General features: G+C 42.8%; 11 protein-coding genes and 1 non-coding gene across 13 annotated transcripts; 4 read left to right on the plus strand and 8 right to left on the minus strand.

Annotated features, from left to right (window-relative positions):
- Nucleotides 1-2,488: 2,488 nt before the first annotated feature.
- nrm (nurim) lies at nucleotides 2,489-6,140 on the minus strand. Of its 2 annotated transcripts, none has more exons than XM_070847001.1 (4): nucleotides 6,063-6,140; nucleotides 4,419-4,612; nucleotides 4,140-4,316; nucleotides 2,489-2,950 (listed from the first exon to the last, which is right to left on the minus strand). In XM_070847001.1, exons 1-4 carry the CDS (start codon nucleotides 6,097-6,099, stop codon nucleotides 2,648-2,650), a joined length of 711 nt encoding a protein of 236 aa, XP_070703102.1. In that variant the 5' UTR covers nucleotides 6,100-6,140; the 3' UTR covers nucleotides 2,489-2,647. The 2 variants fall into 2 exon arrangements, with proteins under 2 accessions (XP_070703102.1, XP_070703101.1); XM_070847000.1 differs by having other exon boundaries at nucleotides 5,927-6,077.
- On the minus strand, nucleotides 5,539-5,611 carry trnak-cuu (transfer RNA lysine (anticodon CUU)). The gene has a single exon. It is a non-coding gene; the product is annotated as a tRNA-Lys (tRNA).
- Nucleotides 6,141-7,259: 1,119 nt separating the features above from the next.
- Nucleotides 7,260-9,293, minus strand: limd1b (LIM domains containing 1b). The gene is made up of 7 exons (XM_070845858.1): nucleotides 9,246-9,293; nucleotides 8,934-9,044; nucleotides 8,374-8,441; nucleotides 8,180-8,242; nucleotides 7,749-7,879; nucleotides 7,529-7,580; nucleotides 7,260-7,423 (listed from the first exon to the last, which is right to left on the minus strand). The coding sequence occupies exons 1-7, from the start codon at nucleotides 9,277-9,279 to the stop codon at nucleotides 7,340-7,342; spliced, it is 543 nt and encodes a 180-aa protein (XP_070701959.1). The 5' UTR covers nucleotides 9,280-9,293; the 3' UTR covers nucleotides 7,260-7,339.
- Nucleotides 9,294-12,325: 3,032 nt separating this feature from the next.
- On the plus strand, nucleotides 12,326-18,477 carry LOC139215822 (uncharacterized). Its single transcript, XM_070846854.1, has 5 exons — nucleotides 12,326-12,541; nucleotides 15,369-15,593; nucleotides 16,477-16,818; nucleotides 17,129-17,332; nucleotides 18,080-18,477. Exons 1-5 carry the CDS (start codon nucleotides 12,478-12,480, stop codon nucleotides 18,475-18,477), a joined length of 1,233 nt encoding a protein of 410 aa, XP_070702955.1. The 5' UTR covers nucleotides 12,326-12,477.
- A 573-nt stretch (nucleotides 18,478-19,050) lies between these two features.
- On the plus strand, nucleotides 19,051-26,212 carry cdcp1b (CUB domain containing protein 1b). Its single transcript, XM_070847060.1, has 8 exons — nucleotides 19,051-19,262; nucleotides 19,599-19,955; nucleotides 20,455-20,814; nucleotides 21,590-21,787; nucleotides 22,646-23,005; nucleotides 24,385-24,741; nucleotides 24,844-24,925; nucleotides 25,530-26,212. The coding sequence occupies exons 1-8, from the start codon at nucleotides 19,058-19,060 to the stop codon at nucleotides 26,020-26,022; spliced, it is 2,412 nt and encodes an 803-aa protein (XP_070703161.1). The 5' UTR covers nucleotides 19,051-19,057; the 3' UTR covers nucleotides 26,023-26,212.
- A 1,605-nt stretch (nucleotides 26,213-27,817) lies between these two features.
- On the minus strand, nucleotides 27,818-30,634 carry LOC139215855 (tetranectin-like). The gene is made up of 3 exons (XM_070846888.1): nucleotides 30,538-30,634; nucleotides 30,286-30,384; nucleotides 27,818-28,923 (listed from the first exon to the last, which is right to left on the minus strand). The coding sequence occupies exons 1-3, from the start codon at nucleotides 30,632-30,634 to the stop codon at nucleotides 28,517-28,519; spliced, it is 603 nt and encodes a 200-aa protein (XP_070702989.1). The 3' UTR covers nucleotides 27,818-28,516.
- Nucleotides 30,635-31,634: 1,000 nt separating this feature from the next.
- Nucleotides 31,635-34,862, minus strand: exosc7 (exosome component 7). The gene is made up of 8 exons (XM_070846649.1): nucleotides 34,772-34,862; nucleotides 34,496-34,597; nucleotides 34,194-34,288; nucleotides 33,170-33,335; nucleotides 32,771-32,841; nucleotides 32,488-32,611; nucleotides 32,248-32,403; nucleotides 31,635-31,810 (listed from the first exon to the last, which is right to left on the minus strand). The coding sequence occupies exons 1-8, from the start codon at nucleotides 34,826-34,828 to the stop codon at nucleotides 31,706-31,708; spliced, it is 876 nt and encodes a 291-aa protein (XP_070702750.1). The 5' UTR covers nucleotides 34,829-34,862; the 3' UTR covers nucleotides 31,635-31,705.
- A 1,094-nt stretch (nucleotides 34,863-35,956) lies between these two features.
- Nucleotides 35,957-49,009, plus strand: LOC139215610 (palmitoyltransferase ZDHHC3-like). The gene is made up of 7 exons (XM_070846619.1): nucleotides 35,957-36,346; nucleotides 41,888-42,219; nucleotides 42,629-42,753; nucleotides 43,857-43,953; nucleotides 44,640-44,721; nucleotides 44,994-45,124; nucleotides 46,648-49,009. Exons 2-7 carry the CDS (start codon nucleotides 41,917-41,919, stop codon nucleotides 46,804-46,806), a joined length of 897 nt encoding a protein of 298 aa, XP_070702720.1. The 5' UTR covers nucleotides 35,957-36,346; nucleotides 41,888-41,916; the 3' UTR covers nucleotides 46,807-49,009.
- Nucleotides 49,010-53,891: 4,882 nt separating this feature from the next.
- Nucleotides 53,892-55,975, minus strand: LOC139215611 (transmembrane protein 42). Its single transcript, XM_070846620.1, has 3 exons — nucleotides 55,799-55,975; nucleotides 54,348-54,494; nucleotides 53,892-54,038 (listed from the first exon to the last, which is right to left on the minus strand). Exons 1-3 carry the CDS (start codon nucleotides 55,973-55,975, stop codon nucleotides 53,892-53,894), a joined length of 471 nt encoding a protein of 156 aa, XP_070702721.1.
- A 9,927-nt stretch (nucleotides 55,976-65,902) lies between these two features.
- Nucleotides 65,903-134,793, plus strand: LOC139215701 (oxysterol-binding protein-related protein 10-like). Its single transcript, XM_070846743.1, has 13 exons — nucleotides 65,903-66,472; nucleotides 77,661-77,836; nucleotides 87,934-88,013; nucleotides 90,929-90,997; nucleotides 96,607-96,804; nucleotides 105,823-106,063; nucleotides 111,494-111,624; nucleotides 125,304-125,453; nucleotides 125,597-126,095; nucleotides 130,099-130,285; nucleotides 131,450-131,632; nucleotides 131,727-131,880; nucleotides 132,859-134,793. Exons 1-13 carry the CDS (start codon nucleotides 66,201-66,203, stop codon nucleotides 132,901-132,903), a joined length of 2,385 nt encoding a protein of 794 aa, XP_070702844.1. The 5' UTR covers nucleotides 65,903-66,200; the 3' UTR covers nucleotides 132,904-134,793.
- Nucleotides 134,794-137,912: 3,119 nt separating this feature from the next.
- Nucleotides 137,913-212,629, minus strand: LOC139215265 (dolichyl-diphosphooligosaccharide--protein glycosyltransferase subunit STT3B). Its single transcript, XM_070846174.1, has 16 exons — nucleotides 212,293-212,629; nucleotides 176,548-176,656; nucleotides 168,469-168,756; nucleotides 162,792-162,857; nucleotides 156,767-156,866; nucleotides 155,096-155,194; nucleotides 152,984-153,130; nucleotides 149,422-149,470; nucleotides 148,624-148,778; nucleotides 147,039-147,250; nucleotides 145,462-145,649; nucleotides 144,498-144,669; nucleotides 143,778-143,951; nucleotides 141,712-141,825; nucleotides 139,532-139,738; nucleotides 137,913-139,333 (listed from the first exon to the last, which is right to left on the minus strand). Exons 1-16 carry the CDS (start codon nucleotides 212,550-212,552, stop codon nucleotides 139,259-139,261), a joined length of 2,415 nt encoding a protein of 804 aa, XP_070702275.1. The 5' UTR covers nucleotides 212,553-212,629; the 3' UTR covers nucleotides 137,913-139,258.
- Nucleotides 212,630-225,110: 12,481 nt separating this feature from the next.
- On the minus strand, nucleotides 225,111-242,783 carry LOC139215686 (TGF-beta receptor type-2-like). The gene is made up of 7 exons (XM_070846716.1): nucleotides 242,647-242,783; nucleotides 239,726-239,867; nucleotides 238,615-238,805; nucleotides 234,328-235,103; nucleotides 233,299-233,440; nucleotides 226,629-226,753; nucleotides 225,111-226,271 (listed from the first exon to the last, which is right to left on the minus strand). Exons 1-7 carry the CDS (start codon nucleotides 242,717-242,719, stop codon nucleotides 226,092-226,094), a joined length of 1,629 nt encoding a protein of 542 aa, XP_070702817.1. The 5' UTR covers nucleotides 242,720-242,783; the 3' UTR covers nucleotides 225,111-226,091.
- Between the last annotated feature and the right edge of the window lie 45,575 nt (nucleotides 242,784-288,358).

The raw sequence follows: 288,358 nt of genomic DNA on the forward strand, positions 1-288,358 counted from the left end.
GCGTTTAAAGTACATAGCCGTCTGCCCGGGCACCAACCCCCAACCCTCCCCTCCCTCCACCCTCGTCTCATCCCTCCGTCCTGCAGGGCTAATTGGAGAGGAGGAGGAGGGTGAGGAGGAGGAGGAGGAGGGTGAGGCTGTGAAGCGGGCTGTGCTGTCAGAAGGGCAGAGCTCAGAGCTGCAGGGGTTTACCTCAGATAGCCGAAGCACCAACCTCCCTATGACATGATTTAAAAACCACTTCAGCCCTGATTATTTACATTATCTAATGTCAGGACATAACACTGAGACACTGACAGGAGTCTAATCTACATGTTGATAACTTTAACATGATAAATGAGTCTCCTTAGTGAACAACAAATGCATATTTACCTGCAGGTTAGCTGGTGTTCCCTCTGGAGAACATAACTGACCTTATTCTTCCACTGATCCATGCTGGAGGCTTTAATCACGCAAACAGAAGTCAAATCAAGCAGTTGTTTAAACATATTTCACCTAAATTATATGGGATTAATGTTCAATTACAAATTGCATGGTGTAGTCTCCAGAGATGCAGCCATTTCTCTGTTCTTGTATATCCTCTGACACACACACACACACACACACACACACACACACACAAACACACACACACTCTATACACACTCAGTCAATTTTTGTTGAAACAGTCCAATAAAAGTGTTGATTCAACTTAACGATCATTTTAGAGGCTGTAGTTTGTGGTGCTGTTGAATTGTATTGCCTTATTCTGGCAGGTGGTTCTATTATTTTGTCCACACTGTTTACACCAATGATGGCAGGGTGAATCGGAGAAACACGTATACATTGTATAATACAGTATAAGTCCAGCCTCCAAAATGATCACACAGTGTAATAAAAAAATAATATAGAAATATGCAAATAAACCCAAAGTAGCTTCTCAAACCTTGGCTCTTATAAATAAACAACACATCTGATAAGAGGACATAAACAGAACACCACACCTACAGCGTACTATGTTTAATTAACATGGTGATGAAATATCAACAGTTACTACTACCACAGTGCAGATATGGAAAAACTAAAACTGACATGCAAAAAAATCAAAGACTACAGTACTTTGAAATTAGAAAAGCAATGACATCTTTAGGAAAATACTTTTCACGGGTTACTTAGATCACAATATTACTGTTAATGGGTTTCCAACACAATATAAAGATACTGAGGAAATAAATACACATTCTCAGAAATTCAACAACACTTGTTTTTCATTTTAGCTGCAAATTGCGGAAAACAAAGCTGCATTTCTGTTGCTTTTTCCAGTGTGAAATCTACGACATTCTTTTTCGAGGATAAATAAAACTAAAATTAGTGAGCAGAGAAATACAGCGTACCTGCAGTGGACACATAGAACATAAAAGCCTACAAAAATATATACGATGTTTCTAGCCAGGAGGCTTTCTGTTGCTCTTCTGTAAAAGCTGAGATGAGAACTTGGCACGGGAATTTGGCTTTCTTAATTTTCCTGCAGAAATACGGCCATTTCTGAGCTTCCCTTAGCAAGGTGGAGATGTGAGAGGACCATGAAAGGCTCTCTTTGATGCTGATTCCCAGGAACCTAAAACTGTCAACCTGCTCCACCTCAGCCCCACTAATGTAGACAGGTGAGAGTCTTTGCCTCTTTTTTTCTAATATCAATGAGCAGCTCTTTGATGTTGCTGATGCTGAGCAGTATGTTGCTTTTTTGTGCACTACTCTGCTTTGATTTCTTCCTGATATGAATTGTTGATGATGGTGGTATCATCTGAAAAATTCACAACAGAGTCAGAGATTGCAGTCATGGATGTAAAGCGGGATCAAGAGGGGGCAGAGTACACAGCCCTGGGGGACTCCGGTATTCAACACTATGGTGGAGGAGGGGTCCTCCAGTCAAGACTGTCTGTGTGGAAGTCCAATATCCAGTTATGTGTATCACTCAAACCCGGAGTGGTAAGTTCATGGGGGAGATTGAACTGAATGCTGAGCTGAGATAAACAGCACTCTGATGCATAATTTCTACATGTTTTCAGCATTATCCTGTGAAATTTCAGCTGCAATTTTGGATACACGTGTCTCTGACGTAGCCGTTGTTATTTTTAAGGTGTCCTCTGTAGTTCTGTTGGTTCTGAATTCAAACTTGTGAGAGTCCCGACTGGTTGGGATGTTGTCAGAGCACTTCATTGTAGCAAAAAGAAATGAAAAACTTGGAGGGTGTTACTGTTAAGTGTAAATTATGATATATAATATCCATTTTCTACCTAAATTCAATCACAGTATAGAGATATCCTCAAAAATATAACCATTACATTACACTGACTCATGATTTTAACAAGTGCCGCTGTTTAATTTAATACCAGCCATGTTTAGACTCTGATATGTACTCAAAAGTAGAAGGTGTTGAATGTTAAATTAAATGGTGGAAAAAAAAAACTCTCCCTTTCTAAAATGCAAGTGAAAAAAGCATTTTAAAAATACAGTGTCTAGGCAAGTGTTGTAATTTCCCTTAGCACTAAATGACCAGAGCAGTTTTGTTCTGTTCTCACTCAGCACAGCAGATAAAAACATATCTGGTCAATATGAAGGCAGCAGTCACATCACAGCAGTAAGAAGAGCTTCCCTTCACTTTACATCACTTCTCCTTGTGGTCGCCAGCGTTGGCGCTGCCCCGGTGTGGCTCGGCCAGGAGCTGCAACTTGCTGTTAAACTGGCCGCAGAGGTAGGCTAAATCCTGTTTGTCCAGAGAGTGTGCCAGGGCCAGGTAGGCCGACAGAGTCCCCGCCAGCAGGAGTCTGTCCAGGGACAAAGCAGGCAGCAGCCACAGCACGACGCCCAGCTCCAGGCACACCGGGTGGCGGAGGTGAGAAAGGAGACGCTGGGCGCGAGGCGACTTCTGAGACAGGGGGTCCCCTAGACCGAGACACTCGTAATACACCTGAGAGAGCAGAGGGGGACCAGAGAGATGATAACCAGTCAGTCTGTTTAGCGGTTTTCATAATTACTGTCACAGATTAAAGTGTCACACTCCAATTTGATCTTTTTAATATGTTGCTGTTTTGATCCAAATTAGAATATTAATCGTGGATGAAGATGCAGAAGGATGTGGACTTAGCTGTTGAATTAATTAGCTGCTGAATTAACTGAGATGTTTATCTGCTTGATGTTTTTAACTGAGCCTGATGACATTTGTCTGGTGCACAACATTTGGGGTCAGAGGTTCATTTCTGACAGACACCCACACCACAGATGGGTAGTAATTAGATTATCATCAACTTAAAGTCTCCCCAGATGTACACACATATTTAAATACATACACACAGTATGCACCAGAGTTATTGTAGTTCCAGAGTGTGTTTGCTCATTTCAGTTTAGTTTTTATTGTTTAAAAATGTTTTGTTTCATTATTAGCTCTAATTTGTTTTTACATTGATATGGGGAGTATTTTTCAGGGGCTGATTTAAGAAGTTCAGAATTGGTATTACAACATAATCTCAACACTTAGTGACGGCAGCCAGTCATGTAGACGTCTCAGTCTCAATAAACATGTGCACCAAAGCCTCCTCAGACTTGTTGTGCTGACAGATTTAACTAAATTGACAAATACTAAGACTAAAGACATGCCCGATATATTTTCATTTTATTTTAGTTAATTTTGTAGATCATTTCAGATAGATTTTCTTTTTTTAAAGTCTAATTTTTATTGCTACTTCAGTACACTAAAATGTTTTTTGTAACTCAGACTCATTATTGTTAATATTCACAGATATTTTTAATTTATTTTTCACCAAGATTTATGTTCTCAGATGTTGTTGTTGTTGAGAGGACAAAAGAGCAGCTGATCATACTGCAGATCAGCCAGAGCCCTTGAAGTTGTTGAGAAAAGAATAAAAATTGCAACTATTGAACTTTTGTTTTGCAAAATGCCATTTTCACTTGCTGTTTAACATTTCAATTAATGGGGCGCCTGGTGGCCTAATGGTTAAAATGAATAGCATATCACAACATCCAAGGTTTGCTTCCACCTGGGGATCTTAATCATACGTCATACCCCTTCTCTCTTTGTTTGCGTCAACTCTTTTCTGTCACAGAGACTAAATATATCCCGCTAATGAAGCCCTGGTTACCTGCTTGATGCCCAGCAGTTCTGGGTAATCAAAGATCATGAGGATGCTGCAGATTATCGCCCAGCAGAGGAAGTGCAGAGCGAAGCAGAGCAGAGGGAACCAGATACTCCAGGGTGCATGACGCACTGACCAAAGACAGGGGGCGCCGACCACAGGCTGCCAGCAACGCATCAGGATCTAAAAGGAGGAAAGAGTGTAACTGCCATACCTATCCACTTACTGTTCATTACAGCAATAAGAGCAGCATTTTACATGCTTTGAGAGTCGGTGCTGCTGTACCTGCAGTGCCAGTGCAGTGGTGAAGCAGTAAGCCGTCCTGTTCAGGGCCCCCAGCACTGACTGCAGGGCCTGTTTGACAGGTGACCAGGCAAGCAGGCTGTGCTGTGTGGTGAAGAGAGCCAGCAACCCCAGATCCACAACAAGAGACCTGAGCACAGAGCTGTCCTGCAGGGCTACCGACCACGGTATGGAGTCTGAGGTGAAGGAAAACAACAGGAGAAAGGCCACCTCAATTTCTGATCACCAGTTTCATTTGCACTTTGAATATTGTCATGACTTCTGTTTATATCTAGCATTAAATATAGTTATGAGAAAAATAATTTGTCATAGTTATTGTTATTTATTGTACAAACTCAACAAGTGTCTGCCATTTATTTAAGTCTTTAAATTCAAATGAATAAAATCTAACATGTAGAGTGAAGCTAAAGTTTCTATATCATATATATCATCAAGCTGCACAAGCCACACAATAATAAAAAGTGATTTGCATATGTGCAGTAGAAATGCAGAATAGATTTCATTACAGTACATACATCCATACAGTGTAAACTGTTACCTAGTATCAATACATTATATCAACAGAATGCACAAATTAAAACTAAAACCACTGGTTTGGCCTGGCTTTATCCTGCAGTACAACAAAATACACGTTAAGTGTGATTTGGGGAGGACATCAGGGTTTTTGCATTCTGCAGCCGACCAGCCGTGTCCTGATGATACACCATGATGAAGGCGCTAAGAACACGCCTGCACTCAAGTATTAAATATGTAGTTGTCTATAAACGATACATAGCGATACATAACCCAGGACACTCCAAATAGAGTTCCGCTACACTACGGACCTCTTCTACTGTAATTCTAACTAAGAGTTAGTCCTCGCCAACTCGAATTCGAATGTGATGACGCATTAGGGTTCGAGTTAGACCCGGAGCGTTCGAAGGGTTCTGGGCTCGAATACTGTTACACTGTTCAGAGCAGTTTATCCTTTTATTAGTGTTCTCACTTTATTCCTGCATTCCGGCGATAATTTTACACAAATTAATACAAAATCACTGAAAAACTCCATCACAACAGACCCAACAAAATGGAAAGATAAAAGGCTGACGGCGGAAAACGTTTGCGCCCAACGTGGGGCTCGAACCCACGACCCTGAGATTAAGAGTCTCATGCTCTACCGACTGAGCTAGCCGGGCGCTGTGCTACAACTACTAGCCATAATCATTCTGCTTATTGTGCTCATTTCCATACCAACTACTGGTACATTTATGCTAATTCAAGTTGGTTGAGTTGCGGTGATCTTTTTCCTCACCAAAAGCCCATAATTTCATTCATATTATAAAAAATCCAATATGGTGCAGCCACTGTTACATCCTACCTGACTCATGGACCGTCTCTTGCCCCGAAGCCGTTTCATGTTAGCTACTTTTCACTAATAACCCCTCCAACAAAGTTAGCTAGTTAACTTCTCCTGGTCTCTTTCCAGCTGCAGCTTCCGTGCGGACGCTTACCTTGACAGAGTGTCGTCTCCCCCGTGATGTTATGGTAAATGGCTCGAAATGATACAAACCGAATTAAGTCTGCACCGGATATGAAAACAAACGCAAAGTTTAGCAGGGACACGGTGCAGAGAGCCCAACCACGTACCGTGACTGACGCCATTGCAATCAGTATTTATCTTCATTTAGGAACTTCCAGCGGAGTTTCTTCCGGGACGGGAGTCTGTTGTAGTACCGGAAACTGACACACGGTGTCGCTGCTGTGTGGGACAACCAGTAGGTGAGAGTGCATAAATATCTGTGCTGCAAAAGTAGCACAGGAGACATGTGAGGGTTTCATTTCACTTACACGCCATCCCCTACAAGTCAAGGCAACATGATAATGCATGCACATTTCATTCGGTTGTTTCCATAAAATAGAATACATTACAATATACAGTATACAAATTTATTAAGATGAGATGAGGTGAGCTTTTATTAGTCCCAGAGTGGGGAAATAGTTGCAACAAAAGTGGGCAACAAAAGAAGAGCATCAATAAAACAATAAATGAGCACTACATGCAGTATAAACAATTGACATAAGCTGAAATGATAAGATTGCACATGGGAGATGTGGCATTGGTACCGCACATTGAAGAACAAAGTGAAGAGTGAAGAATTGCGCATTATGAAGTATTATTACATTATGAAGTGAGGTTTCTTTGAATGAATATATTGCAAAAACACACATATACTGTCCACCAGAGAGGAAAATTGTCTTAAGTTCACCAAAACATTAAGAAAATGCAGGACAAATATGGCGACAAAACAACACTGAGGTGTAAAACTAGTATTAATACAATAAATGTGTACGCAATATAGTACAGTATACAGTTCATTGTAATACTGAGACATTTCCTCTCTGTGTTGTGCTAAAAAAAGAACATAGAATATCAATAGATAGAATAAAATACTTTGGAGCAAGATTTGTGGATAGATTTTTTTAATTTAACATTATACGACTCTCACAGACTCTGTGGACTAGACATATTTATGTTTTTATCCACATAATTTAGTCTGTATTAACACAAGGATCAAGGAGCTGTTTTCATGGTGTTTGAAGATGAACCAAAACGTACCTTAAAGACAACAGAAAGGAGGTTTTCATTGCATTGAAACGTGCAATAATGGCGCCATAGTATGAGGTGGAAATGCAAGTCTCCAGTCTGACACCCATTAAATGACACCCTGACCTAATTTCTAAAGCATTCCATGCAGACCACAACGCTAACAAGAAATAGGGAGGACAGAGCAGCGTGCTTCGAGTGTGGATCTATGTGGAGAGACTTTATTACAGAGAGAAGATTGTGTAAAATGCTCCAGAATCATCACAAAACAAAACCAGCAGAATAGCACAGACAGGTGTATGTGAGCCTGCTCCTGTCCTTAGATTAGGTTGACCTCCCCACTGTAGCACTCTACGTGGTAATTTCTGCTGAACGATACCACTCGAATAGAGTCCGTAGATCCCTGAAACAACCAACAAACAGAGGGAAATTGTTACAGTAATTTCCCAGAAAGGTAATTTAAATGTCAATTAGTGCTATTTTTGAATGAGCAATGAATTGGGCTCACCTCAGTTGGCAGTATTGGCCCTTTGCAGGCAGCACAGCGGGGAGCTCGGACCCTGAAACCACAAAGAAGTTGCAGAAAAAGGTCACAGAAACTCGACAGTGATGTCACTCTGGGTGTCATGTCTCTCGTGTGGAGCCTGTCTGACAGGGTTTGGTTTCATCTTTTGTCTGCAGTGTGAGTAAAAGGGCCCGGCCCCTTTGTCGCCACATAAGAAACTCACTTGTGGTAGTCGCTGACGCAGTACACTCTGCTGTCTGAGTCCACAGAGAAGGGCTGCCCCTCCAGGCTCTGTCGGCAGACCACACAGCGAAAGCAGGACGGGTGGTAGGACTTCCCACGGGCCTGCAAGACCTGACGGTGCAAAATCAGCTCTTCTTCAACGTGGGAGGCAGTGGTGTCAAATAACAAAGTACATTTACTCAACCACTGTGCTTCAGGACAGTTTTGAGGTACTCTGCTTGACTATTTCCATTTACTACTACTTTTACTGTATTTACTTCACAGAATGTATTTATTTGATATTTGATACCTTTACTTATAACTGAGTATTTTTGTGCTGTAGTATCGTTAATTTTGCTGCTTCCTCTGCAGGTGAGGGCATGCAGTACATACATACTCATATGCACATACAGGAAATGGATGGATACTCACCATATCCATTATTAAATACCCACAGCTGCTGCACACTTCTGGGGATGGATGGACTCCCGAGTACTACATTGAATAACAAAATTATTCACCTGTTACAGGGACACAAATCATATGTTTGCACAACACTGAACTGTGAGCAAAGCTGTGCTAAAATAGTATATTCTTTCCGTAGACTGTATGAAATAGATTCTTACCAAAAAATCGTCCTCACAGTAGATTCTTCCTGACACCGTATAAAACGGCCTGCCGCTGAGCTGTTTATCTACACATGAAACGGGAAACAAGGTGAATATTTTTCATAATGTGACATTTGATAACATGCTGATGTTTTATTTTGAAAAGAATAAAGTTTAAAGTTCACAATACACACGAACAATAACCAATAAAAAGAAATATAGATACAATAAAACCATAAAGAATTTAAAAAACTGAAAAATAAATAACCTGATTGCTATAGAAGATTATATTTAATATTTCTAAAAGAAACCAAGAAGGTCCATCATTAAAGTGGGTCTGTGTTTTCAGTTTCCTCACATTAACTCCAAACCAGCTTCATGAAACAGGCTGATCGTGGCTCCGTTTGCTCGGCTGATACAGGCTGGTCACAATAAGTCCGGCTGTTGTGGGCCTCGTTCGTGAAACACCCCTCTGATGAAGCAGATCAGCTGCATTTTTGAGGGATAAACTAAAGACATTTTGGCCCCACGGCGCTGAACCAAAACAAAACATCCACCTTCACATCAAGAGGACTCACTGCAGGCGCTGCAGGTGAAACAGGAGCCGTGGAATAAGCGTCCCATCGCCCAGCAGGCTCTCCCTGAGCCCCCTGAACCGCACACCGCTCTCCTGCATCCTGTACAGCTTCCTGACCACACACACACATGAATACACAGCACAAAGATGAAACACAAAAAGCTGGTTAGTGTGAAGCCTGACCCACTCTTCTGTCACTGAGAGCACACTGTAAAGGCTGACAACTGATCTGCCTTAAGCGTACAGAGTGCTGCAATATGACCATTAAAAATCTAAAGTCAGAGAGTTAATATTCAGTGTATTTCTTCCTCACCAAAGTGAAGATTGGAACTGAAACTGGGGTCCATCTCCTGCAGTGTTTTGTCCGGCCTGCTGGAGTCTACAGTACGACTGTCTGGGGTCTAATTTTGTGTGCAGAGCAGACAGCTGTAAGAGGAGCTGCTATCTGAGTTTATGGGTGTTGCATTCGGTGCTTTTGGTCTCTCCGGGGGCGACGAGTCTTCAGCACCCCCCCTCCCAGGCCTGACTCCTCCAAGGTGGCTGGCTGAGCAGGCGTCAACAGGCGAGGCCAACTGGTGTCTTTTAGCACAAGTTCGAACACCACAAGGGCAGGATTTAGATACTGCTGGTCCTGGATCTGCATCAAAATCATTTACAGTTTATCACTGAAATTGGTATTATAGTGTGAAAAATGTGACTAAACTCTGGTGGAAGACAGATCCCATAATTAAGTAAAAATCCCTAAATATCTAAAGTTGAAGTACTTCAGAGAAATTATCCCTATCATTACATATTACATTATTTCATTGTCACCATTACTGATACATTAACATGTTAGCTGTTTTTTTAGCGTAGCTGGTCGGTGTGGAGCTCATTTTAATGATGTTGGACACAATAAGGTTCGTGCAGAGGTTTCCAACCTCAGTGCAGTGCGTCAAATTGTAAATTTTAAGTGTTGTGAGATGATTCATGTGGGAAATGTACTTGTGTGTTATCTTTCAACAAGTCAGTTCAAAGTGCTTTAAAAAGATATAAATGTATTAAGACAAAAGAAACCAAAAAAAATATTTGAAAAAAGGACAATATAAAAAATACATGACTTCAAATGATTAAAATGATGTAAAACAGAAGATTGAAATATATTCAAATAGATTAAGATAAAAAGAAAAAGTTGTTTTACACAGATTTTGGATTATTATTTGCTTTTTTGTGAAAATGTGAGCCTCATTGGGCCTCAAACAGTTAAATGAGGCCATCTGAGAAGCGCAGAGAGGAAATGTCTCAGTATTACAATAAACTGTATACTATAATATAACATTTTGTACAGAATGTACAAGAACTACACTGGAGAACAGTACAGGAGTAAATCTGCTCAGCTGCTTTCCAGCACTGTGATTCTGTAACAATGAGTGATAGTTCATACATGAGAAGAGTGGCGGTCCTTTCAGACTCTGACCTACTTTCACATGGTCGTGTTTCTGCATGTGGAGGGGAGACAGCTCCAAACAGCTCCATGCTATGTATGTACAATAAGTGAACTGAATCTTTGTTTCAAAAACATAACAAAATGTTTTTTTAAAATCATGTACTCATTTCAAGTCATTACAGTTCATATTACAAAATCCCCCTATTTTTTAAATTGAATTTAAAGCTGAATAAAGGCTCATAAAATAATTTTTTGCTGAATGAATATTAACATAACCTGCTGTAATTATGCCAGCCCTCACTGATATCAAAGAATATAAAAAGCCATCAGTCTTCAGAAACAAATACTAACAATTCTTAAATAGATTAAAACAAATAAACACATAAAACATAATAAAAACAAAGACAGTCTCCTGTTAAAGGTATCCAAAGTCCCCTGAGCTGTGAAACCAGTCCACCCTGACGTCACGAAACACTTGTGCACATTATGAGCTGACTCCGCTCATCTATCTTGTGTTACTGCCCTCATGTGGACTCTTCAGGTCTGTCACTTTGTAACTCCAGACCAAGAATCAGACCCACTTGAAATGAATCCTCACATTTCTGCAGAAATTTTCCTTTTATGTTTCATATTTTCATTTATACTGTATAAGTTCTGTAAATAATTAAGAAAAAAGAGAAGATGCCAAACGTGATGAAATATAAAGGAGTCACTTAGAGGCATTTCACAACCTCATCAGTCTGTCACGAAGAAAAAAACAGTAACAGGCATATTACACCATAAATGTAACTCCAACATGGCAACATGAACATCAGTAGCTCAGAGTTAAAGGTGATTATCTGTCCCACAGTCAATAAACACTACAACACACTAAAACACTAAACACATTTTGGAAAAGAAACTTTGACCATGAAACCCTCCACAACACATGTCTGCCTGTAACATGGGAGGGGAGGGGAGGGGAGGGAGTAAGGGGGAGTCTGACAGCTGCTGATTCTTTACTGAGGCCCTTTGTTGAGACTGAGTGGGGCTGTTTAAATTCACCTCACCGCCCACTCCTAATGCTGTCAGACTGGTTCAACAAAAAAAGTCAGTGTTGCTTGTGTTTGACTGCAGAGGTCTGAGTGTGTGTGTGTGTGTGTGTGTGTGTGTGTGTGTGTGTGTTTCTCACAAAGATAGAAAGATTGAGACATTCTCACTCCTTCATCTGTGTTGTTTAATATTGCGATTTCAGTTTAGGGTTTATTTTATTTCTAGGGTTTAGATCAGAAAGAACATTGGGGTGAATCTGTGAAGTGAAAATGACACTTCAGTGTGTGTTGTGAGTGTTGAGTGTTGTGGCGATGCCCTCAGGTGTGTTTCTGTGCAGGAATGTCTGTGTCAGGAGGCATGTGGAGGCAGGAGGGAGCCTCTGCAACATGGGAGTTTTATCCACCAGACATCAAACACAGGGAATCACATTTTCACCAGCATTTCACCATAAGAACAAACAGCTGACATCTTGATTTTTCAAGTGGAACATCTAAACTGTCACCAGAAATATTCCTTCAGGGGCTAAATTTCACCTTCTTAAATCCTGCTGTTTATCTCTGAAACATGAATCCATTTGAAATTATTCAAAATCAGTTTGTTTTTTGGTCAACAATATAAATAATTTGAAGTATTCTAACATAAAGCAATATCTACTTTAAGCTCTGTTTCCACGCCCTTCCTCTGTCTCATTTTGGGGATGCACATCACCGTGCCAACAATCTTTGGCATGTTTGGCTGTGTATAAATAGGGCAGCCATTGTGCCACAGTGAGGGAAGTCACATAAGGACTCGTGCCATCTCATCATAAGTCTATTCTGTATGTTATCAGCTCTGCGGTGTTTACAGCGGCAGGGTCCCGCTCGTGCTCCTCCTCGCCCGTCAAGTTTGGGCAGGTAACCGCACCTGTCGTCCACGCCCTCCGCTGCGCACAGGTAACGCGGAGCAGGAAGCGGCTGTCAACGTCGCTGTCGCTGTAAAGTGAATGAAAATGCAGCTGCCTCTTTGAGATACTACCACGTTCGAGATATATTCTAACTTATCTCATTTTTAAAATAACTGGACAATCGACAATTTTGTTTTAGTGAACATGCGGCTCCGTGCGTCCTGCGCCCTCCTGGGACTTTTGTTTGTGACGGTCTTCGACTCATCAGGTGAGATAAGTAATCCCCCTTAGCAAGAAGCATATGTTGTCTTGTTGTCTGCTCAAACTTTAGTAGCCTATTTCCTCTCTATCTTTATTATTTCTTGTCTTTAAAATTGTGGCGCCATTTCCAGTTTTATGCCAATTGGGTCAAACAAACTGAGGACTGCGTGCTGTCTGTTGTGGTAAAAGGCGCCCAGACAAAAGCCAATGCAAAGATGCAGCCGTGTGAAGCACTCTGGGTAAAGTGAGCTGCGTTTAAGGCCCTGTGTCAATAAAGAAAGATAAATGGAGGACGTTAAGTCAATGTTATGTCTGATGGGTTGACATGAGGGATAGTGTGAGATGAAAGGCTGAAGCTCTCCCTCAGTCCTGACTTCAAGGCCTCCATTTTCAGAGGCTTTATGAGGCTTTTATGGAGCTTCATGGAGGCATGAATTCATGATGGCTTCATTAATGATTGACCAGCAATCTGCTGCTTAACTATGAATCTGGCGGACGTTTCATGATATTATGTCAGATTTAAACTCAGAGCTTTTTTCTTTTCCCACTGACTTGATTCATTTCTCGAGGAGAAAGTCAGCAGCAGCCCGGTGAATCTGATCTCCTTTCTAGTGTCCGTAGAAAGGATCATACAGTTTTCTCTTTTGCCATTAAATGTGACCGTTTTGGACCCCATGACAATGACGCGCCCATAGTTAACTGTCACTCGGAGCCCTCTAGCCAACACTTTATGGAAATGCTGCACATGTGGTGCTTTCAAGTCCTCACAAGTTCAGGTTGTGAATTCCTGGTTTTCTTCGTATGTGAGAACTTGTGCAGCCTACTACACACACACACACACACACACACACATACACACACACACACTCTTTAAAACAACATCACAGGAAGTGTTTTCATTTAAATCTGCTGCAACAAATCTGCCACCAGCGGTAATGTGAATTGCAGTGACGTTATGATTCATGTCCGTTGGGAGTGCCCTTTAGTCCAGGCTCACTGAAGGAAGGTTCAGTAAATGTATCTGAGATTATGTGAACTGAAAGGCTGTAAACCAGGTGTAGATTAGAGCTTCAGATGTGACCCACACCAATGTAACATTGTGGGAGGGAAGGTTTTGTTAAGAGGCTGGAGGACTCCAGGAGATCGAGCTCAACTGATAAATCAAATTCAGTGTGTGAGGTGCATTAACGTTGACAACAAAATAGAATCTAGGCCAAGCTGGATTTTATAGAGATTATAAAGAAGTATATTTGATTGGAAGACAGGAATTGGTGGAGAAAATGTTTGTTTATGCAGATGGTTCATGTGTATATCTACGTTTGTATCCGTGTGTTTATGCACATGTTCATGTCTGTGGGTGTGGGTGTATGCGTTTTTTTCTTCTATGATTTGCTTACTTCAGCAAAGTCAATAGAATATAAACCACAGAAACTTGTATTATGATTCAGTAGCACGTGTCTCTGATACCCAAGTTTATTCCTGATGTCGTTTCAGTAGAGGCGGCGTGAAAGAATGACATTTAGCCCAACTGATAATGGGTTTTTATGACCAGTATGAGAGTTTCAAAGATCCAATAGATGCTGTTTCTAAATGACCTCAGGCTTAGTCTGGCATATCTGTACTGTTTATCCCTTGATACTCATACACCGATACTCATATGTATGCAATAAGTTATCATCAGCTCTATTATGAAAGTACTCAGACAGAAAAAAATGTGCTTTAAGTTGCTCAAACTGCACAGGAACCAGAGTTTGTACCAAAACAGGACAAAAGTGAGATCAAAAGCTGCAATGTAGCTTTACAGCTGCTGATGTATAAAATTACAGATGAAACCGTAACATGATGAGTTTACAATAAATTTGCTGAAAAGTCATTTGCTGCATAGCGGCAGAAATAGCAGTTACTAGTGTTTTTTTAAAGACTGGTTCCTCTCTTTACTCAGTTATCAAATGACTCACGTTAATGAGAAGTCAATGACTTTGCTTTGGTCTGTTACTGCAGAACATGGGGAAAGGCGTGCCCGGTACCGCTCTGTTTGCTCAAGCGTCAACGGCAAAGCGACTGTTTTCTGTGTTTTGCTTCTGTTACTCCTAATTATGACTGAAGTGTTGAACTGATTCACTTTTAACTGAGCGTTCTGCTCAGTGTGAACATCCACCCATTTGATCCCTTCAATGTTTGAACAGGGCTGCAACTAACTGTTTGCTTAGACTCAATTGTTTTGTCTGCAAAATGACAGAAAATAGTGAAAAATGCCCATCAAGGCTCTTGGGGGGCCCCAAGGTGACATCTGTCTAAGAACAGTGCAAAACCATAAATGTAATTAGTTTAGCAGATTTTGTCCTTAATGGTGGAGCTAGAGGAAAAGTCAGGAGATCATCAGAGTCAGCAGGATTTATCCATGAATGTCTGTGCCAAATTTCATGACAACCTATCTGAGAGTTGTTGAGATACGTCAACATAGTTGGCCTTTACTACCATCCTCAGATTCATGCTTCCAGCATAGCTGAAAGTTTCTGTAAAAACTTTAAAGCGACTTTCTGTCGGTCAACCTGTTTGTTTCATCTCTAGTTTTGAAGATCATACAGCTAATGCTAAGCATGTTTTAATGAGGTTGAATGTTGCTGCTTGTAAGAGTGAGTGTTTCGATATCCAAGGACTCAAGTCCAAATATGGGAATGTGTCTCAGCACGCTCTAATGCAGTTAAAACACTGGCAGCAGTGATACTTTCTCTCATTTTCCCTTGTTTCCATGTTTTAATTTCCATCCTAACTAAAATTCAACAACATCTTGAGATGATTTGCAGCTAACTGCCTCTGATCTGTTCCCGCAGAATGCCTACAGACGACGGTCCGGCCAGACAAAGGCTCCATAGTGACGGTGTCCACTGAGCTGCCTTTGGATCAGTGTGCTGTGTGTACAGTCAGCGGGGTCAATGACACTCAGACATCCTGCCACTCCTCTCTGTCCCTGGTGCCTGAGGACGAGGTCAAACTGCTCTTCAACTGCACACAGCCGATTGAGCAATCGTACACTGTGACGATCGCTCGCACCATTGGTGAGTGTACAGATGCTCTGGTGATATTTTCAGCACAGTTAAGTGGTCAGCGGCTGCCTCAAACTGCTGCAGCACCTGCTCCTTCGTTCAGTTCAAGAGTTGCAAACTGGCCTCGTTATTTTTGAAATTGTTTTCAGGGAACCAATCACGACCAAGTGTGGATTTACTCTGAGAATGCCAGCCACATTTTGCGCACAAGCCTGAAAATGACATAATCATAACAAAATAAGTAAAAATGAGTTCTTGAACAACTAATAACTAACTGACAGCCTCTCTTAGTTTTTATATTCTTAAACAACCCTGTTAAATGCCGCAATCACATCAACACAAGCAAGACAGCCGTCTTGACCGTGTCATTGTGTTTATCGTAGAGTTGCTTCTCGCTCAGCTCAGAGTCTGTTAGCTCCATGGATGAGTGGTTAGCCCACGAAACGAGAGCCTGTCGCAGTTCAGACACTTCACAATTGCATCGCTCTCGCTCTCTCTCTCTCTCGTTCTTCGTCTCAGTGGGTGTTTGTGCTTCATGCTGGTGACTCATGGCAGTCTGTTGCTGAGCAGTGATTAAAATTTTGGCCGCATTGTCTCTGCCATTCTTGTGCAACTACCTCGGTAGCTTTAGCCTTGTGTCAGACTGTAAGGTCATGGGCAGTGAGTTGGACAGGCAGGTTGTATGGTTAAATGCCAAACTATTTCATTTATCGATTGCCGCGGGGCTGTTATTAGAATTCCAACAATAAAAAGTGCTTCTCAATTAACCTTCAGACCCCACCTTTAAGCTACATTTGTTTAATCACATCATAACATAAACAGACTTGTATTATGCACCTTGTACTAGAGCTGAAATTAAACCAATCTGTGCCTCTTGTCTTTAATCTTAATCCAGAGTGCACTAAAGACGCCTGCAGCCCGACAACAGTGGAAACTCAATCCTCCATCCTTACAGAGTTTACCAGAACCTTCACCTGGGAGCTGAAAGCACCCGAGAAGATAGTAGTGGGTCTGGACATCCTTGGAGAGGGACTGATGGAGACATCACAACCATGCCCGAATGGATTTCAGTATTCGGTGGCCACATCCAAATCAAACACCAAGGGCCTGATTCAGTACTGTAGAGGTGGCTCTGTGACTCGTTTTGACCTGCCCAGTGAAGCTGTTGTGTCTCTGCAAGTCAAACCAAAGGCTCAGGTCGAATCTGTGGTGTTCCAGGCCTCCGCTGGACCATTAAGTAAGAAAGTGAATTGTGAAAAGTGAAGAAAGGATTTTTTGGAAGTCTGTAGTCACACACTCACTTTAGTAGTTATTTACTTATTTTAATCAGACTGCACTACAAATATGTCCCAGAAACAAATATACACATTACAAGAGACTTAACTAACTTAGATATGACATTTCATAAGGGAACAATGTGTACATATGCGAATTGGTATTTGCTTTATTGCCAAAGGCGATGACATGAGGCGATCAACACCATGATCAGGTATGTACGCATGCAAATCCAGGCGTCTCTCTCACTCTCTCTGTTTTACCTCCCTTAGAGGGCAGAAGAATGGTTGTAACCACTGATTCCAGCACAACTGTGGTCGTTAGCCGAGATCCCAAAGAACCAGACTGTGAAGTGTGCTCTGCTGATGGCTGCAGCCCCACAGAAAAGACCCTGATCAACGCTGAAAAACTCCCGCTGGAGTTCAGCTGCCCAAAACCTCAGGACGTGTACAGCGTGAAGATGGAGAAGAAAATAGGTGAGAACCACATGTCAAAATTTACTCCAGTTGCCATCAGAATTTAGGATAGGCAATTTTGGATTAACTATAAATTAAATTCTCAAGTATGCAAGACAAAAAAAAGACTTCATCAATACAATAAAATACTAAAAACTACCTAAATAAATGCTGAAATAAATACAGAATTAAATAAATATTTTAACGAATAAATGAAATGTTAATGGAATTAATTGAAGCTGTAAAGAAAACATGAATAGATTTTTAAATGCAAAATTAAATGAAATAAATACATTTTTATAATACATATGTACAAATACGTATTTCTCCAATTTACTTCTATAATCTGTATTTCTAAAGCTCTAATTTTATTTATTTATGTGTTTTTTTCAGAAATAACAGAAACATAGAAAGAAATAAAGAACTGTAGAAATACATAGATAAATAAAACTTGTAATGAAATGTAAAAATATACAAATAAGCGTATTCAGATTTGTAGAAATGTAGAGATGAGTCATATTTATTTGTGTCATGATTAATGACCATTTATTTGGGTAGTTAATGAAAATATTAATTATAAAAAAAACTGTAATTATGTCACCATTTATTTGGAAATGTATGTATTTATTTTATAGATTAATTAGTCATTTCGTCCTTCATAGTCATGATACTGGAAGTTCAGGGTTTTTACTTTTCTGTGGTACTCAAAATAGAAAAGATGCCTGTAAATTGTATTAAATTCAAACCTTTATTATTTTTGTTTCTCAGAATGCACCAAGACCTCGTGTGTCCCTGCTGCCGCTGAAGTTGATCCTGACCCCTTCAAGGACTTTAAAAGATCCCTAACTTGGGCCATCAGTGTACCAGAGAGGACTGTGTTAACTTTGGACTTCCCTGGTGGATTAAAGGAAATGGCTGGTACAGAAAGTTGCCAAGATGGCTTCCAGTACACAGTGAGCACAACTAAAAGTGACGGAAAGATCATAACTAACAGCTACTGCAAGGGTACGACGGTGCCTCATCTGGATCTGCTTGGAGCGACGACTGTGACGGTCGATGTGCCCAAAGGAGGACAACTGGACTCGGCAGCATTCAGTGTCAAAGCAGCACCAAGAGGCAAGTGCCTGCTCCTGCAGTTTGTCCCCAATAGAGGGAAAAACAAGTAGCTGTTTGTCTACAGAACAATGCATCAAAGACATATTCATGAAAACTGATGCTACATCCTTTTAAAACGCTTCATTAAATGTAACTGACACAATTATTTTTCATAATGGCGTGAACCTCTTTCTATGGGTGCAGTGTGGTGACTAAAGCTTAAATTTAATGACTTTCCAAGGATTTAGTTTTAGTTTTATTTGACCGGGCCAACGCAACTTGTATTAACATTAAAAAAGAACTGTAAGTGTGACAGATTTTTGCAGAAACAACTAACTCATGCAGAGGAAGCTAGCCCCTGATCAAATATTAAAAAGGAACCTACGCTGCTAGCATGGCCAAAAGTGTGTAAAAGATTTCACTACATGTCACATAATTACAGAAAATGATTTATGCAATTACTGTTATGCGATACAATATATTTTATTGTGTCGTTTACTATTAAAAGAATATTTACTTGGTTAATGAACTGAAATGTAAAAGTATCTCTTTCATCCATTTTATTTGAGAAGTCATTTTGCTGAGAAGTCTTTGCTCTTTGGTCTGATTGATATCTTTATTGCACCGCTTTCCTCTTTAGGCGGCAGACTGATGTCCGTGACCCCTGACCCCAACACCATCATCACTATCCGCAGGATAACAGTCGAGCCAGACTGCAGTGTGTGTGACAAAAGTGAGCCCAGGCGGACATGCAGCTCACAGTATCTTTCCCTGCGCGATCCTCGAAACACGTCAGTAGAGTTCACCTGTCCTCGGCCTCAGGACGTCTTCACTGTGGAAATCAACAGAGAAATTGGTATGAAGGTCAAAAAAATAAGAATTTCATATGATATCATGACCTGAAACGTCCTTTCTGACACCGATCCTAAGCTTTTTTTTTATTGGTGAAAAGAAACATGTAATCAAATTGGCTTCTTAATGGACTAATGGACTTCTTGATGGACTTAGTCACTAAATAATTTTAGATTTCTTAATAATCACCTGCGTTTAGGATTTCCTGATAACAGCTTACAGATGAATGAATCCTAATTCTTCAGACTTGTTTTCATGCTTTGTCGGTATAATTGTTTGAATCCTCATCAACACAAAACTAAACCACAATGTCTTTTACGCTCTTTTCTACAAATCCAAGACTGCACAGAAACCTCCTGCTCGGGTAACATTGTTCAGGCCGAGTCCTCGCTGTTCCCAGACTTCAGCCGGACCTTCACCTGGGATCTGAAAGTCGTCGCCACTCGGGCCTTCCAGCTGGACTTCCCAGAACCGGGAATGCGACAGATCCCCAACGAGGAGACCTGTCCGGACGAGCACACATACTCCCTTGTTACTTATCTGCGCACAGGGCCAGCAACCGTTGGTACCTTTTGTAAAAGAGGAACCGTGACCTCCATCCTGCTCCGCTACAAAGGACGTGTATCTCTACAGGTGCCTGGGGATCGGAAGCTGGATCCTGTTGATTTCAAACTCACTGTTGGACCTGAGACCAGAAGTAAGTTAACAAGTTTGTTTTCATCTCTGTGTTGTGCCAAACGTTTGGTCCATCCCACATGAGGTTAGAAGTCATCGCTACACATCAGACATCAGAAATGATGTAGCAAGACGCTACTATCGTCTAGTAGCACATAGACCAGCACCTGTGCTATTGCAATGTTATATTTTTATGGAAGCTCATTTGTATCTTTTCAACCTTCGTGTGGACAGTTCTGTGACCTTTGCTCACACCGTTCATCCACCGTTCTTCACTTTCAGCAAACATAGTTTCTCTTAACAAATATTCATCTTTTTTATTATTGTAAAAAAAACAGCTACAAATTTTGAGTTTTGTGTACATTTTCTATCATCATTGAATATAAAAAGAACAGTCTTGTCTTCACTTACTGCCTTCCATGCTCAGAATCACTGTAGTACCTCTAAAGGCGTATCTTAAGGGATATAGATGACCTCCTTTGCATGTAAAACCACTATATTCTCCCCTTGTTTCTCTCTAGTGGTGGCCATAGTCAAAGCCAACCTACCACGAGGTGTATCAGACACGGACTTCATCACAGCCAACTATGCCAACAGTTTCCCTGATAACCAGCAGATGCAGTGGGACTTCAAGGTGCCCGGCATGCACAACTACACAGTGCATTTCCGTGATCACACAGCTCCAGAGTGCCTCAACGGTGAAGTGGACGTGAAGTACCAGAAAGAGGGGAAGAGGCCGACCAAACTGACTCTGACGGATCCCCAGCCGGCGCATCAGCAGGGCGACTTCAGCATGGTGCTGACAAACTGTGAAACCAACAGAACGCTTCAAGGACTCGCCTTGAACTACAGCGTCTCTGTAATGAGGAGTGGGCATCCAGGTACTGTATTAAAACATGATGAGCTCACTTCTGTGGAAACCTATTTTTCCATGTTCTCCTTCCTTTTGTTTTCCTGAACAGATCTAAGCAAACTAAATTTAGTTTTATTGATACGTATAACTAGAAATGTGCAAGCCTGTCGAGGCATATTAGTGTATACTGATATTCAAAGATACATGACTTTACCAATAAAAAGCCATCATTTTGGACTTTTGCATCAAAATATGGCTCAAATCAGAGTTTTTGATTGGCCATCAGCCTGTGGTGTTGATATACAAAATTTAATTTAATAAGCTTTTTTTTATTATTAATTCATCTGTTGGTTATTACTTTGCTTAATCGATGAATCGGTTAAAAAACATTTTATTTCCATATGTGGAGTCCCCTTCGTCTTTGGCTCCAACATCTTTTCGTTTCAGTTGTTCTCTCTTAACTGTGGTGCTTACGTGACAAGATCGGTTTTACATAGTTTACTTGAATTTAATGTTAAGCGCTCCCGTGCAATAGATGGCCGCCATGTTTCACATGGGGGTTTTTTTGTGGCAAATGACGTAGCAAGCTCCCCGACACAGCGTGCAACAAGTCAGACCCAAGGAATTGATGAGGAAATTTGTTGCCAATAATTTTTGTACTCCAATTTTATCAATTTCATTGATTTGTTGATTCATCCCAAACAATACTGTATGTTTTATATGCAGAAATTAGAATTGTGGTATTTCTTTTTGTCTGTTTTTTCTTTCTGATCACTAAATAAGTCTTTATTTTTCCCTCTTAGTTCTGTGCACGGTGGATCTGACCAAACACAAAGGAGTGTCCCTGCAGATAGAGAAAGTGGGGTCTGATCCCTATTGTGAGATAAGCATCAACTCTAAGGTTGAACAGAAGGTAAACGTGGCTGCAGGCACCAAGGCCAGCCTCTCCTTCCTCGACTGTCCCAGTGAAGATTTGCGTCTGACTGCCAGAAAAGATATTGGTAAGATGTTTTTGTTCTGCATGTTCATGAAAAACGAAAATGATTGTAGCTTATTTGTTTTCTTGTCACATTTTTTTTTTCACAATGATCACTGTTTCCTGTTTAAAGAAATATTAAACTCAAAGTAATGCATATTTGAGTCTTAAAGGAATAGTTTGATAATTTGGGAGATATGCTTTTAGTTTTGTTGCTAATAGTTAACTGAGAGGATCAGTACCACAGTAAATATGAAGCTACTGCCAAGAGATGACTAGCTTAGCTTACATAAAGACTGTAAACACAGGGGAACAGCTAGCATTGCTCTATCCGAAGCTAACAAGATCCATTTACTTAAATTGCTCGAATTAGCAGTGACTTCCTGGATGTTGTCGTCACGGTGAGGTTGGCCGACAACCAGCAGAGACTCCAGGAAGTCACAGCGCCCGACCAAGAAATAGTCCGGCACTTAACCCTCATTTTTAAACCACAGTGTATTGTTTTTTACACTTTAGTTTTTAAAAGGATTTTAAGGATTTATTTAAGGATTATAACAGCATATACTTGTTAATTAGTGAACTTACAAAGTGCTGGTAGGTTCCTTCCATTTAGACAGAGCTGCCGTTTACCTGTTTCCAGTTTATATGCTAAAACTGCTAAACTATGCTAAGCTAAGATAAACTATGCTAAGATATGCTAATCTAAAATAACCTAAGCTAAAATAAGATAACCGGCTGCTGGCTGTAGCTACATATTTATCATACAGATATGAGAATGATATAAATAAGCATTTTTGGAAAATATTGATCTTTGCTGCCCAGGCTGTATCTTTAGTTGGTAACTCGATATTCTCCAACTCATTCTGTGCCTTTTTAATAACAGGGTGTCAGACTGCGGCGTCATGCTCTGCGACTCTCCTCACTGTGCCCAAGCTGGATTCCTGTCTACCGATGCCCCTCCACAGCTTCACCTGGCACCTCAGCATCCCCCAGGACAGCACGATAGATCTGGTGTCGCCCACTGGGAGCCTCCGACAGTCCCTGCCCGGCCAGGAGTGTAATCAGTCAGTCTCGATGCACATTGAAGAGAGCGATGAGCGAATTTCTGTTGGAGATTTCTGCTTTAATGGAGCCATTCAGAAAATTCAGGCGCACACCAACGTCTCCGTCACAGCCACCGCCCAGGACTTCAGCAAAACCAGGGGGCCTTTTCTCAATGTCAACTTCAGTCAGGAGATCCCAGGTAAAACATGAATATACTGCAGATACGGATTATTTTTTTATTATTTTGATTTGTGATTAGTCTGCAAATTATTTTCTCTGTTAATCGATTAATCACTTTGGCAGAAAATAGTGAAAGGTGGTCATTATATATACTTAGTGTATCTTCAATGTGGCATCATCATATTAATTAATTGATTACTTGACCAACCAGAAGTCAGCATCAAATTCTCCTTTTTGTGAGAAATGACTGAAATGTTTAAGTTTCTGATCGATTAATCAACTAATCATGTCAGCTATATTATATTGCCCTTCCTTTTATGGTTTTAATCAACATTAGAGAGTTCTGACCTGTCAAAGACACGTTATCATAGTTGCATTGCATTGCAGTAATTACTGGAACACCGTACACCTTACTCCTCCTCCTCTACTGAGACAGCGTCGTTTTAGTTCATCGGTTTTCATGATTTCATGGCCTGCAGCTTTACCTGTTCTGCATCAGTCTCACTGCTCTCATCAGTGTCGTTTCCAGCAGACAGTTGTTTTCAGTGAAACAGCAGAGAGATATTTCCCTCAGGAGATAAAGCAGAGCAAAACGGCGATAAAAGAGAGTAAATATTGGACTTACATCCATAATGTGGACACAACTCCAAATGGTGACGGTCAATGTTGTGTTTACAGCTTGTTCCGTCTCCCAAAAGTAAATAAGAAAAACGTGCACTGCTTGCAATTTAACCACCAAAGTGTATCTTAGTTAATTAAATAAGCTACATTTAGATTATCTAGATTAACATTATTAACTGTCAGTTATACTTCTGCAACTTCCATTAACCAGCAGCTGAATGTAACAAGTTCAGGCCTGTTCTCCTGAGTGTTTGTTGACAGGCATTCTGGGTACTGTAGGAAATCAGGAACTGTGAATGAGACAGATAAGGATAATTTGATTCTCACGCCAAAAAACAAAAATGCACTGAACAGCCATGATGGTCTTTAACATTTAACAAGAACTAGAGTTGAAGTGGTTACTGAAGTGATTAGCCCATCAGATAAAAAGCCAGCAAAAATACCAAAAAGTGTGTATATAATCTGTACAAATTTGCAAATTTGCTGGTTTTCTCAGGCATCTTTGAAGGTAAATCCAGTAGCTTTTGGCTTGTAGGTTGGATAAAGAAGGCATTTTGAAGACTTTTTCTGACATCCTACAGAACAAACGATTAATTGACTAAAAGAGAAAACCATTGTTAGGCACATCCTCAGTGAGAGAGTCTGCGTTCTGCTAAAATAAGTCATTTTGCTGCGTGGTCGAGCACATTCATTTACTTTTTGGTTCCACACAGGGGCACTATTGTACCATGAATGCTGGGTGATGCAACACTCAGCATAATTTCCATCTCTTCTCAGAGACCATTATTTACAGGGTCAGGCCAAAGGTGTCATCTCCGACCCTGCTGGCCACCCCCAACTGGCCTCACGGTATGAGGCCTTCCTCCACCGTGTCCTGGATCGTCACCATGCCGAGCCAGTACAAGGCACACGTGCAGTTTGTCAACATCAGCCAGCCCAAATGCAGCAAGAGGCACACCAGCATCAAGGTGAAGATGCTGGAGCAGCAGGAGGAGATCTTAAGCCAAAGGGAGGACGAGCCAGCAGTGGACAAGCTGTTGGTGCAGGACAGTTTCTATCTCAACATGTCCAACTGTGTACCAGAGGAGGGACAGTTTGGTGTAGTGACCAAAATCATTCTGCAGAAGAAGACCAGTAAGCAAACAGGAGTAATTTAGGCCTTTCATGTGCACAAAAAAAAATCTTTACCTCAAATAACTGAGTTGATTCTACCATGTCTTCTTTTTGCCTCTACAGATTACTTGGCCATCGTCCTCGGGATAACAGGAGCTCTTTTGCTTTTGCTCACAGTGCTGGCTGTTATATGCATCATTACAAAGTGAGTACACCTGCAGAAAAACTGTGTCAACATCTGAACCTGTACTTGTCAGCGGTTAAATGAGAGATTCTGAACAACAAACTTAAAAATAAAAGTTAAACATCATCACCGCAGCGGCCTGGATTTGAATCCAGCTCGGGCACTTTTCTGAATGTCATCCCCTCTTGCTCTGCCCCACTCACTCTGTACTGTCACTATCTAATAAAGCAGAAAGTGCCCCCCGTAAAAACTATTTATAAACATTCATATGACTTAAAAATAAGTTTTTTTCTGAAAAACACATTACTGAGAAGATGTGTTTTGATTTTTTTAAGATTGACCAGTATGTTATATGTTGTATTTGGTTAACTAAGCTGTTCTGAAAGTCAAAAATATAACTGAATAAATAAATGAATAACATTCAGTTAAATAATAGTTAAATAGTTAGATTATTTTATGAAATTATTAGAAAAGAACTGATTGATTAAGCCTCCATATTTAATTTAAATGAATATGAGCCCTGGTTTCAAAGCAGGTTGGATAAAGTATCATGTTTTTGACTTAAACTGGTTTAATAATATTCATTTGTCTTTATTCTGACTCTTTCTCATTTTCTGTACTACAGGAAAAAGAAAAAAGGCAGGATGAACATGGAGTCATCCATCTACATCGGCAAGGGGAATATCTTCCGCCCAGGGGACAGGCACTTCACCAAAACTCGGTCCGACAACGAATCCCACGTGTACGACTCCATAGATGAGACGATGGTGTACGGCCACCTGCTGGGTGACTCCACCTACGCCGACAGCATGCAGGACCACTTCAAGGGCCCGCAGGTCGACTCTTATCAAACATTTACTGGCCCCACTGATGGGGATCTGCCTCCAATCAAAGAACGGGACCACGAGCCTGAGATGGAGAACAGGACGTTCCTGGACCCGTCCGAGTCTTTCCTCCCGCCCCGTCCACGCACCCCTATCGATCGGCAGGACAGCCTCGGCTTCCAGGACCGCAGGATGGTGGACAATGAACTGTACACGTTCAAGAGCACAGGCGATATGAACACGATCCGGCTGTCTGGTGTTGACATGGAGCCACAGCCATCGATAGCAGAGTAGTCCTCGTGGCGTGCTCTAACTGCACGATGAACCGCTGTTACTAAATTTCTCGTTACAGCGCCGAGTGTGTCTAGACTGTGCTGAGGTGAACTTCTGTGCCTCGAGCACACTCAGGGAATCTGAGTTTGATGACTTGTTTGACGGCGTGTTTGTCAGAACTCAATCATTTCTAAAGCTTCAAGAGTTGGCGCTGTGAGTTTGGCATTTTGGGAGACACACTTTCTTGCCAAGACACAGATGAGAAGTTTGATTCCATTTATCTGTACAGTAAATATAAGGCTACATCCAGGAGCTGATCAACTTAGCTTAGCATAAAGATTGGAAAGAATGGGAAACGGCTAGCCTGCTATGTCCCCATGTAACAAATCCTTCATCATCCTACCAGCACCAATAAAGCTGTTAAATCTATACAGTGACTTCCTGGAGACTGGTTGCCATGGTCACTGCTTCCAGCCAAGAAATAGTCCAGCACACAATCCCATAAAACTTGTGTTTTTTATACTTTGGCTTTTATAGGGATTAAACAAATGAGATATAATGTGTTAATTATTGAGCTTTAGAGGTACTGGCAGGTGGATTTTGTTATCATAAGATCCATGCTAGTTGTTTCCCTTTGAATCCAGCCTTTGTGCTAAGCTAAGCTAACTGGCTTCTAGCTTTATCATACAGATGCGAAAGTGGGATCGATTATCTGACTCTCAGCAAGAAGAGAACAAAAATGTCAGACTATTCCTTAAATGTTTAATTGTTTAGTTTTAGTAAGTCTCCGCCTGTGTGGCATAGATGCAGGAGCAGGGACTAGCAGGGAAATGTGCAAGTACCTCTGGTTCTTGTTTTAATAGTGTTTTTATATTGTTTAACAGTCATTTGTTTTTTTCTTTACCTGTAAATACAATTTAGGTTTTATTTTGCAATAAATTCAAGGAAAATGGCTTGTTTGGGAAACCCTTTACTTCTTGATGACTACCATCATGAATAATTTTCCTCTTTATACTGAAAATAACCTCACCTTTTGCATTCTGGATGGTAAAAACTATGTGAACCACAGACACCTTGGCCATGAAAAACAGTGAATGAGGGTGTGGAAGACCTCGGACTGCCGAGCAGAGTAGCCACTGTTCACCGTGAAGAAGTGTGTTTTACAGGAAACAACAAATGCAGAAGCCAGGCTTATGTAGCTGCACCACATTTCTTGCAGATGGAGGTTTTAAATTTAAAATAAAGTCTGCCTTTCTGGTTTTGTCTTTCAATTTTGAGCCCTTTGACTTTTGGGAATACTGTTTGACTTTTTGGGAAACACAGTCTCTTCCGGAGAGTTAGATGAGAAAATTGTTCATATATCTGTATGGTAAATATGAAAGCTACCAATAGCAATCAGCTACTGTATTAGTACAAATATTAACAGGAGGAAGCGGCTAGTCTGGCTCTGTCCAAAGGTGGCCCCACTACCAGAACTAACAACTCTAACAACAATAAGAAAACAACAATTTGGCTCTTTTAGAGGGTTTAGAGGTAGAGACCAGTTGGCAGGCACCCATCGGAGACTCCAGGAAGTTGTTGGTCGCAGCTCAGAAATTGTTTTTAAAGTTCACACTTTGTTTTTTGTAAGTTAAAGCCATCTTGTCAATTAATGAACTTTAGAGGTGGATTTTGTTATGCCTGATGGCTGTAGCTTGTTCGTACTTTATGGCATAGACATGACGGAGGTATCAATTATGTAAGCTAACAAGTATAATTTAGGCATTTTCCAAAACTTTTCCCTGAAGAAATGACAATGGAGGAATGGGATTTCATCGTTTATTAGTTGTGACTTCAGGTTGGATCAAGCTAGACATTATAGGAGACTACAAGACTAGCAAACTGAAATAATAATCTCTTAAAGAATTATTTTTATCTTAATGCAATATCACTTATAATGCTGGCTCCATGCAAGTCTTGTCCATAAAGTCCAGTAGTTGTGAAGGGAGGCCTGAGTTTAAACCAGCGGTTCTTAACCAGTGAGTCACTGAACTGCTGTAACCGAAAGGTGTGGAAAGTTACACCCAGTTTGCACCTTAGAGAAAGTTGCCAGCGCTTAGGCACCTTTTGTTGCAGGAATACTGGTGTTTTGAATCATGACCCTCCAATAGATACGTTTTGAAATGTTTGTATTTTAAAAGAGGACATTTACAAAAATCTATGAAATTAAAGCAGAAATCACTGATTCCTTTGGAGGGCATGATGTCCCACAATCTCTCGCTTATTCTAGACTGAACTGTGTTGTTTGTGGTTTTATTGTGACCAGAAGGAATGCAAATGACACATTGTCAAAAATAACAGCTTCATATGTCACTGTGTCATGCAGCTGACTTGAACTTCTAGTCCAGATGCAAAACCAGCTGAGAACCACTGGATCAAAACTCCTTTTAGAATAGCAGGCAGCTTGGCATTGCAAGAAGAGTTACACACTGAAAGCAGCTACAACCATGCGCAGTCTACGATGGGATAAATGTGATCAAACTATGTTGAACTGGCAGACGGAGGGTTTCTCCTCACGACAGTTCTCGTCAAACCACTTCCCACGTGAGGGCCCGGACAGGATGGCGCAGTTCTGGGACTGCCCGCCGTCCGGCTGAGGGGACCGATAGTTGGTCGTGTCCCAGTTTTTGTATGTAATGCTGGAGGTGGTTTGGTCTACCCACTTGCCCTCGGTCATCATGTCGTTGATGCCCAGCCAGACCTGCTCATCTGGGCCGATGCTCTGGCGGATGTAGTCTCTGAGCTTGTCGTTCTCATCGCTGGATGTGGGCGTACCGAGGACGCCACCCAGGGAGTTACAGTCTTCACTGGCGGTGTGGTAGCGTTTCTTCACAGGTTCGGCCAAGTAGCACTTTCCATGGATCTTTGTACCTTTCAAACAGACTGAAGAGAAAAGTAAAAGGGGGGCGATGGTTAAATAGACCTAAACTGTGATTGAGTGTTATCTTCAATTTTTCCAAGTATTTGGGAGACAGGATCTAAACACAGTGTCCTCGCTGATAATGAGTAACATGAGGAAAATGTTGCTTTTCATCTGTAATGAAGATTTGCAGGAACAACTGGATGTCATTTTTTGTTCTGAACAATAGATTAAACAAGGGAATGCCATGTGCTTTCCAGGTTAAAACTTGCAGTTTCAAAGACGACACATGTATCCCATCTGTTGGGTTATTTTAAGCGAAGCACACCTCAGGCTGTTGACTCCAACTTGAGTGTGTATCGTGTGTGCTGAACAAAGTGGCTCATGTCATAAATTCACTCAGATAAACATTATAATGTTCCCATTGAAATCCTCAGCAGACAGACGTGAGAATAAGAAGTGATGGTGATTTGGTTTTAGCCACAGAAATGCATGTCTAGAGATGGGAGGAGTTCATCTTGCTCAGGGTTTACTGGTACAGGGCTTAAACGTGGCCAACCTGCAAATCTAATTTTGATTTTATCTGCACCATAGTTGGATTAACCTGTTAGGGAACACAGGGGGCACAAATTGATGTTGGGCTCCTGTTGATCCTCCAGCTGTATGTCTAAGACTGCATGGTTACTTGATTAAAACAACTTTATTTAGGAATATGCACCAAAAGAGGACAATGTAAACTAAAATAATGAAGATCTTGGTTCCACAATCATACCTTGACCCTGAGAGCGAACGCATCTTTGCTGTCATGCAGTATCACTAGCCTATTTCTGATAAATACAGAGGACGGGCTTTTGAGATTTCATCATGTGGGGGGAAAAAAACAGCGGACAGATGGCGAGACAGCCCGCATCATGTGGCTCAACATCTGCAGTGTTAACATTGTGCACCAGAGCTGAAGCACAGTGGAGAGGAAGAGGGACGGACCTGATGTTGGACTCATTCTAATGGTGGAACCAAGTCCAGTCAATGCACCGAGTGCTGCTTTAACTAAAGGAATTTGTTAAAATTGATTTTAAGAATTTTGTCTTTTTCATCTTTGTTTTAGATTTAATTTACTGTTTGACTGTAAAACACTTTGTAACTTTGTTTTAATAGGTAAAAGGTAGTAATATTTTCATTATTCAAAGACAGAGGACAAAGGACACTTCCACAAGACAGATGATTATATAATAATGCACCCCAGTTGGATGTGAGTATTATAAGTTCCTATACAATTGTAATCAGTCGTATTATGCTCAAGTTTTGGATTCCTCGGGGTAATTATCTACATTCCTCTATTAGTGTAAAAGAGATCAACTTTCTGATCCAGCTGTTGAAAAGCTTACCTGTCTGCAGGGCTTGTTGTTCCTTCAGTAGGTTGAGCTCCTCCACAATGCCGTTGATCTGTTTCCGTAGCTCCTCAATGGCAGCATCCTTTGTTGTATCTGATTCCAACACCAATGACAAATTTAAATGTAAATGAGGTGCATGCTCACTGATGAAAGACCAGCACACACATCTTTGAATAATGTCCTGCTTCAAAGGGAATAGAGCACATAATTACGAAGAAATATTCTCATGTACCATATATTTTCTACCTTTTTTCACTGGCTTCCTCTTTGGTGGAGTCTGTTGAAACGAGCAGTTCACCAGTAGTAGCGCTCCCAGTAGCACACACACTCCTTTGAACTCCATGGTTGGACCTGTTGAATGAGGCTGCTCCAGCGTGGGTGCTTGCAATTTATCGGCATCTCACTCACTCTCACTCTCACTCTCACCCGCCCTCTCATCACTCCGAACGGGGAAAAATACTGAAGTCTAAAACTGCCATTTGCAGGAATAACAATCTAAAGGATGGTGTGTGTGTGTGTGTGTGTCTGTCTCATCTGGCTCCAGACACTTCACATGGAGGGCCAGAACTAACCAAAGCCAGGCCTGGAAAGCAGGTGGAGACTGGCGAGACAGTGTGAAGCACTTGTGACATAACCCTGTACCACTTTCGTCAAAGTGTATAAAAACCAAATTAAACACTGACTCATCTGTTGCATAAATGCCTAAATAAAATGGTTACAGTTTATTTCTTGGCTCAAAAGACTAGTTTAATCTTTAAAAAAAAAAAAAGAGATGGAATAAGACCTCCTTTCCTAAAGGTAGGCCAAAATGTGTTTTGGAAGTCCTTAGGTATGGCCTCATTTGGAAAATTTTTGGCCGCTGTGAGACACTGAAATCAAAAACTCAATCATAACTTGCAAAGTTTTTCATGCAGCAGTGAATTACCTGTTTAGGTACCTGCTATATTATCCCTCGTTTAAAATTTTATAAGATTTTATGAACCATTTTCTAAATTTGTTTTTGTCATTTCAAAATCCACAGTGAGAGCTCGAGCCATAAATAGGAGTTTGTTTTGGACTTGTGTGCTCTCAGCCAGCACACACCCTAAACAGTCTGAGGGAAGAGTGGAAAGGATCCAGCGTCACATCTGGACTTTCTGCAAGACTTCCACTTGACACAATCCCCGACTGACACGTGGCAAAAACAAAGGGACGCACAGAGACTAGACTTCTTTTGTGAGAGTACAGCACTTATTTCAGATCAGGTAACTTCACATTTTTTCCCATAAAACTGTCAGAATGCATTTTCTGGTATTCAAACTCTAACATTATATACAAGTGCATCTGTACAGAGACAAGAAGGCTGGACAGGTGAAGTTTTATTACAAAAATTCTGTATACATGTACATACATCCTCTAGATAAAGTATTTGATCCTAACCAAGAAAGCCGACTTTCTGTTGCCTCTTTCCCAAACTCTCCTCCTGCTGCAGCAGCTTCATGAGCGGAGCATGAAGGGTCTTCCCGACACGTTTACCTGCCTGGAGACGACAAAATACATGTGCAGTCTTATTCATACATAATCATATTCAAAAACGTATGTTTCCTGTAATCTTTAAACATCAGATTCTGATCTTCTCATGTAGTCTCAGTAAGAAAATAAAAAAATGATGTTTCCCAAAAGATTTAAGAATCCACGTTAAGATGAAATGGCATTATATATAGACAGTACAGCATATTATTCTTTCTTAAAAGAGAAAAAAATGTGATATTCCTGGGTCTTTTTAAAACTTTAGACACTGTAGGTATGCACCAGCAGACTCATCCAGCTGAGATAATAACCTGATTATTAGCTCAGATATTGCTCCTTATTTACCAAGCGGACAGTTAAACACAATTAGATTAAAATGACATTAGTGCTAATGCTTGAGCCGAGGCGAGAGGAGGCCAGATGGCCGAGGTGGAGGGCAGGACTCACCTCTGTCATTTCAAAGATGCTCTCTGGATCCAGGCTGCCTCCACCCACCTTCCTAGTGCAGGTCACCGTGCCCTTGTGTGTCACAGACATGATCAGGCTCGCCACGGAGCAGGCCTTCTCCTGCAGAGTCGCATCCACCACGTGCCGGTGGCCCACCTGCAGAGGAACAGCCAACGTCAGGGGAGTCAAGCATATACGCTATATGTTTGTGTGATACTGAGCTGTAAACAGAGAGCTAACCTTGCACAACGTCACTATACAAGGAACGTTTTCTACATCGAGTCTCATACAATCATACGGGTCATCTGACAGCTCAATTTCCTTTCCTCCTTCTTCGTCAGCTGATATGTGCACGCTGGGGATTCTGTCAATGAGAAAATCAGAAGACTGTATATAAGCTTTAATTTCACTAAATAAGAGCTCTCTGCATTAACTTATTCAGTCGATATGAACAGTGCGGTAAAGATATAACAGCGGTAGGAGGATAAGACCCAAACAAACACAAATATAACACTTTACTTACTTTGTGTTGAAGAGAGCTGCCTTGATTGCTATTGAAATAGCATCGTACAGGTTTCCATCACACTGCAGGAGCTGTAGAGACATAGGAGTGTGAGATTTTACCTTAGTGAGCACCATGACACCGACTGTATACACAAACCAAATAAGCTGTTCTGATGGAAAATGTGGTGCTTTAGTTTATTTCTCCACTGAAACTTAGGAGAGACCGAGCAGCTCTATGTGGTTTATCAAACAGCGTTTTACATGCTTTAAAACAATCTTTCCTCAGGGGTGTTCATGCGGCTGCATTCGATTGTACATTCAAAAACTGACTCCGGCAACAGTGTAAGTAGTGAAAAAAAAAAGATGAATGCTGGATTATGTCTAAAAATGAAAGACATTATTGGATGCTGCTACACACCAACACATCCACATAGAGGACCCAGCAGTGTTCTCCTGCACTGATACAGAGGCTCTTGAGGTCCACGCTGTGTTTGTTGTTGAAGACTTTGTAGAGAGTGTTACTCAGCTCCGTCCCCAGCTCCTCGCCTCCTCTGCCCTCAAATTCAGGGGTTGCATTGGCAGAGCTAGTGATGGAAGGTGAGAACAAAACAATAAAGGTGTGAGGAAACAGAGTATCTATTAGTTTGAGATGTTTCATTCTTACTAACATAATGTGAATCCACAAACAATGGGATGTGTTGGAGATCAATCTCACAAGGAACAGATGACACAACACTACCTCCTAGTGGCAAGGTATCCATCAAAACACTACCTGCAACACTGTTTACAAAGAGTCCTTATTTTTGCCATGTTTCATTTACACCATTTTTGTCTTTGAGACACTTTCATATTTATTTTCAATTCGAAATATGAAGTTATGTCATAAGTAAAATATGTAATTTTGATAAAGAAATTTGGTGGAAATAGACTCGTCATTTCATTACATTTCATGTCACAGCAGCAGTACATTAACAACCACGTTGAACAAGGAATAGTGGAAACCAAATGACAGAACACAAGTATTAAAACAAGATGAATGATAAAGTATGCTATTTATATTGTGTTTATGTAGTGTGTGCATTTCTGTGAGATGTGTAAAATGGATATAATAGATAAAAGATGTATTGCACTTTGTCAGAAATTTGTTGGATTAGCCAAAAATAGACATTAATGGCTGCATCTGAAATCACTCCCTCATTCACAATCAACTCTCCATATAATTAATACTATTCAACACGCATTACTCAATTATGGGGAGTAAACGGGTGTAGTGGAACTGCAATTTTCATATCTAGAAAATAATAGTAGCTGATGCTATACAATACATTATATAGCAAATTGCTGAGCAAAACTCTGTGTATCATCATATTTAGTAACATTATACATTTTTTTCTAAATCCCACAAGTCTCAGTTTATAAAAAACCTAAATTAATATACCTACCAGTCAACAAAGAACTCCAAGTAGCCTTCATTTGGAACCATCGGTCTTGGTTTTCCAATTTCAGCCTTAACCCCAACTAGAACCGCTGTGTGCCCCTAAAAGTCAGACAATAATTAACATATTAGGTCATTTAAATATATATAAAGAAAAGAGGGCAATAGACATTAGAGAGGCTCAGATATAGCTAGACTGGATGACAAGTGACGGAAGGTGCACAGATGAAAAGTTTTAGAGCATCTTCTTGTTTGAATAGAAACATAAAGGTAACAAATAAATAAGTAAATATTGAATATTAGCATTACCAGTGTGACTTTGGCCGAACCGTCTGTGTTGGACACAACATCAGTCTCTATTTCCATGTGTCTGTAGTCCTCACAGCCTCTTCCATCCACTCGTAAATCATCCTGATGAAAACAACCAACATGTCAACAACAGCAACACTGCAGTCTCAGCGGTAGCTAATGCTAACGCAGCTAGCTTCCCTGCTGTTAAAAAGCAGAAATTAGCTTCGTGGCGTTTACTGGACATGTCTTATTTTACAGAGGTTGAAGGGTAAAGTGTAGCTGTTAAAAACTCACCCGTATACCGTGTAAAATGTACACCTTTTCAGCCTCGCTGACTTGGACTGTGGCCATGTTGTAAAAACACTATTAGCGTGCGTATGTCCCTCTTCTTCTACGTCATCAACAAACGACGAATTGAAAAAAAAAAAAAAATTGATTTGCTCGCCCGGATGTCCCGGAAGTTTGAGGCACCGCCCAACCGGTGATCCAGTCTCCAACGAAGACTGTGGGCTTTAAAAAGTGATACTGTTTCATTAATGCGCGATGGATACCGAAGAAAACATCTTTAGGACAGTATTTTAAGATGATATAAGTAGGTGTTGAGTCTATTATCAGATGCTGTTGGTTAATGTAGTAAAAACATAACCCAGTCTGGTGCATAGTGTCTGACACTGAAAGATGTTTTTATTTATTTATTAGTTTCTTCTTCTCTGTACAATGTTTACAGTGCACCAGTGTTTCATCCCACATGCCCTCGGTCACATTCAATAACTTTAACTGATTATAGATCTGATGTAAATATTGTTATTTTGCCCTGAATCTGGACTTTCAGGAAGCTGTTGCTGCTTACTGGGGCCTGTTGAGAAAGTGGAGCTGATATTTGTCACGATGAACTGACACTTGGCTCAGAAAGAATAAAAAAATGTAGCAATATTTTTTTTACCTATGATTGGTGTGTGCGTACATATATCACTTAAATTATTTATTGTAATTATACTTAACCTAAGAGTTTCCAGAGTACATTACATTTACATTAGGTATAAAAACCTGAAAAAACCATCACCGTATACTACTGTGGAGGTTCATTTCTGCCACCGTAATGGAACAAAAAGATCCTGTATGAAGCCTTTTCAAAATAATGACTTGATATATGAAGTCAGTATTTTAAGGTAGTTTCTCATTACTTTGAGAAAGTTTTTCATTTTCTTAGATACTAACTTAATATTTTGAGATAGTAAGTCATTATTTTCAGAGTTTCTTATCATTTGTAGATAATAGGTCATTATTTTTAGATAGTAAGTCATTATTTGGATAAAGTTTCTTATCATTAAGACTTACAGGATCTTTTTATAAATCAGTTAATTTATTGGACGTCCATACAGCAGTGGTTACAGTGGTTTCCTCCCATCAGTATTTGTATGACTGATGGTCTCCAGAGGGGGGGCGGGAGTATCGTTGCCTGACAGACCGAGCTCAGGGCGCGAAGGCCCGTATCAGCAAGGAGAGTGTCGGACTTCCTGGTTGTGTCTCCGTTGTGTTGTCCCACTGCCCGCACAGCTTTGTGGATCCGACCGAGAGGAGAGCACCGAGGCACCCACGGTGACGGCCCGCTTCCAGGCTCGTCCTCCGCTGTAGTTGGCGGACTAACCGGCCCTTCGACGCCTCGTCGAGACGGAGATCCGGAGCGGAGCCGCGGGGCTGCGGAGAGAAGCTAGCCGCAGATCGGTGAGGTTAGCTCGGATTGGGCTAGCAGCCGGAGCGGCGGAGGAGGCTCTCACTCCTCCGTTTGGCGTGTTTTCACTCCCAAAGGCTCGAAACTACGAAAGGACCTCAAGAAACTTTGGTGACGAGGCCAGAAGAGAAAGTAAGGTAAGTGTTTTAAAACACCAGCGGGACAGTCACTCAGATGTAAGAGTGTTATGTGAGGCAGCAGCAGCAGGAGTTACTTCCTGGACTGATTTACTGCATCACCACTTTCTGGAAGTTCATTTATTACATTCCTGTAATGCAATAATAACTGTATGCACCCTTTTGGTCATTATCAGCCAAGTCACTTTTTTTGCTTACCCATCTTTAAGGAGGTCAGAGGTCAATGTGGCTATAAAACAGCCTCCCTGGAGTCCTGTTTAGGGTCACATCAGTATTTTAACTAATGCTTTATCCATTTTATTTTTGTTTATTCACCACTAGAAATAAATCTCAAAAGACTGTGTGCTGATATTGACAACGGTGCATTAATTGTGATACTGCTTTACAGCTGAAATGGTTAGAAAGTCAAGTATTTAGCAAAGGAGACCACATTTGAGTAGAAAGTGAATGAAGTTTGGCCAGAAATACATCACTAATGGTGTACTAATGTGGCTCTGTGACTGCTAGACTGAGAGTTGGCATCTGTGCAGACAATCAAACCATCAGTTAGTCCATCAATAATAAAAAAAAAAACACAAAACCATGGCAACCATTTCATATAATTGATTAATCAAGACTTTGCTGCTTTTTTCCCATCTGACATAACAACCCTGACCATTTGAGTGCTGGACTGAAAAGCAATTTGAAGAAGTCACCTTGGGCTTTGATTCGAAATGATTAACTGAGAGAATAATCAGTGTGTTTATTGTTAAAGAATTAGTCATTAGTTGCTCTAGACTGCTGCGTTTCATTTTAGAGCTGCCACTGAAGCATCTGTCAGCCAAATAATTGACTAATTATTTCAGCTCCATTAAACTGTCTTGACATATTTTGGTGTGTGTGTTAATTCCTCGCCACATCAAATCATTAAAACTCAAAAGAGTGCGTGCCAAGATGCCAAGCTGAATGTTCACACACAGGTGGCAGGTTTTTATGCCCCAAATTCTGTGACCCAGATTAGTTAGAGTTTATCAGCTGCAGACGTTGGCACCTTATCGTACAATATCACATTTTCTCCATAAAGCACTTGTTATCAAAAATTGTTCCTCCCATGTCTGTGATAGCTCAGAGGCTGTAGAGCTCCAACGCCTCACCTGTCAGTATCTGGCGTTTTGCATGTTGTCAGGCACAAAATCTGACAGCTCACACATGCCTGTGCATCAAAATCACTGCTGTCGGAGTGGGACACCCCGTGTAAATACTATGGAGGCACTGCGTTTGGTAACAGCCAGGCAAATACAGTACGCGATAAGATTCAACATTCCTTTACTTTACAATCCTTATTCAGGTATGAGAGTACCAGTCTTGGGTTTCCTGGGGTTCCTCAACACTGTAGTAATAATAAAATATCAATAAAAATTCAATTTAGTGATAATATAGCTAATATAATTTATGTTTTGTATGTGAAAGTGTAAACGTACATTGCTTGCATTATTGCCATAAAGCGAGATAAAAACACTTGCAGTAGCAGCACAAATAAAATTCTTAATCAGATCACAGATTTGTTATAATTGTTGTTGTTTATTTTGCAAAATTTTAGTAGTAATTGCTGGAAAATGATGTTTTCATGCCTCTGTGAGCTCAGCTGAAAACAATATTGTGCTGGAAGCTTTGCCTCTGTGGTCTTTAGTCCACAAACTTTTGTTTTGAAAGCCACCAAATGAGGTTATTAGAGAAGTGAAATCATATCAGAGTGTTAATTAACTCCACGGGAGGTCACATCTATCTGCGTCTCATCCCGGCATCAATTCATCTCTCTTCGGGCGTCTTATCCTGCCTGCCCGGCCATCAGTCAGCGCTGTCAGCTACTCTGAAATGAATTCTAGCAGCAGGGTATCAAACGTACCCATAAATCATTAATTGAATATCTGACTGGGCCGGTGATACATTTTGGGTTAGTGAGGCACTGCTGCAGTATAAATCCGGTATTTTTACATCCAGGAATTTGGCCTCCCAGGAGAAGCCAGCATTATTATTGTTCTTATCACATGAATTTTGAATATTGCTTTTATTGGATTTAGAGGATATGTGCTTTATCCAAATATTTATTTTGTTTTCAGCTATCTTCCAAAATGAGTGCATGGAATATGAGGAATAAAAAGTCTGAAAAAATTGGCATTGCTTCTGATAAGAAGTTCTAAATACACCCGCTGCTCGTGATCAACTTGGCTGTTTTTGAGTTGTGTTTTTTTTTCCGTTTGTTAGGCCAGTGGAAAACTTCAGCCTCAGCCAGAGTCCAGCTAGTTTGGTTTAAGTGTTAGCGATCGTGTTTCTCCATAAAAGATGGACATCAGACAGCGGTTTACCAACAGGAAAAGCTCATCGACGGATGGTGGTGTGGTGCTGTCCATGGTGCTGATTCAACTGTCGCAATGTCGCTGTTTCAGTGACTTTGTTTAGCACTTATAACTGACTTTGGCCTCTAACTGTGTGTGAATTATAAGATTTAACAGTGAGGGGAAACTACAAGACGTCGGGCCACAATTCATTTACATCAGCTGCAAATTTAAGTCTTATAATTAAAATATATAGTAAATAGGCACATTATTTCGTGGTAGTCTCAATATATAAACCCACATAATGTATTGAATATGAGTGAAATGAATTGTCAGGACCTGTCTTTTAACAAACCAAATGTCTGCCCAGTTTCTCTCCTCTGGAGCTTCCACTGTGGACTTTATCTAATCCAACAGCAACTCCGAGCTGTTGGCACAAGGGAAGTCACGGCTGTTCTGTAAAGTGTTTCTGTCACAATCAGGCCGTTGTTTTCATCGTAAAAACAGTGAGAGAAATTCACTGAGAGGATCTATAGACTCATTCTCCAGTCTACCATAGAAGAAGCCATTGACTTGGCTGATGGTTGTTCATGAATTGCTGTTAGTTTCACTGCTGGTCTTTTGTGTTTTTATCGGTTCCCATCTCGTTAGATCATCTGCACTTTCAGTAAGCACACTTTTCAGGGCCATTGAAGCTTCTTTGTTTCTATTGGAGTGAAACTTTCAGGCTGTCCACATAGCAATTACATTAAAAGCCGTTGTCAGGCGTCCCGTATCCCCCTCAGTGGAGCGAGTTTTTCCTGAAATGGGCTGCTCCCACCGGCTGAATCCCATCTGTATTGGTAAAGAGTCACGTGAATCACCGACATTAATTTGACTTTGACAGGACAAGATCACAAAATTGTGTCTTCCAATGACTTATAGACAAGTAAAAAGCCTTGATATGATTTGCTGTATTAACATTTTGTGTGGCAAGTAGTGTAGCTCTGAGGACGTCACCTGCTAAAACTACTACTATACTGTTGCTGTCATTGATTTAATGTTTATTTCAAGTTCCTTTTCGGAGCCTGTTTCATATTGATAGGCAAGTGCTTTTTAAAAACAACAGGAAGCATTTTAAAAGAAATGGAACAGGTTAAACAATAGTAGATAATGAAAGTTGTTCAGTTTGAGTTGAGTTGTTCAGGTCAGTTGCACTGAAGGACAGAAACCTGGACATAAAGGTGATCAAAGTCGAGGCACCGTGACTAAATGCTGCTTCTCCATGTGGTAAAAGACAGTCAGATGTGTTTTCTGGTCCAAAAAATGTAGAGATCACCACTAATTTAAAGTCTATTCAGTGACACACTGGAAGCAAGTGGTGAGATTTGAAGTCTGGTTCGGTTCCTTTGGTTTTCTTCATCTTTGACCTCAAAACTGCACCAAGTATGTGTGTATGTATATACTCACCGTCACTGTTTACTACCACTGGAGCCAGACAGATGGTACTGTAATGGCTGACTTCTTCTAGTGAAAGTGATAGCTGCAGACACAGCAGACCTCCAGCATGACCCCCCGCTGCGCCTTCGCTCCTGCTGTGTGATGATAAGTGTGGTGAAACAGGTCAAGCCACCGCGCAGAAGGGTTCGAGTCAGTCGTTTAAAAAAAAAACTAGAGAGAACGTTTTTACCGAGACAAAGTCCCTGGTTTTCCAGTTGTTTTCCGACTTGGGATCGCTGGATCACTGAAGGAGTCATCCTCTGGGAAACACAAACGTGTTTACAAAATTTCATTGGAATCCATTGAATAGCTATTGAGGAAAAAGTCTGTAATTATCTGGCCAGCGTGGCTAAAAGGAAGTCAAATCTTAAAAAAACACATCATATTTCAAGAGATTATCATGAAATTTTAGTAGAATGTCCTGTACAAATAAACTATGTTTTGTACTCAGTTTTAATAAAACGAAGCTGAACACACGAAAATATCAAAAAATGTCTAAAAAAATAAAATCACAGGCTGAGATGAAGTGAACGGATAGAGAAAGGGGTGGATGTCAACGGGCTGCTCTTTAAATGTGGTGTGAGTTTTGAGGAGAGGATTAGAGGCAAACAAAGAGGTTCTGGTGAGTGATACAGTGATCTGGACTCAGGCTGTAACGGACCGTGTGATGTTTTAGTTTAATACGGAGATGAAGTTGATTAATTTTATCCCAAATGTGCCGAAAGAGCGCCGCATCATTGATTAAATTCCTGTCCTCGGGGGAAGCATGTTCAACTGCCAGGATCATTGCCCGAGCCCTAATTAATACATACATAAAAGTGAGATTAGGTTATCGCTCAGTTAAGCCTAATGGATAGATTGAATCCTCAGGAATGACCAAGCACTTTGATTGTGCTCACTATAAGGTTTTAGTGAGGAGAAGGGCGTCGAGGTCCAGCCGTCCTCCGGGAATAAGCTGCTTTATTCCAGTCACTGGTATCTGCATATAATAGTCAGGCCTATTTTTGGTTTTCTGACATTTTATCCCCTTTGAAGCCACATCACCTTTGTCTACACACTCTTAGACTTGCTCAATTGCTTATTCATAAGCCTCGTCTCCAAACAGAGCCGGGCACACTGCGGCCCAGTGCAGCTCAGTGTAGGCTGAAGCATTGTTTCGTTTCACTATTAAGGTCAAATGTTGGATTCCGGGTTTTAAATTCAACAGCAGCCTCTTCGTTTTTGCTGTGGAAGGAATCTGTGTGGAGTGTTTGGCCTGTTGGGATTGGATCCGTCTGTGTTTGTTCCTCCTTCAGTTAATTCTCCCTCCAGAGTGTTGTCCTCAACCTCTTTTGCTGAATCACTGCGTCTTATTAGCCTCGGTCTCTCCTTATGTTCCCCGTGGATGCAGAGCACTTATTAGATTGTTTACTCTAGTCATTGTTGTGGGATAGCACTCTGACTCTGTGATGTAGCTGCAGTGCAGACAGGAGCTGTCAGTTCGTTGATTGACAGGAAATTAATCAGCAGTTATTTTGATAATCAGTTAATCCTTTTAAGGCAATTTTAGTCAACAAAGATTCTCTCGTTCCAGCTTCTCCTCTGTGGATTAGTGGTTTTTATTTGTGTTACATGATAGTGACGATAACTGCCCTTCACTGATACCGTCCCTCATATATTCACTCCTCATCACATATCTGATTCTCTAATTCTGTTCATCTCTCTGCTCCCCTCTCCTGCTCCATCTGTCTCTCTTCACTCCCCACAGTATGTGGTTGGAGCCACAGGTGCTGTAGGATGAAGAGCCCGGCGCACCGCACCAGGGACATCGAGCGCCAAGCTGGCTACCTGAGGCCCGAGCACTGCGCCCCTCCACCGCCCCGCACCGGCTCCGACACCATGTGGTTCATCCGTGACGGCTGCGGCATCGTGTGCGGCATCATCACCTGGTGCCTGGTCTTCTACGCCGAGTTCGTGGTAGTGTTCGTCATGCTGCTGCCCGCCAAGAATGTGGCATACAGCCTCTTCAACGGGGTGATCTTCAACGGCCTCGCCTTCCTCGCCCTCGCCTCTCATGCCAAGGCCATGTGCACAGACCCGGTCAGTCCATCTCTGAATAGCAGATTGAGTTCATGTTGGCTGTAATACGCCTTCTTATGTAACGCATGCCATCCAAGATAAACTAATGTTGTAGATATTATTTCTTTGTAGCTTTTGAAGTGTGAAAAGGACTTAAACAATTAGATAGATCGATTCAGGTGTCCAATATCTCACATAGTCAAATTGACAAACACTAAAATAATAAACTATTTGCAACTAGTTCGACTATTGAACTAGTTGCCAATTAGTTTTCTGTCGATCCAAATCATTTTTTTGCTGTTATGATGAATTTCCATTCTGTAGGAGCTTTTGCAAATGAGCGAACGCTGTAAAACTTCTGCAGTAACAGGAACTACAGTTGAATTCCTTGTCAAACTCCTCTTTTTTTTTTTTCTCTGCTCCCTGTCAGGGTGCTGTGCCTAAAGGGAACGCTACCAAAGAATTCATCGAAAGCCTGCAGCTCAAACCAGGACAGGTGGTGTACAAGTGTCCCAAGTGCTGCAGCATCAAGCCCGACAGAGCTCACCACTGCAGGTACAGCACTCCGTGTGAATGTGTAGGAAAGAGTTAGCGATCCCACTGCAAACTCTGCAGCTTTTACAGTGTGGGTCTGGGTGTGTAGAGTTCTGCTGAAGTCTGCACCTTACGGAAGAAAGGATGCGTCTCTCCCACTGGGGACTCCTCCCCTCATCTACTCCTGCACCGGCCTCCCTTATATATGTGTGTGTGTGTGTGTTTTGTAGCTGTGTAGCATTTCCCTGCAGACTGTGCAGCTTGATAATGAGGAGTCCCCTCTGTGGAAGCGCTGTGGTCTCCCTGGGATCAGGAGGCATGAAAAGCACAGAAACAGTGCAGAGTAATTAAATCCTAAAACCAGTGAGTGATTCTGTCTCAGAGGCAAACATGGGTGTCAGTTTGAATGAAACAGATGATTCTATTGTGTTGAATATTATGAGTCATCCTTGTGGGTGTTTCAAATGATACATTGTGATGATACACTTGTTTCTAATGACCCACGAGAGAAATATGTTACACGCAGGATGGCAGCTTTTTAAATATAGATTTCCCCCCAGACAGAAGGAGTAGATTGAGTATGAGTATGTTCTGAGTTGTCAACCAGCCAGGCACGTGCACAGATAGACCCCAGGTGGTGCTCGAGCACCTGCCCTTTTGGCCTCGGATGAGATGAATGCCCCTTTTGGTGGCATCACTGCCTGTTATTTCGGGCACGACCGCGGCGCACCAACATGGAGAAATCTCTGTCGGAGATGCTGCCATAGAAAAATCTCCGCTAGTGCAACAGCTCCTCAAAGCGCCTGTGCGCATTGCTGCAGTCAGCTGCAGTTCTGTCGGATAAATAACCATTCACACACACACACACACACACACACACACAAAGACACAAACAAACAGACACGATCCAGACTCCATGATTGAGAGCAGTCTGTTCCAGTATCTCACATCACTCAGTGTCAACAATCCAGTGAATGACGCTACTGAGATTGTGTGTCTTCTTCTGTTTATTTTTACTCTGGCTATAGTCAAACAAACTCTGTATTCTTCCTTTGCAGCCTCAAGAGGTCCCAGTTTTCCTCTGATATTTCTCATCTTTATTATGTATCTTTGTGCCCCCACAGTGTGTGTAAACGCTGCATCAAAAAGATGGACCACCACTGTCCCTGGGTGAACAACTGTGTCGGAGAGAACAACCAGAAATACTTTGTGCTCTTCACAGTGAGTCTTTAAACACAAGAGCCTCGATGTTACTGCACAAAAATAATGTGGCTGTGATGTGCAGTGGATTTTAGATTTATTATTGAAGCTCTGTTGTTGTTCAAGCTGACAAAACAACTTAGAACAGGAAATAAACATAGGTACTGAAATTGGCCTTGACCTTGGGCAGAATTTCTTTTTCAAGTTTTTTACTCATGTGATTGGTTCGTAATACAACTCTTGATTAATTATGCTTGCTAGCTAGTACAGTAAGTAAGTTTCTATATAATATAGTACAAGTCAAGTGTCCATTTTTACTTTCTGGCCACTGACGTAACCGAAGTCTAACTAATATGTAAAACTTGCATCATGTTAAGTTTGCCATCCATATAGGATACCATGCTATCGTTGTGACGTGCCAACACAGGAATTTCAGCGTTACTAAATGGTGGATCACACAAATTGGTTACACAATTAATATGTTTATATGTTAACATGTAGAGTATGGCAACCTAACTTTATTATTTTCACTATGAGCTGTAGTTTAACAGCCTCTGGTTGTCCAGAGATTGAAATTTTGTCAAAATGAGACATTTGAGATAATTTGAGATTTAATTTTGTTGTGACTGACTGAGTTTATTTAAGAATAATTTAAGAATAATGATCTTAACACTAGATCTATGCTTTGTTTTGCTCTTTTTCCCCAGATGTATATTGCACTAATATCCTTCCATGCGCTATTCATGGTGGCCTTCCATTTTGTTTTCTGCTTTGAAGAAGACTGGACAAGTAAGTTTCATACTTACTTAAAAGACTGCACTGTTTTATCTGCATTCAATTTTATATGCAAATGCAGCTGGTTATACTTCCAAGAGACTAGTTATGTCAACTCCTTCAGGATAAAAGACATTCTCACCAGCCGTAGTCAGAATTTACCATCACTTAATCGTTGCTTGTGTCCTGTTAGACCTGACTGCACTCTTATTTGACCTCACAGGTAACAAACATCTTCTTTTTAACATGATAAGTATTCCTGTCCCTGCTCTCCCTCCCTCCTCCAGAATGCAGTAACTTCTCTCCACCAGCAACTGTCATCCTCCTCATCCTCCTCTGCTTCGAGGGCCTCCTCTTTCTCATCTTCACTGCAGTCATGTTTGGGACCCAGGTTCACTCCATCTGTACCGACGAGACGGTGAGCGGAAACGATCACATCGTTACATTACGTTGCATCAGTGGCTGTGGTGTGATGGTTGGGTTCAGGCAGCTTGGAGGAGAGAAGAGTGATGAAGTTGTCTTTTAACCAGAGAATCATCCTCCGAGCCTCCGTCAGTCTCCTTCAGTTACTAAAGTCACTAAATCCTACCAGCTCTGCGGAAAGTGTTCTGCACTACTCTGGCTTTCCCTGCAGGCTCATTTGCATTTATATCACTTGTTTTTATACATTTTGTGGATCACAGCTAATTAAAAGCATTTAGCAAAGTTTTATAGATTTTAGTCCAATAATCAGAGAACTGGGGACAGAGATTTGCAGGTAGGTTGTTGCATCTGTCACAAGCACCTTCATGATTAGGAGACATTTTTCTGAATTTAGCATTGGTGCAATAGAATTACTTTTTTTTTAAAATAACTAGTGTACTCCAGCAAATATGTTAAGATAACAAAAAATGGATAGTATATTTTATTTTAAAACTCAAAAGAGCAAAATGTGTATTATATAAACTCTGAAAGAGGGACTGATGATATCGGACTGAGAGATGATATCGGTTTTTCTTGGACACTATGCGACAAGATGCTGCATTTTCTTGTAATTTTAGAAATTTTAGAAAAGGTTGTTTGGTATTCAAAAGATTCTTGGCCTTAAGTTAGTTTAAAGTATGTTTGCAATAGTGACCCTGAACATATCGCCCTGCTGAAAGCTTAAATGTGAAGCAGCACAAGCAGAAAATGTTGGGTGAGCAACTTAATTGAGATTAAAATTGCAAAAGAATATCGGATTACATGCTGCATTGTTTCCTGTGAATCTCTCATGTGTGTGAATTCTAATCAAATACAGGAATGGCGTACCCTGCCACTAACAAAGAAGCTATCTACCTGTCTGTCTATCTCTAGCTCTATCTTTCTCTATCTATTTCTTTACTACTGACTCTAATAAAAGCATAAAATACCCAAAAAATAAGATAAAAGGAGACACCAGGTACACTACAGGGTCAGTGATACAGTTAAGTTAGCCAGGCACACATGTAGGTCCTGAATAGAGCAGGTCTGACTTCCTAAATGAAATCATAAATTCATACTGCCTGCTGTTCACTAAATCAGAGCACAGATGTAAGTAGGAGCAGGTAATTCACTTACAGCCTTCAGGTAGGTTGAGATTATTGCACTTTCTCATAATGTATCCGCTCAAACCGCCCACGACGATGACTCACAGTGTGATGATATTCACTACAAAGATCATCTGTTTCAGTCAGTTTCAATCTAATAGGCCCTGCATGTGTGTGTGTGTGTGTGTGTGTGTGTGTGCAAGCTGTTCCTAGACATCAGGAAATGTTGAGCATGAGTCATCTAACCCTTATTAAGACCTCTGAGAGAAAAACAAAGCAATGCAAAACAAGCTTGATTTTTTATTCCCTTTACTGGTTATTTTCTGCTGGTACATTCGAATTTAAATACACAGCCATCCTCTCCTTATTGTCACGTTTGTTTTTTTCCCTGCAGGGCATCGAACAGCTCAAGAAGGAGGAGAGACGCTGGGCCAAAAAGTCCAAATGGATGAACATGAAGGTGGTGTTTGGCCATCCGTTCTCTATACACTGGCTGAGCCCCTTTTCTTCACCCGACCACGGCAAAGCAGACGTGTACCAGTACATCGTGTGAAAGCCGGAAGCTTTGAGCTCAGCTGCCGTGGACGTTGACTGATCAGTCGTGGTCTGCCCTCCTGTTGGCTGGACCCCAATGAGCATGAACTCTTTTTAAACCACCTCTGCATTTTTCTTTCATTTATTCATATTTCAGGGCGTTCTGCTGTAAGCTATTACAAAATATGTTTTATTTTTAAAACACCTGTCCCCTTCTTTTCATATTGTTTTCCTCTTGGTGCTGACTGAGATTAATGAGGCGTAGCTGTACAAAAAACACTCTACAAGGAAAATAAAACACATCGCAAACCAAGCAGCGACAACTTGGTAAGAAGCACTTGATAAGAGTTGGCAAAATGACACCGAGAGACTGATTTCGGCCTTCTCTGGCAGTAAAATGTCCGGCAGTATGTCTGATCATTTCCAGCCTCCAACACTAAACAATGTGAACTCGAAATGAAGTCCTGAATTTTCTATTTTCACTCAAAGCAGCACGGTCTTGGTGCCAACATGGACACCTGGCTTTGTCTTCCTGTAAACATCGTCGTGATCCCGTCACTTCATTTGCTGTGTTTCTGTTGTTGCAATAGTATTTTGCTGAGTGCTGCAGATAATTTGCCTTAGAACAGTGCATTAGTGAACAGTGGCATCTATTATTTTTAAGGACATGTCTATTCTTTTGCCTTAATGTGACAGTCGGGGTGTGACAGGCTCACATGGCTTAAACACTTTTTTGATGCCAGATCACTGTGGAGGACATTCAAAGGCTGTAGCAGCGATCCTGATTGATCTGGCAACACCTGTGATTACCGTAGTAACATCAAGTGCGATTCTGATACCACAGCAAAGGCTCGTCGAGCAGCTACGTTGTCAGAAGTACAGCAGAAGAGCAGCTGGTGAATTTGTTAACAGTGCAGCCAAACAAACGCATGTTTCACAAGGAAGTCAATAATTTTTTTTAAATCATGTTTTTTCATTAAATCGCGAATCCATCCTGCAGAAGAAGGGATTGCAACGAGATGACGTAAATTCTTAATTGAAAATATGCACAGAGAGACGAGGATAGATACACACACAGTGAGGCTGATACCAATGATAACTAACAGTAAAGCTGGATTTGCATGCTTACCTCATTTCTAGTGAAGGCAATTTGAGTGCAGTGCGAGAATGGCGGACTCCGCCACTAACAAAGACAACCACTATGCAGAGTGGTAATAACTGAATGTGTTTACACTGAATGGTTATTGCTGGAAAAAATGCTGACTGTAAATAGTTTTAAAATGTGGTTTGAATTCATGAAAATCTTTCTTTTGGGATTATAATGTGAAAATCCCACATCTGACACTTGGCAGATAAAAGTCTTCCTTCTAGTCCAAGAAGCAGCATGGCTCGAACAATAGTGAAAGTCCACATGGACTTCTTTTGATTAACTGACAACTCTGTGTGGTAAATCTAGCCGGCTTGATAACCAGTCCCATCAACAGGCACCAGCTCAGATGAACAGTCAGGGAATAAAGCAATACACATTGCCCTCTGAATGCACTGACCCTAAGTGTAATTCAATCGCTCCCAATTGATGGAATTTGCCTGTGGATAATCCAGTTTGTCGTAGACTGAAGCTGTGAGCCTGACTAGAGGAGAAAAAGCCTTACAGGATAAAATGCTGATTCAAATATAGGTCAGTGGAAAATGCTCACTGAGGCCTGAAAGATAATTGTAGAAATCCACATTTTAATTGTCACATCTGCGGACAGCAGGTCACCCAGCGTGAGGAGAAGTGTGTACATGCTACCTTTTGGTGATGCAGATGGGAAATCAAAGCATTTAACACTAAAAATGCCTTTGTCCAAATGGTGTTCTTCTGGCCTTACAGTAATTATAAAACTTTTGAGGATGATGAAAGGACATATTTGAACATACATGTTGCCAAATTGAATGCTTAATTAAGGGAAGCATTGAAGTAATGTTTGAAAAGTAGAGCACTGTCTAGAATTACTGGAGGTTTTAAAATATAAAAACATTACCATCATATGGAGATGCAGTTGCTATCCAGTTTACACATACTGTACACCAGCTTCTTTTTTCTTGAATTGTTCAATATATTCTTTGTGGTCAGGTATGAATACCATTTGTAATACTGTGGACCACCTGATGTTTTTTTTTTTTTTTGACTGTGGTATTTGTTTAAAGGGGAATTAAATAAAACTGTATGTGTGCGACAACGTTTGGTGAAGTTAAGTTTGTCAATCTGCTTTATATCTTGGCAGGTAAGCTCTTACTTTGTGAGGATTTTGGACCAGTTTAAATTCAGGCCAAAGAAACAAACTATTCTCACAGTAAATTTCACATTTTTGCTGTATCAACCAATTCTATTATTTGAATGACTCATTGACAGATACAGTATATTTTGGATAACTCTATAAAAGTAAAATATATTATTACATATATCATAAAGTATATGAATTAAACATAGATTGTAATTAAAAATACGGATGGGTTGAGGTAAGATAAATAAAAATGAATTCGATTTTCATTCACATTATGGTCTCCAAACCCCATTAGCAGTATAACGCAAATTGACAAAACTTTTATGGATATTTTATTGAGTCAGAAATAAGGTCTTCCTTTTGTGAGAAATGTGGACTCTTCATTTTTATTTTAAGGATGAAAAGAAAAAAAGACATTTTATACTAATGTGTTAAATATTAAAAAAGAAGCAGCATGCTTTTCTATGCCATGTGAAGGGCTTCAATCTGATTTATGTTTTGTCTTCCATTTTTAAAGAGGTACTAAAGGGAAAGTCTAATGGTGCATAAAGTTCATGGTGTAAGTAGACGTAGGCTGACTCAAGGCTAACATCACATCCAGACCTGTTAACTACAGTGAGTGCAGCCGTCATCAGACATTTCTGTGTGCGAATGCAAAGAGAGCACACTGGTCTAAATGAGAAAAGAGAAAGCTAAAAGAAGACACAGACCATCTATCTCATTGTAATTCACATATAATTCGGTTTATCTGGATGCAGAAGAAGCTATTCTGTCTGAGGAACAAAGCAGTTATTAAAACGTACTCAACATCTTCCCACAGCCAACAAGTCAAGTCGAGAAACGTGTCTGTCAGATGAAATATTTATTTAATAATTCAACAGTTTTTCTTCTCTCATTGGAGGCAGCAATTTACACATCCTTTTAAGTGTTTTCTATTAACAGAATATATTTACACTTTTACAAATGCTTGTTTCACATAATCGATAAGACACATTATGAACTGTTTCTATCAGAGCAAACAGAGTCTGTCCCTCTAGTCACACTGTTCCAATTTGTGTTAAAAAGTTGAATTTCATGGTAAATTTGTCAGCGCAGCAGCCTCCAGATTAAAGCGATGGCTGCTCTGCACATATTTTAGGTTAAAGAGTACCAACAAACCAATGCAAAAACTTTTCCATTCTCTTTTCCATTATTCTACCAAAAGATAGATGAAAACTTTACTGATCCACAAAAAGTCCGTATAAATTTAGTGATGTTTTCTTGCACTGCACACCTTGTCAGGTCCACTTTATTGTATTTAAGTGGTTTTCTAATCGCTCTGTACAACCACATTTACAATTTATGTGCACATGGATATAAATACGTCATACTCAGGGCCGTGCCGCTGTCACAGAGCTATAAATGTGGCTACTGCAAAGCTCTGACTGGTTATATTACAGTGAAAGTGGGTTCACAGGTAGATGGTTTATTCTCATATCATGCCGTTAACTAGAGAACAGCCAGGCACCAAAAACTCCTCCAAATCAAAAGCAAAGATTACAGATATTAAAGGTAGGTTAAAGGAATAGTTTAACATTTTGGGAAACGCTTATTCAAATGCTTGCTGGGAGTTAGACAAGAAGACTGACGCCATTCTCATGTCTGTATGTTAAATATGAAGCTATAACCGAGCAGCCAGTTAGTCTAGCTTAGCATAGAAACTGGAAACAAGGGGGAACGGCTAGCCTGGCTCTGTCCATAGGTAACAAATTTCACGAACCAGCATCTCTAAAGCTCATTAATAAAGTTTGTTTGGTTGCCTGGCAACCTCACAATCACAACGAGACTCCAGGAAGTCACTGCTCCTGATCAAGAAATACTTTAGCTCGTAACACTCTGTAAAACATAAATTGTTGGTTTTACATTTAAGTTTTTGGACAAATTAAACTGATAAATGTTTATTAGTGAGCTTAAGAGGTGCTGGCACATATATATTTTGTTGCCTTTGGACAGAATCATCTCGCTGTTTCCCGTCTTTATGCTAAGTTAAACTAGCCGGTTGAAAGCTTCATCCACATAATTATCATACAGACATGACAGTGGTACCAATGTTGTTATCTAACCCTTTAGCAAGAATGAAAATAGGCACAATTTCTCAAAACGTTTGATGCCACTGTGATCTCTGCTGCTGAACAACCATGCGTGGTGAGTGCTGACCTGCTATGAAACGTCACTGAGCCGGCCTTTAATACGAGAGCTGTATAATCACATTGTCGCTGCAGTCACATTAATAGGGATGCATGTAAATCACATGATACAAAACCTGCACAGCAGCGGTTGGAAAGACATCTGATGTATTTGTGCATTGCTGCTGTGGGATATTACAGACAGGGATTATAGCTACCGTTATGCATTTATATTATGATATGTATCCAAACAGCAACTTGTGATCTTTAAACACTGCTCAATAAAGCAGCCTTTGATGTCATGTTCAGGCTACTTACTTAGCTGATTTATGCTAACAGAAACGTCACTCCAGCAGCATGTATTGCCATTCTCCATGCTCAATTATTCAGGCTCCAAGCTCCCTCGCTGATACACACATCACAGTGTTATGAGATTTAAAGGAAGTATAATGTTATTGCACTCTCACTGACGACTCTTGGGATGTAGAGGGAAGCTTTTAATGAAGCCAGGTGTCTATGAAACCCCGTGAAATGATGGGTGACGGACTGAAACTCATATCGTGTGACAGAGTAATATAAGATTGCAAATGCAGAGCACATAGAGCTCGACAGGCAATCTTAATTGCCACGTTGTGTCTCTCTCTCTCTTGAGAGACAGCCAGGCCCCTTAAGTTACACGATTCTGGGTTTAATAACGTAAAGCAGCTCACGGGGACGTCACTCTGATGAGGACTGACGCTCCTGGATGCTTTGGTGTGAGATATTTGAGTCCAGGCCTTGGTAGTAATATGCACACATCTATCATGAAATGAAAGACCAGCTGCCTCTGAAAATATATGTCATGCTCATGTATTGAGATTAAGGTTCAAGCTGTCCAGAAAGGCAAATGAAAAGTAAAAGAAAGACCCAGAAAGAGAGCAAATTCTTACCGGGGATGAGCCTTTCAGCGCTACATTAGCATTATTACTTGTGAAAATAGCCCACCTGGTTAGCTAAGTGCTTCATTTATAACATCGCCTTGAGCATGCATAAAATGCAACGTCAGTGTAGGATGTTTACAGTGAGTGTCGTAGAAACTTAAGGAAATGTGAGGATTAAGAAAGCTTTGGTGATCTGACGGCTGCAGTACATAATGCACATCATGCGCAAAAGCCAGTGATGCTGTTTGTCCATTGCATGAGAACAAAACCCGAAAGACTGACTTCATATCAGTCTGCCAATATGCACACCGGTTCTCAAATTACATATATATGATGTACCATCTGTCTGTTTTAAAGGAATAGTTCAACATTTTGAGAAACACACTTTTTTCCTCTCTTGCCAAAAGTTGGATGAGAAGATCAATACGACTCTCGTGTCTGTCCACTAGATATGAAGCTAAAGCCAAGAGACTGTTAGCTTAGCTTAGCATAAAGAAGGGAAACGGGGGAACAGCTAGCGTAGCTCTGTCCAAAACTAACAAAATCTGCCTCTTGTTTGTTCGATCTGTGCAACACCTGAAGTGTAAATCACCAATATTTGTGGTTTTACTGGTGGTTAGAATTAAAGTAACAAGATGTAGCATATCAATTAGTGAGTTTTAGAGGTGGGGGTAGACAGATTTGGTTACCTTTGGACAGAACCAGGACAACATGTGGTGGTGGTGCAGGGGGATAGCACTGTTGCCAGGTTTGAACCTTTCTGTGTTTGCATGTTCTCCCCGTGTTTGCTTGGGTTTTCTCTGGGTGCTCCGGCTTCCTCCCGCAGTCCAAAAACATGCAGGTTAGGTTAATTGTCTGTCTCTATGTGTCAGCCCTGTGATTGATTGGTGAACAGTCCAGGGTGCACCCCGCCTCTCTCCCAATGTCAGCTGGGATTGGCTCCAGCCCCCCCACAATCCTTAAAGATAAACGGTATAGACAGTGGATAGATGGATGGACAGAGCCAAGCTAGCTGTTTCACTCTTCCACTTGTAATGCTTAGGTAACCTAGCCAGCTGCAGACATCAGCTTCATATTAACATGCAAACACGGACATGAGAGTGGTATCGAGAGGAAAAAGCAAATAAGTGTGTCTTCCAAAATGTCGAATCATTTCCTTCAAATCTTTTCCCTTCCTTCACATTCTGTTAGCTCATGAGCTGTTGTGCTGTTGCCGACTGAAAGATTCCCCAAAACGTAACGTAAATCTAGTTTCAGTTTTTGCTTCTTTGTTGCCTGTGGGCGAAGATGACATTAGGGCTTCTGGGTAGTTGGGTGCGGGCATCCATTAGCTTGTCTCCACTAGCCAGACTGTAACATGGCCACACTCGCTGAAGGCCAACATCTCATCTGATTTTAGCACAGGCGTAAACAAGGCTGCAGCACAGCTGTGCCTGCTGCGCCTCTCAGCCTGCATGACCTCAAACTGCAACCTGAAGGATAAATAGTCACTTATTCCAAATAAATCATTTCATTTTTTTAATCAGGAACGACACATTTTGAAATGATTCTACTTCTTTCATTATAGTGCAGAAAAAGAGTCTTAATTCAATAAATGTACTTTTGTACAAGAACAAAATCCACTAAATCTACTTTTAAGACTTCACTATGCTTTGGTCACATGTTAAAATCAGACGAGATATCGGCAAAAACTCCCCACATCCTGCAGCCAGCTGGAGCCACCCTAACCTGAGCTAGTGGAGACCAGATATATTATTCGTCCTTCTTGGCGACTGCGTTCTGTTGTCCATCCTGCGGCGAAACCCTCTGCAGTACCAACAGGCCAGAGAAGGTCAGGGAGATCCCAACCCACCACAGCGTTATCTGAGCCTCACCGAAGATCAGCTGCCCCAGGAAAGCCTGCGGGTGGGACATAAAATCAGGAGCTCTTCTTAGTCAAAGTAAATGAGGCTCTACCGCTCCATTTAAATAAGAGCCCACGCTGAACTTTGACAAGAAATTCCTGTGAGAAGCCTAAATAACTGCGACAAGTTACCTCTGAATATAGCTCAGCCTATTTTCTAAAATAAAGCAGCTTATATAAGGACGAAAGGATGTAGGGTCACTCTGAAATTACCTTAAACTCCACTACAGCCTTTAGTGTTGAGACTGAAGAGGAAACACAGTTAAGAGGGTGTAGGACGTCCTGTCAGAGAGACTGTTACTTACGGAAGATATGAAGTTGGAGGCGGTGGTGGTCACAGTGGTTCGGGTGGAGGAAGAGGAATACCTGAGTGCTTTGGCAAGGAAGGTCCACATCACAGCATTGCAGGTGAAAAGCAGCCCGCCACACAGCAGCCTCAGAGGGATATGGAGCTGGAAAACAATTAAAATAGTTGAATTAATTGTATAAAATGACTGCAGCTTTCTGCACAACATCTGCAGCTGTCTGACAAAATTATTTCTCCTGCACAGTCGTGCTTTAGTAGATGTGTCATGATGACTCAGAGCTGTAGGTTGTAAGTTGAAAACCCTGCAGACAGAAAAGCTTGTGTGAAGTTTAGTTTAAATAAAAGGAACATTTAACAGTGCAAAACCATTCAGTCCACCGTCACCTAAAACTTTGTCCTCAGCAATGACAGAGGAAGTATTCAGATCCTTTAACTAAGTAATAATCGAAACATTGTAAAACAACAATACTCAGTTATAAGTAAAAGTTCTGCACTGATCATAGAATAATATATAGAATATATAAGTATTACTGACAAAATTAACACATACGCATCATTTTATTGCTGTGGCTGATCGAGCTGAGGCAAATTAACAAACCTACTTTGTATCCAGTTGCGTAGTTTGATCTCTAGCGATGCTTCAAATTTCACAACTGTTACATAACAAGTAACTTTAGTTGTCAAATAAATGAACTAAAATAAAATAGACCTGAATCTCCTTTAAAGTACTAGTAGGCCTATTTTAAAATTGTACATTACAGGAGGATGCAAACTTAGTAACTTTCCACCATCGAAGACTATAGATTACATATAATATGGATAAATTACTATTACCGAAAGCTCCAGCCTCAAACATCACACCTAACACACTGTTTACAAATGAAAATGAACACTGAACATTGTTATGTAGTTGTTTCCCCTGTATGTCTGAAGTGAAACATTCCACCTTCACATCGACCTCATGTGCTGTTTTAATTATCCCTCATATTTAAAGGTCACTGACGTTTCCAGCGTTTGAGGCTACAGACAGACAGACAGCTGCATGCAGATGTTCCTGACATCACGTGTGCGGACGGCGTGAAGGTCACACAAGAAACCTGACCCCCTTTTCCCACCAGAAACACACACACACACACACACACACACACACTGGTAAGAGCTGCAATGTCATTCAGCACGCGGACACAGCACGAGAGCGCAGCTGCAGCATGGGCTCCCCCGTGTGATGCTGCTGATGGTGCTGATGCTGGGGAGTCAGAGGGGGGGGGGGAGTCAGGGGGAGGAGAGGAGAGGAGAGGCGAGGCGGGGATAACCCCCCAACTTCCTCCATGAGAAATCACCCCGCCACCCCGCAGGCATGCACGTCGGCTCTGCATAATTCACAGCCATTCTCCTCCTCCTCCATCCGAGTTAATAATTCACGCGGCTTTAACTGCGGCGATGCCTCACCCGGTCACACGCTGTAGTTTCGTCCGCTTGTCTAAATTTCCGCTGCTCTCCCCACGTCCGGAGTCCGGTTTCGCAGACTCCCTTCAGGTAGTCGGCTCCGAGGGATAGTTTGGCCGACGACGACGCCACGGCCCCGAGGAAACCCGCCAGCAGTGCATAGAAAACTCCCGGGAACATGTTGATGACAGCAACCGAGGCACATAATTATCTAATCCATCTTTACATCCCTGCCGCCGCTGCTGCTGCTGCTGCTGCTGCTGCTGCTGCTCTCAGTCCGGGTTGAGCTGCCTGCATGGCTGTGTGTGTGTGTGAGTGTGTGAGTGAGTGTGTGTGTGTGTGTGTGTGTGTCACTGAGCACGTTTTGCTGCACTTTCCACAGACAGCCGTCCGGTGGCAGTCACACAACACATGGTCAACCCGTGCTGCGCTGTGGTTGGACCAAAACACACCCCTGTGGCATTCTGGGAGATGTAGTTCCCACGGTTTATCACCTTAAACTGAGTGTGTGATGACTTTGGATGCAGCTCTGGGGTGCACACAAACCTGCTGGAGCCAATAATAACACATTATAGTGTTTTAATGAGACATTTTGATTAAAAGAGGGAGTCTAGTCATTAATAGACAGTGAGTTGAAGCCTTCCCTATTTTTCTCTGTGCTATAAATACTGGGTGCTGTAGAGGATAATCAATGCTAATGTAATGCCCTTGAGTGTACGAGTACAGCAAAGTATGACTCCACTTGATCCAGACTGCCGGACCTCGGTTCCCCTCAGCATACTGATGAGCTGCATTATAAAAGCTCATTACATTAAAACACAGCAGGTATAAGAGGAATGGATGGGAGGAGTGTGTGTGTGTGTGTGTCACCAGCATCCTCTTTGCCCTTTACAGAGAATCGAGCCTGTCGGAGAGGTGGAACCAGAACAAGACAAATTATTCTCCTAATTAGGAGCAGGAAGTGGAGTGATTGTTATAAATGTACAGGCCTGTAATGATTTAATGAATTAATCTGAGCGTTATGATAAAGACATCAGAGACAGACGGCCATCTCCTCATCACACTCGGCAGCTGAACATTTGGTCTAAGATGGAGGGACAATGAAGAAAGAAGAATGTGTCAGTGTTGATTTATTTTCTTTCTTATTTTACAGACTAGGGAATATCAGACGAATCTGGCCTTAAATATATGTCCAATTTCTTGTCTTTGTTGAAAAGAAATATGTTTACAGAGGGAAAACAGTCCACATAAGCACGAATAATTAACTTCAAGTAATAAAACTGCAAAAATGTAGTATTATTATTATTTTAGGCTGTCTATTTACTCTATTTACTTGCACATTTTGACCAAACATAATATCTAAAACGTGCAGGTAATTCAGGTGGTGAAAATGTAGTATCCAAAAATAAAATGGTGGTCTTTAAACTCACCTCCCTGTTTTACCAATTTACCTTGATTATAATTATTTTATTGCTATGTGCTGGTTTAAATGTCTATCGACTGCTGGTTAATACAACTTGTACACTGAAATTGATATATCAGATTAATCTAGAAATGACAATTGAAATATGTGACATGAATATCACCGGAGTCTGAGGCAGGGACGTAGTTAGCTTATTGCTAGCCTGCTAAGCTAGGCTAGCAGGTGCTAGCCAGTTAGCCACACTAGCTTAATTTACATTCATTAAATTACCCTCAATTGTGATTACATGTAGTTACTACCTCTTTTATATGGGGCGGGAAACTACGTTACAGAGATGCCAGTTTCTCAAAATAAATATTTTTCACTTAATTACTGGAACAACTAGTGAAAAAGTCAGCCACCTTAACTTTGGCTAAAGCTAGCCGTAGCTAACAATAACAACTAGCTATAGCTGAAACCTGCAATAGCTAATTTTTTTGGCCACTTGGGGGCAACTCAGCTCAGACACATCAGCTCTTACCTTAAAATGGCGAACACGTTAGCCAGCAGAGCTTATTCACACATCCAGCAGTCGTGGAGCGACATCATGACTCACTTGGAGCCGTGCTTGTGTTCACCCGATGAATGTAAGTCCATCAATTATTCTCTTTTTAGCTCTTCTTGTGAGTAGAAATTCACACTCAGCTGCTAAATGCCCCATTAGCTAGTTGCCCACAGTGTCTGTTGGCTGCGTGGGGCAGAGCAGGTAAACCTGTTGACATTTTAACTCGCATAGTAGGAAAAGCACAGGTGATAAATACTAACATTATTTATGGCTCCGTTGTATTCAGGTGTCTCAGTAAGCACTGAATGACAGTGTGACAGGGAGCCAGCATTCACAATACCAGGACCCTGACACTGAAGCAGCTGAAACCATCATTATTTTCATTGTTTACCATCGGTTTTCTGTTAATAAGGCCCATTTCTTTAGCTGTCTGTCTGTCTGAAAGTGCAGCACTTTGTATGGCTACTGCAAAATGTAGGCTGTATCATTACTGTGATCAATTCATATTCAATTCAATTCAATTTATTTGTATAGCCCAATATCACAACAGAGTGTCTCATAGTGCTTTACAAAGTTCACTGAAATAAACAAGTGTAAGCGAACAAACAATCTAATAAAGAGTCCAGCAGTCGATGAGGCCAATGGATCAGTCCGGTGGATCTGTCCGAGGCATCACCTGCCCTTTATGACCCTCCTTCTTCGGGAAGGAAAACCTCAAAAAACCCAGTGGGAAAAGAGAAACCTCCGGGAGCACCACAGTGAAGGAGAGATCCAGCTCCCAAGGACGGACAGGCTGTAGCCTTGGACAGACGCACATCCATTGGCTGGTGGAGAACCACATCAGCGGGACCAGGACCAGGATCCATAGGAACCAGGGAACCACATCAGCAGAACCAGGACCAGGATCCACAGGAACCAGAGAACCACATCAGCAGGGCCAGGACCAGGATCCACAGGATCAAAAGGAACCTGAGAGATGAGAAAGCAAATGTCAAGAGCTCAGATTATGGACTTAACTCAGTCTTGACCAAATATGTGTGTACTGTGTTTTAGCTTTTTAGGGCAAAGCACCCAATTCATCCACATAAAATGACATCATCTTGAAGATGATCTCATCCTTTTCTCAACTAGGCCAAGTGTAAACCCTGTAGACTGTCACTGCTAAACCCAAGTTAGTTTTCTGGCCAGTAGGTGTCTCTAATGTGCTTCAGAGAAATATCTCCACATGCACCAACCTGATGTTGATGTAAATCACTGATTGCATTCTGTGTACTTTTATTTCTGCTGCTACGTTGTGGATTGAGGCAACAATTAGTTTGAAATACAGCCTGTTTTGCCTATTGATGCTTTGACGACTTGTTACCACAACTCCAGCTTGACATTTGCAAGCAGTAAAATCTTAATTAGCCTGTAGAGAAGCCATTATTGCTGCAATAAATGCATCTGCATATGTCAAGTTAAGTTATTTTAACTAAGAGGGTGAACACACAAGGAAATCAGAGGCATAAAAACAAGAAATGTAGTGAAAGTTGCAGGGTGAGTGTGCTCGTGTGGCATCTGAATGATGTGTGTGTTTTCCTGTTGTCTGTGAAAAGGATATTAGGGTGGCGAGCAATGACAGCACAGAAGAAAAGATATTAGGTGTTGTTTCTGTCACAGTGTCTTCTGCTCTCATCCCTCTGAAACAAGCCTCAGGGAACTGACCGTCCTCAGCCTGTCAAATTTTGACAGCAGTTTCTTTCTGCAGTGTCTGCTTAACAGAAAAAGCCTGAAATCAAGCGAAGCCATTAGCTGTTAATTCCTCGTTCCTCTGACAAACCCAAGTGCCAAGTTTGAGCACAAACTGGGGGCCCTGAGCGATAATTGAGCCCACGGAACGCTTTAGTGCCACTTTTTCTGAAAGTCTGTCACTGCCTTCCTGTATCTTTGCCCACCTTTGGGTCCTTTAAGGTGATTTAATAAGGAAGAAAGTGATCATCCTGAAAGTGTAGGGTTCATTAGTGTAACCACTTTAATGTGACCTTTAACTCGGCTGTCAGTTGCTTGCAGACAGAAATAGATTTGACGAATCAAAAGGAAAATTTGACTATAAAAAGCAGAACAAATGACTAAATTACTACTATTACTTTGTTCGCTCATCTCCTTTTCTCAGGAACAATAGGAACAATCTTTTCTTTAACACTATTTAGCAAACAGTTCAGGTTTTTGCTGGAGAGGATGCCGATAGTTAATGGCTTTTGGTGAAATTAAACTTTGATCATTTTGGTTATTAAGCACACACACCCATTAAACAGACAAAGGGAAACACTATAATAGAGCTAAAGAGGAGAAGAATACCTGCACATTGCTATCTCGTTCCCTATTATTTTTTCTTTTAAATATTATTCTACAAGGACACAATAAATTCACCCTGAAGTGCCTTAGAACAGTGATACCTTCACATACTGTCGTACGTACTGAAGTGCTTCTGAATGGCGACGCATTCAGTTAGCTGTGGAAAAAAAAGTGAACCAACTACAAAGTCAATGACTATAAATCTTTGGACAAAAGGATTTAATTCGTTATTTCCACCTTTATTAAGTAACATTAACCAGGTACATCCTACAAATGAATGTGCCTTGAAGATTTAGACAGAAATGTACAAAGCGCTCCATGTCAGGGGTTTTTATTACTGAGCGCTAATTTAGGGAGCCATTCCATGAACGTCATCATTTATTTATTTAACATTAAGATGCCTAAGAGATAAATCAGCTTACTATATATAACAATAACAGATTATTATTATTATTATCATTATAATCATTATTATTGTATGAGCTTTTGATCGTTGTTAGTATTTAGCTGTTGTACTGATAGTAACTACTATTGCTTGTTTGTTTCCTTTTTGTAGGTTAGATTTTGATAGTGTTTTCTTATGCTGCTTATTTGTTTACTTTATTTTCTTGTTTAGCCTATTTAGATTTTGGCATAATTGATATTTTGTTTGTTTTGCTGTAAGTTGGGTATTACTGTGGGCACCTGACACTGTACAGGTAGGTAGGCAGGTAGGCAGGACCAGCATGCACCTGTGTGAGCCTATGGTTTTTTTTACCAGGGAAAGAAGTTTGCCTGCATAAATCATATAAACATGGTGCACCAGTGGCCTTTTTTGATTCTGTGTTTGATTTTATCGTTTGACAAATGGCCACTACAATTGTTAGTAGTGATGGTAGTAGTAATCGTAGTAGTAGTTTTGAGATCCTCAGGCAGAGGTCTTCTGTCTCCAGAGTCCATCCTGAAAACTAAAGGGGACAGAGCGTTTGCCATCAGGGCCCCGAGGCTCAGGAATGACCTGTGTGAGGAAATGAGGCTGTCTGAGTCAAGAGTCCTTGTTCAAGTTCCTTCTCAAAACATTACTAAAAACATAACGTTTCCTGATTTTACTTGAGCTGCCTGCTTTCACTTGATTTTACTTTTTTTACTTGGTTTGTTTGTAATCGTAAAGCAACTCTGTTCTAAAAGGTATTATATCATTACATTAGTAGTGATGAGTCACATTGATTACAAATTTGTACATACATCAACATAACATCTCTTAACATGTTAGAGTTATGGTGCTGACTCCCTCGGATCGCATCGATAACAGCACTAGCATTGATCACAGAACGTAATACCCACCGACACTCACAAGCTGCTACTAGTTGTCATGCAACCAGTAGCTTTCTGCATGTTGTCACTCCTTCTTGTTGGGGGAATGCAGTTTGCAGTAACTGTTTTAATGTAGGCTAACAAGGGTGAAACTATTGAAAGGGACTGAGGATGGTTACAATCTAATGGGTGCATTTCATGTCACATTCAGCAACTACAGAAGTAGAAGAAGTTTCTGAGGGCCGCCAATGGCCATTGGGCCGCACTTTGAGAATCACTGTTCAGTGTCTTGTACGCAGTTGGGTTTATGGTCTTGTGGATGCTTAGATGCTAAGTACTTTTTTGTCGCTGTACTGGTCTAATCATCCATCCTCTTTTCTTGTAGAGGTGTTCTGACTTTCAGAGCGGTGGCTAGCTGACGATTCCTGACGCACAAAATCTCAAAGAAGAAAAAAATCTGGGCCTCCATACTCTTCTCTAGCCATCATAGAGCATAGCTGCTGTGATGAATATGCATGACTTCATCTTTCAGCCCAGCACGGAAGGAGGCAGCAAGCAGAGAGTCAAATGCACCCACATGCACCCTTGAACTATAAAATCCCTCTCTCCTGCTTTCAGCTTACAGTCTCTCTCACACACACACACACTCACACACACACACCCTCACACACACACACACACACACAGAGTCTGCTGACCTTGTCAGCGTACAGGGTCAATAGCTCCCCTCCAGTCCATTAAGTAGTTATTGGCGAGGTTTCTGCTCTTTGTGAATAATGCAGGCTGTTGTGCAAACATACACATGCTTTTTAGAAGTCAAGCATCTATTCATGTAATTTATAATGTTATAGATGAAACCCCAACAGAAATAACTGTAACTGGAATGCAATTATACCCAATATGACCCAACATTACATTTTTGAGATCACATTAAAGTAAAACCAAAGTTAAGAGCCGCCAGAGGAAGTTAAGCTCATGTCACACGTTTAATAAGCTTCTTCCCAGAGAGACATTTTGTGGAGCCATGTTGGCTGGCAGCAGAGTTTCCAACAGGCAGATAAAATGTTCCCAAAACAAACAGACTCGAGATAATCTCCGTTCCTGCAGTTGCCAGGAACAATTAGACCAGGTGAAATGCTAATCTGATCCAGCTGTTCTTTGTTAATGCAGCATCAGCGGGACGCAGAAACAAACCAAGGTCAGTCGTGTTTTTCTGTACGTTTTTGTTGGGTTTTTGGTTTGGGAGATATGTATGTGGCTTGTGTGTGTCAGGAAAGAGGACAGACACGCTTCAGTCGAACACCGATGAGATCTATAATGAAATGAAACTCTGACTCCCTGCTCCAAATGTGCACTAACCAAGCAATGATCATTTATTGTGAAATATTGTATCAACGAACGAAACCTCCATGTCCTGCCACTCACCACCGTCGCCTTTGAGATGCCAGGATCCATTAAAAGCTATGAAATATTGTGTTGTGAAAATGAGGACATTAGAGCTAAGCGATGAGAACGTGTGCTGATGAAGGACTTCTTCACCCTCCTTTATCTTTAAAGCTGAGTCCAGGGCTTTTTCTTTGCTGAGCCTTGGGATCAATCGTCAATTATTTTCTGAAAGGCTGTCAGACATCTGAATGCCAAATGTGCGGGGCAGCAAAATATTGCTTGAACAAAGTTTGCTAGTGCAACAGACTGAAATATTCTAAATGCCATATCTTAGTAAACTTTATGGCCAAAAGTATGTGGACATGAGAACATTACACCCATATAACGTATATCTACACACAATGGCCACTTTATTGGGTATATCTTTATAATCTAACAATCTATCATTATGGAGCTCATTATGTTTTGGGTTTGGTGACAGGTGTAAAAAGTTTATTATTGAGGTCATAGTTAAAAAGAGGATTCTAAAGGGATTAATGTTTTTAAAAAAAAATCCTCTATAGATTGACATTTGGGAATATCTCAACACTCAACACTTAAAACTATCTTAAGCCAATACATAAACTAAAAAATGTGTTTCTATCAAACTACAAACAATACTGTTGCTCTGAGTTCCTAAAAAGCTGACATTTCAGAGCTATTAGATTTAAGGTATCTCCTTCTAGACGTTAATGGCTCTGGTGCCGAGAGCGGACTGGTAGTGCAAGATGACGAGGGCCCGCCTCGGGCAGTCACAGCTGCCATAAATCTGACTGGGCTGACGCAGGGCTGTAATGGAGGAGATTGGTGCGATGTCAGTGAGTAGCCGGGGAAAAGAAACGCATCGAACCACAGCTCTGGGGAATGAGTTCTTTCATGTTGTACAGTGCTGAGGTGAGGAAATGGAGGCCGCGGCTCGCTCTGTTTCGGCAACTGAGGCAATGATGATGCAAGATGTTTCAAAGTGCTTATCACAGGGATGATAATGATGAAGATGACTGGTCGAATGGGGAGAGGCAGTGGATGAAGAGGAAAGGTTAATGATGACGAAGATCTAGATGATTTTAAATGCGATGACGCTGAGTTTGTCGAAGAAAATGTTGAGCTGAGGTCTTTGTGTAAAAGACTGTATATAAAGATGGACGACATGACAGTTCCCCTAAATTCAAACCCTGCCCCTCCATGTTAACGGTTGAGGCATGGGCCAAACCAAAAAAATCAAACACACACCAAATAAACTTTTCCCAGAGATGGTTTCTCTGCCCATTGTCTTTGGGAAGAAATAATACTGTAGGTAGTTAGCTGGACATCACTTTTGCTTTTGAGTTCAAATTCATCTTACACGGATCACCTCTCCTCTTTCTGCAGGCCCATGCTCCCCGCTCCAACACGAGGCTAAACACACCTGTCGTGCCCGGTTGTGGCTGCAATCTCTATTCAGGGGCAGGGTTTAGAAAACAGTCAATGCCTTTATTTTGAAATGATGATCAATTCTTTTTGCTTTGATTTATATATATAGTCTAAACTGAAAATGAACAAAAGCCACAGAGTCAAACTGGCATGACCTCTCAAAATGAAATGCAGCTGACCTGAGCTTGACACGCAGCATGAGCTTTTAACAAACCATTGACTCTGTTGCACAAGGATTTTTTTTTACTCTCTTGTATTGATTTTTGCTTTGTGGTGGACAAGCAGCAGGAATCTATCTGTGCTCTGTTAAGTGTCCTATTGAGATTCATCGAGGCATGCCTTCAATTTCTCAGCGCAATATCTGCCTCTTCCTAATAGCCTGCAGTGCTCCTCCGTCTGGTCTTCATTAACGTGTCCTTTTCATCCTGGTTGTCGTGTGTGTTTGTGTGTGTGAGCGTATATGTGAATAGGTTATATAATACTTTGATGGGGAAAAAAAATAATTTAACAGTCTCAAAGCCCTCCCAAAACATCAAATAAACTAAAAAAAAAAACATTACATAGAGTTTTGATACGAAAGGGTGATCTTACCCCTGCATCTCTTTAATCAGCCAAAATAAATATTCAGATGAATATTTCGGCTACATTTTCTTCATCTCTTATATGTAACCATTGTTTTTTTTTGTTTGTTACATAATTCTGAATGTCTACGATACTGTCATCCTGGTTTGCTTCTTGAAAAACACTGGATTGTTTCCTTTGAGGATTTTATTCAGTAGTTTTTAGGTCCTACAGTATTTTCTAATATTTTCTAAATGTTTTTATACAAGCTGTGAAACTATGATAGAAATAAGTCCTGGAACATATCCCTAACAACGACTAATATGTTAGATTTTATTCATATATTGGATTGTTGTCAATAAAGCAGACCAAAGAAAAAGATAAATACTTAAGTATCAGGTGTAATGTTTACCATGTTCAAAGCTTTAGCATGCTAATATTTGCTAATTAGAGCTATTAGTGCGACTGAGACTGTTGGGAATGTCATTAATTTTGCAGGTATTCTGCTATAAACCAAAGTTATTTATCCTGAGGGGAGCATAAATGTCTCATTTCATGGCAATTAACATTTCATACCAAAGTAATGGACTGGCTGAAAGAGTGACACTGCGTTTCCTTGAGCCACTAAAAGTGATTACACATTATCAGTAAACCAAACCAGGATTCTACTAATGCAGTAGCACATTGCCACTAATTTATTCTTGTAAATAACCCACCAAATGTATTGCACCATAATTGCGCCAGTGGTGTGTTTCCAAACTCTGTGTTTTTCTATGTGAGTAAATTTCAGGGTTGTGGTTGAACTTTCCTTAAAAACATTCAGATGTTTTCATCTTGTTGGCTGGGCGCCCTTGAAATTATCATAAATAAAGTCCTGACACGTATCAGCCTCATACATGACTCATCCGAGGCTTTTCCTGCTGGCGTTTGCAGTATTGTTTTTTCTTTTTTTTACATTTTTTTTTTTACTCTTTCTGGGTTTGAGGATATGTATAATAGGATTGCATTGTAATATCCGGGGGCTGGTCCAGAGAGGAGTGGGCGTGTCTGCGCGCTGCTCTGCCTTCCTACCAGGAAAACGCTGGAGGAGACCCACGGAGCCACACAGCCGCGCACTGCAGAGGAGGGAGCAGGACACAAACACCACCCAGGAATATGTCACGCACCGAGGGACGCTCAAACCACCGGCGCAGCGCAGTCCATGCACATCCACTGCCTCTGCTTTAGTTCTGCAGACACACATCGCCCTGCTTGCCACTTATGCGCTGGTGAAATCTCCCCTGCTGCTGCTGCTGGTGCTGCTGTTGTTGGTGCTGCTTCTGGTCCATCCCCGTCCCCTCCTCCCCTCTCTTCCTCCTCCTCCTCCTCCTCCTCCTCCTCCTCCTCCTGCTGCGCTCCGCCGTCCCGTCGCCAGGATGGACAAGACGCTCTGCAGTCCGCATCCCGGGACCAACAAACCCAACTCCTCCTCCTCGTCGGACCGCGGGGGCTCATCGTCGAGGAAGCCCGGGAGGAGCGGGTCGCACAGCCCCGGTTCCGGCTCCCTGGGCGGGCCGGCCGGGGCAGGAGGCAGCCGGGGAGCTGTGCTGGGGAACAGCATGAATTTGCAGCAGCAGCAGGGGCGCAAGAGGCAGCTGGAAGGAGTGCTGAGTAAATACACCAACCTGATCCAGGGCTGGCAGAACAGGTGAGTCAGGGGAGGAGGGGGCGTTTGACACGATTCACTTTCGGTTCAGGTGTCAGATGGCTTCGTGTTGTTATTTGCCGCGTCCACGTTGCACTTTAACCACCACGTCACCGGGAGGGGGAGGAGGGGTGAGGAGGTGAGGGTGTTTAAATCCTGACCCTGCTCACATGCCTGCAGGCCTGCTAATGGATTACTTTACTGACAGTCATAAGGTTAACAATCTACAAAGTCAGATAAAAGAAGTTTAGAGAGACACATTTATCCAGTCATGCACTGAATCTCATCTTATCTTATCTTATCTTATTATTATTTGATATTTTACAATATTCACTGTTGGTTGACCCAACTCTACAGTCATTTTGAGGCTAGATTTAATGGTGGTGTTGTACTTGGAGCTATTTGGGTAACTGGTTAATCGTCTCAGCAACTTCTAAAGCAAAGTTGACAAAATTTAATAGGTTTTGTCTTCTGACTTCTGAGTCCTGTTGGTCAGGAGACATCAGACTTGGGCTTTGGGAAATGTTTAAGCAATAAATCTAGGAATAGACAGATCAATAATGACAATAATTGTCTGTTGCAGCTGTATATTTATATTGCATTGCCTTTTCCAATATTATGGCACTTCATATACTGTAACAGGTGGGCTGTCAATGGCTAGGACTATTTTCATTAACAATTAAAGCATTGATCGTGATTAGTTGATTGATTGTTTAGTTCATAAGACATGAGAAAACAATGCAAAATAAAATGCTAAAGTTCCCAGAGTCTAACATAACGTCATCTAATCTTAATTTAAGGGATCCTTGTTTGTTTATGTTATAAAATAATCATAGGCTGGTATACTTTTATTGTATTTTTTAAAAAGCATCGGCCTCAAACACCCAGCTGGCCTATCGGTTGTGCTCTACATAGAACAGCACCATCGACCACACAGCATTACAAAACTACCACTGAGCGGAATCAACAGCTGTCTGTCAACCACAAGTTATTGCTATAAGTAGAGCTGTAACTAACCTTTTGTTTCCTTATCAGTTAATCTGAAGAATATTTTTTGATGAACTGATTAATGGTTGGGCCTTTACAATGTCAGAAAAATCCTGAGAAACACACACAAGTCCTCCGATGTCTCATTATGTCCGAGCAGCAGGTCAAATCCTTCAGTGAAGTATCACAAAAGACAAAGAAAAGCAGCAGATCCTCACAAATGAGAATCTGAAATTGTTTGAAGTAGGTCATTGGATTCATTGACTAATCATAGCAGCTCTGGTTTTAATATTCACGAAGACGGGATTCATTCTAGGGAGGTTGTATTGGATTGTATAGGTGTGCACCTAATTAAATGAAAGAGCATCTACACAATCTAGTCTGTGTAAGAATCTGTGTGTGTGTGTGTGGATGCTTTTTTTTTTAATTTCGTTTGTTATTTTTACCTCCAGCACCTCAGCCAAGTGTGAGGTGAGCAGTGCATTTTCTCCACTTTTGACTGTATAGTTGTACCTACTGAAATGGTAACTTGGCATAGAGGAAATTTAGCCTGAAACGTCTACAGATGCTCTCCTGGGTTCTGTGTATGTGTGTTTGCCTGTTGCAGGTCGCTGTGGTTTGTGATCTTACCTTATTGCTTCATTTTACTGCTCAATGTGGCCATATCCTGTGGTTGTCTGATATTCTGCTGCTCCTGAGGCACTGCAGCCGCTCTCATAATGAAGAATGTCTCTGCAACAACTGTGGAGATCACAGCAGTGCATTATTGTGCGACTGTACCTCATGCAGCATTTATGGGTTCACTCCGTCCTGTCTGATTTGCTCAATTCAGACCGAGAGTTTTTAATGAGAAGCTATGAGTGAATTTTTAAAATTTAAGAATATTACTCAATCCAGCACTTGTTGTTGTTGTTGTTGTTGTTGTTGTGAGCCACATCCGAAACATCTGGTTGTGGTTTGGGGCATTTTAGAGGAATAGAGAGCATTTTCTTGTGAATTTCCTCTAAGCTGCAAACCTCCCGTACAGTTAACATGAATTATGCAGGATTCCTGTCCTGCAGCTGCAGTGTGATTTTGGGATAGAAATTATTTTTCTCCGATATGTGCCCACAAAAATAACCGACTTCTAGTGTCCCATTGTCGCTGTAGCGGTGCTGCAGAGAAGAAGGAAGCTGTAGTGATCCAGACTGGAGGCCAGTGTGAGAGAGGGGAGAGAAAAGAGAGGCGTGGGGTAGGGAGAGCAAGTATGGCTGCTCCTTGCTCTCCCATTAAACTGACAGCAGGATGATGCACTGAACTGCATCTGTGCACCCAAGGGAACACCCGTGTGCAAGATTCATCCTGGATTAAAAACAAGATTTCCGAGATCTAAAAGTGAGGTGCATCGATCAAACGAAAACTAAACTGTGGATGATGTTCATGTGGGATCACCTCTGCACTCACAAACACTTAAACACACATTTATGCAAACAGATATCACAGTATATAAGGCAGGGGGTGTCATGAGCAGGAATGTGCTGATTTGTAAGCTGAGTTTTTAGCAGGAAGTGTTTAAAGGATCAGTTTGTTCTTTCAGGTGATGATACCTTTCCCGTTTCAATTTCAAAGTGGCTGAAGGCGAAGGTCTAGCTTTCAAGGAGAGTTCTCTGTTCAGGCTCATCGACCCGAGCAAGCGGCACGGCCTCCAGCTCAAGTGCATGTGTAGACACAGATAGTCAGCACAGACTAAAACATCCCGAAGATATGACCCGAAAGTAAAAAGCCTCTTTTAGTGCAGTCAGATCAGATTAAATGTTTCCTTAGAGCACACAAACCCTGATTAGTTACTGTACTAATCTACTGCCATGCACCACAGTGCAGTTTTCCATAAATCCCTGAACTCATGAGCACCCTGTGGGATACCTTAATGATGGTATATTAGGTTTTTATTAGAGATTGGCATAGAAATATTAAAAAAAACTTATAGCCTGTGTTGCATCTGGTTCAAAATCAAGTTTCTAAAATTGGAGGAAGAAGAGAAGGATCCATCTTCCTCCAAGATGTGGCCAACATTGACAAACAGTTAATATGTTTGAGTGCCTACAACATGTATGTACAGACAGGAGGAGAGACGGTGCACCGGTGGAAGTCACTATTGGAGTGATTACAGTCGTCCGTCACGTTCCAATATTTATCACGTGGAGCAGCACATAGTGTGTGTTTGGCAGGCGGTGTCGTGGTAGGAAACAGACCTGAGTGGAGCTAATTCTGCCACTGTGTGGGTGGCCATGTGTCAGTGTGAAGGGCTGTTATGTTCTGTAGGTGCTGTGTGTGTTTTGTGTTGGAGAAAATGTGCTGGGTAGCCATTTTTTTGTTTCTATACACACATATACATGCTGTACTTGTGAGGAACCTCAGTGACATAATGCATTCTTTTACCTGTAGACAAACAGACTGCAATGACTATTTTAGTTTATTTCAACTTGGGTGTTGTTTTTGAAGCTTTTCATATATATTTTTTTGTTTCTATCTACATTATACTTGTCATGTTAATTGCTGGATTGCAGAAACACAATCAAAATTTTACTTTATGCAAATCAAGATACATTTCCTTTGAAAGCTGTGTAGAGATTTGTTGAAAAACAGAAAAGGACAGAAAAGTAATCCAGTAGTGCACCAAGAAGTTTACATTCTACAGCTTTATCTCTCAGTTTCAATAAAAACAACATTTCACAGAGGAATAAAAGAGGAACAGAAAAAGATACATAAGAATAAAGGTAAATAGTCCACAGCAATTATTGAAGCAGTAATGTAGACGAACAATAAACAAGTTACTATTATTACAAACATATAAAGTGTTTAAAGCCTAATAGAAGATTTAGTGGTTTTATCATGATGTTCTTTATGAAATTCCTTTAAGAAAACAGAAATTGGCATCCATGTATTAGATTTTGGCTTATAATATCGCTACATTTATAAGAAAAATGTGTTTTTACATACAAAGGAAATCATTATTGACAACAAAAGAAGGTTAGTGGATGCATGTCATTATTATAGCTTCTTATTTACACAATGATGGCTAATGAGCAAGCTACTTACTAGCTTGCAAATGGAGGTAATCTTGCGCGAGCTGTTGGCTTTGAATGGGTCTTCACCGTAAGAAGACGTTAAATGGAGCAGAGAACACGAGCACTCAGATATCAGACAGGTTTCTCAACATCTTGGTTCAACTATGACTAACCGTACTTGCCCCAGTTGTGTGCACAATAAGTGTGAATTCAGTCATTTTATTCCCAGAATGATTCTTTCAGACACAGTATTCTGGTTAAACTGTTGGTTTATTTACAACCTGCTTGTCTGTCTGATTGTTGAAGAAGTCAAAATGTTCCCTCCAAAACTAAAACGTGTCCCCATAGCAATAGAAATTCAGTAGACACACACAAACACGCACACACTCACTGGTGTGTATGATTACTCATCCTCCAAGTGTCGTGCTAGAAGATTTCAGGATTAATAGGTTAACTCTACACTTCAGAGCCTCTAGACTCCCACACCAAACAAGTTACAAGTTACCGTACTTTATTTTACACAAACACACACACATCCATTCACACTCACACTCACACTCACACACACACGCACACTGAAAACATGTTTAATATGCATGCTCTGATTGGATAATGTCCCTGCTGAGGTTTGGGTCTATTATTAAAGTTACAAATATGGTCGTGTGTCAGACGAGATTTCTGTAAAATTCACCATGTCACTGTGACATAATGTGTACAACACATGACCTAGTGTGTGTGTGTGTGTGTGTGTGTGTGTGTGTGTGTGCTGGTCATGTTTAGCCTATAATAATAATTCAGGTTGAAGTTAGTTATTTTGTTGTTGAAGTAGATCAGAGGCTTCTGGCTGTGGATGGAGGTTCAAAGCTGGTTTCCAGGGTGATGAAGGTGGAGACGGACGTAGTTTCAAAAAGCAAAATAAGAAAATAAGACCTTAGATCTTCAAACTGCAGAGGCAAATGAGGCCTAGTGTTCAGCTATTCATGCAGCAGATATTGCTTGTTGTTAGTTCCTAATGTGGTTTTCTCAGCCTGATGAGAGTTTGTGCATCACATGTAGGTATTCCAACATTTGCATGCAGATCACAGAATGCTAAACATTCACAGCTCTCTCATTTCCCCTTTCAGATACGCCGTTGTACGATATGACGCTACATGTGTAGATTCTAAATTTATGTCTTGCTAAGCGGTCAGCAGGGTGGGGAGTACATTGTGAGGGATGAATCATTTCTTTGCTGATGTGCTCACAGGAGAGGAGCACTGCTGCGCTGCTCTGATCAAAGCTGTGAGTCGGGGTAATGCGGCTCTGGTGGGCGTCTCTCTGGCACAGAAGAGGAGGACAACTTAGGGTGTATGGTGTGGGAAAATAATCCAAGTGAGATGTTTTTAGACCAATATTGTGATTCTGTATCAAGGTTCCTATTATTCACTATACACAAGCAATAAATCATTCTGTAGTGTGTCCAACACAACACTGGATACAGCCAACATGCAAACTGCTGTTTCCTGTAGACCAGTCCTATCTGTTATGATTAAATGAGATGAATTGATTCGATAATTGGTGCATTGAATTGTACAAATGTTCAATTACAGTGGAATATTGATAACATCGAGTCTTGTAAACACGCAATATAATCATAACGAATTAACTTTTTAATAAAATCAGAAAAAAAAAACCCAACAAAGCACTGCAGAACGACAGGCCTGGTGTGAACATTAATATATGGAAAGTAGATACGATCTCCAGGGTAATTTCACTGTGCTGTTTTGAATCTCGTTCAAAAGGAATTATGCGGTGGTCCCTGCCGGGTGGTATTCAGCCTGCGACATGCTGGTCATCAGCTTTTTAGAAATATTCATACACGGTCCACGCTTGCATGGCGCGTTCTGCACAATACCCGACTCAGAACAGGTCCAGATGACCAGCGTACTGTCCCTCTTTGACACTAAAATCATCTCTTGCTCTTCAGTGTTCGGCTCTCCTGAAGCCATGGTGATCTGGTAATACTGGAGCGTAAGTCACATAGAGTGTAAGGCAGCATGTGTGCAGGTGAAGCCAGTGGGGTCAAAAGTTTAGTGTTTTGCTGCCCTTTTTTTTTAAGGAATTTAAATTTCGTTTGAGGTTATTTGTTTTTTCTGTCTTCACTGCTGTTGTTTAGTTTGCTGGTAGCTGGAATATAGGAATATTCATTCACAGATCATTGCTGGATGACATAAAACACATGATTATCGGTGTGTCCGCATGAGAATGTGCAGAGAGATTTACCTGGCGGTGATAGGCTTAATCAGCATTATCGGAAGTCGTCTGGAAAGAACTTGAATGTTAAATTTATATTTAAAAGTCCTGCACTCCAAGATCTCCTTCATTTAACTCAAGCTCAACTTCTGAACCTGCATTAGTGATATTTTTGTGGTTCACATTGAATCAGATCTTTGTTGTGTTAAGAAGGTATCTTGTATGGACAAACCCTGAGCCCTGACACTTCAGCTTTTACCAGCTTTTTGCTTTAGTTTTCTGTTTGAGTCTAAATGCTCTCGCCGGCCCCCCATATATAAAAAGCCCTTTTTAGACACGGAATCGCCTCATTAATCTGTTGAAGTGATGTCTTCTTGTCATTTAGACATTACCCCGTCACACCATGAGGGGGTTCTTCATGCATAAGTGATGAAGATATATTACAGCGGTCTTAGAAGATCTTTCTCTGTATGTTGTCAGTGATACACAAATGTTATTAGATCCAATGTGTTAACACTGCTATTGCAAATTTTATGTAAAATTAACCTTGGTGTTTGTTCAGACATGGCACCAACATGTTAAGTTACCACTAGATTAACTGAAAGTGGTGCATGTTTGGAAGATTTGGAAAAGTCAAGTGTATAGTGAGCCTAAGAGAATGAGTTCAATGGCTGATGAAGAAAGTTGAGCATTTATCAAGTAAAAGATGCAGGAGCTAGTAGATGTAATAGCCAGTGAATATTGGACTTGTTGTTTGCCATACTGGCGTGATTAGTAGATATCTCAGGCCTTTGTTTCTATTGTTTTAGAGCTTTTCTCAGCTGCAGCTCTTTCTGCAGCTTTAAGATCCTCCCATGATGGTATGTGACAATAAAATATTGGTTATACATAACCCCTTTGACACCACGACACTACACATTTTATTAGTGAACAAGTAGAACTCACATTTTCTGCCAATAACTAGCGTGATTTACTGCCTTCCTGCTGTTGTGATGTTCCTCAGAGCATTTTTCAGAATTAACTGCCAAAGGAGCTGGGAGGAGATGCAAATTCTGCTGACAAGCTATTTCCTGCAAGCATCAATGTTAATGCCATTAGGCAGCTCTCTTCTGTTGACGTGGATAAATGTGCTCGACTAAGCTTTTTTTACAGTGTTGTTATTGTTATGGTGGTGATTTACTTGAATGATATCAGCAAAAAAAAATGGAGGAGTATCTGAAAGTTCGTTGTTGTTACAGATATCCTTTCCATGAGTGGATGAGTGATTGTATTTCACAGCTGTGAGGCAGGGATGAGTTTTGATGGAAAATCAGAAAAGGCACTAAAGTTAAATTTAGTGTTTTCTCATGCCTAAAAAAGTTAAAGCATAGTTCTAGACAGAAAATGCATCTAAAGCTATGTTAATCCCGATTAAACCAATAGTTTAAAATTGTGATATACGTCATTAGACACATTTATTTGTATTAATATTTTCAAGCTAAATAGTGGGTTGACATGGGAAACACAATACGTATACAGGAGTCTTTCAGTGACAGAGTTACATCTTAAACTTAATCTTAAACATATAGTGCATTTTCCAGTATTTTACATAATGTTCATATTGTCGTCTCAAGGTCGATGTCGGTCGTGCTTGGATTTGGGGTTTCCTGTAGCCATTGTTGCAAGAATCCAAAGGTGCCTTTTGGGGACCTTATGCTGTCTGGCTATTCCGTATCTTTGGCTTTTTTGCCTACATTTGACAGTAATTTGATTTTGTCCTCCATGTCTTTTTTTATATGGATGGTCTAGTGGTTTTTAGCCATGTCAGTGGTGTCGCTTTAGGAATGACATTGTCATTAGGTCCACTGCTTTTGTCCAGACTGAAACATCTCAACAACAATAACTGGATATATTGACATGAGACTTTGTGCAGACTTTTCCTCCATCGCCACCTGACATTTGTGGTTTCTTGTAAAATGTCTAAACTCTTGGATGGATTCCCATGAAATTTGCTACAAACATTCATGTCTCCCTCATCATCGTCTTTGTGTTTTGTGCTAATTAGCACATTTTAGCATGTTAAACAAAGAAGGTGGACATGGTGAACATTATACCTGCTTAACATCAGCATTTTGTTTCTGTTGCATTAGTATTATTTTGTTGGCTTTAATCTTGAATGCAGCAGTGTGTATATTGACCAAATCTAGTCCATTAACCTCTGCTTGTTTCAATAGACAAGCATACCCATAACCTGCTGTAGAAGCAAAATTAATTGAACACTGAGACAAATTCACTGGAATTGATATTGAATTTACTGTTCTGTGCATGAAAATCTTCAGTGATATGAATTGTTTTTATGCAGTGTGACAAACTTTCGATGTTCCATCTGTGTCGTCCTATCATTATCTTTGCTCTGGCCCAGTTTGTTACATCCTCGCGCCTCCAAAGGTGAAAAGTTCACAGTGGGGTTCACTGTGGAGTCTGCGGCCCTGCAGGTCGGGCATTTTCAGCACTGCTATGACATGAGAGGCTGAATTTAAAGCCCAAGGTTTGTTACCCAGCACCATCCATCATGTTAAAGGTCTGCATTGTGGCTTCGCTGCAAAGGCAAGACCGCCTGAAGGGGTCAACGGTAAAAGCCTCCACTCTGCTGACTGAACAGGAGATAAGGCTTCATATACAGTACAGTATGTGTGTGTGGGAGAAAAAGAGATGGCTGGATAGAAACTGACGCAGGCAGATTGTTCCCTGGTTGGCTGTGGTCGACATAAATCACCAGCTCTCCTGATGGAAGGGGGCAAGACGGTGAGTGGGGATCAATTTTCAGAGAGCAGTATTCACTGCATCCTCCCTGGGGGACTAAAGGGTTCATGGGAAAATGCCTGATGTGAAGGATGCAGTAACAGAGGTCTTTGTCCCCCTATAGTTTGCATATTTGAAGACTGAAGCCATTCAGGATGTAATGTTTTATCATAACGTGTTGGATATTTCTAGTGCTGAGGAGGCTTGTTGAGGCTGTACTTTGACACAGTGGTGCTTTGAGCTAAATGCTAACATGCTCACAATGCCGATGCTATCACACTGCTGTGTACTGTTCACTATTGTTCCCATCTCAGTTGTCCTCATTTGTTAATTAGCACGTATTAGAACGTAATTAGTTTCAGACAAACTATTGGACAAATTAGACCTGATTATTATTATTTGACCTGATGGTTGCGCTAGAGAAGAGGAAAATGTATCCTCTGCTCACTATAAATGTCTGTACCAATTTTCATGGCAATGCTTCCTCTAGTTAAGATCTTTTAGTCTGGAACAAAGTAGTTGACTGACAATCAGACCTACATTGGTATCCCTATTAGCAGGGCTAAAAGTGAGGGACGCACGGGTTTAAACAGTATTGATGTTTTTTCCCAAATTTTCAATTTTCTCATTGGGATCATTTGTATGTAAAATGAGACCAAAAACTGAGTTGGCGGCCTGCCATGACTGAGTGAATGTGATACTTGATCTTAATAAGGTCAAAATAATCCTCAATTGTACGTATTACTTGCTTTTCTCTGTTTTCTATCATTAAAAGTTTAACACATTTAGGATTTTCACTGTTAACTGGACAAATCAAGAAATCTGAAGATGTCACCCTCGGCTATGTGAATCGCAGATCCCTAAAATCAGTCAATGAATTAAAACATCAAATATCTTTAGCTCACCTTGGGCTTTAGGAGTCTGATTCACACTTTTCACTATTCTATAAATTACTCCCGAAAATATAAATCAGATAAATTGCTAAGTAAAGTATCTGTCTGGCCATGTCCAAGCAAAGTAAGTGTCAGTGTTATTGTGGGAAACAACAACATGGGGGCTGATTGAAGTGGACTGTTGCTGCTCTTTGAAATCTGTGTGACACCTATTGAAAAACAACACTTGTGAGACGCTGTAGAGGACAGCTGACACCTTACGATCTCTTCAGCCGTCACATACAACCAAGGTGTGGCGTTGAGACGAAGCTGTGTCTGTGCCGCTCGGCAAAGGCCTGATCAATACTGCTGCTTCTGTAATTGCGGATGGAAAGAGAGCATCGATTGTGAACACGGGGAATCTCAGGGAAACGAGGGCAATGCAGGGCCGTGCTGAACTAGAAGACAGGACAAAGACAACGGCTGTTACCTCGGGCCACTATACACAAACATGGAAAGGTCAGCCAAAGCCACCCAGTGCCACTCTGGCCTGTGTTGAACAGCAGTACCAGAACAAAGCGTTAAGAGGACCAGACAGGCCGCTTTCTTGAATGCCATACACAATCTTTCCTGGCCACAGGAAATGAAACGTGTCTGCTTCTTTGTGTCTCAGGTTATGTGTCTGACTGGCTTTGAATCGTCCAGCCAGCAATAAGCGATGCAAAGATTCAATTACCCACTGACTGAATGTGATTCATTAATCACAAAGGGGAAAATGTGGGGTTTAATTTTCACGCCTCAAGCTGTGGGCTCTGCTCAAGATGACCGCACTAATCGCTACCTCGAGTAATTTTGAACTGAGCCGCTGGCTTGATGTTGGTGAAAACAGGCTTCAATGTGCACGGAGGGATATTTTTGTAACGAATCTTGCGTGAAGAGAGCCGTGGTAAATAATATCCTGCAGGCGTTGTTGCATGGAAGGTGAGAAATTTAAGGGTGTTGCGCGCTTATACGACGGCTCTCTCTTGCCTCATCTTGCGCTTATTCATAGCCCTTTCCCTCGGTTTCTTAATCTCTCCCACATCCTGAAAAGTTTGTGCAACAGGAATATAAAAAAGTTTTACCGGTAAACAAGCTGCGATAATGACAATATAAAACAAAATAATGATAACATTAACGGCGCAGCTTCTATTTTCCTCGCCACTTCTCTCTCTCTCTGGTCCATTACTTTCTTAACTTCCTTCCTTCTGTCTGTGTTTTCCTCCCATCCAGGTACTTTGTGTTGGATCCAGAGTTGGGACAGCTGCAGTACTTTGTCAACGAGCAGGGGAAGAGCCAGAAGCCCCGTGGGTCCCTGCCCCTGATCGGGGCCTCTGTAACCCCGAGCGACGAGGCTCCGCACATGTTCATTGTAAACTCTGTCAACGGAGAGCTGTACAAACTCAGAGGTATGACCTCATGGCGGCCGGGCTGCCCGTTTATGGAAAAGTACAAACACAGAGTGCAGTGTGTGTGTGTGTGTGTGTGTGTGTGTTATGTTGGAGTCACTTGGAGTGCAGCGTTCATACTGGGCTGCTATGAATGAACCTTTTCTGTCCAGTATTTGTGAATGCACCGGACAGCTGGTTCTGGAAAGCACTTGATAGGATTAAAGCTGCAGCGTTTTACTATTAAAACTGCACTATATTTTTAGATGAATAATGGATTAAATAACTATGTGCAATGTGACAATGTAGTGACAATCCCACGAGGAATTATCATTGACTCTGCCGTTTCCCTCGGCTCTATGGAGCATATTAACGTCTTTCAGCTCATTAGTTTGGTTTTACAACCTGCAGCTTTGCTGTTTTGATCCACCGCCACCACTCTCATCAGTCTTGTTTGTAGTTACAGTAGGCAGCTGTTTTCAGTGATAAAACCTCTGATAAACCCACTGCACCCTACCTGCCAACCACCAAACAGCAGACACATACAGCGAGCACCTAGCTGGTGAACACAGAGGAGCATTTAGCATTCAAAGAGCCAGATATTTCCCTCAAATATTCTCTATTGAGCCAAAGACGATTGTACATACAGTATAATGTTGTGCCAATGCTCATTTTCAGTCATGTGAAAGAATTATAAAATTATATTAATGTGCATTCACAAATAAGAAAAGAGAAGTTTGGAATAGTATCAAAAAGTAAGCAAACAAAAAAGAGAAAGGAGAAACGTTCAAAATAAAGGAAATAAATAATGAATAAAAGATAAAATAAATTTCTATTTATACACCAAATCAAAGAGACATAAAATCAATCTAAATCTAAGAATAGGTATATAAATCAGATGAAGCAGTTTAGGAGCATTCATTTCTATCTTTATCTTCCTCCTTATTCTTCCTCCTCTTATTTCTCCCTCTTGTCTTGTCTCATTTATTTATTTTCATCATAGTTGTGCACAAGGAAACAAAGTCTCCAAAAAGATGATTAAAAAGCATATTAAAAACAACTGCAGGATAATTAAAGTACAGACTGTTGTTTACGCATGTCATTGAGGCGTAGCAACAAAGTGCAAAAAATACTTTCAAATGAAATATACTATTAGTACATAGGGACTGCATACAGGGAGCAGTTAGTGGCTGGCTGAGTTCAAGGTGTCCATGTAATCTGTAATCTATAATGAATAATGTATAATGAATGTAATAGCAGGCTTTACTTCAACACACATGTAATACATTGTGTGAAGACTGAACAAGTAGCTAATGTAGAGACATGCATTGTTGCTTAGTTATTTGATTTTTCAGATTTTTTATTCTAGAGAGAATTTTAAAAACACCTCCTACATACATGTACGGTTTATCTGAGTAAAAAACTCAGCTCAGGAGACGTATTTAGCCAAAGCTTTAAGCAAAGCTACACCAAAGTGAAATATCGCTCTAAGACCCAGTGGCAGACAAAGAGCCTGTAGTTGGTCACTGTGCTGAAGGCCTTTGCTTTCTGTGACCTGTATCCACTGAAGCGAGAGAGACTCTTTTTTACTGTTGCTCCACTTGAGCCGCTGGAATGTCCCCTTACTCTCTCGAGGGGGAGGATATCAGAATAACTTGGCCTATATTCCCTGAATAACTCAGTGATCCATGTGTATTGAGCTAAGAGGAAACAATGATCCCTCAGAGAAGAAGAAGTTGGGCTCAGTTGCTCACAGGCAGACGTATTTCCACCTCCAACGCCTCAGCGAGTCGAGAATGATCAAGGAAATCATTGAAAGAGAAAAGTAAACTCATGACTCAACTCAGCCAAACACAAGGTTGAATGGTGCGAAGACCCACAAACACATAAACAAATAAAACAATGCTTTTTAAACATGCTAACTCTGAAAATGATTGCAGTTGAATGGCAGCGTTTGTACTTAAAAACTTCAATTTCCTCAAACAGTAGGGTACAAAGTGGCTCACATGCCTGCCCTCAACAGTCGCTGATTAAGATTAGGCGGTACGCCTCAGATCTGGTGTTGGTTTCCATGGAAATCCCTGACGGCCTTCCTCAGGGGTAAATGGCAGTAACGATCATTTGTAGTATCGTTTCACTGTTGGTCTGGTAAAGCTTTAAATGCCACCTTTATTCTCATGTTCATACCCCGTGGCTGCAACTTAAGGGCGTCCCGCTGTCCAAGGGATGGGAAAAATTTATCAGATTGATTAGAAAGAAAAAAAGAAATTGCAAGATGGAAGGTGGACCAAACCTACACACAATACAACCGTGATTAAACCATAACATCAATCTCAGATGAATTCATCAATGTAGTTTAGTGAGAGAGTACATAGTTTAAGAGTGTGCAGGCACTCTGTCACACACGCACATGCACACACACACACACACACACACACACACACACACACACACACACACACACACACATCACAACAGTGACAACTGAAAGCAGTGGACCTGCTGCAGCTGTCAGGCGGTTACAGTGTCGACCTGAAGCAGTGGTTGGACTCTGCTATAATGACTTTCTCCTTTTCGCTGACATTTATTAGGAGGTTCATGATATGTGTGGTGCATTAGTACTGTGTTTGTGGTAGAGGGATTTTACTGATACCATTATGCTATTATCAGTTCTGCTTCTCCGTTTGATTCTTTATCAATTCCCTTATTAATTCTTGATCAGATTGGTGAGTGGAAAAAAGTATCAACTGCTTCATTATCTTTTGTTTCAGACATTGTCTGTCTGTCAACATCTAAAATTGATGAAACGAGAGAATGTTTGTACAGTATGTTCATTTAGGTTTTCTTAGTAAAAGAAAATCCACTGAGCCTGCCTGCATGGCACTCGTGTTATTATAACATAGAATATTTCCCCTCGGTAATGGCCGTACCGCTCAGTTGGGAAGCCGTGGCACTTATGCATGGGGTGTCAAATACATCACATTCATGGATTTCTCAACTGGAAACAGTTCTCGATTACCGTCCCGAGTAGAAAAGAGGTTTGCCTTTGTTCTTTAACCATTCATTATCAAGATGCAGAAGTCTACAACTGTTTTTTGCAGTTTAGAGTGTCATTTCAAGTGTCCCAAAGTGAATCAAAGTAACCAAAGTGAGTGGCTGTGTGAGTGGCTACAGCTAGAGTACATAAGGTAACTGCAAATACTGCTGCTGCACAGCTGCATGTTTCCTTACATGTATGTATGCCAGTAATAGAACAGGATGTGATTGGGTCATAAAACTGTGAAATATATGTAGAGCTTGGTCTGAAATTTGGAGGTTTGCCAGAGAATTACTTAAATCACATTTGAAGGTACTGTACTCCCTCGGGGAGAGAGAGAGAGAACCTGATCATAAGGTCCAGGTCTCCCTCCTTCTTCCTCTCCTTGAAGTTGTGATGCATTGGTTCAGTGTTCCTGCCGGTGTGGGTGCTGTGGCTGCTTCGACAGACAGTCTGTTGGTGCTCATGCTTGTTATCTGTAAAATGTTCAAATTTTTGGAAATTAGATTGGTTTATTAGAAATACATTTTTCTGGCAATTCAAATTAGTGCAAATTAAAGCTATGGAAATTCCATTTATGGCTTGAATTGTATTTGAGACAGTGGTGAAAAAAGTGAAGTTGGAGCCCTGAATACGTTTTCACAGGAGGGTTTTGAACACATTTTCCTGTTATAAAAAAGTATACGAAGATACTGTCGACACAGAATCTGTTGCTATTGTAGAACCTAACTTAGCATAGATCACCATAAAGTGGTCTTTTTACTGTCGAGGTGAGAGAGGCCCTGACTTGATCAAAATGTAAAAATGCTCGCCTGAGTTGCCTTCAGTTACGGCTTGCACTCACAGCATGTACGCTTTACAAGCTGTAGTCAGTGATTTGCTGCCTGCTTGCCTTTCAGGAAACATACAAGCTGCCCTACCTCCTGTGTGGAGGTTGTTTTAACTGTATGCAAAAATAATTTTGGTATTTACAGATAATTTTTATAAAAATAACTTATTGCCAGTCAAAGAAAATGCTTTAAAAGACAGAGCTGTTTGTAGTAAAGAGAGAAAATCATTTAGAGTTTAGAGGTTCATGTTGTAAATGAAATGATGAGGAACTTGTAGGTGATTGTCGACCTACGCCCTTCCTTAGAGGTGTCTTCTATGCAACAGTTGATCACAACTCTTAATAAGGATTCTTTATAAATGGCCATCGTCTAGTGTGATGTATTGGGAGACGTGTGTGTGACTTCTAACACGGCTGTAATGTAGCCTGAGGGTTTTTCTGGCTCTAAACCAAAGGAACACAGTGTAATTAGCTAAAGCAGACTAATATAAAGAGGGTATTTCATTATCGGATGGATGGAGACTGTAGGGCCTTGTGTTTTGCTGCTGTACAAAGGTGAAGAGCAGTGGGAATTTAATCATATCTGCATGCGCAGATGGCAAATTAAGCTATTTATCATACAATGTTGCAGTCGGCCAATGAAAGGGTCAAGTTGTGTTCAGCACAGCTTTCAAACTAGCTGATTAGGATGCTAGACACAATCTTTATTGTGCATTATAATAATTCAACATATTTTGCAATGTTTTCATGGAGAAACCTGTCCCTATGATTGATTTTTAAGAACCTACCAAGACCATACCACACTACAAATCTGCCAAAATACGGCCAACTTTGCAACAGCAAACTATTTATATGGTTTTCTGTGATGACCCCTTTTAGCTGTGTACTTGACATTTTCAGCTGGTGCGATTACAAACAGGTAATCTCAGCAAGCTACATAAAGGATGCCAAACATAAAAGCACCCTCTTAAGAGACATGTTACTTTCTTGTGGAGAGTTAGAGAAGAAGATCAAAACCACAATTTTTTTCTGTATGCTAAATATTGAGCTGCATTCAGTAGACAGTTAGCTGGATTAGCATGAAGGCTGGAAACAACTAGCATGGCTCTTCAAAAGGCAAAGCAAATACATCTCCTAACACCTTTAGATTTTACAAATTAACACATTACATCTCATTTGTTTGATCTGTTTGATTGTGTTAAAGCTAATCAGCTGCTTGCTGTTAGTTCATAGATAACATTGTGTTATCAATCCTCAAATCTAACGCTTAAAAGGAAAGTGTATTTCCCAAAATGTCAAACTTCTCCTGTAAGTGGATTTGTGGAATTCTTTGAGCTTTTTTATTTGTACCTGTGTAGGCTTTTATTTTCGACGGGCTCTTTACTACATTTACGCTGCAACAGGAACAAATTAATGTCTTGGAAATGGACAATTTTTGCAGATAAAAGAATCACATCAAACAGTGTCCTCAAAAAAATATTTTTTCTTCTGAATACATTTGAAATGATCACCTTAATACTTCAACTGGAGTGAATTTTCACTGTAGTTATTTTGCTTAAAGTTAAAAAAAAAAAAGAAAAAAAGGGAGACACAGCTCTTGTAGTCTTTTCAGGTGCTACCATTCAAGAACAAAAATCTATTAGATTTACAAATAACTCTTTGTAGTCAAGTTGAAAGCAACAGCTCACTTACTCACAAGGCTCTGCCTTCCTCATTGTGTTTGTGTACTTTGGAAAGTAACACTTATTCTGCTTGAATATGACACTCGAGTCCCCTTTGCTTTACTTCATAAAAGATTAAAATGATCAGCATATTAAACGTCATGTACAGCAGTCTGAATCAAAAGCTATTAAAAACCAATTAAACCTAAAGTTGAAACCTGAAATTACAGCAGATGTTCTCTTAGGATATAACATTGTGTCACTGATTTAGTAAGAATGATTACAGGGATCAAACATTGTTGTGCCAGTTTGATGCGGACAGGCTTGTACGTTGTAATTGTTGGGCCACTCATGTAACCTCTCTTGTCCCTGTCAGTCTGTCCATTTTCTTGAAATATGCAGTTAAAGTGCCTCGCTCATAATATCTCCCAGCACTTTAATCAAATCTAACTGCTGGTCTAAGCATTAATCCTCAGACTTCCCATTATCTTGACCAGTAACATCTTTCACAATGCTGTAATTAAAATGGGTGTAATTAGACAATGATGGTGGTGCTATGATTGACCGGGAAGGAGGTTTGTCTCTCTCTCTCTGACTCAGTGGTGTTCAGATATCATTCAGTCGTCTCTCTGGGATGGATATTGACATTTAAATAGGACACCGAGGTCAGGACGGGTGTCTATTGTTGCTGATTTTAAATGGGCAGATGGACCAGCCCCTCGTTTCGTTGTTAGTCCCCTCGGTTTCCAGTGCAAACCTCACACATTCATCACATGAATAGAGCTGTCAGCATGTCATCTCCAAGTCTGCAGCTCTCGTGACACAAAACCAGCTTTGAAATTGTCATCAATATCACAGTATACTCCCTGAATGAGCCCAGCACGGCCGGCTCTGGGCTGAGCGGTGCGTGCATCTCCTGCATCACCATATGAACAGGTGCATATTAGCATAACCACACATGGAGGCTGCTCTGCTCAATACAGACAATTATCCTAAATCACAACCAGGCTTGTGCAGAGAAAAAAATCACTCGCACAGAAAGTGGCCCCTTTAGAGTGAGGGATTTCTGTTACGAAGACGACAAGAAATAAGTGGGGGGGTTGTTACTTGGTATTTTTGGAGAAAGAAAGCACGGCCCAGGTGTTTCTATATGAATACTCTGTTCCCCTTGGAGAGGTGAGCGGTCACGCCCAGCGGAAGAGCACTTCTCTAACATCGCACTTGTCGAGAGTCTCTGTGAATGTCCCAATTTCTCAGATTTCTTCTTCACTTAAAGAGGCCTTTCGCAGGTATTCTCATGTCTGTGGCAGATGTCGGCAGTACGAGTGACTGACAAGTGCAAATTGAATTCTCCCGCGCGCTGGGACGACTTCTGTCATCATGTCGAAAAACACTTAACGTGTTTCATGCATTTCATTTTGGTGGTGACACATTTCCTTATAAATCCAAAGAAGCTATCCAGTCACTAATAAAGAGAGTGCTGCATTCATTTCCGTTTTCTTATGGTGAAGAAAAATCAAAAGCAAAACACCGAAAATGTCTGACAGCCAGAGTGGAACGCCGTTAGAGTAAAAATAATAACGACAACAATAATAATGATAATAATAAAATGAAAATAAATAAAGTAAATAATAATAGAACTGGTTGTCATGCAAATCATAATAATGACAGTATACATGAAAATGCAACTAAAATGTCTGTAGTTTCCTTGATAGACATCTGATAAATAATGTTTTTTAAGATCATACATTATCATTTTTTTGTTATGTAAATGTTTTACAAATCAAATCCCCAGCATCAACAATGAACCTGATCCTTATCATGTTGGGAGTTTTTGGTGAATTTGATACAGGACTTTAGAAGTCCCCTCAGCACTGATCACACTGTGTTACAAAATCAAGCGCACCCTTAAACAGGGCTGTGCCCAGGTGTACCGATTACCTGCCAAACACCTTCCCTTTTGTGACTGAGGGGAATCTTTGTTTTGCTGCGTTTCACGTGAGTTTGACTCATTCGAGACTATTTCACTTAATAGTGCAGGTTTGAGTGATGCTTTTTTGAGTTACTTTGTTGAAAATATAAAGCAGGAAGAAGCACAGAATCAGCATATGCAGTAGTTTTCATAACACTCTGAAATCAGGTGCTCTCATCTGCCATCTTTGAATCTTTTGTTACTTTTTTCCTCTGTTGGTGCTCCAGCCTGATCTCCACGTTATCATACCCATCAAAGGCATCGTTCTCTTATAGTTAGTCAGTGAAATGGAATCAGAAGGATATTATTTTCCAGTCTGACCTGGAGCGGGTCAGCACAAGCCGACAGTCAGCGTCTCCTTCAACTGGAAGGGCTGCAGCTCGCTGTGTTAGTCAGCAAGTCTGGGCTTCAGCTGGATATTTGTGTTAAGATAACAGGGCGTATTGTCTCCGTGCCAAGGGGAAAACCACAAGCATGCAGAGAGTATCAAGCTGCTTCCTGCAAATTGGACAAATAAATTGCGGCTGTTTCTCGAATACTGAATGTTCAATTTAGCATAGAGGAGGAAATGAAGAGGTTCAGATGTGCTACCAGCCCTCAGGGTATCATTCAGAAGGTAACAGGATGAAATGGCCGGGTCGGCATGTTGAATAATCATTTGGCTGCAAATGAGATCACCGACATCCCACAGGTCGTCCTCACAGATGCCTCAGTCATGTGCAGCCTTCATCGCCTCTTGTCCAAATGTCAGCAGTTTTCTTTACATCACAGCTCAAGGCGGTCTCTAGTTAAATCAAAAAGACTCATCCATTCCACCGGTTCTGCTTATGCTGCTTCCCCGAGCATTATATGCACTCTGCTATCTGCATTTAGAGAAGTGGGTCAACGTTTTGGAAAAATGCCAGTCTCATGTATGGGGGTGCTGTAGTTAGCACTGTTGCCTCACAGCAAGAAGGTTCCTGGTTTGAATCCAGGTTTGAACTTGGGGACTTTCTGTGTGGCATGTTCTCCCCGTGCTTGCGTAGGTTTTCTCCCACAGTCCAAAGACATGCAGGTTTGGTAAATTGGTGACTATAAATTCCCTGTAGACAGAAGAAGGATGAGCGGTGTAGACAATGGATGGATGAGTGTGTGATAAATGTAAAGCTACAGTCAGCAGCCTGTTAGCTTAGCTTAGTACAAAGGCTGGGAGCAGCTAGCTCCTTGTGATTACACTTTGATTGTCCAAGCTACCTATTTCCCTCTTTTTCCAGTGTTTATGTTAAGCTAGGTATCTTCATAATGAGAAGATAGACAGGTGAGTGATATTAATTGCCTCATCGAACTACCAGCAAGAAACCAAATAATAATGTTCACCTAAATGTCAAACTATTCCTTTAATATTTTTTATGTGCGTGTGTGTTGTTCTCAGTCCTTTCTGTGCCTGATGTACAAGGGCTGTTGGCCGGAGAGGCTGCTCTCTTAGAAAATACATAAAACCACTCATGAAACGTCGTACACCCACCAGCTGCCCCAAATGATATATGTAAGTGTGGGTGTGTGTGTGTGTGTGTGTGTGTGTGTGTGACACTTTTACTTGTCTGGGGTCAAAACACTCTTCACTGTGTCGGTTCACAGCGGTTGAACCTGATCTTATGATGCTGGAGCTAAAAGTATGAATTTTGTATTCACAGCTTCTAAGAAGTACTTGATATTTTTCCCAGACCAGCGTCCTTAGAAGGAGCTTAGAAATACTGAGCTAATGAGTTTAGAGCTGAAACAATTAGTAAGTTAATTTGTGTTCCAAAACAATATATATTGTAACCTGATATGTTACAACCAGATATGAGTCCACGTCATCCTACTTCACCACATCCTCACCCCCAAGTATCCAAATTATTGAAATTAATTTCAGTCGTTCTGACTTTTCACTCTGTATGTATTCAATTGTTGAATTAAATTCTCTGTAAATGTTGTTTTCTGTACACTAACAAGAATAGACTTTTGGTGCTTCCACAATGAATCTAATTTTTATTTCCTTGTTTTGTTGGCTAAGAATAGTCACATTTAGGTTATTTTGAGTCTAAAAATATTGCCAAGTCAAGTAAATACCCACCATTTATTATTTAGTTGCCTTATAGCTCCTTTCAGTTTGCTAAATATCCCAAAGTCCTTGAAATCATATTGAAGACATGACATGACCCCGCAGTAATTCTGCATTTGTTGCGTCTTGTATTGTGGGAACAAACATTTAGACCGTAATTACGGAGTAAAACAGTGACAGTTTATTTAATAATCTTCTTACAAAAAGACTCAAATTTTAAAAATGTTATCGTGGTTACTGACATCTTGTTCCTCCAGTGGGTGTTTAGTGGTCGGGACAAACTAATAGTAATGTACAAGTTAATCTGTGGAAATGGAAGTGCTGTAATAGAATAATAGAAGTACAGTAATAAAAACTGAATGGCATCCATCGGCGGATGTGGGGACACTTTGAGGCAGATGGCTTTCTTATAACTGCATATTGACCTGACTGTGAACTCAAGAAAGGATTTGCTGGTGATTCTCGGCGTCCTGCGTCTAAAGGAAGTTAAGGCTTGTAATTTTATAAATTTACTTTTGTTCTGTCTGTCTTTGCAGCGTCCGACGCCAAGGAGCAGCAGTTTTGGATCAGTCAGCTGCAAGCGTGTGCCAGACGTCACTCTGACAGCAGTGCCAAGGTAAAAACACACACACACACACACACACACACATACACACCACACAGTATCAGAGTTGTAAACATGACCTTGGTCCAAGCTCTTTGGCGAATTTTCCTCAGGAAGAGAAGTGAGCAGAGAGCCTTGACATTTCCCTTGAGATATCTGTTCTTCTGTGTTCCTGTTTATAAATGCGACAGTTTCCCATTTCAGTAAACTCAGATCAGGTTCACCAGTTCACCAGTGTGTGCTCAGGAGCAGGTCCTCCACCACGTGAAAACCCTCTGTACAGTCTTTCTTGACCCCTGTCTTTCTTTCTGTTCTGCTCTCAGTCCACTGGCTTTTTTTTTTTTTGCCATTTCCCATTTTAAATGGCATCATCTCCCATGAGTCTCATTTAACAATCCCTCTAGAGTGTTAAAGCTGTGGCATTTTTCCTTTCTTTCCTCAGATGACTCATTCTTATCTTCTTGGCCCACAAAAAGTACTTATTTTCTCTATGAAATCTTCCAAAAGGCTGATGCAACCTGCCCGCAGCGCCAACCCTTCTTTAGTTTAAACACAAGTGTTTACCGAAGATTTACACTCCACACAAACTAGTCCTTATGTAAAGATCTTAAAGATGTAAAGATCTCTCTAAATATTTATACTCAGTAACTGCCAGGTGTAACTGTGGCACAGCTAACTGATTTAGCTAGCTGACAAAATCAACATCCGCTTGCTAATATGTTAAGAGCAAAGGGCTAATGGTCGACATATATGACCAGACATTTGATAAAAATGTTATTAAGAAAGATTTTAAATTGATTAGGCAAAATCCACACAATATATCTAACATTATGCTAGCAACATCAGTTAGCTAGGTTAGCATAATTGAATATTGTGAACTGCATTAGTGGTACCAAGTGTAAAACAAAGTAATGCCAACATTTACAAATTATTGCCATTTGAGATTAATATAGAATTTGTCCCCCTAAAGCGGAAATGTGGAAATTGTGGAAATGTACCAAACATTAGTAACATAACTTAATAAAATCAGATGCTGTATTTAGAATTTTAAATTTCAGAAAGCTAATAAGGCTGTATCTTTACCAATTAGGAGGTATTTGGGGTGAGAGGTTTCTTCCATTTTCTGCCTCCCCTTCACTCTCACCCCATGAACACAAAGTAAACAAATCCACAGCTGCAGACCTTCATAAATGTCATCCAAACTAATACCATGTCTCTGCAGACAACAAGTCATGCTTCTCAATTAACAGAATATGTCAGTGTGTCAGAAAAATCAAGGAAATATGTTTACAGAAGAGGAAATAAGAAAAAAATTGAATAGAAAAAAAAAAACATGAAAAATAAAAATCGCCAACAAAAGATGCAACATAAGGGAGGAGGCATTTCTTTAAAATTTAGAGCACTCTTTTGCGGAGCTCGGCTTCCACGTCGTTTGTAACTTTTCTTGCTTGTCTGATTTAAGAATATCTTCCATTCACAGGCGTTATTTAGAGAAATGTAATGACACACTGCTGCTGCTGTATTTGAGGATGAGAGTGTCTCTAAATGTCCCTGGTTTAACTGTCCTCTTCCTATCGCTGTGGACTCATTTCTGAAAGATTACTGTGTTGGGTGCAGTAGTAACCAGTAGTATCACAACCAGTTCCTTTCAATATGGGTTTCATGGATTAAGACTAGACCGTGTGTTTGTGTGTGCTGTCTGTATCTCAGTGGGGTATATCCCCATTCGCCTGATCCAGTGGAGAATGAGGCTTGTTATAGAGCTCCTTCTGGAGAGCCACTGCAGGTTGGTGACAGTGTGGAAATCAGCAGTGCATGAAGGAGAGAAATAATCCAAACTTTGTAATTTCTTTGGCAAACTTTTGGTATTAAAGTAGTTTTTTTTTTTTATTCTTTACATGGAAGCTGTGAATGTGGGTTTGTTGTTGGTATTTGCTGTAGCTATGAAGGAACAAGCTGATGTTTGGATGCTTTTAATATGTTTTGAGCTTGACTTTCTCAGCTCATTTAGTGGCTGGTGTACACTGAAGCAGTATTAAGTTTAGATTTCATAACCCTGATGGTGTTTACTACTTAACAGCTTTTGCAAAAATGCTAGTGGTCTTGAGACCACGAGATATTAGGACATCCAGTAATTCAATACCACTGAGTGCTTGTCAAACCGAGCTTTCTGAAGCTTAGAAATTATTTTTCTTGACACTGTTTGAGAGGTGTTGATGCAACTCTGTTGCACGTTTTAAGCTTGTATTTAGAGATTTTGTTGTATTGGATTCCATAAATGACCAGGTGTTTCTACAGTTTTGTCCAACGCATTTATTTATACATCATTCCAGCGAGATGGCGTTCTACAAAGATGACAAATGTTCACTAGCCAAGGTGTTTCACAAACATGCTTCTTTTAAAGTGGTGATGCTGGCTAAAAGCATAGTGTGCATGACTGGTGGTTATATTTATTGACTAGCTGGATGGAACTCCTATTGTGTAGCCCCGGGTTGAAGGAGATGAATTGCAGGCATGGGATTGTTTATAGCCTGTGGGATATAAAAATCTGCTACACTTACAAGGTCACTGTCAAAGACAAATAAGACAACTAAGTGTGAATATTATGTCTCTGAAGAAAATTAATCAAACAGTAAAATATGTGAATCCTACTGACTCTTCAGTAAGTTGTAATTTTTTTGCATTAGGTTCTGTTATAATGTTCTGCACATGTGTGTTGAGTCCTGTACTGTAAATTGGTGTTTTTCTTTGGTGTAGTGACTGAAGGCCAGAGCATACGAGTCACATGTTGTTTATGCTTGTGCCTTCCCTGCTGCCTTGCATATCAGCATGTGCTCTCGTCCTGTCTCTTCACTGATTTCTTGAGGTTTTTCATCAATTTGTGTGTGTGTGTGTGTGTGTGTGTGTGTGTGTGTGTTTGATTTCAGGTGAGGAAGTTGAAGGGCTCAGATGAACACTTGAGTGTGGAAAGAACCGGAGGAGGCCAGGAGGTGCTGGTGAGTCACCGCACACACAAACACACACACACATCCCCGTGGACCTAAGATGCTAAGGCTGTTCTTCCTGTTTTACAAACATAGTTTCACCTTAGAAATCACAAGAAAGGCTCCTGTTCTCTCCCATGCCAACTGCTCTTTACAAAAACACTCTTTCTTTGTGTCTTTTTAAACAATTAAATACGGCAGTCCCATTGTTATGCTGCCTCATTGCCGGCTCGCTTATTCAACATGTAGCTGTTCACCGCTTAAAACTGCTGTACAGCTGGAGCGAGGGGGGGTGGGGGAAGTCCAATTACTCTGCTTAGCCATTATGAGATAACCAATCAAAAGATGAGAGAAAATTGGATAAGCAAGGAAAAGTAGAAGGAGGAAGACGGTCTATCTCTCTTTTTCCTTCTGCCCTGCAGAGCTGAGCAGGCTTTTTGTTCCTGTTCGTTGACTGTGGGACATTGCCACGGCAGCAGCTGTTATTACTGTACCCACTGCTGTGGTCTAATCCTTCCCTGAGCTGCACTGTTTGCCTCTCAGATCATTATCGCAGCCACTCTGGCGATGAGGCGGAGGAGGCTCGGCCACATCTCTGATAAGGGACCGCTGTAAGGTGTAGCAGGATCTATTTATTACAACAAAAAGCCCAGGGTTCATATTACGAAAAAAAAAAAGCCTGTGGCTCACTTTATAAGAAACTGAATGAAAGATTGCTGACACATTTTATACTGCTGATCGATACAGATGCAGAAAATACATTTACACTTGGTTAAGAGAGGCTTTTATTTTGAAGTCGGTTTGGTAGAAGAACAAATATGAGGTGCAGTATGTTCGTCTTGTCCTCAGCGTAGCTAGTACTGTCACAACCTGTAACATGGAGCTGAATCAACACCTTTCTGTTACAGAAAAACATCTTAAGCTTCACAATCTCTTCTCAAGGTCCATTTCATAGCTGTTCTGGAGCTGTGATCTGATTACAGGATTTTCATCAGTTGATGGAGTACACAGATAGATTTACAAACCATGAGCTTTGGTTCAGGGGGATCTCTGTCTATGCTCTCAACAAACGAATAAGCCTTTAAATGTAGCGCAAATTTTAACAAAATTACCACAAAATCTACCATAGAAAATGTGAATTAATGCGGCTATATAAGAGTTGCAGAAGAAGAGGCAACAAGATGGTGTAGTTAAGAGTGCTAGTCAAACCTGAAGTGATGGAAAACAATGTAAATTGAAGTCAGTTTCTATTGCACTCTGCAGCCTTTTCAATTTGCACATAAAAACCTGAGAGAAAAAAGAGAGAATACAAATAAAATGAGAGTGGGAGAGCATAACCACCAAACTTAACAGAAACCTTTTGGGTTTTTTTTTGCTTTTATTTGCTCTGTTCTTCATTTTTGTTACCTTCGAAACTTAAAAAAGTACAAATAGACCCCTCGGCAGCACTTGTACTCTGCGTCACAGCAGCTACATGTGTAGGGTGTTAGCCATAACTGATGTTTCAGGTGGCTACCTTCTGTGTTTACTTTCCGTCCAACTCAGAGAAAAGCATTTATGTTTCATCAAGTGATTTGTGTAAAAAGCATGTTTATTTGGAGAGCTGTAGGAGACTTGCTCAGCTTGTCCCCCTATATCTATCTCTACAGAGTTGGTTAAGTTACCACATAGAGCTGCATCGCCACATGTCTGGGGAATAAATCACAGTTTAAAGCTTAATGTTAAAGTTTTCCTTTAAAGCATGATAGGTTCTGACTGTGAATGATAAACCTGTTTAGAGTTACAGCGGTGATATCAGAAGGTGAAATCTGACACTAAACTATAAATCTAAACCTACACTGTAGACGCAGGACTTGTGTTAAGCTCTTGCGTTTAGTATAAATCCATCTTCAGGTAGTCTTCCCATGCAGATTTCATGTCCCGCTGAAAGCTGAGAGAGACGGCGATGACGGACTGGTCTGACGGGGAAAGATGGGGAAGAAAATGCAGCCCGGACTGCAACACATTCAACGTGAACACTACAAAAGATTCTATAAAGTTACATAATTATTATTCAGATTCGAGGCTTGAGTAAAAGTGTGAACATCAACATTTCCATGACAACCGAGCCAACTCCATTAGCTGATGAACGCCAGAGCAGCTGCATGATGGATCCTGAGGTGCGACTGTTTTGCCAACTGCTGTGTCCAAAGTCAAAACTGAACTCTGAAAGTTAATTAACAGATGTTCTCTATTTCATCACTTGTGACTTGAATATTTGGTGGAACGTAGAGTCAGAATAGCTTTTTGTATACAAGAAAAACTTTGGAGGTGTATTTTTGTGGCTCTGTGAAGCCACATTGACAGTTCACCCTGTAATACACTGCATACAGACATAACCACATTGGCAGTGTCACAAAGCTCCTTGTTCAATAAAGCAATGACTCCTAAGTGTATGAGCGAACGCTCTTATCTCTCTGTCCAGAGCTTTCTATTGATTATCATCAGGTCCTGTAGGAGAGTTTGACCTTGTTAACTGCAGCGACACCAGCCAATCAGAGCCAGTTTCCTCCGTCCAGCCACAGCTGATCCCCACAGGTAGTTGGTTATGGTGGCTGTTGATCTGGTAGCTGCAAAGTCTAACTTTGGTCATCCTGGTTGTAGAGTTTCAGTTATATCCAGTCAATGAGTCTTTCTCAATTTGCACGGCTTACATTATTTTTTATTTCATTTTTTGCTGATGTTTATGATTATGTATTTTGTGGGCAGTGCTAAATACAATACAAGTCTGTTTATTTTGGGCCTTTTCATGTATTATGAAAAATACTACACTCAAATGCAAATGGACTGAAAAGGCAAACAACAACTGAAAACAGAAATCAGACACTATATTGAAATGTAACAGACTGAAGCTGAACAGCAAGGCAATGAAAACATTAGAAATTTGTAAAGTTTTAAGTTTTACTTTACATGATGTCCTTATGTATAAAGGGGGCCTGTTTTTTATTTGCGTAATTTGCTTGAAGATAATTGCTTGATCATGATACAGTAAAAAAGCAAGGGAAAGGTTTTGCTGACTAGCAGCCTGATGAAGAGGGCAGTAGCTGTTTTTATGTGCTCAGTGCACACACAGCACCTGACAGGAAGGGCACAGAGTCGGACAGTGGACTCTGGGTCGGACTGGTGATGATGTTTACTTTCTGCTTGGATAAAGAAAGCTCCTGCCTGCTGGCGTGTTTGTCTTTTCAGGGCTTTAAAGTTATTCTTGTTACTGTAGGAGTACCTTCATGTGATGAAACGAGGTCAAAAATCTGGAAATGCACTTGAAATAATCTTAATTGCATTGACCTCAATGAAATATTTAGCATTCCAAGGTCTGACTGCTGTTTCCGAGGCTTTTCCCGATAATACTTTGATGTTTCATGCACAACAGCTCTTTGTCAGCTGATAATGTCATACTAAAAGTATCTATTTAGGTATTTGCAAATAATTTTTATACCCTCCAACCAAAGTTATTAGTGAAGACCTGATTGTGGGTAATTGGCATTGTTCCCTGTGAAAATGATAGGTCAGCAGCTGACCATTGTACCATCTACCCACGCTGTCTGACACGGGGCCAAGTCCGCCCACGGCCGAGTGGCAGCTGAGCACCTGTGAAGCACCAAGCACGGGACTCTTCTTACCCCTGAGCTGAGGCTGTCAGGCACATCCTGCCTTTTTATATAAGATCAGAAGACTGTTGTTGCAGTCATGGCCTAAAATGGCCTAAAATGTGTATTTTTTTTATTTGGATTGTGAGCGTAGACATCGCAACTCTGGTGTGTGTTTGTGTGGTGGGTGATGGTGACCTGAACATATTGCTGAAAGACACAAGATCACTACTGAAATCTTCTCAACAAGTCATTTTTGCCTGCAAGTTAAGTCCTAATGAGTAAAACAATCTGCTAGTGCAGTGAGGATATTTATCTTCAGTGTAAATTATTTCAGGATCTCATCTTCGACAGAAATGACTTCATAAGAGAACGATTTTCAGCTGACTGAAATGCATCATGTTTTATTTTTGTGCAACAGTTTTCAAAAGTGCACTCATGTCCAGACTGTGGAGCATCATTTATAGTCTTAAAGGGTCACAAATATCGGGAAACACTTCCACATGGGATTCCAATTTAGGCGTCACAACCTCTATATTTAGTATGTTCTTCACACCTGTGCTCGATACTTTCCTGCATCCCTCCCGCCTTTGCCCCCCTTTTTCTTGGTCAGACATCATCTTTCTGTTCCATTTTACTGAAATGCTCGGGGCTCTGTGCCAGTTTTGGAGCATAAAACCTCAATGTGTATATGTGTTCGCGCTCCTGCAGTGCTGTTCCTTTTCTGCTTACTCACAGTTGGTGGCTTAGCTTTACACAATAAACAGTGTTCCCTCCTGTAAGCTGATTATTTTCTGTTAAAATGATTACACAAGAACCTGCCTACTATACTATAACTCGCTCTATTTAGTGTTTTGGATGCATCTCACCATAAGCAAAATTTACTTACAGTCACATTAATGAGATCTCTTTTTGTCAGATTGTAGAGTTTTATCTGAGTCAAATGAGCAGAATAAGAGGCAATTATCCCCTCATCATATGTGCTAGTTGTAGGTTTGATTTACCGCATAGCGAAGGCTTGTTGTTTCCCTCTTAAGTGAGCAGGGTTCTTAGGTGCAAGTTGTTTATTTGATCTATTTTATTTTCACTGCTGCAGTGACCAGACCTCTGCGCTCTTCTAAAGGGTAAATCTCTCGTGCCTCGTTTTGCTGTGCTGCTGTAAACTAGTGGAGAGCAAAGACAGAAGAGAGAGATACTGTTCTGGCATCGCTGCCTGTGTGAGCGCAGAGGTCAGCAAACTGAAGAGACAAGGATCACAGAGGGGAAGCAAAGGAGGCATCAAAATGAAGAATGTGATGTGACTTTGGCTTCAGCGCACAGAGCCACTAAACAAAACAACAAAGGATGACTACCTTTTTACAAAACTCACTCGAACGTCACAATTCAGTTCACAAACCAAATGGTGTAGTAACGTCCAGCTTCACAGATATTAGCTAGCATTAACATTGCTGTCTTGAAAAGAGAAGCCATATTAGTAGAGGTCTTTCTGCACTGCTATATCTACCATATGCTGCTTAGTGACTTAGTGGTTTATTTAGATTACTGGAAGATTACATGGAGTTTGAAGATTAAGATTATTCTAACTAATTTCTTTAGCATAAGAATAACTGTCGTGTTAAAGCATAATTTGATTCCTTCCTGTACTAAAGAAATGGAGATGGTTCAAGTGTAAGAGGGCAGAGTTGTTACTGTAGAATGCAAAGGCACAGCGATGTTCTCCTCTCTGTTAGTAAGAACCCAATAAACATAAAAGCCATTTTTTTCAGTACAAATCTAATATTGAACCTTTTTGTGGCTAAAGTTTATTTGATTTGGAGAGTAGATCCCTGGCATTCCTTGTTTTTTTTTTGTTTTTTTGTTTTTTTAATTTGAGGTAATTTCAAAGAGCATGCTCTCGCTGTGTCTCTTCCTTTACATTATCATACTCCTTCCACATTTAAATTCCCACCAACTCTCTCTCTCCCTTTCTGTCTCACCCCCTGCTTCCCCCAGGGCTCCTCATCCTCTGGTCGGACCCGTAGCTACTCCCTCCTCCCCCACCTAACCCCATCTTCATCCCCGGGTTCTCAGAGGCACCTGAGCCACACGGCCTCACCCAGCAACATCGTCACCATCACCCACCACAAATCACCGGCTGCAGCTCGGCGGGCCAAGAGTCAGTACCCAGGACGGCTGCTGGAGGTCAAAGAGGTGGGTATTGAAGGCAGAGCAACATTTGAAAGCTTGGCCTCGAGAGTCGAGTTTCAAAGCATACGTGTGGGCGTATGTTTTTATGTTTTTGTCTTTTAAAAGAGGCTGCAAAGAAAGGAAGTAAGCAAGTGAGGATGGGTTTGACAACATGAAAGTTGAATTCAGTTTTATTGGAACTTGCTTCTTTTTCTTTGTGGTGTTGGTTATTTCTATCAGTGAAAATATTGTACTCACCAAAGTGTTTGCTGAGGTCTGGAAACAGGACGATGTTGCTGCAACAAAATCCAACAAGGCCAAAATGTGTGCAGTCAAACCACGAAACAGGTTGAATTCAAGCTAACAATGCTGCTTAAAATCCTTAATTGCACAAAAACTGTATACAACTAAGACAAATATGGTAGATGAAACGTGACCAGCGGGCAGTTGAGCTTTCTTAACACTAAGGAGCTAATCTGCTAGCATGCTTCCTGCTGGCTGTGCCAAACATGTTATCTTATATATTGTCCACACTGGCTGTGAGATTGATGAAATTGTTTCATGATTATTTTTTTTTTTAAATGTTACAACGGTCATATCTCCGTACAAAGTTTCTTTGTCTTTCTGTTGCAGCAGCGGTCAGTTATTATATTGATAAGTTGTGGTGTTATTAATATTCATGGACATATCAAGGGTATATTTCGAAAGGAGGCTAGCTTGCTACAAGTCTTTACTTTGTTTCTTCAGTCATTTTTACGTTTGATCATTTATTCATTGATTACATTCACATTTTTCCTAATTTTTCAAAGATTCAAAGTTCTACTCTGAATCACGTCCTGCAGCACAAGTGGACAAGCTAGCAAAGTTACTGAAAGTCACATTTGGACAATTTGTTTGATGCTTTTACTCTTCAACTTGTGTTTAAAATCTCTATGATCATATGCCTGCTTGCTGCATTCCCTCATCTTGACAGTTAACTTGGTGTTTTTATTATCAATAGATGATGATAGACAGAATAAGAGATAAGTTCTAATAAACCGTGTTTTTTAAATAGAATATATACATTAAATATTAGAGTCAAACAAATACTTTGGTTTACATAGAAAAAGCTGTACGTTCAATAAAGTCTGTTAAGTCCTTTCTGATCATTTGGCCCAAGCTCCACAAGCTGTGCTGTATTTTGCGTGGCCTCTGGTCTCAGGTGGGACACTGGTGCAGTGAGTTCAGCAGATATTTCTGGCTCCCTGGCAGGCTTGACAGTGACTGCAGTGTGCTCAGTCTTCACTGTAAGTTCAGCTTTGTTTGCATTTTTATGGTATATATCAATACTGATTAACACGGCCGGTGACAGAGGGTCGAGCTGGTATGTTGTTGAATCAGCTGCGTGTGGCGAGTGTGTGCAGTAATCAACATAAGAGATGCCAGTGTGTGCGCAGAAGATAAATGGTGAAGGTGATGAACGAGGAAAAGTGACAGCGAGCTCGTCCACATGGAACATTTAATAATCCAAACCGTGTCGCCCTGCCAATTCCCTCAATGTATACATTTGAATAGTTTTTCCTGCTATTTCCATAAGAGTTTAAACTTACATACCTTCAAACACGCTGAGTTAATTACAAATCCCTCCATTTGAAATTGCCAATCAGTTTTGGTTTTAGCTTGAAGTTCAAATCCTCATTAATTCTCTCCGCCTCAGTTACCAGACCTGTCAGTTCTGGTTACCACTTCCTCCTCATCTGCAACATCTCCATACACTCAGCACAGTCATATACTTCTCCCTGCTTATCTTTTAAGAGAGGATTGTTTTTTTTTCCCTGTCTCTTCTTAATAGCCTGTCTGCGGTTGGTTTATAGTGATTAATTGCAAGAGATTAGGCCTGAAGTTGGGTTTTCAAAGTGAAAATGATAAAGACATGATGAAGACATGATTGTATGGCTTGCTGGCAAACTGCAGAGCCATTAGCTGCAGCACCTTTTCTTTCACCCCTTTGTTTAGAGATGAAATGTGCTTTTCGGATCGTTGCCAGGCAGCTGTGCATCTGGCTGTTGAATTATGGAGATAAGATGATTTCACAGTGTGGAAGGAGGAAAAAAAACGTGGTCAAAGAGAGACAAGAAGCTTTCTAAATGTAAAACACTTCTGTCCATGTAAACTGCTGGCACAGAGGAGAAAAACAGGAGCTGACAGGCAGGAGGTCACGTCGGCCACCATGACAAATCATATCTGATCCCCGCAAATACTTTCTGGCCTGTTTTGGCCGTCGACTTGTTTTGGTGCAAGTTCATCAACTGAAAAAACTGAAATTGTACTTAAATAGTTTTATTATGCATATTATCAGTGCCTCGGACCAAACAGATCAAGTTTGCAAAGGAAATTTGATTTCCACAAGTAGGAAAATGTACGTTACATTTCTGCATGACGACTATGTAAAGTTGCTATGATCAAAATTGCACATTCATGTGGTGAATGCACACAAACGCACCCCCAAATGAGTGATAACGTCGCTGTGTGACTGTGTAATAGTTGATAATAGGTGATGCTATATGTCAGTGTTGTATTTACAGCTTGTGCCAGTGCTCAAAAAACAGTCGATAATAGTTTTAAGCCTAAAAATTGATTTGCATCCCACTGACACGATCCGGTTGGCCCTCCACTAACTTGAATGGGGATGAAATGATTTAATTCGTGTGGCTATTCTAGACTTTCTAAATGTTATCGGACCTGATGGTGAAATGAGTCATTTCATGGGGTTGCGGCGCTCAAAAACATGTATTCATCATTTTCCTCCAGATCAGTGGAATAATGTAAAAACATTGATAGGAATGTGCATCGAGTCACCCACATACACATGCATGAGGACAGCGAAAACAGGGACCTGCTCATAAATAAACATCGCCATAGACCTACTAGAGGTAAAAACACTCCACAGGTTGCCTTTTAAGTTACTTGTTTTGTCTGTCAACAGTTCAAGACGTCTTAAAAATTTATGGATATCCAAGTGAGAGTGAAATGCCTGTTTGGCATCTTTGCTGAATGATTGACTATTTTTCTGTATTGTTTCAGCTGCCCAGTTGCCCGTAGGTTTATCCTTAACCTTGCTGCTTATTTGAAGGTTACATGGAGAAGAAGACGATCTTTCACCTGTAGCTATCTGATCCTCGCACCAGAATAACAACGATGACTCTCACTCACTGTCCTAATCTGAGACAAAGCATCGGCCAAACAGGGCGTTATAACACACAAAGGACCAAAACAAAACAATACTGCTTGCCGAATTACCTGCCATGCATTTAAAACATCGCAGTCAGATCTGAGAAACTTGTACTGCGGTGTCCCCTCTCCTAAAACTGAAACAGGAGTGAGTAGCCTGCACAGTCATTAGCTAAACTGTGTATTAAAAACTTGGCATTCACCAAGTTGGTTCGTCTGGTTGCTGTGCTTGTCACTCTGACGACACTGTTGGAGGAGCATCAATATTTCATACAAAGATCTTTCTTTCATGCCTTCTTGCTTATTGAAGGTCTGGCTGGCTTCAAGTTGTTAAATTCCCCATTCAGATAACGCCATGCTGTGCGTAGGCTTCTTCTCGCTAAGAATATCCCGTCAAAGTGATTCACTCTGTGACAGAAAAAGAGCAACTAGCTATGAGTGGAGAGTGGAGACTAATTTCTCACCTCTCAGGAGCAGAGTCTGTCTCCTCAAGTGAACCTGGGACAGTTTGAGTAAATACGGAGCAGATGGTGTGATCATTAAGCAAAACAAACACTCCTTTGGTGTTTGTGCTTTCTCCACAGAAGGAAAAAAAACAAAGCCCTCTGTGATACGTGATTCGTTTTCTGTTCAGCTTCACACTGCTGCTTCCTGTGACCTGATTCATATCTGCCATCATTTAGCTTCAGTCTTCATCTCTCCTCACATCCACTATTCTCTCTCTGCCTCCAACCAGCTTCCCTCCCTCCTCACGTCGTTTGTTGTTCTCCTTCCGTTATTCATCACAGACCCATAAACTTGTTTGACGGGTTTGGCACAGGGCCGCGGTGTGCTGGAGTCGACAGTAGAGGAGCGTGCTCGCCCTGTGATTTATACACTACTGCGCACAGAAGAGACCAGAAAGCTGCTGCGTGCTGATTATCAGTGGATTTATGGTCCGACAGCATCACCGGGAATGTTGTGTTGTACATCCTACTTATTCTCTGGCCACCATCGCTGATAATATCCTCAAACACCACTCGGTTGCTTCCAGTAACGCCTATACCCACCCAGATACAGATGGATACAACAGCATCACTCACTAAGCACATCAGAGTTGGGGGTCTAAAGAAAATGAATGATTGTTGCTGTGTAATAGGATTAAAGTGTCCATCACCCACCTGGCTCAAGGCTCTGCTCACCTGGTAAATGCTCATGCTTTTCATACTTCATGACTGAAGTTTGTATCACAGGCTTTCTGCAACAAAAAAAAAAAAGTCATCTCCAATCCCAAATAAGTTGAAATAAGCCTCATGACATCATAAGGGTTGTTTTTCAAACTTTCAAGCACCCTATAGAGCCTCAGAAGATATTACATAACTGTTTTCTCAGGCTTAATAGTTCTCTTTGTGACAAGTAAGCTGAACCTGATGTGCCTATGACAAAAATGAAAATGCAATCACATCAATGAGTTTAAAAGCCTTCAAACAGACTCCAAAACAAGCAGAGGTTTATAACTCTATAACACAACATATTGCAATACTGGAAAGTTACCATAGCAACATTTTTTTTTTTATCCGCCATGTAGACGGATGAAACGATTTGCTCTGCTGTGGCAGAAGTTGAGCCACATTCAGCTTTTTGCAGTTTTTTCCAGAGTCTTCTGCATCTATTGTCTTATTATTAAAGTAATGCTGTGTTCATTTCATATGTGATGGATGGTAGAGATGGGAAAGATTTCCATGTTTAGGACTTGGATTCACAGAAGCTGACAACTGAAAATGGTTGTATGACTGTAGAGTTAGCTGTTAAGGGTAAAAACAATGTGAAGAGACAATACAGCGCTACATTGATTAAATTAGGGTTTAATTATATTGAATGACAGACTTTACCCCATGTTTGTTTGGTCGTCAGTTAATTTCATATCATTAAATGTGAAGTTGGATGAATCGTAACTTTCAGAACAGTCTCACCAGTCGTTATTGCAACTAAGATGTCGACATGAACGTTATTTACACATTGGAAGCTGGTTACGATTATAACTCTGATATGACATGATGGTGGCTTTACCCTACAAAAAGTATAACATCCTTCTCTGTGTGTATGTTTTATTTCTAAATATATGTGCTTTATATTATGGATAGTGTGTTGTTTGATAGACTAAATAAATACTTTTGAAGAGCCGTTATATTTGTGAGGTCTTGGGTTGAATGTTCAGGCCACCGTCATGCTGTCACCTCCCATCCATCTGTTCATCCATGCATGCATTTGTCTTTCCTCTGAATGTGTGACGGTAGGAGTCAGTGCACATTACCGTCTTTCCTCAGCCAGCTTGTCACAGCTGATGTGAACTCATCAAATGCCTCGAGTCTCAGTGCAGCAGCACCACTGGGCACTCGCACTGCTGCGGCAGAGCTGGATCACTGGGGTTAGGCTATTTCTGGAAGCATCACTGGTCCTGTTGGCTCCAGAGAGAGGTGTATGTGTGTGTGGTGGGGGAAGCTGCCATTACTGCAAGGCTTAGCTTTGTAGCAGAGGTCTGCTTCAGTTTTATGCACTTTTCATGTTCATGTCTAACAGTGTAACCTGCTGATAAACAATTCACATACTGTACAGAGAGCAGTGTCATTTAAAAACTCAAGTTTAGTTTTTGTCCATATGCAGTATATGTATATAAATGTCTATTTGTAGTCGCATTTATGAGCTAGTTTGTGTTGGAATATAAGGGAGAGATTAGTTCTTGTTTTTTCAATGTGTCTATTGTCTCTCTGTCTCTTATCTACCACATGGGGCCAGACTGTCTTTATGATGTTCACCTGCTGACAGTTTTCCAATAAGGGCCTTTTAGGTGCGTGTGTGTCTTTATCCAGTCAGGTATTATAAGATGATATCTTATTTTATAGTTGGCTCCCTATTTTCCTTTAAATTACTAATTTATCTCATATCTTCCTTACCTGTTATTTGTGCTTTTGTGAAACAAAAGACACCACAGGTGTTTTTATGTAAAAATGTTTTCCTGACATAAAAGTTGGCTGCATTTTACTAATCACCATAAAACTTATTTTTGAGCACAGTATGACTTTTTAGATCAACTTGTGGTTGCATAGCAACACATTGTCTCACCAATTTGCATTACCATCTGCTAAAGGTGCCTTCAGTGAATTTAGACCCAGAGGCAGCGCTGATTTCTGTTGTCACCCGTGCACTATAGATGCTGTATTCTTCTTCTAAATCTCTACTTTTCTGCCTACATTTTCATGATGTATACTTAAAATTAATGATATTGACAGTTGTGCAGCTTTACCATAGTTATATCATAACTTCAGTATCGATACATGGATACATGTCCTCATAAAGCAATACTTACCTAAAACTCTAGCTATTTAGTATGAAACACTCTCCTGTAGACATAACAGGTGGTTGTTAAAATGACTGTAGTTTTCTTCTGAACAAAAACACCAAAACTGTCCAGCCTGGATACACGGCAGATACAGAACCACAAATTAGGGCTGATAAGATGTATGACTATGTCTGTAAGACGGCATGACTCGACTCAGTGGATCTGTCACCTCAGCCTGTATTAGTTCAACACAAAATCTCAGCATCTAATTATCACTACCATACGTTGGCTGTAAAGTAACAAGAAACTGCTGTAGTGAAATGGCAATAGACAGAGAGCACTGGCTTTATTTTTTCACTGCTTCATGTGTGCGTGCGTTTTATTTATTTATTTTTTTTTAAACGCTCTCTAATATGTCTCAAAAATCCAGTATTGGTCAGGCCATGTTATGAATTTTATTTTTCACCAGTTTTCATGACAGAAAAAGTATCTAAACAGCTGTGGCATAATCCACTTCTGTGATATCCATCTATATATCCATATTCTCTGGTTTTTTTTTAATATTAATATTATTGTCACCAAAATGGCAACAATAAATAAATCCAGCTCTTTATCGGCTTATAAAGAGTGTTTAAATGATTCCCATCATGAATGGGGAAACATCTGTCTTGTTTTGTTTTATCACCAACAAATAAAACGCCTGTGTGAAGTGAAACGGCAAGTTCTGATCATTTGAAGGGCACTGAGAAAATGATATGATATCAGCATGCTGAACACTAAGAATCTATTTATAACAAGCTGTGGAGACAAAAATTTGAGCTCCATCTGCCTGAGGTATTGAGTAAGAAGCTGAATAATTGGATGAGCTCTGTGCTTTTTAAAGTAAAACTTCTTTACATGAATGTCAGTGCTGTATATAACCCAGCACATCAGATCTCAGTGACTCTAAAAAAGCTCTATGTAGTGATTCAGGGAGACAGATGTGCTATTGAAGTGCATATGGAGGACGAGTGTGTGAAGCCATATAATATTAATGAATACAACATTTCCAGACTGATAAACAACCCAGATTCATTAGCCTCAAGAGAAGCTTATTACCCGCAAGCGAGAACTGACTTTGTCTTCATCCTTTTGTGATACATTTAGACTCTGATAGGTGAGTCATACAGAAATAATTCTCAGTAAGAAATGCTCTTTGTGTCTGTAGGAGCACTTGGAAGAACTTCTTCTGTTTCTTCTGAGTCTTAGCAGTTTCTGTTTTTAGTGCTGCCGTCTTGGAGCTGGTGGTTGTGTGGATCAGCTGTTGCCTGTAGTCGAGACTGAAGTGTCACCACTAGAATTAATGCTAAGTTGTATCACTTCCTACGCACAACTAAGATAAAGTATAGATGTATGAGATGGTGGAAGGTTTAGTGTCAAATGCACATTTGTTTCTACTACATTCTCAGAAGAGTAATTCAAAATGTCAAAGACATTGTGTGCTATTTTCTAAAATGTAAACAGAAGTTTGCTAATGTTATTGCCATGGATTTGATGAACATCTTATTACGAGAAAATGCCAGTGTTACTACTAATTAGGTCCACAATTCAGGAGTCAACAGTGAAAGTGGACGTTTAGGCACGAAGCTGGAGTTATTCTGTGTGAACAAATCCAATGAAGAGACCAAAGTCAGCCATGTGTTAGTCCATCTCTCAATACTCTGTGGCTCTCAGCCTGGTTCCTATTGAAGACACAGGTTTTTAAAAACATGTTTGTAGTTTCATCATCTTAAAAAAGCTGGTCACTGTAGTTATTAGTTTTTCCACTAAAAGAGGAGTGAATGGGGCATTTGTGGGGACTATTTTCAGCTGCGGATTAATACACATCTGGTGCACTGATGAGTATTTATAATGTAGGATTTTCTCATAATAAACTACTATGCACATGTTCATCGCAATGAAGGAACATGTCACAGAGGCCCGCTGTGTGGCTCACTGTTTCCCTACAACAATGAGGGTCTGTGCTACAGAGGAATAAACTGTATCATTGTTGGTGTCTGTCCTTTCACAAGATCACCAGACTCATTCTTTAAAGGCAAATACATGTTATTCCAACCATTGAGGCCCTTCCTCCTTAAAGGGAATCATTGAAAATAGACAGAAATGGAAAAAGCAAATGTAATAGGATGAACAGTATGTATTTAAGGGTTTTTTCCTGCCGATGTACACAGAGATAGATTAATAGTTTCTTTAGTTTCTATCACATTAAATGCTAATCTGTAAATTACTGTCTGATGATGATAGTGATTTTCTAAGCATCCAGTGAGCAGGACTGTTTTTAATGTTGCACTGTGGCTAAAAATACTTTCTGGTAAGACTGATATACTTCTGCATCCACAAAGCTACCTGTAAGTAATTTATACCATATTATGTGAATAACAACATGAACATCATGTGTCTTTACATGGCTCATTGACTCACTTGAGTAATGTGACTGATGTATTTTAATGGTGTGCGTCGCTGTTGTCCACCAGGTGATGTCCCAAGCAGAGGGCCAACAGAAGAACCTGGTGCAGTCCATTGACTCTCTTCCCACCAGAGGCCCGCTCTCCTGTCTGGACCAGGACCTGCTGCTGCTCAAAGCCACGTCGGCCGCCACACTCAGCTGCCTGGGAGAGTGCTTGAACATCCTCCAACAGACCCAGAGCCAAAGCCAGGCACCACCTCAGTCTCAGGCCTGCGAGCGCAACCACCCTGCCCACGGAGCCCCCTCCGGTGAGTCCGCCCCGGGCCCCGTTCCAGTGCTGCTACTGGAGCCCCCAACCCCTCCATCTCCCCCATCCCTCTTGTCTTTCCAGTCCCCTCCTCCAGAGCCCAGTGTCAGCTTCAAGGGCCAGCTGGGGCAGCTGGACTGCGGCTCTTGTCCCTGCCTGATGGGTACCATGAACTTCAATGTTTGTAGTAAATGCTGTTGAATGTTGCATTTGTGTGTTAAATTGTTTGTTTTATTTTGTTCCATTTATGTTTTCTTTGCCACAGTTTGTAGTTGTTGGTGTTGTTCTGTGTTGTTTTCCATTCATTATTCTGTCTCTTCAATGTCGTCAGTTACATTGAAATGCCAATACTTCCTAAAAATCGTAGTGCCAAGTACAAGCTTGAATGTGAAGTGTGTATGAACGTGAATTTATTGTCAGTCTTGTTTACAGAATCCCTGAAAGCATTTTAGACTGTCCCCCACCATGCATGTCAGAAAAAGCAGGGTTTATGTGTGAATGAGTAAACCTAAAATTAATGACTAATACTATGCACTTCTAAATCTCCTCAAAGGATTAAGTCTTTGCCAAAGGAATCCACACTGGTGCCTAAAATGTCAGACCTCTGCCATGTTTAACCCTCTCTGTGCCAGATCACAATGGATCCAATAAAGTTCTTTCGATTTAAACCATTTGCAGCCTGAGGGTGGTTCTATTGGCATAACACCAATGATTAGGATTAGGATTAGGATTAGGAAATGTTTCTTAAAGGTGGACAAAAGACCCCAAATATAGAACAAGAATAGACTTTGATAATGGCAAATCCATCAACCACGCTTTTGGCTAATCCTATTTTCCCAAATACAGTGGAATATTTAGAATCCATTTCTAGTCTCCAAGTTGCTACAGAACAACCGCACCATGAATATTTTTACCAAGAAAGAGGAGTAGAGCTGATTTAAAGTAATACTCCACTGAAAATCTATGGATTACCAACCACTCACTGCCTATAGGCTTGAGAAGCGACGCTGAAAATGTGTTGCCTACTACTTTAGTGGAAGGTGTCTGTCGTAGTCAGTTTGGATTCACAGCAGTTACAGTGGCTCCCAATGGACAACCGTAACTTATGGCAAATAGACGTTTTTGAAACACCTGCAGCATAATTCACATCTCTGCTGTTCCATGCAGTAGCTGGATCTGTCAGGGACATGTAGATGATCAAAATGGACGTGTACTTAATGTTACTAAATGGCAAATAGATATGCTAAATGCCATACTATTTCCTCCTCATACCTCTAAAGCTCTGCTGCAAGTATACCGAACAATTGGATTATGCTGAAGTAGATGCTTGCAAATTTTTCTGTGGATGTTTTTGATCTTGTTGCCTGAGGTTAATGACTGAAAAAATTAAATCACAGATACAAGCAGCCAAAATGAATTTCCTTTTCAAGGTAACTGGGCTCATTCTGAAGGTGTATTCAGACAGAAAGTGACCTTGACCACTGGACCTTAATTGTAGTTTGTGCTGATTCACCCCAAGCAGTCATGCATACTTGTTAATCCCTGGGACTTGCATGGATGCAACTTCACCTCAATTCGCTCTGCCTCATGCTAATTGCATCTATCTCACTCTCTGGTCTTTCCTTTGACCTTGTATGCATTCGTGCTGCCTCTAAAATTCACCTCACTTTCTGAACACACCTTTTAGAGATAGGTTGGGGAGGTCCAACATCCACAAGGAACTGTGTAGCACCACTGCACCTTCGCTTTGAAAGGCGTCATTTGCCTCCTGGACACCCCTCTGTTGAGGTACTCTATGCATCAGACCCTGGAGATGCTGAAATGAGAATGGGAACAACTTGGGATCACCAAGGAAGAGCTACAACTATACAACTGTGCACGAACCTGGAATAAGCAGTGGAAAATGATTGGATGGATGATTTTGTTGCATGTTTTTGTTGTGACTTCTTGGTCCCCTTTGGAATCTATTGTAACTGCTGTGAATCCAAACTGCCGACAGCTGCCGTCTTTTAAGCCCTACAGGTGCATGTTTTTGGTGGAGTATTTGAGTGAAGAAGTTTTGGTGAACCTTTATCCATGACTTTGGTGGTCTGGGTTTGGGTGGGTGCTGGATCTCAGCCAATCTGCCAGTCCTCACAGTGTGTTGGTCTTCTCTTTGCGCCAACAGTCACCCTGCCCTGTACCTGTTCATCAGACAGGGGGTGGTGTGGAGTGGGACCACCGGGCCGCAAGTACAAACCTCTTTCCTTCCGCTGCCTGGCTGATAAGTCCTGTGGGGGTCCAGCTGCTCCCCGCTTCCGGCATGTACCCCCCACACCTCAGTGAGGAGTCTTTTGTTAGGATCCTCGGCTTTGCCGAGTGACGGGTAGTGTGGTTCACCGGCATGGGCAGCATCCAGATTAGATGCAGCTGATAAAAAGAGTGTCTGGCTGGTCGGTTGGTTGGTTGAATGGTTTTGTTTTGCCCACATGGAAAGCTTTGCCACTGCATGGGCAAGATAACTCTTTGGTAGAGAGCCGAGCATGAGGTCGGACTGAGTTTGGCTGGCACGTTAGTCCCTCCAGGCTCCTATTATGACAAAACCAGAGCAGATTGTTTGAGTCAGCTCTAGTAATCACAAAGACAGCCAAGGATCTTTGTTAACTCCCACCAAAAACCTGCCAGTCACAAACCAAACAGCATATTATCAGCTGATGTCATGGAGGATCTTTGCTGCTCGCTCTAGCTCTTTTCGGATCCCTCCTTCCCCTCCCCTTTGTCACAGCCATAAAGAGCTTGAAGCCCACCCTTCTGCCTCTTTCACTCACACACGCAGAACATTTTCCTTTAAGGAAATGAAAATCCATAAAGGAAATTTACTTTGCAAACTAGTTCCCTTGCAGCTTAACATTAAGACAGGAACAGAGAATCGAGCATTTTAAACAAAATAAAAGGGACAAGAGGAAGGTGTTGTAGGCTAAGAGTTGGATGTGAAAGCATCATAAAATCTGAATCGATGTCACAGCCCAGAAATGGAAGGTAAATGCCATTGGAAACACCTACTGCATGAATGTTTGTCTCTCCACTGTTTGATCTGCGACAGCCTTTTGATTTACTTGCATGCTTCTATCCAATGGTCCAGACATCCCCCTGCTCACAGAGTGTTTCTACTTCTGGTGCTCCATTGTGACATCTCAGAGAAAGTATCAAAGTAGATGTAGCTGTCAAAAAATTGTGTTTGTAAACCAGCTACTTGTGAAAAATCATTATTACCAGCATAAACGCATGAACTATTCCCAGAAGAGTTTCCCCTGAAACTCTGTCTTGAAATGAACACTTAGGAACCTATCAACCTCCAAATGTCTTGAGAATAACCTTTTCAGAAAATTCAATTTCACTATATTTACAACTCACTTCTCACTTGCCTTCAGGCAGAGCCACCCCTGCTCATGTCTCCACTGTGTACGAGTCCAGTATCATTGGAGGAGGTTTGCGAATATATTTCAGGTTCCTGTCAGTCAAGCTGTCAGCTGACCAAAGCAGAGGCCTGGCCTGAGGGCTATTTCAGCACATTTTGTCGAGACCAATTCGCCTCAGGCTCACCAGTATGTCGACTTGTATCAGCACAGCTTGCTTCTCACTAATGGGCATCAAAGAACGGCCTCTTGGTGCATTAGACTTTTGACCCAATTTGAGTGTTGGGACTGGAGATGAGAAGCGCCTCCATTGCTCCATTAACAGTACTTTGAAATGGGATCTACTACTGTGATGTACATAAGAAGGTTTTAAACGAGGAAATTTGCAGCTTGGTTTTCTGATAGGTGAGCATGTTAAAAGGCTGTCAGAGTCAGAGACTGAATTTTTCAGGCTGTTAAGCAGATATCCACTAAGTATCGGTTCTTCTTAAGTAATGTAGTTTTTCTCTGTTTGGCATGAGTCTGTGCATCACAACATGACAAATGTTTTTAAAATCACACAAAAAAAAAATCAAATTGACATTCAGAAACTTTAATTTGTAATTCTGTAAAACAATACAGGATGTACACAGTTCAATACCATTTTTTTCAATGCAATACTGTAGTACTGGTGTAGCTGCCTGAATTTTTAGCCATGCTAGCGGCATGTGTCGGTCTTGTCTCTTTTGACAAGAATGAAATCCTATAGAGGCTTGACTTGGTCATCTACTGACTTTTCCTCTAGTGCCACAAGCAAGTTAAAGTTTTCTCTCAATACTGTGGTTTATGACCAAATTCCTGCAAAACAGACATTCCCATCAGCCTCAGCTGGTACTAATCAGCAAATTTTAAACTAAGATGGTGGACATGGTAAACATTATCGCTGCTTAACATAGGATGTTATCATTGCCCCCATGAGCGTGTTAGCATGCTCACAGAGCTGCTAGTGTGGCTGTAGTATTGGTCTTCACTGGTCTGCATGGACCCAAGATTCCAAGACCCGACCTCTTAGATCCTTGGTTCTGGTCCCATTATATTACCACGGATCCTGGATCTGTTTATCATTATGTGTTCTATCCTAATGGATCCAAGAAGACCTGTGATCAACGCTGATCACATGAGAAATGCAGCTGTCTGCAACTATTGCAACGGATTTCCCAGGGCCATCAGGATTTGGGTCTGTCTTTTCGGACCTGTGCAGACTTTTAAACTCGTGGTGTTGTTGGTGCATTCGTCACAAACCTTTGTAACGTAAGCACTGGAAGCTCAAAAATAAAAAATCTCAGCTCAAAAATCTCATAATGTTATATTCCAAACAGAGAAAAACAGCACAAGCAAAGAGCAAATGTTGTCAAATGTAACTGCCACAACACTAACTGAGAGACATTTAGAAGGATTTTGCTTAACAGCACTGCCTGAAAAAACCCATTAAGTTGAATCATCACCTCTGACAGTTCATGCCCTGTAGGTGAAGAGGGGAGAGGTTGAGTGCTCAGATTATATATTGATTTTTAAATGCCTTATGCGACTGCAGTAACTGGCATGAAAAGGCTCAGTTATAGTGTGCAGGATGTAAATGTATTATATTTCTGCTCAACATGTAATTGTCTTTGGCCAGGGTGAATGAATCATTATCCTTATCAGTGCTGTATATCTGACCTGAGTGAATACAACAGGGCAGGATATAGCAAATATTAAATTCAAACAGACATGCACAAGCATACACACAATTTCCTGATGTCAAGTCATAATCAGGCACCATTTATGAGAGCCTTAATATTGAATGTGGGAAATGAATAAGATATAGGAGTGTGATATGAGTTTTCTCATTAGTCCCCCTTCTTGATTCTTCTGGTCAATTTCATCCAACCCCAAACCAATCATTAATACACACAAATCAACAGTACTAATCCTATAGTACTGAATCCCAAGTATCTCCTCACTGTTATTGACTGAAAGCCGGCAGTCGGCCCTGACGCTGCCTTGTCATTTTTCAGATGGTGTTCCTGTGTGGACTGTACCAAAGTCGCCCTCAGGGGAGCTGTTGAAGAACGGAGGTCTGACTCCTCTACGATCAGCCGAGCCCTCCCCGGCCCTCAGGAAAAGGAGTCTGTCCCATGGTGCTGAGGTGAGAAACATTATATCACATTGTGAAATATCACCTTGTTCTTCCTGTGTTGTCTCGGCCTGTTAGAGATCTAAGTTTATGGTCTCTCAGATGTGGGACTCAGCCCACTGTGAGGCTGCACAACGAATCTAGGAGATATATAGACTGAGATAATGCCTGCTGTGATTTTTAACAGGTCAGGTTTTTTTTCTGACCCGTCAGACACAGGTTGGTTGGATGCTTGTAAAGAAAACCATTTTACATTTACTCTGTGTGGGGAAGGGAGATTATTTTTGCTGTGTTTTGTCATAATTAGGTGACATTGCAGATACAGGCCAGTATGAGCAAAGGCTGTAATCAAACCACGGACACCAAGAACGTTTAATCATACAGGGAAATGTTTTGTTTCTCAGTGTTAGCCTTGTTAAACATACTGATGGTTTTCCTCAATCAACAAAATTAGGCATATTATGCATGGTTTGCTTACTGCATAACATTTTTCAAGGTACATTTATATACTGATTTCTTATTTTCCTGGTAGCAATAGTTCAAATGACCTGAAATATGCTTCCTTGAAAAAGACAGTCCGTCAAAGTGAACATTTCACCTCCTTTTTCTGAATGAAATAAACCTCTCATTCATTGCTAATTCCCAAACTTTGTCAGTGTGCCAGTAGACTCAGACACATCTGTGATGATGTTGAGGCGATTTCTGCCTCACTTTGTTCTCTCATGTTTGCCTTTGTTTCTCAACAAGGGAAGCACGCCTCTGAAAGTTTTAACAGAGCTGCTGTCAAATAAGTGGGTCACATAGTATAGAGCTGGAACTGAGCTGATCCCAAGAGAGGCCTTCATGACGTCCTGCCTGCTGCAGAGAGGCAGACTGTCTGGACCACCCTGCATCAGTGACAGGAAATAGAGGCCAGGTGACACTGACGTAAATGTGTGGCAGTTGGTTGGAGAGAAAGCAGGGCGGGTGAAAGTATGAGGCTTAGATGGCGAAACATTGGTGCTTCGCTTCCTGTGATAAATGGAAAACAGACATCTCTGTGATTTAGTTAAAGTGCTGTTTATTTACTTCAAAGGACAAGAAGGGTGATGCCACCCTAAAGAAAGGGCTTGTTATTTATTCTAATCCATTTAAACTGCTTCATAAATTAAATTTACAAGACGTGCTTGTTGAAAAGCATGGTTTTTTTTGATGGTGCAGTGTCCTGGAAACTTTCCTGGCAAACGTAAACCTCTAAAACAGCAGCATTAAAGGTTTAACAATACAGTTATACTTTAATAGGGGCCATAAAAGATCTTGTCAAAATGTCCTGGGCTTCAGCAAAGAATCATTTTATCATTCTATAATTATTTTTATGATTGACCAATGAATTGTTTTGTCTAACAAATGCCAGAAATAAGTGGAAAATGCCTGCTATAACTTCCCAAAGCCCGAGGTGACTTCTTCAGATTGATGATCCCATGTAACCCCCGTGGTACATCAATCACATTATTCTCTGTTGTTAAACATTGAGGTAACCACCTGTTAAACACTCATACTCAACTCAGATCTTATGAAGGGTTGGCATTCGTTTATATCCAACCACCAAACAAGGTACAGGAACCAGAAAAAGACATTTTACCTTTGTTGTGAGCAGTGAATCACCACCTCACTGCCACGAGGGACTTAACTGTGCCGGCAGCAGTCTAATGTAGAGGCACTGAGATGTAAATCTGCAACGTTAATGATCATTTTCTGTTGACATATGAGTGTCAAATAGCTGTTACTGCATTGCAGTGTCAACCCATTTACAGCTAATTGTCAAGCTGTTCAACATACTTCATGGTGCACGATTAAGAGCAGAGAAGGGAGGGCAACTCATAATGGTGATTTGGTACCTTTTAAAGTCATTTCAGACAGTATTATGGCAGTTATGATTCAGGGGGCCTCAGCCAACCATCTGCACTGACATATCTGCCACTGTCACTATGTCAGTATATGAGGACACTGTGCTCAACTAATGAGTAATGTCAAGTCAGGCCTGTCGTAAAATAAGACACAGAGATTGAGGAAACTATAAAAAATTACCATCTGGTACTTGCATGATTTGATCATATTTCTACAGAGACCCATTAGGGTCACAAAACGTTTAAATTAACACAAAAAACATTGTGCTTGTGTTACACCAGCAGCCACAACAAAAAGACTTAGGCACAAATCCTTCAAAATTAAGCCTAATCAGCACAAATTTTAACTGACAGGAAAAATTACAGCTGCATTTAACAATATTTTGGTAATAACAGAAACACAGACTATGTTCAATGTAAAAGGTGACCTTGTGGTAATGAACCCACAGAGCTTTACTGCTTTGGGTCACTCTCACCAACCTGATTTCTAACCACAACAGGCAGCTGTTTTCAACACAAAAGCTCTAATGAAGCCACTGTACAGTAACTGCCCTGAAGCTAGCTGAGAGCAAAGTTAGCGGCCAGATGATGAAATTGGCGGAGCCTTTAGAAGCTAATGAGACAAATATTTCCCATCAGAGGTGGTGGAGACCAAAATAGAGCTTAAAGGAGTGTGAATATTGAAGTTAAATGTCATCATATAGCCAGAAACACAACTCAGTGTGGGTGTTGCCCCGTGTTTGTCATCGTATCAACTTTCAGAACTTTCAGTTGTTGTTTTTAGATTTTTCTGCTCCCCCTACATGGCAAAGAAAATAAATGTATGCAGGTTTAACTGCACCACAAAATAGCACGTATTATATATCCAAAGAATCCCCAAGCCCTATACTTAAGTCTCATATTGTAATTAAATCTGTAGTCTTGAATGAGGCAATCAGAATCAGTCGTAGGCTTCTGTATAATGGGGATGTTTTCAGCTCCTCTTTTACCATCAATCTGTGCTTCATCTGTTCTTCATACTGTCATTTAGTGTGTAGCTACAGTTACATTAGCAAAAATTACACCAACTTGTTTAGGTATGCTGAGATCTCACAAAGAACGAAAACATGTTTTTTAATTTTAATTTTTAATTTAAAAAAATCAGTCCTGAAACTTTCTTAACATGTCGAAAGTGAAAGTCTTCTTTCCAAAACACACAGTACCATATCATCAAGTGTCACCACAAAATGGAAAATCTGTGCATCATTTCTAAAAAAAAAAAAGAAAAGTAGACTTCTCATTTTACAAAGGCACATTTAAATTTAGACGTCTTTGCCACTCCGCATCTTTGCTCTGCCGTCCTCCTGCCTGCTTCTCGTCTCTGCCCCGCAGCTTGAACCAGATTTCATTAGAGCCTTCAAAGATGCTCTGACTGGCTTTTGAAGAAGAAGGGCAGAGAGACGGACGAGATGCAGAGCAGATTGCCAAGGAGCATTACTCCAGCTCCACACTGACGTTTACTCATCTTTTAATGAGATTCAGCGCCGTCACCCGTCTGATTACTCCCTGTCCAGTCAGAGTGATTGAAAGTTTTGTCCTGCTGTGGAGGAGATGGGAGGGCTGAGGAGGAGTAGAGAGACTTGATTGTCTTAAACATCTGCACGCTAAAGGTGATGTTTAGATGAAGGACAGAGACCGGTTTTGTTTTATGGGATGATGGTTTGTCTAATGTGTAATGTTCAGCAGGGTGAAGGTGGCTCTGGTGGGATGGTTATTTTGCCATCTTGTGGTAGAGAAACACAATGCAGATAGACTTAACTGAAGGTTTCCGGTCAAGACGGCTTTAAACATGGTATTTGATATGCATTCTTAGCGTGCAGCCAGCAATAGAGACAGGAGGATGCTCTTGCATTATTAATGGTTTTAATGAAATGTTCTTGTTTAGCTCAGGTTTCAGTATTTGTTTGTCACAACATTTTTTGGTTCCTGTATTGTTCAAGGTCACTTCTCGATCTAATCTTCACTTTCTAATCTTAGTATTTTGCCACTTTCCCCTGTAATCTCATGAGTAGTCCTGAGCGGGAGGAAGAAAAGACATTACCCCAGAATAATAAAGGTTTGCTATTTGAATTATTTAGCACCACAGTGGCGTTTGATATTCGGTCCTAGTATGCAGCCAACAAGCGGGAAGCACAAGGGCCTGTGCGTGACTGTGGGGAGATTGAGGAAAAATTGCTGGTGCTTGCAGAAATCAGGTGGGTTAATGTATTTACAACAGCACTCGTGCACTCCCTTGGCACATATCAAACCCGTCAACTGTATTAAATGCATATAAGCTGCTGCAGGAGAACAGGAAGTTAATGACAGACCTGCAGTCTGTTCTGTATTAACAGAGAGAAGCAGAGCAGAAGAGGAAATCTGCCCTCCCAACTGCCTGTCATCTGGGAGCTTCATTTTTATCTGTTAAAGACAGATTTAATTAGTTTTGCACCTTTTTTTTTTTTTAGATTATTTCTTGTTTCTTCTATAATCAACACACATGGTGAGGTGGAGATCCTCCCTACAGACATAAGAAGTAAAGTTCTTAACATGAGTTCTATCAGAATATGGTTTTATTTCTTTTCTTTTATATATTTTCCTGCTTTTTGAGCTAAAAAGTATTTCCCTCGTTCCATCTCTATCTTGAGTTATTATTTCTACATTATTCCAGCAGAGGGCAGCAGAGTCCTCTGATGTGCAGCTCTTGGTCTGTATCATTCAGTATATCACTCTGCTGCACTGCCAATGTGAACATAAGATTGATTGTTATACTCTAATAGTAGCAATCACTTCAGTGTCTAATAACCTTTGGATTTGTAGATTAGCACATGTGGTCTACTATCGGATAATGAACTTAAATGCTCATTTGAGCAAAGTTAATGAGGTTCGTTTTGCTTCTAAACTTGCAAACTAATAAAAGTGTTGACGCCTCAGTTTTATTAACACTCTTATTAACAGGCTTAAAGGTCCACAGTGAAAACATCTAATAACGAACCACGTGTTCTCCGGTCGGGTGGAAAATATCAACCCATGACTCACACTCGCAGCTCGCTAATCCTCTGTGTTTATTGAACTCTTGATTAGTTTAGGAAACAGGAAATTATATCAAACTGTTGGGAAATACTCTCTCTTGTCTCTTATTGTACTTCTGATTTCAACATCAAATTTCGAATTAAGACTCCTCATTGTTTTTTTAAGGCATGAAACACCTCAAAAATACACTTTATTTCCTATATGCACACACAAAGACATTTTGTAACGTTTGTATAGAGGTTGCAGCTTATTTTAATCATCAGTTAATCAGGCTGTCATTTTCTCAGTCTATTGATTAGTTGTTCGTACAACGGATGTCATGAAATACTGGAAAATTCCCATCACATGCTCTCATAGCCCGACGTGATGTCTTTAATTTGCTTATTTTCTTCAACCAACTTTCCAGAACCCACAGTTACTCAATTTATTATCACAGAAGACGGAGAAAACCTGCAAACCTTCACTCGTTTGAAAGAGCTGTAAATGATCCATCGATAAACAGAATTGTTACAGAATCTTTTCAGGCTTCTACATTGATCAGTACCAACAAACAAAGGGGACTGTTGATGTTAAACCTGCTGGATGAACATTAACAATCTCAGTCAACAGTGACCCAACTGAACAAGGTGCTTTTGAACTGTTTGTAACACAACAGTGAAAGTTAGAAACGCAGCCTTCTGATTTCCTGTAATTCTGTCTGTTTGGTGAAAAGACTTTTTTATCTTAGTTTATTTTTAACTGCAGGGGATCTTTGTTGCCTTAATCTCTCTCAAAGCTCCGAGACAAAGATGTCTGATGCTGGAAGTTTCTCAGTCTTTAGACTTCATGACAGAGGAAAAATGTTTAGGGTGAACTCCGTCGAGGCGTTTCTCAAATTGTTAACATACTGTAGCTTTTATAACTCCGCAGATTTGGCATTGCACTTCTACGACATTATGATGATCAAAATCAGTGCGGCACAACTAGAAATATTGTCTTTTTTTAATTTCTATTTTCTTCCTTGTCAAAAGCTACTCCTACATTACCCACAATGCAGCACAACCGATATTCCCAGCTGGAGGCTCAGGTGTTTCACGCTGCATTCACATAATGTCGGCAAAATGGGAAAGATGTTGGAGCCTTAGAAGGCTTAAAGCAATACAACTTATTCTGTGTAGTTCACCTTCGATAAGCTAATATAGCGTAGAGGTTTGAGTCTAGTCCACTGAAATGGACAACAGTGTAGCTACGTGGTGATGTTTTTTACTGCTAAATTTCTCCCCCTTCAACTCAGGATGACTGTAACATGGTCCTGTGTCTTTAATCTGTGTGTGTGTCTGTGTGAGAGTGTGTACCGAACCGCCGTGTGTGCCCCGGCTGCATTTCATATCCTCTCATTAGATGCTGTGCTGATGAAACTGCCCGTTATAATTTATACATGAGGCACTGAAACTCAACATCTCAGCTGTGCTTGCCTCATTTTTTTTTTAAAAAAAGAAGTGGGAGAGATTTGGGAGGAATGACTCTGGCACAGGGTTGATTCACTTTCTTAGTCATAACCATTCAAGTGTTTTGGGATTTTTTTTTTTTTTTTTTTAAGCACTGTGTCTCTGTTTTTGGTACCTGAGAAAAGACGCCTCACTGCCGCTGTCTGTCAGCTGTCATGGCTTCCATGCATTCACTATTTTGCCTTTTCCTTTAATGTGGTAGATTCGGTAACAATTTACTGCAACTCTGGCATTTATTGTGATTTTGTAGGTACAGTAGAGACAGAAAACCCTGGGCTGATTTAGCTCTATTGTTTTCCAGTAGAACTTCCCATCCCAAGATGCAAAAATAGCTTTAAATCCTTCTGTTAGTCATTCGCTCTGTTTGTGCTGTAGTTTTCTACACTAACAATGAAAGCCCATACATACATGTGTCCTAATTTCAAGCCAAGCAGTAAATGCAATCTGCTCAGACATCTGCCACCACTGAGATGCCCTTAAAGCTGCTAATTAATGTAAGAAGAAGAAGAGTCATTTTCACATAGCTGAAAATTCACCTCTCACTGAGCTCCATTGTTTTTAGTGAGAAATATGAAACCTTTGTGTTTCATGTAGATCTGAGGACCCACTGAAAGCAGCCCTGCTCACCTTTATCATCCTACTGGAGTTTGCAGGCCTTTAATAAGTAAACACGATAAACAATTGCATGCTTTATATAAAATGGCAGATAGGTAAGGCAGGTACAAAAAATAACCTGTAGCTTTGAGATAAATGCCAAATGGGGCCCAAACTGGAAGCCCTTAGAAGCTCCCTGGAAGTTGACATTCAAAACATACCTGACATTTAACAGAGGAAGTTGAGCACAAAAATACACCCCGTTGCTACTTTGGTTATAAAACCACCAATTTATTAAACTATCTTTCTCCTCCAGGCAGCGATTCAATGAAGGAAAACATTCAGAGCATGCGAGCAGTGTTTGGAAGTTTGGTGATTGTTTTGACTAAATGTCAAATTGGGCAGGAGGTGTTTTTAAAGTGATTTTGATCACGTTATGATTGTTAGCGGTTCCCACACGGACGCTGCCCGAGGATTTACTGAGAATGATGTGAAACAAAAGACATCTAGTCAGCCGCCGTCCTGACAGTGAAAATGCCGTGCTGATAAGAGAGAGGTCAGAGGCTAACGGGCAGGATACAAACACTTCTCAGTATAACCGTGGTGGACAGACTGTTCTAAAGATCAACATTTCAGCATCAATAAGGTGAAACGAATGCAGGGACTCATGTGTTTGCTGCCTTTTCCATTTCCTCATTGTTGAAGAGAGAAAATATGCAGAGGCAAAAAATAAATCTCACTTCTATTGAAAATAATAATATCAGAAACAGAACTGTTGTGCAACAGCATGTAGCACCAATATTGTGACACATACTGTGTTAGCAGTGACAGCGTGCACTGATTGACAGACAAGTCTGACTACAGCCCACACAGAATTGTTCTATTGTGGTGATGTTTTATTAATAATAATATTCATTTAAAAACGAACAATGACTGAACTAAAAGGTCAAAATACCACTGACTGATTAGTTAATGAAAAAAAATCACCTCACTATTTTGTAAATTGATTAATTGGTTATTTGTCAAGCAAAAAAATGACAAAAGCAGTCGCTGATTCCAGCTACATACATTTGTGATGGACCTTTTTTTCTATACATGTTTTTACTGTTTTGCAGATGACTAATTAAAAATATTCAACAGATCAAATCCGTATCTAAAATAATCAGCTGCCAGTGCTGTAAACTGTAGCTGTGTACCTGAGATCAGCCCTCTCTATGTGCTGCAGTCTCTCTCGGCTGTAAACGGTCACGTTCAGTTTTCTCAGTAACTTTGCGCATGTGTTTACTGCAAAGACAGACTTAGAAACAATAAATAACTTGAAGCTTGTTCATTAAGCCAGCGGGATTTAAAAACAGAGCTCAGTGGTTCTGAGTGTATTATTCTCCTGGAGGACATTCGTAGCGCTGCACTTTGTTGTTCATGTGAAAAGTGAAGAGTTAAGAATTTTTAGAAATGTATCTGATCACCTCCACACAGCTGGATGTGAATGTCGGATCGTGGTTCATGGCTTTTAGGTACTACTGCATGCATACAGTGTTTACTTCATACTAATTATCATCGCGCACTGTTTTAGCTGTTAGTGAAAAAACAATCAACATACCATATTTTACCATCCAACAAGCAGCTCATCTGTATTCCTTCCTTACTCTCTATCTATTTGAATAGAATGTGAGCTGCCTCTAAGGTAGTAGCTACTCTTCCTGGGGTCCACACACACAAAAATATGTTAAGAACGAATACAAGTCAAGTAAGAAGAAAAACAAAAACGACAGCATCACATGTCAGATTGTGTTCAATCATAATTGTTTAGGCTGAATAATTAAACTTGGGGTTATTGTTTATATGTTGTTTTTTTAGCAGTCTTTTAAAACTTGCCTCACTGAGGGCTTCAACGATCAACGAACTCTATACTTAAGATTTCGTGTTCAGGGTCAAGTTTTAGCATCTGAGCAAATGAAAACGCAGCAGGAAACACATCCGACTAATTAAAATCTAGTTTGAGGTGAGCGGAGACAAAAAATGTAATTTGCACAACAAAGCTGTCCTCCCCGCGCCAGTGTGATGACTAATAATGCAGGTTACCTTTTTACTTTTGTCTGTTGACTGTCCCTAAAGAGGTAGAAGGAGGAGAAATCCACGTTACTCCAACACACACACTTCAAAGGTAGAGCTAGAAAGGCAGCACTCATGCCGGGGAGTGATTTCATAGCAAAAGGTTCAGGAGTTGAGCGTCACACACCCTCTATTTCCACCACCATGCCCCAGTTCTCAGATGAGATGGAAGTGATGATGATAGGGGATGAAGAGGACGGCTTGTGAAGGAGGACAAACCCTCAAAGTTTATCCTGTTTAAACCGAGAAAGAAATGTAGTCTTTGAAGTGGGAGCACGAGCAGACTTGCTGTATCTGAGCCTCCTGTGGACGCCCACACTCTCCCCTGGTGACTTGTGAGACAGAGTTAGACACAGAGAGAGGTAGACAGAAAAGACAAAGAGACTGAGAGGTATTCAGAGTGAAAAGAGAGAAAAGAGAACAGGAAGGAGGGAAGGGAAATGAAGTGAACGAATGAGGAGACAGACGAGGAGGGAGATGGTGATGAAACAGAATAGCGTGAATGAGTGAGGAGACAAGGGAAGGGAGGGTGAATGGAAGGAACAATGACGGAGATGACAGCGCGAGGGCGGAGGAGGGGAGCCAGAATGAATCAAACATGAGATTGGAGTCAATTAAAAGGAAGACCGTCAGGCTGGAATGGATTTAGAGAAAGAGTCGGTCACAGAGAGACACAAACTGAGGGAGAGTGTGAGAGGGGAGTGCAGGAAAATCTGATAAAAACGCGCTGGAGACTCGGACAGCTGCCCCTGAACTCCTGAAAAAGAGTTGACTGCTGTAGGTTTGCAGAAGTGGCAGAGTTGTGGTAATTAAGCGAGGTGATATACACACACACCCACATGCATGTATTACACACAGGGTGGAGGAAAAGTGGAGGTGTTGAAGGAAGGATAACGACAGGAAAGCCATGTCGAAGGAGGAGAGCGCAGGATCAAGTGATGAGGAAAGGGAGGAGGATGTAAAAATAGAAAGAGGGATGTAGGGAAACACACCAGGGGGATGATGGGAGGATGCAGAGGGAAACGTCACCGGGACTTTCCCTGAGCTTTTTTCTATTTTTTTCTTTTTGCTTCCCTCCTCCCGTTTTTCAGAGTGGGTGGTGGGCAGAGAGGAGGGAGGCTCTCTCTGCAAGTCACGCACAGCAGCTCTCCACCTTAAATCAGCCACACTGTACGTCTCTTTAACAAGACCCAGGACTCCTTTTTAAGAGGGCTGCTCACTCAGTCAGCAAATTCATCTACAGAAGAAGTGTGTTTACTTTTTGGCTGCGGTGCTTATCGGAGCTTTGAACTCCTCAAAAGATACAGTTTTTGACGGGTTTTCCATTGAGAGTACACCTCTTTAATTGGATTTTACACTGACTCAAGCCTCCCACTGTGGCTATCCTGTTTGTGGAGCAAGAAGCTTTATCTTCCCTCTTTTGGCTGGATTTTCCGGTTGGTTGTGTCTACCCGAGGCCATCTTACCTTTTCCCTTTTTGGAGATGAGATCCAGTATCATGCAGGTCAAGCCTGTAGCGACGCAGCCGTGCAGTGTGAGTGTTTACAAGCTGATGTTTGTGTCTGTGCATGTGTACTCTCATGGTGCACTGATCTGTTTTGGATACGCAAACTAAGGGGTTACCCAGCGTTCACTGGGAACATTCTATCACTGGGAACATCATTTATCTGAAATGGGAAGCATAGTTTTCCTCCAACACTGAGAGTCTTTGTTGACTCCATAAATTATAGAGCAAACTAGCCAGCAGGGCTTCACTCTGGTGGTAAACATTTATATGTACAGCAGCCTTAAAGTTACTTTGGACAAAAAGTGAGATTGATTATTCCATTGATTCATGCAACTTTATAACGGCTGATATCTAATCATGCTTCATAGATGAATTACTAACTGTTAATAAAAACATGTTTGTAGTTTCCAGGTTGTCTCTCTGTAACTCTCCAAACACCCAACAGTGTTTTTCACAAACTTAAAAAACAACTTGTAACGGATCTATAAACCTTTTAAAAGAATATTTAACTGTAAATAAAGTCAATCACCTGCAACATATTAACTTTTTGTAAATGGTGGCCAATTGGAAAACGGCACCAATAAACAAAAGGCCCATAGTATTCACCAAATGTAGCAATTTAGCCATGAGCTAACCCTGTAACACTCATAGTGTTGTCCATGTGTTATTTTTGATGTTCTTTTTTTTTTTAAATTACCCCAAAAACCAGTGCTTCATTGACCAACACATGTATTAGATGTTCATTTCTATGTAATCGTTCATAGTAGCAGCAGTCTTTGAAAGTTAAACACAGTGCTTGCATCCTGTGCTAGCACCCTGTAGCCAGAACAGTGGTTGGTAAAAATGTAAAATATGTGATGTACTGAATAGAAACTACACGCAGAGTAATGTCGGGGATGGCATATTACCACCGAACACAAGACAACCAAAAGATTTTATGTTGTAATGACCAACATTGGTAGGAAAAACCATGAAACCTTTTTGTTTTATCCACTTTGGTCTCATCCTCCTCCTCTTGAGTCATAAATCCAAACACTCTCTGTTCTTACTTATTATTCGAGACACATTATTACCCACTGGACAAGTTAAACTGCATTAAAAAGTCTTAGCCAGTGGCAGCCACTAAGTCCATCAGTGTATCCACTTAAGGGTTTTTGCAGAGATGCTCTGACCTCTTCAGCAGTAATTTCCCGTTGCTGTCACGAGCCTATTTAATTAGTTAGAACCACTGGAATCATAACACACCTCCCCCCCTCAGTACCTCCTCTCTTTTCCCTCTCACTTCTATATATATCACTCTGCTCCGAGACCCAACCAGCTCCAGGGACTCCTGTACGTGTGTGTTCAAGCGTGCTCGCTCGTGTGCTTCCGTGTGTGTCTTTTGTGCGAGATGTTTTGGTGCACAGTGTGTGCTCAGTGTGGATGTGTGGAGCTTTTGGCACGTAAGCATGGAATGAAATATTCAGGTGACAGGCAGGCACTCTGGTCCGGGAAATGTCTCTTTCTTCAGTATTTCTCCTCCCCTTCTGCAGGAGCACTCCATGCAATTACGCTGCCAGGACCCTCAGCTTAGATTCTTTCAGTATTTCTGCTCATTTTGCTTTATTTTCAAAAAATTTTTTTGAAGGAGCAGCTTCACTAAAATGAGACATCTACAAACTGGAAAAAGGACACGTATTGAATGTTATTGCACAGAGCCACTAATAGAAAGGGAGTATAAAGAGCAGCAGGGCGGAGGGGGTGTACAGAGAGTTGTTGTTGCCCACAGGCTCGAGAGCACTTTCTGCATTATACATCAGCCTCTTTCTTGTTTTTTCTCTTCCTTCCTGCCCCAAGTTACTGCAGGAGATATCAAAGGCATCAGCTCTTCTTTAACCTCCACTAGATCAGTTTCCAGTTGAATGCTGAAATGAAGGACACAACAGCTGCCCACTTTGGCCACTGGGAAGTATTATACACCCATGAAGGCATTGTGCAGGTCTGTGCTGAAGGCAAAGAGATGCAGTGCTCCTAATGCCATATGAAACAAGTAGAAGAGGCTTGAAAGGCGGGAGTGTGAATGGGCTGTAGTGAGAAGTAAATGAGGTCGTGTCTTTTGGTATTTATAGGGTGCTTCTGTCATGCGTCCTGCGCTGGTGTACAAATGAGCTGACCTTATCGCCGGTATTGACAGCTAGATGCTGGTGAAGGAAAATCCTCCTCCTCGTGGCCTTTCCAAGTGACAGGCGTCACAGCAAACAGCTCTGAATCTGTGAATATATGGAATAGTGGGCATCACCAGACTCTGGACCTCTTAACCCAGGTTACATATATCTGAGAAAAAGGGGAAAAGGAGTTGTCCAAAAACCATATTCCCACATTACGAACCACTTACAGCGTTCTGCTGTTCACTAATAATCACAAGCTCACCAAATGTGTATTAACCCACAGCTCCCAGTTGTTACTATTTACTGAAGCTTTTTAGAAATGTACTGTATTCATGACCCGTTTTAAAGGTTTGCATCGTCAATAGGAACCAGTGAGCTCGCGGCTGAGATTACAGAAGTCAAAAATTATATAGAGATGTTATTGGTTTTGGCCTTGGAAGAGAGAATAATGGCAACGTTATCCTTTAATCATCTCAAACCCCTCAGATTTATTTCCCAACTGCAGCTTCATCATATATCAAGTCTGATTGTTTTTCTGTCCTGAAGAGCAATCAAACCCTCAAGCTCTAATGGAAAAACTCAAATTAATACGTAAAGTAGACACATCAATAAACACAAATAGATAAATAGATCGGTAATAGATCATCTGTCCAATTAAGAAGCTACTTGATCTGTCTTGTCAAAGTGCAGAATTGTCATCATTATGTTGTATTTTCATTTGTTGGGATTGTGACATTAGAATATTACAACAGACTCACATTTAGCTGTTTTTTGCTCCAGTACACAAAACACACAAAGCATAGATCTTCCACATGTACTGAAACAGCAAAGTTCAGTTCAACTTTTTCATGTAGACTGAAAAGGTGAAAATCATTAAATCTTCCGTTTTCTCCTCGTTTTATTGCAGCAGCACGCAGGGCTGGAGGACATCAGCCCCACTGAAGAGGTGACAGATACGGAGGATAACGAGGAGGAGGACCTGGGTGTCCTGGACGACCAGCGGAGCATCATTCTCCACCTGCTCTCCCAGCTCAAACTGGGCATGGACCTCACACGGGTGAGGCACAGAAACAGTGACTCTTAAATCAGAACGACAAAGAGAGATTGTACAGACTCAAAGTCATAAAAGTGATTGTAGTCTTCCCTCATTGCTGTTTTCCCAACATGAATCTCATCATTTAACCTCTTTGGCTTTTCTAGGTGGTGTTGCCTACCTTCATTTTGGAAAAGCGATCACTACTGGAGATGTACGCCAACTTCATGGCCCACCCTGACATGTTCCTGTCAATCACAGCTGGGGCCACGGCCGAGGACCGAATAGTCCGTTTTGTCGAGTACTACCTGACCGCCTTCCACGAAGGGCGGAAAGGTGCCGTGGCCAAGAAGCCATACAACCCCGTGCTGGGGGAGACCTTCCACTGTTCCTGGGAAGTGCCTCGGGAAAAAGTGAAACCTTTAGTCAGATCGAACCAGGGGCCTTCATGGGAGCCTAGCAGGGCCCCCAACAACACGCAGCAGAGTGACGATTCACCGGGAGGCTGCTACAGAGTCCGATTTGTGGCCGAGCAGGTGTCCCATCATCCACCGGTGTCGGGGTTTTACTGTGAGTGCCGGGAGAGGAGGATGTGCGTCAACGCCCACGTATGGACCAAGAGCAAGTTCATGGGAATGTCGATAGGAGTGTCCATGGTGGGAGAAGGTGAGCCAGTCATGGAGCTTCTAAAATACATCACAAGTTCACAAGTTTTATCCCACAGAACACATTTTCCTCTGTTGATTCACTTTGGTTTGAACATATCTTTGTTTCTTTTTCTTTACTGAACCATGTGAAATTCCCATTGGCAGCATAAAAACATTATGATGATAAATACACAATCGAATCTAAGATAAATCTCGAGGAGGTGAACTAAAGAAGAACACTTCAGCAGGTCAGAGTAGAGCCCCTCAGTAAATACAAATTAGCTCATAAAAATGTGCTTCTTCTGTTGCTGCACATATTTATTTATTTATTTAGTGCAGCAAACATCCCCTTAAATGCCTTTTGCTGAGTGATCGTAGGTATTGATGAGGGCTGACTGGAGATGTTTTCTCAGTGTTTCTGAGCAGCATCTCGGACGGCTAAACTCGCCTCTTTGTTCATTTTTAAACGGCTCCATATGCCGCCTTTATAAATACATTCATTAGCAGCGTCTTTTGACACATTGCGCTAAATATTATTTATTTACACGGGGAAGGTCAGCTGAGCATTTTACAACATCCTGCCACAGAAACAATGCAAGAAGGACACACAAGTGCATCATTTAAACATAAACCGCAATCCTGCACTGTTGACGTATTTGGATCCACAAATTGTTCATGGGTGCCTTGCCAATGCTTTTGCAGATGGTTTGATAACTAAAGAGCAATACAAGTTCTTTTGTCAAACAAGCCCCCAACACTAGATTTGTGAAATTCTCATTCGTTTGACTCAGGGGTTAAGGCTAGGCTAAGTGTTAGCGTTAGGGGTCCAATGTGACAAACAACGCCCATGATGAAAGGAGATAATTCTCTCTGAGTTTCACACTGGTAACTTCTTCCAGAGCTTATGTGAAAATGTTGATCAGTGTAGCTTTGAGTTGTTGAATGCAGGGAGCAGACTGAGTGAAAACGGTCTCAGCCTGGCAGACGACTCTATAAATTGTGTTTAACTTGATAGAAGTCCTTTGAGCAGCTGCCTTTGTAATTGTGATCACTGTAAAAGCTCTTCATGCCTGAATAGCTGTTGTATTCATTGAAAAAGCTGCAGAATTCTTCCTTAAAGAGTCACTCCACAAGTAACAATATCAAACTAAGACACTGATATTTTACAAACTTCGGTTCCAAAAAATTGACCTTTCAGTTGAGTCAACACATCTGACAAGCATTAGTTTAAACTAAAGTTCTGCCTTTAAAATGTAGTTTGCCTTTTGTAACGTAATTGGATTCTACTTGTTTTTATAAAGGTGCTCGTTGTGTGATCTGAGTAACCGGAGGAGCAAAATGTCATCAAGAAAACTCAGAAAATAGTGCAGTGTTTCTTTCGGTAACCGTGTCCTGTCCTGTACCAGAGAGTGTGACACTTCTCCCGTGGCGATCAATAAGCCAGTCCTCCCTGTCAGCGCCATCACACTGTGTACAGTAGGCAGCGATGCGTCACCCTCAGCGGAGGCACAGGAAGTCCTTGAGCCCAATCGACTGAATCTGGATACGTGAACAGTTTGGGTCGGACATTACGGCGTTCTCAGGCTTATTGTCTGCACGTTGTGACGCAGCAGTTCATCATCAGTGTGGAGGCTGATGCTGCCGTCCGAGATCATGGTGACCCTCACCCCAGGGCGTATTGATTGCCTGATAGCAGTTGATAAAGTATTTTTTGCTAATGGCTCAGACTTGACTGACACGCAGTGAGTCAGCACCAGAAAAGGAGTAGAGGAAGAGCAGCTGATGCAGCCACATAGTTTTTGGGTACACGACCGTCTGGATTTCTAATGTGACCTGTGTGACACTGTGATGAGTGGTTGCTCAGGTTGTTTTGACTCTCACAGCCTTACTGAATGACATCCCACAGACTGATGCTAGGGAAGCACATTTGTGCCACTGTAGTGGGAAAAAAGATCCTGTAAGACATTATGATGAGAAACTTCCTCAAAATAATGACTTGAGAAAGTTCATCATTGTTACTAAGCTGATACTGTTGATACTAAGTCATTATTTCAACATATTCAGACGTTATTTAAGTTTCTCATTATAATGACTTGAAGGAGCATTTCTTCATTTCATCACATTGGTGGAAATGGGCTTCCATAACAGATGTACAAGATGATTTTACAGTGTTACAAGAATTAGTTTGGAAATAGATGATTTTACACTTTGTATGGATGAAATAAACTTGGTAATTATCAGCTAATCAAGCTAACTGATGAAATGTTGTGCAGCAATACAGATTAAAGGCAACACATATCCACTCAGGTGTTTTCACTTATTATGGCAGTTTTAAGTTTAATATTATACTTATAAGTTTAATAGGACGTTTAACTCACCTCCAGAACCTCAAGCTAACATAATATAACATAACATCGATAAATTACTGTTTAATTGACACAAAAACAATGTTATCTCAGTACATTTCTGCTGATTTGTCAATATTAGCGAAACACTTTGGTCAGTGCCTCACATTACATGAAAGCGATTAAACAAAAAAATATTTTTAATTAAACTATTTATTTTAAAAAAATAGAAGAAGTACTAAGATCCCAGAGAGTGTAGTATAGTAATGTGTGTCCTGTTTTGCACTGATTTGTAGTCACTGCATCACATAAATGGAAGCTATGGAAAAGAAATCATGAATTTTCTTTAAAATTATAACTGAAAAATAGAAGAAGCACTGAGATTGAATATATAAAGAACGCGTGTCCTGTTTTTACCATGTAGTAATAATTTCTGCATTGATTTATAGTCACTGTGTTTCATTAAATGGTAAAAAAAATCATAAACTTTCCATGAAAATATTAATAGAAGATAGAAGAAGCAGTAACATCCAGTATGAAGAGTTGTGTCGTATTTGTCCAGTTTAGTGATACATTTTCTTATTGATTTAGAGTCACTGGGATCCAGAGCGATCTTTAATTTATCCTCTATGGTTATCTCCTCACACCACAGCAAACTGAAGCCCATTCAGAGCCCATTACGTGACTCTGGCTCTGAGGTTAATTTCAGCTCTCTGTGTCAGGATACGACTCCTTTAGGCGTCTCGCGGTAAGACGTAGCAGCACATGTGATCTCTTGTGCTCATGTGATTATGGTGTAAGAACAGAAAGCTATTCATGGACATGTGAGAGGCAGAGAGAAATCATAAAGGTGTTGTTGTCTGAGACCAAATAAATCCACTTAGACTGACTGAATGACGCAGATGATGAATTACATACGCAGAGAGTGGCTCATGATCTTAAAGTATATAACAGCCTCTCCTAAACACTAATGAGATTAATGAGATATCAGCTGGTTTATACAATATAATGCTCCTCACAGTGTGTGTTCATTGTGCTCAGCATTATGAGTTAGAAGTAACTGAAAAGAAGTGTCTCTGCCTCCAGTTCGCTTAAAGAATATTTTTTTAATTACCTTTACAGACAGAACATGAAACTACAAGCACACTGCGCTAAATTTAGTTTAATCACAACATTAATAAAGCTTAAAATTAAAAACAGCTGCTGCACCACATTTTAATTCTTCCATTAACTGTAAATGAGGGCACCATAAAATGCTATCCATTACATTGAATTTAATGTTGTAATGAGCATTTAGTTTCTGTGTACCTGCTGTTCTACCTGCTGTGTTTTGTGAGTGCATAAAGAAAATCAGTGACGGTCACATAGCTGGCTTGGAGGAAACATCCATGCGTCAGAGCCATAGATTATTAAATTAGTTTTTATTACTCCAACATTTGATTACGCATGTAGACAAAGAGAGGCAGTGTGCAGGGGAACCAGCCGCTGGACACGCCTCAGCTGATTTAAACTTTTGAGGGTTTGCATCACCTCCTCCAAACTAGTTTCCTCTCAGTGTTTTACACAACAAGCTCAGAAAACATCATTTAATGTCTGTTTGCTCGTCTGATCCTGCACATCCGGGTTCCCATCATGCATCTTTTCTCACTTCCTCCTCTCTCCCTCCCCCCCTCTCAGGGGTCCTTTGTCTCCTGGAGCACGACGAGGAGTACGTCTTCACGCTGCCCTGTGCCTACGCCCGCTCCATCCTCACCGTGCCCTGGGTGGAGCTGGGGGGCAAAGTCTCCATCAACTGTGTCAAGAGCGGCTACTCGGCCACCGTCACCTTTCACACCAAGCCTTTCTATGGAGGGAAGGTACACAGGTGAGCGTTTATACGAGATTACAGGCTGGTTCATCTCCTCCATCTATAAACCTGCCTGGTGTCACTGCGGCTTTGTGCTCCGCACTTTGATTAGACTAATAAATGTTGGCTTTTTATTTATTGGCTATCAGGCAGAATATGGCATCGATTACCCTTGTAATAAAGGTCTAAGCCTGAGCAGCTTCATAAATACAGTCTGTAAATCCTTCATTCGCCCATTTTATTCATTTTTGCAAGTTGAAATTCCCTGTAAAAGTTTTCATTTTTAAGATTTGTAAGATTTTTCTTACAATTACAACTCATATGAGGGATGCATCATCCGCTGTTAACTTCCTGATGTAGCGACCCCTCTCCCTCCTCTCTGCACCTCATATTGATTTTTTTTTCCTTTTACTTAAATATTGAGGATTAAACAAAGAAAACATCTTTCAATTATTTTATTCAGTCACAAACAACATACTTGTACACATACGTTTGATCATCCTTTTACTTATTTTTCCATTTGCAGCATTAAAAAAAATCTTAACAGCAGCAGCAGCACACGTCCTGCTTCCTGTTGGATGTAGAGCTCAAAGTTCACAGTTAAACACCAAACACACCAAATTTGGCGCACTATTAAAAATATTAATGACATAAAAGCCACTTGGTGTAGAATTTTAACATCTGGCTCACAGTATCACATAGACTGTGATAGTTTTCACAGACAAATATCATTCAACGCCTCTAAAATAACCAATACGATGCCATAATTACAAACCTGTCTCTTAGTAATAAAGTAGTAATTTGAGAAATGTGATGCCACTGCGATTAAGCTTCTAATTGGCCAAGTTGCACAATATTCATACAGCACAGACCTGCACAGTTCCCTACAGGACCTGTTTGATGTAACTTAAGCATGATTAATGTGTTTTATGGCTGTGAACACTTGAAACAGGAGATGTGATGTATTTGCTACTAACATTTAACCAAAACCACAATCTTTTCCTTCTGTAATCTTACTAAATTACCATAACAAACAGGATTCATAATCACATAAAAACATCTTCAGAGTGGCTCTAATTTATATTAAGTGTCTCATTCCTGAAAAATAAAATGTAGATATAAATGAAAGATGTATTAAAGAAAAAGAAAAGTCCTAACAGCAATCCGTTTGTCCATCTCAAGAGTGACGGCAGAGGTCAAACACAACCCGACCAACACCATCGTGTGCAAAGCCCAGGGCGAGTGGAACGGCACGCTGGAGTTCACCTACAGCAGCGGGGAAACCAAAGTGATGGACACGACCAAACTTCCAGTCACCAGGAAGAAGCTGCGGCCTGTGGAAAAACAAGGGAGGACAGAATCCAGGTGGACGGCTCACCGCTGACTTCATGCAGTTTTCTGAACGGGTAGGGTCGTGCCACATGTGGGAGGCATTAATTGTCGTTTTGCCTGCTCGTAGGCGGTTATGGCAACATGTGACCAAGTCGCTGAAGGAGGGGAACATCGACGAGGCCACGGAGCACAAACACAGGCTGGAGGAGCGGCAGAGAGGCGAGGAGAGGCAGAGGACAGCTGATAACAAACCCTGGACACCCAAATACTTCACGAAAGAGGTAGAGTGGACGGAGATAAACCTGCTTCTGTTGGTGCAGCTCACAGCATCGAACAATTACATTTAAAAAAATCAACAGTAGCATCTCTATCTAGAAAAGAACAACCGTTATTCTGAGCAATTCACAGACCTCAGTCTGGACAGTTTTCATAGGGACTATTTCTTCTGTAAGCTGATGGCAGCAAAGTCTCTTTTTGACCTGCAGAAGATAAACTAGCTGTGTCCCAAATCAGCACTACATACACATTTTAAGGGGACAAAATAATGATAATAATGTAAATAAGGCTGTTTTTAGGAGCAGCTCACTGTACCAATAAGCTTTAAATCTAAAGATATTTTGTTCCCTTTAACTGGTTTTATCATCCAAGTTTCCACTGAAATACTGACGTCCGATAGTGGAAGTATTGTCTCGTGCCATGTTAGTATAAAATTACATGTATGTTGATTTTTATTTACACTAACAGCTCAACAGTTCATGATGACGATAAGTAATGTAACATACTGTAAAGAACAGTATAAAGAAGCAGTATGATTTTGGACGTGTAGAAAGTACCTTTGCACATTCCTGCATTCCTGAAGCAGCAACATAATAAGAAATTTCCTTTAAATGTCAGGATTTTAACTCCAGCACTGCTTAAGGAGCCAGTGAGCTTCTTCAGACGTGCCTGTTGAATAGCTTCAGAAACCCAGACAGTCCTAAGTAGGAACCTCAGGGAGCGGACCTTACTCTGCACCAAGAACTGTCACTAAGAAAATTACATTTAGTTAAATCAAGCAGGTCCTCTGGTTTAAACACAGGTGAAGTTCTTTAAATCATTACTGGGTCCCTTTTTTCTTTTCATGGGATGAAGGCAAAAATCTCATTGTCTACATGACCAGACACCACTACTCTCTCATTTGGATACGTACAACTTTCGCTAATGTGTGTGAGTTGACTCTTCGGTAACTTGCGGCCCATTTCTCCCGCTCTCACATGCAGGGAGAAGGTTGGATCTACAACAGCCCACTGTGGAAGTCGACCTGACAGCAGAACAACGCGCTCTTCTCGTGGACAATAACGAGCTCAGGTCAGAGGTCAGGAAGCGGCGTCCTCCGGAGGCCTTCGGACCGGAGCGATAGACTCTCAGAGTGACACACATACAGGAAACAAGCAAGGTGCCAAAGGGATCTCCACTGTCCAACCGAGACGGTGGTCCGAGCTCTTGGGACAAAAGTACATTTTTATATACAGTTACTAGTATTACTATTCAAAGTAGAGTATTTCTATTTTTCACCTTGCCAAGGCCTTTTTTGCACACACACAGTGATGAAGTTTGCCACTGATGTTTTACTTTGATTTTTTTTTTTTTAATTTTTATGATCAGTATGTTTCTCAGACATCATCAGTGTTTGGTTCAAAGCTTTTAGTTTGTAACGCAGCGTTAGAATGAATCGATACAAGCTCCCTGTAACACGTAATACTGTAGCTGTCGACGAGTTGTTTATAAAGCACTTTTACCATAGAAATAAATCTAATATTTTATATCTATGGCTTTTACCAATCAGGGTGGTCTCTAAGAGCTTTACAGGAAATAAGAACAACCTAACCACATTTAAAAACGTGATACAAACCAAGAGGTAAAACGAACAAATGTACTATGTGTTAGTTTATATTATTATACAGTGAGCTAGTAGAAAGTAAAGGTCCTGATTGTTTTGTCTGCACTATGAATGTATTTGGGCACATTTTAATAGTATGCTACTTTTCCCATCTTGTACTATTTGCTGGTACACATGCTTTTTGTGTTTTACCATTTCATTTTCCCACGTCGCTCCATTTACAGTGCTTCACCCACTGAGTGAGACGCCTCTGTGCAGCAGACACTTTCCATTACTACCTCTCTTATTCAGCTATTCCAGCCATTAGCCACTTCTTCTCCCAAAACAAAAATGCTCCGGGGTCTTCTCATCTTTTCTGTGTTCGCGCCCCTAAGATGGCACTCGTGTAATTAGGCAGCCGGCAGCTCGCCTCCTGAAGTTAATACTTCTCGTTGGGTCGCCCGTGTAGATGAATATGGATGAAGAGGCGTGCGGGAACACACAGCCATGTTCTCACATCTCGGGGTCGCTGGAAGGCTGCGTCTGTGAAGATGAGAGGATAATCTAGCAGAATAACAATCACTGGGAAGTGGGGTAACCAGCCTGCTGGAGAGAAAAGCAAACGTACTGGGTCACACTACCGTGGCACTCACATTTTCACAGACCGTATTTGACAAAGCAATTTTCAAACTAAATGCCTTTTGTAAACAAAGCAAATCAGAAATTAAATAAGAGCAATTAACAGTAAATCCACTTCATGTTGTTCTTCATTGAAAATGTATTTTTTATGGCCTTACATATAAATATATATATATTTGTTTTGTTTTGTTTTGTCATGAAAGGACATTCACATCTCACTACTTGCTCTTTCAGTTCTTCCTTCACTTACATTTTGAAATAGTGTCAGTATTTTACGTCAGGTGAATTTACCAGATGCCTATCTGTAGCTCATGTCAGGACAGTAACTTGCATTTACACAACAGTTTAGAGAAAAAACCTGCAACCTGTCAGAGAAAAACCTGTCAGCAAACCACTGTTCATTACTGTTTTATGACACTCGCCTTACATGAAACTATTTTTTTTTTTTTTTACATCTAAAAAGGCTCCAGACTAAAGTAGATGGTGATGGTGGATAAAGGAGGGACTGTCCATTAATAAAAACCTTCTACCTTTTTTCCTTTAAATTAAACGTGTTTTCATGATGTCCTGCATTCAAGTGATTAATCGAACTGTGACGCAGTACTCCTCATTCACTGCCCAGGTAAAGGACCCATGCAACACCTCATTTGTCATAAGATGGGTCAAAGCAAGTCCTGTTTGAGATCATTTTGTCCTAATAAATGTGCCATGGCAATCAGAATCTCACTCTTTAGCCTTGCTTAAGTGGCTCCAACATGAAATATCCAAGCTTGAACTGCACAGATTTCCATAAATGTCTTTGGAGGTTCTCTGACGTTTCATCTGACACCACGAGCAGAAACACCTCCACCAGTTTCTAAGAAGTCCCTCTCAAAAGGACCATTTTAAAACAAATAACCAAACTCTGCCTGTCTGCCTCAGCTGAACATTAACACTAACATTAGCATGATAAACAAGCTAAATGCTAAACATTTGACTATATACCAAATATTAGCATGTTACCACGATAGCATGGCAACATGCTAGCAATACAATGTGAATGTCCAGTATCTAAAACGCTAAATGTGACATGCTAAAAAAAATAGCACATTTATTCACCCACCGCCATGAAGCTCCAAAACTGGTTGGGCCTGAATACAGATTGAGGATGCTAAACATGCTAACTGTAGGTGTGAGGATGAGTATAGTTCAGACTGATGAAGGTTGAGCCTGGAAACTTGAGTTTATTATGATGGTCACTGTGAAGGATAAACACAATTTTGGACCTTTCCTCAGGCTAAATTTAACAATAATATTCCATGAAGGATGTAAGTATATTAATCCAACAGCTTTGTTTTTTTTTATTACAACCCCATGTGGCACTAGTGTGGTTATAGACTTGATATTTTACTTTAAGAAGACTTGGTAAAGACGCCTTTTTTCTCCTCTAACAGTCTAGTTGCTATAGAACAGCTCCTCGTGTGTGTGCTGCTTCACAAATGTCCAACCTCAGGTGTCTGAATCAGATCAAGTTAAGGCCCATTAGGAGGTTCTGCTGAAGTAAAGACTTAACATTCCTGATTCAAACATTTACCCACGTACCAAGTGATTCCACCCTGTGACCGTACAATCATACAGAACAGCAGCTGTCTCATCTGTCCTGAGAGTTACTTCATTCATTATACATACTGTTGCAGACTCAGAGGCAAATGTCTTCATCCAAAGGCTAATGCTGCCATCAAGTGGTTGGCTTCCTGCTCACCTAAAACCAGATCTGCACAGGAAAAACATGAACATGCTGAATGCTGTCCATTAACAAGTGGAGGGGACACGTCAAAAACAACAGCTTACACAGATGTTTTCATTTAAGTGTATATTTAAAGATGGCTGAACAGAACAACAATTTAAAAATGTAAACTTTGCAGGTGAGGGATCATCAAACGGGAACGGCTTTTGAGACGAGCGGCACCGAGCTACTAAGAAATGAGTAAACTTAGCAGAGGAAGGAACCGTTCGGCCGCTCCTAATAAACACACAGAATGAGAGAAAACTGAAAACATAAGAGGGAAACAAAGTGTACATCACATTAAGGCTTAGTCTGAACTCTCTCCTGTCGTGACAAATGAGAAATCAAAGGACGTGACACAGTTTTAGGCGCCGTGTGTGACAACGTGACATCGTGCCAAAGGTCTGAGGCCTGAAACAGTGACACTCAGTTTCAGAGAAGATCAAAGCAAAAAGAACAAAGCGACTCAGTAAAGAAAAGAATAAACAGTAGACACTAAATTAAAGTCACTTTCTGTGAGATGTGACAAAACAGGTACAGCTGTATGATGTGTTAGTCTTTTGATGTGTCACTTATTTGATAAAAGTTACTGAAGCGTGCACATACAGAAACTCCTTTAGTGTTTGGACATGGCATCTGAGGAACCCAGACACACAAAGAACAGTGCAGTGCCCGTAGAACAAGTCAAAGGTTACGGCTCCATAGAGCTGCGTCCCAAATCTAAACTGTATACAAGAGCTGAAAAAATAAAAAATAAATTAAAAAAAATAAATTAATCTGCCATTTCATTGTTTGATTAAACGTTGTGAATCCTCAAGTCATTTTTTAAAGCAGAAAAGCCAAAAATTCACTGGCTGCATCTTAATAAATGTGAATATTATTAATAATGTTAATATGTCAGTTTGGATTTTAGAAGAAGTTTCGTAGTCAGTTTCCAATTTTAGGATATTTTTTGGGCCAAAAGATTAATAAAGGAAATAATGAATGAATCAATAACAAAAATAATAATTTGCAGTACTATTAGATACTATTATAAAGAATCCATTATGTACTGACTGTAGTATTCCTTTGAGCGATGCCGACTAGTTTACATTTTAGAAAATTAAAGGGTCATCAATGTCACACATCACTGTTAACTCGCATAACTCAGATTCCTCACAGAAAACCTGTGACAATCTGGGGATGAGTAGTTTGAAAGACGTGAGTGTTCACCAGACATTGAGGGTTTAATTTAAGATGATACTGAGATGCATCATGGGAAATGTAGGACCCAGCATCTTGGGAAATTGATTCATACTATGTACTAAACGTTAAAGATCAAAATCAAAGCAGCGGAGGCCGAGATAATCCTCCTTTCCTTAAATCTGCCTTTTGCAAGTTACACTGACTTTTTGGAATAAAACTGGTGGAATAACCCTTTAATTGGCAACCATTTTCTCACTTGTTTTCCAAGTTAAAAATGCAGAACAGTTATTTTTCTTCAGCACCTTCTGCGAGGGGATTTGCTTCTTTGTTCTGGTTCTTTTAATCAGTGTAAATCGAATATTTTGGGGTTTTTGTTTAGACAAAACAAAACATTTGAAGAAGTCACCATGGAAACTGACATTTTAACTTAATTTACAACAGATCATAGACAAAACAACTAATTCACTTAGTTAGTTGCTGCCCGAAAGCTTACCGATATAACTTAGAACATTAGAAAATACATTAGAGGTGAAACAATTAGTCGATAATATTTCCATTAATCACATGTCGATTTTTGAATGAAAATAAAAAAAAAAGGTAAGCGTTTGCTTGTGCCAGATTCTCTAGATTCTCTTTTTTTCTATTTTTTTTTTAACATTGATACAAAAGAATATTTTTGTGTTTTGGAAGTCAGCAGAAGACTGTAATTGTTATTTCTGAGATTATCTAGACAAAAAAGTCATTTATTAATGAACCTACCTGCAGCCCCCCAGCTAACGGACATATTTAAGAATAGCAGCTAATTCTACAGTGTGAATTAACTTAATTCTCACCGTCTTTATGGACGTGTATGCAGAATGGAATTAGGATGCAGCTCTAAAGCACCCGATAGATGGTCTTTAGTCTACTGTGGTCACAGTAACGGACTTTTTTCTTTTTTTTTTTTTTTTTTATCTTTCCTGATCTTAGTCGTCCTCTCAGTTTCAGTGCCTGTGTACGACCCCCCCCCCTTCACAGTTCCCCAGTCCACTTCCTGACATCTCCAACATGTCCAGTTTCCAATGCCTCAGTCTGGTCGAAGCACCCAACCCGCTGCATTGATACACGATGAGCTAAACAAAAGTAGACGGTCACAAAATAATGAGGCGATGATGACCAGCGATGAGGCACTAGGCTTTGCACACTGAACTAGAGAGCTCCCTCTGCAGGAAGGGAGGCCTAATTTATTATCACTACTTTTTACACACAGTTGCTTGCTTCCGCCTTTAAAACCCTAGCAGCAGAAAAGTACAATCTATGCAATTTATGAAAAAGAGAGGCTGTGGGGGGAGGGGCGCTGTTGTAAAAACTCACATTCATTCTTCCAACAAAATCTCAAACCCCTCTATACGAGAATTATTGCATTCACTTTTCTATTTGCTGTCATACAACAAAAAAAAAAACAAACAATCAAAGAAATCAAAAGAAAACTGCATATTTAAAAATCACCACAATAATCCAATATATTATCATCCTTTTAGACATTTTCTTTACATAACATATTTACATATTAGGCCAATTTATTTTTCTAAAGAATTTGTTGAAAAAGAAGGTCGAGGAGCCAGGCAGACATAAAGGGGAGGATGATGATGATGATAAAAAGGTTAATATTACAGGTGGACTGTGCCTACACAGTGACGTTCCTCCATACCGCATACTGTCCTCTGTACACGTGTCAGGAACAAGTCCTCAGCTTTCACTCCTGCGCTTCCTCACTCTCAGTAATGAGTTCACATGTGCCATGGAGCAAGGTCGATGGGTCTTTGGTGCAAATGTTCCTAGTCTTCTCTCGTCTCCCCTTCGCCTCCTCTCACCCCGATCCTGCACTGATAAGCAGTTAATTAACGTACCACAAAAATTAATAGACGCCAAACCAAGTAGAGCAGCCCTATGCCTTGCCACACATTCAAGTACAAAGTAATAATAATAATAAAAAACAAACAAAAAAAAACAAAAACAGAAGAAAATAAGCAAGACAGAGATCCTCAGAATAAAACGGACAACAGTTCTGGAGCGAGCCAGATATGACACTTCCTCAACACACAGGGGCGCTCTAATGAGAGGCGCTTGAGACCAAATGCCAGATAAGCGGCCCCTGTGTTCTTCTTCATTGGTTATTCGAGGTTTCTTCGCATTTGTTTGTTTGTTTTCCTAGAAGAGTTAATCGTCATCACTATTTTTTTTGTAGTTTCTTGCCTTTCCTCAGGACAAGCTTGTTCTTGATGTGTCCTCGCTTCCTCTTGGCAGTCTGGTCAGAGGGACAGAAACGAAAACCTCAAATGACAAACTGTCTCACAAAAATAATTTTCACCTCACAGAAATCATCGATTTTGAGACCTATTCCAATTTCATATACCGGAGACATAAAAAAGTACACATTATGTACAATACTAGTCTTGAACTTAATCAACTATTTAAAACAACAAAACAGGACGTCTCCTGCTACCTTTTTGGACGTGTACTTCTGCTTGGGCACTACGCTGCGAAGCTTGTGGTCCAGCGGCTCTCTGTTCTCCAGGTTCTTGACCTTGTAGATCCTGACCAGCCAGTGCTCGGACGTGAACGCCTCCTCCAGGTGCTTGAACTTTATGTCCTTGTTGCCGATCTCAGCGTTGCGCGTCCGATCGAAGCCAGGGGGTGTCCGGAAGTCCAGCTGGGAGACGGAAGAGGTTAATGTGACTACATAGACAGCAGCTAGCCGGGTGTTTTGGTTAAAATGTTGCATTCAAAAAAAGCCTTTTCCATTTCAAGAAATAGTTTAACAATTTGGGAAATAAATAGAGTTAGATGAGAGACTCGATACGACTCTCATATCTGTATGTTGAACTTATCACAAAGACTGGAAACAGAAGAAGCAGCGAGCCTGGCTCTTTCTAACTAACAAAACTCAAAACAGTCTGCCACATAAACCCTCATCATTCTTACAAGTGGCATTTTATACTTATTAAAGACATAACTTTTAATTAATGACTTTTACCAGCCAACCCTAGCTGTTTCAGATCTTTATGCTAAGCTAAGCTAACCAGCTGCTGGCTGTAGTTTCACATTACTGTACACACACGACAGGCTTCTCATCTAACTCTCTGCAAATGTCGACCTATTTCTTTAAAAGAAACTGAAGCAAAAAAGCAAATGCTGCTTCATTCTAAGTCCATCTCAGCCCACTGCCATTTCACTGATTAAACCATTAGCAGTGCTCAACAGATAGCCTCGGACAAACACAATTATAAAAGAAAAACACAAAGTTTGATAACATTGTAATTACAATGCAGCATCTGCCCTCTGGGGACCATTACACTTCACTCTGTATGAGCCACTTACAACCTCTTATTCCTCTTATTCTGCTCTAAAAGCCCTTGACTACTCCTGTTACTGTGTCCTTCTCACATTTGATTTGCCCTTGTCAACTGTACTCTTAAAGTCCCTCTATCGTATTTTTCTCCCGTTTCCTCCTCTCTCTCTGCTCTCACTCTCTCTCTGCGTGCCACGTTCCCATCTACAGTACCTCTGCATCTCATTTATGCCTTCAGGCTGCTTCAGAGAGTGGAAGATTCAATTATTATTAGTCACAATAGTTTAGTATCCTGACCTGTATTTAGTAGCATTGTTCAACTTGTCTTTAAAATGTTTAGCAGATTTTTGGAGATATGAAGTCCATAATTCGATTCTATTCATTACTTACTTTCTATTCTGTACTGCATTATGCATTGCCAGTATTATCCTTTTAATCTCCGCTCACCGCTATAAACTGCATTCTTAACCATCTTGTAGGGTTCACCCTGAACTATTTATTGTCTTTTTCCTGATGTCCTCTAAGCCTCCATTTCACTTTGTCATATCCTGTTTCCGTAAACCTAATCTACCCCATACTCTCTCCTTTTTCCTCTTCCCTCGTCTGGCTCACTCTCTCCGGTCCTCATCTCCTTCTGTACGTCAGTCTCTCCATCTCTTTAGCCTGAAACAGCACTGAGCATTACACACAGCTTCATCTGTCTGTCTACGGATGGCGGCTGCCGTGTTTTCTCCCATCTCAGCTGAGCCGTTGGCCCGGCCGCCGTCTACAGCGAGGATGTAAGCACCTGGCAAGAAGAATCCCTCTCATCTCTGCTCTGCTACCTGCCAGAAGTAGCCATGGCACATTTCAAAGCTTCTGCCAATCCTTCATATTCCCCCTCCATCCTGTCTTTACCCCGACACCCCCCCCCTCTGAACCTCAGGAGCTCCCCAAGGCATCTCCTTAAATCCTCGTCTGCTTGTCTGTCAGACAGCTCCGCTTTTAAGATACAGAGGCAAGAAGTTTTACACCGTTTGTGGTGGCAGCAGCTTTTTATTCTCTGGTAAAGCTGCATGCTGCATAATATAAAGTAGCCATACTTTTTACTCCTCTGGTGAAGGCAGCTGCTTGTTACTTTCTGATCTTGACACAGAGCTGAAACTCATTATTTGTAATTATGAAGTCGATCACAACCCCCAAAGAATCTCTGCAAATTCAGCGGAGAGTTTCTCTCTAACCCTGACCTGACCTGGAGATGAGATGATTAAAGACATGCAGAGTTGTAGAGGGTTTTTTTTGTAACTTATCCAGAAAGACACACGGGGCCTTTCATTAAGAGCTTCTCTCCTCACCTGCATTTCACCGAATCGATAATAGGACATCTTGTACATGAGGCAGTTGAGCAGAGTTGGTGAACCAGCCTTGTCCACTCTGAACTCTCCCTGAGGGGTGAAGTAGTCGCTCTCCTAAAGAGGACAAGGAGGACAGTAAGATAAGGGCCAGAAAATAAGTAGATGGTGAAGTAATTTAGTGGCGCCAAGAAGTCTCTGGTCGTGATAAGGGAGGATAAAAATACAGAAAAGAAAAAACTGCAATCATTGTTTGTGATTACAGTTCTGTAGCAGGTCCTGAGTGCAGCTCAGGCAGGAAATGGTAGGTAGAAAAACATGAACTGTATCAATTCAATTAAAACTATTGATTTCACATAAACACAAACAATGTATGTATTTGTGTGTGTGTGTGTGTGTGTGTGTTTGTGTGTGAGAATATTCACAGGTTTTGGGAAATATACCTGAACAAGATATAACACAACTGCTGAGCTGAAGAGTCAGGCTGGTTGTTTCCCCCCATTTCTAGTCTTCATGCTGAGCTAGACTAACCATCTGATGGCTATAGCTTCACATTTGCCATACGTCCACGAGCAGGGTGTCAATCTCATCTAACTTGTGAAGGAATTCGCCCTCTTTAGACTCTGGAGCTTCTACAGGTCATGTTCAAGAGTCAAGGGGTCGCTTCAGGCCAAATATGAAACCTAAAGCTGGAAAAGTCTCTGCCTCTGGAGCAAAGTTTAGCTGACTGATTGTTTGGAGACACTGGCACCCTCCAGATGAAGAGTTAAGCTCTGTTGCTAGGGTAACCAAGGTCACAGGTTAAAGCTGTTTTGGAAAGGGAGACGGTCTCCTGTTGAAGAAACGTGACTTGGGGTGGATGGTCCTAGTTCCTTGTTCAGATTTCAGAGAGCCAATGGACTGTTCACATATTCTTGGTACTTGTAGAATCACCACATTTGGGCATGGAGTAACTTTGACACGCCTAGCGAAGGTGAAAGACTGATGACAGGAAGCGTCTTTCTGAAGTGAGGTGGCATCAGGCTGTGTTCACACGGCGCTGTTCTCTGCTCTCCTCAGCCAAGCATCAATAAACGTTCTTGCATAAAACATCGAAGCCTCCAGACAGCTTTTCTTCATAGTCTGAGTCAACCAGCTTTGATGATTTCCATCACATGACTCTCAGCAGGAAAGCAAAAAAACTACCTTAAGATAACTGGGTTACAGTTGGCATCCCCCAGTAAGCTGATTTCTTAAACATCACGTAATTAAGAAACACAAATATGCAGCGCCTCTGTATCCGAATGGTTACGCTGTCGGTTCAATGTCGGTCGGTCGTTTCCTGGCAACCTGGCAACGACAGACTCCTTCATGTCTGCCTCTTCACTGTCTCTGTCTGATAAATGTAAAAAGAAAAATGGCCCAAAATATAATCCGAAAAACACAAACAGAAAAAAAAAGAAACCTGGTTCTGTAATCGCGGTAGAGAGACATTTCTCCTAGAGAACACAGATTTCTTGACCATGTATACGGGTCCTCCTGCACACGTTTAAGGCATTTGGCGATAAGCAGCATACAGCTTCCAAGACAGGGGGTCAGGGAGAATTGATTATCGACCTGCTGCATGTACATGAGGGTTTGGAGTAAACAGCAGGTAAATGCAATGCACTAGCTGCATATTCTGGTTTCTTTGAACATCCTGTTCTCTTGGGTGCATGTAAACAATGTTTTTGTGGCTTTTACTTGTTGTTGTGTGTGTTGCATTCATGTGCTGGAGAAGAACAGTCTGTAGCAGCATTGATGAGCTGCTGTATGTTGACAAACCTTGAGAGTAAGGACTTGAAAATCTGAATTCAATATTTTCTTGTGTTGGAAAAAAAAAGGTTGCTGCTCACGATGTGCCTCCAAGTCATAGATAATATGTCATGAATGCACCACAAAGGGCTAAACCAAGCCTGTCATTGAGCCTTGTTGAGCGAGTGTGTAAGAGTGAAGAGGAAACATTGATTTCGCTGCTGTGTAAGTGCTTGCTACATGATTTCCTGGAGAATAGCTGCAGTGACAGGCAGGTGCTGGCGTTTCACACTCACCCTGATGTCCTTGGGGTGCTCTCCCTCCGCTATCCTCACCATCCACAGGAACTTGTTTATATCGTCTCCTGAATAGCCGATCACACCGCCAAAGATAATCAGCACGTAGTCCACGTCCAGTGACCTCATGATTTGGTAGGCTGCGCTCTCGTTGGATGACATGGCTTTCCCGACCTAAAAACAGTGGTGGAGAATGACAAGTTCTCATTTAATTCGGGTTTCTTTGTTTCACAAGACATGGTGCTTCAACACGACAATTGCAAAAAAAAAAAAAAAGAGACATTACTAAACACGTATCCATCTTGCATTCTCTGCAATTACATTTCCTGCGGACAGATGCTGAGCAGACAACAGGCAGCAGGTAGAAAGCGAGGGAGAGAGAAAGCTGGAGGGCTTTAACAGACTTAACTAAAAGACAAAAACATTCCTCTACATTTGGCAGGAGAGATGGGAATAAAAATGAATCAAACCCACAGAACCTGACAGCAATTAACTGAAATCCCCCTACAGTGGAAATTCAATGGGAAAAGTTTAAGCAAACAAGATTGTCTGGCTTGTTGGAAGAAGTGGTTTTATACAATGTGGCAATTACATAAAAAATTCAGTGCAGAATTTGCTAATCATCCAGTGGCTGCTAGAGGAAATCATTTGTTTGTCTGTGTGTGAATGAGCAAAGCAGGAGGAGAGCAAAGAGAGGAAGGAAAGAATAAGTGGGCTCACCAGTGCTATGTGACTGTTGTTCCATGTGTTGTTATCGACTAGTGTGGTCCTGTTGGCCATGCCGGCTATTTGGTAGCCGTAGTCCCACCATGACATGACGCGGGCATGCTCGTCTGTATTCTGTCTCAACCAGTAGTAGGCCTCCCTGAAGTCATCCAGGATGTTACGCGTCCTAACAAGGAAAATAAGGTTGACAGGTAACAGCGCTGACAGGCATATGGCTGTGGAGGCTATTAATATTTCAGTTAAGACTTTGAATCAGAAGGGCAACAACAGCTGAAAATAGAGCATCCATGCATAATAAACTGAGGGTTAAAAAACACCTCAGACTTTGAACGTTTGTGTCCCAAATTTACCTTGAGCAGCATGAGAAGACATAAAGTCAGGCAACCAATTAACTGTAGGTATGCTAATCATATTATGACTGTGTGTGTTCAATGCGTAAGTGTGTGGGTGTATATGTGCAAGAGAAAAGAGCAGAGCGACAGCTACGCTGCTCTCTGTAGCACAGCTAAACCATTGTCTGAGAGCTGCCGTGGTATCATTAATATATGTATGAGAACTTGCGCCGACCATTTAGTCTTGGCCTTCAATATTTCCTCCCTAATGCTTAAAGAGAATAATTATGCCTGTAAAGCTCAGAGAGAATAATATAGCAGCTTTTTGTACATTCAGAGATCATCCACAGATGTTTTCTGTGACCTAGAAACACTAAGTTAAGCAATTGTATTAACACAAATAGGTGCACATATCAATATTTCCACAAACCTCTTATGAAATATACATATGCTCCATCTATCCTGCTGCTGTGCGCTCCTACATACTCACACATATTGGCTCATTTGCATGCAAGGTGAAGCAATCCATCCTAATGTATTATGAGCTAAGACTTTGCTTGGCTCCTGCAGCTATTTAACATCCATTAACACATTACAACTGAAGTGTGTGCGTGTGTAATTTGTACCCGTCGTGGTTGTACGAGGCGAGCACCACGCTGGGACTGGAGTAGGCGTTGCTGGTGACCCAGGTGCAGTGGACGCCAAACATCATCAGCAGCATCAACATGAGCATGGTGACGATGGACTTGATGTTTGGACCCAAACCCTCCTCTGCCTTCTCCTGCTCCAACACATGTTTGCGCACCTTGCCAGCCTGCAGGGGGAGACAAACACTATTATGATGGACGGCAAAGTCTGCAGCAGTCCAGAGGGAGATGAATTATTGAGTGGAATAAATTATTAAATGAACTAATTGCGCAAAGTATCTTCAAGCATCCTCAAGTTTTCCTTGCTGTGAGATGAGTTAATATTATTTTACACAAGCAGCAGAGAACCGTTTAAGCCCTGAAAACTCTGATGAGGAGATCTGCACCGTGTGTTTATCTTTACAGACACCTCAGATTACTTGCTCTGACACCTAAACTGTGGTTAAAAGTGAGCGACAGACGTAGATAAGAGGACATTACATTTGTATTCAGCCAAAAAGTGAAATGTAACAGAGCTGACTGCTAAAACCTCCTCTGTTGGTCTGACTGAGCAACAGAAACAAAACTTGAACTTACAGACATTAATTCCAAAAAGAGACTGTAAAGTTGTTCTTGCAGATACATTAATAATATTTGTGACAGTTTACTTATTGTGTGTGTGTGTGTGTGTGAAGGCTGCTTTGAGTGACAATCGTCTCATCGTGATGTCATGTACAGTATACAACTGTATATTCATAATTTTGTTCTCAGATCTCTATTGTAAAGGAGTTCTTGATCTTAATTAAGGAAATTATATCAATAAAAAAAAATTATATCAATATCATGTAAGAAGGCTGAGTGTCTGTGTTTATTTTGACTGAAAATGATGCGTATCACACTGTCTGCAAAGCTTATGTTTACTAGCATGCATAGGTGGCAGCTTGTAGCCAAAATGTCCATCACAGCATTTTTTCAGCAGTGCAGGGCAGCAAGGACGGGTAACGAGCACCTTCCAACACTGATGTCATTCATTCATGTCATATCATTTTTTAAGCATCTGGCAAGTTTACAGATTTGTTACAGAAGCTAAAATGTTTTTTTTCAGCAGCACCTCTAAAGGATGGATATTTGTAAGTGGCACCTAATCGGTCGACTGGAATACACAAAGCCACAGATTGGCTCAACAGTGACGGATTGAAATTTGACAAAAAGAGGCAGCTAAAACTCTGGCAACAGCATCTAACAGTTGCAGCTGAATCACAGTTGAGTCACAGTTTACCCAAACTGACAAGCTTAACAGGTGGGAAGGGAAGCTGACAAGCATGCAACATGTTAAATCCAAACTTCTGGGCAAAAGGTGCTGCAAAGGTGTGTAAAGTCAATGAGAAACTTTGCAAAATATCTCACAAACTGTTCTGTCTTTTTATGCTTGCCGTGTTATTCACGCATTACATTTAGGCATTAGTTAAAATTCAAGCACTATAGTAACATGAGCTGTTTTAGGGCAATGAGTGCAAACATTAGAGAAATACTGTGTGACATTATTATTTTCAACAATTATTCTGTCTTGTCTTGACCTTGTCGTAAAGATTCCCAGAATTCCTCTTGTCGTCTTCGTCGCTGCTGTCCTCAGCAGGTGGTTTCTCCCTCTTTGTGTCGTCTCCCATGTAATGCTCAAAGACACTGGAGAAAGCCACCGCAGACAGCATGCACACCACCGGAGTCAGCGTCAGCATCAGACGCACCATCACGCCGGCAAAATAGACGGCGCTGATGGCGTACAGGGCCACTGGAGGGAAACAGGAAAAGTGGGTGGTGGTTAAGAGGCGGGTGTGCGGGGAGAGAAGGAAAACAAAGTGGACAAAGGTCAGACGAGGAGAAAGACGGTGTGAATGTAAAAGCAGAGGCAGGAAACGAGGCAGAGTGTGAGAAGGAGATAAAGACATGAAAAAGAGAAATTGAGTTGTTAGCGCAACGCGGTATAATCAGTCTGTGTTGGCTCTGCACAACACAAACCCTAAATGGAGACAGCGCTGGCTGCTTTCCGTCCTTGAGAAGTGCCGACCCGGCTCAACAGGTGCATGGCTAATCAATAGATGTAATAGGCTGATTAAGTCTGAGGGAGAAACAGACTGCTGAAGGACTGTTTCTCGCGCTCAAAGGTTCTCTGCCCTTGATCTCGGCTGTCTCACTCCGTAAACATAAAAGTTTGTTTGAGTTGCTTTTTTTTTTAAACAAGTTCACCCCTCAGTGTTTTTCTTTCAGGCAGATGAAAAGCGGAGAGTGCATCACAATATTGCAGACAGACGAGATACTGCACTGCACTGTGATGTTCAATCTGACTTATGATGTAGCACCACACTTGTTATTCACAGTTCAGTGTTACTCAAGGAGATAAATGAGTGTAACAACATAACAGTTAAAGATTAAAGGGCTATACCACTAAAACTGACAAATAAGAAATGAAAAATGGAGTTCTAAAGTGGGAGGAGCCATTTCAATAAGACCACATTCATTTTATCCATAGACAATACTTAGTTGGAGCACTTCATGGAGCACATGAACTTCTCCAGGTTGAATCACAAGAATAAAAAAAAACGTATAAGGTACAAGCCTATGTACATAAAGTGGGAGGTTATCTCCCAAAGTGCATTCTGGTAAAAATTGTTAAATAGAGGATTTTTGTACAAATTTTAACAGCACTCAAACACAAATGTCAAACTCTCTGTAGCACTAAATGAAAAGGCCACGACCACAACCAAAAGATCACAAATGTCTGTGTAAAATTTCATGCTGATCCATCCAATAGTTGAGGTTCTTCAGTCTGAGGCACACAGTGGACCAACAGGTGGACGGACAGACAACCTTCTCTTAAGCCATGCGGCTTACATGGCTAAAAACGTGAGTTGAAATAATTCAAATTGGTGGCCAGAATGTCAACGTGTCGAGGATCGGTACATTGTCTAGGAGGATCCTCTTTGTGTTTGTGTGTTCAGGGTAATATCAAAGGAGGAAATTGAGATGGGAATTGAGAGTCTAGAAAAACACTTCAGAAACCAGCAGCTCCTTGTACTTTTTAACTCTACGCCACAGTAGAAAATTAGGGTTAAAATGTATATTTTCAAAACCTGTAGAGCTGTGAGTTACATCAAATTTTCCTACCAAACACTCGTTCGTCGTTGATGTTCTTGATACAGAACCAGAGGCCTGCTGGGAACGTGCAGACCAGGATGTGGAGGTCAAAGAAGAAGGAGACCCAAGTCGTCGGCTGGTGCTCAGACACCGACGCTATGATGGGGATGTGGATCTTGGCATAGCTGGAGGGGGGGGGGCAGGAGTAGGAGACAGACAGGATGTAAGTCATGTTGGGTTGAGTGTGTTTAGAGAAATTATACAATAGATCCTCCTGATTAACTCCAGAATTATGAGGGGGAAAAGCTAATTTACCTCCCCAGCATGGTAAAATATGAACAAATTTAGCACCAGCGATAAGTAACGTTCTTTGTCTGGAGTTTTTCTGATCTGTGAGCTCCAGCTTTATTCATTACATGCTTTTACAAAGCAGTTTTCTACACAATTTTAAATATTTCTCTCTAAAGTGTTCTGTGATTACAGCTGGGAAAGAGAAAACACACAGCACATTAAGGAATTAGTATCAGCCTCCAGAGGAAAGGAAAAAAAAACTATCCCATACTGCTTCAGTCAGCAAACAGGGGGGGAAGAATTGATTGGGTGTGCCGAAATATCAAACACGTTGCAGTGCATTTGGAAAACACAGGGTGCCTGGTGCTATTTGGAGGTAAGACAATAGCTCAACACAGTCTGTGCTGTACTGTTTTCCCCTCTGGGATTTGTGGGGGTGGGGGTGGGGGGTTATAGCCATCTTGGAAAACACACACATGCACTCGATTGAACAAGTGTTCCATCGACAGTGAGAGTGTGAAGGTCAGCAGAGCTTACCCGGTGTCCCAGAGAGAGTAAAAACGACCACTCCATGGAGCAATGTACCCTGTAGAAAGAAAAAACGATCAATAAATAAATATGCAACATTTGGCTTTTAGTGCTTTCCCTTTCAGCCTTGGAATAAGAGGACTGATGGGAGGCATGCAGGAATGACAGGAAAATATATTAAGACAAGTTTAAGATACTTTCATTAGATTGTCCTTTGCTACAACAAATTGTAATTATTTATATGGCAAACTCAATCTACCTGTGCAGCTTTAAACAAATAAAATGGTTAACAGTATTTGACCCATAGGCCTGGAAAAATGTGTAGGCAAGATTGCCTGGGGATAATATGATGGATGTCTACGGTCCAGCTTTAATATTCATCATATCCTGTATAATGTGGTAATGTGCATCTAGCCTACTTACTGGAAACCATGTTTGTCTCATCTCCAAACTTTCCTTTAACAATAAATATATGACTAAACAAAAGAAAGCAGCACTCAAAGTAAAATTCAAGAGCAGTAAAGCAAATATTGATGTAAATAGATCACTGAAATGAATTAAAAGACATCAAGGATCCAGTTGGATAAATGAGAAACATATGATATGAATCATTTATTGTAGGAAGCTGATTGAGAAAACAAGTTTTCAGGGAATTTGACAATATTCACATGAAGACCCGTGACTAAACTGTATAAAGAAGAACTTTCTGCTAATTTTGGTTCGAAAAACAAGAAAAACCTCAGAAGAGAACGTGTCAATGCTTAAAATGTATTCTATTGATGGTACTTAATTACTGGAATTGACTTGTTTACAAATGTAACTGAAACCATTTAAGCTGCAAATTAGACCGCACAGGGCATTTTATGTGCGCATACAAATGTCTTATTTTGGTGAAGCTTTGATCTGGAATACATTTCAGCTCTGAACTGTTGCCTGGGGGCTCTCACAGCCACTCATACACTTGCATGTGCAGAGACAACACAAACAAAAGCATTAGATTTGTGACGTATTTGCACCAACGTATAGTTGTGCCATGTGCTTTGATGCTCTTTCAAAGAGATTATGTCTGATAAGGATGATGACGACATATTCATTGCACAAAAATAGAGCATTTCTTAAATAAGATGGTAGAGTGCTGAACCAAAACCGGCTAGAAAGAGAAAAAGCAGTAATAGTGATATGAGGGAGATATTCTGAGAGGTGATTTAAAGAATGACACTAATTTAACCAATCAATACTTGGCTCCATGTTCAAGATACTGAAGAAACCCATTCAGCTGCTGTGTTGCAGAGACTCTTATGAGATGAGAAAGTCTGACAGACCAGAGAGGGACATGCGCAGATCCACAGCAAAATTGGCATTTCACCAAACAGCCATGGACTCCCACTGGCCAGTTCAGATGGCCGACAGATCACAATGTGTACCAGATGTCCAGTTGAAGCCAGAATAATCACAACACTAGATCTCTGCATAAACCGATCAGTGGGTGTGAGTAGCTCTGAAAACGCCATTGTCTCTGTAAATAATCTTTGCTAGACAAAAGACCTGTCTGTCGTATTTACATAATCTGATCGGAGTGACAAATGTCAGATTGTTGGATCAGGAAAGTTAAATTTCTCCGTCGTGGGGCTAATAAAGGAATATCTTATCTTATCTAACAATTAGCTACCTTAATCCAAGTGAGAAAACCAATATATGATGCGAGGTGAAAAAAAACCCCACATCCCTTACTTTATTAAGGTCATTACATACTGCAGAAAACAAATACACAGCAAACTACATTAGCTTTCTTGGGACCAGTCTGATGTAATACACCACAAGATAAGAGAATCAACACCATACTGTAAAAAAAAGTGTTTAAAAATGTCTTCTGTGGTATTAAATGTGCTTTTATTCTCCATCTCTTGGTGCTTTCAAAATAAGATGGTAAGCCATTAGGATGTTTAGAAGAGGTCAAGCCTCTGAGTATATCTGGAATCTGAACACAACAGGAAACAAATAAAATCAATAAATAGCAAAGAGGCAACTTTGGAAAGGTCTGAAACTTGAGGCCTCCACTGTGGATTGAAAATAATGGAGAAAAACATTAACGAGGACAAAGTTCAACCAGCTGGCTGTGTGCATCAGCCAGGCCAAGAACAACATATATACTGCACAAGATCACAAAAAGGCACTCGGTGGAGCACAATCCTCCACCACCGCTCAACAGTTCTCCAACTCGCAAGGCTGCAGCACCCATATCAGTTTACGTTTGTTTATCATTTGCTTTCCAGATTTAATTCTCTGACAAACCACACGTTGGTTAGCAGCCCAATGGGGAGGCCTGGAGGTCTGACCATCGGGGAATAGTGTATGAACACACTAACTTTTGGCTAAAAAAAAGAAAACAAAATCTAAAATGGCTCAAATCCCAGAACTGGATCACCATCAAAATCTAGTCAACTGATCCTTGTACAAAAGGCTATCTAGCCACCAAATCTCAGTCAAATTCTGGGCAATTTCTTACACATTATACCAACAAACAGAAGGGAGTGAAAACATTTACCATCTTCTATCATATTGCTGTGGTCTAAAACTGTTATTATTATTATTAAGTTGTGTCATGATGAGTGATCTTGACACTGAGAGAAGGGAGGAAACACAGATGTAGATTTTTGTTGACAGTAGCTTCGCATGAAGATTCACACATTATTTGAAAATGATCTGACTGGTCTTATTCACCACCTTTGCTACATAACAGCAACTCATACATTTGTCATTTCAATTTACAACTACACAAAACAAAGGATCATCTGATGTGGCTGCATTCAAAATAATATTCTGGCTGCATTTGGGAGATGCAAATGTAATCTTTCTTGGTTTCTGCGGGCATATTTTTGTTATTGATAACCTAGACAATGTCATATACCAATTATGTGGGAATTTATTGATAGACTTGGCTTACATGGAAATACTGATTTCCATGAATGAATGCAGTCGTTGGCATCAATGAGAAAGTAACACATAGAGCCAGGTCAACTATAATAAGATCTGTAACTGACTATGGATGTAAACATATTAAATAAGAGTGTTGTAGAGCGTTTAATAATACAGGATCCCAATTTCTTTCTTTCTGTTTTCTTCACTGAACTTTCTCTGTTCAGTGACATGTATATTGATTAATGAGAAATCTCTCCCATTGCCAAACCATAATATTCAAAGCATCTGATGAGCACTGTTTAAACACAGGGCTACAACTAAGCAGCTGATTATTTTGTCAACTAATTTGGCTCATAAAATGTAAGAAATTTGGAAAAAAACATCAAACATTTTCCCGAGCAGTCTAAAATCCAGACACATCCAATTAACAATGACAGCAGAAAAGCAACAAATCCTCAGAATTATGAAGCTTTTGCAATTTTTGCTTTATAATTGGCTTAATCAATTATTATGCCTTGAGAAATATTCTGCTGAATCAATTAATAGACTAATTGTGTCAGATCTACTCATAAGGTCAAAAAAGCACAATAAATGAAATTATATGGAGAGCACCTAGACATGACTGTGAAACCATGTGAGTAGACATACAGACCTGTGTAAGTGAGATATATCACGGTGAGGAAGACCACTCCGGCAGCCAGAGAGACTCCGAGGAAGAAAAGTGTCTGGAACTCTTGTCTGGTCAGTCTGTCCTTCAGGTACTGCAGGAAGGCGTAGGCTTGGAGGAGTGCAAACACACCTGAGAAAAGCCACAGACGGAACCAAAAGAATGAGTAAACATACAAAGAAAACTCGCAGTGAATATTTGAGGAGGCCCTGATTGATGCTGCCTCCTGCAGGGTACGAAACAGGTGTACGTGGTTAAGAAGCAGAGTTGCCAGTTCGGCAGAATTCTCGACAAAGCAGTTTGCGATAGCCCCTTTGGCTGTTCATGCAGATGTGAAAGACAAATACTGCGGGACAACATATTTCAGATGCATGAGACAGATTTGTGTGAATAAGCCCTTCTTTCACCCCCTTCCTCGTCTTTCTTTCCGCAGCCCCTTCAGTCACACATCTTTCCTCCATTCCTTTGTTCTGTCACTTTCCCAGTGCCGTTTTCTCCAGCGCGTCTCTTTGTTTGTACAGTAAATTCGATATCAAAAATTTAAAAGAGGCCTGGTTTCCCTCCCTTTTGTCACCTCACATCTTTTCACAAACCTTGTGTGATATCGCCTACTCCTTCGGTAGCCCACCATTGCCTACGGCAGGTCTCACCCATTTCCAAGGTTAAGCCCCTGCCGTCTGCTGTCTCCTGGAGAGCCGCCGTGGTGCTAACACGCTTGTCACTCGATGCAACCCTGCCTGCCTGCCTCAGGGGCTGACATCTCAAGGGTACCGACCATGCCTCTGTCACTCTCTTCCTGTCTCCCACTGTGCTCCTTGAATGCTACCACCAGATGTTCTGAGCAGCTGCTACCCGGGCGACATGAAAACACACTCGCTCTTTGAGAGATGGCGAGGGTGGGGAGCCAAAAACAGAGAGGCAGAGATGATTTCTGTAGGTGCATTATGTGGAAGGCAACCAGGAAAACGGACAAACCAACGAACGTCTGCTGCAGTGTTAAGAACCCCCCCAAAAATAGGGTCTGCTCAGCTTCCTAAAGCTGCCAATGACATTCCTCTCCCAATCTGGATGTAAATGAAAACAAGAATCATGTACATACATACACACCCATCGCTGCTGTCGGGCAGCAGATGGGCGTACTCTTTAGAGGCAAAACTGAACAAGCTTTAATAAACTACCCACAAGCCAGAAATGAAAAGTACTTACAAGTGCCAAACGCATATGGGTGGCATGTAAAGTCGCTTACTTGTTTCTGTTTTGTAAATGGAATGAAATTCCTGCAGCAGCCAACGGACCTTAAAGTGTGTATCCACGGTACAGTAAGGTGCTTTGGTTAACTAGTAAGGGGCTTATGCAAAGTCACACCTTTAATACATGAACTACACAATCAGTCAGAACCTTTCCCCTGTGTTTTGTAGCATAAATTTGTTGGCAGGGTCAGGGCCGGCTGGAAGTTGATATGAAAGCTCTGAAAGAAAATCTCTTCACCGCATAAAACCCAGACAGTGTGCTCAATTACTTTGTTTAACATAAAAAAGGAATGTTGCAGTAATGTTGAGTATTACACCACAAATTTCACTGTAATTCAGGGAATGCATTATAACAAGTTTGTTTTAGCAAAGACAAATGTAGCATTAAACCTGCATTAACTGCATTAAGTAGCTGTGAACACAACAGACATTATCACATCATTAAGTTGATATGACAAATATACATAAAGTTGTCTATTTCGACATTGCATAGTCTCTTAGTTTCTTGCCACCTGCTGAAGTCCAATCATTGGCGGTTTAGCTGCTAAAAGTGTGATTACATTCACCAACTAGCCATTTGATTTGTTAGTGGCAGGTATTGTGTACAGCAGGAAACAGGACACAGCATGAAACTGATGGGACATAGTGGTGAGACTAGGCTATGTGAGAAGCTCTGACATTTGTTGAAAAAGGTATGATTGAGTCATAACTTGGAAATTCAGGCAAGAAATGCTGACTTCATCGTTGAACTGAATAGCATTAAGGCTGAAATTCACTAAAAGGGAACTTGTTCCTCCAAGAAGAATGCAGGATCAGCCATTCTGGAGGTGGAGACGGTGGGACTCACCTGCAGCAGCCATGTGCTCGCTGGTCCTGATTGGCTGGAAGCCGACGAAAGGGATTTGCATCGAAAGAACGAGACCCACGATGTAGAAAGTGCTGTAAGCTGTAAAGAGGGACGCGACAAACAGGAAGGGGAAACAAGGAGAGAGAGACGGAGAGGGCCAACCAGGTAAGAAATCAAAACAATCAAAATAAACTATTGCACTACTAAAAACAGTCCCACTGAGGGAAATCCACCTGAATAGAGGTGTTTAAAGTCTATTGATTCTCACTGTCACACCTCAGAGGGCGTAAACACAAAATACCTAATCTAATGTCATTTACTGAGAAAATTGGAACTGGCTCAGTGCAGTGTGGAGGGGAGGCCTGGAGTGAGACGACAGTGATGAGAACAGTGCAACTCCCACCTTTGTAGCTGGGGGGAACCGATTCACAGACGCACCGGCTTAATTAAGATTTCATACTCTTCCTGAAGAGTGTGCCTCATTTTTGAAGTAGTTGTGACCGCCCTCAGCAATCTCTTTCTCACACATCTGCTATTGACTCAAGACAGTAACAGATGAATTGTGAGGGAGCATAGACTGCACAGGATTTTATTAAACTCGGATTTTCTTTTTTTGTATGTTCCTTCATAGTGACTGAGAGACCTGACTCTGAATAGAAGAGCTGCAAGATGTAAAGAGGAGGGTAGATGAGGGTTATGGGAGGCACTAATGTCTCTTCTGTCAACAGAACATGTTTCCTAATATATTCCTCCATCTCTCATTTGCTACCATTGGGTGTGTGAGGTTGCAGGATGATGCTCTGGCTGCATACATCCTTGAGGAACAATGAAGGCAGAGGAAAATTTTCCACTCCATCTAACAGCCCTGCATCGTCAAGTAGAATTTCAGTGTTGAACAACCGTTTAGAGATAGAGCAGACGCAGGTCAAATCCCTCTCACTGTGAGGAGGCCATAATTTATTTTCAAAGCTCTCAAAGACTATGCTTTGTGGTTACAATGAGTACACCATATAATCATGGGTAAATGATACTTGACATGGTATCATTTTTCTCAACCACTGGCGCGAGCTAACGGCTGAGCTGACGACGGATGTGCGGATGGTGAGGGGTCTGAGGGATTGAGCTTGAGCTCTCTGAGCCAGCAGATAATGTGCTGGAGCTGCCACGTGCTCTGTGAAACTGGGATGTTCTGTGGAATAACAAGCCTATCCTCTTCCTCACCACTACACCTCTGGTATTTGCACAAAAAAATAATAAAAAAAAAACATAAAGAGGATCAGGTAGCAGGTGGCTGCATTTACTGTTAAGTGATGTGTGGGTGTGTAAAGGTCTGCACTGCCGATGATGGAATGCTTACGGCTGAGAGCGATGAGCACAGGCGTGACTGGGCATTTTAGCTTGTTTAAGGGTCAAATGCTTGGGCAACGATGCTGGAAGATGCACAAGAGTTAACAGCAGTTTGTCTGTTTTTTTTTGCATACATTTCTATTCTAATGGGAGAGGATCTAAAAACCACTGTCAGTTTCCATTCCAGCTAGTGGATGTGGGGGAGTTTTAAACATCAAGTTACACACTAAACGTTATTGTCTGGTTTAATTGCTTGTGTGTGTGTGTGTGTGTGTGTGTGTGTGTGTGTGTGTGTGTGAGAGCGTGTGTTTGTGTGCATCTTACCGATGTAGACTCTTCTGCTGTAGCGTTGCATCAGCAGCAGCACAAACACATGCAGAGGAATCAGGTTGATAATAAACACATAACCTCCCCATGCTGACACCTAGAACACACACACACACACACACACACACACACACACACACACACAGAACATGTCAGGCAGCCTACTAGGACACCATCCTTTCTCTAAAACATTCTTTCTCTGGACCAAATGATCAATTATTCTTCATTTTGTTTGTCTGTTTCGAAGGAGACAACCCTGCTGAGTGGAGGTTTTCCTGAGCTACAAATAAGCTTTGCAGGAAAGGTGTCAGGTTTGCCTCAGAGACCGGAGCTAATTCAAACCTAGAGTAAAGTGCAGCTTAAAAATTCTGCCACAGAAATGGATTGCATTGCACACTGCGCAATGCATTTGTCTACAACTGTAAATTACTGTAGTTTGTGAATTCAGTTCTGATTCTTGCCCTCTACTCCTGAACTGTTGACCACCACAATCAATGTTTAACCTCTGGGAACTCTGAATGTGTTTACTGCAAACAGACTGTAAGAGCTTCTAATTTAACCACTTAAATTCAAATTCTACCACTGTATTCAAAAACTGGAATTCATACAGACTAGGCTTGCAACTAAAAATTACTTTCATTATGGATTACTCTGTTGATTGCTTTGTCAATTAATCAATGTATTGTCTAGATGATGAAATACAAGAAAATACTGAAAAAAACCTTTTTGCATTTCTCTGAACCCAAACTAAGTCTTGATATATCTTGTCATGTCCGACCAACGGTGCCTAACCCGAAGATATCCAAGTTATAGTTCATTAAAATAGAGAAAAAAGCAACAAATCCTCACATTTGAGGGACACTGAACCATCAAATGTTTGGCATTTTAGTTAAAAATTTACTGAAATTATTAAGTGAAATTTTATAACAGTAGTACACAATTATTTGCAGATCAGCTGGTCGACTCATTGATTTTCACTGAACTCCAATATGGAATATACAAGTAAGAGCAAAAACTATATATGGGCATGTGTGACAATCATATAAACTCCACTGTCAAAATTTGAATTAAATAACATAGAAGATATTCCTAGATAGAAGATATTTCTTTACTAGTCCCACATTGGAGAAATTTCCGAGTTTACACATTTACAAATAAAGTCAGTTAATTCACATATACAAGCAGCCCTTCTTACATGTGTACCCCTGCACAAAAATCACCCCACACGTCTTGAATAGAGGCGTTCAGGAATGGTCATAAAAACATCTTATGGTCTTTTCACTATTAGACATAAGCACACAGCTATAAAGGATATTACATATGTAGAATCTATAAAAACTAGGCAATCATACTTTACATGTTAGATGTAAAAAGCCAACAACTTTAAAAGCTCCACTAAAGTCCGCTAAGTATCATAGCGCTGGATGTGGGGGACATAAAATGACTCTACAAAAACATCACTGACAAGTTTTCAATTACCTATACTTGACTACCGCAAAGGGCAAATGGAAATGGTGAGAGCACTAGACAGAGAGGAGAGCAAAGAGAAAGAGTGAAAGAATACAGAAAAGGGAAGAGTGTTCAGAGAAAGAAAGAGAGACAGAGGAAAAGAGAGTTGCAAAGGGCTGGAAAATGAAGCCGAGAAACAGAAGAGTGTGAATTAACCAGGAACAGGGGTTACATATACGCAAATTGTTTTATCCTTTTCGCAGCGGCTTGTCACAAAGAGCCTCACTACACCTGTTAAGCACAACGTAAAGAGCATTCATGACACAATCACTGGAAAACAATCGCATGATTTCTAATTGATAAAATCATTAATATGCCACATTATGGGAGAGAGTCAAAGAAAAACTCTTAAGTACTTCGCTGACTGGTTAGGTGTAATTATCTTTTGGCAGTTGGTTGCATCTGTTCTCTCAGATGGTGACAGCCAATTTGTAGCACGTGAACCGCAACATGAATGAATAGCAGAGATTACTTCAATTTAAGACTAATTTTAAATGTTGACACAGGGGCGGTCGATCGAGTCTCTATTGGTGACAGGCTGGAAACTAATTGGAGAAAAAAAACAAAAGACTTGAAACGCAGTGTGCAAGGCTACTGCCTCTGTGGCTGTAAAACTTAATAAGACACATCTGCTATGTAAATTTGTAAATGTCTAGTGAATTTGTACATCATAGTCAGGATAACGGAAAAATCCCACCTTCTCATCTGGTCAAATATGCCGCATCTGCAATAAAGAGAAATTCAGACCAGCCCTGACTCTGAGCAGTTTAACTCAGTCTGAATATGAGGACACATGAGGAAAGGCATGTCTACAAAGACAAGATGGACAAGTCAACCAGTCACTTAGTTGAGAAGTTCAGTGAATGGGGTGGCATGTTTGTGAAATCCTGACATGCGTCAATTCACAAAACAAACCCACACCAGTGTTCCTTAGTTTAAACCTAAGAAAAAAGGCTCTTTAAAGCATCGATCTCTCTGAGGTAGACTCCCTGGTATTATCCATGAGGTGCTTTATTGACTCAGTCAAAGTCAACGTTATTTTTAAGGCTTGTTTTTCTGTTGGACTCTCAGCTGGGCAAAAGTGTAGGAGGCCCGATGCAGTGTCAAAAGGAATGGAAGAGCGATCGGACAAAGTCTCATGGTCACCATTTCTGAGCTTTCAGGGCAACTCAAAATGGAGATTACCAGCAGCAGTTCTAATGGCCTGTGCAATTCACACATTAAAAGAGCAGTAATCCAGCGCTGCGTTACAGTTATATCATTTGCATAGTTTACTAATTCACTTAATAACTTAGCATGAAAGCAGAGTTTAAATGGCTTCAGCTGACATGTCTGATTGCTGTTTAGTGTTATTTAGCACCAAGTTGAATGTAATACAAGGCACAATTTCTACTTTGGTCACCATCTTAGTTTATTGTGTCAGGATGGTGATATTTGATCATTAGCTCTTAACACACAGTATTTGGTCATACACCAAAATTACTGGATAATAATAATTCTGCACTGCAATTTATTCGCAGATCTGCCGCTTCAGTCTTTAGAATAAATTGTCGTGCCAGAAGAGAGCACAATCAACTGGAGGAGAAAAGAATGGGAGAAACAGGCCATCTGGTCACATTACAGAACCATGCAAAGATGAATGCCCATGACAAAAACCAAAGCTGTGTGTGTGAGTGTATGTGCACACAAACTCTATTTGAAATTATGGTTCTAACAGCCAGCCCTTTGCCCAAGCCACGGGCTAACAGCTGAGGGCAGAAATCAGAAAATGTTTAGAGCCAAGTCTTTTAGCCATTATCGCTCTCTGCGTTTCATACCAGGTTTATCTGATGACCCCGGGGCCACTCTGAAGAGGATATAGAGAACACAGCGTGCAACAGGGAGAAGGGGTTTACTCTGTGTGTGTGTGTGTGTGTGTGTGTGTACTTTGTATTTGTGTGCATAAGCCTGCCTGTGTGCTCCAGTTGGGAGTCATGTTTATGAATGTTCTGTTTATGTGTAAAACCATCAGAAACTTTCTGGTGCTTTCCTTTATGATGATAGCAAAAACAAAGACACTTAACAATCTAGGGCCAACAGAAAGTAGATTCCACTGTTACATGCAACATCGGTATGTGTGTACGCCTGCATATAAGTCCGATGATGATCGCTCCAAGGCGACCTGGGCATGGGCCGGCCTCCTCCTATTCTACTCTTAGCTGCAATTGTATCACTTACTTTTGATTAACCAACATTAGGAGTCTACATGAGAGTCCGTGCTAGCAGTTCTGTGAGGCTGTGCTTCACACATTTGAATAGGCCACATGCTATATGAGATGCTCATAATGACAGTGTTGACAAGCTGCTATTTGGCAGATATAAGGTTTACCATGTTCACCATTTTATTTTGGCTTAGCACGCTTTGTCCTGCTTTCCTCCCTTGCTCCGCTCTCACCCACTCAACCCTCACCCCTGGAGGGATGAAAGGAGGATGTTGAGCAGCATAGCAGAATGGTTCCTGTGGCTCCTGTCCATCAGTGGGTCCTTTTGCTCTGATCCTCTTCTTAATCTCGCCCTTCTCTGTCCTCTCTTCTCTGATTATGCCAATATCCAGGCGGGGGATCTCTTCCTCTCTGTCCCCATATCTGCTTTGCGAGTGTCACATTCGATTAAGCCCCACAGCAAAACGTAGCCATGGCTACATCCTGATTGAATTGACAGTGTAAGGTGATAGGGTAGTGAAAAAATAGTAAGGGTGGGTCAACAAGTGTATGCGGTAGTTTGTGTGCAGGACCAAAAGGAGACAGTGGGGGCGGTCGGGAGGTTGCTGGTGTTGATGGAGACATAAAAGCTTAGTTTGCTGCAAGAGGACTCATCTGCAACAGTGGGTGGGCAGCAGATACAGTACAGAGGAACATCACATCACTGAGGAGAGGGGGGAGAGGGTGTGAAGGAGAGAAAGTAGTAATAAAAAGAAAGAAGCATGCAGACTCAATGTTCCAATTGCTGCTTACTAGGACAGCGCGGAAGTTGTACATCACAAAATATTCCCTCTACTGTCTTTTCAATCTGTATCTCTCTCCATCTCTCTGTCCACTCTATCCTGCTTCCCCTCATCTTTCCACACCTCCCGCTAATCCTTTGTCTCTGCCCGTCACCATCCTCTGTTTTGTCCCTTATTGTACTCCTCTCTCCGGCTCTTGTCTCTCCAATCCACCCACCCCCCGGATGCTGTGGCCCAGTGTGATCGATGAAGCTGGATTTCGGTAATCTGTTTCATTTGATATCCGTCTGTGAGCCAGCCACAGAGATTTACCCTGGAATGAGCAAGGAGCTGGACATTTTCATAGGCACTCACGCTCCCTCTCACACACACACACGCACACACACACACACACACACACATGCGCGCAACCAATCTGTCGCCAAGGCAATGTGCCTGGATCGTCTTTTTATCTCATCTCTCTCATCAGCCCCCTGATGGGCTTGTGCCCGAATTCATAAATAATGCAGAAAACACTGGCTGAACTGCTCTTCCCCTTTCTCTGTGCATTGTCATGTCCGTGCTGGACAGTGAAAAATCACCCCAACATTACCACCTCAGGAGCAGGGTTAATCATCAAGAGCCATCTCTTAATGGGTAACTCACTCCAAATACATGTAAAGTGGCATTTGTTGAGAAGCATGCTTTTCAATTTTACCCATCAACCCCTAAAGGCAAAGTCTGGACCTTTCAGTCAGCTTATGTCAACGCACATGTGTAGTGTTTACATTTAGTGCTCTAGCATTTAAAAGTGGCAGACCAGAGCCACTTTACTAGGGACAGTTGCATTACATGACAGCAATTTCTAACTAATATGACAAAGTATTTCCTAAAGGATGGTATAAGAATGCAGCAGGTTTGATGCCCACTTATTTAATCAAAGTGCTGCAGAATCTCAGAGTGCCAGCATGTTGAATTCAATCATTCAATCATAAAGAGTATAAAACAGTGAATTCTTTGTGCATGCCAAAACACAGAATATTTCTATTTTTCTTGATTTTACATTTTAACTGAAAAAAAAAAGAATCACCGAATCCTTTGTTGCTCATGACAGAGGATTGTTTATGAGTTTTGCTTTGAATATATTTTGGTGCCCCCTCTTACTCAAATAACAGGAGATGAAGTAAATAATTAACTAATTATACCAAATCCTACTCATAGATCTTATTTAAAGGGCAGCCAGTTACACAGCAGTGAAAAATATAGCACATAAATCAAATTATATATTTACATCAAATTAAAAATATAAAAGGGTGAAAAGCAAAACACACTGGTATAAAGAATCTGAGAATAAACTGAATTATAAATCAAAGTATAAAATTACAAAGTATTCAGAATTTGGATATGAGTTTATGTCACCTTTTACGCAGTTTATCTGAGAGATAGCAGAGCGGAATAACACGTCATAAAGTGATCATAAATCCTATTGAGCAAAAAAAAAAGAAGGGGTGATTGTGTGGTTGTATCGGAGTTTGTGTGAGCTATTCTTACCATGTAGAAATAGGAGAGACAACAGCCGATGGTCCAGAATACAGAGCCTGTCTTCACTGATTTCACCTATGAGATAGAAAGACAAATCACAAAGAGTCACAGCGGTATGTTTGTCATATATGCTTCAACATCAAATAAGAAATGTAGACCCCTCAGTTTGTGTTTCAGAGACACTAGAAACTAAAGGACTACTGACTGCACATTTTCTGCGATAATGAGAAAATGTTGTCCTCTCAAATAAAGGTCCACTCCATCCACTGCGGAGACACTGGAGTCCCATTAATAGCTCTGTTTACATCGTGATTTGCCAGATTTAAGAGTTAAGACATGCATTTTACGACCAACTTGTGTATACATTTAGTTAAAAGGAGACAAAAATGAATATTTTGTGCATCTTTAGAAGTAGTTTAATGATCAGAGAGAGAGAGAGAGAGAGAGAGAGAGTCTCAGACTAGACCAGCAGAAACATCTTGTAAACAAGCTCTTCTTCCCCGCCACAGGCCGATAAAGCAGGCGAGTGTACACATTAACATTTAAAAACACACTGAGACAATGGAAATTTACACACACACACACACACACACACACACACAGAATAAAATATGTATTCAACAGTGACCTTTCAAATGATCAGACCTGGGGAGTGTACCAGTGATACAGGGTGTAGAGTTAGTTGTCAAGGAGCTTGATCGCATCCAACAACGCTTGAGATTTGCTGACAAGGCGGAAATCGATCATCACTGGACCTCAATACCCAGTAGAGCGTCACATACAGAACCCTGGATCAGCCGCCAATCAATCAACAGCACAGACAAACACACAGCCACTGCTTCATACTGTAGGTGCACCCTATGTGTTAAGGTGGGCTGCAGTAAGTAGGTCCTGACTGCCGTTCTCTCTATACACAAGTGAAACGTTTGTTTGTGGCAGAAGGAAATAACATTTATGTTGTTGTTATGTATGCTCCGTTTGAGGTTGGCACATGACAACTCCATCCAAATGAGTTTTTTTCCCCCTCTAGGCATATAGTATTCTTATTATATATAGTATTATTATCCTTCTTTAATTAATCCATTAATCCTGTCCGAATGGGGCTTAGGTTGGAACTTACACTTAGTGTCCTCTTTATTAGGGATGCCTTGCTAAAATTAGTGCAGTATAATACCACAGTCCTGCAATAAATCCTACCTTAGTGAAGGTTATACTGTTCGTGTTTGTTGATGCAACTTTACGGTCATTCTGAAGGCTAGTCTGTTGTGCTGCTAAACTTTATTGTGTTCTACTGAGATGTGGTTCTAATCTTTAGTACTCTCATTGGGTGCGTTTAAGTGCGCACTAGAACCCTGGTTTTGATCATATCCGGGATATGGCCTTCACACAGAACATGAAAACCCTGCTTATTCATATCCTTGTATACATGACCGATTGACATGACTGGTTTCTGATTGCGTGCATGCAGCTGTGTCTTGATTTCTCACCATCTATGTAACAAAAGGTTAGAAACCAGGATAAGGTGTTCACGTGACACAGTATCCTGATTAATCCAGGTATCATAAGACATAAGAGGTTTTATTGTCATTGTACAACTGGTAACAGCATACAACGAAATTGCATTGGTATCATGTCCTGGTTTCTGAAACCAGGATAAGATCTTTGTATATGCTTAAACTTAACGAGGACTCCAAAAACCCAATCATAACCAGGATAATAGTGCACATGTAAACACACGCAATGACATTAAAGGTGGACAAAATATTAGAAATACCTCTGTGTAGTATCCAATACAATTCAGCGCCACCTGCAGCTTTGAAAATGACCATAAAGTTAATTTGACTGTGATGAAGAGAGGATTTATTCCAAGGCTGTTTTATCAGACTACGTTAGCTTTTGCATTTGATTCAATTTTTTATTTAAAAGTGAAAACAAGCATGATGACAGATGAGGATGACAACAGTTATTGCACAAGCTGCTGTGTTCTTGTCAGACAATATTCCCACTCAAGCTGGGCCAAAGCCAGCGGGGCAGCCTTGTGCTGCCTATTCAGAGGCATGAACAAACTATGTTCAACTGGTGTCTCAACTCACTCTTCCAACTGCCCTCCCAGCCGTCACTGTCTTTGTGAAGACCCAGAAGTCACACAGTGCGATACCAGTCCAGCTAATTAAATGTGAGCCAAGAGAAAGAGTGGAATTACTGTTACAACAATGTAGGCAGGGTGCATGGGGTTGGAGCAAGGGAGGCTGTGCATGTGTGCGTGTGCGTGTGTGTGTGTGTGTGTGTGTGTGTATACTTATGTTACGAAGAGCTATGGTGTTAAAAAGAGCAGCTCTCCTGGGTGTGAGAGGATTCAATTATAGATTATGGGAGGGTGTGTGTGTGTGTGTGTGTGTGTTGAGAGGGGGTAAACACAGAGATTAAGCTAGTGGAGTTGAATGGGTTATTAGCGGATAAAATGAAGGAGTCGGATAATGAAGATTGGGCTGAGACTTGAGAGAACGGCTTTGTGCATTTTTGCCATGTGGAGGGGAGGACGGGGGTAAAGAGACAAGGAAGAGAGCGGAGAAGGGAGTGAGAAATAATGAGATAGAGGGAAGAGAAAGCAAGGCGGAAAGAACAAAAAAGAAGAGGCAGAGAGCAGAGCACGGCAAGAGCAAAACAATGGCAGGGACAAAAAGAAGACAAAGACAATTAAAGGGAGACGAGATGGAAGAAAGACGGAGAGGGGGGAAGGAAAACGCAAAGACAAATGTGGGTAAATGAGACTGATAATGGGAAGCAGTGGTGCATGGCCAGCATGATTGTTTTTCAGGGCTCTTGCCAAATAGAACAAAGGACACGAGAGGTGGAAGGTGAGTGGAGGGGGATTTTTTTCGATGGCACTGCTTTGCTGATGACACATCACCTTAAGAGGCGGTGATGGCTTCTGCAAAGAACACCTGCCTCACTTGGAGATGTATTGATCATAACACACAAGATGACAAGAAGCCATTATGATAGCACAGAGACAAAGATGTCCCCAACATACCATAACACACATTTCCTTGTGAGACAAATGGTTATGGTGGCAGTTTTTTTTTTTTTTTTTGGATGAGTCTGTAAAAGTTCAATGGTGACATTTTGGAGATTCCTGCAGACTAATGCTTACAAAACTGACTGAAAACTCTAAGGGAATATATTTTAGAGTATGATTTCAGAATGCAATTCATCCAGATTTCAGTGCAGAGACTGCTTACCTGAAATTCACCTTTCATACAGTTAACTTACCTGCAGCTCTGTGCAGAGTTTGCAGTCCTTGTTGCTCAACTCTGAATATACCTCATCTCAATTTAAGACTTTGTTCTCCTTGGAACAACTCTTTTGTTTCCTTGCTCTTTCTGTTCAAATTTCACAATAAACTGGCATGTATACATGCTAGCAGTATACATGTATATATAAGCTCCAGTATATACGTATATGCATAATAAAAACTTCCTAAGTGTATTCACAAATATGTACTGTATATTTGAGGATGTAAACTCTCCAAGTAAGTGGCACCGTCAGCTGTTTGGCTTCACTCTGCTGAGCTGGTACACAGACCCACAGCCCTTCGTGCTGTATCGGGACTTAAATTGTAGACAAAACAGTCATGCTCAGTCAGCCACCCGGACACTAAACTGAACGTCTCTGCCAGATCAGTGAGAGTGAGTGAGTTCAAAAAAAGGGCCACACAGCTGTCCAGAGGCTCGAGCCCAGTGATTCATACTACCTTGAAACCACATGTAGAGATGCACCCGTGCAGGTTTTGACAAAGTGACATAAACTTGGATGGCTGAATCCTTGGACAGATAAAAGGCCCCTTCCATCCCTGCAGCAACTCTACTGCCAAGCTTGTTACGCTGTGACAAACAGCAGCGAGGCAAAGCATGACGAAACGCCTGCATCATTTCTTCTACCTGTATGAAAGCCTGTAGCGCGCAGCGTGTCCCTATGCTCGAGCATAAAGGGGGAACACCGACTGGAAGGTAAAATAAAAATTGGACAAATAGCCTACAAGCTGCTACTACCGCTCATCGACTGCCTGTGGCATGCATAATGAAAGCTCTTCTCTGTTCACTCACTGAAACACTTTTGAAGGAAGACAGTTAAGACTACCAGTATCCCTGTTCACCAGCCGGTCTAACACAGGGCGCCACTGCCATTCAGCAAACTTCTTCTATTTGCATGAGCATGCTCTGGTGCCAATAGAATTGCAGAATCCGATATGTAATAGTCTCCTTTGGATAATACAAAAAAATTATAATAATCTCCTTTGTCAAAGTAAACTGAGCATCTGGAGCGTTGCAAAGACGTAATGAAAGCTTTAGTATGAAGTGCACCAATGAACACAATTGATATCTGAATTCAAACATTGAGGGTAAAAAATTTCAAATAAATTAAATTAAAACATCCTTTTTGTGGGCAATTTTTATCACATGCGTGTTGCACTGCTCTAAATCTGTTAATGTTGCATATAAATGGCCCTCACAATCTCAACATAGGTGTTAAATATCAGGAGAAACCTGGTTTAACAGAAGTAGCCAGTTACTTATTCATTAATCTGGTTCTTTTCAATCTCACGTTTCTGTTTTCATTTCACATAATTCCTGATCTTGCATAGGCATTAAAAACAAAGAACGTGTATCCCTGAATGGATACAGCTCAATACAGAATGGAAAGTCTGTAATATTTGTCAAAGTCAACTCCAATAACAAGAAAGAAAAGAATGTTGATAAAATCGTTAGCAAACTGGGGGTCTTCAACTATGTACACAGACAAACGCACAGATGCACGCTCGCACACACTCACATACACTGCATTTGTAGTAAAATAGCTGCAGGGCAACTGCAACTAAAAAGAGTGGACAGGCTGATGTACATAGAAAAGACATTTTTCATCTTGACAAGCCCTTTCCTTCCACCAAATGTGCAAGACTATTTTTCCTCGAGTTCCTGCAAATCTCCAAGCTGTATTCAAAAACTTAATTTTCTCCTTATCTGTGGAAATTGTTTAATCTGTCAAGGTCTACCTTGACAGAACAAAGATGACCTGAAGGAAAGAGGTTTTTGTTACATAAAAAAAAAAGAAATCTGAACTTCTTGAAAACGGTGGTGCCGCAAATTGAACAAGGTTGGCTTTGTGCTGTGTTCACTTTCTGTATTTCAAGAATGGGAAGTAAATTGGGAGGGAGGGCTATTCAACCTTGAACCCAAGATCTTTTCAGTTCTACACTTAAAGGTCATCTTATTGTGAAGGTTTTACAGTGCAGCATGCTGCTTCTTGGGCTCCACATGGTTGGCAAGGATGCAAAGAGTGCCTTTCAAAGCTCTGGATAAATAATTGAACATCTGAGTCCAAGACTGAAAACAGGGCTACTTTTCTGGTTACAAAATGCAGTCAACAAAGGACTGAAGCCTCATGATTGGAGTAGAAATGTTGACATTTTTTCAGCTAAAGCAGATTTAAAAACTGGAGAACAGTAAGCACATGTTCGGCTTTACTGATTTCTTGCAAAGGAAAATCTTTACACATCACATCATAATGACATTAAACACAATATCAGAGGTGCATTCACATTACAATTACGTTACGCCCATATTATGTCTTCATGCACATTAAGACTCCTTATTGCACCTTTCCTTCAAGTGACCAGTGTATTTACCCAGAGGTAATAGGTGAATTGGAGGGCAAAGATGGCGATGCCCTCATTATCGAAAGAGCCAGCGACAGAGCGGGAGATGTAGCCGGGGACGATGGCAATGAAACAGGCCGCCAGCAGCCCTGCACCCTGGTTCCACAGCTCCCGGGTCAGCAGGAAGGTGGATATGGCAGTCAGACCGCTGAACACCGGTGCCAGAAAGACACACACGTCACGGATGTGGACTGTGATGTGGAGTAGGTTGAGCACATAGTGGATGAGGCCAGCAGTCACCATTAGCCCCGGGTATACCTGAGAGAGGGGGCATAGAGAGAAGAGGGGTTAGGAATTAATTACATCAAATTAATCAGCAACCGTTTTGATAATCATTTAATCCTTTCAGTAATTTTTTTTTTTACATTTCATTGTTCCAGTTTCTTGGATGAGAAACTGTGTTGTTTTTCTTGTCTTAACATTATTGGAAAATTAATGTTTGGGTTTTGGACTATTCGTTGGGAAAAAGAGGAAATTTGATGACTCTTGGAAATTATTTTGGACATTTTCCAGACGACTGATCGATAAATAAGAAAACAATTAGCAGATCAACAGATTACACCATCTATGTTGCAGCCCTTGACATTAGCAATGGCAGGTGAGTGAAAGGGACAGTGCAAGACAAGAGAATCAGCATGAAAGGCACCAAGCTGCATTAGTTACCAATACAGTTTGATTGGCACACAGGCTTTTATTCGCACCAACACATACTTATTTAGAGCCGATAGACTACATTCAAAGCAAGGACAAAAATATGTCAAAACAAATTATCCACTGCTCATCCCGTTGTTATTTTATGTGACAACTAAATCAGCTAAATCTGCCTTGAGACTTGGACAAGCAGTGGGCACTGCCATGTCGTGCTGCACCTAACAATTATTTGAAAAAAACACCCATCAGAGTTTCTCAGAGCCAGTGGTGAACTCTTTGAATAGCTTGTTCTGTCTGACCAACAGCACAGCACAGAAAGAAATTCAATGTACAATGACGTAAAACAGTAAAGCATTGAATTCAAGAATCGGCCGATAGTTGACATTTTTTGCTGCATAAATTAATTAAAACAATTAGTCTGTTATAAATAATTAATGCCGTGTATGATGTCCTTCAACAGAAAGTTATAATGAATTAAACCTCCACTCAGTCAAAGCTGAGGCCCTCATGGCCCTGTCTTGCCCAAACACGAGAGCTGATCCAATTAGGGCCCTGTGCAGTACACTGGCTGTCTGAAGTAAAAAGCGAGGCCATGTTTAACGCGTGAGTGATGTCCCTGATGTGTGTTCGCTGTAGCCGCAGTCCATGCACTTTGTCTTACCGCTAATAAACTCAGGTCTTCACGTCTCTAATTAGCCAGTGCCTAGGAGACCTAAGCTTCATCAACCAATCTACTTCAGTGAAAATCAACCCTGCCTTGCCTCTCAGCTCGGAGGATTGGACTCTGTCTAATGGAGCGGTATCCTGCTATTTACAAAACTATTCTTGTAATTATTAGCCATTTGGAACTCTGTGGTAGGGCCCAGGTCCCCAAAACATTACAGAGATTATTCATCCTGGCCAAGCACATTCTGCAATGAGTTTTATCTTGATGGATAAAAGTCTTTGTACTTGAGTTTTTCAGCACTTTTCTCTAAATTGCCATTCAAGAATGCATTACATAGTTCATTATGAAAATATCATCAACTAAAACTGACAAGAGCTGTTACCAAAAATGCACTTGAGTCATTGTCCTTATGGCAGCAAAGAGTGGTTTATTGGCTTGACAGCCAACTGTTGTCATGGACTGTCACATTAGAGAAGCCTTCCTTCCTTATCTATGGCTCAGGAGAAAGAGCAACTGACAGTCATCCTCTAGGGAATGGAGGGTGGGTGGGAGTGAAAAGGGAAAGAAAGGGGGAGAGGGCAGCTGGACTGGTCTAGAAAGAAAGGCACTAAAGTGTCACACTAACTGATATCAGATCTGTGTTCCAAACGGTGTGACCCGTCTGAGTGCTTAGAGACTTAACGCTATCATACACAATTAATGAGCACTGTCAGGATAATCTGTCTGATTTTGAATAAAAAAAAAAAAGGGGTGACGGGGTAGGGATAAGGGTGGGAGCAAAGAATGGAGGCATTGTGGAGGTTAGAAAAGACATTAGAGAAAAGCAGAGGCAGACTGCAGCGGGGAGATGATGAAAGATAAAGAAGCAGAGAGGTTGGAGAGACAGAGGAGGATAAGTGAACTACAGTGGCTGAGAGGAGAGAAAGGGTCTTTTAAACAGAGTGCAGGCGGGTAAAAGGTTCAATACAACAGACAAGAGTCTCGGTCACTGCTCTCAGATAGAGCAAAGGTGGTTTTATGAATTCCATCTGGAGCTTGAAGGGTCACAGACCATCTTACCCTCACAGAAAGCAGACTGACATTGTTAAAATATCAAGACAGCGAGAAAGAAACAATAAAGAAAAGCAACTTTGTATTTCACAAACTATTTTAAGTTTTCAAAACACAGGCCATGGGTTGTGACTGCATCGCGGGCTGTGAAACACACTGTGCCATTCTGAAATGAACCCGGCACTTGTCCACACCCCTGCATATTTTGAAAGCATAGGCTTGATGCAAATAAGAGCTCTCACACATTCATTTTGTGATTGTGAATGCAGTGTGGGAGTAAACTAAATGCCCTTCTTCCCTGAAGCCTTGTCTGTGTTCACAAAATGAGCTGGCTCTGTCGTGCAAACAAGCAGGATTTTGACTATTAGCCTACACATAAATGAGTGAGAGGCTTTCTGTTACTCCAGCAACTACCATCATTGTGCCCTTGAGCAAGGCACCAAATTATTCTACCAACCACTCCCACCTCAGCCTCTCATATAAAGAGAATGCAGATAAAACTGAAATAATAATGGATCTACCATAGGGGCAGCTAGTACTGCTACATTAACTTTATCAGATCTCCTTTATGCACCAAATTTTAGATTTTGCCCCATTTCGCATAGATTTGCAAGTCATAGGTAGACATTTGCATTTAGTATGGCCAACAGAATGACCCACCCACCTCCTACTGAAATGCCTGTGAACCTTATAAGGCAGAGTGTGGCATACCATCTGGCACTAAACTTCTTCCAAGTCAAATGTAGGTTGTTAGCAGACTTGGCATGTTAAAAGGATGAGGCTGGTAACATTCTGTTTTACTGTCAACAAATGCCATGAAAAGACCAGAACCAACAATGCATTAGTCCCTTCCTTGTCTGTGCCTCAAGCCCATAGGTTCATACTGGAGATGTAAAAACAGGTTAGAGTTAGGGTTAAAAAACGTTAAGAAGGTCGGACCAACTCAAAATTAACCATAAGGCCCATGTTCATGATCATGATGAAATGTGTCACTGGCTCACTGATATTTTTAACAGGTTTTGTACAACAATAGAAATAAGTGACATCAAGTTTTGGCTGCAGACGTTAATACCTGTTAGAAGAATCAGTTCATTTGGGTCTTAAAACAACCCATTGGTCCCAGTGCATTGTACATTAGTTGATTTCAATATGAACAGTACAATTCTGTGGCATCCTGAAAATCATCATTTTTAAAATGATAAATAAAACAGGTTTACAGTAACATTTTGGTGACACTGGTGTGGACATGATCATCCACGGAAACTGTTCAAAAAAAACACATGATGCAAGGATAACATACTACTATAATAATAATATAATACTATAATAGACTACTATAATCACAGTCAGGAAAAGTGCAGGACATATCCTGATCAGGCCACTGAATGTTTCCAGGGAATCATATAGGCTAGGCCTCATAGCCACAGTTTCTAATTAACTTGTTTTTTTTCTAAGGCTTATAGTAATTCTATATTGTTTAATGGTGTGTTTGGTGTTTCTCTGTTGTGTTTATCGAATAATAATGCAGATTGAGACCAGGGCCAATTTTCAGACCCTCTGACAGAAAGCGGATGTTCAGAGCAACATGGTTAATGTTCAGTATGTTAAACAATCTACAAATAGAAGCCAGTTCTGCTAGAAAGGAAGTTAAACACAGCTCATCACAGCATCTATTGTCTTCCCAACTCGTATTTAAAACCAAGGCAGCAGAAGCTCTTATATGTATTCACAGATTGGTCTAACTTGAGGGTAGTCTGCTGAGTAGACTAAAATATCTAAAGATAATGTCCAGCTGTAAAATGAAATGACAGTCAAATGGTTACAGCTGACTATAATCTTATAATGAACCATGTGTAAATTACTCTGCAGTTATTAGTTTTTTACTCATGCATTCATCAAATGTCAATACATGAGTATTGAGGGAAGATGTAAGCTGTGAAGTTCTTTGGATGCAGAAGACAACGTGTTGTGCCACACAGGGATCTTGTAAATGTCGTGAAAATTAACTTAAAACTATACTTCTCCCAGTACCGATTACCAGTCTAATCATGAGTTTCAGCTTCCACCCTAAGGCTCCGAAGCCTATCCCAAGTATTCATGTACTGTAACATAACCAGCACATCCATTATTACAAGCTAGGCCTGTCATATGCAATTACCAGTGGCTGATGGTAATTGCCTATGGCAGATGAATGCTGATGGATGGGTTTTGGATTCCAATTCCTTGCATATCTTGTGCAGTAGTGAATACTATATTCAAACATCAGCATGTACCATGGGTAGAGCTCCTGCCCAACACCATCTGCTTTATGCTGTAATGATAACGGCATCTGATAGTAATGCACAACATTAACATGTCTCACTGTCTCAACTGTGCAGGGGAACTCAACAAATCAGCCCGCAGGACTGAGTTTACACTTCACAGTGACGGGAAGAAAGAAAGAGTAAGAAGGGACACAAGAGTCACACAAAAGGCTCTAAGGGGCGAGTCTCTATCCCAGCCTCTCATCTGCGCCCAATAATGACAAAAACATGTTGGGAGACATTTCCACATTTATTTGGCACTGAGGACCTGGATTATGTAGTCCTGATGCATCATTAGCCAGTGCAATTACAGCTCAGAGTGCAAACCTGGTGGGTCCGTGGAGCTTGGCTCCTAGAAAGAAAGCAGGTGGAGTTGTTAAAGAGGAGAGGGAGATGGATAGGCCAAAGGTATTTTACTCACACAGGCCTCACACCTCACAGGATGCAGGGCTGAGAAGATGAGGTTGGCACAAGAGATGCACAGAGGAGGGGAGGTGGGGGAAATGGGAGATAAATTGTGTGGAATCGGCATGTTGTATTCTTCACTGAAACAGGTCAATGTTTCACAACAATCGCTGCTGCTGGTAAACAGGGAGGCCAGGGCAGCCGAGAGGAATCTGTCAAGTTAACAGCTCACTGCTGCTACTGCTAGATTGTGACTTAAATCCATGCTGCCCGGCAGAGGCTTATAGGGCTCTGTGGTATCCCTGCACTGCCTTGTCGAACCCCAGATAACCCCATGCTAGAGGTCCATCCCAACCCCCTGCGCACACACTCAGCAGTGAAAATACCTTGCCAACCGACTGAAGATCTAATTCCCATTTTTTCTGCATTTACCGCTGCTGAGGACATAAATAGTGACGGATGGTCTCAGGAATATTAACAGCAGGTATAAAAATAAAAAAAAAAATCCATGCCAATATTCTGGTCAGACTTCAGACTACAGTTGTGTACATGCTAATATTTATTGTTTGTATTGGTTGCTTCTCTGGGCCATGACAGCTTAATGTGATTAAGTGTGATTTAAAGCATCATTTGTTGCCTAACTGAACTGTACTGATGGACTGACTGTAGCCACTTTGGTGCCAATGTTGCTCTGATTATCCTTTAATATAAAAAGGAACTGACACCAGATATTGCAAATACCTCACATATTCTTGCCATGGCCAATATAAAACTTCTTCCATCCGTCCACCTGTTTTAGCCACTTGAGTAGATCTGGGTCACAATGGCAGCATGCTATGCAAGGTATGCCAGCCATCATTTTACTAAACCAGCACATCCTGGGGGATCTCAGACCAGGTGTGATGTGTAATTCTTCCAGCATGGTCTGGGTCTGCCTGGGATCTTTTCACAGGTGGACAATCCTGGGATATTTCCATACAAAAGTGTAGGAGGCCTCTGACTCAGAATCCCAAACCACCTCAAGTGGCTCTTTTTAAACAGTGAACAGCTGTGGTTCTGATGGCTTTGTGTGGCTGAGCTCCTCACCCCATCCCCAAGGGTGAGCCCAGAAACCCTGTGAAGAAAAACTCATAAAAGCAGTCACTGCTCGGAGCTAATGACTACAGATGAGAGATCAACTACTAAATTCAGAGTTTTGCCTTCAGGTTTAGCTCCATCCATAGTTGAACACAACTCCCACATGACTGGCAATGCCGTACCAATTTACCAACTTGCTCCAAGACTGAAGGAGGAGATTTAGCAGAGTAGCATGGTCTCAGACTTGGAGTTGCTCTCCCTCCTCATAGTCTAGCTAGTAAGCTACTTCACACTGGAGGCCACAGTCTGATTAAGCTAACACTGATAAACACAGCAAAATCTAGTTATGCAATTCTGAGATAACCAACCTAGCATTGGGCCATTCAAATAGTCATTGAATTACAAAAAAATGGAATAGTCTATACGACTGTCATCTTGTTTTAAATAGTATGTTTTCCTTTGTTTTGACCAGCGCCTCGGACTACACCTGTCAGTAGCAGTAAATTGATATGGGACACTGAGACGGAGAAAGGTCTGTGTAAAGATGTGGACACAAACAGTCTGATTTTTTGTTGGCAAGTCAGCCTGAGACCCATTTCATTCAGTCGATCTTCCCACGACCGGACATTAGCTAGAGGCAGCCTGAGGTAGCAGCTGGGTTAGCTTAGCTCTGATCCCACCCCTATCTCTTCTCCTCCCGGGGAGATTCCCCCCTCCTGCTGTGGTCCCAGTGAACGGAAGAGGTAGTGGGCAGCGATTGACTCAAGGTCTGCTTTAATCCAAACGCTTATGTCCACTCTGCCACAAGTAACACGCGTGTCAGCAATAAAGGCGAAAATATTGAACCATACTAAAAACGTAGCGAAGCATTATGAGATACACCTGCTGCATCTGGTGGCAGCAGTGGCGTGCGTTTGTGCGTGCAGGGGGAAGGGGGGGGTGCGTGAGCTATTTGCATAATACTTCACAGTGACTATCAAATAGTATTTTTGCTTGAAATGCACATCCCTAAACCAAACTGGATACTCTCTACGCCTTAGTTGTGCCTTTAGATTTTAACATTCAATTTATCAAGGAGAAACCACAGTGGAGTCCGATGTCCTACGAAAATATCTAGACTTACTCCAGCAGATACATACACAGCTCTCCTTCTGTGGAGAGCTATGTACTGAATCAGTGGCCCAGGCATCTTGCATTCCAGAAGTGCTCTCCTACAAGACACCCTGTGGGACACGGCCATAAGCCATTTCTGGTGCAAAAAACACAAATCAATGGGCAAACTCCATGACCCCTCCAGTAATCTTTCAAGTTTAAAGAGGTTCCATGACCAGAAGGGGAGCTGCACTGCTCCTCTTCAATCTGAGGCTCATCAGTCAGCTGGAGCTTCCTTTCCAGTACCCTTGCATAAGCCCTCCTGGAGAGGCTCAGCAGCTTGATACCCGCAGAGACAGAGCAGCGCGATACCCACACAGCTGGAGCAAACCTTTTTCCTTCCTTTTCAGGAGAGTGAACCACCACTCACAGTCTTCCATTCCGTAGGCAATGTCATCATCCATGAGATTTTAAGTCCTCCAGCAGAATTATGGAGCCCCAGGGCAGTGTCTCATCCAGGCCTGCACCAGGAGGCTACAAGAGGGCCAAGCACTGCACTACACTGCACGTTTGTGTGTGTGTGTGTGTGTGTGTGTGTGTGTGTGTGTTCCTGCCAGTCTACTCCGACTGAAGAAATCTTTTACGGCATCTTAGTTCAATAATTTATTTTCCTTTGCATTACAAGGACATTGTAGTGTAAATCTGTATCCCTTTAAAGTCATCCTGGAGTTCATGAACAATGACACAAATAAGAAAACATGTAAAACATCATGCGTGACTGCATCAACTTGAGGATAAACTTACTGTGCCCCCGACGATCCGGCCCAACGGGTACCAGGCCCTTTCATCAAACCAGTTGAGGAACTCATAGAAGCCATTTGTGGTGAGATGGTGCGTGGATCTGTAGTTGAACCTGAAGCAATGGCGGGGAAAAGACAAAAAAGGCTGGCTGAGTACAAGGCAAATAACCCCAACCACACATAGAAAGAACATCCAATTCCATTTATATACCATATTTAGCCAAAATGTTACAGCTGTTACCGGACCAAAAACACTTCACTGTGGGGGAATATAGAATATTTTATTTCCACATTTTCAGAGCGCTGGCTGAATGGGTAAGCTTCAGAGACTTTGCCTTGTTAGAATAAGGAAGATAAAGCCTCCATTCACTATGTGGGTCTTTGTGCTGATGCCAACAACTCTCAGGTCAGCCCTCAGTTAAAAATGGAGAGATGAAGGGCTCTCACACATACAGTGGTATTTTCCGGAACAAAGCCTGCTTATTGTACAGATAATTCCAACTGCAACCACTGGCATCCACTGAGGTGACAAAGGCATAAAATGGGTCTTGGGTAGGAACAGAGAAATAAAACCCCAAAATAATAATAGTTATTATAATAAATAAAAAAAACCAAAGAACCTCCTCCCAAAAAAATGAAATGAAAACACTGAGTACATATATAAGGAATATCACTGCAAACAGGCCTCGATTCACACTGTGGCTGTGGTAAGCCGAGTGGGTTGGAGCACTGTCAAACGGCAGAAACGAAAGAGCCGACACTGAACGAAGCAAGAGTTCAGTACATTTTCAGAGGCACCGTCCTCCCTGCGCACCTCATTAATGTAGGCTGCCTCGTGGTATGTTCAGGGCCCCATATACATCATGTAAGACTCCTCATGCATACAGAACCTACAGCAGGGCACAGCATGGCACTAACCTCTTCTGGCTGTATTTAATAGAGATATTTACCAGAGAAAACAGGAGATAACATCATCTGTATGCCTCATCACTTTTTCATACTAGAGAGGTTCTTTGATTTGGACTATATCAAGTATAAAAATAAACAGCCAACGAACAGGCTAAGTTTAAAGTGAGGAGCTTACAATGCTACAAAACTATGTTTGTGTTATAGTGTGTGTTTATCTCCGTCTAAAATGGAATCTGTATCAAAATACACTGATAGACAATCACACATCAATGCAAGTGCCATATCTTTTTTTTTTTTCTTAAGGCAGTCAGTAAAATAAATGATTGGCTGTGCCCTTGAATCCAGATCTGCACCAAAATGTTATCAAGTGTTCTTTGGATAACAACCCACCAAACATCTAAATTTCACTGAAATCTATGATTTCTATGACAAGTCTATGAGAAATCCTTCCACCCAAACAAACAAGACCAACAAAGTGGGACCTACTCGGCCGAGGTGAGTGGTACTGTGGCAATTAAGGGGACGATAATTGTGGACTGAAAAAGAAATGTCAACATAAATATGCAAAAAAGGTTTAGCCTTAGAAAAGCACAGGTGACACAGGCCTGTCAGCAGTCCCAAACCAAAACAATAGCATTTCCTCATTTCTATCTACTCTGCAGCTTGAGGCAGGTGTATAGGTGCAGGTAAGTGTAAGTAGGTGTGTGTGTGTGTGTGTGTGTGTGTGTATGCAAGTGAGCAGTACAGTAGCAGAGTTGTCACAAAGCTGCTAGAGTGTGTGCAGCTTACTTACAATCAGGACACTGTTTAAAGTTGCTGGCACAAGATGCAGGTCATTAATCATCACAAGGTGCCTGGTTTCTTAACGCCTCCACATCACACCTGAAGCTGGAGCTTTCCTCCTTCGTGCAGGGCCTCCCATCTTGCCACTTGTTTCCGGGGACAGTACACGGTGACCAGACATTAGTCATTTCAAACCCAATGCTGAAAACTGGTCAACCTGACGCACCAGATAGTTTGTTGCACAGAGCCATCTGGGAAGTCATTCACAGAAACTGTAAAGGGGCAGGCACATTCACCAAATACTTGCAGGTGATTCAATGAACCATCTGTCTGTCCAATCAATCAATATTTAAATCTATAGCACTAATTCATAACAAATACTGTCTACCTTCAACCAATCAGATCAACGATCCATGTAATGTAGCCAAAACTCCTGCTGAGGCCAGTCAGGAAAAGTGCCGTTCTTTGCCATTTCTTCAATGAACTTGGAGGCTGCCAAGATGGATTTTATTGCAATTGTGATGTCACAAACCCTGCTGCCTCGCAACATTAAAGAAGTGGAGTCTTGTGTTCATATTGAGCGCCATGTTTAATTTTTAATAGATCCATATTTGACATATCTGACAATACCCACTGAAACGTAAATTTGTTTGCAACATGTGATACATGTGGTATTGGTGTTTAATATGCAGTCAAGTTTAACACATTTGACAGGGTGCACTGAAAACTAACACCTTCTCATGCTATTTTTAGGATATTTTGATGTTCTATTGATTGTCCAGGAATGGAAAGCAATTTTCAAATTAAGTGACTTTCCAAATTCCCTATGACAGCAGTTACTCAGTACATTTGAGTCAGTGGGAGCAGAAAATGATTTGCTTCATATCTTTTTATGCCTTGGATTAAAACATGGAAAAAACAGAAAACCACAACAAGGCATTGTGCCTCTTAAAGTGATCTTGAAAAGCTATTAAGGAGCTGACAGGAGTGTTTATCTTTGTGGCTCCATGGGCAATTTTATTGGATTACTCACCAACCTGAGGCCTATGGGCCTGATTCTGGGCAAAGTTACAGACAAACCAACCAGCTGAAAGAGTCACAAAGGAAAGAACATTGCCATTGTACTCTCATCGCATTTTTCGCCAGTACAATTGACCTCAAATTTTACTATTAGCATTGGACATTCAGTCTCATCTAGCACAACTTAGTACTTCCATTCATTTACTGCACACAAGTTGCAGTGGCCAACCGACCTACCGATCAGATAGTGGTCCTGACAATACTTTTGTTCTTCCATTCTGCAAATGTTTTTCCTTACATACTAAGATGTACAAAGAACAAAAACATAAAGTGCAAAGCTACAGAGGCAGCCAGGTGTGACAGACTTCTACTACAGTGGGACTTTGAATGTAAGTGGAACTGGTCAGCTACGTCTGCCTCATTGTTTTGCAGCTGTCAAATCAGTGGGGCAGAAATAAAGCAAATTCAAAGAAGGCATTCTAAAAGACAACTTTGCACGCTGCAGAGGCACAGCCACAAAACCCATTTCCCAATGATCTCATGGACAGCCGAGCGCAGTGCTTTATCCCTGCTCTTGTCACTTTGATGGGGTGGATAATGCAGCTCTGCCAGGCACATTAGCAATTTAATGCATAGCTGCCAATATGGTCTCAGGCCACAAAGCACATGACAACAAGTGTTGCAACTGCAGCACCATAAAAACAACACCCCTGGATTAACTGCTAGGAGGATGAAGGGAAAAATGGACACCTTTAATCAACTTCTGATAATATCTCAAAGCAAAAATTTAAAAATTAGTAGTGGCATATTGTGCACTTCGCTCGAGGCCCCCTGCAGGCATCATAATTCATTTTAATCAAGGTCCATTTCACTGATTACCAGTTTCTTGTTGAGACAGGGCCATCATCATCATGACAAGCCAGTAATGCCTCATTCAGTATCGACTTCATAATCAGATGCATCATTGCTTTTCCCCTGCTGGTTCATGATATGGTGAATGTCTAAATAGACTTTTGGTTCCAAGGGTGTAATCACCACCTTGGCTAATTAGTAGCAACCTCTGCCCAACTCTGAATGAATAACAAGAGCCTGCTTGGGGGCCCAGAGGGCAAATGAGCACAGCATACCCATTAGATGGGCAGATTGGAGCATCACCAAGGTGTCATGTTGTTGTTATTGTTTGTTTTTTTTTTTCCCCAATGGCAATAATTCCAAAGCAGCAGAAAAAATGACATCTTAAAGATCTGCCATGAAAGAAGGGTCCTCACTAGATAAAGTTGGGGGATATTGGTGATCTACATCGTAACATGCAGTCACAATTAAATAGTATAGCATAATAGTTAATATCACAATTCGTGATACATGACTTTTACAAGACAGTTAATGTAGGATGGATGATTTGTTATGCTTGTCATTTTCCATAATATGTTGGAGATAAATATGTATTAAAAAGTAAGACAGACAGTGGGAACCAACTCATGTTTCAGTGCCACTGACACAAGTTAATATCGCTGTTTTCGAGGCAGTAGAGAAGGAAGCTAGCTAGTAGAGTCAGGGTCAAATTTATGGACACTTCAGTAGGACAGATCCTCACTAGGATGGCCCATAAACCAGCTAGGGCCACTAGACCTACCTGCAACTCCAACTGTAAACTACGTGCTCTGATTAGGATTTTGGACAAGCCCCTTTCTTACTGTTTTACAAGCACCTGAACAGGATTAGAACTATCTGCAGCCTACAGAATTTGCCTTTTAATAGTCTCCCAATAGGATTTTCTGGTTGGATTACCAGAGAATTGCATGATAGTTTTCATTCACACTGCCCCAAAACTAATACCTCTATGGTGGTGGAGAGGGTCACACTAACTGGCTCGCTGGACAGCTGCCGAAGCTTTAATAGTGCCGAGTGTCCAGCATGCCTGCAATCACCTGACAAGATGAGGCATCCTGGTATGTCATCTACAGGCTGTATTACTTCCTTCGAAGGGTGGTGTGTGTGTGTGTGTGTGTTCCTGCTTGCTCAATGATCCAGTAAGGTAATTGCATTCTGTGGATGTGTGATCACAATATTGTTCACATGCGACAAGACATGACTTGGTAAATCTGAAATTAAATATTGGCTGTAATTACTTGCCTGCCAGAGTGCAGTGGGTTCAATGAAGCACTGCCTCGGTTGATGTAGGGTTGTTTATAGAAAGCGAAGCAGCAAAAGCCGCAAAAACTCACGAAGAGTATCATTAGGAGATAAATATCAAAAATGCAGCTAATTATTCTGCCAGGTCAACCATTTCCAAGAATCCCAAACTGGTGAAAAAATTCCTAATTTCAATGTGTGAACACTTGCTGACACTGCAGTGAGCGTTCCTCTAATTGAATCTTGAGTACTCATCTTTTGAGATAAAGCGGTCTAGGAAGAGCCATGTAATCCCATTTCCAATGTTATTAGTAATTAGGCATTGCATTAAAATTCAACTCCACCCAAAAGATTTTGAAATATCCAACACTCCTCCTGCATGGCGGTGACAGGTTTCCAATTACATAATTCAAAAATTGACAGCTGGGTGTATTACACTTAGAATACAGGTCAACTGCAACAAGTTTGTCATAGTCCAGCATACATTAAATTGATGTATTGGGTTTGTAGTAATGTAAATGTAAAATATCCTTGAAGAGAACAAGATTGGCCGCCTGTTCACGAGTGGGAAGCGCATTGAGGTTCCTGTCCTATTAGTTGGTCACGGTACCTGTGCAGGAAAAAAGGACGTCTGAAGAAGTGGATAGCGACATTATGTGTCACAGAGGAAGCATAGAGCCATGTATACCCTTCCAAGGCCAGCACACAGTGAAAAAAGGTGCTGTGTAGGACATGAGAACGTCTGTGAGAAAACACCCAAAACCTATGAATATTGGAATTTGACTGATAAAATATGTATTTAGGTCAGAAGAAAATTTGCCCCTAAGTCTTTACTTTTCTGAATGAAACAGCTGGTAGTAGTAACAGGCAGATGGTTTCTGTTGTCATGCCTTGGTGAGTTGTAAGATCGTCATGTCAATATGCAAACAGCCAAAGTGGTGCCTGTTGAAACTAATGAATGAAAATTGAAAAATGACATTCCATCTTGAGGTAAAGAGACATAATGGCATAAATATCGACTTGCCTGGGGGAATAACTTCAATACACATTACTGTGCTCCAGCTCTGACTGGGACTACCCATTAGACACATAATAGCTATAAACTAGCATTGTTTATTTGTTCCACTACCTCCACATTTTGACAGTCAAGATAAAGATTCACACATACACAGTTTGGGCTGTAAAAATAGGCTGTTGGAAGCAGAGTTATTCAATTCTGAAACTGAGCACAGGCTGATAAAGACTTGTCTGTGTCTAGGTGCTGTTCTGTAAATGTGTTGTCTCTTGTACTGGGCTTAGCTTGGGGCTTCCTGTGATTTGTTCTCCTGGAACGTGCAGTTTTCTGTGCAAAATACTAAGTCAGTGTACTTGAAGGCAATTAGCCAATGAGCTCTACATTTTCCTGAAGCAGATTTATAGGAGGGCAGAGGCATAGCTATCGACATCCTAATTATCTTTTCACAGACGTGCAAGGGTCTTATTCACACCTGTGAGAAAACAGCTTGGCAATACACATCACAATGACACAGACTTATAATGCCTTGCAGGTCTAATAGAATAATTGATCTTGAGTTAGGCTATTTTCTTAGCCAAGCTAGATACGATGCTTACACAAGCTATAAGCAGACAAGGAGAGGCGCTGAATAATAAATTGTCCAAACAGGGTCAAGAATTCACAGTGATCAGGCATGCAGTGGCAGTAGTTCTGAAACAGGACGAGTCTGAAGCAAGAATGCAAAACATCGTCAGTCTGATTAACTGCGGTGACTGCACACACATGGACTAGTGAAGTTCCTAAAATTACTGATAACGACAAATTGGGCAAAAATTCAAAACATTTGTTGGATATACATTAAATGTGCTTGATTTTCTTTGTTTTATGTTAATAAATGACAACAAATGACACAGTAGTACTAAAAATAGCAGTAATTAGTTTTGGGCCCCATTTGAAAAAACAATGGCAATGATATTACCTACAATAACAATGAAAATATTGATAATTTAATCATTATTATGATTTGTACAATTGGATGATTCAGAATATTAATGATATATGAAATTCATTACACCCATGGTTGTATACAGAACACATCCATACGTGCTCCGATGACAAAAAAAAAAGTTTAATTACTGACTAGGCAAGCTCCACTGGGAATGGAGCTACTCTACGGGGGCTGTTCAGCAGCAGATGACAAACCTTTAAACAAAATTTGCACAAAACTTTGGAGAAAGAGAAAACAGAGCGTTTAACCCTCTGATATTAGGCAGCGGACTGCAGCTACTGCTGGCACAGGGCTGTGGGGGTCCTTCAAGAAATTTCATTTTAGTACACAGAATCATTTCACACTCCATTACTTCCTACATTTTGAACTAAGAAACTACAAAGAGATTAATGATCTAAACAAAGCAGTTGCTGCTCTCAATGATAGGGGGATTAAGAAGAATGTGCCTGGTCAACTGAGTCCAACTGAGACAATCATACAACCAGAACATTTCTACTTCCCATGTAGGAATGACACCCAAGTAGGATTTGAGAAATAGCCTTGTTTTACTGAGCGGCGTGCACTCTTGCCTGAGGTAACACGCCACATTGTTTCTACCGTGAAACATTTGGGAACATAGTACAAATTTATGATTAACACCACAATGAAAACACAAAAGCAGTACAGCAGCAGAATGTGGGATGGATCAAATTTAGTGTTGTGTTAGTAATGCAGTGGGAGATTCAATTCAACTGCAGTTGGTGTCTTGGGACACTTGTGCTACCCTTTATATATATATATATATATATATATATATATATTCTGTATATAAATATATACACACATATATACACCCTTTCCCTCCCTCATGTGAACTGAGGTGGACAAAACCACCAAAATCTCTTGCAACTTCTTCTGCCTCTGTAAAAATTGAACATGACAGACACGGAGGTCTCACAAGGATGTATTTCATTCATTATACAGTCAATATGTGAAAAAAAATGGAGGGAGAACATTGGGTTGAGGGTGAAAAGCTCAAATTTAAAAAAGCCTAACTCTAAAAATAGGTTGTAACACACTGAGACTGGGGGTCAGCCTTAATTGGCAAGGTCGAGATTATCAGCACTTAGAAAACTGTAGGCTGATGTGCAGGGAATCCATCAATGACAAAACCATTGGGCACCTGCGCTTTCTGTGTTCAATAACACTATATAGAGGTGGAAAGGTGGTATACAATTAACCAACTGGAGCTATGTTACTATTGATCAGTAATTACAGAGCAAAGACAAGAAATCTGGACCCCAATCAGTATCGGTTTAAGAACAGCAATTACTGTGCAGAAAGCATTTTCAGCTAAGATGTGGATATGACTGTAACAAGACGAGTCAGCCTCCATTTACACCCTCGGTGGTGTGCAGTGTGAACTTCAACTTTGCTAAAAGAAGGTTTCGCTGGTACCGCCTTGATCAGTCTTCCAATAGCTCTTATTGTGGACTTATTATTCCACTGCACGATTGCAGAAATGCAACCGAATCCGTCAGTTCAAAGCAAACTGATCGCCTATTAAAAGATTAAGCTCCTCTTAGTGTGGGCTGTAATACTACATATTCTAGCAAAGCTTAGCTTCCAGTCTCCAAAGAACGTCAATGAGTGAACATGGACAGGACATGAAAGGACAAAGTAGTGGTTACATAAGCAAAGCATTCACACGTGAATCCTCCTCCAGCAGATGGTGGAGAATCGAAACAATAGTCACCTACAGGAATCAATCTTCCTCTAATTGACTAAACGTATTTGGGGCATCTTTGTATTCACCTGAGGAAAAGGTGAGAATCAGCAGAACGATGCTGTTGACTGTGCTATAAGAGCGACTGCAATAAACCAATTTTTATATTACATACCTATTTGCAGAGACAGGGAATGACCTTTTAGCATGTAATCAAGCAGACTCCAACCCAACTCCAAAAAAGTAAATGTCAGCTGGTTACTAACTGGTATAACGGATGAACTGGTGCACTTCATTTGCAAAAACTTGCAGCCTATTAAGATTTCACAGGGCCAAAGACATCTGGGGTAATTCCATGATCTTGTGCCAAAGTATTAGTTTTGAGACATGAAGCCATCCACCCACATCCACCTCCTCCAAAGGAGACCTCAGAAAAATCCTGTCTGATGACTATGTTGGTTTGTGACAACTGATGAGTTGACTTTAATGGCAACAGATGTTTCTGTGCCAATCGCTGCACACCACATGGAAAGTCAGAAGCCTGGAGATTAGGAACATGCACGGCGATGAGCTTCACTAACTGCTATATGGACACACTGGGTGGCTACATCATTATAAGATCAATGTATTATAGATTTACCCACATATAACACAAAGGTAGAGAAAATACACCTGAGGGGTATTTACTGTAAATGCCATTAATACCATAATCATCCAGTCGAAAGAAGAAATGATGGTGAAAGCCACTGAAATGCTGCATCTCTTAAGCCCACAGCAATTCGCTTAGTCAATAATGGAGGGCTACCTCTGAGGCACCAAACAGAAGCCGATCAGTGTTAAAACGGTGAAAAATACACATGCACGCATGCAGGAGTGAACCAATCAATATTGCCATTTTCATTAATAAATATTTTCAGGAGCCTTAGCCCTTTGAAAATAAAAGAACTAGATGATTTTCACAGTTGAATTAATTTATGGTTTATACTTATTATGAAAAATGGATAGAATTACATTTCTGCAAGCATAGAACTATTCAGAAAATGATGGAAAAGATGGAAAATAATTGTCAGCCGAGACCTAACACCATTAAATATGCTCAAGCACAAGCTTTGCTAAAATTAAACAGACCAAACGTAGATGACTCAAAGGAAATGTAAGAAATTAAGTTTTAACTTTGAGTTTTATCACTGGACTTAAAATGCTGTACGTGTGTCAAATGACGATGTGAAAAGGGTCGCTCTCAGTGTTTAACCTACAGAGAATTATTATCCAACCCTGCACCTCCCTTTGACTTGAGGCTTTATATTATATAGTTTTAACTCATTGTTTAGATGTCTGGGATGAAACTTTAGTGTTTTAATTTGCTCTCATAGCTTTGTTTTCGGCCATAGCTCTAAAAACCCAATATACATAAACTGCTCACACACTACAATTAGTTAGCAACTTGTTAGTGAGTTGGTCGAGACCATAAAGAGAGCTAAAGAAAAAATTAATATTGGACCTACATTCAACCAAATAAAACCGTTATTGTAGAAGTACAACTAGCTACTTTAACCCAGTGTTTCACAAATGATTAGAGGTATGCAGAAAACATCTAATAGGATTAAGGCAAATGTGAGAATTTGTTAGAATAGAATAGAAGTTGGCACTTGAAAGACTGTCAGACACAGTGAATTATTGTTTTGTTGGAAGGCAAGTTTTAGGGGAAATTAAAGATTTTCTCATTGAGTTTTACTCGACCATATATTCCAAGCCAGTCCCTTCAGGTCACAAACTCCCCTCCTTAAACTCTTAAATGCTGCAGGGCCCAAAAGTCAAGCTATTCATAGTGCTGGATTTGGAATTATGTTAAACGTCTTTGAAACAAGAGTGATTCAAAAGCAACTAACGATTTGTACTTTGAGTCCATTTAAAAGGTAAGGAGGGGGATAGGAAATGTGATGTTCCCAAAAGCACAGAGTCACTGAATTTCAAACTGCGGCGAGTGAATCAAAGGGAATGGATGAAAGGCAAGCCAATTCCACATTTAGCCAAGGAGTCCACTGGGGCAGAAGCTTCTCTTTTATCAAAACCCACTGTTACCATCGACCAAAAATAGGGAAGGCACTGGGAGAGCCAGGCAGAAACAGCAGGCAGCAGTGAATCCCACAGATAGGGAGTAATTACTGGCACACAAAGAGCTTTGCTGTCATAACGGGCGGCTAATCAATTGGATCTCACAAACACAAACACCGAGGACAAACACCAGCAATAATTACAGGCCTAATTATCACAGACTGAGATCTCTATTGAAGGCATACTCAAAAGAACTCAGGTCTGAAGGCTTCATCATGAATTGGAATAAAGAATAGCATGGCTTTATACTGGTTTTTAATCTTACTACTGACAAGGTGTAAAGAGGACAGCAATTAACATACAGGTACACTTACTGATGTACTATGGTAGCCCTTAAAATATCAATGCTGTGGATGTGAAGGAAGGCTGTAATGCTTAGAGAGGCCAGTACACACAAGCTACACACAGGCAAATCCCCCACTGTGAGGCTTTAGATTGAAAATCCAGCAGTGAGGGTAAACTGAGGCCAGCTGCCCACAGCCATCTATGGCTTAAAAATCTTCTTCCCTTCATCCAAACATCCACCTGCTGCGGGAAAGCGGGAAACCCGAAGACACCACAATGCCCAGAAATGAACCCATAAAGCTGGATGTTAAAAATGCAGTTGAGGACGATTGTGTAGTCTACACACAATTGGTTTCCCTGGACAAAAGCTTGTTATTACTCTGTCTTTGAGCATAACAGCTTTGCTATGAGCAGGAGAGCCACTAAGAGACAGTAGAAAAAGATAGTAAGACATTTACGCCTCATTGGCTTAAACATCAGTGCCAGGCGCTCAATAACACTTCAGTCGAGAAGATACTGAGCACTTTACACAATCTCTCGCTGCAAACTCGACAATCATTAATACAGCGTGCCTACATCATAACACAAGTTATTGCTGCCCCAAAGCTGCCATATCTGCACGAATGGGTTTGCCACTGTGGTTCCAAAATCCTGAGGGGTCAAAATTTACTGCCAGGACTGAGTAATTATACACCGTCTTCTGTACCACGACGGTCGCTTCATTATTATTTCCTAACACATGGCTGCCTCTGCTGTTTCATATTCTACGGCTAAGAGATAATGGAACAGAACAGAGGGGAGTGCTTCTCTCTACCTCTTCTTTTTTTCCCCCTCTTTTCCTATAGTGGTGACAAAGCAATGTTTCATTCCTCCACAAGGGAGTCTTTGAGGGGGTATAAACTCTAAAATCTTGTAGCCTTTTCAGCACAATGAGAACACAGGCACATGAAGTCTGTGCTTCCCACTGTAGCTATCTAAATAACTAGCTAGCCTGGGGTCTGAGCTTTTTTTACTTGAAAATGAAGAGCTAGTGCTAACAACGGCAAGTAGCTGATTAATTCTGAATTAACTTTCCAGGGAAAGACGCTCTGTTCTTTGAATAGCACAAAGATGTCAGCCCCCGGAGACTTGAGCACACCTTACTGATAAGCAGGGCTCAGCGTTGTCCTGATTTAAAATCAACAAGTGGGTTCTTCATACACACAGGGAGTATACAAGGTAATACTAAATCCAAGGCAACTGATTGCTTTATTTTACCAAGCATTTCACAAGTTACATGCTTAGAAAATCATTAAAGCATATTTGCACAGCAGCAACAATGGTGTAGTTGTGTGTTCAATAAAGGAAGAATTATTTTGTTTTCATCTGATTTGACCTCAACATACTGAGAATATAATAATATAATAATTTTTTAAATTACAGCATATTGATCTAACTTGTGTATTGATGTCCTGCGTTTCTGAAAAGAGAAAAAAAATCGGACACTAAAAGGTAGAGACGGCAGCGTCAGAACCTCTGTTTATATATCTGTCCATCATCAGTGTGACAGTGACATTGACTGACGGCCAGACGGCCGCCTGCGACACCCAAAAAGGGCCAACAGACTGAGTGTGCGAACTTTAGCTTTCTAGCCACAAAGTCTATTCCTTCCTTACAAGCATGGCCAAATAGTGTTGCACCTTGGCTTAATGAACCAGCTGACAAAGCTCAGTCATCTGTAGCACTTTAAAATAAGAGCTTTACATGTGCAGGTAACTTGTGAAGGTGCTCAGACACAATGTGAGGTCCATTTTCTTCAAAAGCACTGCTTGACAAACGCTGACACTATGTATGCGTGTATGCAGTGGTAAATTGTTATTGGAAAAAAAACAAGTTTTGGCACTAAAGCATTCTGTTGACAGACTGCAAAAGTGCTCTCTGCATATTGGTCCATTTGCTCATTTTAGGACTCCCCATTAGCTAACATTTATATTTTATTTTTGACCTGGGGCCCTGTTCAGACCGGTCATTAACTTACATCTTTTGTGAGGCCAAATCAAAAGTGGACGGATGTAAGAATTAAAGCAATTTTAACTTACTAACACAACTAAAACATGTTATAAAATAATCTGTAGAATCTGCGCCCTGCTGCGGATTTAGAGATGTTTCTGGTGGAGTGGTATGCCTTCCTGCTGAGCCCTGTGAATCAGCACAAGTGATCAGTGAATTTTTAAATCCTTAATGCGTCTTTTCCATGGATCTGACATCTCCGTTCTCCATATGCCTGCTCACCGAAACATTGCTGTGCACCTCGTAAGAGTAATGTTACGGATCTGATTTGGCGTGTGATATTAAAGATAAGATAATAATGTTAAACGGAACATGATGCTGTGATATTGCACCAAGCACAGACTTTTAAAGGGCAGCTGCTGTTTGAATAAAAGAGACACTGCTATCAAATGGAGTGAATGGGATATAAGTAAAATTATGTTTATAAGCATATAGAGAGCGGGGAAGAGAGATCCAATCACAAGTGGTGAGTTGAGACACACGTGCAGACGTATTTTAAACAACCGTGTTAACAGACGTATAAAAAACTATCCACTTCTGACCACATGTTAATGCCAGGTCTGCACAGGACCTGAGTGAACATTGCTCACAAAACATGCCACCACATCTTTAGTGATACAGTGAGTGACTCAGTGTCAACAACAATTCAGCAATTAAAAGCTTTTCTTGGATAGACTAATAAATAGTTGTAGGCACTGTTATGCTTTTTAAGAATTAAAAACAAATCACATGAATAATATGAATTGCTCATACACTCCATGGTAGAAAAAAAAAGGGGAAAAAAAACTTAAAAGACTGCCTCAAAGATCCATTGTCAGACCAGGTCTCCTTTGTAGCAGCCGTAGAGAAACATAGACAACACAGGCAACATGAGCTCAATGCGTGCAACCCAAAAAACGCTTGTTTGATGTAGCAGCCCCTAATGATCCACCAAATCTAATGAGCAGCCATGCCGAATACAGATATCACCAAGGGGGCCTTTCCGACTTTGTAAAACACAGAAAAAGCTACTCCGTCATAACTGTGTCTCTGCATGCATAATTGCACCAGAGAAGAGGACATTGATTTGTTTAGGGGGGGCAAAATTACTTTGGTAATTTCCTGTAGAGGAAGGACAATGAGCCTTTTGTTATTCCTCCAATTAAATGTCACCCCAGACATTGTGAAGCTTCCACGCTTTAGAGCTTCAGTAGTAAGGATGAAGGATTGCTCTTGGCTAAATGGAGAATACTGTAGCCGTATGCGCTGCTACTCACTCAGGCCAAAGGCATCCCAAATGCATCTCAGCACGGGGATGAGTTTTGTCCGTATCTGAAGCAGTGCAGCAAGAGCTTTTAAGGTCCAAGCTAACACAATTTTGTACACCTCTCAACATGTGGCGCCTGCTAAAACAGCTGTGTGACCTATTTCAGTCTCGCGGCATGAGAAGAACTGTGACTGTGAGAAACCTGTTACAGATCCTCCTACATGACAAACTAAATCAAACACTTTTCCAAGTTGCCGTTTTGTGGATTCGTGTTAATTTTTCAAACTTGTTCCCATTAGTGTACTACAGTCCCCTTCCTGTTTCTGCCAAGCTGCTACAGTTGCCCTATTGCCTTAGGTTATCACTAAAATAAACTAACAAAGAGTGCGAAAACGATGCTCAGCAATGACACACAACGCAAAGCTGCACTAAACAAGCACTCAGCACTGCTATGATGTCTACAAACTCCATACGAACAGAAATCTGATCACTCCCTCCACAATAAGAACACACAGTTGCCCTAATCTGACTTTGAAACTTCAGCAAAGATAAATATCAAACAGCACAAGCCAAGCTCTCACAGATAATGTATCTGTGTGAAATGCGCAGAGATAGCATCTTAGTAGAAAACAGGGCTCCGGGCAAAGAGAATACATAAAAGGCAACAATGAGCTCATCCTGGATGAAAACGCCACACTTCATAGATTTGCAGTAGTGAATGAGAGCAGGGGCTTCCTCTACAGTTCTTGTCTGGGTAGCAAATCTCCAAATCCCAGCCAGAGGGGGAAACAGATCCAGCTACCTATTACAGGGAGCCTGAGAGATGGGACTGCGGTTCATTCACAGCTAAATTCAGCTTTTGTCTAGTAGGCCCCATCAAATGTGGCCCAACCTTCACTGGGAGTGTCGTAATGACATTATGGAAGCTCTAGCAGCAGCAACTGAAGGTAGGGTGTGTGTGTGTGTGTGTGTATCTGTGTGTGTAGGTATGCGTGTGTCTGTGTGTATGTAGGTGTGTGTGTGTGTTCACTGTGTGAAGGGAGAGGGTGATAGAGAAGGAGAAAGAAACAGATGACTCTCTCAGCCCGACTCCTGATTGAACTGCAGCCCAGAAATGCAGAAGGGGGAATCGTCCCTCTGATTTCCCTCTGCAAGTGAATGATGGTGATGCAGACAAGAAGACTAATGTCACACGCTGTAACAGCCAGGAGCTCTAAAAGAGACGTGCATTGTTGTAGTCTCAGACTGACCCCTATCAAGTCAGGGTGTAATCATTGTCATCTTTGTTTAAAGACTAGAGTACAATCCTCTTATCAGTAATTCTAGTGTTTGTAGAAATTACATGGTAAAAAGGTAAAATCACAGTACACTGAACCTACGGCAACATGCGTTAACGGCTCTGGGGATGAGGCTCATTTACTCTTTTTCTGAATTCAATGAACTTATTAACACTTCCGCTGGACTAGAGCAGCCAGCTTGTCCCAGTCTGAATAAAATGTTAATCAGGTTGAACCACCCATCCCTAAACATCCCCTCAGAGGAATCTACTCAATGAAAGAACATCTGGCTAATGGCCACCTACTGGTCCAAACTATGACCCCACCACAATGCACCCTTGTGCATCAGTGCCAAAAGCTGCTATTTGTACAGCATCATCAACAATCATGTCACTGAGGGGTTTACTTTATTTTCTCTGTTATTATCTCTGTTGATCTTTTGTTGAAGTCTATAATTGCAGTATTACACTCAATCTACAGTCAAATACTGTAGACCAGTTAAAAGAACACACTGTTACTCCACCTGTAAACTAGATTGTGCGATTAAAAGGAAGATGGTTTTGAAGCATTTGTAAAAAAATATTTTTGCAGGAAATACAGACCTCGGCCCAGGAGTCAGTTGAGAGATGTATCCTTAATTCTGGGTCATGTACAAGCTGAGGGGCAGTTATATTAATTAACAAATGTTTACAGTTCAGACTCAGGAAGGAGGTAAAGAATGAAGAGGGCAGACGTAGCGCTTGCATACATCCAAGTGGAGACCCTGATCCTGGCCAATGTATATGCACCCAATACAGATCTCTCCAAGTTCATTGTAGAGAAACCTTCACCGTTAAGAAAGTTGCATGATATTGGACATGATCCCATAATTCTAGGAGGCGATCTCAACATTGCTTTTGATAAAATCCTTGATCTCAGAACGCCTACATTTGGTAGCATACCTGACTCCGTTTTAATTGTTAAAGGAATGTGTACTTCTTTCGACGTTCCAGATGTGTTGAGGCTGAATGACCTAACAAACTGGGTTTACACTTTCTACTCAGGAGGCCATAAAGTCTATTTCAGAACACAACGTGCTAAAGTCAGACTAGACATGATCCCATATCAGGAGACTGTGAAATCACAGATGTTGTGCTTTAATTTATCGTTACTACGAGATCCAGGGTTTAATGAGGAGCTTAGTGCACAGATTAGACTGTATGTGGAGACCAATGTCCCTATAGCTCCCCCTGACATAGGGGCATGGGAGGCCACAAAGACCTTTCTATGGGGATTCATTATTCAATATGCCTCACACAAAAGGAGGGGTAATGCTGCTAAGCTCATAGATTAAGAAAAGAGAATTAAGAACGCTGAGGCCAAATTGAAAAACAATGTATCTAAGGGGCTTTTTAAGAGATTTGACTCACTTTAAGTATGAGTATGCTATACTACTATACTATGGAGTACCCAAGAAATCAGTTTCTTCTATTTAGGACCAGGCAGACTACTTTTGAATCAGTGGATAGATCATGGAGATTTAAGGCTAGGTACATTAGAAAGAAACCCTCTATAACTGCTGGTGATGGGAACTTGGCAACCAAATCTAGGGAGCATAAATGACATATCAAAAGGAATTCTACATAAATCTCTATACATCTCAAATTACTGCCACAGACAAAGCAATAATATGATTTCTCAACACCTTAAACCTCCCCAAGATGAGCACTGGACAATAAGAGGGCTTTGATTCACCTATTACATCACAAAAGATCATTCAAGTGATCATGGCCCTAATAGCAGGCAAATCCTCTGGCCACAGATTTACGGCCTCAAATATTATCCTGAAGACCATTTGCAATTATTTGGAAAAAAAAACCTCCAGGTCCAATAGGTTTGATCTCAGTTGATCGATATCTATGATTGCTAGAGAAAACACTAAGGTCACTCATCCATCCAGCCTAACTGGGCTATATTAGACATAGAAATTCTTCTGATAGCATGAGATGCATTATAAATATTATGTGGTCATGTGGAATTCAAAAAACCTAACAGCAGCTGTTTTGTGTGACAGTGAGAAAGGACAGAATGGAGATGCACATGCTCATGTTTGGCCAAGTATTTATCAGATGGATAGAAATCCTTTATAGAGAATTGGAGCTTGCAGTGCAAACAAATAGTCTCTTTACACCTGGTAAAGGGGTTACTTTCTCAATTAATTGATTTGTTATTTTCTATAAAATTTCAGAAAAAGGCGAAAAATGTCGATCAGTATTTTTGAAAGCCTAAGATGATTACTCAAATGTCTTGTTTTGCCCACAACCAAAAGATATCCAGTTTGCCTTCACAGGGGAATAGAGAAGTCAACCAAAATATTCACGTTTAAGAAGCTGGAATCAGATAATTCAATTATCTTTTATAAAATTTTTTTTTTTTTTTTTTACTGAAACCAATAACTCAAGTATCAAAATAATCAGTGATCGATTTACTAGTTGACATATAATCCATTAATCATTGCAGCTTTACCCAGTCAGTGCTGTCACCAGAGCTCGTGTCTAGCCCTTGAACCTCTTTGCGGCAGCAATCCGTATGAACCAAAACATTCAGGAATTTAGAATTAATGAGTCTGCATATGCACTTATGCTCTACGCAGATGACATATTGTGGTTTGCCTCTGACACAGTTAGATCTGTCCCAGCATTTCTGGATGGTACTGAATCATTCTCCAGGCTATCTGGGTTGCACGGTCAGGCACGGTCATCTCAGTGGTCTACTGAAGGTATAAAATATATTGGTACTCTCTTTCTTCAATTGAAAATTGCTTAGACTATCTTTAAGAAAATTTCATCAGATATGGAGAGGTAGTTATTTTTAGTCTTATGGAGAAAAGTCAAAGTTGTGTGTTGTATCCAGAGGCTGAATTATTTACTTTAGTGTCTTCCTATTGTCATATCCCATATATGCACTTTACACGGATTGACCATACTTGCAAAAATGTTTTTATGGGACAGTAAACGTCCAGAGGTATCATCTGCCTGAGATGAATAGCTCAGTGTATTCTGACACCCTAAAGGGCCCCTGGTTTCTGATTGGGTGTATAAATGCTGTCTACCAAATGACCTCTGAATTACGATCTCCCTTTATCATAGAAAACTTCTATAATGTATGTAAAAAAGGTTTCTCAAGTTATCATCTAATGCTGATCTTAACTCTGAGTCATGTACTTGGAATAACCTAAAGTTATGAATTCCTAAAAATACTCCTTTTTGTGGAAGGACTGAGTAGAAAAAGGAATTAAAACATGGGCAGACCGTATGAGCAGGGTAGACTAAAGTCATTTGGTTTTTTAATTAATACAAACAATCTGCCCAAAAGTGGTTTCTGGGACACCTGCTAGGGGTGTCTATTATGCAAAAAAAATTTGGAACAGATAGCTACTTAATCTTTTGCTCTTATGTTATCTTGGACAGCAGATTTTATGACTGATGATACAGACACAGAATGGGATCGTATATGTGAAAATGCCATGAGGGTATCAAGCATCAAAATGAGATTAATCTAATTTAAGACTCCAAGAACATATCAATTTGGACCCCCTGCAGACTGTTTAGGCTTAAGCTTACTGTTGGAGGTGCTGCAGCTCTGCAGGGATTCTTCTTCATATACTCTGGGAATGTCTAACCATTCGCTAAAAGTTCATTAACATAAATAATTTTTACCAAGACCAACTTTAAGCTCTGCCCAAGGCTATATGTTCTCAGTGATTCACAAATGACATCTCACTGTGGAGCCACAGACTTTATTCAGACCGGTATAAAGGTGAGAAACTGGAGGAACCCTGGTGAGCCCTCTTTTCAGTAATGGTTCACAGAGTTAGCAAAGGTGGCATCATATGAACAAAATTCTTATAGCTCCGAGGACAGGTCTGAGCAATGTGGCAGACTACTTAAACATGCTTTGTTAATGTGGACAGATCTTGAAGAAAAGCACATGCTACACACACGATACACACATACACAAAATACCTCCATATTTGGTGTACATTGATGCAGGAATATTCTGTACATTTGATTTGTGTGGGGTGTCCTTTCCATTCCCTCCCTGGGATTTTCTTCCTTAAGTCATTTCTATTAATGAAGCAGTGGATTATTCAGGTGATAACTCAAGTATTTGCCCATGAAATTGTCAAATGCCATAATTTCCTAGAGCTTAAGGTGACGATTACCTGATTTGTTTGACAAGTAGTCTAAAACCCATATCATATAGTACTGTTTGTATATTGTAGTGCACTATGGATATTCATCTTACTGTCACCCAAGTCAAAGGAAATAAGCAATTCTTCACAATTGAAAAGCATGAAAATAGTCATATTTGGCATTTTTGTTTGCAAATGGCATAACCGATCATCAAAATGGCTGACATTTAATTTCTTGACAGTCTAATATTTGATTAAAAGACTAATCATGTTAAATCATGTTAGATGCAGGTCAAAAATACTTTAAAGCAACAACTAAAAGTCAAAACCAAAATACATCATTTCTCTACTATTCAAAATTTCACATTTCAAAATGCCAAAAGGTTTTTAAAAGCAGTTCTATTTGTCATTTTAAAAGCTAAATAGCGTAAAACCCCTAATAAAGAGGAAAACAGATGAATTCTGGCAGCCAAATCCCACAGAAATTCATATCACATGAAGTGCCAGATGGCAACAGTAAGAGCATTATCAAAAAATAATATTCCTTAACAACCTCACTGGCACACTGACTGTGGAGGGTTAGCATGCAATTAAAGTCAGGAAGAAATACACTAAAACCTAAAAATGTACCATACTCGATACAGGTTTAGTACACCATCACTGATGCAGGGGTCCAGGTTTATGTGACTTTTGAAGCAACTGGGATAACAGATGACAAAGCTATCAAGGGTCTGTACAAGTTCATCTTACTTTGAAATGAAACTCTGGGTAGCCGTCAGGACCAGATGGGAGTTAGATCACAGTTTGAGAACAAGACTTGCTTGCTAAGTTACAAAGACATGCTCATGGGAAGAGAAGAGACACATAAAAGAAACCAAGAAACTAGGAAAAAAAAACTGAGATGACAGAGGGAAGAGTACCTCTGTCAGTTTGCCACTTAGATTGAAAAAGTATGTTTCAAGGTCAAGATAAGCAGTCATGGTAAATGAAATTCTAATGACTGTGGTAATTGCCAAATTGCTGGAGCTATATTGCAAGGGAAATGTTGAAGTCTGAGGTCACTTATCTCTCCTGAGTGAAATCATAAAGTGCCTAATGATGTCCTTCATATATTCCAATGAAGCTCTGGGAGCCTTTTTAATGCAAAGGTGCCATAATCAAAGCAGGATTCATTCCTTAAGTGTGGGAAATGTCCTCCTTGATCTCACTAACTAGGGTGCATCTGCTTAAAAGGAAACATATCACAGGTTGAGATGAAAAACTCCGGGAGATGATGATACCATCACAGGCCTGCATTAACTTCACAGTCTTTACAGATTTTAGTGTCAAAAGCAAAAGGGCCAGGGAGGAAAAGGCAGGAAGGTGGTGCTCGTCACAAAAAAGAGCCATCAAAAGATAAAAGAAAAATACTGCCAAGAATAATATACCTATTGAAGATCTATAACTAAAACATTTACACAGGGTTAAGAATTAATTATACTCCAAGCAGTGACATCCCTAGACTGTGCAGTTTAGTCAAGTGTGAAGACCAATCTGGATAATTACTTACAGCTATATTTTTAATGGACACTGGGGAGTTTTTAAGCAGCCAGAAGTTACTTTACAAGATACGCACTCTAAAAGAGTACTCTGAAAAAGGCATCCATCATCTCATAATTCAAAGCTCCAGGGGCCCTTCAGCAAAGTGGTAGCTTTTCGGTTTCACTGAAGCACACAAGGTAGAACAGGACAGTAGGAAGGAACCACTAAAATGTTGCACTCAAGCTGGCCATGACCAAAAAGCTCTTTATGAAACTTGCTGTAGGAGACAGAGCAGATGTAATAGCAGAATGTACAAAAAAAGGAATTACTCAAGTCAACATTGTGCTTAAGAAGTGCAACCTTAGGGCTTTACAAACAAGATCTGGCAGTAATGGCCTGACATCTATGGTGGTAAACCCTGCTCAGGCTACAGTTTCTTCTCCTGATTCAGCCCATACATCAGCCCAATGCTGTAAAGAGATATACCATTTCTTACGCAGCAGGAAAGTACCACTCATTTTAATGCCTCTCACTTTCCCTTGAGACCTCTTATGTCACTCAACAAGTCTTTGGAAGAAAAGATGCCAACAAAACCTTAACTTCAATTTTAAGAAGAATAAAAAAGACTCCCAGTTCTAATTGGTCTCTTCGCAAGTCAACCAAATCTGTGCTAGGCATAAAAACAGCAAAACTGACAACCTGGGGAAGAAGAGTATATTCCTTGTTTCTCTCAGATGCAAAATCCAAATTATACTTTTCACTGTTCTGTATGGCGTGGATCTCCTTATTTGCACGGCTATGGAAACCAACCCTATGCAGCCCCAAATGTATGGTCGTGCATGTTGTGAAACATATGAAGGTGTTCATATTTTTCTCTTTATATGCAGAGACCATGTCTGCGTTTGCTGTCCATGTTCATTTTGGATTGTACACGTCTTGCAAAAACACTGCATCTTCCCAACGTTCTCTCCTAACAAAACAAGCAAAGATGTGAGGAATGTGAAGGATATGTTGGCATCGCCATGACATCCATATGGAGGCAGACTCAGAGAAAACTATTGAATTAGACTGCCAAACTACTGCTGCTGCGGTGACTCAAGACTCCAAAAATGGTTGCTTTACATCTCCCCCACCAAGCAAAATCGGCTTGACAAAACTGTGAACAATGAAACCGAGTGCTTCTACGGATGACAGCAAGTTTCCTGGATATCAGCGGAAGGCAGCAAGTTTCCAGAATATCAGTGGAATGCAAAGACTAAGCCTCCACATCAAGTGGGTCAGACCATCCTGTGGTTGAGAATTGTAGAAGGACCACGGAAGACGAGAGGGAGTATGGCACTCGGGACAATGATTAGCATTTGGAAGGAAAAGCTCTTCTACTCCTGTGGTGCTACGTGTCTCAAGGACACATTAAATTGAAGAGTTGGCTGGGGGAAAAAAATCATTTTATTTATTAATTTCAGCAAATTTGTTCTGAAGACTTGGCTGGATCAGGAGGAAGCACCATAAAAGGCAAAGTGAGTAGGCAGAGTAGTGTCTCTGTAGACTGAAATGCTGCTAGATGAGACTGCAAGTAGAATGAGAAAACATTATGTATACTGATCTTATCTTGTTAAATCTGTAAGAAAGTCGTACTTATACAGCTGGAAATGCTATAGTTTAGCTGAGTCATGTTAATACACTGTTTTCCATCCATGTCATTCCATTCCTTCATTCCTGTACATTTCTAAACCAAAGTGTAAATATCCCATAGTGTAAATATTTATTTCATCACAGCCATATATTTATTTTGCTATTGCTATTTTTTCTTTTACTATTGCTTCTTTTCACTCTCCCTGTTCTATTGTTGCTGCTGTAACATGAGAATTTCCCCCTATGGGGGATCAAATAAAGAAAAGTCTAAGTCTAAGAATACATGCATCATAAGAGAATCTTTTAGTGCTACTTCAGGCTCAAATAGAGCTAGATCCACCATTCTGGGGAAGCCAAGTTGTAAATAGTTTTCCTTAGGAGCGGCTTTGAATGGATCACCAAGTAAAAGTGATGTGGTTAAATGAGCCAGTCTGCTTTGAACCAAGCGCCAGTCGATACAGTATTGAAACCCGCATCCCACCAAGCACCCCTCAGAAGCTACAGTTGGTGTTGTATCTGAAACTCTTCTTCATGCAGCGAGGAGGAGGGAAAAAAACTAGGCAAGATTTGAACATCTCCCCATGTTATATTTATTCTTCACCCAACTATCCCGTTCACTTTACACATGTACAACTCAAACACCATGAATTCCTGCAAGAACGCATTTGAGAGCATGGGATGTTATCTACTTCTGAAACATTGTGTTGTGCCGCTTTTCATCTTAACTTTGAATAAAAACTATTTAACCTTCAGTTGTGGACAGAACATTACAAACTACTTTAAGGGTGTTCAGGTGTGGCCATTGATACAAGAGACCAGGTGGCCTCTTTTCTCTTGTTAAAGTTATATCACAATTCATAAAGAGCCGTTTATCTGTCAAATAGAGTCAAAAAGCAATCTCTGATAAGCCTTTAATCTTTCATTAGAATTTTAAAGAGCTGCTTTTTTAAATCTGAGATGCCTTAAGGCTGAGACAAACTGTTTATCTAATGGCCTGCAAGTGCACTGATGCCTGCTGTGGGCTGCCTGCAGCCACAATGAATCATGCTATTCTCAAAACACTCCTTCGACTTTTTATAGCAGCAGGTTAGCCGTATGCCAACAATGCCCACCGTTTTCATGAGGGAAACCTGTTCTCAGCAAGCACTCACATTACATTGTGCCTTCTGTCACTCTGACTGGCATGGAGATGATAGAGGGAGGCAGGTGCTCTAATAATGACACTGACCTAAAGGTTTTGCCTGAAATAAAAGCAAGCCCAATATCCCAGGGATTTCTGTGTGGTCTCTCTTGTGAATGTGAACTGAATCCAGTGTCAAAATATGACAGAAAAGTTTCTTTTCATATTATTGGGCATGACATTGTAGTTTACAACAAACTATGTTCATACAATGTTGATTCTGCAAGTTCTGGTTGAACATCTACACCTCTATAGGTCTATCCTTGCAGGGGTTGAAACCTCTCACATGGGATATTGGTCTATAATGGATTTTTAGGGGCTTTTAACTTACTTGATTAATTTGTTGCAGGTGATTAATTTTAATCTTGACTTTGTTCCCTTAGCAGAAATTTCACCTTTGCCATACAGACACAGAACTGTGGTCTGTTTTAGGAGGTCAGCAAAAAAGAGGTATACAACAGACAGAGAGAGAAAAACTTCATGAATAGAGCTAATGTCTGTACACTTGGATGATGGAATGGAGAGCTTTGCCAAGTCAAAAATATGGGTAATTCTGTGCTTAGAATTTAAGAAGTTCAAATGTTGAATTTCTCTGCCAAAAAAGACTTAATTGGCTCTTTTTTTAGACCTGATGTATGGGACTTAACATAATATAGTGGACGGAGGAGGTCTACATTTCTGCAGAACAACTGTCCTGGGCTCGCTAACAGGGCCATTTCAGCCTCTCATTGGTCAAACTTAGACTCTTGTTTCATAGCAGGTGTGGCTCTCTCCAACTACCTGCCAGCTGCTCTGCTTGATAACCACGTTGATATGACAGTTGCCTGACAGGCTCGTCTTTCTCGGCCAGTCACAGATTGACAACCTATTCCAGCTGTCATTCTGTCCTGCTTGACACCACTCGGTTCGTCCATCTGTCATTTCTCATCCTCTGCCTTAAGCCTTCTTCCACCCACTCATCCCCTCAACTAGTCCGCCATTCGTCTGCACCCTACAACAAAACAAAAGCAACCCTGAGCAGTTGTGTCCTTGCCTGGCAGTCAGCTGCTCTGGCGACCTGAAACAAAGCCGTGGCCTCAGACCATAATGCTCTGTAATGTCACACCAGGTGGGCTTGCCAGTGGCTAGGCTGTGACAATAAAGCCATCGTCTCTCAGTGGGCTGATGAGAATGAACACAAACACACCAGCTGAACAATGGACACATCTGCACCAGAAAAACAAGAGGCCACCTGCTGCCAAAGTAAGTAACAGTATGTACAAGTAATTGTTTTCAAAGTAAAACCCCAAATACTCAGCAAATGAAGGAAATAATCAGGATTTGTCGTCAATATTAAAAACTGATAATAACAATGCTGCAAAAATGAAAGCAAAAAAAAAATAGTTTGTGAATGCAAGCATCAAGCAGCTCTTATAAGTTTGTTCTTCACTTTTTATCACAGTGTCCATAACTGTCTTCCACAAGAGGACTAAGTTCACTGTAAACTGTAATGGCACTGTATTTGCTGCATCCGAATCTGCAACCTTTTGTTGCAGATAATTCAATAATAATTAAAATACTCATCGGTTGCAACACAAACATATCCACTCCTCTTCAAAACAGTGAGTTCTAGTTACGCGATTCCCACTAGAAAATCACTCTCTGCATGCGACATATTCTGATTTTTTAAGAGCCATTGTCTTGGTCAAGGGCAATATCGGGAGTATTTTGAATTGCACTTCTCTGTTGGTGTAGGATGAAACTAAAGCACCCAGAACAAACACATGTAATCCGCAGAAAAACAATATGTATACATAAAACTGAGGGGAGGACAATTTCAGAGTATATCAATATTCTAACAAGCAAGGATATTGTGGAGGACTTACTGTGGCATCTACAAAACAGTGTTGTGAGTAAATGGCAGGAGAAGAGACAGAGCCCTTTTTAGAAAATGCAATAACATCATATCTGCAATTAGCTTTAGTTTTGGGTTTAATTCATTTGCATACTGGCAAAAGACTTGGACTGTTCTGAATTGCAATAATTTGATACAACAATCTGAAAACTAAATAACTGATTCACACACATGAGATAGAAAAATATGCAAGAGGCTTACAGAAATCTTACCGTCAAACAAGGAAAAGCAATAAAAGACTTCAAGTGGAGGCATAACAGGATCTAAATGACAACAGAACACGCAGCATTTAAGCGGTGCCAAGCTGATTCCTAGCCAGTCATCTAACCAGAGATCCGGCCAATGGGCATATCAACACACACAGAATTAGCACGCAAATCTCTATGTGAAACATGCAGTGATAGCGCACTATCACAGATAACCAGCACACTGAGTAGAGAGCCCATATGACTAACTTATTACACAGAGCACCAAAGTATGGCGACAATTACTCAACTTTCATAATAACCTTACTTTGGGATTTATTTGATTAAGCCGACTCTTAGCTTTCTACCTGGGTTTCCTGCTGATTCCAAACAGTGAGTTCCTGAGGAGTTATGACACAAGGTTGGTGGAATTACATTGAAAGAAGAAAAACTATTCAAGAATAAGCTGAGTTGAGCTATTTTAACTATTCAGTCATGCTTTAGAGATGCTTTAAGCAGCTGATCTTATTAAATGAGCTCTGCTGTAAGTAGTCTATCAGCGACAGAAGCCATTCAATTTAACCTGAGGCTGAGGCAGACAAAATGATAAATCAACCCTATCCTCCCTGCATAAAAACATAAAGCACAGACATCACACACAAACAAACTGATGAAGCAGTGTTTGGAACAATGAAATCTCTTTGGCTCCACCACCAAAACCTCCCTCAGATTGGATGCCTGGCAGGCATTAATTTCTTCTCTCCATCTCCGCCTCCTACCATCCTACCACTATTTCTCACACTCCTCCTTTCTTCTCCTCTCTGTATGCAGGTGCGCTCGCCCACAAAGCTGCATGCTGACTCCTGTCAGTAAGAGGACAGGGATGTATGATAAGCACAGATCTTCTCTGTTCCATGTGCCCCATTTCCACCCCTCACTGTCCAGCAAGCATCAAGGACCACTTCAAAGCCAATGTGAAGGAGAAAAGGAAAACGGCGAGGCTGAGCCAATATGCCAGTGTATTAAAAGAACTGTCTGACCAACAATGATCTGCAGTAAGCACAATCACAAGACTGTCAAACAAGCAGATATTGTGTTTTTCTCGTGTAAGTATAACTCCACTTGTTTCCTCTTGGGATAAGCCCTACTTCAGCATTTGGTCTACACATACATCATCTACACCTGTAGGTGTTTTCTTGCAAAGACTAACTCTGTAACCCATTTCCCCAAATCTAAGGCCCTGTTCGTGCCTGGCATTAACATGCATCTTGGGTGGTCCAAACGCAGGTGGATCACATATTACCATATCTTTAATATCACAAGCCAAATCATATCCATAACGTTAAATGCCCTAATGGAGTGCAGAACCACGTTTTGGTGAGCAGGCATATGGAGAATGGAGATGCATGGTGTCAGACCAATGAAAGGCATTAAGGACTTATATCACTCATAATGATTAACAGGGCTCAGTGAGCGGACATACTTCTCCACCCAACTAATGCAGATTCTGGAGATTATTTTTAACATCTTAATTCTGATAAGAAATTAAAATCGCCATATTATTGGCTTAAGTCGGTTGAATATGGGGTCCTTCGGTGTGGTCCAGGACACATACATCTACAGGCTGCTAATGATCATCTATAGGCTGCTACAGAGGCCATGATTTTCTGATGTTCCATGAGGTGTTAAATTATAAAAAAAAAAAAATCTAATAGTTTATACAGTATGACTATCATCTTGTCAAAAGTATATTTTCCTTCCTTTTTACCGGCGCCTGGTAGAACCCCGTCAGGAGAGGTAGACTGTTATGGGGCGCTGAGATTAAGCCATGTCTCTGTAAAGATGTGGGCACAAACAGTCTCTGATTTTTCCTTACTTAGGCAGCCTGAGTCACATTTCATCCAGCTGATCATCCGGCGACCGGACATTAGGTAGAAGCAGCCTTCAGTACAAGCTGGGTTAGCTTAGCTCTTATCCCTGCTCTCTCTATCCTGATGGGGGGAGGGGGGTATTTGAATAATCTTCAAATACTTCACAGTGACTTTCGAATAGTATTTTTGCTTGAAATGCACATCCCTACTCCAAAAGTGGTCTAGCGATCAGATGTCAATGCGTATTTAATGCCTCGAGTGCATTCACACTTGTACTTAAAGCTGTCCATTTGTGATCGGATCACCCGAGACACACATTAAAACCAGGCCTAAGACTAAGACTGCACTCTGTAAACTCTGGCCGTCATCACTTGTCCAGCATGTCTCAGTTCACTGACATGGAAGAATGAAGCAGTGTCTGTGGTCGTGCTGCTGGAGAAGCACGAAGCATGAACACTGACTGCTGACCAGACACACTCTTCTACTACTGATGCACAGAACGCAAGAGGAAAACACACAAGAGAAGGCACTCGCACAGGCATTCAAAAGGAGTGCCGTCAATTACGGCCTCGAATTTGTTAAGCGGACACGTCGCTCCTTCTGTTTTTACCCGGACGGATGGCTTCTGCAGGCTGGGTGGTCATGGAACAGCAATCACATCACAGCGCACATGACAACACAGAACGAACAGCGTGACAAAAGTGGCATCAACCACACATCTCTGCTCAGCGTAACACACACTAATGTGTGAGCGTGTATGTGTGTGTGTGTGTGTGTGTGTGTGTGTGATGAAAACCCAGGGGATAAATTTAGTTCTGCTACCCAGGCTTGTTTCTGGGGCCACTTTAAGATCAGTTCCAGTAGAAGACATAGTTTAGACACATGGTGTTTGGACATCTATATCTGCACAACACAAGCACACGGAGGAACAATACAGCATGTATATATCTGTGCTTTCTGAGGCACACTTTGAAAATTAACCTTATGACAATTGCATCAACATAAAACTACTTACATAATCCCTTTATTAGAGCAAGTTTTATTTTTCTTCAGAATAACACCTTTCATCACCATCACTGCAACCTTTGAAGTAGCTTTTTCAAAGCCAAACACACATTTGCTGTATAAATAAAAATCCAGTTTCAATACAGCAGTTCAGTCCTGTGCAAGCAAAAGTGGTGTTTTACTTCAGCAGTCAACAGCTGTGAGGAGACTACCCACACTGAGAGTCTTTCACTGATTAGTGCAAACTGTCCTTCAAACACCAAACCTGTCACAACAAATGAAAGTGAAGAACTGGAAACAAAATTGTAGGAAACGTGCATCATCTTCTCCATCTAAATCTTGGCAACAGACAATAAGCACTTCAATACAAGAATTTGTGGTGCAATTTCAATTGTCTGAGGTGGTTAACTGATTGTCTTTTCTTTCTATAGGACCATGAAATAAAGTAAATTTACCAGTAAGTGAATTAACAGAGTAGGAAACATTCTCATCTATATCCTATGTAGATTTAAGCACCATGCTTGGGTGTTATCAGCTCTTTGTGTTTCACTGCTGCCATGTCTGAAACTTATAGCAGTACAAGATCACACTCTTTAGCCTTCGATAAAGAGCAAAGAGCTGGAACATCGTGCTTGAAGCTGTCAGACTCATTAGCGAACGACTGCCAAAACTGGCGAGAAGACTGCGGTTCAGAAGGTGGGGCAGAGGACCAGCTCGAGGTAATTTGCAATGAGTAATAGCAGTGGCTATATTATACTGTAGCTTATGCAGGGAGCGGGTTATGCTGAACCTCTCCCACCCCCATGTAATTAAATGTAAAATTAAACAAACACTTAAACTGGCTCCAAACGCCCTGTGAAGCTCATAACAGGGTGAGCACACAAACACAAATATTGCTCTGAATGTGCAGCAGAGGCAATTCATCACACTAACAAATTGGGCTACCTCTCAGTGCCATTATCCTCCATCAAGGCATCTGTGACTCGTGTGGCCTGCGGGCTGCTGACAAGCACCTCTTGTTAGGTGGCAATCTTAAAGAATGGCCGACCAAATTGGCTGACAGGCAAATTGTGGACAAAAAACTAGGGCATCAGCTTCCTGAATTCAGTGTGAATAAATCGACCGGTGCCTTTCACCTTCATACTGTATATAGCCCTTTGTTATGGTCCTGAATGGCATCCTGGAATAACTTCCAAAAAGCTTAATGCACAACGTTTTGCACATTATCCACAGCTCAGAGGATAACTTCAGAAAGAGGGTATGAAGACAGAAGGAGAACATTCAACTGAGCAGCCATGTGACACAGAAACTGTCTTGCTGTATAAATAGCACACCTTACATATTGTTAGAAATATGCCTATATTTAAAGTAATGTTCTCCTTTGAGTAAATAAAACAAAAAAAAACCCCAGCTAAAGCCGGTATGAAATTGGGTTGTCTGTATGCCTTTCATTGTGCTAGCCAGTGGTGTCCCCGTCCCTGATGCTCCTTCCCATCTCAGCTCATCTACACATGTCCCAGGAACCCTGGAAAAGATCCGCCGCTCTCCATCTCACACTCACACATGCAGCACACCTCGGATTCACAGACTCCCCTGCTATGCCTGACAGTGGTCCGCTGGGAGGCCGGCTTGGGAAATAGCACTTAATCATCAGGGGCTTGACATCAAGTCTCCTGACTGAGGAGAAAGCAGCAAATAAATACAAAAAAATAAAAAAAAGTTCTGCAAGGGAGAAGAAAAAGCTGAGCATGGTAGCTTTCTTGTGTCCTGTGAGTGTTTTCTGTGTGAGGAGGTTTGGGCTGTAAGTCTGGAGTAGAGACAAGAGAGCCGGAGCCAAAACAGTCATTACCTTTGGCAATGAGGTACGCTGTGAAATGAATGATATGTTGCTGTGGTAACTCCAATCTATAAAACAAAAAATAATGTAAGACAGGGAAAACCAGCCTATAATAACCGAGGATGGGCACTCACTAAAACTTTTTCTACTGCAGGTAACTGGAAACCGTCTGACTGCTGAATATTTCATAAGCTGTTGGACAGTCAGTCAGGGGGTTTAGGCAGGGATCACAGCTCCAGCCAAGTGTCTGGTAGGAAGATCAATCACTACTTATTCTCCATTTTCCCACACTACCGCACTAGCTAACGTGTTGCTGTGCCAGCAGCCTCTCCGGGTATGGTCCAATCTTCGTCATGTTTTTCGTGTGTGAAAAAGAAAGAGAAGAGAAGAGAGAGGGGGGCTCACAGAAAATCAAGCCCCACTAATTTTGCTGGCTTTTCAAAAAAAAGCTGAGGTGGTAACATCACTTGTGGGGAGATTTCATTTTCACAGCACTTAACAGCAAAGACTGTATTATGAAAAGGGGTCAGAAATACTTTCTGAGGTATTAACTGATATCAAAGTGTTGTTTCAGATAGTGGAGGATTCTGCAAGGCATCTATGAAACTACTGGCTTTGCAGGTGTGAAATCACACTTCTCTTGTTTTGAGATTAGCTATCAAAAGCAGCTGGGTGGCTCACTGGATGTTTTCTTTGTGTCTTACATGAAATACTGTCTAAAAGCTTCTTAAAAAAGCTTCTGAGATTCTGTATCACTTTCCATCTTTAGTGATGCAAGTTTTCAGGTTTCCCACCAAGATGATTAGGATATTGCCGGAGCCTATGAAAGTGGCTGGTACAACTTGTGTTTTCTCGGAAAAATTCAAATCTGCTGCACCCTGATTGTGAAGAGTAGGAGAGAAGAGGCAGGTGAAAGAGAGCATGCAGGCAAAGCAGGATCAGCAGAAAGAAAGCAGAAATAAGGCAATGTGTTCTCATAGTTTTGGAGCATGTTAGGCATGTTTCCAGTGGCTCTTGGGTGGAAAATCTTCTCTTAACCTGGCAACGCTGCTGTAGTCAGTGTGCACGCAGATGGCATGCAAGCACTACAGCAGCAGATGGCACAAATACTACAATCTAGGCTGTCTCTTACCTTAACATAACCTTTTCAACACACCTAAACACCTTCATGACTTCTAATCTTGCGACTAAACCCGAACTTCAGATTTGGTAGACGTGCATAACCAGTTTCGCACTGCAACTACTTTAGTACTCTAGCTACTATAAGCCATCATAATCGGCACCAATGACTAGGACTGCAACTCACAATTATTTTCCAAAAACAACTAATTTGGTTTCTTAATTTATTATATGTTTGGTTTATACAAAAGTTAAAAATAATGGAAAATGCTGGTTGCCAAAGCACTGCATAATGTTTTAAAATGCACAAGATGCACTCGACAGTGCAGATACAAGCCTTATTAAGCAGATTTGGTTAATGGCCATGATGTGCCCAATCAACATTAAATACAGTTTCTCTGTCATTTCCATTATAAAAATTACTGTTTCACAAAACAGTTTGACCAGAGCATCTTTAGTTTCTCATTTTTGTGACCAAAACTTGAAAACCCAAAGTATTCAATTCAAATCATGTGAAGCAGCAAAAACTATGCAAATCTTCCAACTCTCCTCATGATATGTGGCCTTTCAACACGATAAATTAATGGAATGGTTGTCAAAATCAACTAATCAATTCATCAGCTGCTCATTTTAGCACCACATATCCAAACACGCTGCGTTAGTTGACTTAGCTACTAAAAGCTAACGTCCCATACGACACAGTGTGAGCATCCATCTAGACACTGAACAAAGCTCCAGTCATGCGAAGCAGCAGCAGTTATGATGCCGGCCGATCGAAAGAGCAAGTGAGAGTGTAACTGCGTGAGTGTCAGTGTGTGTGTGTGTGTGTGTGTCTGTGCTGCTATACCAGTGTATCCAGCTCATTATCTGCTTGACAGAGATGCTTCTTCTCCACTCTGGCTGTCAGAACGGACTCTATTTCCTGACCAAGGTGGAAAAAACTTGAGCGCAGCCAAAGGAAGGCTCCCCACCATTACACACACATATGCACATCATCGTACAGCTTTCAGTCCAGTCAAAATTTCCTTCCACTAACCCAATAAACTGGACAGAAAATTTGAATAGAAATCAACTCAGGGAGCAGAGTCGAATCTCTCTCTTCTGAGGAGCACCAGTGACCAGTGCCAGCTTGGGAGACACTAGTACACACAGAAAAGATATATTTGTACCAGCAGGGTCGAGAAGTTACACCTCCACAAGGTAATGTCAAGCAGACAGTTATGACAATATTCTTAGTGGAAATCATCCACCAACTCGCTGCCAATTTAGAAGATTGGACATTAATTTGGATTTGGCTAAAGAGAGTGAAATGTATTTATGAGTCAGGACATAACTTTAGAAATTAATTACATTCATGAATGGAGAAGACAAAAAAAACTCACTTGATTGCTAACGAAAGCTTGCCCAGTCTAAAAGTAATCAACAAACATTAGGAAAGCAAAATGAGCACAGCCAGATAACAAGCATGTCGTATCAGAGACTTGCCTACAAAATCAGTGCAGCTTGTGTGCCGTTTGCCTAGTGCAGAATAAGCCTGACATTTTGGAGTTTGTATATCCAATCTTGATTTGTCAAATTGCAAGCTTGTTTAATGTAATGTTTAGATGCCGATAATTTGAAGCTCTTTGCAGGAAAAAAAAAAAAAAAATCAATAACAGCATCCAAGCATTCAGACGACAATGGCAGTAATCATGTGCGTCTGGGAGTGACAGCCGCTTCCAATCAGCGTCCTACGTGTCTGCAGCTCGAAAATACATGTTGTCTTTTCTCGCTGTCAAAAAAAGGTGAGAAAGCAATGCAACATAATCACAAACCTGCTTTTAGAGCGATACAGAAGGATTTCATTTCAGAGTCGACATAAGATAACAGAATAAATCCTTGAATGATGTTCCATCTAGCATTCGTGGCCACAATAGCGCTCACTCGGGTCAGATTTCGGTGTTAGCCTATAGAAAAACTTCAGCGTTACGGCTGCCATACATGCTGAAGAATTCCTGAGTGTTAATGATTGTGTAAATGTAGGGCAATGGTTTTCAGCAAGCTGATCAGGATTACACATGGGGTCAAAAGATGACTGGGGGGGTGTTGCAAGATTTTTTTTCACAGTCAACTACTGACACATGTCGGCTGGTAATCTCCGTTCTGATAAATGTATTTTCCATATGAATGAAGATTATTTGCAGTCTCCAACGCTTCTTCTGAACATGAAGTCAACCACCCTAATACATATATATGTGTGTAAAAAAAAAAAAAAACACACACATGGGTGAATTTACCATTTTGCTGATTTAAGCCTGCAACAGAAGGCTCAATTCAAGCATTACTTTGTTTTCAGGGTCCGAGAGAAACATTTTGAGAACAACAGATGTAGACTACTCATCGCTGCAAGGGCTTTTAAGCTTTGAATATCAAAGGCCGCCTTTGCTTTCTTTTCTGTGACACGTTGCCAAAGAACTGTGCAATTTCAACTGTGTAACTGTGGAAACTGGTGCCGGTTTATAGCCTCACAGAGACTTTCGGCTCCCACTTTCACTGTCAAGTGCGGCGAAACACCGTGTGCAACAAACCAACTGTGTGACCACCCTGGACAGTAATCGCATATGTGAAGGCTGTAAAGAAAGAATGCAGCTTCTAATGAGTGTGTGACACACTGGACGACTCATTAAGCAGCGCTGTGGTCAGCCCTTGGTGCAAATTCCAGCCTCAAAGCAGGATCAAGCTCCTCTGAACGAGGAGGAACCTCTCACAGCCCTGAGTCTTGGCCCTTGGCTATAAAATGCAATCAAGTTATCAACATAATTGAAGAGGTAAGTGTCACCCTGAACAAGATGGAGCACCTGTCCTTGGAAATTAATAAATGAATGCATCAGTCCCGCTGTCTGTTGAATGCAACACAGTATAGGGGAGCAGTGAGGGAATGACATGTGCATTGCAACCAGAGGGACACTTGTGGGCCCGTGTGACACCGTTACAAAGCGGAATAATCCTTCATTGTGATGACAGACACACCAGACCGGATCAGCTGGCTTCCGGGTTACAAGCAACCTGCTGCCATGAGGAGCACCAGCTGTAATTTGCGCGAAAACCTGAAAGCCCAGCATGCATTTATCTAGTCGACATTTATGAAATCAACAGCAAGTTATGTTAAACTCTACGAGGGAATTTATTCCTGCAATAAAACAGCACCAATCAATTATATCGACCACCGCTGAAGCGACAAGCCCCAAGTAAGCAACCAAAACCCTGAATGGAGTTTTCAAGGTATTAAAACGTGTTCCGAGTACAGAGAAAGACACGTCCTCCTCCAGGGGGGTTCACACACGGTTTTCTACCATCCAAACGAAGTTGTACCTGCAGCTGCAGCTCACTGCAGCTACACTTCAGTGTCATTCTTTGGTGAATGGCACATTAGAGCGGTCAAGCCAGACGAGCCAGCTTCGTGACACTCAAGAGTTAAATGTCAAGGTCTCCCAGACAGAGTGCACATCAGGCCACTGACCACATAAACAAAGAGTTTGACTCTGCGACATCATAGGGGGGAAAAAACTGTCATTAAGGGGAAACAACAGTTTAGAGCTAATATACGGAACAAACAAAACATAAGTTAAAGATGTGTTCAAATCAGCCGCTGCTATTGTGCTGACTTTCAAAGAGTAAAACAATACTGCTGGGTTAACACACGTTAGCTTTAATTAAAAAAATAAAGACCCCCATGGAGGGATTTGGACCGCAGCCTCTTTCTTTCTACAAGCAACTGTTTCCAGAGACTCAGGCTGACCTGACAAACGTTAGCTAAGTTAGCTTACCATGGATCAAACTCGTGGATGATGCTCTCGAACCGGATCACCGCGAAAAGTCTGGAGCTGAATCCGGCCAGGCAGGCCAGGAAAAGAATGCTAAAGGAGAGTAAAGACTGCCACCCTGCCGGCTGTGTCAGCCCGCCAGACAGGCCTCCCTTGCCCCCTCCTCCACCCGCGGCGCCGGGTCGGCTGTTCCCGTGCACCGAGCCCCCGGCGTTGGTGGACGCTTTGTGCTTGCCGTCGCTGGCTGCGTGGTGCTCCGCCATTTCTGCGTGCGGTGTCGGTTGGATTTGCTTGAGCGTCCCTCCTGCCACGCTCCCGTGTCTCCCTCCACTCCGTGCTGTCGATAACTCCCTTACTTCGTGCCCGCTCTCCTTAGGTATTCTCTCTTAAGAGTCCCCCGGGTGTGTATATATAAACATATATGCATATATATGTTTTAATTCAGTATCGCTACTCCGAGAGACGGTCGTTACATCCCGAAACGCACACTCATGCGCCACATACGGAGCCCGCAACAGTGAACTCTCCCTCCGATTGAACGCCGGTGGACAGGGGCGGGAGGGACGCCATGGGCGGGGCCTCAGAAAGCTCTGGCGGCCTCCCATAGGTCGGCGTTTGAGAGTGGGCGGGGTTTGGCGTCTTTAAGCCAATCAGAACGCAGGACTGGCTAAATAGACAGATGAGCCCACCAATGGAAAGATGCTAAATTGTAGTTGCGACTGATTGAAATGAGGATTATCTCCTGTTATGTATAAAATTGAGTCATTCTGGTGCTCACTATAAATAAGATCCTTTTTTTTAAAAGTTGGCTGTGTAGAGTTGAATTTGCATTTTTTTTTCATAAATAGTAGATAATGTGCACATATCCCAAACTCTAGAGGAAACCGTTTCTTTGCAGCTAAGAGCTACAGACAGGTGTGTGAAGATAAATGTTCTATGTGAGTGCAATATATCTGTTGCCCTTGGATGTTCTGGACTGGGTGGTGTAGTGGTAATAAAGATTGATGTGTCTCATCATTATTATGTCCCCCAGCAAAGACAAGAACACAGCATTCATCATTCTCTTTAACTCAGGATGTACTTTCACAACTTCCCCCAAAGCCTTGAAAGTTTATATTGGAATAAGACAGCTTTTTTGAACATTTCAAATAAATGTTCAAGTTTTTGATTGATAGTCTACGTTCATTTTGTGCTTGCACTGTTCCACTTAACCATGAGGTGGAAGCAGGAAGTGTTATTGATTTATCTGAGATGTGGATCTTTTCCAAAGGGGGAGAATAGTAGTCCAACAGTCCTCTTATGTGTAATATCATAGATAGAGATAACTTTGTTCTAAAATCAGAGTTGACAAAAAATATTTTTCTTATCTCCTGAAACTTTTTCTTTTCAAGCATGATTCCTCCAACACAGATTCCTCAAACATTTGTTGCAGATAATGCTGCTTTATGTGACTCTAACCTGCAGCACAGTGCTTCATCTTTCACTGAGGTAGCATCTGTAGCATTGTACAACCAAAGGAGCCTGTTTCCAAACAAGCAGCGATGTAATTGAATCACTGACCTCCAAAACATTTTTATAAATTCAAATGATGAATATATGCATTGCACCTTATTTCAATACCCACAGCTTTGGGTAATTGGGATCGTTTAAACAGATGCAGCACGCTAGGGCAGTAACTACTTGCCATGGAATCTAGGTTTTGAAGGGAATACATGCCTTTTCTGTTTACAGAACAAGAAAAGCTGTTAATTATATCCCTTTTTGGTACCTTTGATTTGAGAATATACCACTTGCTGGTTTGAAAACTTTGCAAATTGGCCCAAATTTCCATCTTTACTTTCCATCAACACTGTTTACAGCTTCTCTGTCAGCCACAAGATCATGATTCAAAAAATGTAAATAAAATATTCATGTAGAAGAATTGGACTGAAGTTTGAGCCGGCTTAGCACAGCTTTGGATCGAGGCTATCTTCTGGAGAGACGAGGGGGAGATAAGAGGGAGATTAGAATACAGCGTTGGAGAGACGGGGAGATGGAAGGCCGATAATAAAGGAGAGTAAAAGGATGATTACGAAAATTGATGGGGGTCATCATGGAGAGTAGATGGAGGGGCAGAAGTGGATAAGAGTTTTGAGTTCATAAAGAGATCACAGGGACCAAAGCTCAGAATCACATTCAGTATTGCGCATATGCTGCAGCTGAAAGTCTGTGCCAGGAAGACATCAGCACACATGCACACCCACACATGGTACACACACAGGCGAACAGTGTGTGAGATACAATACAAGCAAACACATGTAATCCCACTCACACATCAGCACGTGCATACTGATGAATACATCTTTATGTATATAACAGTGCACATGCAACCATGTGTACACGTATGCACGCAGTTCCTCGAGCATTCATCAAGGCCTGCGTTTGCCATGATGAGTACCCTTTCCCCTCTACCTTCAAATTTTGAATGGATGACCTTTGAGACAAATAGAAATGCAGGCTGTGAAGATTGCTTCAATCGCATCTATTGTCAAAAGGCCAAGCCCAGATGAAAGCCAGCCAAAATGAGTGCTGTTGCCAGGCAGGGCAGCTTCGCTTTCCCCCCCGTCTCCAGAGGCAGACTGTTTGTGTTTGCTTTGTCTTTCTTTTCTGTTTTTTCTCCCAAGAACATTACAGACTTGCCGAATTTATGCTTGGCATTCTTAGGTGTCTACGCTTCTTTACTTTGCCAAAGGCCAGTCATGCAAAAAAGCTCAAGATGCCTGGCATGAAACACCGTTTGCACCTCTCTCCCTGTCATCTCTCCCGGCTTTGACTACACGTGTGAGAGAGTTAGAAAGCGAGAGAGAGAGAGAGAGAGAGAGCAGAGTCACAGCTGGGTGAGATGATTAAAATCATTATACCAAGTTTTTACTTTTTTATTTAAGGTGATGTCACTGAAAATGGTGCAACCAGTGAATCCTGACAGCTAAAAACTGCTACCGTGTCATCTATAAGTGCAGTATTGATTGCACTCAGCAATTTGTCTCAAGATGCATGATTATCTCAAATCTCTCAATCAATTGTGCAGGGTGTTATGTAAGCATGTACGACAAAACGAGGAATCCTCTGTGAATCTGCTGTCTCCGATGAAAGCAAAGAAGCTGTGTACTTTTAACGAAAGCCTCCAGTATAACGCAAATGGCATGTGAAGTGCACAGAGGGAAGGAATCTGATGCTGGAGTTGGTTTTTAAGGCGCAGACTGCATTCTGAAGGATGTCTATACAGCAGGCACACCATGTTCCCAGATTCCCGACATCCTTGAAACACACATCAGAGGAAGCTGAAAAAAGAATTAGAAATGAGAATTATAGATCCATGTTTTATCAATACCCACTTTGTCCTATTGAGGGTCATTAGTAGGGGCTGGAGCCTTTCCCAGCATGCAGTGGGTAGGAGGCAGGAACCACTAGATTGATTGCCAATCCATCACAGAGAGTCAAAGACATTCACACACCTATGTAGATTCTTCAATTCACCGGCTCCCTGTCTTGCAAACTCTTTGGTGAAAATACATCCGAGACCAGGATTGTATTGTTGTGTTTGTTTTGGGCAGTGCTGTTAAGTTGTTATTGTCATTTAAATCACTTGGCATTGCTCTGCTCTAATTACCTTGTGCATCATTTACACGTACAACCCAACAGGAGGGAAATCCTTTCCATAAATTCAATCAAGAAGCATGGCAGAATAGGAAGCTTTGCTCATTGTGAGCGTAGCAAGCGTTAAAGATTCTATAGAGTCCGTCTGTGAGACCAGTGTGACGGGATGATTAGCCAGTGCCTGGGGATTGCCACTGCACTGGCCGGTCTGCAAAGCAATCATTAACAGAAATGAGAGCACTTAAAGACAACCACTTAGCATCCCAATGAGGTGCGCCGTCCAACTGTTATGAACTATTTATTTACCTGTCGCCAACAGAGAGTTAGTCAGTCTGTTTTAATACCCACTGAGAAGCTGTGCGGCATCATCATAATTGGCTCAAGGTCAAGTTTCATGTGTCGTAAAAATACTGCCTAATTTAATTTAGAAAAACGATGAACGATTTAAAGATGTTTCTATGACAACAGAGTTTAATGACACCTTGAGTGCAAGTCTTCGTAATGAGTCAGAGGATGATAGGAATAATGCAGAAACATGAGTAATGACCTGAGTTCACTTCTGCTGGAGGATGTGGGGTCTTTCACCGAGCACACAGGGTTACTTGCGTGGCCTCATCAGTGACACACCATTTCACACCGAGCATGCCTCATTTCTCCAACAGTCAATGGGGCACAGAGAGGCAGTTAAATCTACTAGATGTGAACATGACCCACTCAGTCCCAGACATCACATGTGGATGATACTCTACAACTGCACAACATATTAATCTTGGCATTGATGGAAGGTGTGCTGGCACAGGACCGGCCATGAGTTTCACCTTGTATGATAGGACTGTTAATCTTGATAATGTCATAGGTGATCCATTGGTTATCTATAGCACTGCATTACTTATTCACATACACCATGCATAGTCAAGCTCAGACACCTTCTTTAAAGAAAATGGCTTGTTGTGATAAAATACTAAAAGTTCCTATATTTTGTAACAGCATATGGCGTGATCTATCATCCTGGAGATCAGAGAGCTTTTGCTCAATTTATAAGGCTGCCTCTGCCTCAGAATGCTATTGCATTCATTGCATTCATCTGTCATTTTCATTTCATTTCAAGAATACAATCCCTAAGAGGCTGTGAGCTGCAGACACAATGACAGTTTCAATTGAAAATTTGTCTTCATTTGTTATTTGATTTCAAAAATACTATCATCTACCACATCTCCATAAGGGGAACAAAGCAATCAGTGTAACAATCTAGCTTAAAGCTTAAATTTTTGACAGCCTAAATAAAAAAAAAAGAGCATGTATTGCTGCTTGATGCATTTTTATTTTACCCAGAATCTATACCTCTGTCACAGAATCTATAGTCTTAATTTTTTAAAAATTCTCCCAATTACAATAAATGTACCATGAAATTATACAATAATTATGCGATTACAGAATTTTAAGAAAAAAAACCCTCTTGCATCTGAATGCACATAAGGAAAGAAAACTTCATCTTTACAGCAACTCTCAGACACATTAGCGTAGGAAATTGCATGTTGGAGCTCTTTGACAGCACTCCAACATGCCATGTGACCGCACGGTGCCCCTGTCTCTCTGCCCGCTTCCTGTCTGCCTCTCACTGCGTCTATCAAATAAAGGCACAATCTTGAAGAAGTTAAAAAAAGAAAATTGCCTGTAAACATTCACAGTTCACCACATTCATCAGGATTGATTGCAACCTGTCGACACAGGTGAAAGTGCCTGCAGTGATGCTTGCAAATCCTATTGGCATGCTGCATAAAAAGTTTATAAGAAAAGTTGCAACAGATAGAGCACTAGCAAGAGAGAGTGATGGGGGGACAAATAAGGAGGAGTAAGTTACTAACCTCAGCGCAACAGAGATATCAACTGTCTGCAGGCAGAATGTCAGACTCTGAAAAGATGACATGCACTTCTACCTCCTCAGAATAACAGACACCGTATAAACATTTCCCTTGCTTTGGTATGGTTCGAGCAGCCACCGCATGACGTCTTTTGAGAGGGGGTTGCCATTCATATGTGAGAAATGTGGTGTGTAGAAAACATTTGAACTTGGTCTGACATTCTCCCCGAGGGAGAGACAAAATATGACTCACATGTTGAAAATTGAAGCATGCCTCCCAATTTCCCAGCTGCCTCAGCTTGACAAATGACCCTTCTTTCACTTTCCTGAGTGGCCAACATGAGCTGTCTCAATTCAGAAGACAACAGATTTATGTGATATTGCTTCAATGGCAGCCCTGAAACCTTACGGGAAAAATTACGACAGCAGCATTCATGACAAGACGAGCTGATGTCTCACTGACAATGACTATTTTGCTGTGGTCACAAAGCATCTCTCTCCAATTCACACAGAGATCAGGGATGAATGAGGACCTCTGTCATGTATGTTTCTCACAAATCAAAGATATTTTGACTGAATTCCAAAACAGCTTCTTATTGCATTTGCCTCACTCTCATCTTGAATTTATTTCTTATTTCACTGACCACAAATTTTGGGTTTTTGTGAGGCTTTTGTGCTATATGGGCAGCAAACAAACCCCTTTCTAATGCCTTTTTTAACACGCAAATGAATTAAATTAATGGCCAGCTCTGCTCTTTCTTTGGACCAAGAGCAATCTGTAAAGGTGGTTCAATACCTAGTGAGCCCTTCGTCAGGACTATGCATCTCTGTGCTCAGCCTGTGTCCAATCGATTCTCCTCCTGGTTGCCCTCGATCGGTCATCTGACACAACACAATTCACGCCTCCAACATAAAGTTAAACTTAGCTGGACTCTCCAATGAATATGGTGGAGATTGGGGGGGGGCGAGAGAGAGAGAGAGAGAGAGAGACAGAGAGCCTTCTATGAGCTGTTTAGTACTGGTGATGACAACACTGACAATGCCTCTACTGTAGTAATATAAACATATACATTTAAAATCTTCAGCACACAAATCTTTTCTTTTTCTTTTAGTGGATGTGTAGCGAGGCAATGTTTTTAAAATGTAGCCGTATAAAGCAGGGGATTGTAGAGATGTATTCATTGTATTGTAGAGATGTATTTCCAGACAAAAAAAATCAGACAGAATTTTAAAGGAATGGTTTGACATTTTGGGAAATATATCTATTCGCTTTCTTGCCAAGAATTAAATGAGAAGATCAATACCACCCGCACATCAGTCCATTAGATATGAAGCTACAGTCATGAGCTGGTTGAATAAGATGGCATAAAGACTGAAGGCAGGGAGCAAAGGCTATCTTAGATTTCTCCAAAGTTCGAAAATCCACTTAATAGCAGCTCTAAAGGTCACTACTCAAAAGTTCTATCTTGTTTTTTTTAATATCCAAACAAATATAAAATAGAACAAAAACAGCATACTATGTTAATTAGAGATTTTTTAAAGGTGCTGTTTGCCAGATTTAAAAAAAAAAAAACGTTTAGACAGGCTAGCCGTGTCCACTCTTTATGCTAAGATAAGCCAACTTTCTCCAGGTTTAAGTTTGGTATTTAAAGCAGCAACATGAAGCTTTCATTTTTTATTGATTTGGCAGTCCCTGTGGACGAAAGCTGCAGTGTCTCCTGAAATGAAGACTGCATTTGAGAACCTCAGAAATCATAGAAAAATAGAAAATGAAGCGTGGAGTTTGAATGTAGAGCAGCGGAATTTGATACTATCGCTGCCTACAGCATCTTTCAACCATCCAGCCAGACCAGCCAGATCCAAACCCTAAGCACTGCAGTAGGCAGTGCAAAGGCCCCAGGAGGAGACAATACAGCTGGGCTAAGAGCTAAGCTAAAGCAGCTTAGACCTACGGCTGCTACTGGCTAATATCTGGCCAGAGCAGTCAGACCAAACACCACAGAAGGTGGTACAACAGCCTCAGCAACACAGGGAAGAGAGCCAGGATAAGTCAGAGCAAATCATTTGGTTGGAATAGAATAGTCTTGTTTGTTTATGTGGGTCACGGAGAGGTAAAAGTATTAAATTGACACGGTGTCAAAACAAGTTAAAAATCCTCATGATAGGTTTAATGGACAGTCACGAGTGTGGTATTCTTCTCCTGTTACGAGCGAATGAGCATATTTTCCAAAATGCTAATCTATCCCATTAAGAAACAAGCCTCTGAGGAGCATAGACCCTTTTCATGGCAATGAAAAGTAAAAGCTGGAAGTTATCAAAGCAGGAAAAAGCACGTGTACATTAACAATGGCTTCATCCCTTTAAGTGTCTCAGTGAGCCTTGTCAGTGAGTGGGCATGCACAATACCAGAGCAATCTATATGTATATCTATATATCATCTATATGGAATGCAGTCATCATTAATGTTGTTTATTCCACCTGCGCTTTTCCTTCTTTGACAAGTCAAAATGTCTGGTGTGAAAAGGGTCCATTAGTTGGGCTCATTGCAGTCTTAATGCTAAGATGCAGTGCTTGTACAATACTTACATTATAAATGCATTTTACAGCAGCTATGTGGAATTTTATTGACAATGATGGATTATTATCATTATTTTCATCATATTCATACAGTCTACAAAATGAGGGATTTTTATTTCATTTTTTGAGCACCGCCTCTTATGCCTTACATCAATTTTGGTTGACCTTTGAGGACAAAAAAATCTCTACATTATTTGAAGTCCAAACAGGTTTTTAACAATGCTGCAGCAGAGATGGCTTGAGATTAACATGGTCACATCAGGCTCACTGCAGTCTCTGATGGGACATTAACTGGAACAGCACAGCAATCAGTAAATTATTTCCAAACAGGCAAATTAATATGGAACACAGATTAAAGGATATACTGAGCCACATTAGTCCCACATCATCATCATCACATCCAACATGTAACTAGGGGATGATTGATGTAGGGAGCTGGGAATGGCATTGTCCTTGATGGCTCAAATCATCAAGTCATCTGGATTTTGTTGGAGGGGAAATCGCAGTATAACCACCAAACACTGGTCTTGTTAAAAGTAAGCGAACAACACACTAAAACCACCCTCAGATCGACCATATTTCTATTTGTGACACAGCTGTGTTTGTCCTTGATAGGCTATTTTTTTCCTATTGAATGCTTTGACTGGCTTGGCAGCTGAGAATATAATGACACAATAGTTCACTCAAGCATAAGGAAATTAAAGTAATATTGGAACGATGAAGTCCACAGCCATCGGACAAAAATGTCTGAGAGGACAGCAGGGGTAATGGCTCCTAATACACCAGCAGTCCCATCTCTCTGTGTCTGGGCCTCGGATGCCTGCTGCTCTTATCTTAACAGGCGCATCATCCCCGGGACAATTGCTGCATGCAATTGTGGGTTGGGGCCTTAACGCTTCTTCAAGAATGTGACTCCTGCTGCTGCCACTATCATTGCCAATAACAAAGCTGCACACCCCAAGTACTGCTTTGTTATATGTCAAGCGAACATCTGAATAATATGGGTTTTTGGAATAAAAAAAAGGAACTGTAAATGACTGGGACGGTGGGGGGAAATGGTGTCTGACGTTAACTGGACCCGGAGAGCCCAGAGCAACGAGTCATTTGTCTTCCTTGTCATATTTTTACTGGAGCTTAAAATATTGTTTATAGCTCTCACCAACCAACGCACTCCTCAGCAACTTTGATTGATGTACGAGGCGTCACCATGGCAACCAGTATGTGGGAATGATAAGTGACTTTGGCAGGAGAGTATCTCCTTCTGGATTATTAAGACCACCTAAGGGCTGTGTGAGCGTTCGCGTGTAAGCAATAGCGAGTTGTTCTTGGCCAAACACCCCTGCCTGCTGTTACCTCCCACTCAAAGGGTTAATCGGGTTAGAAAGTATCATGATCAAGCTGCTGACAAGAGCACATGTGGTGCCGCAGGTATGGAGTTTAACCAGTTCTAATGGGGAGGCTTTAAACTGATGTCTTGAGCCAGTACTTTTTGATATATTGTGACAGGCGTGTGACACAAAGTGCTGTGAAAGATGAACACACAGACTCAAGAAACAGAGTGAGAGAGCCAGATACAGACAATTTTAAGTCATGCTTGCCAACAGCATCTGTTTAAATGTAGTCAGGTCCCACCAAGATACAAAATGACTCCAGTGTTCGGTGACTGGTTAGTGTGACTCAGTATGACTCTTAGTAATGGAAAAACCTGTCACATCTTGAGCTCAGCCCCTTCATTTTCACAGGGCAGTGCTTCCATCTTTTACCCTGAAAGCACAAACGTCAGCTCACTGGATCCTGCACTTTAGCTCTTAACCCAGTTGGGTCCACAAGGCAACAAATGTTGTCTTTGTATGCAGCATTCAGCAGAACCACTATGCCCTCTACTGGTTAAATCTTACAATGCAGGCGTTCAGGGCAGCAGCCTGCTGTAACGCTGCTTGGCAGTGAAGTTAATACGTGTGCACAAGCTCCCATGTTGCCTTAATGAAAACACAGACTGGGATGGTATTACAGACAGAAGGATTTGTACCAATATGAGGATATGATTAGTATCAATGATGAACACAGCAAAACAAACCAAAAACTGAAAGATAGAACATCCAGTGTCATCTATTATGTTCTCTTGATTATGACAACAATTGCTGAATCAAAAATTCATTGAACTCATTTGCAAGGTACAGCAATATAAACTGGCATGACAGGATTATTCATAACAGGATTATTGTTGACTGACTCTATGCGCTACATGATTCACGAGTAATTGCTTTACACTTAGCCCACACTGCAAACCAAACTGCACTTAACTATGTGGACCTTTTTTCTGATGAATCTGTGTTCTGTGGCTACTGTAGTAAAAAGGTAAAACCTCATTTGAATCTGCTATTGAAAGAGGACGTTATCCTTTCACTGACACTAACAAACGTTGCTCCAGTAAAGTGCTTCAGGAGGCATATGGAGGCACTTGCTTTTTAAAATATGCATTCCCCTTTTGAGGACTTGACTCCTTTGCTGCAGGAAAATTGCCGTCATATTATTTGATTGTGTAAAATGAAGAGAAATGGTACTTTTGTTACGTTTGACACCCCTGTGGTAATCCATTTATAATGTAAAACCATAAATCATTTATCATCAGCATGTATATCCCGCGGTGGTGTCCAATTTATCTGTAGTGCATCCCACACCAACCGTGCCTGTGGCATAGTTTATGTAAATAGAGCATGTAAACTGTTGGACAGGCAATGGAAATCTCCCTATAAGACAACTCAGCCCACTGTAGCTGATAAATCACTTTCCTAGTGTTCCCAAGTGCATTTGTTTAACACTTCATGCATTTTTAGTGGCGCTGCTTCACAACTGCAGCCGAGGTTAATGTGTTTTGAATGAAAGAAGGGCAATTTTGAGGTAATAGATTGAGTGTTGGAGGCAGAAATTCTCACAGAGCACACAGCTTGACGAAACAGAGCTAAATCACAGATGTGCTGACATGATCACGCACACATACACACCGCCAAATTCTCTTCCTGTCGACTCTCACCCCACTGTAAGCACTGATATACAGTCGAGTATAAGCAAGTCAAATTTAGCCGAGTGGAGCCTTTTTTTAGCAGCACTGAAAAATAGAATTTGGGAGACTGTAAATGAGGAAAAAGCAGCACAGACAGACAGACAGACAGACAGACAGACAGACAGACAGACAGACAGACAGACAGACAGACAGACAGACAGACAGACAGACAGACAGACAGACAGACAGACAGACTGACTGACTGACTGACTGACTGACTGACTGACTGACTGACTGACTGACTGACTGACTGACTGACTGACTGACTGAAGCAGGAAGCCATAGACAGAAACAGACACATGGTCCAGTCTGAGTCAGCTGTGGTCTGACAGTGCCATACACTGCACATACTCCATGGCAAACACTTTGTAGACCTGCTGAACTTCTCACCTTGGCACAATACACACACACACACACACACACACACAGTCTGAGTGCAAAGGCATTAGACGCTGTCAGTCAATAGAAGAGAATTAAGGTGTGACAGCACCCAAAATAACACCCAAAAACTGAAGCATCTTGGTGGCATCTGTGTAATCATGAATGAGTGATGAAGTGCTTTTCAGTGCATGAATGAGTGAATGTGTGAATGCCAACATGAGCATGCAAATGTGTTGTGCATACACTGTAGTGTGCGTGATTGATGACTATGCATGACTCGTGCTGATGTGATTTAAGTTTGTGTCACAGTGAACATAAACTCCCTCCTGACAACAACTGATGGGCCATGATCATGATTTTAGTGAGCTTGTCAGCTCTCTGGTGAGTTTATATACATAAACAAGATTATATATTTTTTATTGTACTGTTGCCCATTAATCACTTGCTTTTTAGCTGTGGTTTGATCCACTAGTTGGTGGCATCTCTCATGACCCCTCAGATTTGACTTGTGACCCTTTGGAAGGTTGGGAAGTTAGGGGCCTGGACTAAACTCCTTAATTGTACAAAAAGAGGCTAAAAACTAACAGCAACTGATCAGCTACAAATGCTCACACGCTGATGCATCAGTACTAACCATCTATAATGTCATTTAAGGTAATACATCACTCACAGCGGCCATCTGCAGTTGGAGTACTATTACTTAGATATTGTCCTTTACTATACTGTATGTTTACCTAAGTAAGATTTATAATGTTGGATTTTTACATGTTATGGATTATTGTTGCATTAGTAGATTTACTTGAGAAAAATGTATGAATGGTTCTTCCACCACTGTCAACTGAGCACATAACTGAGCATATAGCTGGAGGCTCCTGCCCACAGTTTTATGTAATGGGGGTGAAGCGCTGGAGGGACTTAACCATAAGGTCTGGTGAGTCAAAACAAAGCTGCTGGAACCTGCACAGACCTCTTTAATCTCAGCAGGATTAGCAACATTAACAGGGAGCAATTTGATTCAGTGTTATAAAATATTAAAAATATGGCTTGGTGGAGCTTCAAACATAGCCTTTTTTTTTTTTTATAATGAGAGCATGTTGTTAACTGCTGGAGTAGGGCTGAAAAGAATTTATCCTAGGATGTAAAGCAGTTCAGCAGTTCTATGAAAGTGGTTCACAGTGTAAAATCATCAGTCAAAGCCAATCATCTCACATAAGACCCTTGGGGGAATAATCGTAAGTGGCATCAAAGGTCGAAGTATAAAGCAATACGATAGAATTGAAAACACCCAATTGACACATGGAATACTGTTACACTTTTAATTATGGCTTTACACTTTTACACAAAAATGACTTTGATATATATCTTTTCTGACCACTGGATCAGAATTCCCCTCTCAGTAATGAAAAACCTACAAAGATGTTCATCTTTTCTAGTGTACAGGCAGCGAGCCTTTATAAATATCTATATTCCCTTTATTCTCTTGGTCCCATTAAACAGACTCTTTTTGGATACAATGCGCACATACAAACACACATACACCCCCCTCCCCCCCCACACACACTATATATCTTTTTCCCTTTTTCCTCTCAGGCTGATTTTGCTGTCTTTATTTTACAATCCATACTCCTTGAGACATGATGTCAGCTTTCCCTGCAGCTTACTGCCTTGGATGGGTCTTTATATTTCTTTGCTGTGGGTAATTTCCATTTAATGCAACAAGAAATTATACTTGCACCTTGAATCTTGCGTTGCACTGTCATCCAGCCACAATGACATGAATCCAAGGCCACCTAGGAAAGCATTAAAGTATGCAGTTGAATAAACTTATAAGGGGGATATTAGTGTTAACTGGCTTAATGTTTTACATGGCTCCCTTTGACCCCCTTTTTTAAAATACACACTGTCCCTTTATTTCCTATACCTGAAAGAACATAAAAAATACTGTATATATCTCATTTGGTGTGCATAGATATTGGTAAAGTGCAAATAGTGTTTGGTTAAAAAAGCTTTACAATTCCATTTCTCTGTTTATAACTTGATCCAGTCTTTGAAGCATGTACAAGAAAAAAAGTCAGTCACTGCTATTTATATTAATGTTTTGATCTCTATATGGAAGTCAATCTCTGGTATCAGCATCAGAGTTTCCAGTTTGCTCCTCTGTCACACATTTCCGGTGAAACCATGGCAAACAATGCATCCACTGGAATTCCTTTTTCTCCCAGCTGCTTGTTTTTGGTTGTAATTCCTCTGCCTGCCTGCTCGGGGCAGTGCTTCTGTTGAGCTCTACTTCTCATCCACCACACAGATTTCTTCAGGGATCTTTTCCTCTGAGTCGGAGCGATCTGACAGCTTGTCCAGGTCGTCCATGTCGTCGAAGCGTTCAGCAACACACTGGGCTGTCAGACGGGCCTCCGGGTCGTGGTCCCAGCACTCCTCTATGGAGGCGCACACCATCTGGATGCCCTGCAGGGGGAGCGGTGGAGCACAGATATAATCAGTCAATAATTCTGACTCGGGGCGGGTCTGACTGAGACAGAATATCATCACTTCAAACTGAAACTATGAAAGTACATGTGTGTTTCCAACTGTGCGTTAATGCGTATGTAAGTTTGTGTATCGGAGTGTTTTCTATGAGTGGAGACAAAACAGAGGGAGACAAATACTACATCAGAATTATGCACCAATTTACCAGTTTATTAGGTACACCTAGCTAAAACAAGTGCTATCGAATGCAGCAGCACTGCAATAAATCCTCCCTTCATGAAGGTGATAATGTTCAGTTTTTAATGTTCACATTTATTTATGTGTGGTGCCTCTTACTGTGTGGTTGATCCAGCTGTTGGGGATCTCGGGTCTTCCTCTGTCTCGGAGAACGCTGTCCTTCATACTCTCCACACACGGGTGTTCCCGCAGGTTCCCAAAGGGTGGCTCGTACTCCTTCACCTCTGCATGAGCACAAGCACAAACAAGCAGTAGTTATGGAAAACCTCATCAAACTGGGGAGCTTTGGTTGTTTTATACAAGCAATAAACTTTGTGAAAGATACTTTATTGAAAGATACAGCTCTGTTGAATAGAAACACTAGATCAGATGGCAGTGCCCCACAGCGCACACATCAACAACACTTCTCAAAGGATCCACTGTGCGCTCTAAATTAAAACTGCAGGTTGCAAACTTTAAATAGCACTGAAGCAGCACAAACAACCAAAGAATCCTGTGCTGCTGATAGATGGGCCGAGGGGAGATTTGCTGAAGAGAAACACTTATTATTATCATATTTTTACCCTCAGCGTCAAGGGGCTTAAAGTATCTCACCAACGCAGCTCTGGCTTTGTGTCAGCTCTCTTACACAACAAAATCCAGAGTGCTTGTCGGCAAAGGCAGTTTACCAGTTGAATTTACTCAGGGCAGAATTTCAAAGCATCAGCGTGGAGGATATAGTCTGGAAATTGTGGGTCAAGAGTTTCCAAAGAGAGTTTATCTTAACACGAATTAATATATCCTTGGAGTAAAAGAACAAATCAAATTCCAATTTGCTTTGAAGCGTGAAGGGCTCGTATAAAGAAAACACAATTTTCAGAGAATCCATTGAGATAAGGAAAGCCTGATGAAGAATGTTTAAGTAAATAATTAGCTCCAGTGGATTTTCAATAATTGAAACATGACCAGGAGATGAAACAGCCGTTTTGAGAATCACACACCATTCCACGAATTACACTTTGACGAAGACAGACAGAAGCCTTCGAACAAGAAACAGACACAAAGAACACAATTTACACTTTACTGTTTTAGGCTGCTTTGAACACTTTCAGTCGACACTGTTGGCTGCTGTAAAACACTCTGATCCTTCTCGCGTTAACATCAGGATGGATACCTTTTGGGATTTCTGACCCTTGAAAGACAGCTACGTACTTGACTACACTGTTTTTGCAATTTAAAACTTTAACAGTTGAATATACTGTTCAGTCTGTTGTTGCACTTAATGTTAGATGACAGTTTTTACTCTAATGAGTAAACTACCAACAATGACGACATTTATCAAAGACATATTTGGTGCAACAGTGATATTTCTGATAATGATGCTATACATCTCATGTCATTAAGTTATGAAACATGCAGCTGAGGCTGACAGACTGTTGAGCATATAGCACAGCAACTGGGACATGATTGTCTACTGTAGTTTAGGAGTTTTGTCCCACAGAGTTTTCATGACGGGGACAACAACAAAGCAGTGCCAGCTGGGGTGATCCACCCAGTCCTGAGGCCAGCATGTGGCCTCTGCAAGTCAACTGACATGCCCTGTATGGAGAACAAGTGTTTAAATGTAATCAAATAACTGTTTGTTAAAGTGTTGATTCAGGGTAAAATACTGGAATTGACAATTTTTAGTATTACAGTTTGGTCACACATTTCACGGTTTCAAAATATGTTAAAAAGACGCTAACAGGAAGTTATGAAGCAGACAGGATTTGGAGGCTTCTGCGACACAGACAAGTGCAACAGAAGACTTTTTTCAGAGGCAGAAACTTCCTATTTTTTGCAAGTTAAGTTGCTCTGGTTTGGTTAAACATAGCTCCACCCAACCATCAGTCAGTATTTTAGGAGAAATGGAGACAGATGTTTCTCTTTGTTTTGACAGGTTCGAGGGAGTGTATAACTGTGCTCTATACTACAAATCCACTTTGGTAAGTGAGGCAAACATGTTTACGTGTTCATCTCCAAACAATGGGTCCAAAATATATGAATCATATACTACCGAGCATGTTGCAGTGTAAACAAAAGAGCGTAGTCCAGAATGGAAAGATTGACCAATCCTGCCCTAAAAGGAAAGAGGGTTTTCCAGGCAAACCTTAAATTAAACTCGGAACTTGCAAAAACTATTGAAAACACAACACAGGGTGAGGGAGGAATGCTGTGGTTTGCAAAAGTCACACACTGCCTATTGACAAGATTTCTGCAAAGCAATATGACAAGTTCAGCACAGTAACAATGGGGAACTTACATTATGTCTCCTACGACAGCTGACATGTAGTGATGTGACTTTTGCAACGCTAGCACATATTTCCTCCTTAATGTCTACTTTCCATGCCAGTTGTCAGGCACGAGTTTAGAAACTGTCTGGGAATCTGCAGCCAGGAGAAATTCAGTTAAATTTAGCTACAACGGACGACTGGGGAAACTTCTACATGAATGTCACCCTTCAGGAGCTTTGTGATATACATCCATGACAGTGCAGTCATGGTTCCACAGCTAACGACTACATGGATTCTTTCATGTCTTTGAAGGAATGACCAGCCTGAATTTCAACCATGCCACCTACTTTGCCACTTATTAACATTTCACTTGTTTTGATTATGGCCCTTGCACTTAGCGTCATGATATATATTTAGATAACTGTGGTCAAACTACAGTAGCAAGCCAAACAGGACCAAGACGAAAGAGAGAGAGAGACAAGCACAAACCATCCTAAATGATTACAACTAGTTTTAAAGCAAGAATACCACAATTTGAGATTTTGTTTGATATTCTAGACTAATTGAACTCAACAAAGCATAAATTCTGACAAAACTCAAAACAAAAATCCTGTTACCTAAACACAAATAACGGAAAAACACATTGACATGTGCTTGGAAATAAACTAGTAATGTGATCACAATAACACTGTCGCTTTCCCAAAGTCTGCTTGAGTCTGCAACAAAAGCTCGACTAATCCACTCCCAGCTGCCTCTGCTGGTTTTCATTAGGCTGCGGTGGCTGTGACACTTGTTTGTGTTCCACACAGGTTGTTAAAGTCATTTAGTACAGATGTATGCATGTACATTACACGTTAGCACAGTGTACTTTTGGACACATGGCACTGACTTGCCCTACCATTAATTATAGCTGATACGTGCCCTAGCCTAACCCCATTAAAGAAGACCAACAAACTATTTTAGCTCACAGAGAAACCAAATCGGTCACAACATTTTGTCCCCAATTCATCTACAATCAAGTGGTTAGAATCTAAAATTTGTACCCAAATGTGGACTACGGCAGACCCCCCACACACAAAAGACCATCAGGCCCTCCAGTCGTGGATGAGTTGATGTTCTGACATCTGGAGAGCAGCTGCCCTAACCTCTCCTCCTCTCCAGTCTAGCCCAACCTCTTTCTCTAGGGACTGAAGGCATTTCTCTGTCTGCCGCTCCACATTCAACACCACTCCACTATTATCCCCCTGCATAGCCCCACCCCCCCCGAGGAACGCCCTCCTAGTTTTTCCAAGCCCTAAATCTGGACCAGCTAAATTATACAGGAGAGACATTTTAGGGAACAGAGGCAGAGATAAAAAGGCCTGAGCCTTGAACCCAGCTTTTCCCTCTCGCCGAGATGCGTTGATCTCTCTGTTTCCCTCTCTTCCTCTGTCTTTAGAGTCTTGGAAGATAAAGAAAGCAAAGTGATGGCTCATGGCTGGCTGACTGGCGCTCTCGACAGACGGCTGTGTTCTTCTCGTCTCTCAGATCAGACCACGGCCCCAGGAACTGTGACAGAGCGGCTATGTGGCTGCCTGCCACGGAGACGCAGAGCGCTGATCATACATCTGTCTTCCACAGACACACATGCAGGCAGGTGGCAACACAGACAAGAGGAAACCAGGGCTTCACCCCAGTCATTATAATACTGCCCTGGGATGTGTCAATCTGAATTTCTCTGTGTGTGCACACGTGTTCATTTTTTGTCTCAAGTGAGGAGAGATCTCAGGGTGTCATCAGTGACTCACTGATCTCCTGGGACAACTTGGCAACCTCAGGGAAAACAAGAGACCAGCAGCGCGAAAGCATGAGACTCATTGAGTGCACTTTGTAAACACATCAGTTTTACTCCCATGGTGCTCTGAATCCAGAATCAATACCAGATCTCTGCCAGCATACTACGTGCAAAGAGATGTTTTAGCTGCCTGCGAAGCAAAACCAAATCACTGGATCTCATTTATGCAGCTTATTCTTTCCACCTTCCTCAGGGTCTGTCAAGGTGGGAGTCTGGTTGTCTCCGTACAACATTTGAACCTATCTGCATCTCGGTTTTAGGTTTTAATGAACTACTGAGTTCACCCGTCCGCCCGCTCGTCTCAAGAGATATGCCACGTCTAGAAAAAGTGGATAGAGATATACAGAAAAAAAGAAAACTATTCTGGCTGCTCCTATCTATAGTCTCTATCCTGTTCTAGGGGTGGGACGGGAACCCCTCTGCTTCCCCTCTCCAGTAAATCTACGCTAGCCTGTCCTCCCTGTCTGTGCCGGCATGAGTAAAGTTGGATGGCCGTCTACAGTGTTGCAGTGCAGTGGGAGAGTAATTAACTGCTGCCTCACCTGCCTGAGGGCAGGAAGAAAAAGACAGACAGAGAGGGGGTGAAAAATGTAGATAAACTGAAATGAAAGCTCGAAGTTTGGAAGCAGAGAATGTTTCTGTGCAAGGACAATTAGAATAATGTGTTCAAACAGGGTCTAAAACCATGTTTGCTGTCCTGCACAGTGTTGATGCTTGTTGAAATCTAAATAAATGCAATGCGAGGGAGTGAAAGATTCAGAAATAAACTCAGAAATGAGGAGGATGAGTGTAATGAATAAAGCTGTCGTCTGTCAAATCCCTCAAAAGGGAAACCAAGTGAAGCCACACTAACCTTTATTAATTTGTTCAGTCCATCACCACCAACATGTATTCTGTTCGCTCTCGTGAGACATTAGCTGCAAAACATCCTCATGCAAAGGAGACATCCTTACTTACAAAGTTAACTTTGCACTAAGTACAGCGCGTCTTGGGGAATGTACTCTTTGCAAAACAGGAAATAGTCTATTTTCTTTTCAAAGGTGTACCCTCAGGGCACACATATTCTTGCTGTTGGGAAGGAAAAGCAAGGGGGATTGTGGGTCACTCTACCGTGTTTTTACTTAAGAGGACTCTTGGGCAGAGTAACCATGCGATACACTTCAAGGGGGACCGTTGGGAAGATCGTGGGGGCAAAACAGGAAAGCACCAAAGTAGAAATGTTCATGCCCAAACCCAGCTTTCAATCACAGCTCTGACACAATGCAGACAGAAGCAGTCACAGAAACAAGTTGGACCACAGAGACACTAAAGGGAAGTGAAAACAAATGACTTAGTGTCGGCATGAACAACAGCCCTGTGGTTTGCCTTCAGATAATCACTCATTTCTATTATTTGCACACATCCTGGCCTTGTTTTTGCTACAGAATGACAAACACAAGTAACGGTACATTAGTAGAGTGAAAACTGATCCTGAGTCTTCTACGAGATGAATTGAATGTTTGACACTTTTGGATTTTGTTCCCACAGTGATTAATGGGTCGTGGAAGACGCACACATAAGTCCTGTCACACAGTGTCACCCATCTACAAAGTGGACTCAAGCTGGAGCTGGTCACTGTGCTCCTAATTGGTAAAGTCCCCAACGTACTCGTATTCCTTAGAGGTCAAGCGAGCTGCAGAGCCAATTTTTCTCCTCACAGTATTTCTAAGGATATTTAGACGGCCCTGAAGGGAATTTCAGTACTTGTATTGATTTCCTTTACAGTCGACGGCCCAAGCTAATCTCTAATTTACCAAGGAAAGTGCAGTTATCTCTATTATTAACCAAAGGTCACAAGTGATGTTTACTGTGTGTCCAGTTGGGGCACCGTGCTATTAGTCAGACAGTCGGAAATATCATGTTTAAAGCAGGCACCCACAAAACAGAACCGATCATGATAAACACACACACACAAATACAAAACACTGTCAGTCTCTCTGACAGTCTTAAGTCTCCGCTGGTGGCCTGGCAACCTAAAGGTGATATATCATATATATCATATATATCATATATATCACATTTAATAAGGTCCCATATTATGCAAAATGCACTTTTTAATGTATTCAACATGAATGTGTCCTCAATGTGCTTGTTGTCTCTCCTGCTCCATCTTTCAGTAAATGTTTGTGGAAAAAAACACCGTTTGGATTTTATATGATGTCACAAGGAGATCTGTTGATCATGTGACCTCCTCCAGCCCTTCAGCAGGTTGACTGCCTCCGTCCACTGAAAACCCCCTGTATCCACCTTGTTGTTTTTCCTCACTAACACACTAACGCTCCCAGTAACACGAAGATGTCTAGACGAGAGTTCAGACAGAGGCTGAAAACAGCTGCAGCAGCCACGGCTGCTATGAAAACATTTTTTTTTTTTTTTAACATTAGACCATGTAAACCTGCTCTAGTAGGACCTCCAAACTACTACTAATGTAGAATATAAAACAGCCAAACATTTCATTCTACATAATAAAAGTGGTCAGCAGCTCAAATCAAAAGCTGCTGTACATTCAACTCTTGATCTAACACCAGCATGAAGTCATCTCTCTCACTGTGGCATTACAGCAGCTCTGTTGCAACACTAAATTCTGTGATTATGATCTGACAACAGTGCAGTCTGATCAAAACTGTGTCTGACCCCATCTTACCTCCAATTGCGCTACACCTGGAGATAATTTCCCACAGTACAAGAGCCATGGAATAGACATCGGCCTGTTTAAAGGACTCTATGTTCTCTAGGTTGATCCTGGACTCCAACACTTCTGGAGCCATGTACCTGGCTGTACCCACCTGGGAAAAAACAGGAGAAAAAGATTTCTGTGTCATTACAGTCCATGTGACCACAGATGTCATAAATAGTAAGGGGGTGTACAATATTGTTTTGTATGGCTTAAACAGGGTGTTACAGATAAGAGGAGCTGGTAAACCACAAAATCAACCCACATTTAACCAATGACTACCTTGTTGAGTTGTTCATTTGAAAAAAAATATTGCTAAGAAGACCATTTACCTGCATTAATTAAGTGACAGGTGGTAAATTTGTCCTGTAGTAAGATGTCATATCACATTTACCTGAATCAAAGCACGTTTGAAGTAGAAAATAATTGGAAAAACAAAAGTGGCTTTGAGCTCAACAACACATTGCTTGTCTTCACATAATTACCACCTTGGAAAATTAGTTCACTGGCGCTGCCTCCAAATGCACTGAGGACATTACAATGCATTAGGTGTGCTATGCAGCAATGGGTGAGGCCTTTTCATAATGAGTCATTTTCATCACAGATTCTAATATGACTCTGGCCTATTACAACAGTGCAATGAGTCCATTAAGAATCAATCAAGCCTGGCTGTCTTCTGAGTATAATAAAATGACAACCTAAGAAGACTTACAACTCGATTTCTATCAGTGTTATCCATCTGGGGCCAAGATACAGAGACAGCCAAATATTTAGAGATGGTATCCCTGAGTCATGAGGAGTAGAAAGGAAAAGTCTGACTGATAGCACAGGTGGTTTAAGGGTCTGATAAATATCTTAATAAAGTATATGGCGGGGATTGGAATGGCCTGTGTCTGGGGTGCCAGCACAGACAGTAACAGGAGAGGATTTTTTTGTATCTCTGAGGGGATCAACAGCAGAGTGAAACTAGATTAAAAAGAAAGGATTAGAAGGCTTTACCTGCCCACTGTTGGCCAGCTCATCCACAGACAGAGTGTTGTCCAGGCGAAGGGCGAGGCCAAAGTCACACAGGCAGCAGGTCATGTTGTTTTTTACAAGTATGTTGGAGCTCTTAATGTCCCTGTGGGCGATGGGCACCTTGTAGCGGCCGCAGGGGGTGTGGTCACTGTGAAGGTGCGCTACTCCCTGAGCTAGTGAACTCCCCAGCAGCCACAGGTCGTGCCAGTTGATAATATGATGAGTCAAGTAATCTTGGAGGTTCCCTCTTGGCTGGTAGGCTGTGATCAGCCAGTACTGTCTCTGCACCTTCCTTTCCTCTGCTGTCAGGAAGTGAAGCACATTATCGTGTCTCAAGTCTGCGTCTGAGAATATTTCCTTCTCATTCTTCCAGGAGGTGTACTCCTCGACTTGGAATATCTTTATGGCCACTGTCTCAAAGCCCTGCTCCTCGCTGACCGAGGAACCCTGCTTAAGCTTGGCTTTGTAGACTTCAGCAAAGCGGCCTTTTCCAACCTGAACATCCAGTTCGATGGGCAGCAGCTCCGTGTTGTGGTTGAGGTTGTTGGCGTGCGTGGAGCTACTGTCCGAACCTTCGTCGTCTATCATGATGGCGTGAGCATCACTGAGGTCCATCGGCAGACCCTTCTTGCGCCTGGAGCTGGCTTGCCGCTGGTGGTAGACCCGATAACAGTAGAAGGAAGTGATGACAACAACAGCCATAACCAGCAGAGGCACCAGGCTGACTAAGATGACTGCCACCACCTGGGAATCCCTGTCTGAGGGAAAAAAAGCCAAAAATGATGAGAAGGAAGACACCCACATTTATATAGTTAACTTTAACACAGCATTAACTATTATTTTTATATCAGCAGTGGTAAAATATGACAATGTGTTATGCGAAAGTGTGACTGGCATTGACGACCGCACAGAAAATTACCCCCCTGCCTGCAGTTCTACAGAGCGTTTCAGCATCTTTCAGCTCCTTGTTTTAGTTTTGCGACAACTTAACTTCTTTGTTGTGGTTGTTTTCAAACACAACATGCATCTGTTTGCAACAAAACTGTTCTGATTAACCCACTGTACACTACCTGCACAACATAAAACCACAAATTTAGCTGCCTAAGTGCGAGAAATTTCTCTAAGGAGTTGGTGGAGACCAAAATTGAGCTACAAGATGACTAAATATTCAGGTTGTCAGAAATGATTCAGAATTGATGCTAATGATTACTTTCTCCGTGTCTGCTGATTGTGATTTCTGTCAACCACATTTGTATCGTTCAAAGTAATCTTTAAAAGTGGGACATTTTACTATTCTCTTATATATTATATTGAATATTATCTTGGATAGAATTCTGTCTTAGCCTCTTTGTCCATGGGAACGTTAGTTTCTTTCAAAACACTAAATTTTTCCACTTTCTGGAATGATCATAAATATTGCAATTTGTCTCCCACTATACAAAGAAATAAAACTCAAATTCTGTCCTGGCAGATTATATCTAAAATGGTAAAGTAATATTTTCAGAGAAGCAGAGGAACCTGACCCTTCCCTGTGGAATGTCTATAAGCATCAGAAAACTGTCTGAGCCACGAAAGCAAATTGCTCCAAACCCTGACCCAGTCAACCACATATTGTGTCTCTTTATAGTATATGTCTGATTCTTATAATTTAGGACGTGGTATGTCTGGGAGCTGCTACGGTTTTGGCAGAAAGTGAAAGTTTATGTTTCTGTTTATGGTCCAGTTTTTGAAGCTACAGTCATAAAAGAAGACCTATAAAAAGTATATCACCAGACACAACATACTAAAGAAGAAAACCTCAAATTGTTCACGGTTTAATAAGTTCTAAATTTAATCATTTATATGTCATCTTGTCTAGTTGCTCTGCGTGCCACACAAGTACCCTAAACATTTTCCATTTATAATGACCAGCCTTGAAATTCATAAGCTAGCTGGGGATTCTGCTTGCAAAACGTGAGATAGCTGTAGTTTCAAAGCAGAAATGTGCTCACATTTTTCCCCATTTTGCTTAAAAAGTGGTGACAAACACATTTTAGAGGCAAGCGTAGAGGTGAGGAGCACAGTCGGGTTGAAAAAAGGGAGGAGGACAAATGGGAAGGCATCTAACTAACTGGCCAGTCAAGCCCTCTGGTTCTCTCTAATTTTTTTTTTCTCAACAGGAAACCACATGTCTGAAATCCTCAACGTGGCCCCAGCGAGTTTGTTTTTATTTTCATAGAGTGAGAAGCTATTTCTCACAACAAACCAGTGACTGTGCCTCTGGGACTCTGTCTGCTTTGGCCAAAACCTTCACTTGAAATATTACAGGCTCAGAAGAAAAGGTTCTGTGAGTGGCAACATTTGTGAATAACAGTGAAGATTAATGCTAAATATGGGGGATTGTACCCATCTAATTAAAACCCATCATTTTAAAGTTTTCCTCCAGTTGGTCTGAAGTATTGTTTATAAACCTAATAGTTTCGTAAATCGTAATAGTTTACATTTTGATAAATATGCTTGTTCTTTTTCTTTTCTTTCTCTTCTTGAGTTAGATGAGAAAATCAGTACCTGCCTCATATTTTAAGCTAAATATGAAGTTAGAGAAAGAAGACAATTAGCTTAGCGTAAATACTGGAAACAGGGCAACACAACTAGCCTGCCGAAAGCTAACAAAATCTGCAACAAAACAAAGCAACAGATCAGTGGCTTCTTCTTTGACTGGCAACCAGCAGGCTAGTTTCCCGTCTCCAGTCTTTCTGCTGAGCTAAGTCATCGTCTCATCTCTCAGCAAGAATGTGAATATGCATGCTTAAAATTTTTAAAGCTTAGGTAATGCCTATTGAAAAGAACTGATTCATTGTATCATTATTATTATTATTATTATTATTATTAATAATAATAGTTGTAGTAGAAGTAGTATTAGTACTAGTCGTTTAGCATCACAGGCTTGTTGTCCTCAATTTAGGTCTCCATTTTTTATCTATTCCAATGTTTTTGTAAATGTATTTCTGACAAGAAGGTTAAAAACACCATTACCTGCTTGTCAGGGCAACAGGCATAGTGTGGAAAGAGCGTTTACTGTTACCATCTTAACTCTGAGGTATTTCAGCTGGTATGTGACAAACAACTTTCCTTGGCTGGCTTTGAGAGGTTTTTGCAGTGCCCTAAATTTATCCTTCAGTTGTGGGAAAAATAATACTGTAAGTGCAGGAAGAATGCTTTGTACAATGGGACACTAGTGAGCAAAGCAAGAGGTACATTTGCCCAAATTTACCGGTATTGTTGCCTTCTAGTTGCTATTTCTGCTGGAACTCCTTCATTACAACACTGTTTCATGTTAGTCACTGAGAAGCTACAGACAGAGCACAGACATTCTCAATAGCAAGTAAATGTATTTCCATTACGTGTTTTGCACTGTGCAGATGCTTTCAATTTGGCTCAGTGCAGGGCCAGGTCTCGGAAATGTACCTCAGTGTTATTGTTGCCTGGATGCTGTAGTCAAAATACATCTGATACCAGGGCCAATGCTGTAACTGGAGTCTACAAGCCAATACCTCCAAAAGCTGTTTGTAATCATGTATCTGGAGAACATTACGGTGCACACGTGTTAGCATTCATGCATGACGCCTTACATGACAAGCTGATAGAAACTGGCATCGTATTATTTGGCCGACCATGACTATGACGTTACCATGTTATGTTGTACAGATGTAAGAACCGAAGAGTCCCAAGTGTACATGCAGAAAACAGTGCAACTGCACTATTGAGTGTAAAAAATAAAAGGTGTGAAATGTATTGACTGTGAGAGAGAAGGAGTAATACAGAACTTTAAATAACTTAAAAGGAGCAGGTCTTAAATGTGGGAAATACACTCTTAATATACTTTTTTCCAGCATTAGATAAGATTGATACCACTTTCATGTCTGTCCATTCAGTGTAAGGCTACAGCCAGAGGGAGTTTATCTTAGCAGGAAACAGGAGGAAACAGCAGTCTTTATGTTAAACTAAGCTGGTGGGTGTTGCTCCATATATGACACAGTGCTGTTAATCATCTCATCTGACTCTACGCAGGAAAACAAATGAGTAAATTTCTCAAAACGTTAAAAAGGAACTGTTCTTTTAATGTCAAAATGATGTCATTGCATGTTATGAAACATTGTTGGACAAAATCACTATTACAATATTGTGAAAGCACAGTCCACAAAAGCTACATTAGCTGAAGAAACCTACTGAGCTGTAGAGTGGGTGAAAATGAAGAGGAGCATGCTAAATATTTGGGTTTTAACTTACAGGAGTTAAAGAAGATGTGCTCATTGCACTCATCCTCAGAGCAGGAACAGATAAAGAACTGTGAGCCCATGCCCTTTCTTTCCTTCATCTCACACTTGCTGTTGCTGTAATCCTCCAGGACCAGGCCGTACAGTTTCTGAGCTGGGTTGTGGCAGATTGTTTCAAAGGATTCGTTGCCATCTTTCCTCCTCCTTGGAAAGAGAAAACACACATAGAAAGGACTGCCATTTACTGGATTATGTTTGATTTGTAGTCTATGTTCACAGCTCTTTTGGCAATGAAGCCCCTTCTCAGAGACGTGTACTGTCCCCTTTTCAGAGAGCTGTATTATCTTGTAACAAGGCAATGATGGCAGTTGTGCAAATAATGCAGTTTTTCAGCCATACAGTGATAAAGTGATTACGGGAAATGGCATATTTGTCTCTTTCAGGAGTCCACAGTCTCAGCATTATGCAAATGACTGCAACACAGTGGCCACATTTACAAACAGCTTGATTTTGAAATGCCATCACAAACAGGAAACAAGGAAAACCCTGAACCTGCACAAATATGCATATTAAAATGCTGCTTCCCTGCTGAGCAGCGTCACGAGAAACATTCTAAAAAGGTGCTGCTGTCTATGTGCCATTAGCTTTCTGCTGACCTCAGCTCATAACATGCCCGCAACACTGCTAATATAATGAGAAACAGCAGCACAGCCTTAAGCTTTTCACACCAACACAAATCTGCTTCCTGCTGCTTCTCACATTCGGAGTCGGAGATTCAATGCTGATGGGTGGTTTGGTGCTTATTTGCTGTCATAATCCACTCAACTGTTTTCGCCAGAGTGCTGACTGACAAAGTGTTCAAAGGAAAAGGTCACTTCCAAGGAAGACATGCAAGGACTTCTGGGAGGAAAAGATGCTCAATCTGATGAATAAAAGAGTATCCATTGTGCCTTCATTTCCTCACGTCTTTGTTTGACCATTTAATATGACACAAAATTATATTTTTACTTTAGCTCATTCATTTTTGTCTAAAGCCATTTTGCATCACAATCCTGGCTTTAATTTATCTAGAAATGTGGTTTGAAAATCCAGCTTTTTTTGGGTTTAGGTGAGTGGACACTTACCAGACACTGACACACACATCTTGGTCGTCGAGGCAAATGGATGTGATGTCACACTCCACCTTGCAGCTCCCTTTACCTGCGCAGCTGGTTGGCCGCACATCACAGAACTTGCAAAGCCGTTTAACCTTCATTATAGAGGCCTCTGGAGAGGTGAGAGAGGAAAGATGGTGAGTCTGGGCATAGAAATAAAAAAAACATTCAGCCAGACTACTCTGACTCAAGTACAGTCAAGCCCATTTCTTCATATGCAGTTGGGTTGACTGAGGAGCATTTGACATTAAAATAAGAAACTACTCAGAAATGCAATGCAATTCATGAAAACAAATAACAGGCAGGTACACATGATATTTATTAGCATGAAAAGCAAGAAAAACTTAGAATTCAATTAAAGAGTGGGAGTCTTTTGGAATTTGCCACTAAGTAGAAGCAGATATTCAACGTAATAACCACAAGAAAATCCAAACTATTTCATCCTAGAGGGGTGGACAGATATTTTTCCCCCTGTGAAGTCTGAACAATAAGAGCAGCGTGTAGTGGCATCCACCTCCTTTGGGCTTGTTCAGACTTGAATTTGCTGGCAGGCAGACCCATATCAGTGAGACAGACAGGATTGTGCGATGAGTGCCTGTGGGTTTGATAATCATCTAAGGAGACAACTGCCAGACAGGCAAGAACAACAAACAAAGGAAACATGGATGCATCTCAGAGCTGAGGAGTCTCTAATTTGTCAAGCCGATGAGCTGGCACCCCCATCCAGAAAGGTGTTGTGCCAATTTTGTTTGTGAATATCAAAAAAAATGGGAGGGCGATGTTATGTCCCAGTGTCTATGAATGTATGGAGAGAGACAGAAACGTTTGTGCGTGTGTGTACGTGTTGGCGAGTGTTTGTGCTCGTGGGGAACTTCTTCGACTGCAGCCTGCAGTTTGTTCTCACACTGAGAAGCTGATAAAAATCAGCCAGGCAGCATACTCTCTGTTTGGCATACGAAGGAGAGATGGAGCAACAAGGAAGGTGAATAATCTCTCTTCCACGATTTTCCTTTTCCTAAAAGGGAGAACTCCCCACCACATAAAAGTACGAGTGGAAAGTGGCTCTTGTGGCTTTAAGAGTTGGAAACGATCCTTAACAAAAAAAGAAAAAAAAAAAAAGAGGATATTCCAGGATCAATCTAGCAGCAGTGGTTGAAGCATCATCAGGAAAGAATGTGTCTCACAGACAATCCCACGTGACTTTGTTAGTAAATGATGAGTTTGTAAGAGCTCACACAAAGTGGCTCGATGGAGATAAGGCCTCTCTCTGCGAGCCTATTGAGTAAACAGAGGTCGGCAGAGAAATCTCCACATGATGACGGCTGTGCTCCTTCCAGACCTTTAGAGTTAACGGTGAGAAATAATACAAACAGAGATAAGCTGAAATCAAAACGGACTGATCGGAAAAACAGAGGAAATGAAAAAGCATGTGACAGCACTACTACAGCAAAACCACATAACCACACATCAACTGTGTGCTGCCTCCGTGAACCTGCTCCCAGCATCACAATACGCAGCTGGAGACCAAACCAAGACAGAAAGTGGGTTAATTTTACATTCTAGAGTTTAAAACACGACTTCCTGGCATTACGAACAAACATGTGTTACGTATCTTAAGAGGTGTCTGTAGATGGCACTGACAGGACTTTGATCACATGACCTCAACGTGAGACGTTTTGGACTAGGAAGTGCAAATGAAAGCAGACTTCATGACACAAGACAGTGAAGAAGTCTGTCCAGTAACCGTTCGCTCCTGAATTCACACCGACTTGAGGAAAAGGTGCTGTGTGTGTGTGCGTGTGCGATCTTAAGCTGGTACAAAAAGCTTACTGTGTCATCTCACCCAATCTGCCGGGTGGGGTTAGACCTGTGGCTTGCAGCACCAGAAATACTGTACAGCTTGGTGCATGAAAGTGCAGCACATCTAGAGCACTAAATGTCGCTGACATCGTGCTCCTGCTGCCAGTGTGAGACACTTTCACAAGAAGTTAGCAGGACATTACAGACAAGGATTGAGTCTGCATACCCCCCCCCCCCCGCAAAAAAGTCATGAAAATATCTGAACTCCAGACTAAACTACTTGACAGAGCAATTTAAAGCTCGGCCTGGCGGGTTGGTGATGTGTTTTGAAGTAAATCAGCACTGAGGGGGATAGTCCATGCCTGAGTGCTGGTGTTGGGAGGGTGGCTGAGCCGGAGTAATTATATCATTAGAGCAACTCCTCTGAAAGAGCATGTCATTTAAACCCAGGAGGCGGGCTATGGAAGGGATGAATGGTAGTAATTGTCACCCAGGGCTACATATAATTGCAGAGAGGGGGGAAAGAGGATTAGGAGCAGCCAAAGCCACTTGGTGCCGCTGGGACTGAGTCTGAGACAGATGAAGGTAAAACACTGTCTTCCTTAGGGGGGGGGGGGGGTGCTAGACCTGTGAGCATCAAAGATGGAGATAAGGCATCTGAGGAAGGCTTTAAAGGGCTGCAACAGGTGGTGTCCACCTAAGAGCCAATGTAGCTTTCACAATGAGCAGGTTAACAGTGTAAACAGAAATTCATTTACATTTCAAGACGACAGGGGGGTGTAGTGGAAGTGCTGTAACACAAAGGCTTGCAGATAATATAGATAGATAGATAGATAGAGAGAGAGAGAGAGAGAGAGAGAGAGAGAGCATTTAAAGCTCAATAATTGCGCATTTCAGCCATTTGTTTTGAATAAATAAATTAGTTTTGTCAATAAAAAGCGGTGTATTAATGTGCTACGGGCCTGAATAAAACACCTGTGTAACAATGAGTAGCATGTAGTTTAGGTGTTTTTCTTTTTTAGCGCTCCACACTTTCTCCTGACAGCCGCAGCTTCGACAAACTTTTTCTGCAAGTTTTAAGCTCAACTCACCCGCCTCCACGAGCAGAACACTACCAAAGAGTATCGCTCCACACCAAAAAGCGGAAAACCGAAGTAGCTCCATTTAGAAACGGACTGGACTCCCCCCTCTTTCTCATTAATTTACCAAAGCTGTGACCACGGGTGGGTATCCAGCCTCCGCGCACTTTGGGTTCGCCTGTTATTCCACCAAGACGCCTTCACTGCTCCGGCTAGAAGAGGCACAGTCAACACACCAGGCAGGACTTGCCCTATATGACTCACAGCATGTGCATGAAACAGGAAATCTTCTGAGGGGTTGGACAGTTTTTTTTCTCTCTCTTCTTCTTCTTCTTCTGTTACTACTACTTCTCAGTCAAGCTCATGTGGCTCACAAAGTCCAAGTCATGAACCATGTCATTAGGAGGCTGAAACCCTGCAGGGCAAGACTTGAAATGACATGTTCTAAAATAGCTTAACCAGAAGCTTCACCTATAGGTTACAACTGTATGCAAACACCCTGATTTACTTCAAAGTAATGGCACCTTTCAGATCTTATTCAGGGGCGTCAGCTCGCTGCTGGGTTCTGCTCGTGTTTAATTTTAATTTCCAAACTCATTTAGGTATCCATTCCAAGTCCACTAAATGACATTCCTCTGCTGGGGTTTTTTTTTTTCTGGAGAGGTTCCAGGCTCACAGTTAATCAAGGATGACATAAGAAGTGGCGAGAGTCACTCCATATCTCACAGTGTTGGTTTTTATTGAAGACACGCAGAGGTTAAGTCCACTCTAACACCCATAAATTAGCCCTTATTGCTGGGGCTTTGCAGACATGTGTTTTTGCTCTGCATACTCGAAGCATGATGTCAGGTTTCAGTCCTGACCCTGTGACCCTGGAGCTTATAACTCTCCGCACAGGACGTGTACTCCTTCTTACACCACTGGCTCACTGAGCTTTATTAACAGCCTCTGTGTTGCTTTTGATGGGCCTGTTTGAGTGTAGGTGTATTGTAGTGGAGAAATGCTTCAGAACTTGCCTGAAAATAATCACGTTCTCTACAGCATCAAAGGTGATCCAGTTACAGTTGTCTGTACATCCTTGGGTACATTTTAAACAGGAGCTGATAATAGTTAATTCAGTACGCTTTTAAGGGGGCAGTTTGCTAAAATGTAGACAAATATAGGCTGGGGGAGGGGTCACAGCCTTTTAAAACCACTGGTCGACATTTTTGGGAGATTTAGTTTAGCTCAGCCCTGTTTTACTTTTGGCGCTGGGTGGGTGTGGGCGGTAGGTTGTGTGTGTGTGTGTGTGTGTGTGTGTGTGTGTTTGTTCAAGCCTGTGTGCCAGGCAGCCGTTCAGCACTGCAAGATGGGGTCCAAGCCACAAGGTGGAGATCCGACAACGCTGTGAGACCAAAACCGCCATTCCCCACTGACCTCAGCACATGTGGGCTCCCAGAGGGTCACTACATCCTGCTCGCTGACCACAACACCCAAACAAACTCATTTATGACTTTACTTTATCTGCTTCAGTTCAACAGGAAACACACAGCGCTCCTGCGAGCCCAGAAAGCCTTATTTAAACATGATCTGTTTTAGTGTTACTTCATGAGAGTGCTCACTGTTACTTTTAGCTTTCCCCCTGCACAAGTTTCACAGTGCTCCCCTGCCTTTGAACAGTTTTTTCCACCTGATCGCACACACACAGATAAACAAGCAGCAGGCAAACATCCTGAGTGGTATTATGCTCAATAGCAGGTGCTCGGCGTTCCTGTGAACTGCTTTGGTCGAGTGGAAAGGTAAACAGAGCAACGTGATGACAAATCTCTGGACGCATGTCTTGATAACACCGATGGCAAACAAGCGCCGCATTGAAGCACATTACAAAGACGTTTGGAGGTGTCTCTTCACACCTTCCTCTGCATCTCTGTAGAGAAAAAAGGGGTAATGCCTCTCCCACACACAGGATTATGTGCATATATTATAGACACATTTCTTATAAGATCTCTCCCCAGCTGTCAAATAGATGTATGGAAGGAGAGTATTGAATAGAATATTGACGCATCAGTCAGTACTAAGCTTAGAAGCAGCAAGTATTGCAAAGGTGAAAAGATGCTAAATTGCTTTCAGAAACACTGAATTATGGCACTTACTGTAAGAATGATATTTGAAAGCTCTGCAAAAGTTCAGCTGTGAATTGATATTCTCCAAACCACAAGATGACCATTTGATTTCAAGCGTTTGAGAGTGTTCCTATGCATTTTAGATTTTGAAGTTGCTCTAATTAGAAAGAAGATTGTTGTTTTAGTTTGAAGTTGCATACTGCCTCAGTCTTCCTACTGCATGAGATTTAGCTTTTCCAGTTTCTGCACTGCACACAATGGTCCTGATACCTAAAATTATACATGACATTCAAAATCTGAGCGTAAGACTTTCACACAAGAAATGCAAAAACTAGTTCTGTAGCAGGTTTCTTCGTTCTTTGTTATTTATAGTATTGCAGATTGTATTTTTCAATATCTTTTCAAGATCAGTTTGTGGCCAGGAAAATATAAACATCTCACAAAATGTGAAAGCTTTGTAAATATTTTTTGATATCACTTTGGCAGGTCAGTTTCTCTTAGCTGCACATGGTTGGGATGTATCAGTGGGCTAAAATATCCCAAATGTTTAGTAAAGATCAGACTGTTTGCTTTAAAATTACTAGGTAAAATGTCTTTTGTGTGGATTGGATCTTAACCACTGTCATCAGTGGAAGGAATCTGCCTCCTCAGGTCACCTTGAAGGGGATTAATATACCTCGTACCCCTTTAGGTGGTTTGCCAGTGTTTGTCCACTGGCTGTAAAAACCAACGAGCTGCTGGATCAGTGAAGCCAGTGCCAGCCAACCACTTCATGCCGTCTGTCTTTGTAAACTGCTTTCAATAAAGACTTTACAGAGGAAATACAGCTCGTGTCAAAGGAAAAACATCTTTAAAAACTGCTCCTGAGTCCCACAAGCTAGTACAGCATATGCACAGCAGAGAGAAATGTAATACAACTTGCAAAGTGTTGTGAGAATAGTGACACAAAACAATCAGGTAATTTCAAATCAGTGCCTTCTTCAGTTTCATTGCACATGATTAACCCTTTGATGCACAACATGGGTCCAAAGTGACCCGACTGAGTTTTTATGTGCTATATCTTTGCAATAAATTAATTTCATCATTCAGCATTCCAGGAATTCCTCAATTAACTTGTTTTTGATCATAATACATCCTTTTATTTTTTCCTTTCTTACTTTTTTAATAAAAACACTTTTTGTATCACTACCCTTCTAATGCACAACATGGGTCCAAAATGACCCATATCCACTTACTATGTGAATTCATGTATGGCTCAGTGTTTCTATGCTATATCTTTTAAATAAATGTATTCTGTCATTTAGTATCCCAAGGATTCAGTAAATATTCTTGTTTTTGTTTAGCACAAATCATATTTATTTTTACTTTATTACTTCATGAACTAGCATAGCTTTTGTATGACTACATCAAGTTTACACACATGAATTTACTATGGTATTTGGTGGGAACCTTTGAAATTTGTACGTTTGCAATTCGTAACGTGTTTACTGTGGACAACTATTCGCCTGCCACATGTCACTGCTCAGCACAGCTCCCTTTGTACATCTGATACATGTAAGTCTTGTTTTACAATTATTGTAATCTTACCTAAGAAAACGTTTGATTGTGATTGATTGGCCACAATAAAAAGCCACTCTGAAATGTTCAGTTTTATCACACAGCACAATGCCACAGATGTCGCAAGTTTTGTCATGCTGACTGCTGGAATGTCCACCAGAGCTGTTGCCCGTGAATTGAATGTTCATTTCTCTACCATAAGCCATCTCCATACACGCTTCAGATAATTTGCCAGTACATCAAACCGGCCTCACAACCGCAGACCACGTGTAACAACACCAGCCCAGGACCTCTACATCCAGCATGTTCACCTCCAAGATGGTCTGAGACCAGCCACCCGGACAGCTGCTGCAACAATCGATTTGCATAACCAAAGAATTTCTGCACAAACTGTCAGAAACCGTCTCAGGGAAGCTCATATGCATGTTGGTCGTCCTCATCGGGGTCTCAACCTGACTGCAGTTCGTCGTCGTAACCGACTTGAGTGGGTAAATGCTCACATTCGATGGCGTCTGGCACGTTGGAGAGGTGCTCTCATGGATGAATCCCGGTTTTCACTGTTCAGGGCAGATGGCAGACAGCGTGTGTGGCGTCGTGTGGGTGAGCGGTTTGCTTGATGGCATTTTGAATGCACAGAGATACCGTGACGAGATCCTGAGGCCCATTGTTATACCATTCATCCACGACCATCACCTCATGCTGCAGCACGATAATGCACGGCCCCATGTTGCAAGGATCTGTACACAATTCCTGGAGGCTGAAAACATCCCAGTTCTTGCATGTCCCGCATACTCACCGGACATGTCACCCATTGAGCATGTTTGAGATGCTCTGGATTCACGTTTATGACAGCATGTTCCAGTTCCTGCCAATATCCAGCAACTTGGCACAGCCATTGAAGAGAAGTGGACCAACATTCCACAGGCCACAATCAACAACCTGATCAACTCTATGCAAAGGAGATGTGTTGCACTGCGTAAGGCAAATGGTGGTCACACCAGATACTGACTGGTTTTCTGACCCCCCCAGACCCCCCACCATAAAGCAAAACTGCACATTTCAGAGTGGCCTTTTGTTGTGGCCAGCCTAAGGCACACCTGTGTTTGGTCACATTCACCACATCACGATAGTTACCACTGATGGCTATTGAACTGAACTGTATCTGTAGTCTATGAGTATGTGTGACAAAATGACAAATAAACATGTTTAAAACGTTAAATGCATGATTGCTTGGCCCAAACCACTGCTAAAGTGATTATTTAAAGCAAATTATTGTTATAGTATGAAGTCATTTGATTTAAAATCATACTTAGATAAACGGGTCCTTTTTGACCCATGTGCGTAAACTTGATGTAAAAATACAAAAACCTATTTTTGTTCATAAAATAAGGAAAATAATTGATAATAATGACCTGTATTACTCAAAAACAAGATATTAAAAGAATACTTGGAATATTCAATCATAAAATAAATTGATTTCAAAAGATACAGCAAAAAGACACTCACCCAGCATGAAATCACATAGAAAATGAATGTGGGTCATTTTGGACCCATGTTGTGTATTAGAAGGGGTGTGCATATGTTGTGCATCAAAGGGTTAATGTGGTAAGTCGGCCAGAAAACAAGTGGCAGCCAGAACAGTGGAGGAGGGGGGATTGGCCAAAAACACTGACCCCGGGGTCAAGGAAATGGCAGTTTTGGGAGCCGATGCAAAACTGCCTCTTTTTTGCCTCATCCACCTCCAGACCTGCTGGGAAACAGTTACTGATCACTTTTAGTGTGGTAAGTCGGCCAGAAAACAAGTGGCAGCCAAAACAGTGGAGGAGGGGGGATTGGCCAAAAACGCTGACCCCGGGGTCAAGGAAATGGCCGTTTTGGGAGCCGACGCAAAACTGCCTCTTTTTTGCCTCATCCACCTCCAGACCTGCTGGGAAACAGTTACTGATCACTTTTAATGTGGTAAGTCGGCCAGAAAACAAGTGGCAGCCAAAACAGTGGAGGAGGGGGGATTGGCCAAAAATGCTGACCCCGGGGTCAAGGAAATGGCCGTTTTGGGAGCCGACGCAAAACTGCCTCTTTTTTGCCTCATCCACCTCCAGACCTGCTGGGAAACAGTTACTGATCACTTAAGTCGGCCAGAAAACAAGTGGCAGCCAAAACAGTGGAGGAGGGGGGATTGGCCAAAAACGCTGACCCCGGGGTCAAGGAAATGGCCGTTTTGGGAGCCGACGCAAAACTGCCTCTTTTTTGCCTCATCCACCTCCAGACCTGCTGGGAAACAGTTACTGATCACTTTTAATGTGGTAAGTCGGCCAGAAAACAAGTGGCAGCCAAAACAGTGGAGGAGGGGGGATTGGCCAAAAACGCTGACCCCGGGGTCAAGGAAATGGCTGTTTTGGGAGCCGACGCAAAACTGCCTCTTTTTTGCCTCATCCACCTCCAGACCTGCTGGGAAACAGTTACTGATCACTTTTAATGTGGTAAGTCGGCCAGAAAACAAGTGGCAGCCAAAACAGTGGAGGAGGGGGGAGTGGCCAAAAACGCTGACCCCGGGGTCAAGGAAATGGCCGTTTTGGGAGCCGACGCAAAATTGCCTCTTTTTTGCCTCATCCACCTTCAGACCTGCTGGGAAACAGTTACTGATCACTTAAGTCGGCCAGAAAACAAGTGGCAGCCAAAACAGTGGAGGAGGGGGGATTGGCCAAAAACGCTGACCCCGGGGTCAAGGAAATGGCCGTTTTGGGAGCCGACGCAAAACTGCCTCTTTTTTGCCTCATCCACCTCCAGACCTGCTGGGAAACAGTTACTGATCACTCTTAATGTGGTAAGTCGGCCAGAAAACAAGTGGCAGCCAAAACAGTGGAGGAGGGGGGATTGGCCAAAAACGCTGACCAAGGTAATGGCTGGTCAAGGAAATGGCTGTTTTGGGAGCGGACGCAACTCCAAGTTCTTGTGATCTGTCCAAACAATGAACGGCTGCTCCGCCCCCTCTAGCCAGTGCTTCCATTCCTCTAACGCCAGCTTAACTGCAAGCAGCTCCCGATTCCCCACGTCGTAATTCCTCTCAGCAGGGGAGTCTGTGGGAGAAGAAGGCACAGGGGTGCAGTTTGTTATCCAGGGGAGAACGTTGGGATAAGATGGCGCCTACCCCAGAGTCAGAAGCATCCACTTCAACAATGAACTGGAGGCTGGTGTTAGGCTGCATTAAAATGGGAGCAGAGACAAACTGCCGTTTGAGTCCTAAAAACGCCTGGTCTGCCTCAGGAGTCCATTTGAAGGTCCGGGAGGTAGAAGTCAGGGCTGTGAGGGGGGCAGCCACCTTGCCGTAGTCTCTGATAAAACGTCGATAAAAGTTAGCGAACCCGAGGAAGCGCTGCAGCTGTTTGTGGCTCTCAGGTCGAGGCCACTCCTGAACAGCCACGACCTTGGCTGGGTCCATGCGGACCTCCCCCTGAGAAATAATATAACCTAGAAATGAGACAGAGGTTGCATGGAACTCACATTTCTCAGGTTTAACATACAAGCGGTTCTTTAGCAAGTGCTCCAACACTGCCCGGACATGCTGTGTGTGTTCCTCAGGAGAAAATCAAAATATCATCGAGATAAACAAACACACAGCGGTTCAACCTGTCACGCAGGACATCATTAATCAGGGCCTGGAACACAGCTGGGGCATTAGTTAGACCAAAAGGCATCACCGAGTACTCAAAGTGTCCGAGCGGGGTGTTAAAAGCAGTCTTCCACTCATCCCCCTCACGAATACGTATTAGATGATACGCATTCCTGAGGTCCAGTTTAGTAAAAATGGTGGAGCCATGAAGGGGAGTGAAGGCAGAGGGTACTTGTTTTTGACCGTAATATTGTTTAGGCCCCGATAGTCAATACACGGTCTAGGTGTGCCGTCCTTCTTGTCGACGAAGAAGAATCCTGCCCCTACGGGAGACGAAGAGGGTCGGATGAGACCTGCAGCCAGGGAGTCCCGGATGTCATCCTCTATAGCAGTCTGTTCGGGCTTAGAGAGGTTATAGAGACGACTGTGAGGAAGGGTAGCGCCAGGAAGTAAGTCTATAGCACAATCATATGGTCGGTGAGGGGGGAGAGAGAGAGTGCACGGTCTTTGCTAAACACCTGAGCCAAACTATGATACTCCATGGGAACAGAAGAAAGGTCTATGGGCTCAGTGTGTGGGACAGAGTTAGGTATGAGTTATGATACCACCTCCCTTCGAGACCAGTCAATATGAGGGTTGTGGATAGTTAGCCATGGGTACCCCAATACTAAAGGGGGGTTAGAGCGTTCAAGTACATGAAAACTGAGCCTCTCCCTGTGATTACCTGCCAGGACCAGAGTGACTGGCTCAGTGATGGAAGTAACCTGAGCCAGAGATGTTCCGGTTAAGCCCCGAGCTGTGGTAGGTGACGGGAGAGGCTGCGTACGGATTCGTAATTGGGTGGCAAGCTGGGCATCAATGAAACTCTCCTCTGCCCCTGAATCAACCAGGGCAATAACAGGGACAGACTGGGAGTTCCAACAAAGGGAAGCAGGGAGTTGTAATCTTTTGGGGGAGGTAATCGAAGTCTGACTCACCTGTACTCCCCCAATTACGGGTGAGCCACTTCTTTTACCGGACGGGATGGGCAGGTTGCCAGATAATGACCCATGGTCCCACAATAAAGGCAAGCGTTGGTAGCCAACCGGTGTCGGCGCTCCTGGGCGGTGAGCCTGGTCCTCCCAATCTGCATGGGCTCCGGGTCCGGGCTGCGAGACCGAGCGGCTGCTGGAGGATGGCTGACAGGAACCGCTGGACAGTTCCACGTCGTGGTCCCCCGTTGCTCCTTCTCCCGGCGTCGCTCCTTCAATTTTATTTGTATAGCCCAATATCACAACAGAGTGTCTCATAGTGCTTTACAAAGTCCTTCAGGCGGTTATCCAGACGAATGGAGGTCGAGACTAGTTGGTCCAGCGAGGAGGAGTCCGGCTGGGACACAAGCTCGTCTTTCAGGACCTCCCTGAGTCCCCTGTAGAAGGCGCCCTGGAGCGCGAGATCATTCCAGCCGCTCTCCGCCGCTAGTTTCCGGAACTCCACAGCGTATTCAGCGACGCTGCGGGTGCCCTGGCGGATCGAGGTCAGGCGAATGCTGGCGTCCTTGCCCCTGACCGGATGGTCAAACAGCTTCTTGAATTCGGAAACAAAGGTCGAGTATGAGTTACAAAGTTCCGACTTGCTTTCCCAAACGGCAGTCCCCCATTCACGTGCCGGTCCCTTAAGCAGACTGAGCAAATATGCTATCTTGGCTCGCTCGGACGCATAAGAGAGGGGCTGCATCTCGAATACCAGGGAAACTTGAGTCAAAAACGCCCGGCACGAGTCCAATTCACCCGCGTATCTCTCCGGCACCGGAACCGAAGGCCCCCGTACTCCAGCCGCCGGGGCCGCCGGGACCGCGGCAGCCTCCGCGGGTGGCGCCGGAGAGAGAGGCGGACAGGGCGGAAACCTGACCAGTTAGCTGCGATACTTGGTTAAGCAACGCATTATTGCTAGTGACTAATGAATTTAGTAGCTCGTCATGTTGGCCCAGCGTTTGCCCTTGGCCAGCGATAGCTTGGTGAATCGCTGCCCAGGGCTGCTCCGGGTCGGTACCGGGTTTGCCGTCTGCTGAACTCAACATGGCCGGACCGTACTGTCAACGGAGCGGGACAGAGGCTCAAGTGCAGACAACAACACCCAGCACGCGGTTTGTGTGACAACAAAAGGGGTTTTCTTCAAAACGACACAACAAAGTAAACTTAACACGGCAGGTAGTAACCGCCGGGATTATCCGCCGAGCGAGCCGCCGCGGCTGCGGATCAGTCCGTGAAGGGGGGAAGCTACTTAGCTTGGCGGAGGGGAGTGAGAGAGTCCAGACAGCCAAAGCCGTAGCGGGCGGGTGATCCGCGAAGGCAAGGTGGACAGGTGGACGGAGGAGAAGATCTCCCGGAGAGGCAGGGGAATGGCGTGGAGCTGGGTCGGCTGGGGAGCGGCTCCGGAGCAGGCTAGACAGAGACACAAGCGTTAGATCAGGAACTTAGGAAAATAACCTAGTGACGGTTACAGGAGCTGGACTAACGGATGGGGATCAACGGTCCGGCGTCGGGTAGTGGACCAAGTGGGTCTTTATAGGGTGAAGTGGATGAGAGCACTCCCCGCCGTAGGTGGCTTCAATTAGGAATCAGCGCCGACCGAGACAACCAACAGAAAGACACAAACACACAGAAAACGCCTCTAGCTCCCTCTAGAGGTGGGGATCCTGACAATTTCCTTGACCCCGGGGTCAGCGTTTTTGGCCAATTCCCCCTCCTCCACTGTTTTGGCTGCCACTTGTTTTCTGGCCGACTTAAGTGATCAGTAACTGTTTCCCAGCAGGTCTGGAGGTGGATGAGGCAAAAAAGAGGCAGTTTTGCGTTGGCTCCCAAAACGGCCATTTCCTTGACCCCGGGGTCAGCGTTTTTGGCCAATCCCCCCTCCTCCACTGTTTTGGCTGCCACTTGTTTTCTGGCCGACTTACCACATTAAAAGTGATCAGTAACTGTTTCCCAGCAGGTCTGGAGGTGGATGAGGCAAAAAAGAGGCAGTTTTGCGTCGGCTCCCAAAACGGCCATTTCCTTGACCCCGGGGTCAGCGTTTTTGGCCAATCCCCCCTCCTCCACTGTTTTGGCTGCCACTTGTTTTCTGGCCGACTTACCACATTAAAAGTGATCAGTAACTGTTTCCCAGCAGGTCTGGAGGTGGATGAGGCAAAAAAGAGGCAGTTTTGCGTCGGCTCCCAAAACGGCCATTTCCTTGACCCCGGGGTCAGCGTTTTTGGCCAATCCCCCCTCCTCCACTGTTTTGGCTGCCACTTGTTTTCTGGCTGACTTACCACATTAAAAGTGATCAGTAACTGTTTCCCAGCAGGTCTGGAGGTGGATGAGGCAAAAAAGAGGCAGTTTTGCGTCGGCTCCCAAAACGGCCATTTCCTTGACCCCGGGGTCAGCGTTTTTGGCTAATCCCCCCTCCTCCACTGTTTTGGCTGCCACTTGTTTTCTGGCCGACTTACCACATTAAAAGTGATCAGTAACTGTTTCCCAACAGGTCTGGAGGTGGATGAGGCAAAAAAGAGGCAGTTTTGCGTCGGCTCCCAAAACGGCCATTTCCTTGACCCCGGGGTCAGCGTTTTTGGCCACTCCCCCCTCCTCCACTGTTTTGGCTGCCACTTGTTTTCTGGCCGACTTAAGTGATCAGTAACTGTTTCCCAGCAGGTCTGGAGGTGGATGAGGCAAAAAAGAGGCAGTTTTGCGTCGGCTCCCAAAACGGCCATTTCCTTGACCCCGGGGTCAGCGTTTTTGGCCAATCCCCCCTCCTCCACTGTTTTGGCTGCCACTTGTTTTCTGGCCGACTTACCACATTAAAAGTGATCAGTAACTGTTTCCCAGCAGGTCTGGAGGTGGATGAGGCAAAAAAGAGGCAGTTTTGCGTCGGCTTCCAAAACGGCCATTTCCTTGACCCCGGGGTCAGCGTTTTTGGCCACTCCCCCCTCCTCCACTGTTTTGGCTGCCACTTGTTTTCTGGCCGACTTAAGTGATCAGTAACTGTTTCCCAGCAGGTCTGGAGGTGGATGAGGCAAAAAAGAGGCAGTTTTGCGTCGGCTCCCAAAACGGCCATTTCCTTGACCCCGGAGGTCAGAGGTCAGCGTTTTTGGCCACTCCCCCCTCCTCCACTGTTTTGGCTGCCACTTGTTTTCTGGCCGACTTAAGTGATCAGTAACTGTTTCCCAGCAGGTCTGGAGGTGGATGAGGCAAAAAAGAGGCAGTTTTGCGTCGGCTCCCAAAACGGCCATTTCCTTGACCTTGGTCAGCGTTTTTGGCCAATCCCCCCTCCTCCACTGTTTTGGCTGCCACTTGTTTTCTGGCCGACTTACCACATTAAAAGTGATCAGTAACTGTTTCCCAGCAGGTCTGGAGGTGGATGAGGCAAAAAAGAGGCAGTTTTGCGTCGGCTCCCAAAACGGCCATTTCCTTGACCCCGGGGTCAGCGTTTTTGGCCACTCCCCCCTCCTCCACTGTTTTGGCTGCCACTCTTTTTCTGGCCGACTTAAGTGATCAGTAACTGTTTCCCAGCAGGTCTGGAGGTGGATGAGGCAAAAAAGAGGCAGTTTTGCGTCGGCTCCCAAAACGGCCATTTCCTTGACCCCGGGGTCAGCGTTTTTGGCCACTCCCCCCTCCTCCACTGTTTTGGCTGCCACTCTTTTTCTGGCCGACTTAAGTGATCAGTAACTGTTTCCCAGCAGGTCTGGAGGTGGATGAGGCAAAAAAGAGGCAGTTTTGCGTCGGCTCCCAAAACGGCCATTTCCTTGACCCCGGGGTCAGCGTTTTTGGCCAATCCCCCCTCCTCCACTGTTTTGGCTGCCACTTGTTTTCTGGCCGACTTACCACATTAAAAGTGATCAGTAACTGTTTCCCAGCAGGTCTGGAGGTGGATGAGGCAAAAAAGAGGCAGTTTTGCGTCGGCTCCCAAAACGGCCATTTCCTTGACCCCGGGGTCAGCGTTTTTGGCCAATCCCCCCTCCTCCACTGTTTTGGCTGCCACTTGTTTGCTGGCCGACTTACCACATTAAAAGTGAAAAGTAACTGTTTCCCAGCAGGTCTGGAGGTGGATGAGGCAAAAAAGAGGCAGTTTTGCGTCGGCTCCCAAAACGGCCATTTCCTTGACCCCGGGGTCAGCCTTTTTGGTCAATCCCCCCTCCTCCACTGTTTTGGCTGCCACTTGTTTTCTGGCCGACTTACCACATTAAAAGTGATCAGTTACTGTTTCCCAGCAGGTCTGGAGGTGGATGAGGCAAAAAAGAGGCAGTTTTGCGTCGGCTCCCAAAACGGCCATTTCCTTGACCCCGGGGTCAGCGTTTTTGGCCACTCCCCCCTCCTCCACTGTTTTGGCTGCCACTTGTTTTCTGGCCGACTTAAGTGATCAGTAACTGTTTCCCAGCAGGTCTGGAGGTGGATGAGGCAAAAAAGAGGCAGTTTTGCGTCGGCTCCCAAAACGGCCATTTCCTTGACCCCGGGGTCAGCGTTTTTGGCCAATCCCCCCTCCTCCACTGTTTTGGCTGCCACTTGTTTTCTGGCCGACTTAAGTGATCAGTAACTGTTTCCCAGCAGGTCTGGAGGTGGATGAGGCAAAAAAGAGGCAGTTTTGCGTCGGCTCCCAAAACGGCCATTTCCTTGACCCCGGGGTCAGCGTTTTTGGCCAATCCCCCCTCCTCCACTGTTTTGGCTGCCACTTGTTTTCTGGCCGACTTACCACATTAAAAGTGATCAGTAACTGTTACCCAGCAGGTCTGGAGGTGGATGAGGCAAAACAGAGGCAGTTTTGCGTCGGCTCCCAAAACGGCCATTTCCTTGACCCCGGGGTCAGCGTTTTTGGCCAATCCCCCCTCCTCCACTGTTTTGGCTGCCACTTGTTTTCTGGCCGACTTACCACATTAAAAGTGATCAGTAACTGTTTCCCAGCAGGTCTGGAGGTGGATGAGGCAAAAAAGAGGCAGTTTTGCGTCGGCTCCCAAAACGGCCATTTCCTTGACCCCGGGGTCAGCGTTTTTGGCCAATCCCCCCTCCTCCACTGTTTTGGCTGCCACTTGTTTTCTGGCCGACTTACCACATTAAAAGTGATCAGTAACTGTTTCCCAGCAGGTCTGGAGGTGGATGAGGCAAAAAAGAGGCAGTTTTGCGTCGGCTCCCAAAACGGCCATTTCCTTGACCCCGGGGTCAGCATTTATGGCCAATTCCCCCTCCTCCACTGTTTTGGCTGCCACTTGTTTTCTGGCCGACTTACCACATTAAAAGTGATCAGTAACTGTTTCCCAGCAGGTCTGGAGGTGGATGAGGCAAAAAAGAGGCAGTTTTGCGTCGGCTCCCAAAACGGCCATTTCCTTGACCCCGGGGTCAGCGTTTTTGGCCAATCCCCCCTCCTCCACTGTTTTGGCTGCCACTTGTTTTCTGGCCGACTTAAGTGATCAGTAACTGTTTCCCAGCAGGTCTGGAGGTGGATGAGGCAAAAAAGAGGCAGTTTTGCGTCGGCTCCCAAAACGGCCATTTCCTTGACCCCGGGGTCAGCGTTTTTGGCCAATCCCCCCTCCTCCACTGTTTTGGCTGCCACTTGTTTTCTGGCCGACTTAAGTGATCAGTAACTGTTTCCCAGCAGGTCTGGAGGTGGATGAGGCAAAAAAGAGGCAGTTTTGCGTCGGCTCCCAAAACGGCCATTTCCTTGACCCCGGGGTCAGCGTTTTTGGCCAATCCCCCCTCCTCCACTGTTTTGGCTGCCACTTGTTTTCTGGCCGACTTACCACATTAAAAGTGATCAGTAACTGTTTCCCAGCAGGTCTGGAGGTGGATGAGGCAAAAAAGAGGCAGTTTTGCGTCGGCTCCCAAAACGGCCATTTCCTTGACCCCGGGGTCAGCGTTTTTGGCCAATCCCCCCTCCTCCACTGTTTTGGCTGCCACTTGTTTTCTGGCCGACTTACCACATTAAAAGTGATCAGTAACTGTTTCCCAGCAGGTCTGGAGGTGGATGAGGCAAAAAAGAGGCAGTTTTGCGTCGGCTCCCAAAACGGCCATTTCCTTGACCCCGGGGTCAGCGTTTTTGGCCAATCCCCCCTCCTCCACTGTTTTGGCTGCCACTTGTTTTCTGGCCGACTTAAGTGATCAGTAACTGTTTCCCAGCAGGTCTGGAGGTGGATGAGTCAAAAAAGAGGCAGTTTTGCGTCGGCTCCCAAAACGGCCGTTTCCTTGACCCCGGGGTCAGCGTTTTTGGCCAATCCCCCCTCCTCCACTGTTTTGGCTGCCACTTGTTTTCTGGCCGACTTAAGTGATCAGTAACTGTTTCCCAGCAGGTCTGGAGGTGGATGAGGCAAAAAAGAGGCAGTTTTGCATCGGCTCCCAAAACGGCCATTTCCTTGACCCCGGGGTCAGCGTTTTTGGCCAATCCCCCCTCCTCCACTGTTTTGGCTGCCACTTGTTTTCTGGCCGACTTACCACATTAAAAGTGATCAGTAACTGTTTCCCAGCAGGTCTGGAGGTGGATGAGGCAAAAAAGAGGCAGTTTTGCGTCGGCTCCCAAAACGGCCATTTCCTTGACCCCGGGGTCAGCGTTTTTGGCCAATCCCCCCTCCTCCACTGTTTTGGCTGCCACTTGTTTTCTGGCCGACTTAAGTGATCAGTAACTGTTTCCCAGCAGGTCTGGAGGTGGATGAGGCAAAAAAGAGGCAGTTTTGCGTTGGCTCCCAAAACGGCCATTTCCTTGACCCCGGGGTCAGCGTTTTTGGCCAATCCCCCCTCCTCCACTGTTTTGGCTGCCACTTGTTTTCTGGCCGACTTACCACATTAAAAGTGATCAGTAACTGTTTCCCAGCAGGTCTGGAGGTGGATGAGGCAAAAAAGAGGCAGTTTTGCGTCGGCTCCCAAAACGGCCATTTCCTTGACCCCGGGGTCAGCGTTTTTGGCCAATCCCCCCTCCTCCACTGTTTTGGCTGCCACTTGTTTTCTGGCCGACTTACCACATTAAAAGTGATCAGTAACTGTTTCCCAGCAGGTCTGGAGGTGGATGAGGCAAAAAAGAGGCAGTTTTGCGTCGGCTCCCAAAACGGCCATTTCCTTGACCCCGGGGTCAGCGTTTTTGGCCAATCCCCCCTCCTCCACTGTTTTGGCTGCCACTTGTTTTCTGGCCGACTTAAGTGATCAGTAACTGTTTCCCAGCAGGTCTGGAGGTGGATGAGGCAAAAAAGAGGCAGTTTTGCGTCGGCTCCCAAAACGGCCATTTCCTTGACCCCGGGGTCAGCGTTTTTGGCCAATCCCCCCTCCTCCACTGTTTTGGCTGCCACTTGTTTTCTGGCCGACTTACCACATTAAAAGTGATCAGTAACTGTTTCCCAGCAGGTCTGGAGGTGGATGAGGCAAAAAAGAGGCAGTTTTGCGTCGGCTCCCAAAACGGCCATTTCCTTGACCCCGGGGTCAGCGTTTTTGGCCAATCCCCCCTCCTCCACTGTTTTGGCTGCCACTTGTTTTCTGGCCGACTTACCACATTAAAAGTGATCAGTAACTGTTTCCCAGCAGGTCTGGAGGTGGATGAGGCAAAAAAGAGGCAGTTTTGCGTCGGCTCCCAAAACGGCCATTTCCTTGACCCCGGGGTCAGCGTTTATGGCCAATCCCCCCTCCTCCACTGTTTTGGCTGCCACTTGTTTTCTGGCCAACTTACCACATTAAAAGTGATCAGTAACTGTTTCCCAGCAGGTCTGGAGGTGGATGAGGCAAAAAAGAGGCAGTTTTGCGTCGGCTCCCAAAACGGCCATTTCCTTGACCCCGGGGTCAGCGTTTTTGGCCACTCCCCCCTCCTCCACTGTTTTGGCTGCCACTTGTTTTCTGGCCGACTTACCACATTAAAAGTGATCAGTAACTGTTTCCCAGCAGGTCTGGAGGTGGATGAGGCAAAAAAGAGGCAGTTTTGCGTCGGCTCCCAAAACGGCCATTTCCGGGGTCAGCGTTTTTGGCCAATCCCCCCTCCTCCACTGTTTTGGCTGCCACTTGTTTTCTGGCCGACTTACCACATTAAAAGTGATCAGTAACTGTTTCCCAGCAGGTCTGGAGGTGGATGAGGCAAAAAAGAGGCAGTTTTGCGTCGGCTCCCAAAACGGCCATTTCCTTGACCCCGGGGTCAGCGTTTTTGGCCAATCCCCCCTCCTCCACTGTTTTGGCTGCCACTTGTTTTCTGGCCGACTTAAGTGATCAGTAACTGTTTCCCAGCAGGTCTGGAGGTGGATGAGGCAAAAAAGAGGCAGTTTTGCGTCGGCTCCCAAAACGGCCATTTCCTTGACCCCGGGGTCAGCGTTTTTGGCCACTCCCCCCTCCTCCACTGTTTTGGCTGCCACTCTTTTTCTGGCCGACTTAAGTGATCAGTAACTGTTTCCCAGCAGGTCTGGAGGTGGATGAGGCAAAAAAGAGGCAGTTTTGCGTCGGCTCCCAAAACGGCCATTTCCTTGACCCCGGGGTCAGCGTTTTTGGCCAATCCCCCCTCCTCCACTGTTTTGGCTGCCACTTGTTTTCTGGCCGACTTACCACATTAAAAGTGATCAGTAACTGTTTCCCAGCAGGTCTGGAGGTGGATGAGGCAAAAAAGAGGCAGTTTTGCGTCGGCTCCCAAAACGGCCATTTCCTTGACCCCGGGGTCAGCGTTTTTGGCCACTCCCCCCTCCTCCACTGTTTTGGCTGCCACTTGTTTTCTGGCCGACTTAAGTGATCAGTAACTGTTTCCCAGCAGGTCTGGAGGTGGATGAGGCAAAAAAGAGGCAGTTTTGCGTCGGCTCCCAAAACGGCCATTTCCTTGACCCCGGGGTCAGCGTTTTTGGCCACTCCCCCCTCCTCCACTGTTTTGGCTGCCACTTGTTTTCTGGCCGACTTAAGTGATCAGTAACTGTTTCCCAGCAGGTCTGGAGGTGGATGAGGCAAAAAAGAGGCAGTTTTGCGTCGGCTCCCAAAACGGCCATTTCCTTGACCCCGGGGTCAGCGTTTTTGGCCAATCCCCCCTCCTCCACTGTTTTGGCTGCCACTTGTTTTCTGGCCGACTTACCACATTAAAAGTGATCAGTAACTGTTTCCCAGCAGGTCTGGAGGTGGATGAGGCAAAAAAGAGGCAGTTTTGCGTCGGCTCCCAAAACGGCCATTTCCTTGACCCCGGGGTCAGCGTTTTTGGCCAATCCCCCCTCCTCCACTGTTTTGGCTGCCACTTGTTTTCTGGCCGACTTACCACATTAAAAGTGATCAGTAACTGTTTCCCAGCAGGTCTGGAGGTGGATGAGGCAAAAAAGAGGCAGTTTTGCGTCGGCTCCCAAAACGGCCATTTCCTTGACCCCGGGGTCAGCGTTTTTGGCCACTCCCCCCTCCTCCACTGTTTTGGCTGCCACTTGTTTTCTGGCCGACTTAAGTGATCAGTAACTGTTTCCCAGCAGGTCTGGAGGTGGATGAGGCAAAAAAGAGGCAGTTTTGCGTCGGCTCCCAAAACGGCCATTTCCTTGACCCCGGGGTCAGCGTTTTTGGCCACTCCCCCCTCCTCCACTGTTTTGGCTGCCACTTGTTTTCTGGCCGACTTAAGTGATCAGTAACTGTTTCCCAGCAGGTCTGGAGGTGGATGAGGCAAAAAAGAGGCAGTTTTGCGTCGGCTCCCAAAACGGCCATTTCCTTGACCCCGGGGTCAGCGTTTTTGGCCAATCCCCCCTCCTCCACTGTTTTGGCTGCCACTTGTTTTCTGGCCGACTTACCACATTAAAAGTGACCAGTAACTGTTTCCCAGCAGGTCTGGAGGTGGATGAGGCAAAAAAGAGGCAGTTTTGCGTCGGCTCCCAAAACGGCCATTTCCTTGACCCCGGGGTCAGCGTTTTTGGCCAATCCCCCCTCCTCCACTGTTTTGGCTGCCACTTGTTTTCTGGCCGACTTACCACATTAAAAGTGATCAGTAGCTGTTTCCCAGCAGGTCTGGAGGTGGATGAGGCAAAAAAGAGGCAGTTTTGCGTCGGCTCCCAAAACGGCCATTTCCTTGACCCCGGGGTCAGCGTTTTTGGCCAATCCCCCCTCCTCCACTGTTTTGGCTGCCACTTGTTTTCTGGCCGACTTACCACATTAAAAGTGATCAGTAACTGTTTCCCAGCAGGTCTGGAGGTGGATGAGGCAAAAAAGAGGCAGTTTTGCGTCGGCTCCCAAAACGGCCATTTCCTTGACCCCGGGGTCAGCGTTTTTGGCCAATCCCCCCTCCTCCACTGTTTTGGCTGCCACTTGTTTTCTGGCCGACTTACCACATTAAAAGTGATCAGTAACTGTTTCCCAGCAGGTCTGGAGGTGGATGAGGCAAAAAAGAGGCAGTTTTGCGTCGGCTCCCAAAACGGCCATTTCCTTGACCCCGGGGTCAGCGTTTTTGGCCACTCCCCCCTCCTCCACTGTTTTGGCTGCCACTTGTTTTCTGGCCGACTTACCACATTAAAAGTGATCAGTAACTGTTTCCCAGCAGGTCTGGAGGTGGATGAGGCAAAAAAGAGGCAGTTTTGCGTCGGCTCCCAAAACGGCCATTTCCTTGACCCCGGGGTCAGCGTTTTTGGCCAATCCCCCCTCCTCCACTGTTTTGGCTGCCACTTGTTTTCTGGCCGACTTACCACATTAAAAGTGATCAGTAACTGTTTCCCAGCAGGTCTGGAGGTGGATGAGGCAAAAAAGAGGCAGTTTTGCGTCGGCTCCCAAAACGGCCATTTCCTTGACCCCGGGGTCAGCGTTTTTGGCCAATCCCCCCTCCTCCACTGTTTTGGCTGCCACTTGTTTTCTGGCCGACTTAAGTGATCAGTAACTGTTTCCCAGCAGGTCTGGAGGTGGATGAGGCAAAAAAGAGGCAGTTTTGCGTCGGCTCCCAAAACGGCCATTTCCTTGACCCCGGGGTCAGCGTTTTTGGCCAATCCCCCCTCCTCCACTGTTTTGGCTGCCACTTGTTTTCTGGCCGACTTACCACATTAAAAGTGATCAGTAACTGTTTCCCAGCAGGTCTGGAGGTGGATGAGGCAAAAAAGAGGCAGTTTTGCGTCGGCTCCCAAAACGGCCATTTCCTTGACCCCGGGGTCAGCGTTTTTGGCCAATCCCCCCTCCTCCACTGTTTTGGCTGCCACTTGTTTTCTGGCCGACTTACCACATTAAAAGTGATCAGTAACTGTTTCCCAGCAGGTCTGGAGGTGGATGAGGCAAAAAAGAGGCAGTTTTGCGTCGGCTCCCAAAACGGCCATTTCCTTGACCCCGGGGTCAGCGTTTATGGCCAATCCCCCCTCCTCCACTGTTTTGGCTGCCACTTGTTTTCTGGCCAACTTACCACATTAAAAGTGATCAGTAACTGTTTCCCAGCAGGTCTGGAGGTGGATGAGGCAAAAAAGAGGCAGTTTTGCGTCGGCTCCCAAAACGGCCATTTCCTTGACCCCGGGGTCAGCGTTTTTGGCCACTCCCCCCTCCTCCACTGTTTTGGCTGCCACTTGTTTTCTGGCCGACTTACCACATTAAAAGTGATCAGTAACTGTTTCCCAGCAGGTCTGGAGGTGGATGAGGCAAAAAAGAGGCAGTTTTGCGTCGGCTCCCAAAACGGCCATTTCCTTGACCCCGGGGTCAGCGTTTTTGGCCAATCCCCCCTCCTCCACTGTTTTGGCTGCCACTTGTTTTCTGGCCGACTTACCACATTAAAAGTGATCAGTAACTGTTTCCCAGCAGGTCTGGAGGTGGATGAGGCAAAAAAGAGGCAGTTTTGCGTCGGCTCCCAAAACGGCCATTTCCTTGACCCCGGGTTCAGCGTTTTTGGCCAATCCCCCCTCCTCCACTGTTTTGGCTGCCACTTGTTTTCTGGCCGACTTAAGTGATCAGTAACTGTTTCCCAGCAGGTCTGGAGGTGGATGAGGCAAAAAAGAGGCAGTTTTGCGTCGGCTCCCAAAACGGCCATTTCCTTGACCCCGGGGTCAGCGTTTTTGGCCACTCCCCCCTCCTCCACTGTTTTGGCTGCCACTCTTTTTCTGGCCGACTTAAGTGATCAGTAACTGTTTCCCAGCAGGTCTGGAGGTGGATGAGGCAAAAAAGAGGCAGTTTTGCGTCGGCTCCCAAAACGGCCATTTCCTTGACCCCGGGGTCAGCGTTTTTGGCCAATCCCCCCTCCTCCACTGTTTTGGCTGCCACTTGTTTTCTGGCCGACTTACCACATTAAAAGTGATCAGTAACTGTTACCCAGCAGGTCTGGAGGTGGATGAGGCAAAACAGAGGCAGTTTTGCGTCGGCTCCCAAAACGGCCATTTCCTTGACCCCGGGGTCAGCGTTTTTGGCCAATCCCCCCTCCTCCACTGTTTTGGCTGCCACTTGTTTTCTGGCCGACTTACCACATTAAAAGTGATCAGTAACTGTTTCCCAGCAGGTCTGGAGGTGGATGAGGCAAAAAAGAGGCAGTTTTGCGTCGGCTCCCAAAACGGCCATTTCCTTGACCCCGGGGTCAGCGTTTTTGGCCAATCCCCCCTCCTCCACTGTTTTGGCTGCCACTTGTTTTCTGGCCGACTTACCACATTAAAAGTGATCAGCAACTGTTTCCCAGCAGGTCTGGAGGTGGATGAGGCAAAAAAGAGGCAGTTTTGCGTCGGCTCCCAAAACGGCCATTTCCTTGACCCCGGGGTCAGCGTTTTTGGCCAATCCCCCCTCCTCCACTGTTTTGGCTGCCACTTGTTTTCTGGCCGACTTACCACATTAAAAGTGATCAGTAACTGTTTCCCAGCAGGTCTGGAGGTGGATGAGGCAAAAAAGAGGCAGTTTTGCGTCGGCTCCCAAAACGGCCATTTCCTTGACCCCGGGGTCAGCGTTTTTGGCCAATCCCCCCTCCTCCACTGTTTTGGCTGCCACTTGTTTTCTGGCCGACTTACCACATTAAAAGTGATCAGTAACTGTTTCCCAGCAGGTCTGGAGGTGGATGAGGCAAAAAAGAGGCAGTTTTGCGTCGGCTCCCAAAAGGGCCATTTCCTTGACCCCGGGGTCAGCGTTTTTGGCCAATCCCCCCTCCTCCACTGTTTTGGCTGCCACTTGTTTTCTGGCCGACTTACCACATTAAAAGTGATCAGTAACTGTTTCCCAGCAGGTCTGGAGGTGGATGAGGCAAAAAAGAGGCAGTTTTGCGTCGGCTCCCAAAACGGCCATTTCCTTGACCCCGGGGTCAGCGTTTTTGGCCAATCCCCCCTCCTCCACTGTTTTGGCTGCCACTTGTTTTCTGGCCGACTTACCACATTAAAAGTGATCAGTAACTGTTTCCCAGCAGGTCTGGAGGTGGATGAGGCAAAAAAGAGGCAGTTTTGCGTCGGCTCCCAAAACGGCCATTTCCTTGACCCCGGGGTCAGCGTTTTTGGCCAATCCCCCCTCCTCCACTGTTTTGGCTGCCACTTGTTTTCTGGCCGACTTACCACATTAAAAGTGATCAGTAACTGTTTCCCAGCAGGTCTGGAGGTGGATGAGGCAAAAAAGAGGCAGTTTTGCGTCGGCTCCCAAAACGGCCATTTCCTTGACCCCGGGGTCAGCGTTTTTGGCCACTCCCCCCTCCTCCACTGTTTTGGCTGCCACTTGTTTTCTGGCCGACTTACCACATTAAAAGTGATCAGTAACTGTTTCCCAGCAGGTCTGGAGGTGGATGAGGCAAAAAAGAGGCAGTTTTGCGTCGGCTCCCAAAACAGCCATTTCCTTGACCCCGGGGTCAGCGTTTTTGGCCAATCCCCCCTCCTCCACTGTTTTGGCTGCCACTTGTTTTCTGGCCGACTTAAGTGATCAGTAACTGTTTCCCAGCAGGTCTGGAGGTGGATGAGGCAAAAAAGAGGCAGTTTTGCGTCGGCTCCCAAAACGGCCATTTCCTTGACCCCGGGGTCAGCGTTTTTGGCCAATCCCCCCTCCTCCACTGTTTTGGCTGCCACTTGTTTTCTGGCCGACTTACCACATTAAAAGTGATCAGTAACTGTTACCCAGCAGGTCTGGAGGTGGATGAGGCAAAACAGAGGCAGTTTTGCGTCGGCTCCCAAAACGGCCATTTCCTTGACCCCGGGGTCAGCGTTTTTGGCCAATCCCCCCTCCTCCACTGTTTTGGCTGCCACTTGTTTTCTGGCCGACTTACCACATTAAAAGTGATCAGTAACTGTTTCCCAGCAGGTCTGGAGGTGGATGAGGCAAAAAAGAGGCAGTTTTGCGTCGGCTCCCAAAACGGCCATTTCCTTGACCCCGGGGTCAGCGTTTTTGGCCAATCCCCCCTCCTCCACTGTTTTGGCTGCCACTTGTTTTCTGGCCGACTTACCACATTAAAAGTGATCAGCAACTGTTTCCCAGCAGGTCTGGAGGTGGATGAGGCAAAAAAGAGGCAGTTTTGCGTCGGCTCCCAAAACGGCCATTTCCTTGACCCCGGGGTCAGCGTTTTTGGCCAATCCCCCCTCCTCCACTGTTTTGGCTGCCACTTGTTTTCTGGCCGACTTACCACATTAAAAGTGATCAGTAACTGTTTCCCAGCAGGTCTGGAGGTGGATGAGGCAAAAAAGAGGCAGTTTTGCGTCGGCTCCCAAAACGGCCATTTCCTTGACCCCGGGGTCAGCGTTTTTGGCCAATCCCCCCTCCTCCACTGTTTTGGCTGCCACTTGTTTTCTGGCCGACTTACCACATTAAAAGTGATCAGTAACTGTTTCCCAGCAGGTCTGGAGGTGGATGAGGCAAAAAAGAGGCAGTTTTGCGTCGGCTCCCAAAACGGCCATTTCCTTGACCCCGGGGTCAGCGTTTTTGGCCAATCCCCCCTCCTCCACTGTTTTGGCTGCCACTTGTTTTCTGGCCGTCTTACCACATTAAAAGTGATCAGTAACCTTTTCCCAGCAGGTCTGGAGGTGGATGAGGCAAAAAAGAGGCAGTTTTGCGTCGGCTCCCAAAACGGCCATTTCCTTGACCCCGGGGTCAGCGTTTTTGGCCAATCCCCCCTCCTCCACTGTTTTGGCTGCCACTTGTTTTCTGGCCGACTTACCACATTAAAAGTGATCAGTAACTGTTTCCCAGCAGGTCTGGAGGTGGATGAGGCAAAAAAGAGGCAGTTTTGCGTCGGCTCCCAAAACGGCCATTTCCTTGACCCAGCAGGGTCAGCAGGGTCAAGGAAATGGTCAGCGTTTTTGGCCAATCCCCCCTCCTCCACTGTTTTGGCTGCCACTTGTTTTCTGGCCGACTTACCACATTAAAAGTGATCAGTAACTGTTTCCCAGCAGGTCTGGAGGTGGATGAGGCAAAAAAGAGGCAGTTTTGCGTCGGCTCCCAAAACGGCCATTTCCTTGACCCCGGGGTCAGCGTTTTTGGCCACTCCCCCCTCCTCCACTGTTTTGGCTGCCACTTGTTTTCTGGCCGACTTACCACATTAAAAGTGATCAGTAACTGTTTCCCAGCAGGTCTGGAGGTGGATGAGGCAAAAAAGAGGCAGTTTTGCGTCGGCTCCCAAAACGGCCATTTCCTTGACCCCGGGGTCAGCGTTTTTGGCCAATCCCCCCTCCTCCACTGTTTTGGCTGCCACTTGTTTTCTGGCCGACTTACCACATTAAAAGTGATCAGTAACTGTTTCCCAGCAGGTCTGGAGGTGGATGAGGCAAAAAAGAGGCAGTTTTGCGTCGGCTCCCAAAACGGCCATTTCCTTGACCCCGGGGTCAGCGTTTTTGGCCACTGCCCCCTCCTCCACTGTTTTGGCTGCCACTTGTTTTCTGGCCGACTTAAGTGATCAGTAACTGTTTCCCAGCAGGTCTGGAGGTGGATGAGGCAAAAAAGAGGCAGTTTTGCGTCGGCTCCCAAAACGGCCATTTCCTTGACCCCGGGGTCAGCGTTTTTGGCCAATCCCCCCTCCTCCACTGTTTTGGCTGCCACTTGTTTTCTGGCCGACTTACCACATTAAAAGTGATCAGTAACTGTTTCCCAGCAGGTCTGGAGGTGGATGAGGCAAAAAAGAGGCAGTTTTGCGTCGGCTCCCAAAACGGCCATTTCCTTGACCCCGGGGTCAGCGTTTTTGGCCAATCCCCCCTCCTCCACTGTTTTGGCTGCCACTTGTTTTCTGGCCGACTTAAGTGATCAGTAACTGTTTCCCAGCAGGTCTGGAGGTGGATGAGGCAAAAAAGAGGCAGTTTTGCGTCGGCTCCCAAAACGGCCATTTCCTTGACCCCGGGGTCAGCGTTTTTGGCCAATTCCCCCTCCTCCACTGTTTTGGCTGCCACTTGTTTTCTGGCCGACTTACCACATTAAAAGTGACCAGTAACTGTTTCCCAGCAGGTCTGGAGGTGGATGAGGCAAAAAAGAGGCAGTTTTGCGTCGGCTCCCAAAACGGCCATTTCCTTGACCCCGGGGTCAGCGTTTATGGCCAATCCCCCCTCCTCCACTGTTTTGGCTGCCACTTGTTTTCTGGCCGACTTACCACATTAAAAGTGATCAGTAACTGTTTCCCAGCAGGTCTGGAGGTGGATGAGGCAAAAAAGAGGCAGTTTTGCGTCGGCTCCCAAAACGGCCATTTCCTTGACCCCGGGGTCAGCGTTTTTGGCCACTCCCCCCTCCTCCACTGTTTTGGCTGCCACTCTTTTTCTGGCCGACTTAAGTGATCAGTAACTGTTTCCCAGCAGGTCTGGAGGTGGATGAGGCAAAAAAGAGGCAGTTTTGCGTCGGCTCCCAAAACGGCCATTTCCTTGACCCCGGGGTCAGCGTTTTTGGCCAATCCCCCCTCCTCCACTGTTTTGGCTGCCACATGTTTTCTGGCCGACTTACCACATTAAAAGTGATCAGTAACTGTTTCCCAGCAGGTCTGGAGGTGGATGAGGCAAAAAAGAGGCAGTTTTGCGTTGGCTCCCAAAACGGCCATTTCCTTGACCCCGGGGTCAGCGTTTTTGGCCAATCCCCCCTCCTCCACTGTTTTGGCTGCCACTTGTTTTCTGGCCGACTTACCACATTAAAAGTGATCAGTAACTGTTTCCCAGCAGGTCTGGAGGTGGATGAGGCAAAAAAGAGGCAGTTTTGCGTCGGCTCCCAAAACGGCCATTTCCTTGACCCCGGGGTCAGCGTTTTTGGCCAATCCCCCCTCCTCCACTGTTTTGGCTGCCACTCTTTTTCTGGCCGACTTAAGTGATCAGTAACTGTTTCCCAGCAGGTCTGGAGGTGGATGAGGCAAAAAAGAGGCAGTTTTGCGTCGGCTCCCAAAACGGCCATTTCCTTGACCCCGGGGTCAGCGTTTTTGGCCAATCCCCCCTCCTCCACTGTTTTGGCTGCCACTTGTTTTCTGGCCGACTTACCACATTAAAAGTGATCAGTAACTGTTTCCCAGCAGGTCTGGAGGTGGATGAGGCAAAAAAGAGGCAGTTTTGCGTCGGCTCCCAAAACGGCCATTTCCTTGACCCCGGGGTCAGCGTTTTTGGCCAATCCCCCCTCCTCCACTGTTTTGGCTGCCACTTGTTTTCTGGCCGACTTACCACATTAAAAGTGATCAGTAACTGTTTCCCAGCAGGTCTGGAGGTGGATGAGGCAAAAAAGAGGCAGTTTTGCGTCGGCTCCCAAAACGGCCAATCCCCCCTCCTCCACTGTTTTGGCTGCCACTTGTTTTCTGGCCGACTTACCACATTAAAAGTGATCAGTAACTGTTTCCCAGCAGGTCTGGAGGTGGATGAGGCAAAAAAGAGGCAGTTTTGCGTCGGCTCCCAAAACGGCCATTTCCTTGGTCAGCGTTTTTGGCCAATCCCCCCTCCTCCACTGTTTTGGCTGCCACTTGTTTTCTGGCCGACTTACCACATTAAAAGTGATCAGTAACTGTTTCCCAGCAGGTCTGGAGGTGGATGAGGCAAAAAAGAGGCAGTTTTGCGTCGGCTCCCAAAACGGCCATTTCCTTGACCCCGGGGTCAGCGTTTTTGGCCAATCCCCCCTCCTCCACTGTTTTGGCTGCCACTTGTTTTCTGGCCGACTTACCACATTAAAAGTGACCAGTAACTGTTTCCCAGCAGGTCTGGAGGTGGATGAGGCAAAAAAGAGGCAGTTTTGCGTCGGCTCCCAAAACGGCCATTTCCTTGACCCCGGGGTCAGCGTTTTTGGCCAATCCCCCCTCCTCCACTGTTTTGGCTGCCACTTGTTTTCTGGCCGACTTAAGTGATCAGTAACTGTTTCCCAGCAGGTCTGGAGGTGGATGAGGCAAAAAAGAGGCAGTTTTGCGTCGGCTCCCAAAACGGCCATTTCCTTGACCCCGGGGTCAGCGTTTTTGGCCAATCCCCCCTCCTCCACTGTTTTGGCTGCCACTTGTTTTCTGGCCGACTTACCACATTAAAAGTGATCAGTAACTGTTTCCCAGCAGGTCTGGAGGTGGATGAGGCAAAAAAGAGGCAGTTTTGCGTCGGCTCCCAAAACGGCCATTTCCTTGACCCCGGGGTCAGCGTTTTTGGCCAATCCCCCCTCCTCCACTGTTTTGGCTGCCACTTGTTTTCTGGCCGACTTACCACATTAAAAGTGATCAGTAACTGTTTCCCAGCAGGTCTGGAGGTGGATGAGGCAAAAAAGAGGCAGTTTTGCGTCGGCTCCCAAAACGGCCATTTCCTTGACCCCGGGGTCAGCGTTTATGGCCAATCCCCCCTCCTCCACTGTTTTGGCTGCCACTTGTTTTCTGGCCGACTTACCACATTAAAAGTGATCAGTAACTGTTTCCCAGCAGGTCTGGAGGTGGATGAGGCAAAAAAGAGGCAGTTTTGCGTCGGCTCCCAAAACGGCCATTTCCTTGACCCCGGGGTCAGCGTTTTTGGCCAATCCCCCCTCCTCCACTGTTTTGGCTGCCACTTGTTTTCTGGCCGACTTACCACATTAAAAGTGATCAGTAACTGTTTCCCAGCAGGTCTGGAGGTGGATGAGGCAAAAAAGAGGCAGTTTTGCGTCGGCTCCCAAAACGGCCATTTCCTTGACCCCGGGGTCAGCGTTTTTGGCCAATCCCCCCTCCTCCACTGTTTTGGCTGCCACTTGTTTTCTGGCCGACTTACCACATTAAAAGTGACCAGTAACTGTTTCCCAGCAGGTCTGGAGGTGGATGAGGCAAAAAAGAGGCAGTTTTGCGTCGGCTCCCAAAACGGCCATTTCCTTGACCCCGGGGTCAGCGTTTATGGCCAATCCCCCCTCCTCCACTGTTTTGGCTGCCACTTGTTTTCTGGCCGACTTACCACATTAAAAGTGATCAGTAACTGTTTCCCAGCAGGTCTGGAGGTGGATGAGGCAAAAAAGAGGCAGTTTTGCGTCGGCTCCCAAAACGGCCATTTCCTTGACCCCGGGGTCAGCGCTTTTGGCCACTCCCCCCTCCTCCACTGTTTTGGCTGCCACTTGTTTTCTGGCCGACTTACCACATTAAAAGTGATCAGTAACTGTTTCCCAGCAGGTCTGGAGGTGGATGAGGCAAAAAAGAGGCAGTTTTGCGTCGGCTCCCAAAACGGCCATTTCCTTGACCCCGGGGTCAGCGTTTTTGGCCAATCCCCCCTCCTCCACTGTTTTGGCTGCCACTTGTTTTCTGGCCGACTTACCACATTAAAAGTGATCAGTAACTGTTTCCCAGCAGGTCTGGAGGTGGATGAGGCAAAAAAGAGGCAGTTTTGCGTCGGCTCCCAAAACGGCCATTTCCTTGACCCCGGGGTCAGCGTTTTTGGCCAATCCCCCCTCCTCCACTGTTTTGGCTGCCACTTGTTTTCTGGCCGACTTACCACATTAAAAGTGATCAGTAACTGTTTCCCAGCAGGTCTGGAGGTGGATGAGGCAAAAAAGAGGCAGTTTTGCGTCGGCTCCCAAAACGGCCATTTCCTTGACCCCGGGGTCAGCGTTTTTGGCCAATCCCCCCTCCTCCACTGTTTTGGCTGCCACTTGTTTTCTGGCCGACTTAAGTGATCAGTAACTGTTTCCCAGCAGGTCTGGAGGTGGATGAGGCAAAAAAGAGGCAGTTTTGCGTCGGCTCCCAAAACGGCCGTTTCCTTGACCCCGGGGTCAGCGTTTTTGGCCAATCCCCCCTCCTCCACTGTTTTGGCTGCCACTTGTTTTCTGGCCGACTTAAGTGATCAGTAACTGTTTCCCAGCAGGTCTGGAGGTGGATGAGGCAAAAAAGAGGCAGTTTTGCGTCAGCTCCCAAAACGGCCATTTCCTTGACCCCGGGGTCAGCGTTTTTGGCCAATCCCCCCTCCTCCACTGTTTTGGCTGCCACTTGTTTTCTGGCCGACTTACCACATTAAAAGTGATCAGTAACTGTTTCCCAGCAGGTCTGGAGGTGGATGAGGCAAAAAAGAGGCAGTTTTGCGTCGGCTCCCAAAACGGCCATTTCCTTGACCCCGGGGTCAGCGTTTATGGCCAATCCCCCCTCCTCCACTGTTTTGGCTGCCACTTGTTTGCTGGCCGACTTACCACATTAAAAGTGAAAAGTAACTGTTTCCCAGCAGGTCTGGAGGTGGATGAGGCAAAAAAGAGGCAGTTTTGCGTCGGCTCCCAAAACGGCCATTTCCTTGACCCCGGGGTCAGCCTTTTTGGTCAATCCCCCCTCCTCCACTGTTTTGGCTGCCACTTGTTTTCTGGCCGACTTACCACATTAAAAGTGATCAGTAACTGTTTCCCAGCAGGTCTGGAGGTGGATGAGGCAAAAAAGAGGCAGTTTTGCGTCGGCTCCCAAAACGGCCATTTCCTTGACCCCGGGGTCAGCGTTTTTGGCCACTCCCCCCTCCTCCACTGTTTTGGCTGCCACTTGTTTTCTGGCCGACTTACCACATTAAAAGTGATCAGTAACTGTTTCCCAGCAGGTCTGGAGGTGGATGAGGCAAAAAAGAGGCAGTTTTGCGTCGGCTCCCAAAACGGCCATTTCCTTGACCCCGGGGTCAGCGTTTTTGGCCAATCCCCCCTCCTCCACTGTTTTGGCTGCCACTTGTTTTCTGGCCGACTTACCACATTAAAAGTGATCAGTAACTGTTTCCCAGCAGGTCTGGAGGTGGATGAGGCAAAAAAGAGGCAGTTTTGCGTCGGCTCCCAAAACGGCCATTTCCTTGACCCCGGGGTCAGCGTTTTTGGCCAATCCCCCCTCCTCCACTGTTTTGGCTGCCACTTGTTTTCTGGCCGACTTACCACATTAAAAGTGATCAGTAACTGTTTCCCAGCAGGTCTGGAGGTGGATGAGGCAAAAAAGAGGCAGTTTTGCGTCGGCTCCCAAAACGGCCATTTCCTTGACCCCGGGGTCAGCGTTTTTGGCCACTGCCCCCTCCTCCACTGTTTTGGCTGCCACTTGTTTTCTGGCCGACTTAAGTGATCAGTAACTGTTTCCCAGCAGGTCTGGAGGTGGATGAGGCAAAAAAGAGGCAGTTTTGCGTCGGCTCCCAAAACGGCCATTTCCTTGACCCCGGGGTCAGCGTTTTTGGCCACTCCCCCCTCCTCCACTGTTTTGGCTGCCACTTGTTTTCTGGCCGACTTAAGTGATCAGTAACTGTTTCCCAGCAGGTCTGGAGGTGGATGAGGCAAAAAAGAGGCAGTTTTGCGTCGGCTCCCAAAACGGCCATTTCCTTGACCCCGGGGTCAGCGTTTTTGGCCAATCCCCCCTCCTCCACTGTTTTGGCTGCCACTTGTTTTCTGGCCGACTTACCACATTAAAAGTGATCAGTAACTGTTTCCCAGCAGGTCTGGAGGTGGATGAGGCAAAAAAGAGGCAGTTTTGCGTCGGCTCCCAAAACGGCCATTTCCTTGACCCCGGGTTCAGCGTTTTTGGCCAATCCCCCCTCCTCCACTGTTTTGGCTGCCACTTGTTTTCTGGCTGACTTACCACATTAAAAGTGATCAGTAACTGTTTCCCAGCAGGTCTGGAGGTGGATGAGGCAAAAAAGAGGCAGTTTTGCGTCGGCTCCCAAAACGGCCATTTCCTTGACCCCGGGGTCAGCGTTTTTGGCCAATCCCCCCTCCTCCACTGTTTTGGCTGCCACTTGTTTTCTGGCCGACTTACCACATTAAAAGTGACCAGTAACTGTTTCCCAGCAGGTCTGGAGGTGGATGAGGCAAAAAAGAGGCAGTTTTGCGTCGGCTCCCAAAACGGCCATTTCCTTGACCCCGGGGTCAGCGTTTATGGCCAATCCCCCCTCCTCCACTGTTTTGGCTGCCACTTGTTTTCTGGCCGACTTACCACATTAAAAGTGATCAGTAACTGTTTCCCAGCAGGTCTGGAGGTGGATGAGGCAAAAAAGAGGCAGTTTTGCGTCGGCTCCCAAAACGGCCATTTCCTTGACCCCGGGGTCAGCGCTTTTGGCCACTCCCCCCTCCTCCACTGTTTTGGCTGCCACTTGTTTTCTGGCCGACTTACCACATTAAAAGTGATCAGTAACTGTTTCCCAGCAGGTCTGGAGGTGGATGAGGCAAAAAAGAGGCAGTTTTGCGTCGGCTCCCAAAACGGCCATTTCCTTGACCCCGGGGTCAGCGTTTTTGGCCAATCCCCCCTCCTCCACTGTTTTGGCTGCCACTTGTTTTCTGGCCGACTTACCACATTAAAAGTGATCAGTAACTGTTTCCCAGCAGGTCTGGAGGTGGATGAGGCAAAAAAGAGGCAGTTTTGCGTCGGCTCCCAAAACGGCCATTTCCTTGACCCCGGGGTCAGCGTTTTTGGCCAATCCCCCCTCCTCCACTGTTTTGGCTGCCACTTGTTTTCTGGCCGACTTAAGTGATCAGTAACTGTTTCCCAGCAGGTCTGGAGGTGGATGAGTCAAAAAAGAGGCAGTTTTGCGTCGGCTCCCAAAACGGCCGTTTCCTTGACCCCGGGGTCAGCGTTTTTGGCCAATCCCCCCTCCTCCACTGTTTTGGCTGCCACTTGTTTTCTGGCCGACTTAAGTGATCAGTAACTGTTTCCCAGCAGGTCTGGAGGTGGATGAGGCAAAAAAGAGGCAGTTTTGCGTCAGCTCCCAAAACGGCCATTTCCTTGACCCCGGGGTCAGCGTTTTTGGCCAATCCCCCCTCCTCCACTGTTTTGGCTGCCACTTGTTTTCTGGCCGACTTACCACATTAAAAGTGATCAGTAACTGTTTCCCAGCAGGTCTGGAGGTGGATGAGGCAAAAAAGAGGCAGTTTTGCGTCGGCTCCCAAAACGGCCATTTCCTTGACCCCGGGGTCAGCGTTTATGGCCAATCCCCCCTCCTCCACTGTTTTGGCTGCCACTTGTTTGCTGGCCGACTTACCACATTAAAAGTGAAAAGTAACTGTTTCCCAGCAGGTCTGGAGGTGGATGAGGCAAAAAAGAGGCAGTTTTGCGTCGGCTCCCAAAACGGCCATTTCCTTGACCCCGGGGTCAGCCTTTTTGGTCAATCCCCCCTCCTCCACTGTTTTGGCTGCCACTTGTTTTCTGGCCGACTTACCACATTAAAAGTGATCAGTAACTGTTTCCCAGCAGGTCTGGAGGTGGATGAGGCAAAAAAGAGGCAGTTTTGCGTCGGCTCCCAAAACGGCCATTTCCTTGACCCCGGGGTCAGCGTTTTTGGCCACTCCCCCCTCCTCCACTGTTTTGGCTGCCACTTGTTTTCTGGCCGACTTACCACATTAAAAGTGACCAGTAACTGTTTCCCAGCAGGTCTGGAGGTGGATGAGGCAAAAAAGAGGCAGTTTTGCGTCGGCTCCCAAAACGGCCATTTCCTTGACCCCGGGGTCAGCGTTTATGGCCAATCCCCCCTCCTCCACTGTTTTGGCTGCCACTTGTTTTCTGGCCGACTTACCACATTAAAAGTGATCAGTAACTGTTTCCCAGCAGGTCTGGAGGTGGATGAGGCAAAAAAGAGGCAGTTTTGCGTCGGCTCCCAAAACGGCCATTTCCTTGACCCCGGGGTCAGCGCTTTTGGCCACTCCCCCCTCCTCCACTGTTTTGGCTGCCACTTGTTTTCTGGCCGACTTACCACATTAAAAGTGATCAGTAACTGTTTCCCAGCAGGTCTGGAGGTGGATGAGGCAAAAAAGAGGCAGTTTTGCGTCGGCTCCCAAAACGGCCATTTCCTTGACCCCGGGGTCAGCGTTTTTGGCCAATCCCCCCTCCTCCACTGTTTTGGCTGCCACTTGTTTTCTGGCCGACTTACCACATTAAAAGTGATCAGTAACTGTTTCCCAGCAGGTCTGGAGGTGGATGAGGCAAAAAAGAGGCAGTTTTGCGTCGGCTCCCAAAACGGCCATTTCCTTGACCCCGGGGTCAGCGTTTTTGGCCAATCCCCCCTCCTCCACTGTTTTGGCTGCCACTTGTTTTCTGGCCGACTTACCACATTAAAAGTGATCAGTAACTGTTTCCCAGCAGGTCTGGAGGTGGATGAGGCAAAAAAGAGGCAGTTTTGCGTCGGCTCCCAAAACGGCCATTTCCTTGACCCCGGGGTCAGCGTTTTTGGCCAATCCCCCCTCCTCCACTGTTTTGGCTGCCACTTGTTTTCTGGCCGACTTAAGTGATCAGTAACTGTTTCCCAGCAGGTCTGGAGGTGGATGAGTCAAAAAAGAGGCAGTTTTGCGTCGGCTCCCAAAACGGCCGTTTCCTTGACCCCGGGGTCAGCGTTTTTGGCCAATCCCCCCTCCTCCACTGTTTTGGCTGCCACTTGTTTTCTGGCCGACTTAAGTGATCAGTAACTGTTTCCCAGCAGGTCTGGAGGTGGATGAGGCAAAAAAGAGGCAGTTTTGCGTCAGCTCCCAAAACGGCCATTTCCTTGACCCCGGGGTCAGCGTTTTTGGCCAATCCCCCCTCCTCCACTGTTTTGGCTGCCACTTGTTTTCTGGCCGACTTACCACATTAAAAGTGATCAGTAACTGTTTCCCAGCAGGTCTGGAGGTGGATGAGGCAAAAAAGAGGCAGTTTTGCGTCGGCTCCCAAAACGGCCATTTCCTTGACCCCGGGGTCAGCGTTTATGGCCAATCCCCCCTCCTCCACTGTTTTGGCTGCCACTTGTTTGCTGGCCGACTTACCACATTAAAAGTGAAAAGTAACTGTTTCCCAGCAGGTCTGGAGGTGGATGAGGCAAAAAAGAGGCAGTTTTGCGTCGGCTCCCAAAACGGCCATTTCCTTGACCCCGGGGTCAGCCTTTTTGGTCAATCCCCCCTCCTCCACTGTTTTGGCTGCCACTTGTTTTCTGGCCGACTTACCACATTAAAAGTGATCAGTAACTGTTTCCCAGCAGGTCTGGAGGTGGATGAGGCAAAAAAGAGGCAGTTTTGCGTCGGCTCCCAAAACGGCCATTTCCTTGACCCCGGGGTCAGCGTTTTTGGCCACTCCCCCCTCCTCCACTGTTTTGGCTGCCACTTGTTTTCTGGCCGACTTACCACATTAAAAGTGATCAGTAACTGTTTCCCAGCAGGTCTGGAGGTGGATGAGGCAAAAAAGAGGCAGTTTTGCGTCGGCTCCCAAAACGGCCATTTCCTTGACCCCGGGGTCAGCGTTTTTGGCCAATCCCCCCTCCTCCACTGTTTTGGCTGCCACTTGTTTTCTGGCCGACTTACCACATTAAAAGTGATCAGTAACTGTTTCCCAGCAGGTCTGGAGGTGGATGAGGCAAAAAAGAGGCAGTTTTGCGTCGGCTCCCAAAACGGCCATTTCCTTGACCCCGGGGTCAGCGTTTTTGGCCAATCCCCCCTCCTCCACTGTTTTGGCTGCCACTTGTTTTCTGGCCGACTTACCACATTAAAAGTGATCAGTAACTGTTTCCCAGCAGGTCTGGAGGTGGATGAGGCAAAAAAGAGGCAGTTTTGCGTCGGCTCCCAAAACGGCCATTTCCTTGACCCCGGGGTCAGCGTTTTTGGCCACTGCCCCCTCCTCCACTGTTTTGGCTGCCACTTGTTTTCTGGCCGACTTAAGTGATCAGTAACTGTTTCCCAGCAGGTCTGGAGGTGGATGAGGCAAAAAAGAGGCAGTTTTGCGTCGGCTCCCAAAACGGCCATTTCCTTGACCCCGGGGTCAGCGTTTTTGGCCACTCCCCCCTCCTCCACTGTTTTGGCTGCCACTTGTTTTCTGGCCGACTTAAGTGATCAGTAACTGTTTCCCAGCAGGTCTGGAGGTGGATGAGGCAAAAAAGAGGCAGTTTTGCGTCGGCTCCCAAAACGGCCATTTCCTTGACCCCGGGGTCAGCGTTTTTGGCCAATCCCCCCTCCTCCACTGTTTTGGCTGCCACTTGTTTTCTGGCCGACTTACCACATTAAAAGTGATCAGTAACTGTTTCCCAGCAGGTCTGGAGGTGGATGAGGCAAAAAAGAGGCAGTTTTGCGTCGGCTCCCAAAACGGCCATTTCCTTGACCCCGGGTTCAGCGTTTTTGGCCAATCCCCCCTCCTCCACTGTTTTGGCTGCCACTTGTTTTCTGGCCGACTTACCACATTAAAAGTGACCAGTAACTGTTTCCCAGCAGGTCTGGAGGTGGATGAGGCAAAAAAGAGGCAGTTTTGCGTCGGCTCCCAAAACGGCCATTTCCTTGACCCCGGGGTCAGCGTTTTTGGCCAATCCCCCCTCCTCCACTGTTTTGGCTGCCACTTGTTTTCTGGCCGACTTACCACATTAAAAGTGATCAGTAGCTGTTTCCCAGCAGGTCTGGAGGTGGATGAGGCAAAAAAGAGGCAGTTTTGCGTCGGCTCCCAAAACGGCCATTTCCTTGACCCCGGGGTCAGCGTTTTTGGCCAATCCCCCCTCCTCCACTGTTTTGGCTGCCACTTGTTTTCTGGCCGACTTACCACATTAAAAGTGATCAGTAACTGTTTCCCAGCAGGTCTGGAGGTGGATGAGGCAAAAAAGAGGCAGTTTTGCGTCGGCTCCCAAAACGGCCATTTCCTTGGCCAATCCCCCCTCCTCCACTGTTTTGGCTGCCACTTGTTTTCTGGCCGACTTACCACATTAAAAGTGATCAGTAACTGTTTCCCAGCAGGTCTGGAGGTGGATGAGGCAAAAAAGAGGCAGTTTTGCGTCGGCTCCCAAAACGGCCATTTCCTTGACCCCGGGGTCAGCGTTTTTGGCCACTCCCCCCTCCTCCACTGTTTTGGCTGCCACTTGTTTTCTGGCCGACTTACCACATTAAAAGTGATCAGTAACTGTTTCCCAGCAGGTCTGGAGGTGGATGAGGCAAAAAAGAGGCAGTTTTGCGTCGGCTCCCAAAACGGCCATTTCCTTGACCCCGGGGTCAGCGTTTTTGGCCAATCCCCCCTCCTCCACTGTTTTGGCTGCCACTTGTTTTCTGGCCGACTTACCACATTAAAAGTGATCAGTAACTGTGTCCCAGCAGGTCTGGAGGTGGATGAGGCAAAAAAGAGGCAGTTTTGCGTCGGCTCCCAAAACGGCCATTTCCTTGACCCCGGGGTCAGCGTTTTTGGCCAATCCCCCCTCCTCCACTGTTTTGGCTGCCACTTGTTTTCTGGCCGACTTACCACATTAAAAGTGATCAGTAACTGTTTCCCAGCAGGTCTGGAGGTGGATGAGGCAAAAAAGAGGCAGTTTTGCGTCGGCTCCCAAAACGGCCATTTCCTTGACCCCGGGGTCAGCGTTTTTGGCCAATCCCCCCTCCTCCACTGTTTTGGCTGCCACTTGTTTTCTGGCCGACTTACCACATTAAAAGTGATCAGTAACTGTTTCCCAGCAGGTCTGGAGGTGGATGAGGCAAAAAAGAGGCAGTTTTGCGTCGGCTCCCAAAACGGCCATTTCCTTGACCCCGGGGTCAGCGTTTATGGCCAATCCCCCCTCCTCCACTGTTTTGGCTGCCACTTGTTTTCTGGCCGACTTACCACATTAAAAGTGATCAGTAACTGTTTCCCAGCAGGTCTGGAGGTGGATGAGGCAAAAAAGAGGCAGTTTTGCGTCGGCTCCCAAAACGGCCATTTCCTTGACCCCGGGGTCAGCGTTTTTGGCCAATCCCCCCTCCTCCACTGTTTTGGCTGCCACTTGTTTTCTGGCCGACTTACCACATTAAAAGTGACCAGTAACTGTTTCCCAGCAGGTCTGGAGGTGGATGAGGCAAAAAAGAGGCAGTTTTGCGTCGGCTCCCAAAACGGCCATTTCCTTGACCCCGGGGTCAGCGTTTATGGCCAATCCCCCCTCCTCCACTGTTTTGGCTGCCACTTGTTTTCTGGCCGACTTACCACATTAAAAGTGATCAGTAACTGTTTCCCAGCAGGTCTGGAGGTGGATGAGGCAAAAAAGAGGCAGTTTTGCGTCGGCTCCCAAAACGGCCATTTCCTTGACCCCGGGGTCAGCGCTTTTGGCCACTCCCCCCTCCTCCACTGTTTTGGCTGCCACTTGTTTTCTGGCCGACTTACCACATTAAAAGTGATCAGTAACTGTTTCCCAGCAGGTCTGGAGGTGGATGAGGCAAAAAAGAGGCAGTTTTGCGTCGGCTCCCAAAACGGCCATTTCCTTGACCCCGGGGTCAGCGTTTTTGGCCAATCCCCCCTCCTCCACTGTTTTGGCTGCCACTTGTTTTCTGGCCGACTTACCACATTAAAAGTGATCAGTAACTGTTTCCCAGCAGGTCTGGAGGTGGATGAGGCAAAAAAGAGGCAGTTTTGCGTCGGCTCCCAAAACGGCCATTTCCTTGACCCCGGGGTCAGCGTTTTTGGCCAATCCCCCCTCCTCCACTGTTTTGGCTGCCACTTGTTTTCTGGCCGACTTACCACATTAAAAGTGATCAGTAACTGTTTCCCAGCAGGTCTGGAGGTGGATGAGGCAAAAAAGAGGCAGTTTTGCGTCGGCTCCCAAAACGGCCATTTCCTTGACCCCGGGGTCAGCGTTTTTGGCCACTGCCCCCTCCTCCACTGTTTTGGCTGCCACTTGTTTTCTGGCCGACTTAAGTGATCAGTAACTGTTTCCCAGCAGGTCTGGAGGTGGATGAGGCAAAAAAGAGGCAGTTTTGCGTCGGCTCCCAAAACGGCCATTTCCTTGACCCCGGGGTCAGCGTTTTTGGCCACTCCCCCCTCCTCCACTGTTTTGGCTGCCACTTGTTTTCTGGCCGACTTAAGTGATCAGTAACTGTTTCCCAGCAGGTCTGGAGGTGGATGAGGCAAAAAAGAGGCAGTTTTGCGTCGGCTCCCAAAACGGCCATTTCCTTGACCCCGGGGTCAGCGTTTTTGGCCAATCCCCCCTCCTCCACTGTTTTGGCTGCCACTTGTTTTCTGGCCGACTTACCACATTAAAAGTGATCAGTAACTGTTTCCCAGCAGGTCTGGAGGTGGATGAGGCAAAAAAGAGGCAGTTTTGCGTCGGCTCCCAAAACGGCCATTTCCTTGACCCCGGGTTCAGCGTTTTTGGCCAATCCCCCCTCCTCCACTGTTTTGGCTGCCACTTGTTTTCTGGCTGACTTACCACATTAAAAGTGATCAGTAACTGTTTCCCAGCAGGTCTGGAGGTGGATGAGGCAAAAAAGAGGCAGTTTTGCGTCGGCTCCCAAAACGGCCATTTCCTTGACCCCGGGGTCAGCGTTTTTGGCCAATCCCCCCTCCTCCACTGTTTTGGCTGCCACTTGTTTTCTGGCCGACTTACCACATTAAAAGTGACCAGTAACTGTTTCCCAGCAGGTCTGGAGGTGGATGAGGCAAAAAAGAGGCAGTTTTGCGTCGGCTCCCAAAACGGCCATTTCCTTGACCCCGGGGTCAGCGTTTATGGCCAATCCCCCCTCCTCCACTGTTTTGGCTGCCACTTGTTTTCTGGCCGACTTACCACATTAAAAGTGATCAGTAACTGTTTCCCAGCAGGTCTGGAGGTGGATGAGGCAAAAAAGAGGCAGTTTTGCGTCGGCTCCCAAAACGGCCATTTCCTTGACCCCGGGGTCAGCGCTTTTGGCCACTCCCCCCTCCTCCACTGTTTTGGCTGCCACTTGTTTTCTGGCCGACTTACCACATTAAAAGTGATCAGTAACTGTTTCCCAGCAGGTCTGGAGGTGGATGAGGCAAAAAAGAGGCAGTTTTGCGTCGGCTCCCAAAACGGCCATTTCCTTGACCCCGGGGTCAGCGTTTTTGGCCAATCCCCCCTCCTCCACTGTTTTGGCTGCCACTTGTTTTCTGGCCGACTTACCACATTAAAAGTGATCAGTAACTGTTTCCCAGCAGGTCTGGAGGTGGATGAGGCAAAAAAGAGGCAGTTTTGCGTCGGCTCCCAAAACGGCCATTTCCTTGACCCCGGGGTCAGCGTTTTTGGCCAATCCCCCCTCCTCCACTGTTTTGGCTGCCACTTGTTTTCTGGCCGACTTACCACATTAAAAGTGATCAGTAACTGTTTCCCAGCAGGTCTGGAGGTGGATGAGGCAAAAAAGAGGCAGTTTTGCGTCGGCTCCCAAAACGGCCATTTCCTTGACCCCGGGGTCAGCGTTTTTGGCCACTGCCCCCTCCTCCACTGTTTTGGCTGCCACTTGTTTTCTGGCCGACTTAAGTGATCAGTAACTGTTTCCCAGCAGGTCTGGAGGTGGATGAGGCAAAAAAGAGGCAGTTTTGCGTCGGCTCCCAAAACGGCCATTTCCTTGACCCCGGGGTCAGCGTTTTTGGCCACTCCCCCCTCCTCCACTGTTTTGGCTGCCACTTGTTTTCTGGCCGACTTAAGTGATCAGTAACTGTTTCCCAGCAGGTCTGGAGGTGGATGAGGCAAAAAAGAGGCAGTTTTGCGTCGGCTCCCAAAACGGCCATTTCCTTGACCCCGGGGTCAGCGTTTTTGGCCAATCCCCCCTCCTCCACTGTTTTGGCTGCCACTTGTTTTCTGGCCGACTTACCACATTAAAAGTGATCAGTAACTGTTTCCCAGCAGGTCTGGAGGTGGATGAGGCAAAAAAGAGGCAGTTTTGCGTCGGCTCCCAAAACGGCCATTTCCTTGACCCCGGGTTCAGCGTTTTTGGCCAATCCCCCCTCCTCCACTGTTTTGGCTGCCACTTGTTTTCTGGCTGACTTACCACATTAAAAGTGATCAGTAACTGTTTCCCAGCAGGTCTGGAGGTGGATGAGGCAAAAAAGAGGCAGTTTTGCGTCGGCTCCCAAAACGGCCATTTCCTTGACCCCGGGGTCAGCGTTTTTGGCCAATCCCCCCTCCTCCACTGTTTTGGCTGCCACTTGTTTTCTGGCCGACTTACCACATTAAAAGTGACCAGTAACTGTTTCCCAGCAGGTCTGGAGGTGGATGAGGCAAAAAAGAGGCAGTTTTGCGTCGGCTCCCAAAACGGCCATTTCCTTGACCCCGGGGTCAGCGTTTATGGCCAATCCCCCCTCCTCCACTGTTTTGGCTGCCACTTGTTTTCTGGCCGACTTACCACATTAAAAGTGATCAGTAACTGTTTCCCAGCAGGTCTGGAGGTGGATGAGGCAAAAAAGAGGCAGTTTTGCGTCGGCTCCCAAAACGGCCATTTCCTTGACCCCGGGGTCAGCGCTTTTGGCCACTCCCCCCTCCTCCACTGTTTTGGCTGCCACTTGTTTTCTGGCCGACTTACCACATTAAAAGTGATCAGTAACTGTTTCCCAGCAGGTCTGGAGGTGGATGAGGCAAAAAAGAGGCAGTTTTGCGTCGGCTCCCAAAACGGCCATTTCCTTGACCCCGGGGTCAGCGTTTTTGGCCAATCCCCCCTCCTCCACTGTTTTGGCTGCCACTTGTTTTCTGGCCGACTTACCACATTAAAAGTGATCAGTAACTGTTTCCCAGCAGGTCTGGAGGTGGATGAGGCAAAAAAGAGGCAGTTTTGCGTCGGCTCCCAAAACGGCCATTTCCTTGACCCCGGGGTCAGCGTTTTTGGCCAATCCCCCCTCCTCCACTGTTTTGGCTGCCACTTGTTTTCTGGCCGACTTACCACATTAAAAGTGATCAGTAACTGTTTCCCAGCAGGTCTGGAGGTGGATGAGGCAAAAAAGAGGCAGTTTTGCGTCGGCTCCCAAAACGGCCATTTCCTTGACCCCGGGGTCAGCGTTTTTGGCCAATCCCCCCTCCTCCACTGTTTTGGCTGCCACTTGTTTTCTGGCCGACTTAAGTGATCAGTAACTGTTTCCCAGCAGGTCTGGAGGTGGATGAGTCAAAAAAGAGGCAGTTTTGCGTCGGCTCCCAAAACGGCCGTTTCCTTGACCCCGGGGTCAGCGTTTTTGGCCAATCCCCCCTCCTCCACTGTTTTGGCTGCCACTTGTTTTCTGGCCGACTTAAGTGATCAGTAACTGTTTCCCAGCAGGTCTGGAGGTGGATGAGGCAAAAAAGAGGCAGTTTTGCGTCAGCTCCCAAAACGGCCATTTCCTTGACCCCGGGGTCAGCGTTTTTGGCCAATCCCCCCTCCTCCACTGTTTTGGCTGCCACTTGTTTTCTGGCCGACTTACCACATTAAAAGTGATCAGTAACTGTTTCCCAGCAGGTCTGGAGGTGGATGAGGCAAAAAAGAGGCAGTTTTGCGTCGGCTCCCAAAACGGCCATTTCCTTGACCCCGGGGTCAGCGTTTATGGCCAATCCCCCCTCCTCCACTGTTTTGGCTGCCACTTGTTTGCTGGCCGACTTACCACATTAAAAGTGAAAAGTAACTGTTTCCCAGCAGGTCTGGAGGTGGATGAGGCAAAAAAGAGGCAGTTTTGCGTCGGCTCCCAAAACGGCCATTTCCTTGACCCCGGGGTCAGCCTTTTTGGTCAATCCCCCCTCCTCCACTGTTTTGGCTGCCACTTGTTTTCTGGCCGACTTACCACATTAAAAGTGATCAGTAACTGTTTCCCAGCAGGTCTGGAGGTGGATGAGGCAAAAAAGAGGCAGTTTTGCGTCGGCTCCCAAAACGGCCATTTCCTTGACCCCGGGGTCAGCGTTTTTGGCCACTCCCCCCTCCTCCACTGTTTTGGCTGCCACTTGTTTTCTGGCCGACTTACCACATTAAAAGTGATCAGTAACTGTTTCCCAGCAGGTCTGGAGGTGGATGAGGCAAAAAAGAGGCAGTTTTGCGTCGGCTCCCAAAACGGCCATTTCCTTGACCCCGGGGTCAGCGTTTTTGGCCAATCCCCCCTCCTCCACTGTTTTGGCTGCCACTTGTTTTCTGGCCGACTTACCACATTAAAAGTGATCAGTAACTGTTTCCCAGCAGGTCTGGAGGTGGATGAGGCAAAAAAGAGGCAGTTTTGCGTCGGCTCCCAAAACGGCCATTTCCTTGACCCCGGGGTCAGCGTTTTTGGCCAATCCCCCCTCCTCCACTGTTTTGGCTGCCACTTGTTTTCTGGCCGACTTACCACATTAAAAGTGATCAGTAACTGTTTCCCAGCAGGTCTGGAGGTGGATGAGGCAAAAAAGAGGCAGTTTTGCGTCGGCTCCCAAAACGGCCATTTCCTTGACCCCGGGGTCAGCGTTTTTGGCCACTGCCCCCTCCTCCACTGTTTTGGCTGCCACTTGTTTTCTGGCCGACTTAAGTGATCAGTAACTGTTTCCCAGCAGGTCTGGAGGTGGATGAGGCAAAAAAGAGGCAGTTTTGCGTCGGCTCCCAAAACGGCCATTTCCTTGACCCCGGGGTCAGCGTTTTTGGCCACTCCCCCCTCCTCCACTGTTTTGGCTGCCACTTGTTTTCTGGCCGACTTAAGTGATCAGTAACTGTTTCCCAGCAGGTCTGGAGGTGGATGAGGCAAAAAAGAGGCAGTTTTGCGTCGGCTCCCAAAACGGCCATTTCCTTGACCCCGGGGTCAGCGTTTTTGGCCAATCCCCCCTCCTCCACTGTTTTGGCTGCCACTTGTTTTCTGGCCGACTTACCACATTAAAAGTGACCAGTAACTGTTTCCCAGCAGGTCTGGAGGTGGATGAGGCAAAAAAGAGGCAGTTTTGCGTCGGCTCCCAAAACGGCCATTTCCTTGACCCCGGGGTCAGCGTTTTTGGCCAATCCCCCCTCCTCCACTGTTTTGGCTGCCACTTGTTTTCTGGCCGACTTACCACATTAAAAGTGATCAGTAGCTGTTTCCCAGCAGGTCTGGAGGTGGATGAGGCAAAAAAGAGGCAGTTTTGCGTCGGCTCCCAAAACGGCCATTTCCTTGACCCCGGGGTCAGCGTTTTTGGCCAATCCCCCCTCCTCCACTGTTTTGGCTGCCACTTGTTTTCTGGCCGACTTACCACATTAAAAGTGATCAGTAACTGTTTCCCAGCAGGTCTGGAGGTGGATGAGGCAAAAAAGAGGCAGTTTTGCGTCGGCTCCCAAAACGGCCATTTCCTTGGCCAATCCCCCCTCCTCCACTGTTTTGGCTGCCACTTGTTTTCTGGCCGACTTACCACATTAAAAGTGATCAGTAACTGTTTCCCAGCAGGTCTGGAGGTGGATGAGGCAAAAAAGAGGCAGTTTTGCGTCGGCTCCCAAAACGGCCATTTCCTTGACCCCGGGGTCAGCGTTTTTGGCCACTCCCCCCTCCTCCACTGTTTTGGCTGCCACTTGTTTTCTGGCCGACTTACCACATTAAAAGTGATCAGTAACTGTTTCCCAGCAGGTCTGGAGGTGGATGAGGCAAAAAAGAGGCAGTTTTGCGTCGGCTCCCAAAACGGCCATTTCCTTGACCCCGGGGTCAGCGTTTTTGGCCAATCCCCCCTCCTCCACTGTTTTGGCTGCCACTTGTTTTCTGGCCGACTTACCACATTAAAAGTGATCAGTAACTGTGTCCCAGCAGGTCTGGAGGTGGATGAGGCAAAAAAGAGGCAGTTTTGCGTCGGCTCCCAAAACGGCCATTTCCTTGACCCCGGGGTCAGCGTTTTTGGCCAATCCCCCCTCCTCCACTGTTTTGGCTGCCACTTGTTTTCTGGCCGACTTACCACATTAAAAGTGATCAGTAACTGTTTCCCAGCAGGTCTGGAGGTGGATGAGGCAAAAAAGAGGCAGTTTTGCGTCGGCTCCCAAAACGGCCATTTCCTTGACCCCGGGGTCAGCGTTTTTGGCCAATCCCCCCTCCTCCACTGTTTTGGCTGCCACTTGTTTTCTGGCCGACTTACCACATTAAAAGTGATCAGTAACTGTTTCCCAGCAGGTCTGGAGGTGGATGAGGCAAAAAAGAGGCAGTTTTGCGTCGGCTCCCAAAACGGCCATTTCCTTGACCCCGGGGTCAGCGTTTATGGCCAATCCCCCCTCCTCCACTGTTTTGGCTGCCACTTGTTTTCTGGCCGACTTACCACATTAAAAGTGATCAGTAACTGTTTCCCAGCAGGTCTGGAGGTGGATGAGGCAAAAAAGAGGCAGTTTTGCGTCGGCTCCCAAAACGGCCATTTCCTTGACCCCGGGGTCAGCGTTTTTGGCCAATCCCCCCTCCTCCACTGTTTTGGCTGCCACTTGTTTTCTGGCCGACTTACCACATTAAAAGTGACCAGTAACTGTTTCCCAGCAGGTCTGGAGGTGGATGAGGCAAAAAAGAGGCAGTTTTGCGTCGGCTCCCAAAACGGCCATTTCCTTGACCCCGGGGTCAGCGTTTATGGCCAATCCCCCCTCCTCCACTGTTTTGGCTGCCACTTGTTTTCTGGCCGACTTACCACATTAAAAGTGATCAGTAACTGTTTCCCAGCAGGTCTGGAGGTGGATGAGGCAAAAAAGAGGCAGTTTTGCGTCGGCTCCCAAAACGGCCATTTCCTTGACCCCGGGGTCAGCGCTTTTGGCCACTCCCCCCTCCTCCACTGTTTTGGCTGCCACTTGTTTTCTGGCCGACTTACCACATTAAAAGTGATCAGTAACTGTTTCCCAGCAGGTCTGGAGGTGGATGAGGCAAAAAAGAGGCAGTTTTGCGTCGGCTCCCAAAACGGCCATTTCCTTGACCCCGGGGTCAGCGTTTTTGGCCAATCCCCCCTCCTCCACTGTTTTGGCTGCCACTTGTTTTCTGGCCGACTTACCACATTAAAAGTGATCAGTAACTGTTTCCCAGCAGGTCTGGAGGTGGATGAGGCAAAAAAGAGGCAGTTTTGCGTCGGCTCCCAAAACGGCCATTTCCTTGACCCCGGGGTCAGCGTTTTTGGCCAATCCCCCCTCCTCCACTGTTTTGGCTGCCACTTGTTTTCTGGCCGACTTACCACATTAAAAGTGATCAGTAACTGTTTCCCAGCAGGTCTGGAGGTGGATGAGGCAAAAAAGAGGCAGTTTTGCGTCGGCTCCCAAAACGGCCATTTCCTTGACCCCGGGGTCAGCGTTTTTGGCCAATCCCCCCTCCTCCACTGTTTTGGCTGCCACTTGTTTTCTGGCCGACTTAAGTGATCAGTAACTGTTTCCCAGCAGGTCTGGAGGTGGATGAGTCAAAAAAGAGGCAGTTTTGCGTCGGCTCCCAAAACGGCCGTTTCCTTGACCCCGGGGTCAGCGTTTTTGGCCAATCCCCCCTCCTCCACTGTTTTGGCTGCCACTTGTTTTCTGGCCGACTTAAGTGATCAGTAACTGTTTCCCAGCAGGTCTGGAGGTGGATGAGGCAAAAAAGAGGCAGTTTTGCGTCAGCTCCCAAAACGGCCATTTCCTTGACCCCGGGGTCAGCGTTTTTGGCCAATCCCCCCTCCTCCACTGTTTTGGCTGCCACTTGTTTTCTGGCCGACTTACCACATTAAAAGTGATCAGTAACTGTTTCCCAGCAGGTCTGGAGGTGGATGAGGCAAAAAAGAGGCAGTTTTGCGTCGGCTCCCAAAACGGCCATTTCCTTGACCCCGGGGTCAGCGTTTATGGCCAATCCCCCCTCCTCCACTGTTTTGGCTGCCACTTGTTTGCTGGCCGACTTACCACATTAAAAGTGAAAAGTAACTGTTTCCCAGCAGGTCTGGAGGTGGATGAGGCAAAAAAGAGGCAGTTTTGCGTCGGCTCCCAAAACGGCCATTTCCTTGACCCCGGGGTCAGCCTTTTTGGTCAATCCCCCCTCCTCCACTGTTTTGGCTGCCACTTGTTTTCTGGCCGACTTACCACATTAAAAGTGATCAGTAACTGTTTCCCAGCAGGTCTGGAGGTGGATGAGGCAAAAAAGAGGCAGTTTTGCGTCGGCTCCCAAAACGGCCATTTCCTTGACCCCGGGGTCAGCGTTTTTGGCCACTCCCCCCTCCTCCACTGTTTTGGCTGCCACTTGTTTTCTGGCCGACTTACCACATTAAAAGTGATCAGTAACTGTTTCCCAGCAGGTCTGGAGGTGGATGAGGCAAAAAAGAGGCAGTTTTGCGTCGGCTCCCAAAACGGCCATTTCCTTGACCCCGGGGTCAGCGTTTTTGGCCAATCCCCCCTCCTCCACTGTTTTGGCTGCCACTTGTTTTCTGGCCGACTTACCACATTAAAAGTGATCAGTAACTGTTTCCCAGCAGGTCTGGAGGTGGATGAGGCAAAAAAGAGGCAGTTTTGCGTCGGCTCCCAAAACGGCCATTTCCTTGACCCCGGGGTCAGCGTTTTTGGCCAATCCCCCCTCCTCCACTGTTTTGGCTGCCACTTGTTTTCTGGCCGACTTACCACATTAAAAGTGATCAGTAACTGTTTCCCAGCAGGTCTGGAGGTGGATGAGGCAAAAAAGAGGCAGTTTTGCGTCGGCTCCCAAAACGGCCATTTCCTTGACCCCGGGGTCAGCGTTTTTGGCCACTGCC

Source organism: Pempheris klunzingeri, chromosome 16 (genome assembly GCF_042242105.1).
Source record: "Pempheris klunzingeri isolate RE-2024b chromosome 16, fPemKlu1.hap1, whole genome shotgun sequence".
Taxonomy (NCBI): Eukaryota; Metazoa; Chordata; class Actinopteri; order Acropomatiformes; family Pempheridae; genus Pempheris; species Pempheris klunzingeri.

Bases quoted from the DNA above. Each gene is read 5' to 3' on its own strand.
- LOC139215822 (XM_070846854.1), top strand. From the start codon at position 12,478: ATGCGGCTCCGTGCGTCCTGCGCCCTCCTGGGACTTTTGTTTGTGACG. The intron at 15,594-16,476 runs GTGAGTGTACAG...ATCTTAATCCAG, and splicing joins GACGATCGCTCGCACCATTG to AGTGCACTAAAGACGCCTGC. The intron at 16,819-17,128 runs GTAAGAAAGTGA...TACCTCCCTTAG, and splicing joins GGCCTCCGCTGGACCATTAA to AGGGCAGAAGAATGGTTGTA.
- LOC139215610 (XM_070846619.1), top strand. From the start codon at position 41,917: ATGAAGAGCCCGGCGCACCGCACCAGGGACATCGAGCGCCAAGCTGGC. The intron at 42,220-42,628 runs GTCAGTCCATCT...GCTCCCTGTCAG, and splicing joins AGGCCATGTGCACAGACCCG to GGTGCTGTGCCTAAAGGGAA. The intron at 42,754-43,856 runs GTACAGCACTCC...GTGCCCCCACAG, and splicing joins GACAGAGCTCACCACTGCAG to TGTGTGTAAACGCTGCATCA.
- LOC139215265 (XM_070846174.1), bottom strand. From the start codon at position 212,552: ATGGCGGAGCACCACGCAGCCAGCGACGGCAAGCACAAAGCGTCCACC. The intron at 156,867-162,791 runs GTAAGAATAGCT...TGTGTGTTCTAG, and splicing joins GTCTCTCCTATTTCTACATG to GTGTCAGCATGGGGAGGTTA. The intron at 145,650-147,038 runs GTCAAGACAAGA...CTCCCCCTGCAG, and splicing joins CTGGGAATCTTTACGACAAG to GCTGGCAAGGTGCGCAAACA.
- nrm (XM_070847000.1), bottom strand. From the start codon at position 6,077: ATGGCGTCAGTCACGGTACGTGGTTGGGCTCTCTGCACCGTGTCCCTG. The intron at 4,613-5,926 runs GTAAGCGTCCGC...CCTTCACCTCAG, and splicing joins GGAGACGACACTCTGTCAAG to ACTCCATACCGTGGTCGGTA. The intron at 4,317-4,418 runs GTACAGCAGCAC...TCCTCCTTTTAG, and splicing joins CCACTGCACTGGCACTGCAG to ATCCTGATGCGTTGCTGGCA.
- LOC139215701 (XM_070846743.1), top strand. From the start codon at position 66,201: ATGGACAAGACGCTCTGCAGTCCGCATCCCGGGACCAACAAACCCAAC. The intron at 125,454-125,596 runs GTGAGGCACAGA...TGGCTTTTCTAG, and splicing joins TGGGCATGGACCTCACACGG to GTGGTGTTGCCTACCTTCAT. The intron at 131,633-131,726 runs GTGGACGGCTCA...GCCTGCTCGTAG, and splicing joins CAAGGGAGGACAGAATCCAG to GCGGTTATGGCAACATGTGA.
- LOC139215611 (XM_070846620.1), bottom strand. From the start codon at position 55,975: ATGTTCCCGGGAGTTTTCTATGCACTGCTGGCGGGTTTCCTCGGGGCC. The intron at 54,495-55,798 runs GTGAGGCATCGC...ATTGTTTTCCAG, and splicing joins AAACTACAGCGTGTGACCGG to CTCCATATCCCTCTGAGGCT. The intron at 54,039-54,347 runs GTAAGTAACAGT...TCCCACCCGCAG, and splicing joins CCTCCAACTTCATATCTTCC to GCTTTCCTGGGGCAGCTGAT.
- LOC139215855 (XM_070846888.1), bottom strand. From the start codon at position 30,634: ATGGAGTTCAAAGGAGTGTGTGTGCTACTGGGAGCGCTACTACTGGTG. The intron at 30,385-30,537 runs GTAGAAAATATA...TGTTGGAATCAG, and splicing joins GAGGAAGCCAGTGAAAAAAG to ATACAACAAAGGATGCTGCC. The intron at 28,924-30,285 runs GTAAGCTTTTCA...TTTTCTCTTCAG, and splicing joins ACAACAAGCCCTGCAGACAG to TCTGTTTGAAAGGTACAAAG.
- exosc7 (XM_070846649.1), bottom strand. From the start codon at position 34,828: ATGGCCACAGTCCAAGTCAGCGAGGCTGAAAAGGTGTACATTTTACAC. The intron at 34,289-34,495 runs GTAATGCTAATA...TCTGACTTTTAG, and splicing joins GTTCGGCCAAAGTCACACTG to GGGCACACAGCGGTTCTAGT. The intron at 31,811-32,247 runs GTGAGTCCTGCC...TGTCGTCTCCAG, and splicing joins GCATCTTTGAAATGACAGAG to GCAGGTAAACGTGTCGGGAA.
- cdcp1b (XM_070847060.1), top strand. From the start codon at position 19,058: ATGTCCGTGACCCCTGACCCCAACACCATCATCACTATCCGCAGGATA. The intron at 23,006-24,384 runs GTAAAACATGAA...ATCTCTTCTCAG, and splicing joins CTTCAGTCAGGAGATCCCAG to AGACCATTATTTACAGGGTC. The intron at 24,742-24,843 runs GTAAGCAAACAG...TTGCCTCTACAG, and splicing joins CATTCTGCAGAAGAAGACCA to ATTACTTGGCCATCGTCCTC.
- LOC139215686 (XM_070846716.1), bottom strand. From the start codon at position 242,719: ATGGAGCTACTTCGGTTTTCCGCTTTTTGGTGTGGAGCGATACTCTTT. The intron at 233,441-234,327 runs GTAAAGCCTTCT...GTTTTTTCCCAG, and splicing joins AGCTGGCCAACAGTGGGCAG to GTGGGTACAGCCAGGTACAT. The intron at 226,754-233,298 runs GTAAGATGGGGT...GTGCTCATGCAG, and splicing joins CAGGTGTAGCGCAATTGGAG to AGGTGAAGGAGTACGAGCCA.
- limd1b (XM_070845858.1), bottom strand. From the start codon at position 9,279: ATGGACCCCAGTTTCAGTTCCAATCTTCACTTTG. The intron at 9,045-9,245 runs GTGAGGAAGAAA...GTGTGTGGTCAG, and splicing joins CAGTTCCAATCTTCACTTTG to GAAGCTGTACAGGATGCAGG. The intron at 8,442-8,933 runs GTGAGTCCTCTT...TTTCATGTGTAG, and splicing joins TTTCACCTGCAGCGCCTGCA to ATAAACAGCTCAGCGGCAGG.